The following is a 288,358-nucleotide window of genomic DNA, read 5'->3' as shown; positions in this document are numbered from 1 at the left end:
AACCAGGTGTTCCTCGAGGCTTTTGCCCTTGTGCCCTGATCAAATGGCTATCTTCAAGAGAGCTTCAGCAGTCTAGTGTCTATTTTTATAACCACAGCTTGGAAAGACAATGCAAGATTTGACAAAGTATCCACAAAGGAGTTAATCACCAGTTAATTTACTTGAATAATAATGGAGACAACATAGAAGAAAATGGAAAGGGAAGATTAAGAAGTAAACAATAGGGTTACTGGATGGGGCCGACTTTGAAGACATTAACATTTCTAATTTTTTTATTGGCTTGGAAGAAATCAATAAAATTGAGAACAAATTTCAACAAAGTTTGCTTTCAAAACACAACCTGATTTTCCTTAATTGTAAGGAAGACAGCTGCTACACGTGTTTATACTTAATAAATTTTAAACGCGAAAGAGCTAATTTCTGAAAAGCCCCCTAACATTACAAAGGAAGAAACTGCTTTGAGTTCTTTTCATACCATTAAAGGTGGAAAATATATTCTCTAACCTCTGTAGATATCTTTAGTTTCCTTATGGGATAGCCCAAGGTCTTTGGGGTTCCTTGGGATGTGATGACCTAGGGGAAGTCCAGTAAGTATGGAAAGAGTGGTTGGTCTCACTCATATAAAAAATGATTAGGTCATTAATGACATGTTATTTGAGGTTCAGTATGACATTTGTCCCATACTGACTCTAGAAAGCAACCTTCCCTCCTATGGAGACACTAATGAAGAAGAGCCTAAAGTTAGGGGTGTTCTGCCTAAAATAATCAGTGATCCACTTTTTTTTTTTTTTTGAGAATGATAAAGCCATTTTCAATTATTCAGAAGTATAAATCCATATGTCAGTTTAACTTGTGTGCCTGAATGGATCATATGCACTGGCTCACTATAACTTCAGAATATAGCACAATGACTGGTAGCTCTGTGGTGAATGACAGATGTTTGGAGTCTGGCCCAGCTCAGTTTCTTCAAGAAGTTATACTGGGAACACAGGGTTTTGTGAATCATCTCTAATGATGTCGAGGTGTGCTGTTTCGTGGTTAATAGGTATCCAGCACCTGTTCCTTCTTCCTTCTGTTGTGCCTTCTATATTATAGAGTCCAAAAACTTACATATGATATATTCCAGATTTCCTTAAAGCTAAAGTTCCAGGGAAAACTAAGTTATTTGAATGCAAGGCACTGGAGAGGGATTTGGAAGGCAGAAGTGAGGTCAGACGTCTTCCTGCTGTTTTGGCTGCCTTTCCTGGTTAGTACGGCTGGAAAGTTGAAGTTTACCTGAAACAGCATATAAGTGTTAAGTCTCTAACATCATGGGTGTCAAGAAATAGATGCACCAATGAGTGCTGAAGGAGTGGCTCATGTTTCCAGTGTTCAGTCATCAGCTTTGTGCTTAATAAGAGCCAGTTGGAGCTGCAGTGGCTTCCTTCTTCTGACATTCTGATTCCTTGATCACATCTGTGGAATAATGTTTTTGGACTTCATCAATGTCCTTCTCTGGCATGTATCTTTGCTCTTTCTTGCAGCTTTATTTATCTACGCTCCACCCTACTTCCTGGCCAAGACTCACAGGTGAACAATGATGCAACTCTTTGGATCCCATGCTCAGAGTGGTCCAAATTGGTGAACTATGATCATGGAAAGTGCTACTCAGGCATGATCCAATTCCATAGGCTAATTTATTCAAAAATAAATTCATTGAGTAGCACATTTTGGGCAGCCCTTATTAATGTGGTTTAAATGAGATTAACAAGGCCCTGACTCTCATGCAGTTGAACTTTGGTGAAGGAAACACAAGAACGTAGATTTATAAATAAATAGAATAACTTTAGAGAGAAATTGCAAGATAAAAATTGAGCACAAGAATATAATAGGTACAGAGGAAGGGATTATTTCAATTGAGGGTGATATTTGACCTGAGACATGGTGGACAAGAAAGAATTAGATATGCAAAGCTCTGAGTAAAACACATGTCAATTGAAGGAAGAGTAAGTACAAGACTCTAGAACATGAACAGGCTTTGCATGTTTGAGAAACGGAGAGGAAGCAGTGAGACTAGAAAGTACTGAATCAAGAAGAAAGTATTACAAGATGAAGTTGGAGAAATAGTAGGGCCAGGCTACATAGTGTCTTAAAGGCCATGGCCAAGAGGTGAGTTATTACTTGAAGATGGAAAACATGTCGTTTCTCAATGAAGAAAGTGATGTACGATTCACTTTTTAAGAAGGCTAGCCTAGCTGCTTGGTGAAAATGTAGTGTAAATGTTCTAGTGAAAGAAAGGATAAATGTAATGGTACTCCTGTGGACATCTAGGCAACCTGTGATAGTGCCCTGGACCAGAGCGACAGCTATAATGCTGATTTAAAAAACAAAAAAACAAGAATGACTCTATGGTTTTAGCCTAAGCAACTGGAGGAAGAGTGGTGGTGTGGTTTACTGAGATAAGAAAAGACTTATGATCAAGAAGTTTGGGGAAGTAAAGAAAACACATTTTGGAGGGGGAAAAAAAAAGACAAAAGTATAGGTGGTAAAATTACCTAAGTGTTGGAATGACTCAATGCCTACAGTTGTTACAGACATAAGATAAGCAGCTGTGAGCTCAAATATGAAGTAATAGACTCTAATAGTTCTGTTGCCTTGGGTAATTACTTATCTCTTCAAACCTCAGGCTCCTCTTCTGGAAACAATGATAAAAACATCTACAGCAGATGCTTGAAGGATTGGATAACATCATGGATGTAAATCACATAGCAAATGTTTGGAAAATAATCAATAGCAAATAAAATATCAGTTTTTTTCTGTCCCCATGACAGATAAGATACTCTGAACAACTACCCCACCTAAAACAACTAGAATTTCAGAATACAATACACCCATAGATATTTTAAACGTCATTTTCAAATGCATTACTTAGCTGGTGGGAAATTAAGATAAGTTCAGAGGCCAAAATTCAAATGAAGCCTGGACTCCAGTGAAGTAAGTTTGCTCACAAATGCCAAGGTCTGACCAAAGTCAAGCTTGGTAACCTCAGTTTCCATTTTGACCTTGTGAAGAAAGGAGTAAAGAGGAGACATTACCTAGAACCTATGGATCAAAGGTGGCCTAAAAGGAGTCTTCTGTATAAAACTAGAACCCCAAAGGATTATAAATAGAACCAGCCTACAGAAAAGTATAGCAAAAATACTCTCCCAGTTTCATTTGGATGCTAGATTGAAGATGGGTAAAAATCTCTCCCAAGGATTTGTAATATCAAGTTAACCCTTATGTGAGTTTGTCAATTGTGGTCCAAATTTTGTGTGCCTGGGTTATCTAAAACACTTCAAGTTAGACTTTATGTTAAAGTGGTACAAACTTGGTCTTGGTCAACTAGGAAAAGCAAAAGTGAATAGTCTGTGAGGCCATGCCAGTTTAGCCAAACTCAGACTCCTACAGGTAAATATTCAGTGGATATGAGTTCCCAGGCAAAAATTAAAATAAATGGTAGCTATTGTCATTATTATGAGAGTGAAAAATATCTGACCAGATTTAGCTACCAATTTCCAACCCGTATACAGAACTGCTCTCTTGATCCCACCTTTAGATATTTCTCTAGTAGCGCAACATAAATGATTAAAGCATTGACCCATGAGCATGATGAAAATTGACCCATGAGTCTTCTAACTTTGTCCACTTGCTCTGCCTCTCAGTGAGTCCTGCCTGCAACCATTATGTTATGCCACTCAGAATGCTCAGTCTCAGAGTTGATGCAGCACTTCTGCCTTACTTTTTTGCAACAGACATTATCGAATTCTTTCTAAAATGCATTCTTTTCAGACCTATTTTAGTTTCCATTGTACACTAGTCATGTGGTTTTTGGTCCATAAGTAATTTTAAAGAAGTATTTGCCAAGGAAATGTAAGAAATTCCTCAGGTTTGCATGGTGAAAAACTAAGCAATCCAAAACATGAAGTAAGAATCTGCTAGTAACTATCCAGTGGCTATACCAGGTTGAATTGACAGCATAAACTGAAGTTGCTTTATAGAACTGTGTTAGCTCTAGAGTTCAGAGGAGCTTCGTATTTTTTTGTCTGTAAATATTCATAAAACCCACGTCAATTACTGAATTAATCCTTTAGTTAGACTCTAGAGAATCACATTTCAATTCTATCTCTTGCTGAGAGTTTGCCATTGATACTGTCTTAGTTTGGAAGTAGCAATTCTGCCAGCTACAGCTTGAGTTATAAACTGTCTTTTACTGACTCATTTATAGAAGGAAAGCACCTTGGGGCAAGAACTTTGTTGTTATTCAGCACTGTTCAAGCTAAACCATTCGTGTTGGGTATACTGGTGGCACCTTACAGAGAACAAAAAATGTAAATAAGTATAAGGTCACCTTAGCTAATTCATCTAATTGTTTCCATAAATAATTAATTTTAATTTTGTTTAATTAAAGTTATAAAGTGGGCTGAGCTGAAGACACAGTGTGATTGGTTTAAATCAAAGAAGCTTCGAGCACCACAGATACCAGAGGTGTGCTCAGTTATGTCCTTACAACTGGGGTCCCCAAATGAGCTCTTTTTGTATGAATTTCTTTGGCAATGGTGTTAAGCCATGCTTCATTTTATGACTAAATCATAAAATTTCAAGAATTTATGGACTTCAGGAAGTTCAAAAATAAAATATTGATTTGACTGAGAGATGAAAAGACTTCTACTCACACACAGATTTGGACCTTTTATCAGTATTTTCTAATGTCTGCCTCTAATTAGAAAGAGGGTCACTCCAAAGCCAAATTGGGCAGGGTGAGAGCCAGGGCTTGAATAGATGCCCAACCATTACTAACAGTTCACGTTTTTAATGAGATATGTATGTTCTTAAGTATTCCTTTTTTCTCATTACACGGTTTTCTGTGTGGTCTATTTTTGGACCAATCTATACCAGTTATTGCTAGATCTATACATGGAGAAACACTTTTACATTATGAAGATGTTATCCTTGAAGTCAAAATAGCTGATACCTTCTATTTAACTATCCCTTTATGTTTTCCACAGAATTTTTCTTATATGACCAATTGTTTTAAGAGCATCTTAATGTTACTGGTTCGAGTTAGCGTACATTTTTGGACAAAGAATCACAGACAAGATAAGTGGAACCCAAGCAGGCAGTTGCATTAGTAATTTGACTGATGTGCTGGCTCTGTGAATCCAGCCTTAGCTGCAGCATTACTTCTTGCTCTTCTCCAGGAGTGTCAGTCTAGGGATATTACTTTCCAAGAATGCTTCTGTGGTCCCTTCCTTAGTTCCAGTGTTCGAGGTTGCCTTTCTCTTCTGCAAGTTGTCTTAAATCACTAGATACTGGGTTGCCTTCTTAGTTAAATATCAAGTCCACTTCTCTTCCTCACCAATACATTACCTTTTACCTCACCAATCCCACAAAATAACCATTTGTGGGTATAACACACACACACACACACACACACACACACAGGCTTGGATGCACAAACATGGAATTTTAAGTATAGGCTTCAACTTTGTCATCCTCTATATATGCAAATGGAATAAAGAAATTCAGGAGCTTCTGTTTACACAACACGTTTTTTTCTTTTAAAAAGTAGCTTAGACACAATATTATATAGCATTTTGCCTTAATAGCACTGTCTGAGTGGATGTTGGTTTGCAATTTTATAGAAATACGAGTAGAGGCTCTGAGGTGTGGCAGAAATGAACTTAACTTGATATCTTAGTCTTCCGTCTGTAATATGGGGTTGTGTTTTGTTTTGTTCTTTCTTTCTTTCTCTGGTTTTCTTTTGGAAAAAAAAAGAAGGAAAAGAAAAAGAAAAAGGACAAAAAGAAAAGACATTTAAACCAGATTACCTCTAAGGTCTTTTCCAGCCCTAATATTCTTTGATCCAAAGAGGAAACACTTTTGGTTCTCCAGGGAATGGGAGACATATTCTTTGAGATGCTCTAAATGGGTCTGAAAGCAGTCTTCTCTAAAATAGTGTCAGTATATTTGAAGTCCTGCCCGAGGGCAGAATAGGTCTTTTATGTCTGGAAAAGGTGATTTTGGTCTAAGCAGTTCCCGAGGCTGGTGCAGCCACCTTATGGAACATTCTGTGCAGCTGGAAACTCACTTTGTTTCAAGAGAGAATGATTCCTGAAGTGTTCTCTTTATACTGAAATTCTTTTTATAAATTCCCTGATTTTTCCAACCTTGCCCTTTAAAGGAAGCAAAAATAAAACAATAGAACCATAACAGCTGTTTGCCAGAGTTGCACACTTTGGACAGCAAGGCCCTTTTCAAATGCTCTCCATCTCTCTGCTGATTTCCCGGTAGACTTGATCTTAATCACAAGCCTGATTTGGCACAGTAGGTCCTGGAAAAAGAGCAAATCTAATGCAATGTATGAAAAGAAGAAGCACCCTGTACGTCTGAGCCATTCCAACTCTTCACCCCTGGACCCATTTCAACACATTTAATCCTTTTCTTTCATAGTTCTGCACTTTTAATTAAGTTGAATTTAAAAGGTTGAAGGAGCAACTTATTAATTATTAGGTAACAAGGCCCTGGGGATACAAGATGAGTGAGTGAGGCCCCTGCCTTCAAGAAGTGCGTATTCTATTTGGAGAAAATAGCTTTATTACAATAACTAGATTGTAGAATTCTATCTGTAGTGGTAGATATACAACACACAACACTACGGGGATCACAAGAGAAGTATTCAAATCATGGAAGGCTGCAGAATAGAAACAATATTTAATTTCAAGCCATTGATTTGGATTTGATGAATAAATCAATTAGGTAAAAGGTATTGAATAACTGTTGCACACTCAGCCTAGTTTCTGAAATAGAGCTTAACACATGTCCTCAACTTATACATCATAGAGACAATTCACAATTAAAGAATAGTCAAATACTAAGCAGCATGACAACAATTATGGCAGTGATTTAAGCAGAGAGTATTCCAGGCTGAGGAAGTTACAGAAGACTTACCTATAGAGCTGAAGAGAGGAAGAGGCAAGAACAGATATTTACTATCTGTTACCATTCTCTCTACGACCTCACATTTGTGCATGTGTGGGTATGTGTGTATGTGTACGTACACATACAGTGGGAAAGCCTAAAGAATAGATGTTAGGGTGACTATGTTCAGAATACGGTGATAAGATTTATATATCTGAGACACAGGAATACACTGGGGGAGGTAAAGTACAGAAGTTTGGATAGGGCAAGGTAAAATACAGAAGTTTGAAATTGGATCTCTTTGACAGTAGGTGTGCATTTAAGGTTCTTGACTAGGCGTGGTGGCTCATGACTGTCATACCAGCACTTCAGGATGCTGAGGCAGGAGGAATGCTTGAGACCAAAAAGACCAGCTTGGGAAACAGGGCGAGACCTCATCTCTACCAAAAAAAAAATGAAAACATTACCTGGGCATGGTGGCATGTACCTCTGGTACCAGATACTCAGGAGGCTGAGGCAGGAGGATTGCTTCAGCCCAGGAAATTGGGGTTGCTATGAGCTGTGTTCACACCACTGCACTTGAGCTTAGGCAAACAGAATAAGACCCTGTCTCTAAAAAGAAAAAAAAAATAGAAGAAGAAAAGAAAAAATGATTTTTCAACTAACAGTGGTAATGTCTTATACAAAGGCTCTTCTGGCTGGTAGCAGTGTATAGGAAGGACTTAAGGTAACAGACTCCGTGGGTGTGTAGGATATGTGGCAATAATTCAGAAATGGAGGATCAGGATCTGACTAGGCTGTTGGGCATAAATGAGGCAGGAATAGAAGGGAGGTATTTTTGCTTGTTTCCTATTTGCCTCAAATGAAATGTAGGTGACTTTTGGCTAGAAATGTGAATACTAAAATATTTTTATCCTCACCACCTGCTTCGCTTTGCGAGTTTATAGCAATGAAAGATGGCATACAAAAGACAACTCTGAAAGAGATGAACAGCTCAATTTTTACCAAGGTCTTTTCTTAGGCTTTAACATGGTGAAAGAGAGAGTTGTAAAAGTTGAAGTTATCACAGAGAAAAAAAGAGCAGTAACTTAAAACAATATGCTTAAAATTAACAATGTAAGTTAAAATGTTGACCTTCAAGAACAAATTGCTACATACACCCCAAACCTGAATGTATCCTTCAGTGAAAGCATGCCTGTCCCAGTCACTTGCAGAGGGACCTTCTGACAAGCTAAGTGACCTTCAGCAAGCTCTTCTGTTAATACAGGAAGGTAATACTGGTACCTAGTTTGTAGAATTATTGCAAGGGTTAATATACGAATAGAGCTGGGGAACAGTGTCAGGCATATGTAGGTCTATTAAATGATAGCTGCTGTAATGTTTTTATTTACTGGAGGTATTATCAAATATTGTCCTAATTCACCGTAAGCCTTTTCCTGCCTACATATGCTTCCCAATCCTCTACTCTTTGTAGGATCACATATTGTTAAAAATCAAGTAATATTATTGAGCCTTTAGTATGCGCCAGGAAATTCTGTATGTCATTTGCTTTGCTTAATTACAATAGTTGAAGTTTCTTTGCCACCATAAGTGAACCAGGTCTTCGGGATTTTAAATAACTTTCTCAGTTATTTAAGCCACTTCACTCCAAAACATCCCATCCCACTACTTTCTTAGAAGGAAATCTGCTCTAAGAGAAGGCAAACGGCAGCTCACTTCATTGTTGTTAGACGAGTGGGAAGACTGTACCAACCTCTGCTAGAGTAATCTGTTTAATTTTTATGGGAAGGACTGAAGGGTAAGAGCTATTAAGAGACAGTGTGCATATGTTCCTTAGAAGTTACATAACTGGAAGTACAATATATTCAAGTCATTGGACATGGAACTAAATGCACAAATGTACTTCCAGGCAAACCAAACCTGGAACATCAAATTCTAATATCACTCATTTCTTTCATTTATAGAAAGTATATCTCTTTCCTGAGAGAGGTGATGAAATCAGCTTCTAATGCCATTGTAAATCCTGTGATTAAGTGAAAACCTCGGTATTTTCAAGAGGAGAAAAATTATGTGATTTTTGCTATTAATAATATATATCCATTAACTGATAAGTGGATAAATAAAATGTGGCATATCCATACAATAAAATGTTATCTGGCCAGAAAAAGGAAGGACATACTGTTTCATGCTATAACACAGATGAACTTTGAAAACATTATGCTAATTTAAAGCAGCCAGTTACAAAAGACCACATGTTACATGATTCCACATTTATGAAATGGACAGAATAGGCAACTCTACAGAGACAGAAAATAGATTACTGTTTGTGATGGTTAATATTGAGTGTCAACTTGATTGGATTGAAGGATACGAAGTATTGATCCTGGGTGTGTCTGTGAGGGTGTTGCCAAAAAGATATTAAATTTGAGTCAGTGGGCTGGGAAAGGCAGATCCACCCTTAATCTCATGGACACAATCTAATCAGCCGCCAGTGGATATAAAGCAGTCAGAAAAACATGGAAAGGAGAGACTAGCCTAGCCTCCCAGCGTACATCATTCTCCCTTGCTGGATACTTCCTGCCTTCGAACATCGGACCCCAAGTTCTTCAGTTTTGAGACTCGAACTGGCTCTCCTTGCTCCTCAGTTTGCAGACAGCGTATTGTGAGAACTTGTGATCATGTGAGTTAATACTTAACAAACTACATATATGTATATCCTATTAGTTCTGTCCCTCTAGAGAACCTAATACACCATTTTTCTATGGCTGAAGAATGAAAGGATTGAGATTGTTAATTCGTTGTGCAACGGAAGCTGTGAAGCCTTCAAATATGGAGAAAAAGCAATTCACCCATATTTATAAGCTACCTCCTGAATCCTTATCAAATTATTAATTGCATGTTTATCATTTTTGTGTAATCTTTTTCATTTTTAAATGGACTTTGGCAAGGTCTATGTTTTATACTTAGACTTACTTTTTTGTGAGGATTGAGGGATGATGGCTAATTGGTATGAGATTTCTCTTTAAAGTTAGAATATTATAAAATTAACAATGGCAATGAAAGCACAATGCTAGGAGATACTAAAAGTTGTGGATTTGTACAGTTTAAATGAGTGAATTGTGTGATACATTATATGTAAATTATGTTTTAACAAAGTTGTTAACAAATTTATAGTTTAGTGCATATTGAGCACTCACGATATATCAATCACTTCGCTGTGGAAAGGAGTGAGGGATGATGAAGTCCTGGAAGGAGAAGACACAAGGAAAGGGTTGATCTTTGGTCCAATAGTCCTTATGATATGGCTGGAGAATGCCAGATAGTTGGAAGTGGGTAGCAGGCATTTTCTTAGTAATCATGACCCCACAGGGGAAGAAAGGGGGAAGACATACTTTGTTTCTTATGCTTCATGTCCCAGGCCCACCTGGCTTGCTTTCATGTTCTTTTTGTCTCCTTTTTAACTATGAGTATTCTACATGTGATGCTGTAAAATGCTCGCATTTTAAATCAGCATGCTCATAAAACATTTTGATGACAACTGGAGTCTGGCTTTTGTGCTTATTTCCTGCTCCTCTTTTTCCCAAGCCTCAGTATTTCCTCTGGCTCCCATGCCACTGATTCCTCGTATGGACTTGTCGACACTTCAAATTATCTCCAGTTCCACCGCCTCCCATATATTGCTTAGCCAATGTATACACACTTAGTTCTCTTAATCTCCCTCATAAGTAAATTCCTCAGCCCCTTAATCACCCCCGCCACTCTTCTCTGAATCCTTTCCAATGTGTTGACATCTTTCTGGCTCAATGGTGCCCACAGCCATATGCCTTTGGCACTTGTTCCCCTTGGCCTCCCACCAGAAATGGAACTTGGCCGACGTCAGAACAGAGAGTAAGACATATTTATTTGATTTAGCTTCTGATTATGTTCGCGTCTTGGGATGATGGTTGATTACTAGTGATGGGGTTGGCCAAGCATTGGGATTCAGGGCACACTGGTTGTGGAGATGGTTCATGTGAGAAGAGCAATACCATGTAACTTGTGTTTCTCCCAGGAGTGGTCTCTTTCTAAAATAGATGAAATCGGGAATTTTGGAAAATGCTTATACCTTAGTTTAGCTTCCCAAAGATTGTTTGCTTTTATTTCTATAGCCTGAATTTAAAGTTACAGTACAACTTTTCATAGTCTAGAATTTTGGGGTTAGACAACCTTAAGATTTCAATAGGCAGGGGAAGTCTGTCACTGCAGAATCATCTGGGATATCAGCTTTGAATGTTACCCATCATTCCTAGGTTACAGATGCTTTATTTCATTTAATAGAAACTGTGAGAAATTAAAAGCTGGAAAAAATCAATTTATTGTATTTAAAAACCATCTTCTGGATCCCCACCTCAATACTGATTGTATGAACTTTAACTTTAGGAGAATCTTTCTATTTTTTAGATGTTGATGCCTAATAGTTTGTGGAGTCAGACTTACATTTCGGAATCTAGAAATATGATTTCTCTAATAATCAAGTAATACTCTAAAATTCTTCGAGAAAGAAAAAAATTTTGTAAATAAGATTTGTGGTAGAGTAACTGTAGCTTGTTTAATATATAAGAAGTCTCTTATAAGGTTAATTTATGCATTCAACCAATACCCCTTGAGGGCCTATAGTTTCCCTTGCACTGTGTTAGACACTGGGACCATGATATCTGTGAGATACATTGAGTATGAAATCACATATTATAAAAATATCCACAGATAACTACAAGAGAAATAAGGATGGAAAATTTTTCTTTGTCTTACAAAGACAATTATGCATATATTTTTCTTACATGCAGGATAAAGACACCCACTGTCACTCCCAGTGTGTCATTGACAGTGGTCAGTGGCATGAGCTTTGATATGAAGGTTTGCATGATATCTAGATCAGTATGGAATGTATGTCTTCTTGGTATAATATTACACGATTATCACCACTGGCAAGTTAAATCCTATCTCTAAAAGTGACACCAAGAGAGCATATTGCATTTGCTCAAGTGGGATATATTAATCTTGCCAGTGAATAAGGCAGATGTTCAGTCTAGGGTTGGGGAAAGTAAGGAAAAAGAACTTGTTATTAGTGACAAACTTGTGTCAAATCTTGCTAGAAATGATGGAATGTAGGCAGATGGGCATTTCCATGAGTAGGAGATATGGAAAGATCTTTCAGCAGTCATCATAAAAACTGAAGTTGTGCATTAAAGCTATGGAAGGAAATCAATAAAGTAGTCAGCTACAGGGGATGCTACTGTCCCTTTCTCCTTTAAGAACAGATAATAGATGCTCAGAAGTCAGCAGCATGCCAACAGCAAACTGTGATCAGAGAGTAACTTCTTGAGCTGTTTGAATATAACTTCAGTATTCTGAGCTCTATCAAAAGGAACCCTTAATTAACCTGGAAATTGAGTTTCATTTCCTCTTCCTATGAGCCATCTCCTGTACTCATAAGTGTTGGATTTTTCTGTGGATGTGGAAGACCTCCTGGAGTCCTCTTGAGCTCTCAGCACCACTTTCTTTCCTGGAAATGTAGCTAGGCTTGCTCAGTACCCCTTTGCCTGTGTTTTCTCCTTGGCTTCCATCTGTCCTGCCTGTCAGACATCAAGGCACATCTTTACTGAAGATTCAGAGTGCTCTCAGAAGAGAATTACAGCACGGGAAGGACAAAGGTGCAAACAAAGGTAGTTAACTTGATATTTTTCTTAGTCCTCCTCAGAGAAATTACTTCAAAGTTTACTCTTGGAAAGTAGGTGAGTGCTGTGTGTCCTCTTCACTCTTGATCTGGTTTCCTTCCTCTAATTTATAGACCAGCTCATATGAAGAACCCAACCAGCTGGTCCCTCCACCAGAAGAAACTCGCCTCCCACTTTCCACCATCAGAAAAACTACACACACTTGGTAAAAGCACACAGTCACCAAGTTTCCTCTGTAAATCCCAGAACAAAACAGTAGAATGTGATGCTGTAAAGCAGGGCTTATAATAAAACTGTGTTCAAGTCCCACTCTGCCACTTACTATCTGGAATCCTCGATTTTTCTCATCAATAAAATGGAAATTATACTACTTACTGCATATCGTTTAACTGAAACTTAAATAAGCTCATAAATGGAAAACAGTTAGCACAGAGCCTGGCACACAATTAGCCTTCAATAAAGCATAGTTATTCTATTATTCCAAACAGTGCTCTGACATTCATTTCTGTCTAACAAGATTCTAGGAGAAAAAGGATGCTGAAAATAAAAATGGCTCCTCAGATTTTAGTTCATAAACAGATATATGGACCCAATGTTTTTCTTATATGATATTCGGTTAAGCAATTATGCCATCAAAACATTACTTTTGCTCTTAGTTATACTCTCCTTGCAGTGTTGTGCTAGAGAAATGAGTTTCCCCATTAGCAGCTCCTGGTCTAGGTCTACAGGAGCAATGAATAGGGTGACTTTGTGTTCTTTTGCTCTATCTGGGGCCTGAATCATTAGCACCAACAAACAAAATATTCCAGCATACTATCAGAATACCACTTCAGCATTTACTGGTTTTTCTCATTTTTCAAGGAATGGCTCTGATTCTCACTATTTTTATTCAGAATCTCTTCATGATGAAAGGAAATGTAAGGAGGTGACATTCGCCATGTGACTGGTTTGCATTTCTTCCTCTACCAGTTCTTGGCTACTGACTCTTTATCCCAACCCCTACTCTTGGAGTCTTCATGGCTTCTACCTCCTATATCACTCATGGATGATTCTGCCAAACTGATACCTGGGTTTAACTTTCAGATTATGGCTCTATAACCTCCCACACTAGCCAAATTTTTTAGAGGAGCCATTAGGCTTCTGGATTCCTCCTCAAAAGGATGTTTAGGTTTGGGGCATTGGGTTAGCCTTGCCCAATTTCTGGCAAAGAAAATAGTTCTAAGCTCCTGTTAGACCTCAAGAGAGAACCCCAGAGGTTTTCCTCAACCACGGGGCCAACACAGATTTCTTAAATCTGCACAAGATATGGCTCCAGTCTCATCCTAGACTGGCTCTTCAGCTGAGCCTCTTTCCACCCTTAGAGTGATCCACTGTAGGGGTTGATAAAACAGAACTGAATAGGGAGCATAAGGGTGGCTGATTTGGCAGATGGGGCACAGGATAACCCTAATGAATTTTAAGAACTTGTTTGTTACTATGTCTACCAGCCAAGATTCTCCTTATTTAAGAACCTAACAAACACACATACTGACAAGAATTGGTAAAATATTCTGGGATACTATAATTTATTACAAAGGCCATCACTCTGAGGTGTGAAATTTATGTACGCCTGTATTTTTCAGGGTCAGGTCTGAGTCACTGGATGGATACAGTCACCTTAGAATTCCACTGTTCTTTCATCCCTAATATCATCAGAAGACTCCCAGTAATATTAATTGGAAGTGACAAATATCTATAAATTTATAAATTCTTCATATGTACAGAGTATTTTACAGTTTACAAATTGCTTCTATGCACAATACCTTATTTGAGCCACACATAGAAAATCCCTGTGTGGGGGTGTTAATGTCCCCATTTTTCAGGCGAAGACAGTTTTAAATTGATTTTTGTGATTTACCCAAGATCATTCAGAAATGGAAAATTCACCCCTTGTCTCTGATTATATATCTGCTGCTTACAGTAGGCTTTTAGCTAGGCATATTAAAAATACAGTTTTTTAATTAAGAAGTGGAATCAATTAAAAGAATATCAATTAGTGAGATCAGTTTTTACATTCTTACATGTCAGTACCACAGTTTTTGGGTTTATTACTTGATTTCTTCATTATTTCATACCTATGAGGCTGTTCAGTACTCTCATTAGTATCTTATCCAAGTCCAATGATTTGTGAATATTGAACTTAAAAGAAATATCCCCTTACCTGACTTTAAATCAATAGCAGCGCTGTCTCACTTTTCTTATTATTTCCCAAGTGTCCATATTCTATCTCTTTATTTTTCTAGTTAAAAACCAATTTAGAAAGCATTCAGTAACTCTGCTGTTATAGAACTCTTGTTGTAATAAAATTAATAATTTAAATTTGTTGGCATCTAATGCTGGAAGTCCTCAGGGCACCTTAATGAAAATAGAAAATGATACCAATGCTGCATCATGCCCTGATGACTACCCCAGAGCGAGATTGGGCAAATGATTGCAAAAAGCATAATTCCAAATTAAAATTAAAAACAACAAGCACATAAGAAAGGCATTAGCTTTACTCTGAAGAGTAATGGATTTCAGGTCTCTAGCTACAGATGACGGATGTAAGGGAAGGGAAAACATCATCTGGTACTCTAAGGCTATATGCTATTAAAATGTTAAGCCTTTACTGGGCCTTAGAAAATGTCTAGTTTGGCCTCTTCAAATTTATCACCAAGAAACTGAGACACTTTTAGGTGAAATGATATTATTAAAGTTCCACAGCTAATTAGAGAAGACTTGACTGGTACCCAAGCCACCTTACATCAAGCCAGGCAGTTTCCCACTATTCTGTGCTACTCCTAGTCTGCTTCCAGCATACTGTTGATCTACTAATTTCAGAAAGCTAGAAATAACTGTCCTGAGCAACCAATATATAAAGTAGAAAGAGAGCGGGGTGTGACTAGGGTGATACAAACAAAGGAAGTGAGGCACTCATCTCAAGTGCAACCTGTAAAGGGTGGGGGGGTGGGTAAAAATCTCAGTAATGAGGACAAATAATATTCTAATGCAACATTTTTTAAATCAGGCAAAATTAATGCAAAACAACCATTTTGCATTTTTTACCCCCTTAACTTGCATCCAAGGCAAGTGCCTCTTTACATTTCCAGTTTCACTTGCTTCATTCCATCATCAGTTTTGGAAATGATTTTCCTTTTTTTATGCCCCCCACATGCTAATGCCTTGTTGTTGAAACCAGTGCTTTATTACTGAAACTCTACAGAGTAAGCTGCCCCTCCTTTTTTTTTTTAAACAGGGGCCAGAAATTTACTGAGGTTTGAAGGCACTCATTGTGTGCTGATATTAAAATATGTCCACGCATTCTTCTCTTCAAAAAGTGCAACCTAATGTCTCTCTCCTACAGTGTAGGCTGTACTTACTGACTACCTTCTAGTTAATAGAATGTGGCAGAAGTAACAATGCATGATTTTTGGGACAAAGCCATAAAAGGCATTGAGGCTTCTTCCTCGCTCTCTCTTAGATCACTTGCTCAGGAGAAAGCCAACTGCCTTGTCATGAAGACACCCAAGGAGCACCATGGAGAAGTCCACATGGTGAGAAACTGAGGCCTCCCAACAACAGCCACGTGAATGAGCCATTATAGAAGAAAATTCTTTAGCCCCAGTCAAGTTTTCAGTTTATGGCAATGCTTGCAAACACCTTGGCTGCAGCATCATGAGAGACCTGAGTCAGTCCATCCAACTGGAACGTTTCTGAATTATTCATCCACAGAATCTGCAAGAGAATAAATGTTTGTTGCTTTATGTAACAGAACTTGGGGGTAATTTCTTATGGTACAATAGATAACTAATACAGTGTGTTCCACATTATGATCATGACTTTCATCTGGGGAAAATGTAGACCAGTAAGATACTGAAATTGAAGTGCCTGAGCAATACTTGGCATAATCTTGTCTAGTGATTCCCAAACACTGTACTAAAATTATGATTTTGAAATAGACGTAAATTTTATTACAATCCTAGTTTAATCCAGGAAGTAAACACCATCATTGAGCAATAGTTAATCCAACTTTTCACTTAAAACTCATTGGCTGTATGCTACTACCAATAGGAGCTTGTGGTCCACAAGAACTCACAAATGGTGCTGTTATGAGTTGACAAAACTTTATTCCAAAACTAGGAGACATGCATAAAATTGGAAAGAAACCACTCCAACAACTCAAACTTCAAACAGTAATTGCACACGTTGAACTTACCTTAAATACCTCTATCAGTATATATCTGAGTCCATAGTCATACACTTCTTTAAATCTACCTAAAGAGAATGATTTCATTCAGTGAGTCTTTGTTTCAAGTAGAACAGTGTTATGTTGCTTCGCTTAATTTTATCTTCCTAAATTATTTTAATTCCAAAGTACCATTTACCCTACAGGATGATTAAGGAAACTTCGTAAGTACTGATCTGAAGCTTGGAAAATTGATGTCTATCTAAGTCACTAACAAGTACAAACATCTTGTTATACGTTATCTGTGATCTCTCCTCTCTTCCCATGACCCATGAGACTACGTACTGAAATCTAACCACATACTAAGTTATTAGAATCTATTAACATTTTAGGTCAAATTAACTCATCATGAAAACAGTTAACAAACATTGGACTAACTCTTGACAAAGAGGGAAAAGAGGCAAAAAACTGACCCTCCTACTGTCACTGGGGAATGCAGCCTGAGGAGTGACTTCTGATGCATGCATGCAGGCAGGGCTGAAGCAGTCTTGGATGAAAGGAAAGTGCTTAGTTTGGGAGGTCGGGTGAGAACCGCTTCATTTTCTTTCTAATAAAGAGGATACCTAAAGAAAACATTCTAAAGTACTTAAATCCAACTGTATTTAGTTCTGTATGTAATTCTGTATCTTTCTATCTGAACAACTTTCCTCTTAATATTCTTATTCACCTAAAACCTATGTTACAGTATTATCTTTGATTATTCTAAAAGATAATTCATATACCTGGCTTTTATTCCTATTATTTGGTTTTAGCTTACTTAAATTATTTTAGATTTTGGTTTTAATTTTATTAAACAATATTAAATCACCCTGATGACTTTTTTCTTTCCTTTTCAGAGTTTTTTCCTAAAGATCCCATGATATTTTATATGATGAGTAAGTCACTTTTTCAAAAAACTCGGGTGTAGTTTATATACAGTGAAAACCAGGGATTTTCGGTGTAGATAGAGTTAGATGAAATTTGACAGATCTCATAGGTTAAATAAGCTGCTATGACCAATACCCTTGATATGGTTTGGCTCTATGTCACCACCCAAATCTCATCTTGAATTGTAATCTCCATGTGTTGGAGGAGGGGCCTGGTGGGAGGTGATTGGATCCTGGGGGAAGATTTTCCCTTGCTGTTCTCATGATAGTGAGTGAATTCTCATGAGATCTGATGGTTAAAAAGTATAGCACTTGGCCTTGTGTTCTCTTTCCCTTTTTCCTGCTGCCATGTAATACAAGTCTTGCTTCCTCTTCCTCCTCTTCCATGATTGTAAGTTTCCTGAGGCCTCCCCAGTCGCAGTGGAACTGTGAATCAATTAAACCTTTTCTCTTTATAAATTACCCAGTCTCAGGTAGTTCTTATAAAAGTGTGAAAATGGACCAATACAAACCTTATGAAGATAGAAAACATTTTCATTACCCTAGAATATTTGCTACTGCTTCCTTCTCAGTCAGTTCTTACGTCACAACCCCATACTGAGACAACTCTTATTCTGGTTTCTAACAACATCAATTAGCTGCACCTATTCTATAACTTCATATAAAGCAAACGTATAGTATGTCATTATTTGTGTCTTATTTTCTTCCTCATGCTTTTGAGATTCACCTATGTAATTGTAACAGTAGTTCAGTCTTTGTATAGCCAGTTTAACGTTCCATTGAATGAATATACCACCCTTTATATATACACTCTGTTGCTATTCTGAATAAAGCTGCTATGAATATTTTGACACAATTTTTTGCATGGACACATATTTTTACTTACCTTTTATAATTATAACATAACTAGAAGTAGTATTGATAGTTCATGGAATAGATAGAAATTTACCTTTATAAGAAACTGTCAAACACACTATTCCTAACTAGTTGTGTTGTTTTCCACTCTCACTACCAACATGTAAGTGTTATAGTTGCTTTGTAAAACAGAAAGCTGTTATTTTTTAAATGTTTAAATTAGTATTTTAAAAAGTGTCATAGCAGTTTGGGAAAACTCATAGAAAGAGAAAATACTGTTACAGCTTTTGATAGACTAGTCACTTTATTAGGAAAATCATTATTTTGTAATTTGAAACAACTGGAGAGGGGAAATACTACAGGATAGAATAATTGGCAAATTGTGTTCTGTAAAGAAGATTAGAGAGAAAACATTTGACCTAAGTGGTTGAAAATCTCTAAATAAGTCAATGCATCTTATTTTCTCTTGAAAAATTATGGAGAATGGCCGGCCATAAGTACAATTTGCTATTGACTCAATTAGTCACATAGTTTTAGATATATTTCAGTTATGAAAAATGTGAAAAGTTAAAGAAAAAGATGGTAAGGATTTGAAGAAAATAGTACTGTAACCCTTAATACTCACTCTGAAAATATGCAGAAAGTCAATTAATCATTCAGATACTCTAGCTATTTGTAGTGTGTATTCTATTTATATATTCAGGAAATTAAGTAAAATATGTTTGTTTCCCTACCCTGTACTTTATGAAATATGCAAGGTTTTCACAAGACAAGGAGATACCCTGGCTTTTGTTTCCATTGAGTCAACAGACATTTGATTACCTGTTACCACTTCTGGGTTTTGAGTTACAAAAGTCTTGCCTGCTTTCTTGTTCAGATAATTGTGATGATGTGATTTTAAACAACATGATGCTTGGAAAATGCTTCATTATTGAAGAAAGATCACATCCTTAAAAATGGGAGTCGTTGCAGTTCTTATTAAGAGAATACTCCAAGAGTACTTAGCTGCCCTCTAGCTAAGAAAATGCAAGTTTCTGTATATAGCTTTCTCTTTTTTTAATAATAATAAAACATAGAATTGAAAAGAAAAAGGGTTTATAGGGAAACAGCCTTATATGAACACTTTAATTATTGAACATTGAAAGGTAAAGGTTAAAGTATTACATCTATTTTTCATTTGCCCTTGCAATATTAGACACTGACTAATGTGTTAAAACAGGACAAAAGGAAAACTAAAGATAAATAAAGAAAGTGACAGGCTTTGCAGCTGCAGGAGTCTGCAAGATATGGGCATTCATGAGCTGTGTTGATCAAGTAGAAGAAATGAGTAAAACCAGGAAGAAATGAGAATGATGGATATTAAAGAAGATTAAACTAATTGGGCCACTCATTGGGTTTAGCGAAAAGTGTCAAGAAAAAGGACTGAAGAGCAATTATATTCATCCCGTAAGTAGGTAAATCAGAAATGTGTGGGATTAAGGTGGCCTGCTAATAAAGTGGGGGCAAGCATCAGGCAGACCTGGGAAGACACCATTCAGTCACTGTGCTCCTTCAACACTAATTTCTAGAAGCCATGGGAGCACACAAAAGGCAGGCATATCACAGCTCCCAAAGTAGTGGTTGCCTGAAACTGGAAAACTAAAACTAAATGGATGGTAAGGAGGGGAGAATGCAAGACTGATTACTAGTACATAAGCATTTTATCATAGGCACAAGGGAAGACAGACCAGATAGACCTTTGCAGTGACAGAGATAAAGAGGCGGAAGTTTGAAACATAGAAGTTTAACCACTGAGCTTATTTATGGCCTTGTACGTTCAAAGACACCACAATTTTGAGAAAGCAGCATTATATTTTATGGGTGTCATTTCTGAAGTGTCTATACACGGTGAAAGCAAAATAAACTGAAGTGAATATTGAGAGAAAAAAATTTAAATAGTAATAGCATGGGGTAGAGTTAATTTCAAGTGTGTATTTCCTCAAAGGAAAGTTCATGGCCTGGTATCAGAAAAACAAGTAAAAGTTGTGGAGTGAGTGAGCCTATACAGAAGCATGTGTTATCCTTGGACTTTTCTCCATCCCACATCAAGAAAGTCTCCATTCTACATCAAGAAAGTCTCCATTCTATGAAGCTAAATATTACTATATCTAATCAATAAAATTAGTCTGACCCCTACTGAGATAAAAATATTTATTTATAGCATGGATTCTCTGAGTGTGCAATGAGGATTGATTAGGACACTGAGGAATCATGACATTTTCAAGTCCAGAACTCACTGGGAGAGCTCAAGACTGACCATGAGCAGTCAATATTGGGACTGGTAGGCTTTCTGCTTTGGACCATGCCCCTGGTCTTGCTCATAGGTAAAATTATACTGGGCAAAGTTCTCCATTAATCTACATTCAGAACATGATCTACAGAATTGTTTATATTGGAGAAAAAACAGTTAAATATTTGTCAGTGTAGAGAACACCCAGAAACTCAAAATCCAAATCTTTTAAATTCTTCTTTGCGCATGGTTAGATGAGGAAGAGAAAGAAATTTTCGGTGGAAACAAATCTAGCTAGGTAGCTGAGTCAGGCTGTGTCGTGTGGGTGCTAGATAGGGAGAGGATGAGTCAAAGGCCATGTGTGACTTGTGAGGGCAGCTGGAAATGTCACTAAGTCACAGGGAGCCAAGTCTGAGCCCCCAGCTGAGAATCAGAACCTTTCATCTGCAGGTTGTTTGGCCCATTTAGACTTCTATTTGCACGGCAGTTACACATGATGAATTTTTCTTGTTGACTGACTGAGGGGAATGAAGTGCAATTGAGAGCATGGGATAATATTTTGCCATTGCCCAGCCTCTGGGCTTGGAGACAGTGACCTGATATGGAGAGATACGATGGTAGATGGTTCTGAAACTCTTCGAGAGTTTCTCAGCTTTGAGATACACTCAGAGAGTTCACAGCTGGGAGCAGAAGGTGTAACATGCCAGCACAATATCTATTAACCAGGACTAACCTTGGGAACCTCCACCCTAGAGACAGACGGCCAATTTAGGGGCATACTTACAGTTCCCTTGAGTTCTTGAGAAATATTTGGGAAGAGGAAAAGAAAGACATATTTGTTTCTATAGTTATGAAGATTGGGGTATACCAGAGCAGAAACATTTGTCAATTAATGGCAAATTATTTCCAGCAATGAGCCATAGCTACCTACGGTAATGACCTATTTCCAAAATAAATTGTTGATGGTTTTGGTGTGGTTTGTAATATGCATAGAATGGATGTGAGAGTCAGTGGTCTGGGTTTTAGACTAAGTCTTGGTGCAACTCTGAGCAAGGCATTTCAGTTCTCTGGACACCATGTTTCTTGTCTACCTCTCATCCAGTTAGAACAGAGAAACTCTAAAGTCCACTTCATTTTTACATTCATTCAGCTTTCAATGTCTCCAGATTTAGCATATACTGTATATGGAAGCCAACTCAGCTAATGGGATATTTTCCTAGAGAATGGTCCCTTCTATAAATAACTCTTTACTCATGTCATATGTCACACTGACCCACGTTCAGCCACACATGTATCTTTAAAAATAGGTTGAAGTAAGCTACATACTGCAGGCCACATTTGCTTTAAGGTCTCAGGCTACAGAATCACTTTAGATCCCATTTGACACTGTTGCTAAGAGAAGAGACAGCAGGCATTACACTCCCACGCCTCCCCTACCACTTCGTTTTTTAAATTTTTATTATGTTACTAATTTTATGTATTTCATAAAGAAAATATATACTCTATAATACAATATATTTATATTATAAAATAATATAAAAATATTATGATTCATTTTTATTTTATTATTTGGAGACTAGGCAGGGTTCTCCTTCTCCTTGTTCGTACTCTAGTGTCACCTAGACCCGTGGAAAATCCCATGCCAACTGATAATCGCTTCCAAAATTTCAAAACATTGACTGAATTATCATGGACGAGATATCCACACAATACAAAGTAAGATTTCATTTGACATAGATATTTACATTAAATATATTCAGAATAATTGTTTTCACTGGAGCATTGATAGATCAGCCAAAGGCAATTTAATGAGAATATTGTCTGTCCTTGTAAGGGATATTCTCTCTCGGCAGCAAAGGTGGGACTGGAGCACACTGTATCACTCAGTCTTGTCAGAGGAGATGTTCTGTCACTGATTAAAGAGCTGCATGTCCTCTTTAGTCACAAAAACATTTTATGGTGAAACCTTGTTTCTGTCTTAATGGATTCAGGCAGTGTAATGAGAGCTACCAAAGTGGACATGAAGAAACCCTTGGAGAGACAGAACATGTCACTTCTCACTTACTCACTAATGGCAGTCCCTCCCTGGCTGAGCAAGCCCTTCTGGGCAGAGCGGAAGAGTCATTTAAAATGCTCCCGTGTTTCTTCCTTCCTTCAAATACAGCAAAAGGTGCCCCCCAAAAGACATTTTTCCTTTGTTAGAAACACTAAATATGGCATATGTATCTTAGTTTCATCAGCTGTATCTGATGATGTAAGACAAGACAGAAAAATAATACTCCCTTAAATGTGCAGTGTATACTCTACCTTTTCAAAGCCTATTTCTAGTTCTGAGTTGCTCAAGCCTCACAACACACTTGGAAGTTGATTGGCCAAAAATAAGTCTCTTGCTTGTTTGTGTTACAGATTAGGTCTCCAAGGCTTAAGGGACTTACTTGACATCTCTAAGACACATGATGAAAGAGTTAATGAAGTAGAGTCAGAGCTGGAGATTCTCCAAAACTTCATTTACTTCTCTCTCTCTCTCTCTCTCTGTGTGTATGTGTGTGTGTGTGTATACACACAGATATACACACATATACATATATGCCAGCGACAAGTTCGTACCTGCCATGACCAAGCTGCGATGCGTGCAGGCAAAATAATTGTACTGTTCATGGAGAGGCAGGAAAAGGAGGACTGAGTTACTGAGAGTGCAGTCTTATTCTATGTCTTTTGCCAATTTGAAGAAGCAACTAATTCATAAACTATATGGTAAGCACATTTAACTGTTCTAGGATTTTTCTCATGCTTCATGAAAACAGATCATAACTGGGAAACCAACTGTAAAATTAAAAGAACTAGATGTTGCCAATAAAGACCATCATTTCAGGAAAATAAATTTGTTTCTTGGAAGCTGTTCTTGAATGTGTGCTTGAGGTGCCCACAAGAAAACTAATTCAACCGAGAAACAAATTGATCTTGCTTCACTGGTTTATATGAACAGAGTAAAATACACACCAACAGGTTATATCACTTAATAACTCCTTGTTCCCTATAATGAATCAATGACAAGATCACCTTGAATTATTATATTTTGAAATCATATGTACAAAGTCGCCTAGGACCACAGTTCATGCACCAAATTATGGGTTTCATTGAGGACGTCTTCAGAGCTAGCAGAATCAAAGTGATCAATGTTTATGTAGTACTTGATCCATTATATTTGGGAATTTTGTTTCTTGAAGGTTTTTAGTTAAGATATTTGTAACCATGTGGAGATGGAATAAAATTGTACAATTCTATATTGCAGTTGGTGTCTGGAAATGTGTCATTTTACTCAGTGAAGGCATTTTATTTGATCTTACAGTGGAAAAGGGACATGCATATGCAAAATCAATTCTCTTAAGCTTTGCATATTTTCTGATGTGCTTTCAAAAGTTACATGCAACTTTTGTAATTAAATAACAGGAGTAGAAATTTGCAGGTTATATTTTCCATTCTTCTAACTTGTAAAAGCTACCATTTAGTGCAGTTTCATTATGTAATTTGGGGCCATGATAGGAGGCAGTGGCATAAAGCCTGAAAATCTTCCTGCCAATGGTTTCTCTAAAGTTCTTCCCCTTTTATGCTCCAGGGTCTGTAACAGATGTCCTTTGACCGTGCCAAGTGGTCAAACAGATCCCTATCCAGAAAAGAGAATGATCTTTCAATTCTGAGTGCAGTGGAGGGAGGGTCACAGATTATCCCTATGCATTTTTAAAGCAAAAAGTTTAATGAGTACACTAACTAGAAAAATTCAGTCCAAGAGTGATGTTTAAATATTGGGGGGGTGACAATTCATAAGCTCTTTAAAGCAACCATTTTATAATGCAAAAAAGCTAAAAACAAAAAACAACAAAAATAAAAAATAATTTAAAAAGCCCTTAAACACTATGATGGTTAATACTGAGTGTCAACTTGATTGCATTGAAAGATGCAAAGGGAGCCGGGTGCGGTGGCTCGCTCCTGTAATTCCAGCACTTTGGGAGGCCAAGGCGGGCAGATCAAAAAGTCAGGAGATCAAGACCATCCTGGCTAACAAAGTGAAACCCCGTCTCTACTAAAAATACAAAAATTAGCCGAGTGCGGTGGTGGGCGCCTGTAGTCCCAGCTACTTGGGAGGCTGAGGCAGGGAATGGCATGAACCCAGGAGGTGGAGCTTGCAGTGAGCCAAGATTGCTTCACTGCACTCCAGCCTGGGCAACAGAAGGAGACTCCTTCTAACAAAGAAAAGAAAAGAAAAGAAAAGAAAGAAATACAAAGTATTGATTCTGGGTATATCAGTGAGTGTGTTGCCAAAGGAAATTAACATATGAGTCAGTGGGCTGGGAAAGGCAGACCTACCTTTTATCTGAGTAGGCACCACATAATCAGCTGCCAGTGAGTCTAGAATATAAAGCAGGCAGAAAAATGTGAAAAGAATAGACTGGCCTAGCCTCCCAGCCTACATCTTTCTCCTGTGCTGGATACTTCCTGCCCTGGAACATCAGGCTCTAAGTTCTTCACTTTTGGTACTCATACGGGCTTTCCTTGTTCCTCAACTTGCAGATGACCTATTGTGGGACCTTGTGACTGTGTGAGTTAATACTTAGTAAACTTCTCTTTATATATATATATATATATATTACTTCTGTCCCTCTAGAGAACACTGACTAACATGAATACTCATTAAAATAAATCTCTGAATGAAAGTTGGCCAAAAAATTTTATGTGTTTATATACCCAGTAATGGGATTCTTGGTTCAAATGGTATTTCTGGTTCTAGATCCTTGAGGAATCACCATACTGTCTTCCCCAATGGTTGAACTAATTTATATTCTCACCAAGAGTGCAGAAGCATTCGATTTCTCCACATCCTCCCCAGCATGGACACAGAGAGGGGAACAACACACACCAAGTCCTGTTGTGGGGTTGGGGGTGAGGGGAGGGAACTTAGAGGATGGGTCAATAGGTGCAGGAAACCACCATGGCACACGTATACCTATGTAACAAACATGCCTGTTCTGCACATGTATCCTGTTTCGTTTTTTAGAAGAAATAAAGAAAAAATATATGTTATTTTATAAAAAACATTTTATAATTTATTTTATTATAATTAATAATTTATTTTATACTACTGTCTTTTCCTTTGAAAAATATATTTTTAATTCATATTTGTTAGAAATTCAATTTTACAAATTCAAATTGAAATGTATATATTTGGTTTGACAATATTTCTTTGGTTATAACTGGTATTTTCTAGTTATATTAAATTCCACTAAAAATGATTCTCTTTATGTCATTTTTTGAAAACAAAATTTTAACCACGAGTCTGCAAAAGCATAAAATCATAGAATCAGAAGGGACCCAAAAATTCATTTGTCAAGTGGTTTTTCACTATTTTACTATAAAATAATGAGTATATTCTTTAACCCCTGGAAACCAATTACTTTGAAACAGTTTGCACGTTCCACATGTATTAATGAAGAATTATATTTTTAACTAATATTCAAAGACTCATATCATAATGTACAGTTAATATTACATTAAGAAAATTATGGTATGTAATATTTTTGTTAACCTGTGTAGTCTTATTGCAGTATTTTTGTCCATTAAGCCACATCGAATACTGAAAATAATGAGTTTCCAACAATTTTTTATAGAGTACGAATGTAAGATGATTGATCGTTTCCAAATTTACTCATGAATTCCACAATGCTGGATTAAAATTTTTGGGAAAGTTCCTAATTTAAGTAATATGTAACTGAATTTGTGAAGGACATCTCTAACACAGCCTTGTCATTAATGTGGGTTGAAGATCCTTATACTTCTCTAGGGCTTCCTGAGACTTTTCCCTAAACACCAAGCCCTAAGCAAAGAGACAGGGGATGATTGTGGATGACTCCAGCTCAATTTGAAATATGTTTTAGTTGAATGAGACTTTAGTTACATAAAAGGGGTGAGTACAAGTTATTGATTCTATGGTAGTTAGTCTTCTTTTGAGATGTATTTCCTTCTTTTATTGCTTTCTCACATGAGGTCAGTGCAGCAATGTATATCTGGGGCTGTGTCTTGGTTTGGAGGTGATTTTGAATAGATAAGCTCTAGACTACTGAGGCCCTACTCTCTTTGCCACTGAAAGACTGAATATACAAAGAGACGATCACCAGATCATACAATAAAAAGAGATCTCAGACCCACAACCTGCAGCAGTTGACATAGGAAACCAACCCAGGAAGCCAACAATTAACTCTATAACAATTGGTCCAACGTGACCAGGACTTGATTAATAACTGACAACTTCCATAATTTGTGTCCCTACTTCCAATTTAGAAAAAGCAAAGGAAAATCAAATATGCACCCTTAACCAGTCACATAGGATGTCTTGCTGCTGGTTTGCTTGCCAACAGCTTTCTCCATGCAAACAGCTTTCAGTCCGAGCATGTCTGAACCCTTCCCGTTGTCCACTAGAAGGCTTTCTCATTTTTCTGCCTACCCTTATGTTTCTGTCAAAATGCTAGTGATGTGGTGGGGTGGAAGATTCCTTTGCTATCACAAACTCTGAATAATAGCCTTTTCTTGTTCTCATATGGTTGTTCATTTACCTCCACAACTTTGACTTAAAATGCAGTAGTTTGATTCCAATTAGGATTAGGTTTTGAATCTGTTTTTATTTAGTTCCTTGAATTAGAGACAAAAGAAATGTTCCCAGGATTGAAAATGGTTCAGTTAAGTTCACCAGAATTATAACAATCTGTATTTTACACACACACACACACACACACACACACACACACACACACACACAAAAACACACATATGCGCACACACACACATTCTAAGAGGGTGGGAAATAAATCCAACTAAATAAATGGGAAATAAATCCAACTAAAATTCAGGAAACTTCTACCTCAGTAAAATTTCTAGGGGTCCAGTGGTGTGGGGCCTGTTGAGATATTCCTCCTAAGTGAAGGATAAGTTGCTGCATTTGACCCCTCTTACAACAAGAAAGAGGCACGATGCCAAGTAGGACTATTTGGATTTTGGAGGTAACACATTCCTTATTTGGGTGTGTTACCTGACCTATTTATTGAGTGACCTGAAAGGCTTCCAGTTTTGAGTGGGTTCCATAACAGGAGAAGGCTCTGCAACAGATCCAGGCTGCTATGCAAGTTGCCCTGCCACTTGGGCCACATGATCCCACAGATCCAATGGTGCTTGAGGCTTCAGTGGCAGATAGGATTGCTGTTTGGAGCCTTTGGCAGGCCCGCATAGGTGAATCAAAGCAGAGGACTCTAGGATTTTGAAGCAAAGCCCTGCCATCTTCTGAAGATAACTACTCTCCTTTTGAGAGACATTTCTTGGCCTGCTACTGGGTTTTGGTGGAAACTGAATGTTTGACTATAGGTCATCATGTCACCATGCAACCTGAACTGCCTATCATGAACTGGGTGCTTTTGGACCCATCTAGTCATAAAGTGGGTTGTACACAGCAGTATTCCATCATCAAATGGAAGTGGTATATATGTGATTGGGCTCGAGCAGTTCTTGAAGGCAAAAGTAAGTTACATGAGGAAGTGGCTCAAATGCCGATGGTCTCCACTCCTGCCACCCTGCCTTCTCTCCTCCAGCCTGCACCAATGGCCTCATGGGGAGTTCCCTATGTTCAATTGACAGAAGAAGACAAGACTAGGGCCTGGTTCACAGATGGTTCTGCACGATATGCAGGCACCACCGAAAGTGAACAGCTGCAGCACTACAGCCCCTTTCCAGGACATCCCTGAAGGACAGCGGTGAAGGGAAATCTTCCCAGTGGGCAGCACTTTAAGCAGTGCACCTGGTTTTGCACTTTCCATGGAAGGAGAAATGGCCAGATGTGCATTTATATATTAATTCATGGGCTGTAGTCAATGGTTTGGTTGGATGGTCAAGGACTTGGAACAAGCATGCTTGGATAATTGGTGACAAAGAAATCTGGGGAAGAGGTATGTGGATAGACCTCTCTGAGTGGTCAAAAACTGTGAGTATATTTGTATCCCACATGAGTGCTCACCAACAGGTGACCTCAGCAGAGAAGGATTCTAATAATCAAGTGGATAGGATGACCCGTTCTGTGGACACCACTCAACCTCTTTCCCCAGCCACTTCTGTCATTGCCCAAAGGGCCCATGAACAAAGTGGCCATGGTGGCAGAGATGGTGGTTCAGTGACATGGACTTACACTCACCCAGGCTGACCTGGCTATGGCCACTGCTGAGTGCCCAGTTTGCCAGCAGCAGAGACCAACACTGAGCCCCTTTGTATGGCACCATTCCTCGGGGTGATCAGCCAGTTACCTGGTGGCAAGTTGATTATATTGGACTTCTTCCATCATGGAAAAGGCAGAGGCTTGTCTGCACTGGAAAAGACGTTTACTCTGGATATGGGTTTTCCTATCCTGCACGCAATGCTTCTGCCAAGACTACCACCCATGGACTCGTGGAATGCCTTGTCCACTGTCATAGTATTCCAGGCAGCATTGCTTCTGACCAAGGCACTCACTTATGCCTAAAGAAGTACAGCAGTGGGTTCACGTTCATGAAATTCACTGGTCTTACCATGTTCCCCATCATCCTAAAGCAGCCGGATTGACAGAATTTTCAAATGACGTTTTGAATTCACAATTACGCCAACTAGGTGACAATAGTTTGCAGGGTTGGGGCAAAGTTCTCCAGAAGGTGGTGTATGCTCTGCATCAGGGTCCTGACCCAGAATCTTCAGGAATGAAGATTTGTCATGAGTATTTCCTCCTTATTCTGTTAAAAACATGATTGTGCATATATATACTTGTACTAAGAAATATCTTCATTTTATTTCCTTTCTCCTTTATGATGTGACGTAAGATTTATTAACTTAACATGAACATTTAGGTATTGCTAACTTTATGTAACAGTATTTGGGTTGGGGATTGGTGCGTTTCCGGTTGTATGAAGGATTGTTGTATTATGTTAGGCATAATTATGACCTTATTACTGTCTTTATTTGAAGATTATGTATGATTTCAGGAGATGTATATGGGTTCAAGTGAGACTTGTGATGGGTAGTTGCCAAAGGAGATTAACATTTGAGTCAGTGGGTTGGGAAAGGCAGACCCACCCTTAATCTGGGTGGGCACCATCGAATCAGCTGCCAGCATGACTAGAATATAAGCAGGAAGAAAAATGTGAAAAGAAAGACTGGCCTAGCCTCCCAGACTACATCTATCTCCCATGCTGGATGCTTCCTGCCCTTGAACATCAGACTCCACGTTCTTCAGTTTTGGAACTTGGACTGGCTTTCCTTGCTCCTCAGCCTGATATATATATATATACACACATACACACACACACATAGATATATATAGATATATAGATATATATGGTATATTGGTTATACGGTATATTGGGGGTGTGTGTGTGTATATATATATATATATGGTATATGGGTATATATATATGTGCTTTCCCTCTAGATAACCCTTCCTAATACACTTTGTCTGATCTACTTTGAGGTGGTTCTATGTTGAATTATTATTTTTAGGAAGGGTCTCGGGTGATGAATATCCCTATTGAAACTAGTTTTTCAATTGCCCGTGGGTTTTGTTAAAATGAAGACTATTTTAAGCTTTTATTTTCTTTGTCCCACTGCATTGTCCATCTGTCAAAGTTTATCAAAGCCAAGAACTCATACTGCTGCAATGAATTTGGAAAGGCAAGTCCAAGAAAAATAATCTGGAGAGAATGATAAAACATTCAAAACTGTCATTTTAAAAGTTAATATTCAGCATACAGTCATAGATACACATAAACCTTTAAGTGACTTTTTTTTGGTGGTGAACAGCAGGAATTTTCAATTAGTTAAAGTAAAAGCACAATCTTGGGAACTTGGGTTCATCTCACGGACATAAAAAGCTGTGAAATAGCACCATTCTCACCTTTGTAACAAGAACAAAGCTGGACAAACAGTACATTAATGACTTTTATTAGGATCATTAGTGAACTGAGGTTACAGGGTAAATAGCAAACATGACAGAGAGAGAGAGGCCCCTGAGAGGAGGATGAAAATCTGGGCATTTTTTTTTTTTTTACTTGGGTCAGATTCCACCTAACAACATACAAGCTTGTAACTGAATTTAAGTAGACATTTGGAAAGGATTGCTAAAAGTAAACCTTGGCCCACTGTGGGAGTGTGGAACCTCTCATAGATATATGGGAGTTCACACACTGCAGAGTTGTACTCCAGAAACACCATCAAGTACCAATGGAAAAGATTTGAGAGAATTCTGAGAAAACCCTCTCACTGCCAAAGCCCACCACCTACATCTTTAAAGAATAAAAGCATTAATCTGGACAGAAAACGGCATCAACACTTGTAGCCTAATGGCACTGGTGGAACTCCACAGTAGATACAATTGAGCTGAGGAATGGAGCCAACCAATGAAAATTCCCACACCTATCTCCTCTATTGTCATGAAGGAAAAATTGCCTAATCCTTCTGGGGGATGGGAAATGCAGCACAATTGTAGTCTGGGGGTACTGTAGGTAATACACTGCAGCTGGGGCAAGGATATGGGGAAACAGAGGAATAAAAAAAATCTTTTTCCTTGTAAGTGGAGCAGAACAAATGTTATATTCAACATTACATGTGGAAGAGAGGCAGCAATTTTTTGAAGACCACACCCCCAAGAGCAAGTTCACAGTGCCTGCCTAAGATGAAGGTTCAAACAGAGTATCAGATAACATGCTCACTCCTGTACTCCCACTATCATGCTAATAAGTATAAAGTAAAAATCACAGTGTAGTACACCTGGGAGAAATGGAAGAAACACACTTCCTTTGAAGAGCAGTAAAAAGGGAAGATTCCAAACCTGGTGGTCAAAAAAAGAAAAAAAAGGAAAGAAAGAAAGAAAAGAAAAGTATCAGTACAGAAATTTGAAGACTCTGGTATTCCGAATGTATCCAGGGCAACAATAAATGTCAAATAAAGCCCCACTCCTAACTATATTATCAAAAACACCCACACTAAAGATCTAACAGAAGGAAAAATATGCTGAATTCCAAGCATTATGAGATATACGAAAAGGCAAGAAAAACACACATTCTAAAGAGATAAACATGAGAACAAGACTCAGATATGGCAAGATATTGGAACTATCAAGCAGGGCATTTAAAGTAACTAAGATTAATAAGAGAATAATAAGTTGTAAAAGAAAAGGCATCAACATGCAAAATCAGATAAACAGTCTCGGCAGAGAGATAGAACCTATAAGAAAACATCAAATATAAATGTTAGAATTCAAAATTTACAGTAAGTGAAAAAATTTCTTCAATGTTATGAGTATATTTGACACATCCAAGAAAAGGATGTGAGACCACAAAGATAGGTCAAAAGATATTGCTAATTCAAACAGAAAGCTATACAAAAGAATGAAAAAAGAACAGGACCTCTAAAAAGTGTGAGATAAGGGGTGGAGTTCTTGATTTGAGTCTCAGCTTGGTCGCTGTTGGTGTATAGCACAGCTGCTGATTTGTGTACATTAATTTTGTATCTTGACGTTTGCTGGATTCATTTATCAGTTCTAGAAGCTTTTTGGATGAGTCTTTAGGGTTTTCTAGGTATATGATCATATCATCAGCAAATAGTGACAGTTTTACTTCCTCTTTATGGATTTTGATGCCCTTTATTTCTTTCTCTTGTCTGATTGCTCTGGCTAGGATTCCAGTACTATGTTGAATAGAAGTGGTGAAAGTGGGCATCCTTGCTCCAGTTCTTAGAGGGAATGCTTTCAAGTTTTCCTCATTTAGTATAATATTGGCTGTGGGTTTATTGCAGATGGCTTTTATTAACTTATGTCTCTTCTTTGTTGATTTTACTGAAGGTTTGAATCATAAAGTGATGCTGGAGTCTGTCAAATGAATTTTCTGCATCTATTGAGATGATTGTGTGATTTTTATTTTTAATTCTGTTTATGTGGTGTATCCCATTTATTGACTTACATATGTTAAACCCATCCTGCATTCCTAGTATGAAGCCCACTTGATCATAGTGGATTATCTTTTTGCTATGCTGTTGAATTCGGTTCACTAGTATTTTGTTGATGATTTTTGCATCTGTGTTTATCAGGGATATTGGTCTGTCGTGTTTTTTTATTTATTTATTTTTGTTGTTGTTGTGTCCTTTCCTGGTTTTGGTATCAGAATGATACTGGCTTCACAGAATGTTATAGGGAGAATTCTTTCTTTCCCTATTTTTTGGAATAGTGTCAATAGAGTTTGTACCAATTCTTTGAATGTCTGATAGAATTCCTGGACTTTTCTTTGGTAATTTTTTTTATTAGCATTTCATTCTCACTGCTTGCTATTGGTCTGTTCGGAGATTCTATATCTTCCTGGTTTAATCTAGGAGAGTTGTATATGTCCAGGAATTTATTCATCTCCTCTAGGCTTTCTAGTTTATGCCTGTAGAGGTGTTCATAGTAGCCTTGAATAATCTTTTGTATTTCTGTGGTATCAATTGTAAAATCTCCTGTTTCATTTCTAATTGAGCTTATTTGGATCTTCTCTCTTCTTTCCTTGGTTAATCTCACTAATGGTCTATCAATTTTATTTATCTTTTCAAATAATGAGCTTTTTATTTCATTTATCTTTTGTATTGTTTTCTTTGTTTCAATTTCATTAATTCTGCCCTGACCTTTGTTATTTCTTTTTTTTCTGCTGGGTTTGGGTTTAAATTGTTTTTCTTTCTCCAGTTCTCTGAGAAGTGACCTTAGATTGTCTGTTTGTACTCTTTCAGACTTTTTTATGTAGGCATTTAATGCTATAAACTTTCCTCTTAACACCACTTTTGCTGTATTCCAGAGGTTTTGATAGGTTGTGTCATTACAATAACTCAGTTCAAATAATTTTTAAATTTCCATCTTGATTTTTATTGTTGAACCAACAATCATTCAGAAGCAGATTATTTAATTTTCATTTATTTGCATGGTTTTGAGTTTTCCTTTCAGAGTTGATTACCAATTTTATTCCACTGTGATCAGAGAGAGTACTTCACATAATTTCAATTTTTTAAAATTTTGCTGAGACTTGTTTTGTGGCCCATGATACGATCTATCTTGGATAATGTTCCATGTGCTGATGAATAGAATATATGGTCTGCAATTGTTGGACATAATGTTCTGTAAATATCTGTTAAGTCTATTTGTTGTAGGGTATAGTTTAAGTCCATTGTTTCTTTGTTTGCTTCCTGTCTTAATGACCTTAGTACTGTCAGTAGAGTATTAAAGTCTCCCACTATTATTTTCTTGACATCTATCTCATTTCTTAGGTCTGGTACTAATTTGTGAGCTCCAGTTGTAAGTGCATATATATTTAGAATTGTGATATTTTCCTTTTGGACTAGTCCTTTTATCAATATATAATGTCCTTCTTTGTCTATTTTAACTGTTGTTGCTTTAAAGTTTGTTTTGTCTGATATAAGAATAACTACTTTGGCTCACTTTTGGTGTCCATTTGCATAAAATATCTTTTCTACCCCTTTACCTTAAGTTTATGTGAGACCTTATGTATTAGGCGAGTCTCCTGAAGACAGCAGAAAACTTGGTTGGTAAATTCTTATCCATTCTGCTATTCTGTATCCTTAAGTGGAGCATTTAGGCCATTTACATTCAATGTTAGTATTGAGATGTGAGGTACTATTCTATTCATTATGCAATTCATTGCCAGAATACCTTGGGTTTTTTTTCTTTTCTTTTTTTTTTTTTTGTTGTATGTTTGCTGTATAGGTCGTATGAGATTTATGCTTTAAGGAGATTCTATTTTGGTGTATTTTGAAGATTTGTTTAAACATTTAGAGCTTCTTTTACCAGTTCTCGTAGTGCTGGCTTGGTGGTTAATTCTCTCAGCATTTGTTTATTTGGAAAAGATTGTATCTTCATTTATGAAGCTTAATTTCACTGGATACAAAATTCTTGACTGATAATTGTTTTCTTTAAAGAGGCTGATAATAGGGCCCCAATCCCTTCTAGCTTGTAGAGTTTCTGCCGAGAAATCTGCTGTTAATCTGATAGATTTTCCTTTGTAGCTTACCAGATGATTTTACCTCAAGCTCTTAAGATTCTTTTCTTCATCTTGACTTTAGACAATCTGGTGACTACGTGCCTAGGTGATGATTTTATGTAATGATTTTCCCAGGTGCTCTTTGAGCTTTTTGCATATGGATGACTAGATCTCTAGCAAGGCCAGGTAAGTTTTCCATGATTATTTCCTCAAATATGTTTTCCATACTTTTAGCTTTCTCTTCTTTCTTTGGAACACCAGTTATTCTTAGGTTGGAATGTTTAACATAGTCCCAAACTTCTTGGGGGCTTTGTTCATTTTTTAAAAATTCTTTTCTCTGTCTTTGATGAATTGTGTTAATTTGAAAGCCTTGTCTTTGAGCTCTGAGGTTCTTTCATAGGCTTCTTCAATTCTATTGCTGAGACTTTCCAGTGCACTTTGCATTTCTCTAAGTGTGTCCTTGATTTCCAGAAGTTGTAATTATTTTTTGATTTCTGCTATCTATTTCACTGAATAATTTTCCTTTCATATTCTGTATCATGTTTTTGATTTCTATAAGTTGACTTTACCTTTCTCTGGTGCCTCTTTGATTAGCTTTATGATCGACCTTCTGAATTCTTGTTCTGGCAATTCATAGATTTCGTCTTGGTTTGGATTCATTGCTGGTGAACTGGTATGATCTTGTAGGGGTGTTAAAGAACGTTGTTTTATCATTTTACCAGAATTGTTTTTCTGGTTCTTTCGTATTTGGGTAGACATTGTCAGAGGGAAGATCTGAGATTCAAGGGCTGCTGTTCGGATTATTTTGTCTGACAAGGTCCTCCCTTGTTGTGGTGTTCTCACCCTTCCCCTAGGAATGGGGCTTCCTGAGAGCTGAACTGTAGCGATTGTTTTTACTCTTCTGGGTCTAGCCAAACAGCAGAGCTACTGGGCTCTGGGCTGGCACTGGGGAGCATCTGCAAAGAGTCCTGTAATGTGAGCCATCTTCAGGTCTTGCAGCTGTAGGTATAAGCATTTGCTCTGGTGAGGTAGCAGGGGAGTGAAGAGGACTCCGTGAGGGTCCTTGGTTGTGTTTTTGTTTAGTGCAGTGGGTTTTTGTTGGCTGACCTGCAGCCAGAAGGTGGCGCTTTCAAAAGTGCGTCAGCTATGGTCCTATAGGGAGGATGAAAATTTGCCCTAGGGACACCTGGTTAAGTGTTCATGTGGTGGGAAGGGCCATAGAGCTTGAAAGAGATTATGACATTTGTCTTTGGCTACCAGGGCAGGTAGAGAAAGACCACAGGTAGGGGTAGATATACACATGTCTGAGTTCAGCCTCTCCTTGGGCAGGGCTTGCTGTGGCTTTCGTGGGGGATGGGGTGTGGCTCCCAGTCCAATGAAGTTATATTTCCAGGAGTATTATGGATACCTCTGCTAAGTCATAAAGGTCACCAAGCAAGTGAAGGAAAGCTAGCAGTTGCAGACCTCACCTTGCTCCCATGAAGACATCAGTCCCATGCAGCCCTCAGTCCTCGAGCCAATCCTACTCCCACTCTGGCCCCGCAACAGCACCAAGGCTATTTCCAGGCAGTCGGTGACCAGGGCTGAGAACTTGCCCCGACCATGACCCTCCCCATTGAGAAAACAAGCAGATTCATAGGTTTTCGACATCTCAAGGAGCTTAGTGGTGATCCAGTTCCTTCAAAGGGTCTATGGATTATCTTGGCTTCCCTGGTATGTTCCTACAGTAGTTCTTGGAACAAAAGTTCACGGTATGAGCTTCCACATGCTTCTCTGTCCATCCAAGTGGCAGTTGCAAGCTAGTCCTGCCTCCTGTCCACCATCTTAATCATTAACCCCTGCATTGAACTTGAGCCTAGACATCCAGACATCTCCTTACATCCCCTGAAATCTAGGTGGAGAATCCCAAACCTCAGTTCTTGACTGCTGTGTACCCACAGTCTCAACACCACATGGAAGCCACCAAGGCTTGGGGATTGCACCCTCTGAAGCAATCGTCCAGCAGTACCATGGTCCCTTTTAGCAATGGCTGGAGCTGAAGCAGCTGGGACACAGGGTGCCATGTCCTAAGGCTGCATAGAGCAGGGGGATCCTGGGCCAGGCACAGGAAGCCATTTTCCCTTGTAGGTATCTGGGCCTGAGATGGGAGGACTGCTACGAAGGTCTCTGACATGCCCTGGAGACATTTTCCCCATTGTCTTGGGAATTAACATTTGGCTCTTCGCTATTTATGCAAATCCCTTCAGCTGGCCTCAGAAAATGGGTTTTTATTTTCTACTTCATCATCTGGCTGCAAATTTTCCAAACTTTTATGCTCTTCTTCCTCTTGAATGCTTTGGTACTTAGAGATTTCTTCTGCCAGATACCTTAAATCATCTCTCTCAAGTTAAAAGTTCCACAGATCTCTAGGGCAGGGGGTTTAAAACGCTGCCAGTCTCTTTGCTAAAACACAGCAAGAGAGACCTTTACTCCAGTTTCCAAAAAGTTCCTTATCTCCATATGAGACCACCTCAGCCTGGACTTTATTGTCCACATCACTATCAGCATTTTGGTCACAGCCATTCAACAAGTCTCTAGGAAGTTCCAAACTTTCCCACTTCTTCCTGTCTTCTGAGTCCCCCAAACTGTTCCAACCTCTGCCTATTACCCAGTTCCAAAGTTGCTTCCACATACTCGGGTATCTTATAGCAATACCCCATAACCTCAGTACCAATTTACAATTTACTTTATTGGTCTGTTTTCACCTTGCTATAAGGAAATGCCCAAGACTGGAATATTTACAAAGGAAAGAGGTTTAACTGAATCACAGTTAAGCATGGCTGGGGAGGCCTCAGGAAACTCAGAATCATGGTGGAAGGTGAAGGGGAAGCAAGGCACCTTCTTCTCAATGTGGCAGGAAGGAGAAGTACAAACAGGGGAAATGTCAGACACTTATGAAACCTTCAGATTGGCCGGGTGCAGAGGCTCACATCTGTAATCCCAGCACTTTGGGAGGCCGAGGCAGGTGGATCACCTGAGGTTGGGAGTTCGAGACTAGGCTGACCAACAGGGAAAAACCCCGTCTTTACTAAAGATACAAAATTAGCTGGGTGTGGTGGTGCATGCTGTAATCTCAGCTACTCGGGAGGCTGAGGCAGGAGGATTGCTCGAACCTGGAAGGCAGAGGTTGAGATGACACCATTGCATTCCAGCCTGGGTAACAAGAGCAAAACTCCATCAAAAAAACAAAACAAAACAACCCTTTAGATCTTGGGAGAACTCACTCACTATCATGAAAGCAACATGGGGGAAACTGTCCCCATTAGCCAGTCACTTCCTACTGGGTCCCACCCACAACACATGGGGTTATGGGAACTCTAATTCAAGATGAGATTTGGATGGGGCCACAGCCAAACGATATCAAACTCCAATATCATTTACATAAAAACTATAGAAAGAGAAGTATTTAGATATAAATGTAACAGAATACTTGCAGCATCTTTGTACTAAAATCTATACATACTAATGAAAGATATACTGTGTTCATAGATTTGAAAATTCAATATTAAGATGTTCCCAGTTCGATCTATAGATTCACCACTACTGTGATCAAAAATCCCAAAAAGCTTTTATATAGATATTGACAAGCTGATTCTAAAATTTGTATGGAATGCCAAAGTCAGTAAAGTAGCCAAAACTATTGTAAAAAAGAACAAAATTTGGAGAATTCATACTACATTATTTTAGTTCTTACTGTAAAGTTGCAAAAATCAATAGTGTAGAAAGGATAGCTATAGATTAATGGAACAGGATAGAAAATCCAGCAATAGATTTACACAGGGAGAGTAAACTGATTTTTGACAAAGATTCAAAAGAAATTCAGTGGAGACAGAATAGTCTTTACAAGAAATGGTGTTAGAGAAATAAGACCTTCATATGTAAAAGAATGAACCTTGATATTTACCTCAGACCTTACCCAAAAATTATCTCAAAATGCAACTACTGACCAAAATATTAAATCAAAACTATGAAAATAGATGAAACATAGGTAAAATATGTTTCATCTTGAGTTTGGCAATGAGTTTTTAGACATATCACCAAAAGTGCTGTTTATAAAGCTAAAAAAAAAATAAAAAGCACACAATGGATACCCTGGAATTTATCTAAATTTCTGAATAATAATTCAAGAAAAGCACTATAACAGAATAAAATCACAAGCTAGAGTCTTGTAAGAATATTTATATATTGCATATTGAATAAAGAACTTGTATCCAAAATATAGAAAGGAGTTCTAAAACTTGTCAATAAGAAAACAATCTAATAAAAAATGGAAAACTATCTGAATAGACACTTCACTGAAGCAGAAATATGGATGGCCAATAAGCATGTATAACATTGTAGAGTATCATCTGTCATTAGAGAAATCCAAATTAAAAGTAGAATAATATACAATTTCCTAAAATTTTAAAAAATGGTCATACCAGCTGTTAAGGCTAACAGTTTATCTCCCAAGTACTGAGAACTGTCCTTTGTCAATGATGAGAAGAAGAAATGTTATAATCACTTTGGAAGAGAGTTTAGAATGATTTTTTTAAAAAGTTCACCATACACTTACCATAAGATTCAGCAATCTCACCCCTTAGGCATTTACCTAAATGAAACAAAAACATGTTCATACAAAAACTTATACGCAAATATTAAGAGTAATTTTATTAATAATTACCAAAAACCTGAAACAACCAAGATTTTCTTTAAGAGCTGAATAGATAATAAACTGTGATATATACATAAGTGGAAATAATACTCAGCAATAAAAAGGAATGAACTATTGATTTATGCAACAACATGGATGAAACTTAAATGGATTTTGCAAAGTGAAAAAAGCTTACATATCATACATATTACATAATTAATTAAATTTATGTGACATTATGAAAAGAACATAGTTGTAGGTTTAGAAAATAGATATGTATTTGTGAGGAGTTTTGAAACTTGAAAGTGATTAAATACAAAGGGGCTATAAAGGTGAGCTCTTAGTGTAGTATAACCATTATCTTTAGTCCTAGATTGGTAGATACATAGCTCTATGCGTTTATCAAAGCCTATAAAAATGTAAATCTGAAGAAAAAGAAACTTTATCATATACCAAACTTTACCATAAAAATAAGTCAACCAGAATCTTGGAGGAATCCCAAGATAGATCTAACTATATAAAAAATGTGTGCCTTAATGTCACAAAAGGTGGTATAGAATAACAGAGCTGACCTAAATAACGTGAGAAACATTCTTTTTGATGTAAGGCTTAGGTCAAAGAAACTGTGGATAAACACCATACTCTAGTATCTAATTTATTTCTTACGGGGGTAAAATTAGCAGTCCTGAGACTCCATTACATACATACACACACACACACACACACACACACATATGTAATGAGTCTATAATATATATGGTTGTGTATATATGTATATGTGTACATATATGGTTACATATGTTTTTTTTATATATATATATATATATATGGTTGAATAAAGAAGTAAATAAATTGTAGATAATAGGATCCAGCTTTCTTTGTGACAGGGAAAGAAGTAACAAATAAGAGAGCGGGAAGGCTAGAATGAATTTTGTGATGCTGAACTACAGATGTCAGTATGAACTAATTTCTATTTTAAGAGATATACAGATATGTTCAACAAATATTGATATGTGTATGTAATGAATACATACACATACACATTACACGTACATGTATACATGCATGTAAATACAAATGCGTATATATATAGGCATATATATGAACATACATACATATATGAGCATATATAAACACATTTATCTGCAGACATACAAATACATAAACAGAGTTAAATTATGATAAATTTTATATATTGATATGTGGGGTAATTTATATATGTAATTTACAAATTTATAATTTTGTATATCTTATTTTTATAATTTATAAATATGTGTGAATGATATATTTCTAGTTATTATATATAGTATATATGTAAACTGTACTATGTCTCTTAAATGAGTGAGTCTGAAAAAACTGAAACCCAAATAGTCTTGATTTCAAAATACCAGTCTCCAGTAAAAAGAACATCAGGGCTCCTTGGAGAAATGTCTTATTTTAGAGTGTGCTGATGTGCAGAGAAAATGCAGGATGAGTCCAAAGTATCTTATGGTATTTGAAAGCAAGGAACTACTAAAAAAAAATAAATTAGAGAATGGATATTGTCAAAAGGGCACATGAGCCAACAATGGCCAAAGTTGGAATGATTTGAGCAACAAAATGTGTATAACAGCAACAAAATGCTGTTAAGTTACAACCCAAAGTATGAAATAAATATTCTGGAGTTCAAATTCAAATTTGCAAATGATATCATAAAACAGGAAATGAGGAAGAAGGGACAAAACATCCTTATGGAATAATTGCAAATAATATATGTAGCTATTCTCCCCTGGGGTGGGGAGATGATTTAATTCCCCTCTTCTGAAATGTGGACTTCACTTAGAGACTTGTCACAATGAATAGGTGTGAAAAGGGAAAAGCAATCACTTCATGGGGAAGAAACCCGGCAGATACTACTTTAAACTGGTATTTCTGTTGTATTTCAAAAAAACTGTTATCTTAGCCTAATCATAAGAAAGCATCAAACTCAAATTGAAAGGTCATTTGCAAAATACTTGGCCAATATTAAAACTGTCAAAGTCATAAAAATAAGAAAAGGTTGAGAAAATATCAGATAGGTGAAGACTAAGGAAACTAGACTACTAAATGAAATTTGGGACCCTGGAGCAGAAAATAGACATGATTGAAAAAAGTGATGAATTCCAAATAAAGTCTTTAGTTAATGCATTGCAGCAAGGTTAATTACGTAGTTTGACAATTTTGCTATGGTTACGTAAGATGGTAACATTAGCTGAAAATGAAGGCCGAGTATACAGAAACTCTATTATGTTTGTAACTTTACAGCTAATTTAAAAGTATTTCAAAAACGTTTTTCAAAATCCATAATCATGTACTACTTTAAAAAGATCTGTAAATACTATTTTAGTATGAGAATATCTATAAATGGCATCCAGCTATTAGATTTTCAAAAGTTTTACATGAAATCTGAAAAGAAAACTAGAGACATTTGCATTAACTTAAACCAAATAAAGAAATTTTAAGAGCAATCAAAGAATAAATGAAAGGAAACAGAGATACTATGATACCATTCACAATAGCAAAAATAAGAAAAAAGAAGTCCTGAAATAAAAATTTAGCAAGAATAATTTGTAATCTACACATTAAAAGCTATAAAATCCCTGGAAAAGGAAAAGAGAGAGAAGAGAAAAACTGAGAGGCATTTTTTTTTCTTTTCTTTTTTTTTGAGATGGAGTCTCACTCCGTTGCCCAGGCTGGAGTGCAGTGGCGTGATCTTGGCTCACTGCAGCCTCCACCTCCTGGGTTCAAGCAATTCTCCTGCCTCAGCCTCCCGAGTAGCTGGGACTACAGGTGCTCACCACCATGCCCAGCTAATTTTTTGTACTTTTAATATAGATGGGGTTTTACCGTGTTGCCCAGGCTGGTCACTAACTCCTGAGCTCAGGCAATTCGACCACCTTGGCCTCCCAAAGTGCTGGGATTATAGGGGTGAGCCACCGTGCATGGCCAACATATTTTTTATATGGAAACGTTTAATAGTATAATCATGCTAATTCACCAAAAACCAATTTATAAATTTATTAAAAACAAACTAAAAACCCTATTTTAAGTGTTAAAGCTTGGAAAATCAACTTTAAAATTTATAATAATAAAGAAACAATTGAAAATATTTAGGAAAAAAGAGGATATGACTGGTGAATGGAACCACTGAATATCAAAACATAAAGGTTCCATACTTAAAGAGTATATTTGTCAGAAAGAGACAATAAGGAAAAAGAATGGACAAAGATTTGAGTTCAGAAATAGTCAATAATATGATATATGATAATCATTTTGAAGAAAGATGAAATGCAGCAATGGTGCAAGGACAATGACATCCCTGTTAGTATATACAGTTCTATGTGCATTAATTTTTTTATGTTTCTATGGATATACTTCAATAAGACCAATTTTTAAGACCAATTTTCACTTAAAAAAATGTCAAATTTTAAAAACTTGATTTTATCTGATACTTATAAAATAGTGCAGTGGGAATTATAATGTAATACTGCAAATTGACAGCATTTTTAGAGCATATTTGCAATATTTATTTAAGAAAGATCCTGATAGAAGTCACACCCAAATAATGTTTGGAGGGATAATAGATTTAAATTTTTAAATGTAGATAAAATTAAATGTTACATATACACATTTATTATTTACAGATACAAATTTTAATGTTAAATATGTATATACACATATTATATACAAACTTTTCTCACATACATGCAAGTGAACTAAAATGAAAAATCAATATACCAAAAAAATGTTTGTGATATTGAGATAACAAACCCACTGCACATTATATTTACATGCCTCCATTAACTTAAACCATGCTTGCAGTTTGGTTGGTTATTTTTTGTAAATATATGCAGTAAAATATCAAAATATTAATAAAATAATGAACAAAAAACATGAAGTGTAATTGGTAATATGTAACAGAGGTTTAATGTCTTAAAAACAGTTTTTTATTAATAAAATCTCTAACTGAAAATGGAGAAAAGTATGCATTAATAATTCATAAAACAATTGTAACCAAAAAGAAAAAATGCATATAACACACTAGTCACTAAAATGCATATTAAATTAGCAGTTAGTACTAAAGCTAAGCGTATTTCACCCTGACATATGTAACATAGAATATACACGTTTTAGCTAAAAGACATGTTAGAATATTCATAATATCACTATTGTAGCCAAAAATTGTAATCAACACAAATGTCAATCAACAGGAAAATAGATTAACACACGAGGTATATTCATTTAATAAAATGAGAAGAAAGTGCATATTGTTATATGCAACAACATAGGTGACATCACAAACATCATTTTGAGCATAAGAAGCTACATTCTAAAGAGTACATATTGTATCATTCACTTTTTATAAATCTCAGAAACAGAAATCAAGGTAATTACCCTGATAAGATACTGACTGAAAGGTACAAAAGAGAGACTTACAGGGTACTGGTGGTATTCTGTTTATTTTTTGTAGCAGATGACTACATGAGTCTATTCACTTGGTTAAAACTAATCAACCAGGACACTCATGAATACCTCATTTAAAACCAATTACGGAAAAAAATAGCATAGATGTTCTATTTTTATGGAGAGAAAATTTGTCAGTACTGTGAGTAAAGCCCCATAAAGACTAAGCTCTAAACTAAGGCCCATGAAAGATATTCTTAAAGATGATGGCGAGATTTAGTGGGAAACAAAAGTGTTTGTGGGACAAGAAGAAATTGGAAGACCAAGTTTGTAATGGGTGGAGTGAGGAGAAGCTGAGTACTCACCTAGGAGGGCAATTCCCTACATCTACATTCAGTTTTTAGCTACACAGGACTTCCTCGTCTCAGGTGATTTTCCCACTGCTTCATAATAAGCTTAAGGCTATGGTTCTCAATTTTTCAGTGTGCATAAGTACCATCTTGGACTCTTGTTACTAATGCAGATTACTTGGCCTCATACAGGGTGCATCCAGGCATCTCCAGTGGTTAGGGGCTGTGAATCTCCATTTATAACAAAATCCCTAAGCCATTCTGATGCTCACAGTCCACTAACAGCACTTTGAGAAACACTGGCTGAGGTTGGGGTACATCTATAGCCACGAGCATGGGTATTACAATCAAGTTGGCACCAAAAGTGTGAAGTTAGACAACCACATAATTTATTGAAGCACTTTGCAACATATCTGTAATTCAATAAATAGTAACATCTGTTATTAACAGCCATAATTTAATTTTAAAGTTGTACAGTTATCTAAATTGAAACTTTAACTTGATCAAAAAAATATAATGTTGGGGTTGGAAATAGCTGTTCTTTTGAGAGAAAAAAAGTACCTGCGGATCTTGGTTACACGTGTTCAAAGCTAGATTATGTCATGGGCTCAAGGAAATGAAGAGAGTTCTTCTAAGTACCCAACTGAAGAACATTGCACAAGAACCATGAGTAACAACATTGCACTCTACTTTTTAGCACACCGTGTTGGACTTTGCTTTGTGGTCTGATTATACTTTTGATTGCCGCAGGGCTGAGTATTTCTCAAGTGCTAAGTATAGGGACATTTGGATCTCAAACCTATCCTCTGTAATAGCATTTCTCAGGAATCCTCTAAAGAGAAAGTGACATTGCCAGGATAATTTTGAAGAACATTTTATTTAGCTACAATTCTGCTGTCATTTTCTATATGTTTGGTATTTCTCTCCCCTTTTGATTAATAGAGACATTCTCATAAATAAAAGATCTCGGTCTCTTCAAATTATCTGTCTTGCTCTTTTATTTCCCCTGTGAAGTCATAATCCCCCATTTGTGACATCACAGTCTTTCCACTGCAATCAACAGTGATGTTTCAAGCTGGGGATTAAATGCTTCAGAAGAGGAAGACTTTACAAGAGCAGAGGGACTCTCAAGGAATAAAGATCCAATTAGCATGTAAATGCCTGTTTTAATTAAAAAAAGAAGAAGAAGAAAAGCAAGGAATGAGTAGACAGTCCCACTGATTGGAGTAGTTTTCTTTGAAATAATGAATCTGGTTTTCCTTTTCACTCCCCTCTTCTACTCTTAGTTCCCTGCCTCCACCCTCACCCCCTTTCAGTGAATGAATATTTACATGTTAAAACACACACACACACACACACACCACTAAAGGTAAAGAAATGTTGTAAACTATAAATGAGTGTTGTTTCTGTATGCATAGTTTCTAGGTCTAGGAACTTAACCAAGATTGAGACAAAATTGCTGATACAAGGAAGAGTGATCTCACATCTACATAATTTGGTCTTGTCCTCCCTCTCCCAATAATACCTTGCATCAACCTCCATCTCTATCACTAACTTTGACTAGGTTTGGCTAGCCAACCTTCAGATTTAAGAAATCTCAGTGCTCTTTTCGAGTTCAGAAATTCACTAAATGCTTTTCCTACAACCAGGAACACTGTTCCTCCACACTCTGCAAACCTTGCCCTACTCATCATTCAAGTTGAAGCATCAATGCTACTTTCCCTGAGAGGCCTTAATTGACCCTTTGCCACTTTCATTTATGTTAGACCTTGATATTTGATTTTATGGCACCTTGACACTTTTCCATTAAGTATTACAATTCCATCAGATGTTTATGTAAAGGTAAACTGAGGCTGGAGCTGAACCGGGAACGAAGACACAAGGCAAATGGCAGTGAGAATAGCCTTTATTAGGACTCGTGGGCAAGGTTCCTTGGTCCAAAGCTGCGGGCCGAGGAAGTTGCGCTGAGGGAGGAGGGTAGGGGCTTTTTATAGCCCGAGAGGTAGGGAAGCTGGTTGTGCAAACAGGGAGGTCTTGAAACTACTAGGGCAGGAGTTGAGTAAGGGTCATGAGGAAGGGGTCTTTGGAAACTCTTAACTGAAACTGCTGTTTACGAACTTGTGGAATGCAGGTGAGCTGCAGGTCATGGGGGAGTGTGGTTGCCCAGCTGGAACCTCTGTTGTATGTAAGTCTGCGGGTGTGTACATACGCTGCCAGGTAACGCTGCCATATTGGGTCTAGATTCCTGCCTAACAGTTTATGTGTTTGATTTTTCTGGGAAACGTTTGCCTCCTCCACTAAGTTATACACTGTATACATTCAAGCAACACAACTGCTCTAGTCACTGTCATGCACGTCCATGTGAAGAGATCACCAAACAAGCTTTGTGTGACCAATAAAGCTTTTTAATCACCTGGGTGCAGGTGGGCTGACTCTGAAAAGAGAAGTCAGTGAAGGGAGATAAGGGTGGGGCCGTTTTATAGGATTTGGGTAGGTAAAGGAAAATTACAGTCAAAGGGGGGTTGTTCTCTGGCGAGCAGGAGTGGGGGTTACAAGGTGCTCAGTGGGGGAGCTTTTTGAGCCAGGATGAGCCAGGAAAAGGAATTTCACAAGATGTCATCACTTAAGGCAAGGACCGGCCATTTTCACTTCTTTTGTGGTGGAATGTCATCAGTTAAGGCGGGGCAGGGCCTTTTTCACTTCTTTTGTGATTCTTCAGTTACTTCAGGCCATCTGGGCATATATGTGCAAATCACAGGGGATGCGGTGGCTTGACTTGGGCTCAGAGGCCTGACAATCACCACTGCATTTCAGCACTTAGGACAATGCCTGCCAGGCACATGTAATTGTATTAAATTCATAAACAAGGTATTTATATATATATAGAGAGAGAGAGAGAGAGAGAGAGTGTGTGCGAGAGCCATCTTTGTGGGATTATGTAGCAGAATCCCTGCTTTGAATTTTAAAAAATGGCTTCCAAATTCACATCAAACTTGAAATTTGTATAATTCCTAAAGTAATTCCTGACTACTCTCATCAGATACTACTGCTCTCTGGAGCTGTATGATTACCTTATAAAGTAGAAGATGAGTATTGACACATAATTCAGTCAAGAGAGGGGTTATTACACTGGGGACTCATCATTTACAACTATTTATTAGGAATATATATGTATAAGCAGGTTGAACAAATAATTTATCATCCAATGGGGGCTCTTTTATGCATGAAAGGTTTTGCTATTTATAATCATGCTAGGACCATAGGCATAAATCAGAACCATCTTAGGCAAATCAAGACATAAGGTCATCTTTTGTGTCAGATCCTATGGTAGATATTAGAGAATATACAGGTAAAATAATAAACATTACATATCCCAAAAGTTCATATAGTATAGTATGTTGGGGAGGTAGTATACAGAAACCCATAACTATAAAGTACTAAAATTTTTTCTTAAGAGAGTTATAGATTAAGTGTTCCTGGTTGTAGGAAAAGCATTTAGTGAATTTCTGAACTCGAAAAGAGCACTGAGATTTTTAAAATCTGAAGGTTGGCTAGCCGAACCTAGTCAAAGTTAGTGATAGAGATGGAAGTTGATGCAAAGTAATATTGGCTATAGATGTTCAGAGTAAGTATCTATAGAGATCAATGATTATTTGCAAGGAATGCAAAAATGTTAACTATGTACTAATATACCAGTTCTTCAAATGACCTCACTATAACATGATACGAAAACGTCACACTATTTTATACCAATGCCCTAACTTGACATAACTTATGGTTGTAAGATCTATTTACAATGTGAAGAAAGAGAAGGGAGATAGGTACTATCTATATTTTCCCATATGTGAATTCTTTCCTGTCCAATGAAATACACTCTGAGGAAGCCTGTGTCCTTATTTCCCTGTTGCTCTTATGCACAATCAATAATTTGTAGGCTTCCTGTATGTTGTCAGCTACATTGTGTTGAACGAATTGTCTAACTGGGGCTAGGCACACGAGATTGCTTAGTCATGCTCTATAGATATAGAGTGGGGCCACTAAGATTCTATATATTTTCTCCTTATTTTTTGTAAAATTTTATATTGTGGAATTTTAATTGTGAGCCTGGGGTTAATGCTACAGAAATACTGGTCCATTAATAGAAACACTTGTGGGATTAAGCAATGTAAAGTTGGCCCAAATTCGGTGGGAAATTTATATGCTAACCTTTATCCAAAAACCATGGTTTTGTTAGAATTTTAAACTTAAATTCTTAAGTCAAGTTGGACTTAGGAATATTGAAGATGAAAAAATTGCAACTCAGAATAAATGATTTGTCTGCCACACACTCAGAAGCAAAGTTATAAAAATATGTTGATACCCTGAATTTCAGTTAAGACTGCTTTTTATGCCATCTTTCATTGGTGGGGATCCCCAATAATGACAAGGTACATGATTTATGGCTGCCAATTTAGTGTTTAAAGTTTAGAGAAATTCTAGGGACAGGATAGATATCTCTGGTACCAATGTCTTCTCAGATAGAAAAAGAAGCCTATATACCCACTCTATCATTAAAAGTTTTAAAAAGATCCAGAAATGGCATCGATCATCAACTCTTATTATCTATGAACCAATGTTATAAGAAATCAGAACCATAAGGTGAGGCAATTAAGGCTTAGTTGTTCTAGAAATTTACATTATATTGTATTTTTAGTTTGGTGCCAAGAAACTCAGGCAATCTTAAGCATTCATGGAACTAAGGAACATAATTTTCTTTAAACAAGGATGAAGGAGCCCTTACCTTAATTAGTGGTTTACTTTCTGGTAAGTCCCATCAGGTATAGTGTTTGGGGATTGGTCAGCACTCATCTAGAAGACAAATTTTCATCACCCTGAGGTATTATCACCATCATCATTATAATCATCATCAACAATCACAAATAATATAGTTATCAAGGTAATATAGAAGGTACCATGGGTCAAGCGCTGCTGTATGTTGAAATAGATTACATAAAATGTAATCTCTACAAAAGTCCTACGAAATAAGCACTATTATTTTTCCACTTTCACATATAAGGAAATTGTGACTTAAGACACAATTTCAGTTGCTGAGGACATAAATCAGCATCAGTCAGGTTCCTCTCATGACTAAGGTATATGTATTATTCATTGGATGTGTAGATTGATGACTTAAGCATCAGTAAATTATGGATCTATTAGGTGCTATGAGGTTCAGGGGGAGAAGCACCTGTGTTTGCCACTGTGGTCAAGGAAGGCTGCGGTGATGAGGATATCCTTCCTGTGCTCATGAAGCACAGTAGATATTATTGAACATGTGAGGGCATTCCAAGATGGTGGCCATTTTTGGGAAAATAGAAGGGCTAGGGTATCAGTGGTTGAGGTAGGGATGAGTGGACTAGATTTATAGAAATGGAAGATTTATGTGAAGCAAAAATGAAAATAATAGTGGGTACAGCACACCTTAGTAATTAGGACAGCTGGATGATCATTATGAACACGCTGCCAACCATGTGTGAATTGGTAACTTTCTGATCTGTAAAATAATAACTACATGAACTCTAAGATTCTTTAAGTTTTAACTAATTATTTGACTTTATGTTACAAGAAAAACAGATATTTTAGTCCTCACTTTGTGTATCAAGAAATTGAAGTCCTGGAGAAAGTGAATGACTTGCCAGCATAACACAAGCAGTAAACAGCAGAACTAGGTCTAGTATTCAGGTCTTCCGACATTTAGCTTTCCAAGAGAGAATAGAGAAGAAGGGATAATATGGGGACATTATTTATCACTGCACTATTCTAAAGGTAATATGGCTAAACATTAAAAGAATTTTAATAAAAAGTTTTAATTATGTTTAATAAATTTTTTATAAAAGCATTCATTTAAAAGTTTTTTTTAGTAAGTGTATTATATCAACAACTATTTATAGAATGTTTCTCTGCCCCGTCCTCAGTGTTTTGTTTTGTTTTTTTTTCTCTCTCTCTCAGACAGAATTTGGGACTGGCTAGACCACTGGGATAACCCAGGCTCAGAATTTGTTATTATTTATCTTAAATGGTATCTCTCTTTCCTGCTATTTCTTCCATACTATGTGAAAAAAAATCATATTTCTCAAAGATGATGTGGCATGGTCTGTGTTTGAAAAAAAAAAAAAGAAAATGAAAGAAAGGGAAAAAACAGCACTGATCCTGCAGTTGTTCACAGTGAGGTCCACCTATCAGAGCTGAAAATAACCTATATTTTATTTCCCTTATTTTCAGAAAACTGCCCTGGACACGGGGGTGGCCGAGTGGCCAGCTGTGCCCTGAAATGCCTGAAGCCATTGCAATCAGTGCTCCACTGTCTGAGGCTCCCAAAATGAAACACTTTGAACACTCATTCAAAGGTGTGAAAGCATGAAATTGGCACAATGGCCAGCCACTGCAGCACTTCCCATTTTTTTGCATTGCCTTCTGCTTCCCTTGTCTGCCCTTTCTGCTCTTTGTCCCTTGATTCTGACAGTTCTTCAAATGTCTGCTTAAAGAGCTGTGGCAGCCTGGGAGAGAGAACTGGAATGTGTTCTGAGGGAAGTCTCTATCTTGAAGTAAAGAAAGCTGAGGAAAAACAACTGCATTCAAAAAACCCTGAAAAAGCTGACTTAGATATGGGCCATGATACAAGAGATGGTATTTCTCAGGTATGGACCCTGAGGAGGAGGGTGCATACATTTAGATATGTTAGTGGTCTGGTCAGTTGTTGATTAAAATCTAAAAACTTCAGTCTTAAAATAAAACTGCCTTTTTAGAGAACAACTATGTCCTTCTGATCTTACCTTTCATCTCTGTCTTCTCAACTGGATTCAATTAGAGCATTCTGCTTAGGACTTTGGGATGGTCTCACATGACCCTTGCTTATGTACTAGAATCTATCACAGTTTCTGCCAAGTTGACTTCCCAGTATTTTTATCTGATGTATTGTTGAATGAAACGAAGGCACAGCAAGTTCATATTTCACTCAGCAACTGTTATGGAGAAAGTTGCCTAAAATGAGCCTGTATATTACTGACACATCCCAGATTGTCACAGAAAATTCACTCCTCCCCTTCTGTGACTTTACTCATTTTTCTTTAGAATTCCTTCTGTCTCTAGTTTTTTTTTTTTTTTTCATTTGTAGAGAGATGGTTTTTGTATCAACCTAATGTGTTTTTGTTATTCCATGAAATTTCTTTTATGTTCGTAATCCTTACCCAGCCCTCTTCCATTTCTTGTAGTAGCCAGGGCAGTCTAGATTTTCTGCCTCAGGGACGGGAGGTCACAGCGGAGTCATAAATAACAACAAAAAAGTCAAAGTCAATTCTCAATTTTTTTAGTTTTAAAATAGATTTTTAAAAATCAAAGTAGAAAGAGAAGGCTTTTGAATCTCAAAACTCAGTCTATGCCAAAAACAATAGATGTAAGAAGAATGTCTGGTGGTGAAAGCTGGTATTTCTATTCTGGAATTGGTAAATATTAAATGGACTTCAAGAAAAATGAGCATCAGAGAGGAAACAAGAAATAGATGTTGGTGACCATCCTAAGAGGGGGCAACATTTTTATTAGACTAGAGGTACTAATTATAATGCCAAGTAAATGGAACATAAATGGATATTGTTTGTGATACAAATGGTGCCTTCTTGGTCAGAGATCATAAGCCACCCCTTGCAATGTTCCCTTTCTCAATCTTATACCTCTCCTAAGGTACAGACTACACACAGACTTGCATGACAGTTGTGTATACACTTATGCTCTTTGCTTGATTATAAGTCATTTGAGAGAAAAGACTGCCTTTTTCATCTTCGTACAACCCATGATTATTTACCGTATAAGACTCTTAGCCAATCCCAGACAAATAAAATAAAACAGATTTTTCTTAGTAGACTTACCATTTAGTAGGGCCAGATATTAAGCTGGCATGCTGTTCTGTATGTCACCCTTTTTCCTTTGCATGTGTGCATTTATACACACGTCTACAGATGTCTGTTTGTATGATAAAAGGGTTGGGGCCTGGAGAAAACTATAATATTTATTTAATAATGAATCATTTAGGATGCTTTAAGATTCAGAATGCTGAAAAAATGCCTTAAATTAGCTTACCCAATAAAGAAAATGAAGTATCTCAATAATAGTTATGCACTGAGGTCCATTGCTAGGCTAATTCAGTGGCTTCTTGATGACATTTGAATCTGGGTTGCTTCTGTCTTTTTTTTGAGATGGAGTCTCGCTCTGTCGCCCGGACTGGAGTGGCTTCTGTCTTTAAGTATCTTTCTCTACATGTTGTCTTTGCCTTTGCCTAATGTCCTTCCTTGTTACCCATGGCAATATCAGTTTAGGTGCCCTATACATTAACACAACATCCAAAAGAGCAAGTATTTCTTCCTCGTGTTCTTTTGCGGAGTGAGGGAACCTTTCAAAGAAGCTCCCAGGAGACTAGCCCTCACTTCTTCATTGGTCAGAGACAGTCCATTGGCAAACTCTAAATTAGTCTCTGGCAAAAACACTGGGACTCCAAGCTGCTTATATTATAGAGAATTATCTAAGTCACATTGGAGAGGATTGGGCACTTCAGAGAAATATAGTTTTGCCTGCAAGGAAGAAAAAAGCAATGGTAATAATGTCTGATAAAATAATAATAATAATAATGGTAACCAACATTTGTCGAGAGGTTACCCTATTTGAGGCACTGTGCTAAATAGGTAAGTATAAAACTGCACTTGATAAACATGGCAGCCCTGCAACAGATACGCATTCTGAAACTAACACAATTGAATAGACATGTCCAAGGTTACATAGATAATAAATGACAAAGAGGAGAGTAGAGATTTAAAGTGATGACTGTCTGTCTTCAGAGTCATTACTGGTTCTGGTGTTCCATAGTGGAGTCTATGAATGAGCATATGCTTTTGAAGCCTGTGAGTTTGGATAGAGATGTGTTTTGTTAGTTCAGTGAACCCTTTGCTGGAACCACCATGGCCACTTCCCTTAACATGTAATAGGGTTATTTAAACATAGTACTTGCTGACTGTAAACTTTCTTGTAATAGAAATATAAAAGCTGCTTTCAAATCTCTCTCTCAGCCTTCCCATTAATGATCTGTTTTAGACTCACTCAAAATCTGAATTTCTTTTCAATTAAACTGACTTAGAGGAGGCTAGAAGCTGGGCATAGTGGATGATTCAATCAGTCTAAGGCATGGACTTGTGAAATTTGACCATGACTCATTTCTTCTCCTTAAAGACAAATATTATTAAGAAATAGCAAAGCTGTATCCTCAGACAGTTCTTTGCAAGTTGCCAAAGGCAGCTTCCACTGAATTACCCATCACTGGAGCTTCAAACTAGCACTCAGATCTCATTTTAAGAGGAGACAATCATTATATGTGAATGTTATTTTTGTAATCACCAAACTCATATGGCTTCATAAAGCATTTGGGAGAGTTTCAAGCTGAACTTCCCTCTACATTCCTCCCTTCAAATCCAAATGCAAAGGTTACTCCACTGTTACTGCCCAGCCACAGCCTCTCCAGTCACTTAGCAGTTGAGAACAAACTTTCCCTAAATGTTAACCTCATGCTTCTATGTTTAAGTCCTCTGGCAATTCAAGGTTTTATGTAAACATTCAAAGCAGTTCTTGACTCCACACTGACACATTGTTGTACAGGTGTTTAATGTGTGGGGTGGTGGGAGGTAGAATTAGTGATTATCTAAACACCAACAGCACTGAGGGGAGAAACCAGGATTCCTGCTGAGGATGAGGATTCTCTTCCAGTTATTGTCAACTACAGCGTCTGGCAAATGGCCGGCCCGTAATAGGTGTTCTGAATAAATCTTTTCTAATTTGTCTTAATTTACGTTTTACTTAGTTTAGCTGTCTCCACCTCAGTCTAAGAATATATTCTGAGGTAGAAACATACAGCAGTATGAACAGGGAGGGTGTCATGAGTAGATTAGATACATTCAACCCTACTAGAGAAGAAATGGCCTGGAAATGTTTATTTACCAGTCATCTTCTATGTGACAAAATTTTACTCATTATTTTTACCTGCCTAATTATCTTCTCCTTTATTTGTTGTTCATATCTAATTTATGTTTGCCCAGTGACAGACATTGCCCCCTATTCAGAAGGGGAACTACTAAATATTCTTAAAATGCAAGCATCCCTGCTAAATATCTACTCTGCTTTACTCAACTGAAATGCTGAAAGACACAAGACTACATCCATCAGCTTCTTAGATGTACTGACAAGATAAAAAATTCAACGTATTCACCTGCCTCCATCTACTCTTTTTTGTGATTCTGTGGCCTCAAGCTGCTTACTGCAAATTAGATTTTGCCTTAATATGCTAACGTTGAATAAGGGAATTGGGCTCTAAATAATTAAGTTGTGAGGACTAAAAAACTAAAGCAATCTATTAATACAATATGAACATCCCTTGATTATATTTGCAGAGTGAATTTACCTGATTTAAATGGTGAATTAAAAGTGAAAAGTGAATTGAAATTTGGAAGAAAATGTGATAATAAACCACCACCATTCTTTTTTATTTTTATTATTTTTCCATTTTGCTTTTTCAGATATTAGACCTCCACTTGGTCATACTACTCAGATAAAGGCACATCTTGATCATAAGGCCACAAGAGACATCTCTTAATTGATAGACTGGCTTTTACAACAATTACCCATACTCAGTCTTCTTCGTTAATTCCATTGCATTTCATCATAGGTATTACTTTGTAATTGTTCTTGTAAATTTGAGGACTGGTGTTTTATTGCATGACATTTGAAATCATGTAAAAGGTATTTTGGCTTGCTTTCTTCACTTGCTGATCTTCTTGGTAAAACCAGGGGTCTCAGGGTCAATATCTCTTCTCTTTGCAGCTCTTTAATGAAAATTTTCATGTGTGTGCAGTGTCTTGTTCATTGTGCCAGTAAGGAGTTTTATGAGACATTTTCCAGTCCCCAAGAAAACAGTTTGGAAAAAAAAAAACAAAGAACCAAATCCTTTCCTCACATAATAGACATGGACTAAAGCAAAAGGTCAGTCTATGAATGAAGACCATAAAGAGCATCAGGCCTTGGTGGTTAAGGTCAGGAGCTCCATTCCTAGATCCAGGATATTGTAAGGTAAGGTTTAGCTGGGACTTGAGGAATCCTGTGAAAATAAAGAGGTTAGATTTTTGTTCACTAGGTTGACCTTGCTGTAATGATGATATTATCTTGAAGACCTCCATCAGGGGAGGGGGGAGGTCCTGAGGCTCATGTCTCCTGCCCTGGGTGTGGCTGAAACTGCAGCCGAGAGACTAATAAGCTTAGATTTGAGGTGGGGAGTGGAACTGAGGAAATCAGGGGCCTGAAACAAAGAGAACTAAGGACAGACAGGGAAGCACCCAGTACAGGGGACATCAAAGACCTGCTAGAACAAAGGCCTGCCCTTGGGAGGGCAAGTCAGGCCTCCTTTGGTGAGCATATGAATATACATACACTGAAAATCCCTGACTGTGAGAAGGTTAAGGGAGGAGACAGCAAAGTGAAAAACAACCAAATAAATAAAAGACAACCAAATAAAGAGTCATAAATATTTTCTGAATTTCTCATAAAGTCCATGCTATCTATTCTGTTTCCTTGAAAAATTGAATTATGATTCTTGAAAATCACAGCCTTATTGTATTTTTCCACGGTCTCGCCTTAATAGATGATGAATCGTTAAGTAGCACCTGCCACAGACAAGAACCTTTTGCAGTCACAGTGCATTTTCACCCTGTGAACTGCAATTAAGCCCATATTTTTGCTTCCCAATCTATCTCATTAGCACAGATTTGAAAAATAACTACAAAAGTTTCACATTTGCATGTAGAGACTTAATAAATTTCCCTTTCCTGACTTGTAGCCTGGAAATTGTGAGTGGAAAAAATAAAATATATGGAGTCAGAAGGCCTGGGTTTGAGTACTTTTTCTGTCACTTTGTTTTGTTTCATGTATTTGGCCTGAACAAATGGATCCCAGTATCCAAATTTATAAAATGAGGTTAATATTAACCACTTGACAGAGTTGGAAGGATAAAATAAAATACATGAAAGTTACAGTGTCAGATTTACAAACACACACACACATATACACACACTCAATGCTTACATATACCATTCATTCACCACGTGAACTTTAATGTTCTGGAAAGTTTTCTAATGATGGACACTCAGAATGCTTCCTGCATCTCCTTGAAGTGCTTGCCCTTAGATCTCAATATATATTAATTTCATTATTCCAAACTTAACTATTCCCATGATCCAAGGGACACCATATAGCGCTACACTAATAAGATGGAAACCGTTCATAGCAGGTAATCTACCAGCGGGCTCCCTTTATTTCCTGTGTTTCCTCTCCTACTCAAACAATGACTCCACGTTAATTTCACTAAATCACTACTTCTCACAGAGTAAGACTACTTAAAAACTTACATGAGTTCCTCATTTTCTACAAAATAAGTTCCAAATAAAGATCTCACTTCTTCCAGGAATCCATCTTCGAATATCCTATGTGCATGATATTTTATTCTTCTCTGAATTCACATTTGTTTAACTTCTATAATCCTATCATATTTTCTTTTCTAGCTACTAGTTGCTGTGTGTTTTTCTTGGGGGACTGGGGTAAAAGAAATTGTATCCTTTTCTTGTGCATCTCTCACAGTATCTGCTCCATTACCCTGCAAATAAGTCTCTCTTTCATTTTTGTTGATATAAATATTAATGATAATTCCATGCAACATCAAAAACACAAATAGTTTGGTGCACCTATCTCAAAGGCAAATTACCCATAGAGTAAATATAGATTATTTTATCACGTTCCCACACATAGGTACATAAGTTGTTTACATTTATTATAGAATGAGAGACAGACAGGGACAGACAGACAGACACACACACATGAGAGAGAGAGAGAGAGAGAAGAGAGGAGAGGAGAGGAAAGGAGAGAAGAGAGAAGAGAGCAATTGCACTTTAACAAAGGTTCCTGCTATGTTGGCCTTATCTGTGAGATGAAGGCATGCCATTTTCTCTAATAAAGGTTTCTCTTTTCTAATGTAATGTCATCATTACCAGCTTAGATTCTTTAAGACTTTCTTATTCACAGGGAAATGAAGGAAACAGGTATCCAATGATTTCAAACCCACATACATTGATGCCTAAAATCTTCAAACCCCCAAATAAGTGAAATGGTCTGAATATGCAACCTGAAAAGGTCAAATTGGCCAAGAATATAATTGGACCCAACATCACATTATAATTAAAGCTACAGAAGGTTCGAACATGCCACCTTTCTGTCTCTCAAATACAGAGGGATACATGGGTTTCACAGACCACAGGAAAATGCACTGATTAATTACACGGTGATGTGATATTATTCCTGCCAGGATAGTCCCTCTGAAATGTCAGAAGGATTAGAAGTGCCACATCTTCCTCCCAGACTCTAATCTTAAAGGGCCCTAGGATGAAAACACAGCAATTACTTTCATAGACTGTGTCAATTTTACAATAGAAAAAAGAGCGTTCCCCACAGCAAATAATTATAGCACTGCTTAATGATTGATTTAACATAGAAAACCCATCTAATTCCTTTTGTCATTACAATCTACTGTACTAACAATCTAACAATGCAGCCTTCGTGGATAGACATTACATTAGCATTAAGAATAATGCTAATAAAACATGCTGTTTAACTTGTTATATTTTGAGTTGGCAATGCTCCCCCATACACAGTTATTAGTGAAGCACACCTTCTGAGTGAGACCGACCAGCTGAGAATTTGCTTTTCAGCATCTGTGCAAATGCAAAAGAGCATTGTAACCCAAAGTAGTCTCCTGCATATTTCATACAGCAGGAGAGAATGTGTTTTCTGTTTTCCGAGGATATAATTCCAAAGACTGAAAAAACATAAGCTCTAGCAAATCTATTCATGATGATTCTAAATGGATCCCTATGTGGATGACATGCTAATACAAGTCTTGCAAAAGATTACCTATGGAAATCCAGCTAGTCTACAAGTCAATAAGCTTACTACATTCTAAAGAAAAACAAAACAAAACAAAACAATCGTGAAGTCTGTGTGGCTTTCTTGGGCTAAGTGATACGGTGACAATAAGATCATTGCAAAACACTTAGGATGAAATTAGGAAAAGTGAAAGGAAAAAAAAATGTGGAAAGTTGTCTTCCTCTACAATATTCCACAGAAAATTATATGAGTGATTAAGGAGTTTCCAGACCCTGGTCCTGTGAGCACCTCAGAGATTAGCTTTAGGCCAAGTCCAGCTGCCTAAATATCTGATCCAATCAGTAGTTTTACTGATTTATCCATTTAATAAACTAAAAATATTAACTGCAGGCATATCCATGCTAGATGATGCGTGAAGACAAACATAAGAACAACACTTCCTGTTCTATGGTATAGCTATGGTGGATGGGTCCAGGTTCAGTGGACATTAGTACCCATATCATTGTGTTGGCTCTGCTAGAACCAGCTGGAGAATTTGTCAAGATGTGGAGTTCCAGATCTCATCTTTCTCGGATGCCTCACTGGAAGCTCTGGGTCTCAATTAGCAGAAAGATCATTGTGCATCTAGGGATGCTTAGGTTGCCAGAGGATCTACAGTAAATGTAGCATCACCCACTTACTACCTATATCACATTTGTCAAGTGGACTAATCTCTCCACACCTCATTTACTCATGTGTAAAATGGAAGTAACAACTGAGCCCCCCACCTCCACCCCACTTAAGTGAATAAATTCATGGAATGATCTTAGACCAGTACCTAGCACACACAGTATTTGTTAGCTATGATTCCTATCCTCTTTGGAGGATCTAATTGTGCAGTGCTTCAGTGTATATACTGACTCTCTTTAGTAAGAATCTTCTGATGTTCAGTGGATAAATTATATATATTTTCACTGAGAATAAAATGAATAAATGTATCATTCTATGCATTAATTCCATCAGACTCATCATTTATTGAAATTATATGATTCAGAATTCTGTTTTTCATTTTGGTCTCCAGTGAAAATAGTTGGCAATAGTCTATTCCTGATAGTCTGCTATTTGTTGGATGTATCAAAATTTTAAATCTATTGAATATGAAACACAAATATGATCCTACAATATAATTACCGACAAACCATGACTCAGTTTGCAACTAGATCTCTCATTGCTGCTCACAGATTACAACTTCACATTTAATGTTGTTAATAAAAGTAGTATACAGTATCTTTGGATGTGTGACTAGAAGTAGAAAGGTACTCCTCTTTTATCTTCTAGGAAACTCTTTAGCAGCTTGGGGCAGGACTGATGGTGGACTCAGAGAATCAAGTCTTTCTCAGGCTTCCTACTGATGAGTTTTCTTTTCTCTCTCTCCCTCTTCCCTTTCCACTTTTCATCCTTCCCTCTTTCCTTTTCTCTCCCTCCCTTTTTCTTTTGCACACAGGCCTTTCTTTCAAGTCCACACCCTCTCCCCCAGAGAAAATTCTACTTCTTCCCATAAAAGAGGAAAACACTTGTCCCTAGATATTTTTCTGGGATTTTATAAACTTGGGATTTTATTGTTGGACAAACTTCATAAAATTGTCTCAAACAATAATGGAGAGATTTGCAAGGTGGTGAAATTAGGTTCTACAGCCTTGAGATTTCTACTCATAAAAGTAGGGGAGGTGTTATAACTTAAAATCAGTTTCTATATTAGAAAAATCAATGGTTGATTTTCATTTACTCAAGATACAAACACTGGGTTTTCTCAGAATACATAATATTTGATTAAAATATATTCCCCTATTAGCATGATTTTGATATTGACCCTCCCAATAAAGCAAGAAAAGAAAGATTAAAAAAAAACCTTCATCGTATAGAGAATTTGGCTCTTAGCATCTTTAACCAGCTTTCTTTTCCCTCTAGGAGTAGTTATGTCACTTTTGATTATATTATTTGGAAATCAGAATCCTCCCATTTCCTTGGAGAGGGCTAGGAGTATGGATTTCCAGTTCATCCTATCATTCTTTCTTCATTGAAAATTATTTATAATTTCACATACATATTTCAATAAATCCCTACTTCAATCCAGTAGCAGAGTTGAGACAGGGCTAGTTATTTGTCATTAAATGGACTCTTCCTCCAATCCCCATCTCTCACTATATTAGTTGGATTGTTTTAAAAAGTGATTGATTAGGTTCTAGGCCATATCGAACTCGGATAATGATCAAGGGATTTTTCTAGTTGGTAACCTTCTCTCCCAGTACTCACACATACTGTGTCAACCCACGGAGACAGGCTAACCAAGTAATGAAGGGAGATTATGGGATTAAAGTATAGGTTTTCAGAATAAACAGTGCACTATGCCTGCTTCTGGGGTAAAATAAGGCTGCTGCTTGGATAGACTCTGACTTTCCAGAGTACAGCAGTTACTTATACAGTAGAGATGATTAAAAATATATAAAATGAAGACTTTTAGTTTAAACTTTGAAATTTGGTTTTTTTTAATCATTGATACTTACAATATATGTGTTTTTAACACACTTACAATTTTTGTTTTTTGCTCCAAGAGTCTTAGGCTAGGAGTCTGGCTATCTGTGCACGGTCCCATGTCTAAGTCACCAAAGGTGAACTTCTTTTTGTTTTCTGTTTGTCTTTTCCCCCCTAATTCAAAGAAAGTAATAACAGTGCTATCCATTTTCCCCAGGCTTATTTAGATGACAAGATGAGATAAAGAAATGAAAAAGGTACTATATGTATCGATATCAATAGTCATTATCAACAGTATCACCATTATTTTGCCTTAGATTACTGAGGTAAAGGCAAAGGAGTAAGACATAGACTTCAAACAAGTTCTGATAAAGTAAACAGTGGCTTTCAATGGGAAAAATATCAAATTTAAGGAGATCTTCTGTAATATGACTGTGACTGTCGATAAACATATCTCTTACCCATCTTAATAATAAATTCTTCAGCCAGGCTCTTCTCCAAGTCCAACTCATTCATTCCCACATGTGTGACCTGCTTCCATAATTCTGGAGTGTACTCCCCATCCCCTTTCCACTTAACCACGTGATACCCATATTTCAAGATGAGTATATAACTTCCTTTATTCCTAAAGACGGAAACTGTCGGGTTTTTTGTACTGTCACCACAAAGCAAAAAACCCACTGCCTGGAGCATGGGAATTCAACATATGCTTCTTAAATAAATGATGAAATACTTAGTGTACAACAAGACTAAGTATTTCTTCCATGGGACAATCTTATCCCCCTCCAGGGGACAATATTGGAACAATAGCACTTATTTTTTATACTATGAACTCAACAATTAAACTCATAAATTTAGTAATTTTATTATGTTCAAGTCTTCTTTCCCTAACTAATTTATGAACATTTTGAAGATAAAACAGAGAGAGAACCATTTCTCCCATGTTCATAGCAGGCAGTATGTGCACTCTCTTCTGGGTATTCAAATTTATTGTAAATATCATGTTACTCAACACATACTTTGTATGCATGGAAATATGAAAATGCAGATGTTGATATGAGACATCCAAAGCATTTGCACTGAAAAACTGCCTAAAAGTGTTCAAGGATGGAATTTTATACATTATTAGATCTTCATTCCCTGCCTAAATTTTCAGTTGGCATAAATTAAGGATTAAATATTTCCAGAGTTATTGAGGAATAGTTCTGTGTGTGTATTTATGTGTATGACTTAAAGACAAGTCCCTTAGACATAATCTATAAACTTCAACTGCTCATTTATTCAATTTATTTTTGTGACAGTCAATGTCTATGGAATATTTGATTCTCTCCATGTTACAGTGGATCATTCTATTAGACATAGAAAATGGCTACAACTTTCAAGAGAGGTAAGGCTGTAGTTATAGCTATTTACAGATTTTATTATCTCCATAACTTCTAATTATAACATATTTTAGCCATATTTCTCAAATATAAAACTCTAGCACAGACAGGCTCAGTGGAGAAATATGAAATCACGCGGAATCATTTCTCAGCATGGTTACAAGGTTTGGCTTTGTTTTCTTCCAGAAGTTGCTACTCCTTCCTGTGGAACACATAGAACAAGCATGTCCAACCCATGGTCCGTGGGCTGCATGTGGCTTAGAATGACTTTGAATGTGGCCCAATACAAATTTATAAACTTTCTTAAAAACATTATGAGACCTTTTTGCAATTTTTTGCTTTAGCTCATCAGCTATCATTAGTGTATTTTATGTGTGGCCTAAGATAATTCTTCTTCTTCCAATGTATCCTGGGGAAGCGAAAACATTGGACACCTCTGACATAGACCTGAATATTTGGCACTTGACAGCACTATGGGATGTTTAATATATTTTTTGCTTCAGGAAGTACAGAAAGTAATAAGTTTTCTCCTGGGCTCTACTCTTATGGGTATTTCAATTTATTGTAAATATCAGAAACACTTTGGAATCCCATGTAAATACTTAAAATCAATCCTACCTTTCTCTTTCTGTCAGTGTGTGGGCAGCCATTTTGAAAATGACTTATGCTTAAAAGTTGCTAATATCAACAAAGGATTTTAGTGGTGAGAAACATGAAGTCATTTAAACAAGAAATAAAATACTGTAGGAAGGGAAGTAGAGAAAGGTTTCAGTTAGGATTACGCACAATTGTGGAGAAAGAATTATTTTCTAAGAAGCCTAATTTTCAAGGTGGACCTCCTGGCAGGTCTCAGGCTGAATCCAGCCCACAGATATGCTTCAGCGACAATGTGCTTTTTGTTTTATTTTTTAAATTGGATATACATACTTTAATGAGAAGCTTATCCTCTTCAGTTTATCACAAGCCACACCATTTTTGCTGTTTATTTTTTGAGAGACACATTTATATCACCTAGCTGACCCCTGTGGGGCAATGTCTCTTGCCCACTAATCTATTCAGGAACGGAAGTGTACTGTGAAATCTGAAGGGAGTTCAGGGCAATGCAAAAAATCCAAGTCTAGGACAAAGATTCTCCAAGTTCCTCTCCCCGGTTGTCACTAATAGAGCCAATTAGGGTTAAAATCCTTGAGCTCTAGTTTCTTCTCCTGATACCCAGTACATACTTGATACAGATTTAGGATTGGGTTACTTTTTCATCTGGCAAAATGAAGGTCTGGGGCCTGCCTGGGTTATATGACTCACTCTTCATTTGCGAAAACACATGTGCTTCCTAAGTAGGTCCAGTGATATTACCACTTAGATGACAAGAATTTTTCATAAATCAGTAGGACAAACTATTAAGAGTTCTGCTTGAGGTCACTGCTATAGGGCTAAATTAAACTGTACCTGTATACTTCAATTAGAGACAGTCATTTAATTTGGGGTAACCAAGTTTCTTTTTAAATTGAATTGCTCTAACTAGGGGAAATAGATTAAATGTACCCATTACTTTAATCGAAGTCCAGGTAAGAGGAATTTTTTTCTTAGTTTGAATATCTCAGTGCATTTTAAATAAAGGAAATGTTGCATTAGTTAACATGAAAGTTGCAACTGGAAAAGGTGCTATGAAGCCATCCAGTATATTCATCTTCACAGCGATCTATTTCAAAAGTGCTTATCTCTGCTGCTATTATTACGAACATGACAGCACACTGCAGATCAGAGATAAAATCCAAGGCTTCAGAGGCAGCTGGAAATAACACAGCTTATAGTGTCGTGGTCTCTATCCACCTTCCCCTCACCTCAGACAGCCAGCTCTAGAAACCATTGTGAGCGGAGAAAATGATGTGTGCTTTGGGTTTCTGTTACTACTCTTTCTGTACTTCCTCTCAGTGCTCCCTTTCAGCCCTGGTTCCCTTCTTCCCAGTGATCCAAGACACGCATATATCCTCTTCATCAGAATCTGTATACCTCCAGTTCCTTAATATCAGCATTATAAGTATCAAAGGTTTTGTATTGAATGCTACAGGCTTTAGTCATTGTTCATGCTGGATATTTTCCATTTGGCTTTTTTACCTACACTCTAACTTTCACCTTTGCTCTGTGTCCAGGGCTTCTCTGCCTACTGGTTTCCATTTGGCTTTGACCTATGGGAGGCACCAGCATAAGATCAGAGGATAGGAGAAAGGCGAGGTTGAGGTTTTACTACCACTATTTTCCTGCAAGGCTACCACTTGGCAGTAGTTATGGCTATGGTCTGAATGTTCTCCCAAATTCAGGTATTGAAACTTAATCCCCATTGTGGCGGTATAAGAGGTGGGCTTTGGGGAAGTGATTAGGTCATGAGAAATCTGCTGTTATGAATGGAAGAATGCCTTACAAAAGGGATGGAGGAAATTAGGCCCTTTTTTTGCTCTTGTACCTTCTGCTATGTAGGGATACCATATTTGCCCCTTCTGCCACGTGAGGACACCTAGACAGCATCATCTATGAGGAACAGAAACCAGAAACCAAATGCTGATGCCTTAACCTTGGACTCCCCGTCATCCAGAACTGTGACAAATACATTTCTTTTATTTATTAATTGCCCAGTCTGTGGCATTTTGTTATAGCACAGACTAGGACAGTTACATTCTTGTTCTGAAGGCCACAACTTCTATTCTGCTGTCTATCTGTCTCTCGCTCTCTTTCTCTATCCATTTCTAATTCTCTCTCTTGATCAGACTGATAACTGCTCTCCCTACCCAGATCTCCAGGTCTAAGGGTGATGTGGCTTCCCCTGTTGTTAGTCCTGTGATGGTCAACACTTTGCTGGTTATCCTTAACCCATTACACCTTTGCTAATTATCTCTTCATTAAACCACTTCGACTTTGACTACCCTTTAAAGGGTGGCATATCCTTCTTGCTCGAATGCTGACTGGTACATTTCCCATCTCTTAATTTCCATTTCTTAATTCATATCTCTGAACTTGAATCTGAAGAAGAGTCTTGCTTGCAGGACTCATTTAATACCACAAGTTTTTGTCCCTATTTTATTCAGATCTCTGCTCCAATGTCACCCAACTGGAAGAGGCTTCCCTGACTACCGTATATATAGTAACATCCCTCATCAATACTTGTCTGCCCACCCTGCAGCGATTTCTTTATAGCACTTACCACCAAAGTTCAGCAACCATTTTTCCCAATAGAATCTATGCCATATGAAGGTAAGTTTCCTGTCTGCTGAGTGTTCATGGTAGTTCATCCTTAATGTCTAGGACTGTATCCAGAATATAGTAGATTTAATTAAGAAATTTTGTGTTTTCTCTTTACCAAAATATTTATCCCTTTGTAAATTGAACTTTTGAAGAGCAGCTCCACTTGGGCAATGCTTGCTCTGAGAATCATAAACCAGCCAAGCCTGCACTGTGCTCAGAGCTCCTGGCTATGCTGGGTAAAGGCCAGGGTTCCAAAACCCTGAGCTCCATGACTTTCACATGCATAAGACAAGACCTGGTGCTGCCATTTCTTATAAACGTTAAAACTTTAGACTCCACAGTCCTGTACCAAATTTGGGTTTTCTATTATTTTACTTTAAAATTGATTTTCTTCAAGATGAAAATGAGTGTAAAGTAGGAAAGAAAAAAATGTATTTCAAATATACTTTAGAGCATAGAGTGGGAAGTGGAGGTGTTTCATACATTTCACATTTACTATGATTGACTTACTCTCCTCCTCTCCCCAGATGCACTTACATTTTCTTTGATTGTATGGCCAGAGCTACCCATGGCTTCATACTCTCCTCCACTGAACCTGACTCCTCTCTGACCTCGTCCCCCCTGGCCCCATCTCTCATCCCCTGGTCTTCTATTCTTCCTGTGCCCGTCATGAACTACTAATGGTTGGTCTCTTTTCATTTCCTTCTGCCTTTTTCTTTTATTTTCTACACGGTCAGAGAAAGGACAGTAAAGTCTGTAATCTGAGAACAACATCCTCAAGGTAAGGCAGGGATGCGTCTGGATAATAGCCCTGTGAGTGACCAGAGGCAGTGTCTGTGTATTTATAAGAGCCCCGTGTATTTTTAACCAGCAGGCATCAAGGTCTATAACCACATTTTTCTAGGGGCTGTACTCAGCCCCGTGCTGGCCACACTAAAAAGCTCGTAAATAACTTGGATCACAGGAAATTGGAAAATGATGACTACACAAATACAAGGAGAATTTTTATGTTTTCCAAACATCCGACAGCATTGACAGTTAGTTTCTCCTTGGCCATAAGTCACCATTCCTCAGACAGCTATTAGACCTTGGTAATGGGGTAAGAGAAGTCAGATTTGGGGAAGGGCAAGACTCATAGTCTGGGCCAAAGTTGTGCAATTTCCTTTTGCCTCTCCTATACCTCATTTCTAATATTTCTTATAGGCCAGTAGTGTACTAATTTTCTCCTTGTATTTGTTTAGCTGGTGATCAGGTGAATTCACAGCATGATGTACCTGACTAATGCACTGAGTAAGCACACAAAGGATTCGTACTCCAAACCTCACCATCACACAATATACTCACGTAACAAACCTGCACACATTTCCCCTGGATCTTAAATATAACTTGAAATTATAATAAATAAATAAAAGTGAGCTTAGTAAAACAGACACATCTCTAATTCATATTTAGGGCAAGTAGAAGAAGCACAGTATATACTTTTATGAAAAGGGAAGTTCTCTTGTGAGAGAGAGCGTTTGACAACATGAAGGGAGGTACCTATTTTCTTTCATATGAAACTTGATTTGTGCTGCTGGGTGAAACAATACTCTGATGATTGTGAAAGAAATCATGAATGGTCCTAACAGATGAAAGTTTTGATTGGTGATTAATGAAAGGAGCAATGTTTTTATTTTTAAAAAATCAGTCATTTTGAAAACAGATCAATAGCTACATGCTCTTGAGCATCTGAACTGGACCATGATTTCTTCTCCCTACCTCATGTTCCATCTCCCATGCTTATTCTGTCATTACAGAGTACAGGGTGCAAACACTTTGAACAACGGCTAGAAATAACAAAACAATGTTATCACCTTGGTACAAATGTTTTAAAAATAACATTAAGGTAGATCTTTTTCTTATAGGTTTTCTTACAGGTTTATAGGAATTGTATGTGTGTTAAAAATATTAAACTGTTTCTCATCTGTATCTTTCCTAATCTGTTGTTTGAGTTTTGCTGTCATATATGGTATATTTGCATACAAAAAATACTTAGTTTTTTATACTCTATTATGTTTTTCTTCCTCCTTGTAGTTCCAAGGATCCCTTTCTACATCAACAATGGCTTTAATCAATCTCGATATTACTTTTATACTGATTCTCTTTCATTAATATTTTCGATTATTCCCAGTTTTAAGTATCTCTATGAGGCTTTTCTTTGCTGTTTTGTAGTGTTTACCTCTTTTGGTAGCCCTTACCATACCAAATGTGTGCTGAGAATGAATGAATTTATAAACAAATTAATGTATAAACAAATGACACCATGGTAGACATCAATATAGATGTTTGATGTGTAAACTAAAAATAGGACACTGGAATTTATTTATGACCATTTTAAAGATACTTAGTTCAAAGATTGATAGTTGCCTTTATTAAGAACACTATACTTTCTTTGTTTCAAAAGAAAATCTAAAAGCAAGGATTAACCTCAGTCAAAATGATTTTTTTTTTTAATTTTTAAACAAAATGGGTTCAGTGATGTGTGACTAAGTCTGAGTGATATTTTCAGGATTAAAAATATTCATTAATAATGGGAAATGGACTTTCTTGCATAAAAATGAATTAATGCCCCTTCCTGAGATGCAGAGCCTGCCTTCGTAACATGCCTCAGTGCATTCATTTATAGGCCAATGCTGCTCAAAGCTATGCCTTCCAAGTCCCCACGTTCTCAAATCATGTTGAAAACTGGAAACTCTTTAGTTTAGAGATGAAATTAAAAAAAATAAATTAACCTCAGACATGGATCCATCAGTAAACTTAAACATGGACAGACAGATTATAATTTGATGATCACACACACACACACACACAAAGCCCTGACTTTGTAGCCTCATAGGCTTTTAAAGGTGTTTGGAATTCCATCACTGAAACCCAATACTTTGGGTTCAAGAATTGAAATCCTTTAAAATTCCCTTGGGAAGTGTTACATATTAAACCATAATCGTTTAATAAAAATAATGATGGCAGCTAACATTTATTGAGGGCTTAAGATGTGTGAGAAACTCTTCTAAGCATTCATGTTATCTCCTTTAATCCTTACAATAACCCAATGAGGTAGGTATTACTATCATCCTATTTCACAGATAAGGTAATAGGGATTTCATCCTTGCTGCTAAGTGACTTCCCAATGTCACAGATGGTGTGGGATGGAGAGAGAACTCCACCCTGACATTTTACTTACTTAAATATCTATGTTGGTATAACCAATAGGTCACAGAAAATATAGTAGGCAAATATAGTGGCACTTTTACTCTGTTCTTGCCAATTAATATGGGTCAACTGTAGATGCGAGGGCTGAAGAGAGGGCATGCCAGTAGAGCCTGGCTAAAAGACTCTGGGCATTTCCAGGGCCAGAAACGGGACAAGGAGGGTGGGGGAGGATCCCAAACATTTTACAGTCTGCACTATTTTATTTCCACACAGCTTTACTGGTTCCATCAGAATTTTTGGATTGTGCAACTTATCTCCAGCAGTCTCCTGCACACATTATTCCGCCACTCCTTAAACACAGGATTTCTTCTGGAGCACTCTGCACTTTCCTTCCCTCTCTGTTTCCTCTGTTATTTGGGTTGTGGAGTCCCACATCAGATTCTTTATTGCCTAGAGAGTGGGTTAGGGCTACTCTGCGGGCAACTCACAGCACAGTCAAAGAGATGGCATTTATTGTCTATTAAAATATAAGCAATATTAGACCTCAGTATCCACTATAAGGCTGGAATGCAGCTAAGTGAATATAGCTCTTTCGGCCTCAGAAGATACAGAAAAATAGCTTAAAAAGACATCTGGAGGCTAAAAAAATGATGAAGGTAATTTTCATAGCATTTTCTCCTTGTGTCTCTCTTCCTTGTCCTCTTTATGGATAAAGGGGATCATGAGGTTTCTTTTCATCTATATTGTCATGTTGGAAGGATGGAGGATACGAATCTACCAGGCTGAGGCTGACTTCTCTTCCCCATCTCTGTTGGACCTGTGCTGATATGCAAGACCCACAGATTTGTCCCAGATCCCAGCTGGTATTCTTTAACAGTATACAGTTCATGGTCAGGCAAGCCAGGACTTGACACCAAGATTCACATTTTAAATGTCTTTTTTTTTTTCATATGTTGTGGTGGGGGCTGGTGTGGGGCAGAAATGCTTAGATTTTCCATGGGCTTGACCAGTTGATAGTAGGAGATGTGGACAGGACTATGTGGACATCCCAAGAAACTTCCTGAAGGAGCAAAAGGAATAGTTCATAACAGATTGCCAGAGGGAGAGACAAAGGAGGAGGAGGTATTGCATCAGAGGAAGTCAGTGACCTCAGTGGAGTATAGAAGCTGAGTATGAGGGACCATTGGGTATTCAAACTCTCTCATCAAGGGACCAATCCAACACAGAAATATGACTGAGACTGGGTCATGTAACCAAGGCTCCTGTCTCACTCTCTATTACTTAGTAGAGTTTATGGAAGAGGTGCCCCAATTTTTTTTCCAGGTATGGAGTAATTTAGAAAGATGAGTCAAAGAGTAGGCTCATGACCCAACCTGTGTGGTCTCTGAAACTAAAACACAACCACATTAGCTGGCAGTTAAGAAAGTAGCCTATAGGCAATTGCATTCTATTATTTTCACAAAGAAACAGAAGCCTGAGATGGCTCATTAAAATAGCTCAGAGCTTTAGGGGCCCTAAACACATCCCATAAAAGGACAATTGGATGGTTTAAGGGTAAATGAATCTGCAATATATAAATGATATCACCCTTAATGAAGATGTGAGTTTACAGAAGTTCACTGGGCAGTGATGTTTTGGGTCCTCTCCAAAGCCTGGACACTGAAAGATTAATCACAATATTTAGAAATAAAAACCTATCTGGGTGTCTGTGTCAGCCATGCAAAGTACTTCTTTTGTTTAGTAGGTTTTGGATGGGAAGTCTAGAGTCTATTTATTATATTTTGCTATTTGTCACATCTATCCAATGACCCAAATGCTCCATTTCATGCAGTTTAATCTCGGACCAAATGCAGTTAACTATCTGAGAATGACTTCTTCTGATTTTTCCACAGTTTCCAATTGAAGCTGTAATAGCTCCTTATTCCAACTCCCTGAGCAGGTACTGTGAGAAATCACCGTGCTTCACTGTGGGAGAGGCAACCGAGGGACGGGCCAAAGCAATGATTTTGGAAGCTTCTATCAGTGAAAAGAGATGATAAAAATAAGCAGTTATGGGAAGCAGCATAAAGTGCATTTAAAAGAAACAGTGGTCATTGCAATTCAATAGCCAAACCTACAGAAAAAAAGGAGAATAACAAAAAGCTTATCCTCGGTGTTCAGAGAGTTTGTTTATGGGTTTATGGTTTTGTAGATGGCAGCTCCCTTAGAGCACTCCAATTCATAGCAAAGCCAGAATTCAGGAATATGTGTGTGCTGGGGGTTACAGTAAAGGGACTGGCTTTCATTTTAGGAAAATGAAATTACCTGTCCTAATATAAAGGAAGGTTTTTATGATTCCTATTTTGAGTGGCTCTAATACCACATCAGGACATACATGAAATGCAACTCACTAAATACATAAAAACAGAGGGTCAGCAGATTTTTTTTAGAGGACTTTATGGTCTTAAAAGCAATTGCAAGACCACAGGACTCAAGAAATACAAATTTAGGACTAAGTTGCAGTATGAGCAAAGTAATAGATCATACCAACAGTTTGAGATGGTTCCCTATAGAAAATTCAAGATAGGTGTAACTGTTGGTTACTGCCTCTCCCACGAGGGATTATTCATTATTAGTGTCCACCCACAGAGGGATAGACAGGATGGGGTGGGGAACTGGACCTCCTAGCATAATACTTGATCTAAGCAATTACCTGATACCCAGCGTCAGCCGTGGAAGCTATTTTTCCCAAGGCTTCCCAAACTCCCCTTTTTTTCATTTGTGTCACAAAGGCAGTGAGGTCCTACATTAAAATATCTATTTGCCTCTCCTCTTGTTTCCTCTCATGTGTCAGCCATGTGGCCCTCCGTGGTCAGCTTGAACTCTTACAGATTAGGATTTCACCCCTAGGAGGACTCTATTGTTCATTTACAGATGCGAGTGTCTTCCCACTCCGACTCTTGGTGACTTTAGCATGCAGAGACAGCTTCATGGATTCTTTCTCTTGTGCACACTGGCAGGGCTGTGTATGGTTATTGCAGGAGTAGACGAGCCCTGATTTCAGCTGTATACAGAGTTTATTTTTCTTTTTACCTCAAACTATTTGATTGCCATGGACCCTCGCAGTAGTTCTGAAGCTCCTAAAATGTTTGTGGAGAGAAAAAGGTGTTTGTGGATACATTTCAAAAATAATAGGTCTCTTTGGTAATTCTATGCATTTTGGCTCAGGTGCTTTAAAGCATTATTTGGAGAAAAGGTCACGGACTGCCAGAGAAGTGGACATTCAGATTCCAGCGAGGCCTTCCTGGTCTGGGACCTCTTGTCCAAGGTCTTCCGTGGAAGCTGCTGTGTGACGTCATGCATTCAGGTGGAGGGGACCCTTGTTTTGAACCCCAGTGAAGTTGGTGAATTATTTTTAGCCTCAGTGCAGGAAGTACTACAGTGGGGCTGTGGGCCTTGTTCTTCAGAACATCCAGGAATCAGCTGTAATTCTGTTAAGCAGCAACTTCCTAGAGGTAAAAGGGGGTTTGTCATTGTTTCATATCTCTGACTGCAGGAGACGAGGCTCTCTAATGCCTTCCGGTGGTAGATCCTTCCATGATTGTGGGCCCTGGTCTCCCTGTGGAACTAACTGCATTTGTGGAGAGAAGCTGGATGTGTGTCAAGCTCATCTGTTTTACAGGAGTGAGAAGAGCAGATCCAAGTTAGGAGTAAAGGTTTTCAAATAAGCATCAAAAACTCTGCCAAGGCTTTGCCAACTGTCCCTCAGCCTACATTGTTCATTACGCCACATGAAGTATGACTGCTGCCTATCCAAGTCCCCACAAACTGGGCGACAGAGACAAAGGCCTCGGGAAACTTAGATCTGGGATGTATCCAAATCCCTTTCTACTCTCTCTGGACACCAGGGCTCAGATATTCTCTATCACCTCCTCAGGCCACTTTCTTTTCCAGTGCTTTGGCTGTCTGAGTTGTTGTGAGGTCTGTACAGCTCGACTATGTTATGGCCCCTAGGCCTCTCTGTATTGCTGTGCTTTCCCCTCAGCCCCAAGCCATACATTGGAACCCAACAAGCGGATAACAACCAGAGAGGAAAAGTTCTACTTGGTGGTTCTTACTGTGATACGAACTCCCAAATGCAAACCTCTGAGATGCAGGAGCTCCCTCTAACCTTTAATTGGGTTGAGGGTTGTTCAAAATCCCTCATATAATTTCCTGTTTACAAATATTTTTACAAATCTCAGAGGCACTAGAAATATGTGTTAGATTTTTAGTTGATCCTCAAGTCTCTGTTTTTACTTGTATTATTACATAACCCAAAGGTGTTTGGAAAGGCTAGGTCGCTTAATAGGAATGGTCCCTGCAGTGATGACATTCCATAATACTGCATTTCTGAATCCAGGTAAGTGGAGGTGGATGAGTTATCTGGTTCATACTTAGAGCTTATTCGAACTGTACTTGTTGCCCTGATTCTGTCATTTTCTGATGTTTGTGGTAGATTTGTGAGACATTGAGAAGGTCAGGTGACAAGCTGAAAGTAGGGAAAAGAGAGAGATGAGGATGACACTCAGGTATCTGACTGGGGAGCTGTATGGAAGACAACATCACTAATTAAAATGTAGAAAATTGGTGGAGAAGCCAGCTCCAAGGTATGCTCATAAAGGATTTGGCTTGTCCATCTAAAGAATGTCCAGGTATATCTGCCTGCTGGGCAGTCTGTTTACTTCTTTGTGTTTGAGCTGATATACTTTGTGGGAACAAGTTTCCAGTCAATTGGAAACCACTGAAATGTTCATGTCCAGATTCAGTATGTGCACTTCTGGTTGCATTTCTGCACCTAACTGCTACTATTCAACTCCAAGCAATACCGGCTCTCCGGGACAATGACATTTCTGAAACACATTTCAAATGATGATTCAATCTGCAAATGATAAAGTGATGAAAATGATGAACAGGTCAAGGCCATGGGCAGAGCTTAGTGTCAGGCCACAGCAGACCTCTCTTCAGGTTAATGCTGGTGTGTTGATCTCATCCTTCAGCCAGCTACAAGCTAGTACATATGTATACAAAATAATCTAAGAAGTGTGGCCAAATGCTGAGTTGAAATATAGGCACTGTGTGTTTAAGGCATCCCCCTTTAGACAAGCACATCAAGTATCTGTATAAGCAGCCCTATCATAGTACAATATTGGGGGCTGGAAGAGGAATCTCACGGTGAGGGCAATGAAGAGGTGTGGATGGGTCTGATGCTGAAATTGAGTGTGATGTTCATTTACCTGCTGCATTGAAAGCAGGAGAAGCAAGGAGTTCCACGAAATGCCCTTGGAGAAGCCAAACACAAGTATGTTGGGACAGTGAACTGACTGGTAGGGAACAGGGAAGTTCATGCCGAGTGCACCAGAAGGTCATGGGAAAGTGGAAGTCTGAGCTCCCCAGACCCCTAATCAGTGTCAGTCAAACCATGCTGGGATTGAACTTCACTACATGACAAACACCGTGTGTACTGCTGTAGGGAGAAGCTTGTTTTCAGTGCAGACTCAGCCCAGAGGAGGAGAGGGTGGGGCAGTTTTAACTAACTCATGTGTGAGTGTCCAGTAAAGTATTATCACAGCCTCTCTAGCAGGGAAGGAGTTAACAGAAAGATCCCCCAAAGGAGGAGACACTTTCAACAAGAGAGTGGTGCTCAGTTAAGATTCACTTAAGAGGGGGTATCTGGTCTGGAGAAATAGCAGAGGAAACATTGTGTTTTCTTAAGCTTATTAACTAATTAAATCCTAATAAACTTCTAAGTTCTTTCCCCACTGACAAATATTTCAAAGATGATTACAGAAGTAGAGTTTACACAAAGTAAATGAATGGCAGCCAGAGCCCCATGGTTCTGATCTCACATCTCCTGGATGGGACCTTGAGTAAGTTACCAAACTTCTTTGTATTCTGGCTTTCTGAGTTGCCAATAGATACATTCGATCCCAGTATGCCTATGTAAAAGGGATGTTAGCAGGATCCAGGAGACCATTTCATTGGCAGTGTCACACAAAGCGGAAAGTACATATGGTTACAAAGTACTAGATCAGACCTCTTAGCTGCCCGGAATTTCCGAATTACCAATGAATGTACAGCCCAGTTTTAGATTCATAGGCACTGAATGTGACTCTTTTCTCACCAATTATCCAGCAAAAAATTCTGTCTCCCAATGGACCTCTAAAAGCATTTTAGTAAGTCCCCTCTTGAGGTTGCTTACTGTCTGCACAAGGCCGTTCATGTAGTAGATATTCATAAAACATTCACTGATGTTACCATAGCCTTGTGGTATCCTGAACTGATAGAAATCCCTGGATTCTGTGGCAATTTTAAACTACTCTGCCACTCATCAGAGAATTGGAGAGTAGTACGTTTGTGTATGTGTGTGTATGCAAGCATGCGTGCATGTGTGTATGTGTGTGTGTGAGAGAGATTAATCATTCAGTATAGTAGCAGACCCTTTGTTCTCTGCTTTTCTTCTAATTCTGTGTCTGCCATTGTTGGAAATCCTTTGTCAAAAATGGGATGATAAAGATTGTAAAAGGGACAGCTACAGAATTATATGCACTAAGGAAAAAATAACCAAAACTTATATTATACTGACAAAATCTCAGAATTGGCCCAATATGTAAAACAAATAGGTCAAATAAAACAAATTTTAAAAAACAGCAAATAAACGAACAAATCAGACTCTAGCATTTCTCGCATTAGAAGCTGTTATTTGAAGCAACACTGGGCTTTATGAGACTCCATGAGGCTGCTAAGGACATAGAGTGAGGTAGGTCTGAACGGAAATGTACTGTGCAATGTTAAAAGCACACTGTATTTTGAAGACTTCAAGTGGAAAACATAATGTCATATATTTTATTGATATTTTTATATAAATTACATGTTGGAATTAAAATAGTATATATAGAGAGAGAGTTAAGTAATTTTACCAGTTTATTTTTACTTTTAAAATGTGGTGTCTTGAAAATTTTAAATTATATGTGTCTCACATCATAGTTTCATTGAACGGAGCTGGTCTGAAATATCCCAAATGTGACCTTCAATGCTTCAATAGTACAAATGCACTTAATAACCAAGTCTTCTTAAGAGTAAGGTACAGAATTCAGGGATGTTACACCAAATCACCAGCTGCTTTAAAACCCATGTAAGCCACGTGCGGTGACTCACGCCTGTAATCCCAGCACTTTGGGAGGCCGGGGGGTGGGGGGGTGGGTCACGAGGTCAAGAGATCGAAACCATCCTGGCCAACATGGTGAAACCCAGTCTCTACTAAAAATACAAAATTAGCCAGGCGTGCTGGCGTGGGCCTGTAGTCCCAGCTACTTGGGAGGCTGAGACAGGAGAATCCCTTGAACCTGGGAGGTGGAGGTTGCAGTGAGCCAAGATTGCACCACTGCACTCCGGCCTAGTGACAGACTGAGAGTCCATCTCCAAACAAAACAAAACATTGTAGATGGTTTTGGGGATTCGTAAATAAGGGTAGTTTAGCAGTAAACAAAAACTCTGTGTAAAAACTAAAGTAGAAGGTCCTCTTGAAAGACTTGCCTCCCTGTCTAATTAGGAATAAATAGTAACTTAGAACCAAAATTTACTCAAAGACCTGTGCTAACATTCTTAAATATCTGCTGGCCATAATAATGAAATCAACGTACTTTATGTTCTTAGCCCCCACAATTTAGCCTAAATATTTGCCCTGTTATGCTTATACTAGTCCAAGCAAGCAGTAACTCATAGCCTGTTCGTCTTCCTTATTTGAAAGTGTTTTTACTTTTCTCAGCATTCCACAAGTTACTTCCTCCTTCGTTTGTTCTCCTCTGCCTTTGCCTCTTTTAAAAAGTTCTAAGTTGCTAGCCCATCAAGACAAATACAGAATGTGAAGTCCCGTTCCAGCCAACAGAAACCGGACACAGCAGTAGAAATTAAATTTATGTTCAAGTGCTATTTCTTTACAACACCAAAGAACAAGCATTTCTATCATCTATAAAACCATCAAAAAGGTTATTTGTTTTTTAAAAAACCTACTTTGTTATGAGACACGTTATGATGTAGAACATTTTTATATATTGAGCAAAATTTTAAATTTTATAAAAATTAGTGTGCCTGCCTTGTAGAATTGAACTACATTTTTAAACTAAAACTTAAAATTACATTCTAAATTGCATCATCTTTTTTTTTTTTTTTTTTTTTTTTGAGATGGAGTCTCGCTCTGTCACCCAGGCTAGAGTGCATTGGCCAGATCTCAGCTCACTGCAAGCTCCGCCTCCCGGATTGACGCCATTCTCCTGCCTCAGCCTCCTGAGTAGCTGGGACTACAGGCGCCTGCCACCTTGCCTGGCTAGTTTTTTTTTTTTTTTTTGTATTTTTTAGTAGAGACGGGGTTTCACCGTGTTAGCCAGGATGGTCTCGATCTCCTGACCTCGTGATACGCCCGTCTTGGCCTTCCAGTCATTTTTTTTAAATAAAATAGAACTGGTAAGATGAACAGCTATTTTAATTACATTCTTCTCCAGTGAAATCCAGGACTTTGTATATATATATTTTAGTTTTCTTACTGCAAAAGTGGGTATTATATGAAAAATATTACCTACTTCATGGAATTATTGTGAACAATAAATGAATAAATACAAATGAAACCCTCAGCATAGAGACTGGGACTTACATTGTCTTCAATATATGGTAATTGTCATTATCTTTTTTTTTTTTTTTTGCCTAAGATATTCAAGGTAATCATAAAACTGAAGAGTCGTTCTTTTAATAACTAAAGAGCTTCTCAAGCAAGAGAAATCTCAGGTTTCACATTTTCACACTAGCTATGCATATATATATAGTTACAGCTCTAGCATTTTTATTGGTCTGACTTGTGAAAAATAATGTTTTTGCCTTTTGCAGTCATATCTTTACCCAAACAATAATGATCAATCCCTGATGAAATAACAATGGTTCCAGGCCATCACTAGGGAACGGCAAGAATCTCATTTTTATCATTATGTTTAAGCACAATATAAGATATTGTGTTTGTTTGTTGGCTTTTCATAAAAATAACTCTAGTAAGTCCAGTGAAAAATTGAGGCAGATTTATCAAATGTGTATTTCAGACTGAAGGTCGGGTCCTATGGCTCCTGTTTTCCGTGCAGCCGTAAGCAAACTTTCCTGTCTCCTAATTCAACAAATATTTATTACACACCTCTCTGCCTGCCTTGTACTAGACAGGAAAGATACCAAAAAGGATACAAAATGAACTTTAATTTTCAGTAACAATGAAATTCCTTTTCTAGACAACTTTGAGAAACAATAAAGAACACATTTAATTTTACTGCTTTACTTTACATGTGAAAGAACAGAGACCCACAGTGTAAAATGACTTGTTCAGAGTCACTGAAGTTGATGTGAGAAAACCACCAGAAACTGGGTGTTTTGATTCCCAGTCTAACTTATTTCTATTACAACATATCACTTTATTTTAGGCAACCACTTCTAGAAAGACCAGATTCCCTTTTCATATTCCTTCCTTTTCTGGGGCATATCACTTACTTTTTTTCCAAGAAATGTCTCTTCGTAGTGAAGTCAATAATTGCATTTGGGGGACTTCTCTAAACAGAACAAACTCAAGCAGAGAGCAGCCCTGGGCCCTCTCCATAGATCACAGCTTATGGCAGCTTCCCTGGGGAGCACAGAAGCGCTTGGACCAGCTTTAAGGTTAAGTGCATGTCACCATGATATACGGTGTCTTTGGTGTCCGTATATCATGAAGTGGAAGGGGTGTCGCCCATGGATGGAGAGCATCCATTCTTCCCTCCTGACACTGTGCTTTTTCCCAAACAAGACGTATCTGTGCGATTACAATCTTATCCAGGCTGGCTGACTCCCTCCAGAGCTCATTTGCAGAGAGGGGCAAAATCATTCAGCATTTTGTGAAGTTTTGGGGGAGCATGCTTTGTGAAACAATGAAAAAGAAGTAGAAGTGAGAATATATAAGGTCCTCCTATAGGTATTGTTTTCAGCCTCTTGTTAGCATCATGAAGAGCCTAATTCCTCCGCAATTAAGAGCAAGTTCTCAAAGGTCATCGTTTTCTGGGTTCAAAACTCTGATCAAATGCTTCCTAGCTACATGACTTAGGCACCTGACTGAACATTTTTTTTTTTTTTAGTTTTCTTACTGAAAAAGTAGGTATTACATGAAAAATATGACCTACTTCATGGAATTATTGTGAACAATAAATGAATAAATACAAATGAAACCATCAGCATAGAGCCTGGGACTTACACTGTCTTCAATAAATGGTAATTGTCATTATCGTCTGTTTTTTTTTTTTTTTTTTGCCTAAGATATTCAAGGTAGTCATAAAATTGAAGAGTCGTTCTTTTAATAACTAAAGAGCTTCTCAAGCAAGAGAAATCTCAGGTTTCACATTTTCACAGTAGCTAGAGAAGAGAAAGCAAAGCTCAGGAGAAGACAATCCAGGAAGACATTAATCCATTTGTCCTATTTCTCCATCCATCCATTCATCTGCCCATGTATCTATCAGTCTATCCATGTATCCATTCATCCATCCATCTATCCACTGTCTTAGTGCCTTGGAGTTTGGTGGTTTAATTAAATGTGCTTGAGGACTTCCTGTTCCCTTAACCTAATGATACATCTACTTTTTCCTGATAGTCAAAGCTTGAGGGAAAATGTGGGTCTAGATAATCTACAGAGGCAGAGTTTGTTGATGGGTAGCCTGGGTGGACATTTGGCTGACCTAAATTTGTGTTTCATCTGACTTATATTAGTTACACATGCACACACACACACATATATAAAACTATGTAATATATATATTACATGTATTATATAAAGAAATATATTCATATACTATTATATCCTAGAGCATGTATGGGCCTTGATTTCAGCCTGGAAGGACATAGCCATGAATGAGGTTATCAATTGGACGAGAGTTGGTAGTTAAGGCAATAGGACATCTCTCCTCCAGCCCTGCCATAGTTCAGAAAGAGGACCTTGAGCACTACCCTAAGTTCAGGTTGCTGCACAGATCCCAAGGAGTGTGACCCTGTCTCCTCTTTACTATTTCCTTCCCGTATAAAGCCTTTGAGAGTATGGTTGTTGCCTAGAAACAACCATGGAAGACTACTTAGAGAAGGGGAGTGTTTCCAAACTGAGCAAAGCCCTTGAGCCCCTGCTCTGGTTAAACACAATGAGGGACTTCTAAAAAAAAATGAGCTATCCTCCTGTCTCAGCAGTGGAACAGATGCCTCTTAGCTGAGGCTCATTCTCCCTTCCTTACATGGCGTTCTTAACCACCTTATTTAGGATTTTTGTATCATGTGGAGTTGAGCAATACTTTTCATATATGTTGATCTTTTCTGCCGAGCAAGACTTAAATTCCAAATTTGGAATACCATTATTGCCAACTCTATTTAATCCAGTGACTAGCACAGGCTGAGCATACAATAGAGAATCTCAATAGTAGGTGAACAGCTTGTCATAATTAGAAGTTCTGGGCTGGGAACGGTGGCTCACACCTGTAATCCCAGCACTTTGGGAGGCCAAGGTGGGCGGATTACGAGGTCAGGAGTTCAAGACCATCCTGGCCAACATGGTGAAAACCCGTCTCTACTAAAAATACAAAAATTAGCTGGGCATGGTGGTGGTCACCTGTAAGCCCAGCTACTTGGGAGGCTGAGGCAGGAGAATCGCTTGAACCTTTAAGGCAGAGGTTGCGATGAGCAGAGATCGTGCCATTGCACTCTAGTCTAGGCAACAAAAGAAAAACTCCATTCCCCCCAACCCCCAAAAGCTAAGTTCTGAAAAATAGATTTATTTTAGGTTCAATTTATATAGTTTAGTTATCATCCCGATTACTACAATAATCACCAGAATGGCCACTGCTCCTACCAGGAGGAAATGGTATTTCCTGGGCTAATCTGGCATCTTTCTTTGCTATATTACTTCCTGGTGAATTCACCCACCTGTAAATAATATGAATAACAAACACAGCACATAAACCTAAGCTGCCACATATAGTAAAACATCAACTGTTTCCCTGAGATAGACTCAATGGAGTAAACCAACAATTACTGATGCTGTAAAGTCACCCAAACAATCCTTCAACTACTTTGTTTCTTTTGTAAAGGGGAGAATAAAAAAGATGGCTCTTCTCAACATGCTGATGCTGAAAAGAGCACTGACGTTTGTTTCTGAATGATGTTTGACTGTGAGTGCTCAATAATTAGAAATATTTAATGCAGACAAACATCAGCAAGTTAAAATTGTTTTCTGTTTGAATCTTGTCATTTTCCAGAAAGGAAATGATATGTTAGACATGTTGCACTCTTTCTCAGTATGATAGCAACTAAAGTGGCTTAAAATTGGATTCATTTATAAAGCTGGACACTATTAATATCATTCCCTGCATGATGGTAATTCATTTTACTCTGCTTTGTCTCAGAAGCAGTAGGGGCTCCATTCCTTATATTCAGTTTGCAGTCCTAATTAAGTATTCATTATAGAATACATATTTTTTCATTTAAGACTGGATTTCAAATATTTATGTGCTGTATTACACTTGTTTACTATTAGGTCAATGTAGTGAGGTACTCACAACTAGTAGTTATAAGTCTTCAATCTATAAAATTAAGGATCTGAAGGAACTCAGCTACTGCAAAGACCAGTTTGCCTCAGGGTTCTTAGCTCACTAGCATAGCGTGGAATAAGCTGAAAACTAAATGTGACTACACTGGTTCCCCACCATTGTGAATAAAAGAAAGATGCTCCATGGATTCCGTGTAACGTTGACATGACACATGTATAAGCTTCACATAAGGTTCTATAGGACCATGATCCTGAAAACTTTTACTATTGGCAGATAAAGGACTGGACACCAAAGAAGAAAAAGAAGACAGAAAGGTTTAATTGAATAAAATCAAATGAAACAAAAACAAAAAGGATCTAGAACATCTGGAGAAACTGTCAGATGATTAAATCTGTTAAATTGTGGATGTGTCTTATGAGAAAACTATTCTAGTAAGAATCATGTTTGCAACTCTAATAGGTGAATCATTTGGATTTTACTTGATAAGCAATACGTATATAAGAGTACAAATTTTGCATTACATTATGCTTTTTACTTGGGAGCTCAAAGGACCCTAGAGAATGTGCTTTATTCAAAATTACATTGTGATCAACACTAGGCAGGAAATGACCACTTTCAAAAGTTGGATTTAAAAGGAAGGATCACATAAACAAAAAACACAACAGCCAAAAAATGATGAAATTGGAATCACTCAAAGGCTCTGTCATTCTCCTAAATATTCACATGTAAATGATCAAAATGAAGACCAGAGTGGGAACTGGAGTTCATAAGACTTCTTAATTAATAGATATTTTTTGAGTATTGATTATGTACAAAGTCCTTTGTAGTTGTAAATGAACAAAGAGGAAAGAGAGGTGGGAAAAAAAGAAGCTATTCTTAATTGTGAGTTACTCACCAGCATTTTGGAGTAACGAACTATGAACGTAAACTTAATAAATTGTTAACAATAGAAGATATCTGTACATGATGTCACAAGGCAAGCTATGTTCTATTGTAAAAACAATGGCTCATATCGTTTCACAGGACCAAGAGATTGTGGTTACATCGCAGTAAACTGAGAGTACTGCTTAGAGAAAGGAACTCTTCATCTGGGCCTTGAAGGATTGTTTAAAATGGGAACGAATATGTACAGGCAGGTGAAGTAGGTATGAAGCAAGGAAGGGAAGTCAGGTAACGCAGGGCTTGTTGGAGCACCAAATCCAGATTTATGTAGCAATTGCAAAGGGAGTAAAAGGGAAGATGGATTTGTTTGATTGTAGAAAGTGTTAATAGCATGCTAAGAATTTATGCATAAGAGTTTATCCTCTAGGAAATAAAAAGAAACTGAGAGCTTTGCAACTAGAATTGAAGTGTTGTATTTAAAAGAATTTGCCTGCTGCAGAATTAATTAATTAAGACAGAGACTGGAGGAGTTTTGGTAGGTTAAGCCACCAAAAGTTCCAAATTAGTGCTCAAAGGAAAAGAATGAGGCAATGTTTATTTATTTACTTCTTCATTAATTACTGATAGGTTGACATAATATTTCCTATTAAAATATGTCCTAGTGCCAATAAACGATGCCAAAATATGGATATTTCCATTGAATCTCATACTTTTCCATTTATAAACTACTAAGCTTACTGATTGAAAAAAAATCTGTATATATATATATGCATATATATATATATATGTATTTCACAGTATAAAAAGTTTCCCTATTTACCCATTGTCTAATATTTAGAAGACATCTACGCCAAAAGAAAAACAATAACATCAGAGATAGGTTTAGATAGAATTTTCTTTTTCTAATTTTACAAAATAATTTATGTAACAGAGCAAGGTTTCTAGGGCTGAAGTAGTTTTCTATAGATGGGACATCTTGTTGTAAGACTGTGAGTAATCCTTTTCTCCCTTTCGAATTGAGGATTAATATCTTCAAAGGTTTGCAATCTCTTGCTTTGGGTCTTTTAATTATTTTTGTTTGTTAAGTTTCAAGGTTTTATATCTCCTTCTTGCTTTAAAACATTTTAAAATTTGAAATGAGTAGATATGGGCCTTTATAAAGGTATCTCATCTAAACAACTGCTTCTTGATCTTCACGTATGATGTCTGGTAATTCTTTCAGAAAACAGCCCTCTCTCTCGGTCATATGAGAACTGCTGCTGTTTAATTCATGGACGATTCCCCAACGCTGCCAAGAAAGTCCCTCTGGCATTATCCTGCCCCATTTTTCACCTTCAGAGGTCTTTACACACATCAGCTAAATTCATTCTCTAGGGCCTCTGTGAAGATGGTGACTTTACAAATTCCTCCGTTGACAAATTCCTACCTGGGGAAACATTATGGATGTTGATGGGAAAAATGCATCTTGCCAAGATTATAGCCCACTCTGAATGTGAAGCCTAAGAGTTTGGAAACTGAGCAGTGCCTTTTAGGGCTAGAGATTGACTTAAGATTCAACTGCAAGTTGGTAGCTAATGTTTGCAGAAGGGATGCACAATTAATAAATGGAAAAATTGTGCTTCACTTTTATTTCCAAAGTGAATAGGATGTTTGTCAAAGCAAGAAACTTTGCTTTGATTATAAGCTACAGATAATGAAAATGTGTTTATGTTTCATGAATACATTTGATTCTAGTGGATTGTATTTCCCACCAGGGAACCAGGTTCAGCAAATATTTTCACAGGCTAACTCCTCAAATCAGGCAGGTTTTCATTGACTAGAAATACAATAAACTTGGAGAATAGAGGGTTGACTAGAAACTGATAGACTTTATAATTGTTCTTCTCTAGAATTTATAATGACCAGCACTGGTTTGCTGTCAAGTATACATATCACCTACTTTTAGGTATTAGAACTCACAAATATAGTATCTGCTTTCTTAAACCTCATTGACAAATCATAGACAATTCCCTAAACTCGTCTCTTTAGGTTGAAAATGAGGGGCCCATATTAAAACGGGTTTGATAAAAAAGTAATTTCAAATAAGAAATACAAATCTAGAATAAGGAGAGTTTAGAAATAGAAGACTGCATAGACATGGTTTACAGATCAGAGGTACTAAACTGGGATTCTGGTTAGGAATCTCGGCCCACAGAAGTTAAAGTCTTGTTACTCAGCTCCTTAAAGCATATCTTTCTACAGAGTCAAGAAGAAATTGCCTACCGGGATGAGTAAGATGTATGTTGATCAAGGGATTGAGATGAATTTTCCAGAGTTAGATTCCAGAATGAGCTAAAATATCCTACTCATACAAACTAAAGAGAGAGAAGGTCTGCCTGGAACAAAACTGAATAAAAAAGAGGGTTGTCTCTTCCAGCCATGGCAAGATGTGTTGCAGACAAATTTGAGCACAATGGTCACCATCTCACTATACAACCTGATAGTGAATATTTTCCACATTGTGAGCACTATAATTAAAACAAAGAGAACAGAAGTATTTTTTTTTTCAGATATTTCAATTGCTGAATATTTCCTTAAAGCCTTCCTGAAAATGATTCATTACATAGGAAGCTAAAATCTAGAGATCAAAACTCCAACTAGTACTCAATCTCAACCAAGAAAGAGTGGAAGGGATGATAATGAATAGTAAACAGTATGATCATTATGCATTGAGCTTGGCTTTGAGGAATCTTCCTCTTCTGGTGCCATCGCTGTTGCTTATTTTTCCTCTTGGGTCTGTTAAACAGAAGTGCTGCAGATTGCACCCCTTCTTCTGACACATCAGTTCACCTTTGCACTTTGATCAGGGAGACTTATCTGGTACTTGATTTAAGCATGCTGAAAAAAAAAATGGCTTAACTGAAGAGACACAAAGTAACAAGCTGTCCATTTGTTTCTCAGCAACAATGCTTAGTCAGGGCCTGGAAATCAGACCTCATAACAAACACATACACACCTCATTTTCTTCACGATTGCAGTCAGTGATTTTGAGTGAGTGGTGTCTCTAGTGATGTGTTGGAGCAAGAAGGAACAATCTCTGCTAATCCATGATTCTCCCTTGGCACTTCATGGGTTCCAAGGCTGTTTGCTTATAAGCCCTCAGTGTTATTATGCAGTATTCTCATAAACTATGGCATGGAAGATTGAAAAACTGGGTTTTCAATCATGTTTACTTCTTACTTCAAGGATATTTCTTCCTAAATCTTTGCGTCTTTCACTTTTTACATTTTTCTCCCAACATTGATTTCCTTTCCATTTCTCCATATTTTGTTGACTCTTCTCTTTTCTAGATTCCCATATTTTATGGTTGAATGCAATCAAGCCTTGGATTTCAATCCTAAGACTGTTTTAAGATCCTTTTCACATTCCCTAAGAGTATTATGACTTTGATCCAGAAGGAAATGTAGGGCATGGTTCATGGCAGGTACCCAATGAATACTTATTGCCAAAGTTAATCATCCTAGAGCTCATCTTGGCTCTAAAGAAGGAGACAACGATATCTTTCAGGGGACTACTGAGAGCATTAGTCTAGAGGCTTCTCCAAAATTTGCCGTTGATGATCTAATTCCTGCTCCATTCTTCAGGTCAGGAAGGGGGTCCAAAATATTTGTCAAAAAAAAATGTAAAAGGACAATTTAGTAGGATCTGAGTATATCTGTTGTCTATTCTTGCTAGGCATAGGCACATACCACACCCTCACAATCTGTGGTTATTGTTGCTTTGATATGCTTGCTTGGAATCTGCCTCTGTCTTTACATCCTCTGTTGCTCATCCTTTACTCCACTCTCGTATCATCTTTTACCATACTGTTCCCTCACCGCAGTCACAGCCATGCTTCCATGTTCCTGCTCATATATTTCTCTGAATTGTTTATTCAGATTTTTTGATGAATGGACTCTTACCTTCATTACAGCATATTCTCTCTATGCACCACTAGAATGTAAACTTCTTCTGGAAAGTTAATCCTCCCTGCTGTATCTTTAGAATCTCCCATAGGGCGAAACAGACTGTAGAATCCAGTATAAGGTGTGGATAATGTTATTGATGTCAGGTGGAGGAGTAATGAATTTCATTCTGTTGCAGGGACTGACTGGATACTCGGCAATCCTTTTCCTTCTTCCTGGAAAAAATACAAAATTCTATTTCATGGTATCACATGTATTTACTTTAGCACCTTGTGACTAGTTCTAGCAAATGGCAGAAGGAATAGACATCATTTCCCAGTGTCTTAAAACATGCTGCTTGATCTTCCCATTCTATCTGGTTTCTCTTTCCTCCATCAGTACTACTGGAAGCATGGGTCTTTGAGATGGTAGAACCTCATGCTGGTTCTCTGAGTCAGTATCTGGGCGTAGTGGGACCACTCAGCAAGGCCCGCCAAATTGCATCTACCTGTGAAGCAAATGAGAAGTGAGCTTTTAGTGTGTTAAGTTTGAGTTGGTTTGTTATTGTCCTAAAGCCTAGCCCAGCCACACTAATACAGATCTTAAACTGTATAATTAATTGAGAAAAATCCCTAAACAAGAGACATGTCTACGTACACCTCAACAGATAGGTGTATGGCTGTGTGTATGTATGTGTCCATTTGTGTAAGTATGTGTGTTGTACACCATTGACCAACTCTCTGTCTCCTTCCTACAGCCTTAGTACCTTCATTTTAAGAAAATGGTGTATATTAGAAGTTCCATTCGCCTGAAATTATCCACAACAGTCTTGCATTTCTTCAGGTCTCAACATTTCTGAAGTCTTTTAAACCCAAGAACAAAGCTCGGGGCTTGGGTAGACTCTGATTTTAAGTTCATCCAAACCATCTCTTTGTTGCCTTTGCCTCCGTTAAGAAAATTCCAGATGAAAGCATAAATCTGACACATGAAGTGATTTGCTGCACAGCAAGATAATTCTTTTAAGTAGTTTCTATTATAGGAAAATTAATTTCAAGGCACTTCATACAGTTCTAGTAAAATCCTTCCGCTCCACGGGGGTCCATGAGCAACATTAACTGTGCAGCATTTGCTGGGTATGCCTCGTTATGACTTGGTGCAGTGAAGGATGGTTTTAAATTTTTTTTTAAGTTGGGCATTTTGAAAATGCATTATTTTTTTTTTCTTATCTGCATGAATATTTAAAGAAAACTGGAATTTGAGATATTTTTATAATGAACAAAATATTTTTCTCCTGCCTCCTATAAGGGGACAGAACTTGTTTCTCCTGGTAAAACTTTGTAGTTTATTTATTTTTATTTAGATATTTGTGTGTATGTGTGTGTGGCCCACTATTGATTCATTTGAAGACTTTATTGAAAACAAATATAAAATACCCTCTGCCAGTAAGTATAGTTTAACATTTGAATGATTAACAACAAATGAGAGGTCGGGCATGCGGCTCATGCCTGTAATCCTGGCACTTTGAGAGGCCGAGGTAGGTGGACCACCTAAGGTCAGGAGTTCAAGACCAGCCTGACCAACATGGTAAAACCCTGTCTCTACTAAAATTACAAAAATATTAGCCAGGTGTGATGGCAGGCGCCTGTATTCCCAGCTACTTATGGGGCTGAGGCAAAAGAGTCGCTTGAACCAGGTAGGCGGAGGTTACAGTGAGCCAAGATGGCGCCACTTCACTCCAGTCTGGGCAACGGAGTGAGACTCTGTCAAAAAAAAAAAAAAAGAAAAAAAAAAAAAGAGAATAAAAATAATAATTAAAAAAAAACACACACACAAAGGAGAGACCATCAACCAGCTTTCACTTATTCAGCTTCCTTCATACTGTCACAGGTATTCTCAAGAGAACTACCTAAATTGTACACGAGTTTTCATCTCAGCCTGTTTCCTGGAGAACCGAACTTAAGACCTGTGGTAGGCAAAAACTCTTTATGGACTGTCTCCATTTTATCTACACTCTGCTCCAGCGAAGTTCTTAACTCACTCTCCTCCAATATCATTAGCTCCTCCTCCTCCTCTCTTTCTTGCTCTATTCAAAATATTCCCTCTGCTAAAACACTTTTCTCTGACTCTTCCTGTAGCTCACAGAAACTCTATATCCAGATTTCAAGAATTAATTTATACTCCATATTTTATGTCTCCTCTCCAGATTAACTTCTTATTATCTCAACTTTCTTTTCTCTGATTCATGGTAGAACTGGTATTGGCATTATTTTATTTTATTTTAATCTGCTTTGTAGTATAGACTGGGGGCAGAGATCATGATTTTTTTCTTATGCTTCTCCTCCACGACAAATTTTATACTGCCAAGAACATAGTGATCTTTCAGGTGGTTTTGTTGTTCTGTTTTCATAGAGCGTATTTCATAATGCTCACTATCACTTGTGAGTGTTGTGTTGTGTTCTCATTATGTGATCAGAGTCAGATGTAGTTTTCAGAGAGAAGTAATTATAAAGGGTATATGTGAACTAAAGATATGCTTCCATATTGTGCATTATTATTATTATTATTATTATTATTATTATTCTGTGGCGGAGTCTTACTCTGTTGCCCAGGCTGGAGCGCAGTGACATGATCTTGTCTCACTACAACCTCTGCCTCCCAGGTTCAAGTGATTCTCCTGCCTCAGCCTCCTGAGTAGGTGGGATTACAGGCATCCACCACTATGCCCAGCTAATCTTTGTATGTTTTTTAGTAGAGACAGGATTTTACCATGTTGGCCAGGCTGGTTTTGAACTCCTGACCTCAAGTGATCCACCTGCATTGGAGACTCCCAAAGTGCTGGGATTATAGGTGTGAGTCACCGCACCTGGTCGTATTGTGCATTATTTATATTAACAAGCTATGCATTCATGTTCTACAAACAATTAACATACAATAAATACTGCAGTAATTTGTACACAATTGATAGTGTTAGACACTCGATGACAGTCCTCGAGTGTCCTCGAGAATTTTAAAAAATTAATTAAAAATTAATTAATTTTTAATTAATCTCCTGGTGGAGTGATGTAATTACAGGTTGTCCTCTGAAGGCCATGGTGGCTAGCAGTTGTGAGATACTGCACCTCCAGATTTCCTTAATGTTAAATCCAGGCCTCTAATGGGTACATTGATTTCACTTCCTTTTAAAACCTGAAATAATTAATATTTGATCAAAAATTTAGCATTTAAAAAGTATGTTCACGACCTTCTTTTTATGTGATTTAGTTTGGCAGAAACCATGAAAGATGTTCTATCTTATGTGTCATTGTACACCAGTCAATGGCAGACCAAAGTAAAGAAAGGGAGCGCCATTGCTATTGGAAGAACTCCTAATGCTTCAAATATACCCCATTTACCATTCCATTTGGAACCTAGAAAGCATTGAATAGTTTGAGCCAAAGGCTGCTCTTTTCTCTATGGCCAAGGATGGCCAAGTTTTTGTCACCTAACCCAGAATTTTTTTACTTCCAAAATCTCTCTCCCTTTGTCCAGTGGCAAAGAAGATACTTAGAATCCTTGTTAGATATAGTGAATAATTGTTCCCTCTGAAATAAATATCTCTAACTTTTAGGTTCTTCTGAGCTGGGAAACATTTTAAATACAGCATTGGTTACTGCAGGATCATGATAATCTTTACAAAAGCAACCAATATGTTAATAGAATTGTTTGATTAATATAAGAAGTTGAGAATTTAGCTTTTACCAACCTTCAACGTAGCTGGAGACATTTATAAACAGATTTTGTTTCTGCTCGAAGTGGAACTAGTAATAATAACATGGAGATAAAACTTTATTTGCTCTATAGCAGATCCAGAGCAGCCTCAGGTTGTCTCTTTTAAAGGGCTTGAGTCCAGATCAGTTCACTGAGGCAAACACTATTTCTATGCATCAACTGATCGTGTGCTGTTTATTTAATTGGTAGTTCACTTGACTGGGTTTCTGATTTTTCTGTTAATGAAAGATCTTCGTTTAGACTGCTTCTAAAAATCTTCTTGATTCAAAGTTTCATTTTTCTACATTTGAGAGCTCAAAGAGAAAAATCATGTGACCCATTGTGGGTATTAATGTCTTAATCTCTACTGATATATTATCCCCAGCCCATTCCCACACTTTGTCTCTTCCTTCCCACATAATTGAGTCAGACAAAAAGAAACATCTCCTCCTGTTTGTAGAATTGATTTCTGATTAGGTTTTTCCGTTGGTTCTACCACCTGCAAATGTAGGTCTCCCAGGCCTGTATTATGTGTTCAGTGAAGATAATCTGATATTCTTTGCAGATCTTCAAGGAATAAGTCATGCTTTTAAGATCCTTCTTCCTGCGTCTACCTATCCATACTTCCTAGGAAAAAGAAAAGAAAGCGTTTAAAGGCTTAACTTACATAAACAGCAGGCATGCTAGGAAAGCAGGGAGACTTCCAAATCATGCAACTTGACCCAGAAATAACAGAACACTGAAAAGACAAATGGAAACTTTTTCAATTCCAGTTGATTATTGTGTCCATTTTTCCCTTGCATTTTCTCCGTTGCTGTAGGCTACAGATTAAAAGTCAATTGTACATTTTTTAAAAATTGCAATTTATTATCTGTATCTCATATAACCTCATGGGATATATTTTTGTTTTGCATTGTTTTTTCTTAAGTTTTAAATGATGAAAACTATAATAAAAGTTAGAACCTTCCTAATTTTTATTTTTATCACCCAAGGTTCAATTTCAGATTATGGATACTACTATGGAAGAAATCATGATTAAAGCAAAGGGCAATGGACTAGGAGTCAAAAGATAAATATCTAGCCCTAGGGGTCATTAACCAAGTATGGTTAGAGCAAAGAATCCCATGTTCCTATTTAACCTTAGTTTCCTTAACTGTACAAAGAAGAATTTTAGACCCAGAGATCATTCCAGCTTCTATGCCACAATTATCATCACACCCCAACCCTGCACAGACACAGTGAATGACCAGCAGCGTTGCTGAGTTAGTCGTACTTGACTTTGATGCTCTCAGCCTCTGGATTCTAGTTGCTCTCCTTCCTCAGTCATGTACCATTTCCTGCACCTGGAGCACAGTGCTTTGAACCAACTTCTGGATCTGGAAAAGATCCAGAATGTGACCGACATTCAGTCTTTCACACATGAGTGTGAATCTTGGGCACCATGCTTTTTTCCCTCTAGTTGTTAGGTTTTTACTCTCTCAGTGTTATAAGAAAGAAACAGGTACATTTCTCACAGCAGTTTTAGGTATAAGGAGGCTGGTAGGGTTACTTGTATGAGGGCGTTTTAATGTGATTTGGTGTGGGTCCTTCTCTCTGGGCCTTTGACAAAACTCCATCCTTCATGCCTGCAACGTTTTCCTCTGATATGAGTTTAGTTACACTAACAGCCCTGACGTTACACTTAAATATTGTTCTTAAAGTTCTTCAGGTTAGCACTTGTGTGTATCAAAACAACAGGGGAGGCTCTCCAGAAGCGACATTTGGACTGGCTCCTGGAATAGCAGGATTTTGCCAGGTAAACAGGTTGGGAAAAAGTCTTCACCAATTATAGACATCTCTCTCCTCTGTCCTATTCTCCATGCTTCCACTGACATTAGATGACTTTTATCCCACGTTAAATTAGATGTAGGATTTGAGGGAGCCGAGGTGATATGAGGCTATGATGCCGCATTCTCTACAACATGGGGTGGCCCTGAACAGCACTGTGCAGGAAGAGTCGTCCTTTCCACTCCATCCTTGCTTTCCAATGTTCCACTCTCATTTTTGACATTTATAAACCGGTCACACCCCCACTCTCAATCAGGTTGTTCCTAGTCACTCAGGATCCTTCTCTCTGACAATGCTTCATATTCTGGACTTCTGTCTTCATTTCCTGAACATCTGAAATAGCTCCACAACTCTCTGACATATGTAGAAATATTTATTTGCATGACTTACTTACACCATAATGACAGCAGCTAAATGGATTCTTCTGTGAAAAATTTCCTTTCTCTTTCTCTCTTCATTTTTCTGCTTTCATATTTTTAATTTTTTTCCTTTCCTTGGTTCCTCTTTTCTGTGAACGTATATTGGCCATCTACTTTGAGTAAGGTGATATATGGGACTAGTCACTATGGCAGCAAAATGAGAAGATCTTGAGCTTCACCCTTGAGAAATTGGCAATCTCATGAAGAGGGAGAGGTAGCATATGGCATTTGACTGCGTGATGGTCCGTGGGATGAATGCTGCAGTGGAAGCTGGAAAGGGCAGATCTAAAGCTACATGGGAAGTCAGGGGAGGCTCTGCAGAAGTGACATTAGGACTGGCTTCTGGAATAGCAGGATTTTGCTAGGTAAATAGGTTGGGAAAAGAATCCCCAAAAGAGGAAATTTCATATCCAAAGGCAGAGAAGCAAGAGGGAAAATGCTATGATCTAGGAGAAGAGAAAATTCAGAATTGCTGGAATAGAACAATAAAAGGTATGAATAAAGAAACTAGAACTGGAGAAGTATACTTGAAACAAATATTTGTCTTTCAGTGGGAACTTCCATGAGTCTCACAAAGAGATAAGTAGAAAATGCTTGTAGCAGAATATTCATGTCATTACCCCCAGTGTTCTTGTTTTCACCCTGTACCAATTACTGCCCATGATGTCCAAACAAAATGCCAAGTTTGATGCATGAAAGTTCTTGCTCATTATCTTTGAGATAAAGTGTTCTAGTCTCCACTTAATACAAACTGGACCTAGGCTGACCACTATATGCCAATTCATTTCTTTCAGAAGTACAGAATGTCAATGTGTATGTGTGTGTGTATGAGATATGTCATTCTCACAAAAGAGTTTACATAATGATATGCGTGTTTCAAAAAATAATATAATAGATACCCATGTGACTAGTACTGCTGTGCTTTACCGCAATATTATTAGTGTTTATAGAAGGTTATTTTTGAAACCAGTCTTTCTGAAAGAGGTCATCACTGGGAACAGAGATCTAGATGAGAAAACAGTCATTTTGCTGACCCTCTGTGCATCCACAGAGTATCCCATCAGGACCCACAATCAGAGACTCAGCAGCATCATTTATGCATTCAGCCAACATGCATTCATTAAACAGGTGTTAAATGCATGGTAGCACGTCCAGTGTTGGACTCTCCAGGGTGGCTAGGACATTTAGAAGCTGAAACTGGTGGCATTCATGTGTAGAATTGCTGTAGCAATGTGCTCTAGCAGAAACCATTCAAGTATTTTGTTTTCTCCAAGATTTTTTTATTATCTCCATCAAATAATATTCTTTTAGGGTTGAGCCTACACAAGGAATATAAACATACCTCTTGAAAATAATAAAATTTCACCTTACTCTTCTACTTACCAAAATGCCTGACCAAGTTAAAAAAAATTGTTTTATAGTGTGAATTTGGTCAAGGGGTGAAATCATTGGGTGCATAGAATAGTTCTGCTATGAAAAAATTTAACCTCCTTTGACCTCAATGACAAAATTGAAGCTACAAGCAGAGATCCTACAAAATTGACTTTGCTTTAGTAGCAACTAGAATATATTCATCACATTATTAAACATTCTCTTCATAAGAACATAGTACTACAGAAACACTAGGGGAAAAAAGTTGAAACAGTATTTAGTAGTGGGATCATTTCATTAGGAGAAAATGTAAATGAAGCTGAAGTTTTAAGACAGATAAGCTTAAGGCTGCCCCATTTGAAGTGGAAAGATGAATTGGGAACTTCAATAGGTCATCCAACATTCCGACCTCCAGTAACCAAGGCAGTATCTCAGAGAAACTTCTATATCTCTACTGATTCTGTGATAAAAGGACTGTCTTAGACCACTCACCATCCAGTGTTCAGCTGAAACTGTAGACAGATCTTGAATCTATTTAACCAAAATTAGCCTCTCTAACTTATTGTTTTTTTTAAAACCAGAACTATCTTTGGTATGTGATATCTTCTTTCGGGGTTCATTCAACCCTCTTAATGACTTTCTAATGAGAGAAACAGATTTAGGGACTGGACACCAGTTTTTAAGACATAGTATTTGGAAGAGGTGTTGTCTAGTACCATAAAATTAGAGCATATGGGCAACTACCTCTTCTGCCTTCATATAACACTAACTGGAGAGCAGAAAACAAGAAAACAAAATGAGAAACAAAAGAGGATTTACAGATAAAGAAAGTTAAGTGCGAGTGGTTTGTGGATAAAAGGAAAATAAAATTGAAGTTTAAGATTGGCAGTCCCATCCTTCAGTTTTTCTCTACCACCTGGACACAGAGAAGGTTTCCTCATTAATTTGTTTCCAGTCTGGTTGCTGACCCCAAGGGGGTTGGAGTAAAGCAGCTTCTGATGAGATGGAGGTGAGAGACTCTTTCCCAAATCCAACTCACTGAGACATGAACGAGACATTCAGTTCCCCAGCCACCAGCTTCTGAATCCAATAGCACACAGTGCCTAAAGAAGACAGAACCTTTCCCTTAATTACTCCTTATCCAACTGCAGCCTGGTTTATTGGCATGTCTATCAGGGGTGATTTGGTAACCTGTCTTCCCTCCCAGACCTGTGAGTTGACAACATCAGACCTCACAGTGTGCCTTACAGAAGCCAGATGTGGCAGCAACTATATTAATGAAAAAAGTTCAAGTATGACTTCAAGACAGGCTTGCAGTTAACAGAATGGGAGAATATGCAATATTCTTCCCCAACTGGAGGAGGTGACACTTAGATAACACTGTGTAAAGGGTGTCGTTCACATCTCATTTTAAAATTACCTCATAAAGTCAAAGGAGCACAAGAATGTGGGTAGATAGGTACAGAACCTTCATAACCACATGAAAGAAATATTTTAAGAGTTTATCTTCTGGCTAAATGGTTTCCTCATTTTTAGATATGAAAAGCGTGGTATAATGAGTCTTTCTGTGAACAGGTATGTGTGGAAATCTTGAAATGGTATCCATACCTCACATTTCTTTGCAGACATCCACTGTGCTTCTCATGTTAGCGTGTTATAACAGAATTTGCAATGCTAGGGACAGTGATGTAAATAGGGCAAGGCTCAGCATATAACTGTCAATCCTGGGAGAGCCAACAGTATGGAACTCAATGTAAGAACAGAGGTCTGTAACCTGTACAGTCAACTTGTGCATGAAATGTTAACCAGTCCTCAGAGTAGGCTGACCACAGAACAGAATTTTGCTAGTATGGTCCTTTTACAATGGCACATATGATGTTTTAGTTCATTTTGTGATGTTACAACAGAATACAACAGATTGGATAAATTATAATAAAAAATGTATTTGGCTTACAGTTCTGAAAGCTGGGAAGTCCAAGGTAAGGGCCTTCCTGGTGTGTCAATCCATGGTTGAAGGTAGAAAGACAAAAGAAGGTAAGAGGAAGAGGGCAAGAAGGGACCAAACTCACACTTTTATAAAGAACCCACTCCCACAATAAAAATGGCATTGTCTATCTATTTAAGGCAGTGTCCCCATGACCCAAGCATCTCCCTTTAGGCTACACCACCCAACACTGCTGCACTGAGAATCAAGTTCCCAGCATAGAACTTCAGAAGACACATTGAAACCTTAGCAAAAGCTTAACACAGATACAGTCATAGAACAATTTGCTTCAGTATCCAGAAACAACAATAAAAAAAGTCTATAAGCCAAAGAAATTTTCCCATAAGAGAATAGCTTGCATAGATTTTTCTAACCCTAAATGCCTAAATCCTCATGACAATGACTGAGGAAGAGGTAATGTTAGCTACAAACTTCTTTGTCTTCAATGATCAGCTTCCTTAGAACTAGATTGCTGTTATTAATGACAATAATTTTCATTTACAGCACAATGTTGGACTATAATTATTTCCTGATATGTATTGCTTACTCACTTCTTCTCCCCAATTAGTGGACCTGTTGTCTTCTACATTTGTTATTGTTGTTGTTGCTTCAATATTCTGGACAAATATCTTGCTTATGAATAGAACTCTCCAGCAGTTCTGATAGACTTTTTTTCTTTCTCTTATATATTGCTCAATAAAATTTGAGAACATTAAAAGGGCATCAGAGGTCATTAAGCGTAATATTTTCTCAAAATATAGTCGATTGCCTCATGGGTGACATTAAGATAAAAGCTCTTGTACGAGTTTAACAAACAGCAAACTTGATGGCTTGCTGTTTTGAAAGACTGACTGACTGTATGCTCGGGGGCTCAGTATGTCACACATGGAATCAGTTGGTGGGAAGAGAGTGAGGGTACACACTCCATAGTCTTCCTAAGACATTATTGACCCATTCCTCCAAGTTAGAAAAAATATGTTTTCATAGTGCTCTTCACTAGCTTCTGTACGCATGCCCCTGGAGAACATGGGTATAGGAAGAAATGCTAAAAAAATAAGCTCACAAATGTCCACGTCTAATCAACCAAGCTATAAAGCAGTAATTAACAAGTCTTCACCAACACACTTCCTGTATGCTTCATTTTTTGCCAGTCACTGTGGAAACTTTTGAAGAAAAACACAAGATTCTGTCCCAAGAAGAGCCAGCACAGTATATGACAGGATGCTATACAATGATGTAAGATTTGCAAGTTAGCACAAGACTAAGTGTTTCAGAATGAAAATGCTAAGCTAATTTGGAAGAAAACAGGGAACAACAAGGAAGGCTTCCTGGAAGACAGGGCCCATGAGGGATGAGTGGAACTTATTTACACAATAAGGAAAGAAAGGGCACCTCAGTCTGATTGGAAAGCGTGAGTGAACCGGTACTACCAACATCTGACTGATGGCATTGCCATAGTTAAATCATATCTCCATTATTTTTTCCTTGTTCTTACTTTGAGTCTTCCTTGTGCTGGGTGAGTGAATAGGTTTCTATTTGATGAATTCATTCTGTATAATAATAAAATAATCTTGATTCTTAATGTGAATTTTAAAAAAAAGAAATTGATTTTTAGCTTCAGAAATCTCGATTAATTGAGACCACTTACAACTGCCTGGCAGGCTGAGATTTAAAAAACGCTTAGGCAAAAATGTGCAGGAGCATTGGAAGGTGATGTTGCCTCATTCCTTCATCTCAGGGCATAATCTTTCTCCTTGACGCACCCACTCAGTTTTACCACTTGTCAAAATCAATTAATGCTTCCTTGAATTCTGTACTAACACAGAAGGAGAAAATTAAAACTCAAAGGGCAGGACATGATTCAGGGTACCATTGAAACTCTGAGTCCAAGATCAAATCAACATATTATAAAAACAAACAAATAATAAATAAATAAAGAGAAACCATGGAAGAGTCTCTAAAGTTAGGATCCTCCCCCCTATTGTTGCCTGGGTGTTTGGTCATAGTTTCAGACGGAAATGGAACCCATGTCAGAAAGAGGATGGAGCATGGCTTTGGGTCTGACAGAATATAGTGCATACAAACCCTCACACACTTGGTACTATTAATTTGTGCATATGTGCTGCCATTCATTTAAGAAAGTGTGGTTGAATATTTATGCATCAGATAATGTGCTACACATATGTGGATTATAATAATAAATCTGACAGAGTTGCTGTGTAGTAAGGAGGATAAAAAAGCAATGCATTGTTTGAGTTTCATGGAAGTAGTAGGTGTAGGACACAGAGATCATGAAAGAAGAAGTGATGCATTCTGCTATGGCTTACAGGGAGTTAATGAGTCACAGTATAAGTCATAAAAACTTCAGGGTGGTCCAATGAGTAGTATCTCATTAGAAAAGGAAGCAAGTAGGAGAAAAATCCTACAGAATACGTCTAACATAAAGATGTATTATAAGTAGACACAAAGAAGCCTGAAACAGACAAATATATTGGAAAAAATGCAAGTGCTTAGGATGAGTGAACTCTGTGATCAGCTCAAATGTGCAAAATCAAGTAGAGGTAGTTTATTAAAGGCAGCTAATATTATACTAAGAAAGTCAATTCTTTTCCAAGCATTTCATATAGTGGATTTTTTTTGGTCAAGGACAATTATTTGATGAGTTCTACTGAATAAAAAAGATAATAACAAACATAATGAGACTTAGGATGGAGGAATATTTAAAACAGAAAACCCGGCTGGGCGCGGTGGCTCACACCTTTAATTCCAGCACTTTGGGAGGCCAAGGCGGGTGGATTATGAGGTCAGGAGATCAAGACCATCCTGGTTAACACGGTGAAACCCGGTCTCTACTAAAAATACAAAAAATTTAGCCAGGTGTGGTGGCGGGCGCCTGTAGTCCCAGCTACTCGGGAGGCTGAGGCAGGAGAATGGCGTGAACCCGGGAGGTGGAGCTTGCAGTGAGCCGAGATAGTGCCTCTGTACTCCAGCCTGGGTGACAGAGCGAGACTCCGTCTCAAAAAAAAAAAAAAAAAAAAAAAAAAAAAAAAAAACAGAAAACCCTTCTTTACTCATCTCCATTTTTCTTGCCCCGCTGGTTGCTTTAGATGCATTAGCATATTTTGAAAATAATAAATTTATATCTACTTATGTGTCTATTTTTATGTCTATTCATCTCGTTTGTTACTATCATGTTCTTTAAAAATTCTTTACATTTTTAAGTCGTAATAATTTTCTAAATAATAATACTTTACCTCAGGGACATCTGCTTCTGTGCAGATGGAGTAACAGGGGCTGGACTTAACCTAATACATGAAATAACCAAACAAATGTAAAAAATGGACTAGGTATGTGCAAAAATTTGTTTTCAAGTCACTGGACGTAAGGCAATGAAATATAATGATCCCTGAGTGATTGAAAATAAAGGAGGTACGACTATACTTATCCAAATTTACTGCCTAGAGAGTGTTTTTAGAGGATGACATCAGGGAGAGGGAAATGAAGCAGAAAGCAGATAAATTCCTGAGTTGTACACACAGAGCTGAGAATCTTGAGAGGCCGAGGGAGCTAGACAGAACGCTGAAAAAGGACAGAGGTATGCAGACAGAGAACCCTGATTATCTGCAAATAATCACTCTCAAGTACTCAGCATAATATTGATCAGCAAATAAATGGAAAGACAAGGGAAATAACTATCCAAAAAATTAACACAGGCTGGCACTCACCTAGGACAAGGAATAATCTGTTTTCTCCAGCTCTACTGGAAAAACTCATAATCCATAAGACATTGGGAATAATACTAAGGAAAGATTTGCCTCAGTAATAAGAATAATTAGCTCTATATGAAGCACTACTCTATACCCACCTAAGAAAAACAGAAGCAAGACCTAAAAGGATGAGTCAGTTTTTCAAGTAACATAACAACATCAAAAAACAAAGTTCTAATATATTTATAGAAATGCAAAAGTGTCCAGTACTTAACAAGGTAAAATTCACAATATCTGCTAGCCAATAAAAAAATTGCTAAGCATTCAAAGGGATGTGCAAATAGGATACATTATGAGAACAATCAATAACCAAAATCAACTCGGGACTAATGCAGATGTAAAAAAACCATTGGAAAAGGGCAATAAGATAATTATCTTCAAAAACTGATGAAAGACACGGAACATATTACAAAATGGTTCAAATCAAATTTCTAGAGATGAAAACTTAGATATCTGAGATGAAAAGTTTATTGGATGGATCTTATGACATCTTATAAAATATAAAGGAAACAGTGAACTGGAAGACACAGTAATGGGAAATGTCTGAAATTAATCATAAAGAGATTAAACATGCAGAAATTCTATTACAGATATAATTGGCATCCTCAAAGGAGAGGAGAGAGAGAGAGAAGGGACAGAAAAAAATGGAAAAAATTGTCCAGATCTGATAAAAGTTATTAATACAGAAATCTCCGGCAAAAGAAACACGAAGATGTAGATCAGAGAATACCAAGTAGCAGATAATGTAGGAAGAAGTCTAGAGATCTATCATATGAAGACCATAGGTAATCAAATTATCCTATATGTGGGAGTCATGATAAATGAATAGATTTTAGCTGCTCTTGATACAAAAATGGGTAACTATGTGAGGGATGATGGATATGCTAATGCACTTCATTATAGTTGTTTTTTACTATTTGCATATAGAATCATGTTGTATACCTTAAATATACATATTAACATTTACTTTGTAAAAAGGTACATGAATAAAAAAATAACAAAGCACATCATAATCAAATTGTTGAAAATCAGAAATGAAGATAAATCCTTTAGCCAAAGAAGACATGTAGAGCAACGAAGATAAGGATGATAACAAATAGCAAATATCTCATCTAAAAATAATGCAAAGGAACAGACAGTGGAGTAAAGTTATTAAATAATCAAAACAGGAAACAAACAAAAACACTGCCTAGAATTCTATACCATGTGAAAAATGTCTTTTAAAAATTAAAAGTGAAATAAAGACTTTTTTCAGATATATAAATGTTTAAACAATTCATCATCAGAAGATTCACACTACAAGACATTTTAAAGATAGTGATTGAAGCAGATAGAAAATACTACATGAAAATATAAATCTATACAAAAAAACGAGCACCCAAAATAATACCTGTATTGATAAACATGTAATTTTTTCTATTATTTAAATGTCTTTAAAAACAATTTACTGCTTAAATAAAAAAAATTGTAGTTTGGGGCTTATAATATATATAAAAACAAAATGTTTGACAACAATAGCACAAAGGCCAAGAAAAGAGAAATGGAAGTCTAATGCTTAAGATTATTTTACTATCCCTGAAGTGGTATATTATCACTTGAAGTTAGTCTATAATAAGCTAAAGGTACATATTGTAAACTCTTAAGCAACAACTGAGGCAACAATATTGAAAGTTACTAGTAATAAGCCTATAAAGGAGGGAAAATGAAATAAGAAAAAAAAACTCAATTAAGCCAAAAGAAGCCAGGGAAAAAGCAAAAGGAGTATCAAAAAAAACTGAAACAAACAAAAAAAGAACAAATAACAAGATGACAGATTTAAAATAACCATACCAATGGTCACATTAAGTGTAAATAATCTAAATTCACCAATTCAAAAGCATAGATTGTTAAACAGGTTAAAAGGCAAATCTCAATGAATGCTGCCTACAAAAATAATAATGTAAATATCATGATGAGAATAATATAAACATAATATAAATATAATGACAGAACATGTATAGAAAAAGAAATTCCATGCTAATATCAATTAAAAGAAAGCTGGAAAGGATACATTAACATAGGACAAAATAGATATCAAGGCCGAAGTGTAATATCAGAGAAAATGAAAGTCATCTCTGATACAGGGTTCAATGTATCAGGAGGATATAACAATACTAAATGTGCCCTTCAGAACAGTGTGTCAAAACATAAAAAGCAAAAGCAGATTTAAAAAATAAGAAATTGATAAGTCCACAATTACAGAATATGATGTTAATGTCCCTCTTTTAATAATGATAGAACTAGTAGGCAGAAAATTAATAAAATACAGATAATTTGAACAGAAATCAATCACCTCAGTATAATTGATATTGATAGAACACATCTCTTGCCACTGGGAGAATATGTATTCTTCTAAATTACTTATAGAACATCTGCTGATGTAGACTATATTCTGGGCTATAAAATAAATCTTGATATATTTTAAAATATCTATATTCTGGGCTATAAAATACACCTTGATATATTTTTAAAATATCTAATGTATTTTCCGTCAATGGAATTAAATTTGAAATCAGTAACAGGGCTTTGAAAAATCACAAAATATTTGAAAACTAAATAACACAATTCTAAAGAATCCATGAGGCAAAATAAAATCTAAATTGAATTATGACAATATTTGAGGTTGAATACAAACAAAAGAGAATGAATTAAAACATTAGTGGGATATCATTAAATACATGCAGGATCAGAATTTATAGCACTAAACATCTTTTCAGAAAAGATAAAAGTTCTCAAATATATGAGCACAGCTTCTACCATAAGAAGCTAGATAATAAAGAACAAATGAAACCCAAAATAAAAACAAGAGTGTAAACAATAAAGTGTAAGGTGCAAATCAGTGAAATATTTTTTAAATGTAACCAAAAGAAAATAAATAATACCAGGAGCTGGGTCTTTGAAAACACCAACTAAATTGGTAAAACTCTAGCCAGATTGATCAGGAAAGAAAGAGAAAAGGTACAATTTACCAATAACAGAAATGAGACATGTGGCATCACTACAGATTCTATAGATATTAAGAAGTGTTGATAAAATATTAACAACATTTTGCCTAATAATTCAACAACTTAGATGTATTGGACAAACATTTAAGTATGACATAATATCAACTCCACTCACACTCTTTCAGTAGATATTAATTTCAATATTACCTTGATATAAAAAATATATAAAGGCTTATTAATAAAAAAAAAACTACAAACCAATGTTCTTCATGTGACTAGATGCAAAAAATTTAAACAAAATATTGACGTTTTGAATTCAGCAATACACACATAGGATAGTATATAATGATTAAGAGACATTTATCCCAGGAATGTGGGATTTATTTACCAATGAAAAAGCAATTAATGCTACTAATTATATTGACAAATTGAAAAAAAATCACATGCTCTGCTAAACAGAATCAAAGGGAAAAAGTATTTGACCAAATCTATTACCTAATTTTGACAAAAATTATTTCAATGTAAGGATAGAAGGGAAAGAAAGATGTTTAACTGATCATTTATGTAGAAAATCTGATGAGATCTACCAAAATGCTACTGGTAGTAATAAGTTAAGTTAGAGAGAACGCAGGATGCAGGATTATAATACAGAGATATATTATATTTATATGTACTAGCCATAAACAATAAGAACTTTAAAAAAAGTCACAAGAATTCAAAACTGTAAAATCTTCCGAGATTCATTGGGCAAACAATATGAAAGACATATATCCTTAAAACTAAAAGAAAACGTTGAGATAAAGAATTAGTTAAATAAAGAAATATCTTTTTCATAGGCCAGAATATTCACTATTATTAAGATGTTAGTTACTGCTAAATGAAAAGCGAATTCTAAAATTCATACAGAAATGTAACACAATAGTTAAAACACCTCTGAAGAAGGGAAACAGGTCAATGAACTGACATCATAGGATTTTCAGAATTATTGCAAAACTATAATAATCAAAACAGCATGTGTAGTATTGGCATAAAATAGATAAATAAGTTAATGGAAGAGAATAGAGTTCACTAACAGACTTGTCTATATATGCATAGAATAATTTTTTGACAAAGGTGCAAAGGCATTCCTATGGAAAAAGTATTTTCATCAAGTGTTTTTAGAAAAACTGAATATGCACATACAAAATGAACTTTAATCTACACTTTACATTGTATGGAAAAATCAACTCAAAATAGATCATACAATTAAATAATCAAACAATTAAATATAAAATCTATAGCTATTAGACTTCTAGTGAAAAAATATAGAAACATTTTTTGTGACTAAGGATAGGCAAAAATTTATTAAATAGGACACCAAAGCACTATTTACTAAAAAGAAAAAAAAAAAACTGGCAAATTTGACTTTATCAAAATTAGAACCTACTCTTCAAAAGACACTGTTAAGAAAAAAAAAGGCTATAGAAAAGCAGAAAATATTTACAAATCCTATTTCTGAAAAATCACTTATATCCAGAATTCCAGAATTCAATAATAAGAAAAAAGGCAACTCAGTATAAATGGGCAAAATATTTAAACAGATACTTCACTAAAAAAATGAATGACAAATGAGCACACGAGATGCAGAACATTGTTAGTTCTTAGAGTAGTGCGAATTAAAACTCCAGTGAGGTAACCCCACCACACATCTACACGATGACTAGAATTTAAAAGGCTAATCACGTTTTGTTTCGGCAAGGATTTGAAGGAAGCTGGTGGTAAGGATGTAAAATGGTGCAATCTTTTCAGCAAACAGTTTGGCAGGTTTTTTAAAAAGCTAATCATAATCTGTTATGTGATCCAGCCATTTTACTTCTAGATATTTACCAAAGAGAAAAGAAATCTTATTCAATTAGTTGTACATAACTATTTGTACATAAGTGTTCATAACCATTTTATTATAATAGCTAAAAACTGCAGACAACCCAAACTTCTTCAATGGTGAATGGATAAACAATTTGTGGAGTATGTAAAATACTACTCAGCAATGAAAATGAATAAAGTAAAAATAAGTAACCCACAACATGGGAAAATCTCAAAATAATTATGCTGAGTAGAAGAAGCCAAACAAAAAAAGAGAACATGTTACATGATTCCATTTATATAAAACTCTGGAAAATGCTCACTAATCTACAGTGACATGAGGAAGGTTAGTGGTTGCCTGGGGAGGTGCATGGAGGGAAAGACAGGGAAGAGGTGTTACAAAGGAGCATAACTTTGGACATGATGAATGTGTTCACTACCTTGATTAGAATGATGGTTTCAGGGGCAAATATGTCAAAAATTACGAAATTATACCTTTTAAAAATTTACAGTTTATTTTGTCAGTTGTACATCAAGAAAGCTGTTAAAAATTGTGCATTGTAATTAAGTATCCAAAAGTGCTTTGATATATGCTGTCTCATCTAATCACTTCATGACACTGATAGCATTTAGAATAGTTACTATTATTCTGTCTTTTTTTTTTTTTTTTCTTTTATTGAGATGAAGTCTTGCTGTGTCTCCCAGGCAGGCTGGGATGCAGTGGCACAATCTTGGCTCATTGCAACCTCTGCCTCCCACGTTCAAGTGATTCTCCTGCCAGCCTACTAAGTAACTGGGATTACAGGTGCACACCACCATGCTTGGCTATTTTTGTGTTTTCTCTTGTGTGTGTGTGTTTTTGTTTTTGTTTTTTTTTTTTTTGAGTAGAGACAGGGTTTCACCATGTTGGCCAGGCTGGTCTTGAACTCATGACCTCAGCTGATCCACCTGTCTCAGCCTCCCAAAGTGCTGGGATTACAGGTGTGAGCCACCACGCCCAGCTTATTCTGTCCTTACAGAAGGGAAAATAAGATCAGAATGATATTATTTGACCAAGGCCACATAGTCCGCAAGTGACAGACAAAGGAAAATGCTCACATCTTCACTTTCTTTGTGTCTTCATAAGTTCCCAGTCTGATGTGAGGTTCAAGGGCATTCAGAAAAACATGTCCAGTGAGCTGATGTTACTGGTCATCTCTCCCATCCACTCTCCTGTTCATTTAGGGGAGACTGACTACCTACATGGAGTCAACTCTGAGTAGCTTATGCTATTTAACTTTCACAGAACTTGTTTTATTGTGGGGGCATATTTTTTATGCATTTGTGTGAAACCAGGCATTTAGAATTTGTAAACAGAGATAGCATCTGGTTTGAGTTTCTTCAGACTTTCTTAGGCCTTTAAACTAAAATACTTTCTCACTACTACTCCTTTCACAATTAATTGTCTATTTTCCCCAACATCTCCCATATTGTCATGTGTATGATTATGTAACTACTTTTGTTAATTTCTTAATGCCCTGCATATCAAGTCAGTTTTTATTCCTTGGGCATAGAAAAAGTGAATATGCTGCTATGCTGTCCAGTAAAATGTATTAGTGGACCTCAGTGTAGTGTTTTATTTTTAATATACAGACAGATCATTGTTGTTGATGTGGACCCTTATTTTTCCAGTTTCTGCCCAGGTATTTCATGAACACTTTCTCTCATCCTATGCTTTCTTTTACTTCATTCTCTTCTCATGAATTCTCAAGCTACCACTTACTCTTCACACAGAAATAATTAATATTTTCAGCTGTAGGTTTAATTCCTATCTCACACCCTATTTAGAATTTACAAATGTAAAGAACGTCACAAAAACAAGAGAGAGAAAAATAATTTTCTGGAACAAGACGAAACTGATATCTATTAGAAAGAGAGATATAAGGGGAGTCAATTTATTCACCAGTTCTTTGAACTAGGCCAAGTATAATAGAAATAGAGTTTCTACAAGTTAACATAAGAACAAAACCCTGAAAATTTGGGGCCACGCAGTTTTGGTGCTTAGTTCATCCTTGCTGCTATTACAAACTACTTGAGACAGGGTAATAAATAAACAATAGAAATTTGTCTCAAAGTTCCGGCGACCGAAAAATCAAGATTAAGGTACCAACAGACTTGGTGTCTGTCGAGGGCTGCTCTGTTTCCTTGCTGTATCCTCACACGGTGGAAGGGGTGAACAGTTGTCTCCACCTCTTTTATAAGTGTGCTAAAAGCCCCACCTCTTAATACTATCACTTTGGTGATTCAGTTTTAACACGTGAATTTTAGGAGGACACAGTCACACCATAGCAGTCTTCTTACTAATGAACTTTTATTATTATTAGAGATTGGAGAATCTTTAATATTTACTGTGGGGGAATGGAAGTTCTTATTTAGGTTAGATTTTCAAAAGGGGTAGTTGGTAACATAAACAATAGCATATACAAGACAGAAATGATTGGGTTTACTAATCAAGGTGGTAGCCTGAGGGTCAGGGGCAGGAGAGAAAAGCAAAGCCCCTTCCTTTGGCAGTAAATCCTGGGCCAGTCAAGAAAGAACTCTTGTTAGTCTTACTCCATTTCTTCCTTAACCCTTGCACACTTAGAAAGGGCTTCGCTGCTCAAGTCTCTCAGCCCAAGTCCTTTAGAGAAATCTCTACGTAGGAAACACCACAGATTGATCATTTATGAATTATTCATTATTATCATTATTAGCTGTCATAATTCCAGCCATGCTGCTCATGGGGCTCTGTCTTTTTGCTTAAGTCATATAAAACTCAGCTGACAAAACATTAGCAGGCATTCTATGGGGAATTCTTGGGGCCTGGTTTGGCTGATTACAGCCACCTTCTACATCCAGCAACAGTGATGTTGTGTACACATGACTGCTCATACTTTCCAAACACAAAGTTTCCAAAAAAGTAAAGTGTATCAAAGCTATAGTTTGAAGTCAACGAATATTCCCACTCAAAGAACTTGATATCTGAGCAAAGCCAGCTCCATGAGTAAAATTGAAACCCACTGTTCATCGATAGCCCATGTGTAGTGGGCACAGTGTTGGGCGGCTAAGGGTACAACAGTACGGAAGACCATTCCTTAGGACCTCTCAAGCAGTCAGAGATTTATTTTCCACTGATATCTTAAATGTCACTAATACTGACCCATTCTTTACATGTAGGTGTACACTCATAAAATGCAAATATTCAAGTAAAGGGTTTCATCTCCAGCTCCCTATCTTTTATTATAAATCTGTTCATCAAATTATTCTGTCCGAGGCAATTGGAAAAGGAATGGATTGAAAGCACAGCCTCTCTGCTTGCGGGGAGAGTGGGATTTGCAACCAAGGGATCCAGAAGGCCTGGCAGCAAGTCTTAACATTGGCTGCCCACTGAGCTGTATGCCTGCTTCCTAGATTCCTACTGGGATTCTTATAGATTTTGGAACTTATCTGTCAGGCTACAGGGAGAAACAAGTTTCTACATAATAGTGTGAGCTTCCCCTTATGGTTATTTCTTTCTCCACATGATGCCAAACATGTCCATGGCAAAACTCCAGGCATGTCATAGAGTGAATCATATTCAGGGTGCCAACCATTAATTGGGGGAAAAATGTTCCTTAAGCTGTTTGTTTGTGAAGATAGGGAAATAGGTAGTGCCTATTTATAGAGTCCCATGACTGTTTTATTCCATTCAACTACACTATAACCTTGGAAAGTAAATGTTATTGAACTTTTTTTAACATGTGAAAAAAAAGAAACTCAGAAAGCTGAATTGTCTTAATGCATTAGTTTATTAATTCTTTCATTCATTCGACAAATATTTATTGTGTCCTTACTGTATGCCAAACACTGTTACATGTGCTGGTGATACAGAGATGGAGAATAAAAGACCAAACCTTCTACTTTAAGATGTTGCAGTTTCGTGGGGAAAGCACCAATATAGTCACTAGCAGCCATATGCTTTGAAACCAGTTCTGTCACTCAATTTTCCCTCATCATACATGGTTATCAGTCAGCAAGAGGTAAAGAATCGTCCAAGGTTCATAACTGTAGTGAGGCAAGATAAAGAATAACTGCATCCCTCCTCTTTCTCTGACTCCATGGGACTGCCCTCTCAATCTGGGTTTCCCCTGGAAAGTGGACCTAGATATTCAAGCTAATTTGCAACACCTTTAAATGAATGAGGCTGCAAGATCCAAGAGCACATGTTGAGATGTTCTGGGTCCTACAGCTTCTCAGGATGAAGCAGGGACTCTACTTCGGGAAGATTTGGTTTTCTCACCTTTAGGAATGCCGGGCTTTGGACTTCTTTATGGCCAATTTGTTGCAGGGAGTAGATTTTGCTCTATTTCTGAGCAGCAGCACTGAATGCCAGGGAAAGAGAAGGCTGCCTCCTGCCACGTTGTAAGGCCATCTTGAGGGCCTTCCAAAGCCCATATTTCCTCTGAATTAAGACAAAGCAGTGCTGGGATTGCCAGTAAATAAGAGAGGGGCTGGAGTCTTGGAGTTAAATATCGGTGAGCTGCTGGTGGGACTTACAGACGCCAGCGTGTTCACACACACCCACGCCTACACAAACACTCACACACACAACCCCAGGTGGAGTGGGGAATTAGTCAGCAGAGGCCTGACAAAGTGCTTCCTACACATGCTGTTCTGTCAGGCGGCACAGCTTCTCAGGCTTCAGAGGTAATTACATGGATTTTCTGTCTTGTACTTGCAAAAACACAGCCCAGCACCACGCTGCCGCTGCTGGCTTGTCGCTGACAACGCCTTTGGCTCTGGCAGGCAGCAGGCTGCAGGAGAATGTTTACATGCTCTCTTTTAAGAATTCAAACCCCAAGAAGGCACAGGAGGTACCAGGGGAAGAAAGATAGGTGAGAGTTTACATGAGGGGAAGAAAGTATAGGGAAGATATCCTTGGATAACCACACAAGACATTCCAGGGGATTTGGGGATACACAAGATACACAAAAATGGGGAAACTGCTGTGGAGAAGGCTACAATGATACTCGCATTAATGAATTTTGTTTCCTTTCTCTTCGTCCATCAACATAATTACTTGGCCAGTAATACTCATTCTGCTTTCAACCAATCCACCCATCAATCAACAGTTGTTAGATGCTAGATGCCCAAATTTTCGGCTGGGCAATTTGTGTTTTTGTGGATTGGAGGACAAAGCAGAAAGCACAGTTCCTGCACACAGGAGCTTACAAGGAAGGTGAGAAGACAGTGACTCATTTCAGGAAAACAAAAAGAAGGTGGATGATGACTTATGCCCAGTTGGGTATAGTTCAGAGAAGTAAAGTGACTTGTTCAAGGTCACACAGCCAGTTATAGCCAAGTCATGACTTGTGCCCAATTGAGTATAGAGTGCCAATCCTGATGTCAAGACTCTGCCCATTATTTGGGGGGATATTCTCCTTTCTAGTCTTTATTTTAATGGAGATTAGAACTAAGAAGTGGAATACAGAAACAGGAATGAGTAGGAGACAAAAATGTGCTGGGGTGCTTTACCTTATTATGAGCAAAAGGGAACAGGACATGGACCAGTGCAAGGAGAAAATCATTCACGAGGTATACTGTGGGCCTAAGTGATGCCCAGTTTAATGCCATGGGAAGCACGGCCTGAGCGAGAAGTCATGTAACCAGTGTGCAATTATCCATATGCACCTCATGTGCATATCGTACAGGGTGTCTGTTAGATGGGGGCTATATTCGCTGTGTGAATGGAAAACTCCAGACTAAAGCAGGCTCATTTTCAGGCTGCATTTTCAGACCTGGGTTTTACATCAGGTCCAGGTGACAGTTACTAGCATTGACTATGTGTGGGTTTCCGAATTTACGATCTTATAAAAATTGATCAAATGTGTGTGCCTCTATGTATTTGCCCTAATACCCAGAATGCTGACTCAAACTCTGTGGGAACCTTAGCACACAGAATCAAAAAGAGGCCTGGACTAAAGGCTGCATTAATGACTTGGCTACTAATTGTCTCTGTGACCTTGAATAAGTCACTTCACTTCTATGAACTTTTATTTTATGATCAAATGTTTTGGATGTTTTGGGGCCAACTCCAGTTGTCCAACTTTGGCTGTGGTTTTCTCTGATACCACAAGTCTCCTATATGTCTCTCCACATGCCCGTGTCTGGGTCTTCAATTAAACTATTCTCCTTTAAAGTGTCCCACTCTCCTCAAACCATCAAACCTTGGACATGCTTCCAGTCTTTACTCAAGGCCTCCTCCCATCTGCAGCCTCATATCTTCTAGTCTGCATTTCCCTCGCTTCTCTGAATTCCCAGAGCAATGCATACTTCCAAGTGGTCAAGACCTAGAGATCACAGGATGTGAATCCTTAATAGCTGTATTTGTGATTGTCCCTGTTCCCCTGATTGTCCATGTTCCCCCAAGGGAACATGGCTTGTTAAGGGCACTGGGTAGAGATTGACAAAATTGTTGATACTTTTTATTATATCACTCAGGGTGCCAGATATAATCAGGAAACATAACTAAATTCATATTATAAGATGTTTAGCCTGAACTAGGGAAAAAAAAAACAAAACAACAACAGACTTTATGGTCAGAAGGTATCCTAGTTAAACGACTCTTCCTGACCAATCCTGACAAATTCAGATTTCCTTTTCATTCTGGTTTTCTTCTGATTATCTTGTACTTATTTTTAGAGATTTTTCAGTCAGCTCAGTTACTTACTCAAATTTGAAATATTTGAATATAGTATTTACACAGGCTCATCAAAATATAGATACCTTTTCTAACTTTTGATGGTTTATCTATTTATCACTTGCAAATTAATATGTATTTAAAAAGCTGTAGCTGTACCCTTTCAGTTTATCAAATGTGTTATGCCTCGTGACTGCCTAATGAAGGATGTACTACATTATTCCCATTTTAAGGATTACAGAACTGCAGCTTAGAGACATTAGATAACTGGTTTCAGGTCATGTGGCTAGCAGGGAAGGCCAAATTCAAGTTCAAATCTAGGTCTGTCTGATTTTAAGTCACTTTCCATCACTCAACCTTCAGAAATAAATCTAATATATGTGACAAGCAGAGTTAAATAATTCCTAAAGTGCACAAAAATGTGAGTAGAAAAACTGTGAGTAGGAAATGTGAGATTGGAAAGTGAATTGGAGTAGAGAGAATGACGAGTTATTTGGGAAGACTTCTGCCGTTCAATTTAGCCACCTATGCTACCTAAAACAATTCTATCAGTGGCACATATGTGTAATATAATTATATTTTTACTATATTTAAGGTATATGAGAGAGTCTCCCAGGTTAAAACAAGAAAAGAAGTACCAGAAAGTTTCAGCTGGACACAGAACATGCAAAGGGTTACAAAGAGAAAACAATTCTTTTTGGGTACTGTGATCACTCTTTTAACACACCAAAGTTGCAGTAGTAGTACTGAAAAAGAAACTTGAAATATACCTACAATATTAATGACTCTGCTACAAAAAATAATTTACAGGTATGCTTGCTGTTTACAAAAGAACTGTTCTAAGAAATTGTGGTATTTCCAGTTTTCTTTCTCTGTATCTCTCCTTCTGTTCATAATAATTTAATTGTATGTTTTGGAACAAAAGCATATACATTTATAGCTCTTCTTTCTTGAAACTCCATTACAATGGCAACTTGGCAAAAAAAAATAAGCCCACAAAAACAAAGAAAATTTAACAGGAGGAAACATCAAACTAAAACGACAAGTAAAACGTTTGAATAAACAGTTATACGAGTAATAACTGATTTAGCAGACTGGAGAGTTAGAGAAGATAATTACTTTTATGGTATAAAACACAGAAATATGATCCACTCCGGAAAAAAAAAAAAGTCAGAAATTGAAGTACCAGATACTGTCAAGTTTGGGAGTTTCAGATTGGGTTTGAAAATAGAGTGGACTTTTTTTTGGCATTTATCAAATGAACAGTTTGAGACAAAGTTTCCAACTCAAAGTCCATGCTGTCAAGAGACTCCTCTTCCACTCAGAAGATTAACGAAACCTTGCCCTTGAGAGAGGATGCACAGCAATGTACTTGCCTGAGAGACGGGCAAAGGTGAGGGATGGAGATGCCTTGATAAAAATGAAAGATTTGAAAAAACAAAATAAACCACATATGTATTCCCCACTTCTGTAGCTATTTTCCCTTAACAAACTCCCAGAATTCTAAAAGTGAGGACTATTGGCCCTAGGCAGAAGACTGGAAGTATTATTCTACAAGGAAATTCCTCAGCCCTAGAGAAAAGATGTGCAGATATTGGAAAAGACAAAGAGAATGAGATAGCCAAGTCCCCATCATATAATATTGTGGTAGAGTCTGCCACTCTAGCCCTGCCCATGACATGCATAGTTTCTCATCAACATATTTGGATCTCACTCTTAAGTATGAATAATATCTAAGGTTCACCATTGATTTGTTTTATTTTGTCTTTAAGTAAAGTATTTTAGATGAAAGACAACAAAGAAAATCACACAAGATAACAAACCAAAAGAAATAGAGACAAAACAGGAATCTGAAGAAATCTTCAATGAAACTATAATTGAATGATTCAGCGAGCATCATTTATTCATTCATTCAACAAATATTCACTAAGCAAGAGCATAAAGCATCTATGACAGCTACTGTTCCAAGCACTCAGGATATGTTGATGAATAGACTTTGCCTTGGGAAGTTATATTTGGCGGATGAGAGACAATATCTTATTTATGAAAATAGAATAGAATGGTATAAACAGGATAACTTAGAATTTTTAAAAATGCAGAAGTTATTATACAATAAAAATGGATAGAGTTAGAACTGAAATTAAGGAAATCTCTTAGAAACTAGAACAAAATTATTGAGACGTAGAAAATAGAAAGGCAAAGGTAAGATCATCAAAGGGTCAAATCAGAAATTCCTATATTTAATGGAAGACACAGAAAGAGAGAAAATAGAAAATGAGGAATGGTGGAGAGGGGAGTTATCAAGGTAATAATGAAATGAAATGTCCCAGAACTGAGGGACATAGATTTCCAGATGGAAAAGACACATTAAATTCAAGTCAAGACTCATCTTAATGAATTTTCTGAATAATAGAGATGCGGGGGAGAAGGGATGGAAGGGAGATCCCACAGGAGGAAAGGATTTGTCTCATTCAAAGAATTGCAGAGCAGAAGGCATGAAATTTCAGATCGATAACACCAGAATCTGGAAGGCAAGCAGATATACTTCCAAAATCTAAGGGAAAACTATTTCCAACTGGAATTTACTTCTGGGCAAGTAGTCAATAAATCTGAAGGTTGAATGAAGATTTAGATGCGAAGAGTCTCAAGTATCCTTCATATACACACTTTCCTAAGGGGCAACTGGAGCATATGCCTGTTCAAAGTGAAGAAGTAAAAACAAATGGAGGGATATATGATAACTATTAAAAATAGAGATTATTGGTTTCAAGAACAATTTAAAAATATAAACAAAGGAAGTGTATTTATCCTACAATACATTCTTTGGGTCTGAACATAGTTTTAATACTGTAAATACTTTACGGTGTCATCAAACTGATCTTTCAAAGAAAATCCTGTACTCAAAATATTTTACTGGTAATGCTTGTTTTGGAATAAAATCCAAACACATCAAAATAAATTTTTTAAAGTTTATAATTATAAGAGTTTATGATTCATCTCAATATTCTCATTTCTCTATCCAGAGACTATATATGGGATCATTTGCAGTTCCTGAAAATTATTATGGTTTATCTGCCTCTTTCTTTTGCACTTGCGGATCCCTCTTCCTGGAATGTCTGCTTGCCTTCCTGAATGGCATCTGTGTATCTGTTCAAAATCAAAGCAAGCACCATCTTCTCAGGAAGCTTTTTCTCATCCTCAGCCCCACCTGGCCTGACGTGGGCAGGTGCTCTTCCAGGTGCTCCTTTAACACCTGTGTTGATCTTTATTCATGGATCAAAACTCTCACTGAATGTTAGTTTACTTTTCTTTCCCTTCCAAAAGAATGTGCTCTTCTGGAAAGTGGGCATTATGTTTTATTCATTGATATATCCTCAGTTTTTAGCATACTATTTAAGCTCCTAAAAATTTCTTATTTAATCTTGAAAACAGCCTAAAGATTTGAAGATTCATTCAGACATGAAGGAAGAGAATAAGTGACATGCATAAGGTCAAACCTTTTGTAAGTGGTAGAGCCAGATTTAAACTCAGGCCTTTGGTATACTATAGTTTTTCCTATATTGTGCTAGAACGTACTGGATGCTTGTTTGAGTAACAGGCATTTTCCAAGGCAATCTGGGTTTGGTATACCTCAGACCTAGTTCTGATGTGGTAATGATTAGCTATATGGTCTTCAGCAAATCACTTTGTTTCCTTTTTGTAAGTCTCTTCCCTGAGTCAAAGAGGTGTGTTTCTCAGAAAAAGCACATGTTTCTCAACAGTAGCATGCTTCTTAAGGTCATGGGTATGGAAGCTCTGTGAAATATCCAAAGCTGTGTCATCCAAGCTGGAGTGTAGGGGAGTGATTAGAGCTCACTGTAGCCTCAAACTCCTGAGCTCAAGTAATCCTCCCCCCTCAGCCACTCTAATAGCTAGGACTAGTCATGCTCTACCACATCTTGCTAATTAAATTTTTTTTTTTTTTTTTTTTTTTTTTTGTGGAGACAGAGTCTCACTATGCTGCCCACGCTGGTCTTGAATTCCTAGCTTCAAGCAATCATCCTGACTCAACCTCTCAAAATGCTGGGATTACAGGTGTAAGACACCATGCCCAGCCCAAAGCTTGTAGTTGTGAAGTGGTGAGTTCAAATTGCAACTTACTGTATGTTTGGATGTTTGATCATTAGTTTTCTTAAATATGGGCCTTCATGTTTACATTCTCTCAAGTAACTCATGCTTTACTTCTCTTTATATCTGCCTTGAGACTGCCACACACTAAAATTGCACGATGATAACATTATGTTTGTGCATTGCTTTTTGCCAGTTTTGATGAAAGTAAAGGTCAATATTAATACTTTTAAAGCTATTTAAATTGCAGCTTCATCGTAAATATTGCACAGAATAAGTAGAGACAATCAGTACTGGAAAATGACTAGAAACAAAATTACTCAACCAAGTGTTATGTTTAAAAACTTTTAGCAAAGAATCTTTAATAGGTGGGAATTTAAAAAAATAAATCTTTTTTGACAGTATTTAATAGGGAGAAATATGTTGGAGTATACAGAAAATTTATTTTTAAGACAATTTGACACAATATGGTTAAAAAAGATTTATTTTGTTGAAAAATAGAAATCTCTCTCTATTATAGCTCTACATCCTATTACTCCCATTTGATACTGAAAAATGGAAAAAGATAACTCGTATCTAAAGAAACATTGATTCCAATGCATTTTTGATTCAAATAAACAGTCTACTCAACAATGAAATTTATATAAAAAAGAAGTATTTTTTCTTTTTCCTCCTTTTATTTATACATCCTCAATCAGACAAGCCATAACACTGTCTAAACATCTGTATGCATTAACAAACAAACATAGATCAATAGCTATAATCTGACACACATGCACTGTTCTCTATGAAAACATCAATAGTCTAAAAGCTGAGTGGGCATAGCTGGAAAAATATGCTTTACAGACACAATGTTGGCAGAAGATTAAATAACCAGATGTCAGGGAGAAGAAAAAATTCCATGAAACTGAGTGCATATTGGAAATGTACAGGTATTCTGTAGAGCTAAACTGTTCAGGATTAATAATAAGAAAATTATCTTCTACCTGCAGTCATTCAATTACTGTGTTGCAAATATTTTGAATTGGATGTTTTCTATTCAAATATATTATTATCTACATAAGAAGTCCTTTTGGGAATCAAGGCAGAACTAGGATATGAGTTGCACAATGTGGTCCAATCTGAAAACAATATCTTAAGTTGCTATAGAACCTTTCACAAGCGCAATCACAGATGACTTGTGTCATTCAAATCTATAGCACTGTGATGGAGCAATGAAAAAGGAATATATAACTTAGTAATGGGCTCAGGCAGCTGAGAGAAGCCAAGTTTATGTAGAGCATTTGATTAAAATAGATGAAATTCAAGAGTATGTCAACTCAGCCCATACCTACCCAAACCAAAAAGCAAACAAGCCATTTGCCATTTTATTATAAGGCAATATGGATGTGGATAGGGCAGTACACAAGGGACAGGGGCCATACAACATTTTTTTATCATTTTCCAATATTATTATATGAAATAATTCATTGTAATTACATACAATAGAAGACACTATGTCTCCTATGAGTAGTATTTTTAAAGGGATGACTCTTGGCTTTCTAGCATGAGCAAATTGTCAGGAATGTCTATAGCAGGAGAAACCGACAATTTATCTTAGACAACTTTTAATTCACTTCTGAAAAAAATTGCTGTATTGTAAGTTTACAAGCATTGTCTCACATACATCCATAGTTTTATAATTCCTGAAATTGCTTGGCGTGCAGTCTCATTGTTTTTGTAATATTCATACATAGAGGAAGGGCACAAAATACATTAAAACTGTTCACTTGCTTATGTAAATGTTACATGTCAGATTCTGTCTAGAAAATAAGAGAATAAAGAGAGGAAATGGGCTGTGGGATGGGGTTTAATATTGGATAAAAGTACCAAACTGGAAGAGGAGATAGAATAGAGAGGTTATCTTCCCAGAGGTTATCAACCCAGAGAAAAACAAAACCCATCATTTACAACAGAGATATTAAGACAAATACAAAGACTTCTGAGCAGAGAATGGAAATTGGGGTGGATGTCCAGGATTGCATCAGGCAAAGGGCAAAGCAAGGTTTCAAAGTGACAAGTCACAGGTTTAAGAGCGGAGATTGAGACAAAATGCAAAACATAACAATATCAAAAAATGATGACAGAGGCCATAGGGATAAGAATGATGTAAAGGTGACCTATAAAGATGAGTTCACATAGGCTGGGTGCGGGGGCTTATGCCTGTAATCCCAGTACTTTGGGAGGCCAAGGCGGGTGGATCACCTGAGATTAAGAGTTCGAGACAAGCCTGGGCAACATGGTGAAATCCCATCTCTACTAAAAATATAAAAATTAGCTGGGCATGGTGGTGGACGCCTCTAGTCCCAGCTACTCAGGAAGCTGAGGCAGGAGAATTGCTTGAACCTGGGAGGTGGCGGTTGCAGTGAGCCGAGATCATGCCACTGCACTCCTGCCTGGGCAGCAGAGCAAGACGCCGTCTCAAAAAAAATAAAATAAAATAAAATAAAATTGATTAGTCTGCATAAAATAACTTACCCAAATAAGCATGCTCACTTTTCCTAATGAATACTATGACCAAAACATAAAGATAGAAGATTGATAGATAGAAATACTTATACATAAATAAATAAGAAAAAAAGCGCACCAACAAAATAAATTGATAAAGGACAGGGTCAGATATACAACTCTCCAATAAGCATATGTAATAATACCCAATCTTACTAGTAAGCAAAGAAATATTAAATCAACTATGCTTATTTTTAATTCATTAAATTGGCTAACATTAAAACAATAAAAAAGACACCACAGAAAGACTGTGATGATACAGGCACTTTTTCTGTCAGTGTGATGCTTTAGGATTTCTTAGGAGAAAAAGTCTAAACATTTGGCATTCCTATTAATGATTTCAAGAAATTCATTATACACAAATAAATATATGGACTTACACAAAGACTTAGCCACATGTATTGATTTTAACACATACACACAAACATATGCTAACATATAAATTATTTTCACAGAGTTATCATAACATTATTAAACTGAGATGTAGGTTTCTTTCCAAGGAATTGGTGCACTGACATCTGATCCCTGTCCTCTTCATTCTCCATCAGGCTTATAATGACATTGAATGATAGAGAGTTGGAGAATATGGCTGTTCCCCTAATCCAGCCACATAGATCAGGTCTGAGTTTAAGGAGAAAGCAGGCTGCAAAGAAAGCTCAAGACATTGATTTGAAGAAGGATTTCAAGGCCGGGCGCGGTGGCTCAAGCCTGTAATCCCAGCACTTTGGGAGGCCGAGGCGGGTGGATCATGAGGTCAGGAGATCGAGACCATCCTGGCTAGCACGGTGAAACCCCATCTCTACTAAAAATACCCGGAGCTTGCAGTGAGCCGAGATCGCGCCACTGCACTCCAGCCTGGGCGACAGAGCGAGACTCTGTCTCAAAAAAAAAAAAAGAAGAAGGATTTCATGAGATCCTGACTGTAGGCAGGACAACTTTAGTTCTCCAGAGACAAAGTTCAGTAAGTATACAGAGGGGCTGTGAGTACTAGGTATAACCTAATAGTACTTTTGGATGCTTGGGGCTTTAGCAATGTTGAGGAATCTAGGAGAAAGGCAGCCTCCAGAAAAAGGAAGTCCTGTTGGCAGGGGAGGGCTAGTATCAGGGGCAGTGAAAAAATATTGCTCCCATGGGTCCTGCAAGAAACGTGCATCACTGGAGGCTGACACGAAAGCATGAAGAACTTTCCAGTTGGATATGCAGGGCAAACTTGGAGATTCAGAGACAACAGGGGAGACTCTTGAAGGTGATGTTAAAAAAATGACCCAAAATATAGGCAAAATCACCAAAGAAATTCTCTCACAGCTACCCCAGAATAAGGGACACAGTCAAATGCCATACAGTTCCTGAGTTGAGCTCAAGAGAAAGAAACATAAGATTCTGGAATAGAATAGGAGTAACAATATTGAGAATTCTCATGATTATTCTCAAATATACAACAACCTGACTATATGCTAACATATTCCTTCTTTTGACTGACATGTTTTAGACACAACTACTGGGCAAAATGGGGGCATGAATGAAAGAAAGAGCCATGTCTCTGGTGGATATGAATGTTCTGGCTCCACACATCTGGTGGAACAAATAGCCCATAGAGTCTACAGAAATGGTGAGCACCCAACAACCTGGTAAAAAGAATCTGCCCCTAGGACAAGGAAAGTCAGTCAGACATGATAACATTTAAAGGGCAGATGAGGAGTTGAATAGAGCCATGGTGCTAGAATTACAGGATCCAGCTGCCTGAAGTGGGGCGAGAGTCAAAATAAAACTCTCTAAAGATTTTGGCTAGCTCACTCCTCCTAGCTTAGAGGGGAAAGCATCCAGGTCTCAAATATTATGGGAAGGAATAAAGTAGTCCACATAAATACAACACACACATGATATTATAGTAATATTATATGACTGTATAATACTATCATAGTACATGCCAAGATCTACTCAAGGAGGACAACAGGCAGTTTTCAAATATGAAGACACTCAGAAAGTTTAATACTCATAAGCCTTTCTTGAAAACAACAACAAGAAAATATCCCAAATATAAATTCCAGCAAATTAAAGAATGAATCAAATTCAAAATGCAGAGATGAATTTTTTAAAAATGTTTTAAAAAGTAATAAACTATAAAACCTAGAAAAGATGGATGAATTCCTGGAAAAATACAACTCTCCTAGCTTAAATCAAGAAAAATTAGATACAGTGAATGGACCAATAACAAGCAGTGAGATAGAAATGCTAATTTAAAAATTACTAACAAAAAAAACTCCAGGGCCAGACGGATTAACAGCAGAATTCTATCAGACATTCAAAGAAGAATTGGTACCAATCTGTTTGACACTATTCCACAAGATAGAAAAAGAGGGACGCACCCAATTCATTCTATGAAGCCCACATCACTCCAATACCAAAACCAGGAAATGACATAACCAAAAAAGAAAACTACAGACAGTTATCCCTGATGAACATTGACATCTAAATTCTTAACAAAATAATAGCTAACTGAATCCAACTACATATCAGAAAGACAATCCACCATGATCCAGTGACTTTCATACCAGGGATGCAGGGTGGGTTTAACATACACAAGTCAATAAATGTGATACGCCACGTAAACAGAATTAAAAACAAAAATTACACGATCATCTCAATAGGTGCAGAAAAAGCATTCGATAAAATCCAGCATCCCTTTATGACTAAAACGCCCAGCAAAATCAGCATACAAGGGACATACCTCAATGTAATAAAACCATCTATGACAAACCCACAGCCAACATAATACTGAGTGGGGAAAAGTTGAAAGCATTCCCTCTGAGAACCTCAACAAGACAAGGATGACCGCTCTCACCACTCCTCTTCAACATAGTACTGAAAGTCCTAGCCAGAGCAATCAGACAAGAGAAAGAAATAAAGGGCACTCAAATCTGTAAAGAAGAAGTCAAACGGTCGCTGTTTGTTGACGGTATGATCGTTTACCTCCAAAACCCTAAAGACTCCTCCAGAAAGCTCTTAGAACTGATAAAAGAATTTAGCAAAGTTTCTGCATATAAGATTAATGTACACAAATCAGCAGCTCTTCTATACACCAACAGCGGCCAAGCAGAGAATCAAATCAAGAATTCAATTGTTTTTACAATAGCTGCAAACAAAATTAAATACTTAGGAATATACCTAACTAAGAACATGAAAGAACTCTACAAGGAAAACTTCAAAACACTGCTGAAAGGAATCATAGATGACACAAACAAGTGGAAATATATCCCATGCTCCTGGATGGATAGAATCAAAGTTGTGAAAATGACCATACTGCCAAAGGCAATCCACAAATTCAACACAATCACCATCAAAATACCACCATCATCCTTCACAAAATTAGTAAAAACAATTCCATAATTCTTGTGGAATCAAAAAAGAGCTGGCATAGCCAAAGCAAGATTAAGCAAAAAGAACAAATCTGGTGGTATCACATTACCTGACTTCAAACTATACTATTAGGCTATAGTACCCAAGACAGTGTGGTACTTGTATAAAAATGGGCATGTAGACCGATGGAGCAGAATAGAGAACCCAGAAATAAACCCAAGTACTTACAGCTAACTGATCTATGACAAAGCAAACAGAAATGTAAAGTGGGGAAATGTCACCCTTTTCAACAAATGGTGCTGGGATAATTGGCTAACCACATACAGGGTAATGAAACTGGATCCTCATCTCTCACCTTATACAAAAATCAACTCAAGTTGGATTAAGAACTTAAATCAAAGACAAGAAACTATAAAAATTCTAGAAGATAACATTGGAAAAACCCTTCTAGACATTGGCTTAGGCAAAGATTTTGTGACCAAGAACCCAAAAGCAAATGCGATAAAAACAAAGATAAATAGTTGGGACTTAATTAAACTAAAGAGCTCTTGCATGGTAAAAGGAACAGTCAGCAGAGTAAACAGACAACCCACAGAGTAGGAGAAGATCTTCACAATCTATACATCTGACAAAGGACTAATATCCAGAATCTACAGTGAACTCAAACAAATTAGAAAAAAAAAAAACCCATAAAAAAATGGGTTAAAGACATGAATAGACAATTCTCGAAAGAAGAAATACAAATAACTGACAAACATATGAAAAAATGCTCAACACCACTAGTGGCCAGGGAAATGCAAATCAAAACCACAATGTGATACCACCTCACTCCTGCAAGAATGACCATAATCAAAGAATCAAAAAACAGTAGATGTTGGCATGGATGCAGTGATCAGGAAACACTTCTACACTGCTGGTGGGAATGTAAACTAGTACAGCCACTATGGAAAACAGTGTGGACGTTCCTTAAAGAGCTAAAAGTAGAAGTACCATTTGATCCAGCAATCCCACTACGTGGTTTCTATCCAGAAGGAAAGAAGTCATTACATGAAAAAGATACTTGCCCACTAATGTTTATAGCAGCACAATTCACAATTGCAAAATCACAGAACCAACCCAAATCCCTATCAACCAACTAGTGGATAAAGAAACTGTTGCATATATATGTACGATGGAATACTACTTGTCCATATAAAGGAATGAATTAATGTCATTTGCAGTGACCTGGATGAGACTGTAGATTATTATTCTAAGTGAAGTAACTCAGGAATGGAAAACCAAACATCATATGTTCTTACGGATATGTGGGAGCTAAGCTATGAGGAAACAAATGCGTAAGAATGATACAATGGACTTTGGGGAATTGGTGAAGGATGGGAAGGGAGCAAGGGATAAAACACCACAAATAGGGTGCAGCCTATTCTGCTAGGGTGATGGGTGCACCAAAATCTCACAAATCACCACTAAAGAACATACTCATGTAACCAAATACCACCTGTACCCCAATAACCTGTGGAAAAATTTAAAAGTTTAAAAAAGTGATTACTCTAAATCTCAATGCATTTGAAATAATCAGAATAAAAATATCACCTTCATATGTAAAAGTGGGAGAGGGGAGGTATAATGACAAGTGAGAATGTTAGTGCCCTTTCCTTTCCAGATGTAGAGTAAATTGATGCTGCCATAAATTGAAACACAGAATTTAAAAAATCTATTTTTCTTAATTGTCACATTGTTGGAAAAATTATATGTTTTTAAGTTTTTTAACAAATTCAGTTATTCTTGCAATTTTAGTCCTACTTGTTTTCATTGGTTATATTCATGTAAACAGAGATTGAATACTTTCCATTTAAAACATTACATCCATATAAAAGAAACCCAGATTAATAAAACCAGCATTATATCTCATCCATTCTCCCTCACCTTCCTCTTTCTCCTTCCTTTCCTGCATTTCTCCCTCCATACCTTCATATGTAACACAAAATGTCTGCCTAATATTGGGTGATTATTTTTGAGGAATTTGCTGTTTTTTAAACCTTTATTTTTTTATTATGTGAATTTTATAATATATATGTGTGTGCATTTGCATATTTGATACATGCAGATGTATGCGTATGTGTGTGTATTGTCCGTCAGTCTTACCTAAATCATATGAAGAAGGGTGACTCTTTGCAGGGGGCTATTTTCTGGAAGACAAAAGGGTGGTGTTATTTCTTAACCTTTCCTATTTTCCAGGATCTATCACAGGACTCAGGAGAAATACAACATTGTCAGTACATATGTATAATATATATACACATGTGTATATGAACATGTGTACATATATACACATATATAATTTATATGAGTAAAAACTGCACAATAAGAGCTATTTTAAAATAGTCAATATGAGGATAAATCAAGTAGAAATAATCACAAAGTTAAGAATATCAAAGCAGACCTCTGTTTCTGGGCATATTTTGAGAATTGCAATACCCAATCAGTAAGCTCAGAGGTAGGATTAATTAGGCATTAATATGGATACTGTTTAGCTACTTGAAGCTTCTTTATGGAAGGTGTAACTAAAAGCACTATGATGTGAAGTGCTGCTTCAGGGTCCAGAAACACAGGCTGTAACCAGGGCTGAGGGGTACAGCCACCCTCACTCTTTTCATGTAGTCCCTCACAGAAGTTGGGGACACACAGCAGTTGACCACACTGCTACATGATGAAGAATAAGTTATTTATTCCTTCTCTCAACCTTTGAAGAAATATTTAAGAAATGTTCCTTTCCCTTGTGTCCAGTAGACTATAAAAGTGAATATGATATATCCTGTTTCCTCTGGGGAGTCTTTCACCTCCTCTATGATTTTACGCTTCTGGTGTATTAGTGATTTAAGTAACAATACAAGAAAACAACATAAATATGTCACATGATAATACACTACAAGTTAAGTGTACAGAAAATATGTGTGATTAGGTTGAAGCAATAAAGAGAACAGTGAACATGAGATAAGCTGTCACGGGTTCTACATAGTTGATCTCAATGCATGGCCAGATTCACTTGAGAGAGCTGCACGGGTAACTTCAGAATGGTGGGAGGCAGATTAAAAGTGCTAAGAGAGGAGCAGCAAACGTAATAGGTGAGGGATCAGGCTGCCTCCTCAATGAGAAGGGATCTCAGATGATGGCCCACTTTGGTTCACACCTTTTCTGACTTACTGTGGCATTTCCTATTAGTGACTCACACGTGCATCCATGGTAATCCATGGCTAGAGACAACTGAATTTCCCATTAATCCCAGCTAGCACTTTCCTTTCCCCTATGTCAAAGAGCCCAGAATGGACTCACTATTAGGTGAGATCCATAGATATTTTACCACAAAGTGGCCCTGCTCCCTCCATTCTTCCTGACTCCAGAATGAAAGAGCCATCACATTCATTGTGTAACTCTCGGTATTTCAAGGAAGGTTGAACTTGTTGTTCTTTACATTGTCATTTGGCTGAGCCTTGACACATTTTACCTTGGCTTTCCAGCTAATCCATTCTTCATCTTCCTGGTGAGATCTCTTTATTTTATTTACAGTTACAACAATGTGTAGGTTTACAAAGCAAATTGGAGTCAAGTGTAAATAGAGACACAATTTCTATAAAGCAATTTCAAATATGACTCTATAACTTAATCAATATCTAGTTAAACATGCTTTCTAATAATTATTACTCATGTATATGGAATTTTATTAAATCAACTAAACTCTTTATAATCATGTTTTTTCCTTCTTTCTAGCACTATCTCATGGGTAATTAACCCAAAGCACAGAAAGGTTAGGTGATTAGGCTTATGTCACACAGCAAGAAAATCAGGTATGTTACCCATCCCTGCAGCAAATCTCCTTTTACATGTTTACATTTTTGTTACTCCCATTTTTGCTCCACAATGTCCCTGCCATGCCACCCTATGAACACATGAGATTTCCTCAATTATAAAATACAATTTTTGTGTAAATGATTAATCAACTTAAGTGTAGCTTTTTGAGGTTGACAGGAGATAGAAATACATTTACTGATTTAAATGTATACTTTCATAATTCATGTACCGGTGGATTTGGGTAATACTAAATGCCAACAACCTAAGTTGTATGTTATAATGTAAAAATATCGTGTATCCTTATTCCCATAACTAGCAATTTTTCAAGGCCAAGTTCAAAAGTCAATATATCCAGGAATCATTTCCTATTTGCCTCATCTGGAATTGGCTATTTTCTCCCTAAAACTCCAGTCATGCATGTTAATTTATTTCTCACATGCCCTTTATTTTCCCTGCTTATTTAAACAGGTTATGTTCTTTTTGCAGAAATTTTAGCATAAAAGATATTAGAGTAACTCACATTCCCAAGCAATGTTATGTGAGTACAATAGGTGCTCAATAAATATTCCTTGCCTGACTGCATAGAACCAAAACTGCAGATAAATTTCTGTCAGTTCAGTGAAAAACAAATATTTTTTCTATACAATGCCATGGGTCTTTCTACTGATTTGACTCTCTTGATGCTGTAAAGATTTGCTCATTTGTTTGCCTTTTTAAAAGTTGGTTAATGTTTGTTATCTTCTCATAATATATGTGGGTTCTCACAAGTAGGCAGAAATTAATTGTGTAGAGTCAGCTGTCGTAAAATGTCTCTGCACGGGACAGTAAGGCATATCTTCCTTTCAGATGGCTTCACTCTACTCCAATCCCAAGGGCGTAGTAGGTAGAGGGAAAGCTTTAGAACCTCCACAGCAGCCTCAGAGGGCAAGGAAAATGGAGAAGGAAGCGCAGTGCAAAGTAACCTTGAAAAAGAGTTCCTAACATTTATTCACAGCAGAATATCTTAAACAACAACAAAAAAGACACCTGGCCCATTATTAATGTGGCTCATCTCCCTTTAGCCCCACAAGTGGTCCAGACCACCTGACTTTCCAAGATTTCATGTCTGGTTCTAACAAATTTGCCTTCTTTTTTTCAATAACTATACTAAGGGCCACTTCTTACAGTTACTATTGTATCTTTTACTAGTATCATCCTTTCATTTCGATCTCCTTGGTGGAAATAAGATAATCAAACTATTTTAATGAGCAAAATATGAGTAAATGAGGACTCTAAGAACTCAAGGGGGCCGAGTGTGGTGGCTCACGCCTGTAATCCCAGCACTTTGGGAGGCTGAGATGGGCACATCACGAGGTTAAGAGATCGAGACCATCCTGGCCAACATGGTGAAACCCCATCTCTACTAAAAATACAAAAATTAGCTGAGCATGATGGTTCACACCTGTTGTCCCAGCTCCTCAGGAGGCTGAGGCAGGAGAATCACTTGAACTGGGGAGGCGGAGGTTGTGGTGAGCTGTTAGATGAGATCGTGCCACCGCACTCCACCCTGGGTAACAGAGCAAGACTCTGTCTCAAAAAAAAAAAAAAAAAAGAATTCAAGGTAAGATATATGGACATTTCCCCTAAGGGAAGTGGGTGCATTCAGTTCATGAAGTTTGCATCATACAGCATTTGCCTTGCCTTTTTTTCTTTCCAATACCCTCTGTCCCACATCAGACCAATCCCTTGTGTTGTCAATGCTCCTGCTATGCCTGATATTCTTAACACCACTGCTGAGTTTTTCACTTGGTCTTTTAAATGGGCATTCTCAGAAGTAGAAACTTTTTAAATTCCTTTCTCGCTTGTCACTATGCCCCTATCCTATATCTCAGCCCTTCAGTATCCTTGGCCAACCTGATGTGATAATCACATTCCTGTAAATGAGGCTGATATGTTATTGCAATGACAGATGAAATGCATTGTGAAAGTCTTCAATGCATTCACATATGTAAGAATTCAGAGAGAATCGTTTTGGGTAAGGAGTAAATTATTTTTGTCCCTTAGATCCTACCTCATCCACCAGTCCATGAATCTGTCCTGCATAGATAGAATGAAAGAACTACAGCTCAGGCATAATCTAGGTGAGCCAGCAGATAAACTATATTCTCACACAATGGCATGCACATCTTTGTATGTACAGACAAAATAAACTTGTTTGCTTATTATTTTTCCGAACGCCAGAAAGGAGTTATTTATAAAGTTATGAATTTGTTTTGCCCTGTGAATTAGTTATTGTCCTTCCCCTCTTTAGGTAGCACAGGTACCCACCCTGCATTTCTTAGCACAAACTGCTATACATGTATTCCTCAATGACACTTTTAAAAGGAATTACGCGTTCTAAATTTTGCCTGTTTAGTGTTTCAGGTGTCTTAGTCCATTTGCATTCATTGAATCATGGAATTTTAAAGCTGAAAGGAACCTATTTGGTCATTTAGGTCAACTTTCTGAATTTATAAATTGGGAGAGGAGACACAATAAATTGTTTTTTCCAAAGTCATCTACTAATCAAATAAAGAAATCAGGTTGAAAATTAGTGGATACCTTGCTGGGTCCAATATAATTACTTGATGTCATTATCTTTTGAAGTATGTCTACCCTAAGAAGTTGTCTTTACTGATTCCATATATAACATTACCTCAAATATTTAAATAACTTTCTGCATCTCATCCTTGTAAAATTTACAAGTTATTGCAAATATTAATGGAAAAGAATTCCAAACTTGGATATCAACTTGTTCAAAGGCAGAATGATCTACATATTTATGTTGGCTGGCTTCTATAGCCTGGCATGTCTCCAGTACACAGTAAACAGACAGATAGAGAAGACCTTTATTCCAGAAGCTGCATTTTGCAGGATGGCATCTAATACATTAGAGATGTTTTTCCAAGTTTTGCCCTGATATTCATAACAATATCAAGGTCAGTGCAAGCTAAGGCTATTTGTTCTGAAGATACCAGACATGCAAGGTAAACCTCCTAGGAGACTATTACAAGCTATCAACAGAACAGCCGCTAAGAATGTAAATTTTTATTCTTTCTGTAAATCTTCCTCTTATATGTCTCATGGCAACTTCTGCCCATTTATACCCAACACTTCCTGACTCAGTCCTTGTGCACACTTCAGCAAAGAGCATTTACTACAAAATTTACAGAGCTATTTAGGCTTTAGATCTACCAGGAGTTTCTACAAAGGTAGAAACTAATTAATGTTTCTTCCATCAAACTACTATGAGATGTTTGTTTGACTCAAGAGTTTTCTTTCTTATTTCTCCTTCCTTCTCTCCTTCCTTCCCTCCTTCCTTCCTTCCTTCCTTCCTTCCTTCCTTCCTTCCTTCCTTCCTTCCTTTCTTTCTTTCTTTCTTTCTTTCTTTCTTTCTTTCTTTCTTTCTTTCTTTCTTTCTTTCTTTTCTTTCTTTCTTTCTTTCTTTCTTTCTTTTCTTTCTTTTCTTTCTTTTTCTTTCTCTTTCTTTCTTTCTTTCTTTCTTTCCTTATTTCTCTCTCTCTTTCTTTCTTTCCTTTTTTCTTTCTTTCTTTTCTTTCTCTCCCTTGCAAAAACCACAATTACTAACTTTTAATGGCAAAATCTGTAATTGCTTTTGCTCCAACCTAATTCTTCCTTTCTTCTTCAATTGTTGATTAACATTAAAAAATGTGTAATTTGTTATGTAAAATGTGATGTTTTAAAACAGAAACCCATTGTAGAGTGGCTAAATCAAGATAACTAACATATGTATTACCTCATAGACTTATTTATTTGAAATGAGAACACTTAAAATATACTTGAGAATTGCAGCATTATTGGCTTTAGGCACTGTATTAGTCCATTCTCACACTGCTATAAGGACATACCTGAGACCGGGTGATTTATAAAGGAAAAAGGTTTAATTGACTCACAGTTATGCAAGGCTGGGGATGCCTCAGGAAACTTACAATCACGGGATAAGGGGAAGCAAACACATCCTTATTCACAAGGTGGTAGAAGAGAGAATGATAAATGAGTGAAGGGGGAGGCCGCTTATAAAACCATCAGATCTCATGAGAACTTACTCACTATCACAAGAATAGCATGGCAGTAATCACCCCCATGATTCAATTACCTCCCCCCATCCCTCCCATGACACAAAGGGATGATGGGAACTATAATTCAAAATGAGATTTAGATGGGGAGACAGCCAAGCAATATCATTCCTTCCCTGGCCTCTCCCAAATGTCCTCACATTTCAAAACACAATTATATCCTTCCACCAGTCCCCAAAAGTCTCAACTCATTCCAGCATTCACCCAAAAATCCAAGTCCAAGGTCTCATCTGAGACAAAGCAAGTCCCTTTGCCTATGATCCTGCAAATCAAAAGCAAGTGAGTCACTTCCTAGATAAAATGTGGGTATAGGCATTGGGCAAATACACCTACTCCAAATGGGAGAAATTGGCCAAAGCAAAGGGGCCACCGGCCCCATATAAGTCCAAAACCCAACAGGGCAGTAATTAAACCTTAAAGTTCCAAAATGATCTCTTTTGACTCCATGTCTCATAACCAGGTCACACTGATACAAGAGGTGGGCTTCCATAGCCTTGAGCAGCTCTGCCCTTGTGACTTTGTGGGCTACAGCCCCACTCCCAGCTGCTTTTCACGGGTTGGTGTTGAGTGCTTGCAGCTTTTTCAGGTGCACAGTGCAAGCAGAACGGTGGATCTACCATTCTGTGTGGGGGCTCCAATCCCAAATTTCCGTTTCACACTGCCCTAGCAGTTCTCCATGAGGGCTCCACCATTGCAGCAAACTTCTGTCTGGACATCCAGGTGTTTCCATACATCCTCTGAAATGTAGGTGGAGGTTCCCAAACCTCAATTCTTGTCTTCTGTGCACCCACAAGACCAACACCACATGGAAGCTGCCAAGGCTTAGGGCTTTCACCCTCTGAAGCAATGGCCTGAGCTGTACCTTGGCCCCTTTTAGCCATGGCTGGAGCTAAAGCAACTGAGCTGCAGGGCACCATGTCCCAGATCTGCACAGAGCAAGGGGGCCCTGGGGGCAGTTCATGAAAGCATTTTTCCCTCCAGGCCTGTGATGAGAAGGGCTGCTGTGAAGTTCTCTGACATGCCCTGGAGGCATTTTTCCTATTATCTTGGTGACTATTATTTATCTATGCAAATTTCTGCAGCTGGCTTGAATTTCTCCCTAGAAAATGGGTTTTTCTTTTCTATGGTGTTGTCAGGCTACACATTTTTAAAACTTTTATGCTCTGCTTGCAGGGTCAGGATCATCAATATCACTGTCTTCCACCTCTACATCTTTTTCCACTGAAAGGTCTTCAGGGGCAATAACATACATGGAGCTGTCATCTCCTATGACAATAATGCCTTCCTCTTAAGGCCTTCTGAAGGACATAGCTGAGGCTGTTTTAGAGTTAGCTTTCAAAAAATAAACAGGAGTACACTCTAAAATAATGATAAAAATTATAGTATAGTAACTCTATAAACTAGCAGCATAGTAATTTATTATCATTATCAAGTATTATGTGCTGTACATAATCATATGTGCTAGACTTTTATATGACTGGCAGTGCAGTAGGTTTGTTTACACCAGCACCAACACAAACATGTGAGTAATACATTGTGCTTCAATGTTAGAGCAGCTACAAAATTAGTAGATGGTAGGAATTTTTAGTTCCACTATAATCTTATGAAATTGGTATTGTATATACAGTTTATTGTTGACAGAAATGTAGCAATGGAGGTGCCTGACTGCGTATATAGGATTTGGTACTACTTGTGATTTTAGGCATCTGCAGAGGATCTTGGAACTTATCATTTATGCATAAGACGTGACTACTGTGATGTTTTCCATAATAGCTGTACTAATTTATATTCCCACCATGAGTCTTCAAGCCTTTGCAATACATGGTATTGGGAAAACATGATATCCACATGCAGAAGAATGAAATTACACCCTTATCTCACACCATATAAAAAAAAAACTCATGATAGATTAAAGACTTAAATATAAGACCTGAAAACTGTAAAAGTACTAAAGGAAAATTTACGGGGGAGCTTTTGAGTATGAACCCCAAAGTACAGGCAACAAAAGCAAAAATAGACAAAGAGGATTATAGCAAACTAAAAAGCTGCTGCATAGGAAAGGGAATAATCACCAGAGTGAAGAGACAACCCACAGATTGGGAGAACATATTTGCAAACCATGCATCTGAAAAGGAGTTAATATCTAAAATATATAAAGAACTTAAACAATTCAGTTGCTATGAAAATAATTAATTGAAAAGTGTAAAAAGGACTGTAATAAAAATTTTCCAAAAGAAGACATGCAATTGCCTAACATCCCTAATCATCAGGGAAATGCAAATTAAAACTACAATGAAATATTTCCTCACACCTGTTAGAATGGCTATTATCAAAAAGACAAAATATAACAAGTGTTTGTGAAACTGTGGGAAACTATGGGAGCCACGGTACACCATTAAAAGGTTTTTTAAATAAGAGGATTCAAAACAAAAGCTGTGCTAACAGTTGGCATATGTGAAATGCTTTTCTTGAAACTTGCCTTTCAATATTTTTGAAGAGATTACTTTTCATGTCCTTATAAATTGGAAAGAATTAAGCCCATCTGATCAATTTCATGGGATGTGCCATTGAATTGGGGTCTGTTTCTCCAGCACTGCATCTATCATAAAAGTTTCAGAATAAAATGTAATGAATGTAAATTTAACAAGCATATAGCATTGCATGATTCATTTGTAAATAAAAACATATAACGATCTCCCACTGATGTCAAATATATAGTCTATATATAAGTATGTTTTGCATATATGGTGAACTGGTCTATCCAGTTATATTTTTGCATGAAACCATATTCATGGCAGTAATTTATATGTGGGCTTCTGAAAAGATGGTCAGGAAAGAGTGAACAGTGATGAGAACAGCCTGGTATTCATTCCATGACCAGCCTTATGCAGAGAACAGACCAGCTGTAATTGACAGTACAGAGGTGGTTAACAAATTGTTTTCATGATAGGGCTTGTGAAATCTGAGAAACTCCAGGTGACAAAGTGTAGCACAGAGCTGGAGTTCTAGAAGGCCATTCTTTGCTGTGACACTTGCAGGATGAGCAATGAGTGAATTGCAGAGGTGTTCGCTTAGCTTAAACATCTTGCAGGGTTGTGGGTGGAGATGCACCCCAGGCAGGAGCAAGATGGACAGAAAAAGCACTGCCCAGGCTCTGCCCCAACTGTGGGGCAGAACACATCCCTAAAGGGCAAGGGCAGAGATTTCAGAAGGATGCTAGTGAGTATATTTGAGTCACCTTTGTGGACTACCCAAAATGACAGGACTTTTTGAATACCGTGGTCCCTGTGTGCATGACCTCATTCATAATCTACAAGCAGTGCAAGAGACCTGGATTAATCACCCTTAATTATTTCCAGTCTTCATTCTTCTTCCTTCCCTTTTCTAGGGCCTAGAATCTATGTCACACTAAACAACATCTGGCACACACTCTGAAGTTGCATTTTAGTTGTTTCCTACCGATAAATGTTTACCTTCAAATCAACTTTTAAGTTGTCATTTTATATTTTATTTTTAAATAGGTAAATGAAGCAAATTGTATAAACTCATATGGTATTAAAGGTTAAATAGTGAAAAGGAGTCTTTCCCTTCCTCCCCTTTATCTCATCAGAGGCATCCAATATTACCAGTCTCTTATATACCCTTCTAGGAACTTCTATGAATATCATAGGCTTTACTTCCTCTTCTGAGAGCACTGATCATGTGCCATGTTTCTTAGAAAGGGCCTGAGAACATATATGGTGCTCAACAACAGTACTGATTAATTGAAAAGACAAATTGTTCTGCTGCTTGTCATAGTCTCTGAATCCCAAGTGTGGGTAAAACTGCAGAGGTAACTCTACGTATCCCTAGACTGAAGTCATGTGTATCTACATATAGCTCTGTTGCTACAGAGCTTAAAGAGTTAACACTGCTGGGAAATTTAAGATAAATGATGCTATGGAGAGTATCAGACACTAAAAAAGGAAGCTGAGCTTTGGCATTTTACACCTTGCAAAGACAAATGCTTTGCAATGTGTATTAAAAGCACTCTTTGCGATCAAAAGATTTGGCAAGTCACCCAGAATTCTTAACTTTCCCACAACGGCAGAAATCTCATTATGTATAACCTTTTAAATGGGACCAGAGAAACATTTTCAACTTGATTCTCATTGAGCACAACCTCTAGCTGGAAGTGCAGTCCAAATGGAGACAAAATGTGTATTATTTTTGCATTAGACATGTATTGCCAAGTGCACTGTTTCACTGTTCCTTTTTATTTAAGAGCCAAGTCTCTCCTTTCTCTTCCTTTCTCTCTCTCTCTCTCTCGCTCTCTCTCCACACACACACACACTCTTGCACACACACATATCCTAGAGGCTCTTTATACACTAGTGGGGCATTCTTACAAGTATAGCCCCAGGATGGGGTCTGCCTGCATTACTTGTTGTAAATTTCAACTTTTGTCTCCTGGGGACCCTATGTATAAATGATATATGGCCAATCTCTAGATATTTGGGGGCAGTGGTTTTTGGGGTGGCCTGTGAATCTATCTTGTGTACTCCCTTAGGTGATTTCTTATGCTCATTATAATACTTATGCTTGTTAGGACTTCTGTCTTAGAGTTGAAACTGGCCTCCCTGACATTGCATTCACTGTAACAGTTTTGAACACTAGTTCCAGATAAATAATCTTCTAAGAGCTCTGTCAAACACATCACTCCTTGTGCAAAATTCTGCAGTCATTTTCCTTCACAATTGGACTCAAACTTGCCTCTGCAGCTTTATTTTCCACCCTTCATGTGACTTCAATTCTGTTCAAATGGAATGTCTTTTCTTCTCACACACTCTTTTACCAACGTAGGCCTTCTTCGTACCTTTTCTGACCTTGTTCATTCCATATGGAAATCTCACATCACCTTCTCTCTCTACCTATTTTTACTCTGTCCATTAAAAAAAATCTAAATTATGTTCCATCACTACTATGACCACTTCAGCCAAAGGTAGCTTATGTCTAAATCGTTTTTTCCCAGAATAATTATTTTACAGACCAGCAGAATGTTAAGAGAAGAAGGCAAGCAAAGAAGAGAGGATATGTGCTCACAGAGTCTTGACCACTTTTTATTTTGCCTCTGTGATGTGAACAAAAGGGACATTTTAATACTGAGAAAATAACTTCATGTTACAGGGCTATCTTTAAATCAAAGGCATTTAGCTTTACATAGAACATAATTTATGTTATTTCTACCTTTTCTAATTTTGCTATGGACTGGTAAATGTTCTAACAGTGCCTGGCATTGATCTTCAGAACACAGCTCAGCAGCTTGGGGCCACTGTCATAAGTAATTGGCCACACTGTACTGATAAAGCAGAGATGTGTCCCGAACGGACCAGGAGACATTCAGGTATCACGCCCAGGCAGGATTAAAAAGTCTCTCAATATAAAAAGTTGAGGTGCAAATTCCCATTTCCAGACATCTGTGGGGCATGACATCTGGAAGAGAAAAGACAAAGTCATGATTTCCAGCATTATCTGTGTAAGAATGTTGAGCTCCACGTGGAGGCAGAGAGAGGAAGCGTACCCTACCACCCTCCACCACACACAAACGATCATGCTCTGTCAACTGCCTCTAGTCATCAGTCTTTCTCTTCCTTCTTGGTCTTTCCTATCACTTCACAATCTCTAACATAGGGTCTGACATGTTTGTTATTTTTGACAATAATAATGGTCACAGGTATTTGATTCTGATTTCATATCTTTGAAAGAAATAGAGGCAAGCTAATATTTCCATGTTGTACTGAACAAACAGAGTGACTCAGGCATGCTAATACTACCCTTTACAAAAGACTGAGGTTTCTAACTCATTATTACAAGGTCACCCTTAGTTGGATGGCCAGAAACTTTCTCCCTCTTTGGTATTGGAACATTGTCTCTTTATAGTATCACATGATTCCCCTGTCCTCAAAGAATTATAATATGTCCCACTACCCTGAATGACATGAGATAAATGATCCATGAGACAGAATCTTAAGTTATATCCATCTACAATATAAAGTTGTTCATTCCTGCATTTAGAAATTTAGTAAAATCGGCAAAGTGATGTTTAAATTCTGAATCCATAGTTTTGTTTCTTTTCCAATATTATTCTGTCCAGGCTTTGTGCTAGGTGCTATATATTTGCTATTCAAGGAATAGTCACAAAAGTCCTATAACAGATATGATTATGATAATTTTACATAAAAATATGAATCAAAATACATAATACCACTCGATATGATATAGAGCATGCTAGAGTTTTTCGTTATTTTAACTCCAAGAAGGAAAATCAACTAAAAATCAAATTCTTACTTGTGTACCAAGCACAGTGTATATGAGTGTATCTCTTTAAACACAGATACACATGCACAAATATAATTTCATTTATACATGTAATGCCGGTCCTCTTTATACGTTAAACTCTGGTGCTGATTCAATAAAATGTCTATTTTTTTAAATTATTTGTTGTTTTCTTCTGCTTATTTAAGTTCCATATAGGGACTAGTAGGAACTAGTAGGTAATAGAAAATTAAAGATTTCCCAGATTCATTGATTTTAGAATGATTCAGTTAATTCAAACAATCCTTATTAAGTGTGTATTATTTACTAGACAGTAAAAAGTATGATATATCAGAGATTCAGTGTTTAAATAAAAGAAGAAGTACCTGCCTTCATAGAGCTTATGGTCTGGAAAGGCTGGACGAGGAGCTGGCAAACATTTTCCAGGAAAGTTAACAAATATTTTTGGTTTTGTGGGCCGTATCATCTCTGTCACAACTACTTAACTCTGAGGGGCCTTACACATTGTGAAAAAGAATGAGCATGGCTAGGTTCTAATAAAAACGTACTATGAACATTGAACTTTTTATTTCATATAAGGTTCATATGTCACAAAATATTATTTTGACTGTTTTTCAACCATTTAAAAATGTAGAAAGTGAAGAAACTTTCTCAGTATAACACAGTACATTATGAAAAACCCATAGTTAGCATCATTTTCAATGGTGAAAGAGGGAAAGATTTTTCACTGAGGTCGGCAAGATAATGACTCCCATTTCACCACTGCTACTCAAAATTGTACTGAACATTCTCATCAGAGAAATTAGACAACATAAAGAAATAAAATGTTTCCAAATTGGAAAGGAAGAAGTAAAACTTTCTCTATTCCCAGATACCAGGATTCTATATATAGGAAATCACAAAGAACACACACATACACACACACATAAACTACTAGACCAACTAAATTCAGCAAAGTTGCAAGATTTAAGATCAATATGCTAAAATCAGTTATATTTCTATACAGCAGCAATGAGCTATCTGAAAAGGAATTTAACTAAACAATTATATTTATAATAGCACTCAAAATAATAAAATACTTAAGAATAATTCAACTGAGGAGGTAAAATACTTGTACAATAAAAATTACAAAATGAACAGTACAATAACTGCAGGCATTAATTAAAGAAAATATAAATCAATAGAAAGACACTTTGTACTTATATATTCAAATACTTCATATTAAAATGTTAAAACTACCCAAAACAATCTACAGATTCAATGAAATCCCCATCAAAATTACAATGTTCTTTTTTTTAGAATTGAAAAATACAATCCTCAAATCATATAAGATTTCAAGTAGTACTGAATAGACCAAACAAAAATTTAAAAACAAAGAGTAAAGTTGGAAGAGTCATACTTCCCAATTTCAAAACTTACTACAAAACTACAGCAATCAAAACAGTGTGGTCCTGGCTTTAGGACAAACGTATGGGCCTAACCAGTGAAACAAAATTAGCAGACCAGAAAGAAACCCAGATATTTATAGCCAAATAATTTTTAACAAGGGCACCAAGATTATACGATCAGGTAAATAATAGTCTCTTCAGCAAATGGTACTAGAACGATTGAATATACACCTGCAAAATAATGAAATTGGACAATGAGCTCAAATCATATAAAAATGGAGCAACAAGCTACACAGAAGAGCTAAAACCATGAAACACTTAGAAGAAAAATAGAGGTAAATTTTCATTACCTTAAATTTGGCAATAAATTCTTAAATATGATACCAAAATATGAAATAGATAAGTTGGACTTAACCAAAATGTAAAACGTTTGTACATCAAAAGACATTATCAAGAAAGTAAAAGGCACCTCACAGAATGGGAGTAAATATTTGTAGTCATATGTCTGATAACGGTTTAACATCCAGAACACATAAAGACCTTGTACGACTCAACAGCAAAAAGACATACAACCAAATTAAAAATGGGCAAAGGTATTGAAATTGAAAAGAACTGTTTTTATACAAAGAGATATTTAGATTTTTGTCAACTTATGATGGGATAATGGCCAATAAATACATTGTAAATTGAAAATATCATAAGTCAAAATGCATTTAATATACCAAACATCACAGTTGAGCCTAGCCTACCTTAAATGTACTTAAAACTTTTACATTAACATATAGTTGCACAAAATCATTTAACACAAAGCCTATCTTATAATAAAGTTTTAAATATCTAAGGTGGTTTATTGAATACTGTACTGAAAGGGAAAATTGAATGGTTGTATGACACTTGAAGCACAGTTTTTACTACATGCATATCACTTGTGTACCAGTGTAAAGTCAAAAAATCAGAAATCAAACCATTGAAAGTTGGGGGCTATCTGTACAAAGGACTAACAGGCACATGAAAAGATGCCATCATAATTAGTCATTTGAAAAATGCAAATCAAATCACAATGAGGTAACTTCATGCCTTTTAAGATAACAGTAATGAATTTTTAATGAAAATAACAAAATTTGGAGAGAATGTGAAGAGACTAAAGCTGTCGTACATTGCTTAGAGAAATGTAAGAAGCTTTAGTTTCTGTAGAAAGAAATCTGGATGTTCTCCAAACAGTAAAGATAAAATCACCATAAGACCTTATGGTATGATTCGAATTTGTCCCTCAAATATCATGTGTTAGAAACTAAATTTTCAATTTTGAGATTGCAACAATGTTGGGATGTGAGACCCAATGAGGCAGAAAGATCTCTTGAGTCTAAGAGTTCAAGGTTACAGTGAGCTATGATAATGCCACTGACCTCTAGATTGGGCAACAGAATATGATTGTGTCTCTCTCTGTTTCATTCTTTCTCTACATATACTAAATGCAAATATACTAAATATATATATACTAAATGTATGTATTTAAAAGAGGTGATTAGGTGATGAGAGATGAATAGATTAATGTCATTATCATCATTATCATGAGAGTGGGTTTGTTATAAAAGTGAGTTGGACCCTTTTTTGCACTCTTGCCCTCTCTTACCTTCTTGCCTTCCACCATAGGATGATACAGCAAGAAGGTTCATGCAAGATGTTGGCATCTTTGTATTGAACTCCCCAGCCTCCGGAACTGAGAATTTTTTAAAAAATAAATTACCTTGTCTGGGGTGGGCTCCCAAGGCCTTGGACAGCTTCACCTCTGTGGCTTTGCAGGGTGCAGCCACTGAAGCTACTGTCACAGGCTGGAGTTGAGTGCCTGCAGCTTTTCCTGAAGCAGGGGGCAAGCTGCTGGGGGATCCATCATTCTCAATTAGATGGTGGGCCTTTTCCCAAAGTTCCACCAGGCAGTGTCCCAGGGGCAATTCTATGTGGCAACTCCAAACCCATACTTTCCCTTCTACACTGCCCTAGTGGAGGTTCTCTGTAAGGGCTCTGCCCCTTCAAGAGGCTTCTGCCTGGACACTCAGGCTTTTCCATACATTCTCTGAAATCTAGACCAAGATTGCTAAAAATTCATCACTCTTGCACTCTGTACACCTGCAGGCTTATATTATTTGGAATCCAGCAAGGTATATGGCTTGCATTCTCCAAAGTGGCAACTCGAGCTGTACCTGGGGCCTTGGAGTCACAGATGGATCTGACATGTCTAGGATATGGGGAGCAGTGTCCTGAGGCTGTTCAGGACAGTGAGGTCCTTGGCCTGGCCCTCAAAACAATTATTTCTTCCTAGGTCTCCAGGCCTGTGATGAGAGGGGATGCCTCTTAGATCTCTTAATTGCTTTTGCAGGCTTTTTCTCATTTTCTTGGCTATCAGCACTTGGCTCCTTTTTAGTTATGCAAATCTCTCTAGCAAGTGATTGCTCCACAGTCTGCTTGAATTCATCTCCTGAAAAAACTTCATTCTTTGCCACATGGCCAAACTGTGAATTTTCCAAACTTTTATGCTCTGCTTCCCTTTCAAATATAAGTTCCAACTTTAAGTCATTCCTTTGATCCCATGAATGAGTATAGGTTATTAGAAGCAGCCATGCCACCTTTTGAATGCTTTCCTGCTTAGAAATTTCTTCCACCACATACCCTAAATGATGACTCTTAAGTTTAAAGTTCCACAGATCCCTAGGGCAGAGACATAAGGCAGTCAAGTTCTTTGCTAAGCTGTAACAAAAGGGACCTTTGCTCCAGCACCTAAAAAATTCTTCATATCCATCTGAGACCTCATCAGCCTGGCCTTCACTGTTCATATTACCACAAGAATTTTGGTCACAAACCATTTAACAAGTCTCTAGGAAGTTGCAAACTTTCCCTCATCTTCCTTTCTTTTTCTGAGCCCTCCAAAGTCTTCCAACATCTCTATGCTATCCAGTTCTAAAGTTGCTTCCACGTTTTCAGGTTATCTTTATAGCAATGCCCTACTCCTTGGTACCAGTTTTCTGTGTTAGGCTATTCTAGCATTGCTATAAAAAATACCTGAGACTGGGCAATTTAAAAAGAAATTGGCTAATAGTTCTGCAGGGTTTACAGGGAGCATGGTGCCAAAATCTGCATGGCTTCTGGAGAGGTCTCAAAAAACTTAATCATGGTGGAAGATAAAGTGGAAACAGACATATCATAGTGAAAGCAGGAGCAAAAGAGAGTGAGACTGGAGAAGGAGGTGCCATACACTTTTAAATGACCAGATCTCATGTTAACTCAGAGTGAGAGCTCACTTATTACCAAGAGAATCACCCAAACGATTCATGAAGGATCTACCCCATGATCCAAACACCTCCCCCAAGGCTCCAGCTCGATCATTGGGAATTACAATTTAACATGACATTTGGAAAAGGACAAATATTCAAGCTATGTCATTTATCATCACCTGTGAATTTGTCAGAAATTCAAATTATCAGGTCTCATCCTGAAAATCCTCATCATTTCAGGTAGCATTCTGATACCCACTGAATTAGAAACTCTGAGGAAGGAGCCAAGCAACTTGGTGTTTTAATAGACCTCCAGATGACTCTAATGCATTATTAAATTTGAGAGCTATCTGTCACTCTATATTCTAGCCAGTCTTGATATTTGAAGAATATAGCATTATTTGGAAACCATTTTAAAATGTGAGCTCAGATTCATTTGTTTTAGAGCAGGACCCAAGATTCTGCATTTAAATAATTGGGTAATAGAGTATTTTTTATAACCCTCTAGGTGTTTCCAATATGTACACAAGGTTTAGAACCATTGGTTCATATTGAGGAACAGACAATAAGCAAAGAATAGCACAATTAGTAAGTTAATCACAATTGTCTATAGCATTTTTTATCAACATTTCAATCAGAGTTGAGTGCCTACTTAAATTATGTACTGGTGTTTAAGATTTATGTGGGGAATCATACCTTATATTTGCCCAGAAGATCCTACAATTTTGTTGATGAGTTTGGAATGTGGACACAGAATGATAACTGTTTAGGCACTAAGCAGGAGATTATCTGGTCTTGATGGAGAGTGGGATCAGCACAGCTGTCAGGCAGTATTTTGTACTTTTATTTGTTGTTAAGTTTTTAGTATTTGGTGACTACATTATAGATATAAAAATAAATCACCAGATTTTAAAATTGGAAAACATTTTATAGAATATTGAATTTTAAGTACTTTTCTATTGTATTTTTGGGTAGCAATAGAGGGTCTTATTGGTGCATCAGTGCTGCTAGAGAAGATAAAGGGAAACAGAGGGACAAAAAAGGATAGGGAGAAAAAGAGAAAAGGGAGTAAAGCTCTAGATTCTTTACACCATTTTGCCCAGATGAACTTTCCTTTTTCCTAGGTTATGTAGGACATCATTGCTGAGATCTGCTTATCTCAACTTATAGACACATCTAAAATTAGTATGGATCAGTGTGATTCAATCTCAGCTACGCATTGTACAGCTTGAGCATCCTTAATTTGAAAATCTAAAATCCAAAATACTCTAGAATTAGAAATGAATTGTCAAAATGACACCATAGATGGAAATTTCCCCACCTGACCTCGTATGATGAGTATCAATCAAAATGCAGATGCACAACACACAGCTTATTGTGTCCTCAAGGGAAGAAAAACTCTTCCAGCCTCCTTTACCTGCAACATATGTTTTCCATGCATGCCCATTATTTCCCTACAAAGTATAACCAAAAAGGGGGATAAATGCCATGTGTATAGACTGTATGCACCAATGGCAAGTTCCCCACAATGCCCCACATGGGCAATGCCCCACCTACATATATTACTTATTGTATACATTTGCTTGTTCTCTGCTCTGTGGTAAGAAGATATCATTGGAAATGTCAAAAAGGCCTGAAGATACCCCTATGGTTAACAGTGATAAGAAAAAGAGAAAGCATTTATATTTATCCACAGCCTAGAAAGTCAAGCTTTTGGAGAAACCAGAGAGCAGTGTAAATGTGAAATATCTTACAGGAGAATATGGTGTCAGAATGACCACTATATGGGACTTAAATAAGCAGAAGAATAAACTGTTGAAGTTCTATGCTGAAAGTGAAGAACAGAAGTTAATGAAAAATAGAAAAGGCTGGGCACAGTGGCTCATGCCTGTAATCCCAGCACTTTGGGAGGAAGAGGCAGGGATATCACCTGGGTCAGGAGTTTGAGACCAGCCTGACCAACATGGAGAAACCCTGTCTCTACTAAAAATACAAAATTACCCAGGCGTGGTGGCACATGCCTGTAATCCCAGATGCTTAGGAGGCTGAGGCAGGAGAATCGCTTGAACCTGGGAGGTGGAGGCTATGGTGAGCTGAGATCATGCCATTGCACTCTAGCCTGGGCAAAACAGCAAAACTCCATTTCAAAAATAACCAAAAAAAGAAAAAAAGTAGAAAAACACTGCAAAAAGTGAAAATGAAGATCTTGATTGTGTATTAAAGAGTGGATCCATTGGCATCGCAGTGAACACATGCCACGTAATTGTATGCTGATCATGAAACAAGCAAAGATCTATCATCTATCATGAACTGAAAGTTGAAGGGAACCATGAATATTCAACAGGCTGGTTGTAGATATTCAAGAAAAGACACAGCATTAAATTTATAAAGGTTTGTGGAGACAAAGCATCTGCTGATTATGAAGCAGTGGAAAAGTTCATTGATAGGTTTGCCAAGGTTTGCTGATAAAAATTTGACACAACAACAAAGTTGTAATGCTGATGTAGTCTCACTGTTTGGTATTATAGCTCCAGAAAGACATAGAGTACAGCTGATGAGACAGTTCCCCCAGGAACTAAAGATGCTAAAGAGGAACAGTGCTAGGATATGCTAATGCAGCAGGCTTACATAAATGTCAACTTGCTGTGTTAAGAATAAGTTTGCATCCATACTGTTTTCAAAGAGTAAATTTCTTACCACTCTATTATTTTGTTAATCACAAGACATAGATCACCAGGGATATCCTTTCTGATTGGTTTCATGCATATTTTGTACCAGGGCTTATCTCATTGCAGGGAAGCTAGAATGGATGAGTACTATAAGATTTTGTTATTCCTTGACAACTGTTTTGCTCATCCTCCAGCTGAAATTCTCATCAAAATAATGTTTATGACATGTACTTTTCCCCAAATGTAACTTTCTTAATTCATCCATGTGACTAGAGTATCTTTAGATAAATGAAGAGTAAATATAAAATCATTCTCTTGAACAGCATGTTAGCAGCAGTGAACAGAGGTATGGGTGTGGAAGATTTTCAAAAGGAATTTAGCAAGATTCCCTATATGCTGTTGCTAATACTTAGAACACAGTGACTGGCACATGTCTGGCACAACCTCTGGTGTGCAATTATGTTCAGTGATGATAATAAGATAGTGACTTTGAAGGATTCCATATGTCAACTGAGAAAAAAATGACATATGACCTCCTCACATATGCACAAGATATATCTTCAGAGACACTCAGTCAGAAGGAAGTGGATATTGAAGTTTTCTAGATTGATAATGAGGCTCCAGTTGTTCATTCATTGACTGTTGATGAAATAAACAAAATGGTTCTGAATCAAGGTGATCATGAAAACAGTGATGATAAAGATAACATTGCTAACACTACAGACAATGTACGTATAGACAACATGGTAAAAATGTATGATGGGCTTATTGAAGTGCTAGAAAGGATGCATTTACAACAGAACAAGAAATTATGTCAGTTTACAAAATCAAAGGGAGACTTCCAAACAAAAAATACTGTTAATGAGGCAGATGGTTCTGGAGAAAACATTTAAAAAAGCTATTCAGCAAAATTCTTCCTAATCACTGGAAGACCCACTTCCTGGTCCCTGAATCTGATGTTCCTTTTCACCTGAAAACATAAAAGACCATGTACAGTAAACTTTTAATCAAAGTACAATATTGTAGGTAGAGATTGGAAAGCCTGGCATTGTTTGTTGTTGCTATTGTTTAACAGCTGATACAGGTATTCTGGTGATGCTACTGTGCTGCTTATTTACCCTGAACACATCATCTTTTCCCAGTACTAATGACATGTCATATATTTTACTGTTAAGTACTTATGTATAAATAGGGACAGGAAAATGCTGGCTTACTGGTGGCATATAAATTCAGAGTCAGAAATCAAGGTGATGCCATACAATCACAGATTGTACACACGAGTGGCTAAGATAGCGACATCTTTGCTTTCTGATGGTTCAATGTATACAAACTTTGTTTCATGCACAAAATTATTTTAAAATATTGTATAAAATTGCATTCAGGCTATGTGTATAAGGTGTATTAGAAACAAGAATGAATTTTGTGTTTGGACTTGTGCCGCGTCCTTAACATATTTCATTAGGCATATTCAAATATTTCAAAATCAAAAAAAAGAAAAAAATTGAAACACTTTCGGGCCCAATAAACTTCAATAAGAGATACTCTGTTTGTATTCACCTGTGACACATTTAAAACTCATTGAAACTAGTTTTCCAAGCCAAGATATTTGGCCTGGGTTGGGCCCAAACATGATTATTCTTTACACATTCCTCATGTGATCTCTTGGCAGTTGTGAGTGGAAACTTCTAATAAAACAGTGGCACTGTCAGGAGTGTGATGTGGTTGAGGAAAGTGTTGCAGAGCTGAGGACAACTGAACTGAGCTTCAAAGTCTAGAAAGATGCAGAAAGGATGGAAGGGAAGGAGAGAATGTTTTTTTCTGAACAAAGAAACAGATCAGCAACTTGTAAAATTTATTCAAAGGGTGAAACCAGTGGGTCTGATCAAAGGAGAATAGTTCAGGAAAGAAATAGAGACTCTGTAAGTTAGAAAGGAATTATATTTTTTAAATAGCATTTTGAGGTTGTAGCCATGGTTCTACTGTCTTCAAAAGCCTGTGGTATGAAGTGACTGTAAAGTAACTGTTCTGCTGTTGAAACCTCTGATTTCCATTTTCTTAAAATATTTTGACAAAGCCAGGCTCCTACGGATGACATTCCTCCAGTCCCATTGTGATTTAGGGACTTGGAATAAACACAAGACTTTAGTTTCCTGTCTGGTGGTTTTCATGGGCATGACATTCATTTTGAGATCTAAAAAGAAAAACAAAATAATAGGAGCTATAAATTAAAGTCTCCCAGAAAACCAGCTTGAAATGAGCATACAACTGATAAATATGTCAAGATACAAATATTATTTATCTGCTTCCAAATGAAATGAAGATTACAGAATTTCTTCAGTAATGTCTAAAAGCAGAGTAAATTTAATTTGTCTTTGTTACGGGCTTTAGTAATTTAAAGGAGCTTACACCGAATAAAAATAAAGGGGTCATAGAAAATCTCACACTTCGGGCAGCCAAGAAATATTTTCTGTGTGTGTGTGTGTGTGTGTGTGTGTGTAAGCTATATATATATATGTAAAGATTTGACATAAAATACCATCTTTACGTGAAGTAATGCTTTTACAAGTTATGTTCCTAACCTAGAGCCCCTGAATCCTTCAAATTCTTGCAAGGTCATAATGGATAGGGTGAGGATCCTATTCACGAGTTATTTTCAATGTTTCAAGAAGTCTATCAAAAATCATATGTTTACTCATGATGAAGCTGCAAAGAATAAGTACATTTGAGTCAATTTGCTTGAGGCTGAAATTATATCATTTTACTGTCCAAATAATGAATGACCTTTGTGTTTTTAAACTAGATAGAAGCTCTGATTAGTTGCTGATGGTGTCTCAAATATTTAGGCTCATATGGAAATAAAATAAGGAGAGTGTCTTTGGTGGTTAAAAAGTTTGAATAATGGCTGTAAATATTTATATTATTTTTTAAATTTTATACAGAAAAGGCTGAATTATAAAAATTACATACTGAGTCTATTTTTAAATTCAATCCTCTTTGGAAATTTGAAAACGGTGGCGACCATCCAATGACCCTGTTAAATTTGACAATCTATGTACTAAAGTTTCTAAAATTGTGGGCTTCTGAGGAATTGTGTGCTTATCATAGAATAATGTTGCCATAGCAAATTAACCATGGAAGGTACTCACGGGCACCACAGGGGCCACAGGAAATATCTACCACAAAACTCCCTTCTGCAGTACTCTTTCATCCATCCACTCATCGGTTATGAACATATTTCAGCCACTCCTAGATCACTGGCACTCTGCTCTGCCCCCTGCAGGTACAACGATGGCAAGACATATCGGTCTCTGAGTTTGAAGCCCCTCATTCATTTTGTCCACACAACACATCCTTCAAGTCTTATTGACATGAATTATTGGAGCTTAAGGGTAGTAAGATTGGTTAGAGTAAGACCAATTCTAAAAGAAATGAAAGACTTGGAAAGTAATTGAAATAGGAACTCATACATGGAGTGAAAAGGTGGAATTCATTGAAAAGAATGAACCAAGAACTTTCAGATCAACACAACACATCTGTATCTGACTAGCAGTATTATTATCACCACTTAAATTTTAGCATCCAACCAGTTTTCTTCAAAACTAGTTCTTATTGGGGACAGAATTTATCTAAAATGTATAGAGGAACTTAGCCAAAAATTATTGGTTAAAGAAAAAATGTGTCATTGCAAAGTTTACTGTGAAAAACAAAGCACTGAAAGTGTGGAGGAGGGCAGATGTCTGCAGTGTTAGCTTTGCGCTATGTGAGTAACTTTGCCCTGCATCGCCTGAGTTGGAGTTTAGTTTAACTGAATGCTGTCTAGAATTACATATACTTTATCCAGTGAAGATAAAAAAGGTAGAAATTATTGAATCACCATCACTAAACAAAAACTGGTTACATGGTAGATATTCAAACAATATAAATTATTACATAGCTGTGAATATATTTAGAAGAATTGTATCAGATTAATTATGTAAATGGTACAAATAGAATTTTCTATTTCTGGCTCCCCAATCTATCCAAAATGTCTTTAGTTTCTTAAACAGGAAAATAGTAGTCTATTTGTCTACTAGATTCTACCAAGTCAGGAAACTGGCCTTGTATATTTTAAAAATATTAGTAATAGCATATTAAAAAATATTATTTGAAGCACAGTTGTATCTGAGGTTTCCTTCCCTGGGCATTTTAATGAATGCAGTGTTAGTTCATATAGATAACTTATGCTTAAACATGCCTTGAAAAAAAAGGAATTTTGGCCGGGCGCGGTGGCTCAAGCCTGTAATCCCAGCACTTTGGGAGGCCGAGATGGGCGGATCACGAGGTCAGGAGATCGAGACCATCCTGGCTAACACGGTGAAACCCCGTCTCTACTAAGAAATACAAAAAATAGCCGGGCGAGGTGGCAGCGCCTGTAGTCCCAGCTACTCGGGAGGCTGAGGCCGGAGAATGGCGTGAACCCGGGAGGCGGAGCTTGCAGTGAGCTGAGATCCGGCCACTGCACTCCAGCCTGGGCTACAGAGCGAGACTCCGTCTCAAAAAAAAAAAAAAAAAAAAAAAAAGAAAAAAAAGGAATTTTGTAATTGTCAAGGAAAGCCAAAGTAGTTGATAGATATATATATTTATACACTAATTGTGTAAGCAGATCTTCAGTAAAGCATTCAATGCACCCCCTATTTGCCAAAGTATGTGGGGAAGTTATCAATTCTAATACTATCGGATATTTAATAAAACCAGGAACTTTTTTTTAAATCCACAGCGTGAGAATCCCCAAAAGGTTCTGTGAATGCTTGCAGTGGTGGACTGTATATTCAGAGATCACCCCAATGTCTCTCCAGCAACTCGGCTGCAGTCCCTTCCACTTTAGGGCTGCAGAATAAAAGAAAAAAAATTCTCTTGGGATGGGACTTACTGGTACCAAAGCAGACAGACACGTGGCCCAGATTTGCTACTTTGCTGTCTGAGCTTTGACAGTTTCCTGTTATGTTTCACTTTGACAATGTGGAGGGCACTTTTGCACTTTGAGCCTTGGGGAAAATTCAGTTGATATAACCTCCCTCTACTACTTTCTAATAGTGATCCACTTGCTAACGCCAGCAGCCAACAAGTTGAACCAGTGGCAAGAAGTGTAAAGAAGTAGGGCTTACCTAAAATCAAATCAAAGAGAAATGTGAACAAACAAACAAATAAAAACCTTTTTCCATGAAACAAGAAATGAGGAGAACAGACGCTATAAAGCCAGGTGAAGGTCACTCTTCAGTTCTTCCTTATGCTTTAAAAGCTGTGTTTAATTGTTAGTCATGATGCACTGTGGGCAGAACAATTAGTTGTATCTATATTAGATCTAAGCTGTAATTATTTGTTACATTAATCATGACTAGAGTAAGAATTTAATTAGTCATGAACATTAAGTGAGTTTTTCTGAAGTGGGGAAAAATGTTTTCTGTTGTTTGATGCATCTGATTAAGAGAGGGCATCGCAGCTAGCTGGTACACTGGAAGAAGCTGAACCCTCAAGCTTTGCTATCTATTGACAAGTCTGAATTCAGCTGATCTCACATCTCTGCATTTGTGCTTCCTATCCAAAAGGTAACTCTTTGTGTAGGTTCCTTGGCATGGGTAAATAGGCACCCTGTATATCAACTGTCACCAGTAATTCAGAAGGGCCATCAGATGTCAATTTTACCCAATTCCTATTTGTTCCTTTTATTAGTTCTCTGCCCCTCTTTTCTTAATGGCAAAAATGTTACCAGAGAAATTCCAGAAAATAGGGGAGAAATGTCCAGAGAGAAATCTACATTGAGTTAGGTTAGTATTTATCTCTGTGATGTGTTTTGAAAGGAACTGAACGTTTGGCATTCATCTAATCACACACAGCTAATATCCAGGGTCTGATATCTCTGCAATGTGTACTCTTTTTAAATTAGAAATATAAAGACTTCTGGGGGGTACTTGGGGGAGGAAACAAAGCATAAATGTGGTGGCTGTGATAGTGTGGGACACAACGTTTGATAATGTGACACATTTAATGAGTCATATACGTAGGGCTGTTATCGCCTCGAACAGCTCTACCCTGCTGATGCAAGTGAAAACTTTTAGACAAACTCAGTGTTCTTTTGCTCATTACACTGACTTGTCAAAAATGACAACTTGGCCCAGTCTGGTTATTCCATGCTGACAAGATACCATTCAGGCTTTGCGGCAATAATGTCAGCTTTTAAAGGTGCGATGTACTTAAGAAAGCTCATTTCTATGATTTGGCCAAAAAGAGCCATTTTCCTTGTCAGTGGTGAGGAATGCCTTAGTTTCCTTTAAATTAGGAGTCGTTTTCATGGAGATTGTTCCTGGAAAACCTGCAGATAGCAGAGAAGTGATTTTTTTGAAAGGTTTAAAATAATTTAGCCTGCTGAGCAATGGTGTGATTACCCAGTGTGTTGAAGACAGCTAAGAATGCTCAACTCTACCCAAATCATATTTCAAAACAACCTATTGCACTATTGCACTATTGTGCAACAAATAAAACTTCCATTTGATCATGAACAGTATGCACCATTGCTTGCAAGCAGGGAGCAGTGAGTTGGAAAGCTCTTTCCATGGAGTTTGGGGCCACAATATATAGAATCTGGGGTAAGAAAAAGGGAACAATATGACAGATGCTATATTCCTGGTCTACAGGCAAATTTCTTAGCTTTGTCCAGAAAGAAGTGACAAAAAGAATGTTAGTGTTGGATTTTATAGTAGCCCCAACACAAATGTTAGGAGAATTGTTAATGAGTTGATAAACTGGGACACAAGACAGGTAAACAGAAATAAACTGAGACTTCCTTCTATAATTTTTCCACTAATATTATGTTGTGGTTCAGTCCACTCATATGCTAAGTTCTTGACAGGACTGCAATTGCATTTGAAATTTCAAATTTGAAGTGTCTTCACTCAATTATTTCATCATATTACTTCCACAATTCAATAGATATGTAGATTAGATAGATAGATAGATAGATAGATAGAGACACAGACATAGACATAGACAGATAGAGCTCATTTTATATCAACCATGAAGATACCTGAGATTTTCACCAACACCTGTAGATCCAAATCCAACTGTACTAGCCCTGTGGTTTTTTGCTCCCTATTTCAAATTCTCTGGTTCTAGGACTAATGACAATCTTTTATCAACCCCTGTGGAAGACTCCAATAGAAGGCTATGGGAGCATGGTTCTTTAAAAAAAAAAAATACACTCTCCATTTTAATATGAGAATCCTTTGGGTGCCCTTTAGACTGTATTTACAATATACTCAGACTCTAGGATTCTGAGCGCTGCCAGCCAACTCTTTCTATGTGATAAAAAGAGGAAAGATCCAAAACACGGTTTGCCTATGCTTTCTTTCATTTTTTCTTATGTTAAAAAACTAGAATCGTCCCAGAATATTCATCACCAAAATACATGAGTCAAAATCTCTACTTGTACACTTCTTAAGATTAAATTTTCTAGTTAAAGGTAGATTTTATCTGAAGAATAAGGTGTTATAATTGATTACACCTTTTAAAATTTGGACCTAGCAATCAATTAATTAATACAATTTTATTAAATAGTAGTCTTGTGCTGTAATAAAGAGGACATTATCCTCAAGTACCTTCTAATCAAGTAGGGAAGGCTACATTGAAACACGGGGAAGAGAATAATACAGTATTTAATGAATATGTATGTGACTAAACATGCTATAGACATCTGAGAGTTAGAGGAGGTTACAAAACCTGGATGTAGATAGTGGTGTCAGTGACCTCCCTGGAAAGACAAGTAGATTTGTATACATGTACTCAGACAGGCATTGCAAGCAAGAGCTAATGCCAGATAAAACTAGTGCAAAGTATGAGGGGAGAGTCAACTTTGATTGAAAGAGAATACTCAAGTTGTGAAATGAAAGATTATATTGAGAGGAGAACATGTAACCACAGTGTAAGAGTCATTGAATGACAGGGAAAGGAGTTTAGTAGTACTGTTTCACTATAGTGTTTACCATAGTGTTTACCTGTGGTTCACTTTCTCTACATTGCTGAGAATATTAAGTTCATGCACAATTATTTTTAATCCATTGCCGCTGCAAAACTATAATTCTTGTGGATCAACACATTGTTTCAATTTTCATTATGTGTATTTCTTCTGATCCGCTTAATTGCACTCATTTCAGTCTAATATTTTAATACTAATATTATATATTAAATTAATATTAAATTTAATATTTGAATACCCAAGGCATGCTTAGTATAGCGGTAGTCTGCAATAGTGATGATAAGGTAAATGATATGATATTTCTGTTTACTGGGAGGTTATAATCTAGGTGCCTTGGAAAATTCTGTCTATATTAGTGTTAGTTTGGAGAACAGTCTTCAGAAATACAAGACAACAGTGATAAGAAACCAATCTGTGACCTCCAAAAGTCATTTCATCTGGTTTGTGGAGGATTATGAGATTAACACTACTTGTTAGTGTTATCATTAATAATTATACCTCTATATATGTGTGCAGAAATTTATGGATGATGAGACATTCTCAGGCATTTCATTTCTTTTGTACCTTTTTATGTGGCCTTGTAGACAGAGGGTCACTGGAAATCTCGAGGCCTGTTCATCCTGTCTTTTCCTGCCTCACGAGACACCTGTATGTGTCATGTATGTCTTGCAGGTGTGAAAAATAATGTTTTAAGAGTTCACAAGAGAGAGTTTAGAGTTCCAGATGACAACATATCTCCTTTTCGAATCATACCTTCAACTTAGCACACTTCTATATCCTTTTTCTCATTTGATTCTCCTAAGTTTATTTTTGTTACACAGGATATTTACCTATTATTCATATTTACAGCTCTTCTTTCATTGAAGAGCAAAACCTCCACAGTCATTGCATATCAATTTTTTTTATAGCACAATACTCTCAAAGTTACTGCTTCTCCTCACCTATCTCACCTATGCTTTTGCAGTAATAGTTCACCATTCTGGCTCCTTCCAGATTCTTACTCACATAGGTGCATCAGTGGTTCACAGATAGTCTGCCCCAAAGATAGTTCATCTTCCTCTTTTCTTGTAATGAGGACTTGACCACTTTCTGTTTTTAAAATAATTTTTCCTACTTGAATTTAGGCATAGTTTTTAAATTAAGCTACCTTTGGAAACCAAATACTTGTCTTCTAATGGATGGCTACAGTCTTTCCAGACTGTGGCTGGATCCAGCAGTGATTATACATTACATGTGGTATCTGCGCTTTGTTCAGTTTCTTCTATTTCCCTCAACCCTTTAAAAACCTTTAAGTCTTCCACTACTTTTTCTTATGGGGGATAGTTATACTTTATCAGGGATAAGGAGAATCTTAGTTATTTTTCTCTTTCATATTCAAGGTAAAATCCCAAGTATTAAATATTAAATAAACCTAAATATTATGCTTTATCCTTTTTCTCCTATAGGTGATCCCTAAGATGTTTTCTAAATTTATCCCAATATTTCACAGGACCATATGTAGTAAATTTCCCCTTTATAATCTGACCTAAAACCTAATGGAGGCATAATACACGATAAAAAAAGAAAACATACTCCATGCCTACCGCACACAATGATATTATTTAATATCCTAATATAAATTTCATTTTTATCTTTTATTCTTTGTTTTATTTCTCAACTTTTCTTTACAACTTTACTTTAAAAATATTTTCAAGAAGTTCTCATTTATTACATACACCATATTTTCTCTCAAGTCCTTTTTCTCTGAGATTACCATATTCCTTCTTCATTTTCCTTATTTTCTTCTTTCTTCTTATTCCTCTTCTCTGTATTCATCAATCCTTCTTTTCTATTCATTTTGCTGTTACAGTATTTGGGATTTTTTCCCCCTCTCCTCTTTACTTTCTTCTTCACTTTATCTTTATTATATGGTAGCCTTTTTCCTCTATCCCAGTGATTCTCATCTGGGAGTAATTTTGCTCCCCAAATGACATTTGAAAATATCTGGAGACATTTTTGTTTGCCACAGCCAGGAAGTGGTGATATCCAATGTGTAAGGAACAGGAATGCTACTACGCACACCATAATACACAGAATGCTCCCTACAACAAAGAATTATCTGTTCCAAAATCTCAATTCTGCTGAGGTTGAGGAACAGCTTTACTCCTATCTCTGTTCTAATGCACTGTACATAAACTATATCTCATTCTAGCTTATGCCACATGGCTCCTTCCAAAATATGTTCACTGTACTTTTATCAAATGTATTTTTTTTTTTGAGAGGGTCTACAGATACACAATAAATGGTCCTATGAAATTTTCAGACCAGCATACACATACAGATTTGGAACATTTCACACCAGCTCCTCTGACACACTTTATATTTATGAAATATTAATGAGAAAATTATCTACCAAATAAAAGCTGGCTGCTTGTAAATAAATGCCTATCCCATTTTCCTCTTGTTTTATGTCACCTGACTTATATTGGGACCAATAATCAGAAATATTCTACCTCTTTTTGATCCAACATTTAGCCTTTTCAGAGTTTCTAGAATTTTTATTAGTATTTGTTGTCCAGTCTCTAATCTTTACTGCCATAAAATATAATTGTTAATCTATTTTATTTTAATGTCCTGGGAATTTCACTTTTTTTCCACATACAACTGCAAGAAATCCATTCAAAATCATTCTTTATGTTCCTTCTGAGATTTTTACAATGCCATAAAATTAACAACACTTTTGCTTCATCAACAACATATTTGATTTTTGATGATTTTTTAAATTTCTCAAATAGATTTTCTAGTATGAATCTATAATTTTATATTTTACTGCATAGGTTTTTCTTCCAACCATAAATAAATAATTTTATCAATATTTTAACCTAATAAGTTCCTATCTCCAATCCAACATTGCTCTGTTGCACTATGATTGGGTTCTCTAAGCTCTTCATAGATAATGACTTCACCTTTTTTTATCTTTTCTTTTTTTTAACCTTCACCCTATCTACACAAATTTCCCTCATTTTTCCTTGTTTTTCCCCTCACCTTTGTTTGATCTGTACTCTCCGTATATTTCTGTAGCTTGAAATATCCTCTTCACTCAGTACAACCTCTGTTTTTACTCATCACATTTGTAGGTTTCTTTCAAATTCAACATGAACTTATTTAAGAATCTTATCAAATTCTTAAAAATCAATAATAGTTATGATAAAAGACTTTTGCTTTATATTTCAAAATATTGTAGACATTGATGCTTATCAATTTAAAAATCATTTACATCTTCTTTACTTCTTAATGAAAAAGTCCCTCTTCCAAAATGGTGCTGAAAATGCCAAATTTTTGCTGTCCGGACCTCCTTAATAACTAAGAATGATTGATAAGTCATATCTAGGCAAAGAGAAGCATCTGAGCGAGTCATCTAAGAAGTTTCTGGGAGATACAATTTTCTCTAATAACAAGGTGGGGAGGAGTATCCCCTGATTTATATTTGGAAAGTAATCAGACACTACCACTCTTATCCTGGTTTTTGGCCATTATCTTTTGAAGAAATGAATTTCAGAACTACTGCTTCCTTGACCACAGGGAGATTTTGCTAAGCTCCAGACTAGCAGGATAAATTGTTATGAAGAACTAAGTCCTTGGTGGCATTATTACACCTCTGAACCAACTATTTATTATGGTACTTATGATGCTAATAAGAATGGCTGATATTTTTGGAATATTTACTAAGTCGGAAGCATTTTATATTCTTTACACAGGTAATCTAATTGTGAACATTATCCGAAGTGCTTTTTTTTGCAACTATTTTCCACATTTTACATCTGAGGTAAGTAAAGAAGAAAAGGGTTAAAAAACTTGCCCATGATCACGCAGCTAGTCAGGTAGAGCTTGAGTCTTGACAGACGGGCTCCATTATGTACATTTTATCATAAAGTGACACCTGCTCCAGACTTTGTGGGACATAAGATGACGAATGGTGTCTGAGCTGTATGAGACACTCTCACCTAATATTCTAAGTAAAAGCTACTAAGCACAGTTGTTCTTATGTCTGGTGCTGGTATCAATTGTCCTGATTCACTGATGTGTAATTATTTTTAAAATCATATTCCCCAATGTTGATTGTGTAAACTGTATAAATGAGACATCTTACATTCTGTATTCCTACCTCTTCCCATTGTGTAGGAGATTTACGATTCACCCATTCCTCTACTCTTTTCTTTCTGTTACCCGGTTCCATATACTTTAGTCCAGTTGCTTTCATTTTGTTTATACCTGCTATTGAGAGGAGTTTGCTAGCTTGCCTTAGGTAGACAGAAAGAAAAACGTTCCCAGAGAGCCCCTGACACACGGGTCAGTGCCTCATCCTCACATCTGAGTGAATAGACTTACACAGGGGTTGTGCCTGAAACACACTGGTAGCTAAATAGATAGAAGAACCTCCAGCCCACTCAGATAAGGAAACTTACAGAAACCTCCAGCCCACTCAGATAAAGAAACAAGGCCCAACATAGAAATGCCATTATCCTTTGTGTCACCAGAGGGCTTCCAGGAGATAATCTCTTCTCCCTTTGTGGGCACGTACATAATGGGCTCTGGTGGGTCCCTTCCTTTTCTTTTTTGGGCATACTTTAAACTATAAGCCGAGCCTCTCTGAATCATCACTTCAGCCCCTGATAGGTCCTGGGCCAAGGTCCTGGGCAAAGCTTTCACTTCAGCCCCTGATTAGTCCCAGGTCAAGGGTCTGGCCTAACCTTTCACTTAAGACCCTTAATGGTCACAGGCCAAGGTCTTGGCCCAAGCTTTCGCTTCAGCCCCTGATTGGTCCCCACCCAAGGTCCCAGATCAAACTGAGTAGTGCTTTCTTCAAGACAGCCTGCAGACCAGTCAGCACATTCCTCCTCTTCCAGTATAAAAGACCCCAGACCCAACCTCATAGTGGGCAGCCTTCTTGGGCCCCCTCTTCACTGCAGAGAGCTTCTTCCTTCTCTTATTAAACTTTCACTCCTACCTCACCCGGTGTCCATGCTCTTTAATTTTCTTAGTCCTGAGACAAAGAACTCCATGTACTACCTCAGACAACAAGACTGAAACATTATGGTGCATTGGCAAGACTGCAACACTGTCTATTGATTTCTATAGATGGGTTTTCTTAGTTCCTCATCCTTAGCCTTCAGAGCAAGTACCTCTTTGGAAAGAAAGGAGAGTGCTCTCTCCATTGCCAGACTCTTTGGGTTCTTACATTTGTTTGTCTCTCTCTTTTTTCCCTCTTTCATTTCACAACCTGCACTTCATCCTCATTATCCTCCCTCCTATACTTTAATACCCCAGAAGCTGTTTTTAGTGGTACAGTATTAGTACACTGTGAGGTTCGTAAATGTAAGGATTATCTTATTTATATACTCGTTTGTTATTATTTGGAATGGGGTTTTATCCTTAGAGATTATCACAGAACCCAAAATGAGACAGTCTCAAAGATGCCTATTAAAGGAAGGGACACTGTTGTGAATATGTTAACAACACCCTGAGCATTTTTTCTGTATTAATTTGAGCAGATGCTACAACTCCATGGACTTTTTTTTTCCCATCAAAGTTGCAGAGTCTGTCTTTTGTCCTTGGTCCCCTTTTTCTTATTTTATTTTCTGGTGTAGTCTGGATAGATGTGTCCTTTTTGTCCCCAGAAGCTATCAGAGTTCCTTATACAATTGGTACTTATTCTCTAGATCTAAAATCTTTTACTTGATTGTACCTTTTACTTAAATGATTTCCTGAGTTTCATCAGTAGCTGATCTTTAGATGTCCTCTGCACAGCTGTAACTCATTTTAGTTCTTAAACAAAAATTGCCCATAGGCACTGTTTCATCCTCATATTAGTGAACAGGGTCTTTAGCCTTGGCCTATTCAGTAGAATCATCACAAAGTTCTCTGAATAGTATTGGTCCTTTTTACTTTTGATATCTTCTCTATAATAAATTCAATTTATCATCTCATCTAATGCTCATATCAAATTTCTTGCATCCTAGATTTTGAATTACCTCAAATATGTCCCTTGATATATCCAATAGAATTAATAATCAGGGTTCTCACAGTTTGATCTCTCCCTAGGCCTCTGCTCTTATCTCTGGTGTCACTGGTTCCCACAAATCTTCCCATGAAATGATACCTCCCACTTCCCAATATGCACATACTGTCTTCTTTTCCTCTTCTGCAGGAATACTCATTAAGCTCTTTTCTTGCTTTTCTATACTGTCATCTCTTAATTCTTCTTACATCCCTTCCACTCTTCTCTCTTATCCTAATTACTTTGAATTTCCATTAATTTCTCCAAATATTTTTACTATGTAACAGTGATAATTATAAATGGCAGTTAAGGCTATTTATTAAACAATGTTGGTAAGCCAGGTACTCTATTTGGTGTGCATGTATTTGTGTGCTTGTGTGTGTGCATATCTTAGTACTCATAATAGCTAAATGCATTTTTAAAATTAGAAAATGGAGACTTTGTTTTTAAGGGAGTGGCTCTAGATCACATGTGATAAGTAGTATTAGTGATAGACAATTGCATTTTCTTATCAACTTTAATGAATCAATTGATATGTGTGTGAATGACTATGTGTATCTCATTTAATTCTCCTATGCATTACATATAATATGTAATTATAGTATATTATAGTATATATTACATCTAACATGTGATATAGAATATATCTTTTATACTGTATAATGCATAGAATGCTTAAGTATTATGTATAAATATGCATTTATAATATATAGTATGTGTGTATATGTATGTGTGTGTCTGTGTGTATATGTATACACACACACACAGGAACCCCTTCTGCACATAATGTATCTCCACTTGCCAGCATTTTACTCCTACTGCTGTTGACTTTATAGTTTCATTGGGCACTTTCGTTTTTGGTGTTAGTCTTTTCATTTCCTTTTTTTAAATTTTACTTTAATTTTTTTTCTTTCTCCATTATTTCTTCTTAGCATATGCTTACACAACCTTCTCTTATATAAGTCCTATTCTCTTACATCCTTTACAGCTTTACCTTTGCGCTCCTCCTAGTGCCCCGGCATCCTCTCAGCATGCATCACTGACTTCCATGCATGAAGTCCTCTAAATAACAACCTTGCATCTCATTGGCAGGAGAGACAAAGACCCCCACTGTGGCTGACGAGGACTCAAAGACCTTAGTGAGTGTTAATGACTTGCTTAAGGTCACTCTGTGATTTAACAGCATAAGCTGCTCTAGAAGCAGGTCTTATAATATTGTTCTAAGTCTGACACCTTTTTCTTTTCTACTGTACCCTACTGCCCATGGCTATAAGTCTCTAATTTCATCTCAGCAGCTGGTTCTCCTATGTAATTCTGAGAACTTCTTCAACTATTTACCAAACCTGCTTAAATCTGCCCTTCCTAAAATAACCTGCAATACACTTGTTGCCAATCATAGACTCATTGTTTAGTTCTTACTTTACTTGGCATTTGCTTCTCCTCTGCTGCCTTCCCTTAGTTCTTCTCCACCCCTGTGGCTGTTCCTCTCATATCTGTGCTGGTCTACCTGACTCTCAAAAGGCATTTTGTTCCGTGACAGAGAATAAAATAAGGGGAGTCAAAACTTTCTCTGGTTTTAACCTGTTGCTTATACAATTGCAGTAAATGATTAAAGGACTGACCATTACCTCCGTTTTGGGTTTGTTTCTGAAACCTAAAAACTGACGAAATCCCACTGAGTTTCCTGGGCGTGCATTGAACTAACAGGGTCTAAATGGCACTACAATTACCTATAGTTAAGGAAGAAATTCCCAAATGTGTCTTGCCTGCTTCTCATTTGCTGTAGGTGGGGCAGTAGTCATCAAATGGTATTTTGTGAGCATGCTTCATCACAAACTACAACAAAATCCCAAATGGCGAATCATTGGAGGGGCCACAGTACAGTAACATAATTTGATATATTTAATAATCAGTCTGGGAAACGAGGCTGATAGAAGCAAAATGGCAGAACGGAAAACAGGGCTACCAGGAAGCATGAACATTTCTGTGAGGTTTATGTCTTCATTAAAAGAAGACTTGAGTATCTGGGGTTGTAAACTTATTAGGGATCTGTGTGGAGTCTGACCACTACATACGTATGAACTATCAATCTTTTAGCTCCTCATAATAACTTCTGAAAGGGATTTAGCCGTCAGTGTAAATCATTTGAAATTGTTGATTATTGACATTTATGGGTGCATACTGATGAGATAGGCAAAATCTAGTTACAGATTACATATCTCTAAGTAAAATTTTGAATCTATAATTATATCTGGAATAACATCAAATGTGTTAATAGGTGGGGTGAGGCCTTTTACCTTAACATTTGGTACAACATGGTTTCAATACCTTTTGTGCCATAACTTTTTTCCTACTAGGTTTAGAAATGCCTGGATGCAACAAAGACAGGGGCAGAGCCTGAAACATATGCCCTGGGATCCTAAAGTAAGACCGGTAGTGACTGGATGAGCATCCATAGGGCCCATTCATAGTAGGTACTCTGAAACCTTCCACTAAACTTGTTTCTTCACATGAGCTTGTCAGCAGCTGTATCTCCTAAGTGGTTTGAATGTGCAATATTTTTTTCTAAAGGCATTGTCTTAATAATCAAGATTTATACAATTTTTAAAAGTAGGGTGAAGCCTTAAGATTTTTAGTTCTATTCCTTCATATTAGAGGTAGAAAATTAGACATTTTAAGGGAGATAAATTGCTTGTGAAAAATCACACCAATTGTTGGTAACAGTTTGCTCAACAGAGTTGAACCTCAGCTTTTCCTGTTCCTAGGAGGTAAAACTTACCCTCATCTTTTGAATGGTTGGATAAATTCATTTTTTTTTTTCTTGAGGGGAAATTACTTTTAATTTTTTCAAAGTCTTCTGAATTAGTATTTGCCAGAGAGTGGGGGAAAGGTGAGAATATAAACAGAGTCACGAAGATATGATCACCACAGCCATCTGGGTTCTCTGTGTATTTGAAATTCCTGGTTGTGATATGGAAGGGTAGTGGTGATATTCAGCTTGGATATAGAACAAGACGGTTTCCAAGTTTACAATAATAAGAGAGCTAGTAGAAAACAGTGAAACCTCTTGAATCTATCTATCATCTATCTATCCTCTCCCTATCTTTTCATCCATGTACCCACCTATCTATCTATGTATCTACTTCATTAATGCATTTATGAGCTGAAAACTAAAGGAAGGAGTCTTAGGAGTTATGATGAACAAACCTTGAATTCAAGAATCCAAAAAACCTCAAACACAATATATTACAAGAAATCCCAAGACACCCTCTCCTACATATTGTCTAATAAAACTAGAAAACACAAAGACAAAGAGAAGATCTAAGCATGAGAGGAAGGGTGAGAATGAATCTTCAAAAGATAAGAAAAAATAGTAGGTGACTTCTTATTAGCACCAACAGAATCCAGAAAGCAGGAGAATGAGGTGCTGAGAGAACATAACTCTTTCATATCTGATAAGTACCAGGATTTGAACAGAGGAAGTCTAAGTTCAAAGCCCACACTTTCAACCACGGTGCAATTCTGCCTTCCTTTCAGCCAGAGCCAACCAAATATAAAACTTACTGATGAGAGAAAGGACAATAACTATGATCATTACTGGCCTTAAGAAGTCAATGCTGCATGTATCCTCTTTCCTCTCAGTTTGGCACTTCTCCGACATTCTCTATTCATGTCTGTGCCATTTTTCTTCTCCATTTCCCTTAACTTTGGCCTCTGAGTAATCTTTTATTTCCTCCTTTCTTTACCATCTTCTTTATTTGTCCCAATGGCCCATTATAATTTCTTTCTACCTAATGTAAACCAGAGGGGACTTCTGCTTTTTGAGTCAATAATTATGGGCCAGAGTCACTTTTATCATTTCACCTCCAAAAAAATAAATTCTGAGTAGCACATTTTACATTTCTTAAGGTCGCCATTACATGTTCTTGTTCTAGAAATTTAATCTCCTCCTTTATTTTACAAAAAATAAAATAATAAATATTAAAACAGTCTTTTTGAGGCTACCAAGTGTTTTTAAGTATATTACCAAACCTGATTCTTCTCATAATGACCCTACTGACTAAATGAACAAAATGTTTCACCCATTTTGTAGGTGAAAATACAGTGACTTAGTGTAATTAAATGATTGTCCTGATTCATATAATCATTTAACAAAAGCCAGAAACCTAAGGTACTTGAATAAAAATTCCAGAAACATTTTAATCTACTATTGAAAATTCTCCTATTATATACGATTTATGTTCATGAAGTTTGTTTTCATACAGCTAGTCACTGTATGAAGCTGGAGAATGATCCCAGGAATTCATTACAAGATTCAGTGGCTTCTCCAGAAATTTAGAAATGGAACTACTAAAGGTATTACTGCTATATGTCTCCCCCTCCTGAGATACAAATGCAACAAGCTGGTAATTATGATGATACTTTATTCCAATAAGAACTGAAATAAGGCAATGAAGGCATGATGCTTAGCACTTCTATAGCACCATTCGTCTTCTGAGCTCTTTACAAACAGTAATGAATTAAGGGAGGGCAACAGAGAGTTCAGCTGATAGGGTGATGCACATGTAATAAACCAACGCCTCAGGAATTAAGATCCAGGAAGACAGCACCCACTTGAGATACAAACTGAAATTTATATGACTGTGTATGAGGGCAGGAGGTAGCAGATACTAAGGGGTGAGAGGATGTTTTTGAAAAAACTCAAACTTTCCCTCCTTCAGAGTTGTCAATACAATCAGCCTTTTCAAGCAGGCTGCTGCCATTTGAATTACAAGGGATTTTTAATGGGGCAGAAAATGTAAGCTAGTCAAGTGAAGGGGAAGATTAGACAAGAAAATTAAACTTATGTTAAATTCCACTGTAAGTAGATAGTCCTTAAGGGAACAAAAACAATTATTTTATTATCAAAGAAGAAAAATGTGCAGCTTATCCGCCTTTGTTACCTGGAGTTTCTTCTAGGAATCTGTTATTCGACAAAATGGGTTCTGGTGACAGGTTAGGGCTACTGCTTATTCTCTTCTTAGGTAGAGATATGGAGGAAAGGGGATAAAGAGAGGGAAAACAAAAACAAAAATATCAATCTCAATATCATCAGATCCACCCTTCCCTTTGATTCAGACTCTATTCCAAGAAACAGCCACAAATTCAAGTTACTGTCCCTGTGTCTTCAGGATCACTGGGTGATACTCATTTCCCAACATGCTGTGAACCACACAGTTTGTTATTTCTAAGCAAGTATGCTTTTTCCTCTTCTCAGCTGCTTGACGCCGATCTTACGTGTTTGTCTCCTGTGATTACAGAGGCTTTAGCAAGGTATTCAAGTATAGTTGTAGGGGCAGAGGGAAAGCTTCCCACTTTATCCTTTGAAGGTTTGCTGAAAAGAAACTGACAAAAGGTAGACTAATAGAAGAAAAAGACATAGAACTTTATTATGACATGCATAGCATGGGGAATCGCAGAATAATTGCTCAGTAACCCCATGGGGCACAGATGCGTATATAATCTGGGGATGGGTAGATGAGGGTGGACATAGAAGTAAATAATTTTTTAGGGGGAATAGCCCCAATGTTTAGACAATGATTAGTACATAATTCTCTTTGGGAATTGAATAATTATCATGGGACATGAGAACAAACAATAGTTGGAGACAAAGTCCATCTGGGCTCTAGATGTGATATTTAATTTTTAGTCTGTTCCTCTGTGATATGGGTTTTAATCTTCTCTGGTTAAGGGAATTTCCGGGAAGAGATGAAAGACAATTGTGTTTCTTTTGGGTGGTCCAGTTTCTAAGTAGATAATGGAACTTCGGTGAACAGCCTCATTCTGTGTGTTGGGAGAGAAAAAGTTTTGAAAGACACAAGTGAAGAACGATCACAGAGACCTTGAGGCTGCCCCTTTAGTTCAGTATGTCAAAGTGCTGTATTTTGGGTATCATTTTCCAAGCTCCAACTCAATCAAATTCCTCATTTCTGCTCTCTCAATTTGCTAGCTATCAGTATAAATTCTAGTAGTTAGAAACAGTGCCCTTGCCTCCATGTCAAACTGTTACAGAAAAATGGAATTTTGATCCTGCAGACCTTTGTTTTACTACTCAAAAATGAGCAACTTTACCTCACACCCTCATTCAAATGCTAGCTATGCAACTGGCTGTGTAATAGTAGGCAATGACCTAATTTCCTGATAATTAATTTCTGCACCCATACGCTAGAAACAGGGATCCATTTATTCATGGTATTTATTTAAGTCCTTACATTAGGTGTAAGAATATAAAGATACAAGAAAATGTGGCACATATACACCATGGAATACTATGTAGTCATAAAAAAGGATGAGTTCTTGTCCTTTGTAGGGACATGGATGCAGCTGGAAACCATCACTCTCAGCAAACTATCGCAAGAACAGAAAACCAAACACCGCATGTTCTCACTCATAGGTGGGAACTGAACAATGAGATCACTTGGACTCTGGAAGGGGAACATTGCACACCAGGGCCTATTATGGGGAGTGGGGAGATGGGAGGGATGGCATTGGGAGTTATACCTGATATGAATGACGAGTTGATGGGTGTTGACGAGTTGATGGGTGCAGCACACCAACATGGCACAAGTATACATATGTAACAAACCTGCACGTTGTGCACATGTACCCTAGAACTTAAAGTATAATAATAATAATAAATAATAATAATATAAAGATAGGAGGCACAATTTCTCTCTTCTAGGGGTTCAAAACCTGGTGGAAGTCACAAATAATTAATTACTCATCAAAGTAGGGTATGGTAACCTTGTATTGGGTAAAACAAACACCCAGAAAAGAAATCCCCGACCTGAAATGGTGGGAATGATCAGTGATATGCTTGTAAATGTTTCCCAAGCAACTATCTGTGTAAAAAAAAAAGGTATGTATTTATATACAAGCATACATTTACTATAAATCTTATTAATGTAAAAGACGTATAACAAAAATTTAACAAAATAATAAACTATACAATATTCTTTAACATAAATTTCTTATAGCCCATTGATGCTCAGACTCCTATTGATTATTGCTGACTCTTGGATCCTTATCAAACCTATCACTGCAATTAATAAACTAGAGTAGTTAAGATATGGATGTTGTTTGGTATCTTCATTTATGATAATGAGTAGAATGAAAGTGGAACAAGAAAGATATACATCTGAACTTTACTCATTCATCAATGATGTGAGAAAATTGAATAACAGAATAATACTGGAAGAATATGTTTTTCGGTTTTTTGTTCTACTGAGAGACATGACACACTTTTAAGTTTATTCTGCATTTTAATATTTTCTCCATCAACAAAACAATCAAACTCTGACTTTTAGGATTTGCCAATATCTTTCACCTTGGCTAGTTTCATTCTTTCACCATGATATCTCTGCATAATGAGCTGGGAAGAGACGCACATTAGCCCACACACAGGTGACGTATTTACAACATGCAAACACAGTAGATGTCAATCCCAAGAGCACAGACAACAGTAAAGCATGTTAAAATAGGAAGTAATGAATTTTTAGTATTTTGATCATGGTTTACAAGAGAGTTTACTTAATTTTAAGTTAATTATGGCTGTGCTTAATGATAACAATAGGGTCACAAAATCCCTAAAAATTTTTCATGGGTTCTCATGAATGAGAATGGGTTGACTTCATCACACCACTGGGAATGAGGAAGGCCTTCAAGGGCATGGAGGTAAATACTGAGCAGTCCATATAAAGCAGAAAGGGAAGATTGTTCCTCCAATTGAAGACAGAAGATGCAAAGAATGAGAACTGAAAGAGAGTATGGAAACTACAGGCAGCTGCAAACAAGGTAGGGCTTGCTGTGGTAACTCCCAGCACCAAGAAGCTTTGGTGCTATCAGATATAGGACAGCCACTTTCCCACACAAGCACTTGGCATTAAAGGATAATAATGAAAAGCTATACTGGTAATCTATGCCAGATATTATCACAAATAATACTATGATATAGGATTTAAACTTATATTGATTTTTGAACAAAAAAAGAACAAAACAACATCAACTACAAGACTCATGCTAACACAATCTGAAATAGAGATTCTCTTTGTATGCCTGGAGGGGGGAGTGATTTAAGGTGTGCTGATTTTTCTGCTTTTCAGAGAGAGTGAGAGTGAATCACACATTGTATAGTTACATAGTACACTAACTGGTACCTAAATCTGACAATGAGGGTCAACAGTGATCCTAAGAGAAAAACTCAAACTGGAATTTCAGGAAAAAAAATCTTCTGAAGATAAATGGTGATTCCAACAGCGGGAGAGACCACAGAGTGGGAAAAGCAAGGGAAGAAATGATGATTCATGCCAGCTCTTCGGCCCCTTGTCATCTCTCATTCAGTGTCGCAAATTTTTGGTAATTGAAATTTAGCAAATGTAAGTGTGGTGTGTGTGTGTGTGTGTGTGTGTGTGTGTGTGTGTGTGTGTGTGTCACCAGCTTTTGAAAATAGCAAATTTGGTAATTCATATTTCCAAAAGCTGCAAATACAAACACACACTTAAATATTTACAGATTGCTTAGAAGTTCACAGTGTACTAAAATTTATATTAATAAAATTCTATTGATTGAACTACCTAAAGTCTATTCCATACCAATCTCTCTTTTTCCCTCCAACTACAGATGCTGGATGGTTCCCCTATCCCCTCTTGAAGATAGCAGTGCATTTGTGAGCCAGGTCTGGCCCATTAGGCATAAAAAGGGACAGATGGAGCTGGCATGGCCTTTCTTCTTTCACTCGACCCTCTTTTTCCATTGAACATAAACATGATGTTGGACACTGAGGGCAGTCATGTTGCAACAAGCGGTAGTGAATATAAGAGAAATGCCCAGGCAAATCCACCCTGACAATGAGCTGCCAAGACATTCCAGCAGCCATATCCCTCTTGACTTTCTATAATGTGAGATAAACAAATCTTCATAATTTAGCCACTGTAAATAGGGATTTCTGCTCCTTGTAGATAATCCAGGGATCAATAAAGCAATATACTTTCAACTGAAAATTAGTATTTAGGGTTAAATCATATACTAGATTGCAAATTAAACAAGTACTGAAGTTTCATACACACATCAGTGTTAACTTCTTAGCCACCTCTGTCTCAGTGGATATCTTAGCCCAGGCTATTCATTGTAAGTACAAAGAAAATATTCAAATTAGCTCCCACAGAAAGGAGAGTTCCTAAGTCAAGCACTCTCTTATTGAATACAGGGTAAGAAGTTTGATCTATTCACTAAGGTTTGGAACCAAGGAGCTTCTTTCTCCCTACTCTATGATACCCATTTCTGCTTCTCCTAACACCTGCTTCATTCTTTGCTCTCTGTCTCTTTGCAAACTTTTTGTTTATTTGTCCCTTGATTTGCATGGCTTAAAATAAAACAAAGAGATGAAAGTGGTTTTCCCTTGGATACCCTCTGTGTCACCTTAATTACCAAAGCCAAAGATTCCCACTTTAGCTTAGAACATTTTTTTAAAAATTTCCAAAGTCTTAGTTTGCTAGGATTACCATAATATAATACTGTAGGCTGAGTGACTTAACAGAAATTTATTTTTTCACAGTTCTGGAGGCTGGAAGTCCAACATCAAGGTGTCAGCAGCACTTGTTTGATATGAGGTTTCTTTCCTTGGCTTGAATTGGCCACCTTCTCCTTGTGTCCACGTGTTGCACACATCACTGGTGTCCTTTTTTGTGCCAAATTTTCTCTTTTTATAAGGACACTAGTCAGATTGGATTAGGGCCTACTATCCTGGTTAACTTATTGATCTCCTTAAAGGTTTTATGTCCAAATACAGTCACATTCTGGAGTACTGGGTGTTAGGGCTTCAACATTTGAATTGTGAGGGAATACGATTCAACGCATGAACGCAATTTACCTGTGCCGCCTAATTTACCTGTGCTGCCTTCCAGGCACATCCTGTGATTAAAGTTGGAAGAAAAGCAGCCTGTAGATAGCAAAGAAAGGAAGACAAAATGGCATTTGGAATACAATCAATGAAAGAATCAGCCAACTATTTCACTTATGCTTACTTCTACATAAAAATTGCTACCCTAGGGAGAGAGATAAATTCAACTTTTAATTAGTAAATTAGAGAGATAAGAGGGATAAATTTAGCTGCCACATTCAAAGTGTATACATTAAGTGTTAAACATGTGGCATGGACAATAAGTGCTACGGCATTATGGAGTAGAACAATCTTGTTCAGTTGTTTAGAGAAAGACCTTTGGAATCCTTAAGGAGAAAGACCACAAGATGAGGCTGACCAGGAGGAATGATTATTCACCCAGCAAGTGGCTGGGAAAAAGAGGGCTTTCTTAAGGTCTGAAACAGCAACAAGAGATAGAAAAAAGGAAAACTTCTGGTAGGAATAGTAGTATCATTGTAAGGCAGGGAAATTGGTACAGAGAGAGATGATAAGCAAGATTGCAAGACAGCTTGGAATAAGATTGTTGAGGCTTTAAATATCTTTGTAATGTGGGTCTGTTCATGTAGTCTTGCAGGAGTTAAGCTGAACCCTTTTCTATTTTGACGTCTGAATTTTCTGATGTCTCTGAGCTGGCCATCTACACTCTCCTCCTGAATTAATACAGGGTTTGGGGTGACCTGGAAGGTCAACTCTTAAGATAATTAGTACTGAAGAGCTGTACTCTCGCCATGCTGCCATTTCAGCCTTCTCACAATCTAGCAATTTTTCATGATAAATTGAATCTAATAACATATTTTTGCAGCCAAGATACATGGTGGATCATTGTCTTGTCACTTTGATAAAATGTTTGGGCTTTTTTCCTCTGGCCCAGACTTCACGAGAGAGCAGGTGAAAAATCTACAGTTATGTCAAACCAAACACAAATATAATAATTTCCGGAAATATCAACTTGAAAATAATTAATTTTCTGAATAAAATAATCCAGGAATATTGACTATGCTCCATAATTCAACATTTGTTGTGTTTCTGTGTGCTAAAGGTTTTGGGGTTTCTAGAAAAATAGGCAGTGGTAGTTTCAATAAATAAAAATGAGAGGCAGCACTTTGGTATTATGTTTTGGCATAGTACCAAAAACTCATTCTATTGAAGTGTGTTGAAGGGAGTATTCTGGTATTCATGAACTAAATCTGTATCCTCTGTAAGTCAAGGCCCTCTCAGACTCAAAAAAGGAGTTTGTATAGTGAAATGAATTATACCATAGGGTTTGGAATCCAACAACCTGGGTAGGTCTTGACTCTGTCAATTAAATCATTGTGTAATTAGGGGTAGGTCATCCTGTCTGCCTGCACCCAGTTCTGCATCAGCATGTGTAAAGTGCAGTCTAATAATGCTGAGAATAGGAAATGAACATGATGCACAAAGAGAATTTATAGCACAGTGCCTGGCCCAAAGCAAGTGCTCACAAATTTACTTGTTAATAAAATGTCCTTTGACTCTACATTCAAAATATTCAGTTTCAAATGAATACTAACTTTTTAAAATGCATATAACCAGAATTTTACTTTGTCTTTTGAGGGTAAGTACCTTGGAATCATTTTTTAAACATTTTTATTTTAAAGTAAAATAAAAAATATTTTTAAAACACTCAAAACATAGCTGAGTAAGTTGTTATAAAGCAAATTGTTCTGGTCAAGAATTATAACCTTTCCAGCCACCTCTGAAATACCTGTCATGTGTCTGTTCCCAATTACGGTGGTCTTTCTCCTTCAAGCATAACTATTGTTCTGATATTTATGGTCTATCTTTTCCTTGCATTTTTATAGATTTACAACTGAAATGTGCTTGACAGACAATATACTGTATCTTTCTCATATTGCTAATTTTAATAGTTTTTAAAGTTTCCTTTATTCTATGGATTTCCCTTTTATTCCTTTCAACAAGTCCTTTATAGTTACATCAAATTGGCAGCTGGGTCCAGATGAAGGATCAGATTAAGATTAGACTTTGTTGTCAAAACTATAGGTAGTGCTTGGCAAGCCAATGTGAGGCACATGATATCTGATTGTCTCTCTTTTTATGAACTTAGCAACCATTAACGATTAAACCCTGTATCTATTTATTAAATGGGAGTTGCAAAATGGGCATATACTAATTTTTTCATTTCAGTTTCTATTTATAAGTTTTGATGCTTTTATCAGCAGACAAATTCCCTCATCTATTCATGGGTTATTCAGTGCTACAAGTTATTATAGAAAAGAGAGGATAAATTCTTATTTCCCTTTTCTTACCATTTTCTAAGATAATGAATTAGTTCCCTATCACCCTTTGGAGGTGATCAGTTTACAAAAATGTTATTATGAAATCATGAATTTAAATATATTTTATGGGTTTCATTCCACTGTGAGTATTGTAATTATTGAAGTATGCATATTCCCATGTTTGGCTGATGAGAGCCTTTTTAGGTGGTACCTGGGTCCATTTGACATGATCCCAATAGTTTTTGATATCATCCTTGCTATTTACTATTACAAAGTATAAAAGGCTTATCTTGTATATTTCCAACTCCAGGCTGGGAATTAGCTGTTTCTCCAATAATCCCTGCTTTCTTACAGTAAGAAATGGTATTTAAAGGCCATAATCTGGACACTAAGGATGCTCATTACTAATGGATTGATATAAATATACCATCATATATGTAAATGATATGTATATATAGTATATATATAAAATATCACATAAACTACCTCATGTGTTTACATTTCAGACTACAGAATTATTTTAAAATTTTAAATTATATTTATGTCTCTATTATTCCACACTAGAAGAATCCATCCTTGAAAAACATCCTGATTTTCAAAAACAGAGATGATAGAATTAAACAATGCTGGAATTATTCATTTGATTTATGACATATTAGGAACACAGATTCAAAAATAATAATACTACCACCAATATTATTACAAAATCCATTAAAACTGGTTTTGTGTATACACTTTTAATTCTCTCTACATTTTTTTCTACATTTTCAGAACATATGGTCTTTAGAATTATAGTCTCCCCCTTAGCCCATAATTACTCTTAGTTCTACAGATAACTATATATTTTTTGCTCACAACCAAATCTTATGTCAATATCTCTGTAGGTATTTTCGTTGTCTAAAGCTCATTCTTCTGGAGATTTCCTTAAAACATGCCCACTGGAACAATATTCTCCTTGTTTCTTAATGCTGATAACATTTAGTACCTTTTTTACTTGAGAGTTTTATTGAATACAGTATCGTTGACTCACATTTTCTTTTATCATGACTTAATATGCCATTCATTTTTTAATTACATAAAATTGTAAAAAAATACTAATAGTATTCTAATTTTATTTTCCTTATAAATTACATGCTTTCGTTTTCTAGGTATCCAAATGTTTTTTATATTAACTTTTTCTTAAAATTTAGTAATTTTACTAGAATATGTTTTGGTGATTTTTGTACTAAGTTGAGGTTTATTTTCCCAGAAATTTTATTATACCACGTTGTTTTCTCCATATATAATTTCAAAAATATATATATCAATATATACACATAAGTTTGTGCAATGTTTTCTTAAATTACCGCTTTTAGTTTTTATTTTGTTTCCTTACTTTTTTTAAAATCAGTGACTTCTATTATGTGTCTATTTAATCTTATTTCTCTATGCTCAGTATTAACGACTCTCACATCAATTATTTTCATTCATCACCTCTTCATTTAAAAATTATTCATTAGATACAGTAAAATTTTAGTTCACATTATTATGAGTTGTGGCTCATGTATAGAGTCATATAATGAATACCATTGTCAAAATCTAGATACCAGGTGCCATAATACCTCAAAATTCCTTTCTGTTACCACTTTGTAGGTACACAGTTCCCCCGATCCTAATTCCTAGAAACACCATTCTGTTGTTTTTTCTTTTCTATAATGTCATGGCAATGGAAGCACACAGTATGCATTCCTTTGGTTTGTTTAACTTAGCATAATGTTTTGATAGCCTTCCACAATCTAGGTATTCTTGTGTGTACATGTGTGTATATATGTACATGAGTAAATTCTTTAACTTTTTCTACAAAGACATCATGTCATCTGTGAAAAAGGATATATTTATGTTTTCCTTTTCCAATGTGTATAACTTTTGCCTTTCTTTTTCCTTGTCTTATTGCACTGGATGAAACTTCCCATAAGAATTTGAATAACAATGATTAGAATCAACATACTTACCTTGACCTGAATCTTACAGAAAAATATTCAGCCTTTTGTCATTAAGTTTTTGTTATCTATTAATTTTAGTAGATAACAATTTTAACCTTTTTCAACTTAATGAACTCCCCTTCCATTTTTAATTGGCTAAGAATTTTAAGCATGATTCAATGTTAAATTTTAAGAAATCCTTTAGTTAAGGTGATCGTGTAATTGCTCCTCTTTAGTTCTTTAATGTGGTGGATTTTATTTACTAATTTTTTTCTTTCATTTTTAAAATAAACTCTGTATTTTTATTACTGGGTATACTTATATTTTGAAAAGAATTTGTGTATGTATATTCATGAGACATATTTATTTACAGTTTTCATTTCTTGCTATGTCTTTGCCTGGTTTTGTTATTAAGGTAATGCTAGCATCATAAATAATTTGGAAAATATTATATAATCTGTTTTCTGGAGGAAATTGTATGGAATTTTTGCTACATCTTCTTTTACATTTTTAGTAAAGTTCACCAGAGAAATAATCTGGCCCTAGAGATTTTCTTTTTTGGAAAGCTTTAAAAGTATGAAATTAATTAATTTTGTGTTTTGATTTTTGAAAGTATAGGTTATCTATTTTTCCTTAGTTGCTTATAGTTTGTGTGTTTTGAGATATTGGGCTACTTTGTGTAAATGATCAAATTTATAGACATCAATTTTTTCATAGTGTGCCCTATTATTTCTTAAGTATCTCTGATTATGTAGTTACATGCTCTATTTTATTGATGATATTGGTAATTTCTCTTCTCTCTTTTTCCAAGCTTTGTAGAATGATATTTTATTGATTTTTTTTTTAAAGGAGCTTCTGGTGTCATACATTTTCTCTATTATTATTCTGTTTTCAATTACATTTACTTCTGATCTTTGTAATTTTTAAAATTCTGTTTCTATTGATTTTATTTTTCTCTTGTTTTTCAAATTAGTAAGGTAGAATATTAGATTTTTAAAACTTTTCTGCTTTTTTCTTTTATAACATGTAAATTTAATATTGTAAAAGTTCTGAAAACTATTTTAGGTAAAAAGTAAAACTAAGATAGGTTATATTTCCTATTCAGTTCAAAACATTTTCCAAATACTTTTCAGATGTTCTCTTTGACTCATGGACTGTTTGGAAATGTATTGATTAATTTTCAAAAATTATTTTTAGATTGTCTAGTTGATTTTCTATTATTGATTTCTAGTTTGAATCCATATTGGTCGTAGAATATACTTTGTTTAATTTTAATTATTTTAAATGTGTTAAAGTTTTTTATGCCCCAAAATAGGTTTATCTTGGTGAATATTTCATATATACTCAAAATAAAGATGTAGTCTGACGTTGATAGTGGAGTGATCAATATCTGTTAGATCCATTTTTTTTCTTGTGATATTCAGCTTATTATTTTTTACCCTTTTTTTTCATTTAATATACATGTTCTATCATTAGTGAGAAAAGACGGTTGAAAACTCCAATTATAATTTTGGATTAGTCTATTTCTCCTTTCAATTCCGTATGTTTTTTCTTAATGTATTTTGAATTTCTATTATTAGACACATAAACATTTAGGACTATTATGTCTTCTTGATGAATTCACCCTTTTGCCCTACATAATGTCCCAGTTCACTGTTGGTAGTTTTCCTTATTATATAATTTACGTTGTTTGATATCAACATAACCACTCCTGCTTTCTATCATTGTTATCCTTTAGGGCTTTTGATGATAAAAATATTAGATCTTAGTATTGTTCCATAAGTTGCTGAACAAATGTGTTTATTTATCATCAATATTTTTTTCTCTTGTTGCAAATGGTTTTTTAATTGATCAATCATTAAATTTATTGGTGTTTAATCTTCCATCTCCATGAGCCTGTTGAGTCCATTCAATATGTATCCTAACTTTTTGCTATTGTATGTTTTAGTTCTAAATTTTCAGTTTGATTTTTCATTAATTATTTATTTCTTTGCAGAGAATTTCTAATTTTCCATTTATTATAAAAATGTCCATTCTTACTTATTGGAACATATTAGAGTGGTTTACTAAAAGTCCTTGATTACTCCAACATCTGTGTCATGGTTGGCATCTCTTGATTTTCTATTTCCTTGAAAGTTGATATTTCCCTGGTCTTTTGAATGCCAGGTGATTTGTGGATCACACTGTTTTATTCTAAATATTTTGAGATTGTGGGTTTTCTTTATCTGTTAAGGAGAATGTTGAATTTACTTTACTTTCTTAAATCAGGAGATATATCATTAGTTTCAGCCCACAAATCTCAGCTCACAGAAGAGGACTCATCTCTAGCAGACCTGCTTTACAAGAGATATTAAATAAAATATATTTTACAAGAAGGAAAATGATATAGATCAGAATTCTGAATCTGCATAAAAGAGAACAGCATCAGAGAAGAGGTCAAAGAAGATAAACTAAGACATCTTATTTTTCTTATTCTTTATTGATTCAAAAGATAAAGGTGTGTTTAAAGTAATAACAGTAAAGCACATAGGTGGTTTATAGCACATGGATAAGTGAAATGAATGACAGAACTTCCATAAGAAACTGAGAGTGAAGATTTGGGAATACTCTGTTCTGTTACCTACACTCAGCGTAAAGCAGTACAGTGTTATTTTAAGTAGACATAGATTTGTTAAAACTTGCAGGTGTGGTAGCTCATGCCTGTAATCCCAACAAGTTGGGAGGCTGATGCAGGAGGATTGCTTGAGGTCAGGTGTTCCAGACTAGCCTGGACAACATAGTGAGACCCTGTCACTAAAAAAAAAAAAAAAAAAAAAAAATATTGAACATAGTGGTGTGCATCTATAGTACCAGCTACACAGGAGCCTGAGGAGGGAGGATTGCTTGGGCCCAGGAGTTCTAGGTTATAGCGAGTCATGATTGCACCATTACATTCTAGCCTGGGTGACAGAATAAGACTGACTTTCTCTCCCTTTCTCTCTCTGTCTCTCTCTCTCTTTATATACATATATATACACACACACACACACACACATATACATAAACATATATATATATTATATATTTGTGTGTGTATGTGTTTGTGAGTATCAAATTCTAGGGCAATAACTAAAATAATTTTTAAAATAGATATAATTGATAAGTTAATAGAGGTAATAAAATGAAACCATACTAAATGTTCAATTAAAACCATAGAAGGAAGAAAAAGGGACAAGAAAAGGAACAAGTACAAGAAAAAAAAAACAGTTACAGTTATCATAAATGCCAATCCAACTATATAAATAATCACTTTCATTGGGAATGGTCTAAACAATAAAAATAGATTCTCAGAAATTAATATAAAATCAGCAGCCAACTTTATGTCATCCCTCACCAAAGTTAAATACAAAGCCATAGCTACATTAAAGTAAATACAGAAATGTATACTTTGCTAAAACTAATCAATATACTTCTATATTAGATATATTAATTTCAGACAAAGCAGCCTTCAAATAAAGAAAATTTATGAGAAATGAACAGGCATTATATGATAAAGGAATGCTCTCTAAGAATATACAACAATCTTTTTCATGCATGCATCTAATAACAGATTGTGAAGATATATAAGCCAAAAACTGAGAGCATGGCAAGAAATTTTTTTAAATGCACCATTAAAGCTGTCAACTTCAGTATCCCTCTTTTAGTATTTGATAGATAAAAAAGACAGACTATCAGGATATATTTGACTTGGACAGCATTTTCAACTGACTTTGTCTAATTGACATTTATCAAATACTCCATCTAGGAACTGTATAAAAATTGTCAAACTCTCATGGAACATTCACCCATAAAACACATCCTAATAAATTTGAAATAATAGAAATGAGAAGAGGTATGTTGTCATATATAACAGAGTTTAAATGGGAATCAATAACAGACAGATAGCTGAAAAGTTCTCATTAATTTGGAGATTAAATAAGACACTTCTAAACAATACATGGGTAAATAGGTTTCAACAACAAATTTTAAAATATTTTTAACTGAGTAAAAATAAAATTGCAATTTATCAAAAATCTGTGTGATTCAGTAAAAATGGTACTTAGAAAGAAATTTATGACTTTGAATGCACATATTGGAAAATAAGAAGGTTCTAGTCTGCAATATAAGATTCCTCCATTGGAAACTAGGAAACAAAAAGTGATTTAAGCATAAAGCAGGCAGAACAATAACAAAGATGATAAAAAGAAGATAAATCAATGACATTTAAAGATAAAAGCCACAATATCAAAACTGATTCAGTGAAAAAATCACTAAAAGTGATAAATGTGTATTCTCGTTAACTAAGAAAAAAAATGAGTTTTTAAAAATAATTTCAAGTTTTATTTTCAATTCAAAGGGTGCTTGTAGAGGTATGTTAGATGGGTACATTGAGTGATGCTGAGATTTGAAGCACAAGTGATATTATCACTCAACTATTGAGCAGAGTACTCAGTAGTTAGTTTTTCAACCTTTGTCCTCTTCCCTCATTTCACCCTCTCATAGTCCCCAGTGTCTATTGTTGCCATCTTTATGTGTATAGTTACCAAATATTTAGCGCCCACTTATAAGTGAGAACATGCATCTGTTCCCACTTATAAGTGAGAACAGAACTATTCTGTTCCAATAATTTGCTTTGGATAGTGGCCTCCAGCTGCATCTCATGTTACTGTGAAGACAGGATTTTGTTTATTTTTATCACTGCAGATATTTCATGGTGTCTATGCATCACATTTTCTTTATCCAATCTGTAATTTATGGACACCTAGATAGATTACATGTCTTTGCTATTGTGAATAGTGCTACAGTGAACATGCTAATGTGTGTTTCTTTGGGTAGAATGATTTGTTTTCTTCTGGATAATAGTTGAATTGCTAGGTCAAATGGTGATTCTTTTTTAAGTTCTTTGAGAAGTCTACAAACTGATTTTCACAGTGGCTGAACTAATTTACATTTCCACCAACAGTGTATAATTGCTCCCTTTTCTCTGCAGACTTGCTATCATCTGTTGTTTCTTAACTTTGTAATGATAGTTATACTGACTGGTGTGAGATGATACCTTGTGGTTTTGATTTGCATTTCTCTGATGATTAGCGATGTTGAGCTTTTTTTCAAGTTTGTTGACCATTTGTATTTCTTGTTTTGAGAAGCATCTGTTCATGTTTTTTTGCCCACATTTTAATGAAATTATTATTATTATGTAATTATTTTATTAAATTATTATATTATTATTACTGTTTAAGTTCTTTACAGATTCTGGATATTTGTATTTCATTGGGTGCAGAGTTTGTGGATATTTTCTCCCATTATTTAGGTTGTCTATTTACTCTGTTTATGGTTTCTTTTGCTGTGCAGAAGATGTTTAGTTTAATTAGGTCCAATTTGTCAATTTTTGTTTTTTGTTGCAATTGCTTTTGAGGACATAGTCATAAATTCTTTCCCAAGGCAGATGTCCAGAATAGAGTTTCCTAGATTTCTTTCGTTCTTGTATTTTTAGATGTTACTTTAAATCTTTAATACATCTTGAGTTAAATTTTCATTATTGTAAAGGTAGGGATATAGTATTTTTCTGTATATGGCTAGGTAGGTAAATATCACAGCACTATTTATTAAATAGGGAGTTCTTTCTCCATTGCTAATTTTTGTTGACTTTGTCGAAGATCAGATAGCTATAGGTGTGTGACTCTTTTTCTGGGTTCTCTATTCTGTTCCATTGATCTATGTGTCTCTTTTCATGCCAGTGTCACGCTGTTTTGGTTACTGTAGCCTTATAGTATAGTTGAAATTCAGGTAATGTGATGCCTTCAGCTTTGTTCTTTTTGTTTATGATTGCTTTAGCTATTCAAGCTCTTTTTGGTTTCATATGAAATTTAGAATAGATTTTTCTATTTCTGTGAGAAATGACATTGGTAGTTTGATGGAAATAGCATTGAATCTCTAGATTGCTTTGGGTAGTATGGCCATTTTAACTATATTGATTATTCTAATCCATAGGAATAGAATTATTTTCCATTTGTTTTTGTCATCTATGATTTCTTTCAGCAGTGTTTTGTAGTTTCCTTGTAAAGATCTTTCCTCTCCTTGACTAGATGTATTCTTGGTTATTTTATTCTGTTTATGACTATTGTAGATGGGACTGCATTCTTGATTTGGCTGTCAGTTTAAGCATTATTGGTGTGTAGAAATGCTACTAATATTTTTACATTTATTTTGTATCCTGAAACTTAACTGAAGTCATTTATCAGTTCCAGGAACATTTTGGTAGAGTATTTAGGGTTTTCTGGGTATAGAATCATATCATAAATAAAGAGAGATAGTTTGACTTCTTCTTTTCATATTTGGATGCTGTTTATTTCTTTCTCTTGCCTGAGTGTTCTGGTTTGGACTTTCAATACTATGTTAAATAGGAAGAATGAGTGCGGGTATCTTTGTCTTGTTCCAGTTCACAAGAGGAATGCTTCAGATCTTGCCCTTTCAGCATGATGTTGACTGTGGGTTTGTATAAAATGACTCTTTGTATTTGAGGTATGTTCTTTCAATGCCTAGTCTGTTAAGGGAGAATACTTAATTTAACAATATCAGAAAGAAAGTGAAGACATTACTATTGATCTCATAGATATTAAAAGAATAATGAAGTAAGGAATACTATGAAAAATGCTATGCCCAAAAATGTGGTAACCTAGATGAAATGGACCAATTCTTGCAAAGAGGAAGACGATCAAAACTCACACAAAGAGAAAGAGATAGTGTGAACAAGCCTATAGTTGTTAAAGAAACTGAGTCAATAACAGTTTTCAAAAAGAGAGCACCAGGGCCAGATGGTTTTGCTGGAGAATTCTACAAATGTTTAAGAGTGGAATGACAGCAATGTCTCACAATCTCTTTTAAAAAAAATCAGAGGGAACACTTTCTAGATTATTTTATGAATCCAGTATTAGTCTAATACCTAAATTAGATAAATATTAACAGATAAGAAAACTATAGACTACTATTTACCATGAACATGGATGCTAATATACTCAGCAAAGTAGTATTATAACAAATCACATTGAATAATATGTAGGAAGAGTTAAACACTACAAATGGGGAATTTTTTCCAGGTACACAAGTCTATTTCAACATTTACAAGTCTACTGCTGTAATCTACCACATCAATATGCTAAAGCAGAGAAATAAGAAAATCCTATGAATATACTCAGAGAAAACATCTAACAAAATACAACATCCATTAATAACAAAAAATTCTAGCAAAATAGAAATGGGTGAAAACTTACTCAACTGGATAAACTGCAAAGATACCTAAAACATAATACTTAATGATGAGAAACCATTACTTCCTCCTAAGATGTGTAATAAGGTAAGGATGTCCTCTCTCATCAATGCTATTCAACATTGTACTCAGAGTCCTAACTTGCAATTTAAAAAGTAGTAAAAAGAAAAAAACACAGATTGAGAAGGAAGAAATGCTTTGTTTTATATAAAATTCCAAAGTATCAGTATGTTTAAAAAACAAAAAACATGCAACTAGTGAAGTATTGTGGTGACTATTGCAATATTTTGGATACAAGCCTAATATACAAGGCCAATTGCTTTTCTATATACCAAAAAATACAATTAAAATGTAAAATATTTTCTAAATTATTAAATTAGCAATAACATAAAAATAAATGTTTTGGTAAAATGTCACAAAATATGTACAGAATTTATATAAGAAAAGTAACACAACTCTGGTGAAAGAAATTAAAGATCTAAAAAGTGGAGAGATATTTCATGTGCATGGATTAGAAATACAAATATTGCTAATATGACAAGTATTCTCTATGTGATCCACAAATGCAATGCAATCAGAATCAAATTTTGGCAAGTAATTTCTTAGATATTAATAAACTTTTCCTAAAGTTTATATGAAAAGGCAAAATATCTAAAATAAGTAATGCTATGCTGAAGAACAACAAACCTGAATGACTCACAGTACTCAATTTCAAGACTCAAATAAAACTATAGTAATCAAACCAGCATGTTCCTAACAAAAGAATTAACATGTAAATCAATGGGATAGAATATTTAATAGAATAAATTTACACAAATATAGGCAAATAGTCTTTGCAAAAGAAATAAACGTAATTCAATGCAGAAAGGATAGTTTTCTCAAATAATAGCATTGCTAATATTTGACATCCATATCCCCTCACTCCTGCCTCCCACAAAATAATTGAAACTGGACACATGCTTATATCCTTCATAAAAATTTACTTAAAATGGACCATAGACCTAAACATAAAATGCAGAATGATAATGCTTCTATAAGAAGTAATAAAAGAAAATCTAGGTGACCTTAGGTTGGGTGATGTGTTTTTGGATACAACACCAATGAAAGAAAAATCTTAAAAACTTCTGCTCTGTGTAACACACTATTAAGAAAATAAAAAATAAGACACAGGAAAAGGGGAGCCAACATGGCTGACTAAACACAGCTAGGAGAAACATCTCCCACCAAGAGACCAAGACATCAGAAAGACTGATACATTCTGGGCAGATCTTTGGAGGGAAGGCAATGAGAGTGGTTGGAGGGAGGACACAGATACTGAGCTGAAGGAGAAAGTTTGGAATTCTGCATGGAGCTACAGAGCCCTGGGACTCATTCCAGGCCCTGGGTGACTAGTGGGGAAGGGGTGTGTTGAACAAGTGAGGAGTGCCCCTTTTCACCACAGACCTCTAGAATCCTGGCAACAGGAGCCTCCATACTCCCCATGGACACTTGAACTGTCAGGGAGGGATCCTCAGAGAGGCAGTAGGGGCAGGACTCCAGCCTATGTGGGTCCAGGAGAGTTTGGTGTAAGAACATTTACAGTTAATCATGGTCGGCAATGTCCATCACCCAAAGCTCACTATGCTCCTCTAAACTTTAGCCTCAGGGTGACAGTCAGACTTGAACAGATCAGGCCAGTTTTGCCTACTAGATAAGGCTAGTTTGATCTGATTGCCTCCCTGTTTAATGACTTCTTCCTGTGCCCTAGCCTGGCCATGCCTGTTTACAGGACAGCCTCAGATACCTAACCAGGGTGCTTCCTGGGTACCCTCATCAAAGTGTCTTTAGTGGAAGATTATTCCCAACCATAGGAGAGCTCCAGCAGGCAGGTCTTCACCAACACACACCAGCTTAACCTTACCCTTACACAGTTACGGTGTTCCCCTGCTGCTTTCCTGGTATGCAGTCACTCATGGCCAAGCCTCACTGCTTTGCCAGTGCACTCATGTGGGTGGACCTCAACTCTCTCTTTGTTTTTTTGAGATGGAATCTTCCTCTGTTGCCCAGACTGGAGTGCAGTGGCACGATCTCGGCTCACTGCAAGCTCCACCTCCCAGGTTCATGCCATTCATTCTCCTGCCTCAACCTCCCAAGTAGCTGGGACTACAGGTGCCCACCACCATGTCCAGCTAAGTTTTTTGTATTTTTAGTAGAGACAGGGTTTCACTGTGTAAGCCAGGATGGTCTCAATCTCCTGAACTCATGATCTGCCCGTCTCAGCCTCCCAAAGTGCTGGAATTACAGGCATGAGCCACCACGCCTGGCCAGATCTCAACTCTCTTATCCTACATGAGCATGTGTGCATGAACCTTACCATGCCACTGCCAATGTGAGCACACCCTGCTGTGCCCAAACTACTGACACACAGGCACTTGGTTATGCTGCCATAGCCAGCATGAACTTTTGCACAGACACTGGCAACCTGGCCTCCTCAGGCCATGGCTGTCACTGGTGCAAATGCACACATGGATCCTAGCACCTCCCCCACCAATAAATACCTCACTCCTACTGTGACCAGAAATGAGTTCACAAAGGAATGCCACAGTCCCTTTCCTGCTGGTATACCACCCCAGCTGACATGTGTGCACCCTGCTTGGCTGCCATGGCTTCTGGCATGTGCAAGCAAGCATAGATGCACTGCCACCACCTTGCTGAGTGTTGTGGTCAGTGGACCAGGAATACCTTGTCATCTCCAGTGTAGCAGATTTTCTAAACTTGAGAGGCCAGAGAAAAAATCAGCTCCCCAGAGTTAGAGCGTAAAGAACAGGATTGCTGAGCTGAGCTTTGAGCCTCTGAAATCTTCCAGAAACAAAGTCAATCAACTTGACCCACCATATACAATAATCAAACCTTCAAGGACATCAGAGAAGATGAAAGCAAAAACCTTATCCACAGGACCACTTCAAAGGCTAAAGGAATATAGCCCACACAGTTGAGATAGAACCAGTGCAAGAACTCTGACAACTCAAAAAGCTGGAGTGTCTCCTTACCTCCAAATGACCACACTAGTTCCTCAGCAATGGTTGAAATGGCTGAAATGACAGATATAGAATTCAGAATATTAATAGGAACAAAGATTATCAAGATTCAGGAGAAAGTCGAAACCCATCTAAGGAATATAAAGAATACAATAAAACAATACAGGAGCTGAAAGACAAAATGGTCATTTTAGAAAGAACCAAACTGATCTGATATACCTGAAAAACTAACTTCAAAAATTTCATAATATAATTGGAAATATTATCAGAAGAATTGGCCAAGATGAGGAAAGAATCTCAGAGCTAGAAGACCAGTTCTCCAAAATAATTCAATCAGGCAAAAATAATTTTAAAAAGTATAAGTAAGAATGACCAAATTTTCTAAGTATGGGATTATGTTAAGAGACATTAACTTATAACTTAATGTATAACTATTTGTTATCCCTAAAACAGAGGAAAAGAAAGCAAGCAACTTGGAAAACATATTTCACAATATTATCTGGGAAAATGTACTCAACCTCACTAGAAAGGCCAATATTCAAATTCAAGAAGGCAAAGAACGCTTCCAAGACACTATAGAGGACAACCATCCCCAAGACCATCTGATCTTCAGATTCTCCAAGGTTGAATTGAAAGATAACATGTTTAAGGCAGCTAGAGAGAAGGGGCTGGTAACCTACGAAGGGCACCCCATCTGGTTAACAGTGGAAATGAGGGCCTATATTTAGAATCCGTTTTTTTTTTTTTTTTTTTTTTTTTTTGAGATGGAGTCTCATTCTGTCTCCAGGCTGGAGTACAGTGGTGTGATATCGGCTTACTGCAACCTCCACCTCCCAGGTTCAAGTGATTATTCTGCCTCAGCCTCCTAAGTAGCTGGGATTACAGGCACACACCACCATGCCTGGCTAACTGTTGTGTTTTTAGTAGGGATGGAGTTTTACCGTGTTGGTCAGGCTGGTCTTGAACTCCTGAACTCGTGATCAGCCTGCCTCAGCCTCCCAAAGTGCTGAGATTACAGGCATAAGCCACTGTACCCCACCATATTCAGCCTTCTTAATGAAGAGAAAGTCCAACCAAGAATTGAATATCCAACCAAACTAAGCTTCATAAGAGAAAGAAGAAATAAGACCTATTCAGAGAAGCAAATGCTAAGGGAATTCATTACCACCAGACTGACCTTATAAGAGATCCTTAAAGGAGTGCTAAATATGGAAAGTCTGTTAATGGCCACCACAAAAACTTATGGACATAAACCGTTGACACTATAAAACATGTACACAATTGAGTCTGAATAATAATCGGCCAACAACACAATGACAGGATCATATTTGCATATATCAATATTAACCTCGAATGTAAATCTGCTAAATTCCCCAATTAACAGGCACAGGGTGGCAAACTGAATAAGGATGCAAGACTATATGATGTTTTTAAGAGACCCATCTCACATGCAGTGACGCCCATAGATTCCAAGTAAAGAGATGGAGAAAAATCTACCAAGCAAATGGAAAACAGAAAAAAAACAAGGGTTGTTATTCTAACTTCAGATAAAATAGACCTTAAACCAACAATAATTAAAAAAAGACAAAACAGGGCATTACGTAATGGTAAAGGGTTCATTTCCACAGGAAGACCTAATTATTCTAAATATATAATACACACCCAACACAGGAGCACCCACATTCTTAAAATAAGCTCTTAAAGACCTATGAAAAGACATAGATAACCACACAATAATAGTTCAAGACCTCCACACCCACTAACAGTATCAGACAGATCATCGAGGCAGAAAACTATCAAAAATATTTGGGACCCAAACTTGACGCTTGACACAGTGGATCTGACAAACATCTACAGATCTCTCCACCAAAAAACAGCAGTATATACATTATTCTGATCTGTACATGGAACATACTCTAAGATAGACCACACTATTGGCCATAAAACAATTCTCAGCAAATTGAACAAACACAAAATCATCCCAAACACACTCTTGTACCACAGCACAATAAATATATAAATCAATACTAATACTAAAAAAGTCACTCAAAATCATACAATTACATGGAAGTTAAAGAACCTGCTTCTGAATGACTTTTGGGTAAAAACTGAAATTATGGCAGAAATCAAGCAATTCTTCAAAACTAATAAGAACAAAAATACAACACAGCAGAATCACTGGGATACAGCTAAAGCCGTGTTAAGAGGAAAGTTTATATCACTAAACACCTACAGCAAAAAGCTAGAAAGATCTCAAATTCACAACCTAACATCATACCTAAGGAACCAGAAAAAAAGACCAAACCAACCCCAAAATTAGCAGAACACAAGACACCAAAATCAGAGCTGAACTGAAGAAAAATGAGAACCATAAAAAAATCAATGAATCCAGGCGTTTGTTTTTTGAATAAATAGATAAGGACTGATAGCCTGCTAGCTAGACTAATAAAAAAGAAAGGTAATCCATATAAATACAATCAGAAACGACAAAAGGGACATCACTATCAACCACACAGGGAAAAAAAAAAAAAATCTCAGAGACTACCACAAATACCTCTATGCACACAAACTAGAAAATCTGGAAGAAATAGATAATCCTGAAAACACACAACCTGCCAAGACTGAACTAGGAAGACAATGAATCTCTGAACAGATCAATAATAAATTCCAAAACTGAATCTATAATAAAACACCTAACAAGCAGAAAAAGCCCACAACCAGATATAGTTACAGCCACATTTTATTAGATGTATAAAGAAAAGCTGATATTGTTCTTACTGAAACTATTCCAAAACATTGAGGGACTCCTCCCTAACTTATTCTATGAAGCCACGATCATTTTGATACCAAAACCCAGTACAGACACAACAGAAAAAGAAAACTTTAGGCCAATATCCGATATGGTTTGACTGTTTCCCACCCAAATCTCACCTTGTAGTTCCCATAATCCTCACATGTAGTGAGAGGGACCCAGTAGGAGGTAATTGAATCATAGGTGCTGATCTTTCCCGTGCTGTTCTTGTGATAGTGAATAAGTCCCATGAGATCTGATGGTTTCATAAAGAGCAGTTCCCCTGCACATGCTCTCTTGCACGCCACCATGTAAGAAGTGACTTTGCTCCTCCTTCACCTTCTGCCATGATTGTGAGGCTTCTTCAGTCATGTGGAACTGGGAGTCCATTAAGCTTCTTTTTCTCTTTTTTTTTTTTTTTTTTTTTTTTTGAGACAGTCTCGCTCTGTTGCCCAGGCTGGAGTGCAGTGGCCGGATCTCAGCTCACTGCAAGCTCTGCCTCCCGGGTTTACGCCATTCTCCTACCTCAGCCTCCCCAGTAGCTGGGACTACAGGCACCCGCCACCTCGCCCCGCTAGTTTTTTGTATTTTTTTAGTAGAGATGGGGTTTCACCGTGTTAGCCCGGATGGTCTCAATCTCCTGACCTCGTGATCTGCCCGTCTCGGCCTCCCAAATTGCTGGGATTACAGGCTTGAGCCACTGCGCCCGGCCGCTTCTTTTTCTTTATAAATTGCCCAGTTTTGGGTATTTCTTTATAGCAGTATGAAAACGGACTACTATGATATCCTTGATGAATGCTACATAAGTCAGCAGCATTTCTATACACCAACAATGTCCAAACTGAGAACCACATCAAGAAAGCAATCCCTTTCACAATAGCCAGAAAAAGCATAAAATATCTAGGAATACAGCTAACCAGAGAGGTGAAAGATCTCTGCAGTGAGAATTACAAAACACTGCTGAAATAAATCAGAGATGACACAAATAAATGGGAAAACATTCGATGGATGAGAAGAACAAATATCATTAAAATAATCATGCTGCCCAAAGTAATTTACAAAGTCAAAGCTATTCCTATCAATCTAGCAATGTCATTCTTCACAGAATCAGAAAAAAATTGTTATAAAATTCATATGGAACCAAAAAAGAGCACAAATAGCCCAAAGCAATCCTAGTGAAAAAGAACAAAGCTGTAGGCATCATACTATTTGATTTCAACCTATACTATAAGTTACAGTAACCAAAACAGTACAGTACTGGTACAAAACCAACGCATAGCCTGTGTTAGCCCCTTTTCCCACTGCTGATAAAGACATACCCGAGACTGGACAATTTACAAAAGAAAGAAATTTAAGGAACTTCCAGTTCCATATGCCTGGGAAGGCCTCACAATCATGGCAGAAGGCAAGGAGGAGTATGTCACGTATTACATGGATGACAGCAGGCAAAGAGAGAGAGATTGTGCAGGGAAACTTCTATTTTTAAAACCATCAGATCTTGTAAGTCTCATTCACTACCATGAGAACAGTGCAAGAAAGACCCACCCCCATAATTCAATTGCCTCCCACACGGGGTTCCTCCCACAACACGTGGGAGTTGTGGGAATTACAATTCAAGATGACATATGAGTGGGGACACAGCCAAACCATACCATAGACCAATTAAACACAAGAAAGAGCCCGGAAATACAGCTACACATCTATGATCATATGATCATTGACAAAGTTGACAAAAACAACTAAAGAGGAAAGAACTCCCTATTCAATAAATGGTGCCAGGATAACTGGCTGGGGATATGCAGAAGACTGAAACTGGACCCCTTCCTTACACCATATAAAATTATCTCAAGATGGATGAAAGGCTTAAATGCAAAACCAAAAACTATAAAATCCCTGGCAGATAACCTAGGATATACCATTCTTGACAAAGACCCTAGAAAAGATTTCATGACAAAGATGCCAAAAGCAATTGCTACAAAAACAAAAATTGAAAAATTCAACCTAATTAAACTAAAGAGCTTTTACATATAAACTATCAACAGAGTACACAGAGAACCTACAAAACGGAAAAAAATATTTGCAAGCTATGCATCTGACAAAAGCCTAATATTCAGCATCTATAAGGAACTTAAACAAACTAACAAGCACAAAGCAAACATCCCCATTAAAAAGTGGGCAAAGTACATGAACAGACGCTTTTAAAAAAAAGGCACACATGTGTGGCCAACAAACATATGAAAAAATGCTCAGCATCCCTAAATATTAGAGAAATGCATGTCAAAACCACAATGGGACCGCATCTCACACCAGTACGAATAGCTGTTATTGAAAGGAAGTAACAACAGAGGCTGGCAAGGTTGCAGTGAAAAGGAAACACACAGTGCTGGTGGGAGTGTAAATTAGTTCAGCCACTGTGGAAAGCAGTTTGGTGATTTCTTAAATGACTTGAAGCAGAATTACAATTTACTCAGAAATCCGATCGTTGGATATACCAAAGGAATTAAAATCATTCTATCATAAAGACATATGCACGTGTATGTTCATCACAGAACTATTCACAATAGCAAATAGATGGAATCAACCTAAATGCCCCTCAGCGGTGATTGGATTAAAAAATTTAGTACATATACACTATGAAGTAGTATGCAACCATAAAAAAGAACAAGATCATGTCCTTTCCAGCAACACAGATGGCACTGGAGGCCATGCTCCTAAGCAAACTAACACAGGCACAAAAAAACAAATAGTGCATGTTCTCCCGTATAGGAGGAAGGTAAACATTGAGCACACATGAACACAAAAGTGGGAACAGACACCAGGGCCTACTTAAAGGTGGAGAATGGGAGGAGGGTCTATCTATAGGATACTATGCTTATTGTCTGGATGATGAAATAATCTGTAAACTAAACCTCCATGACACACAATATACCTATATAACAAACCTGCACATGTACCCCCAGAACCTAAAATCAAAGTTTAAAATAATAATAATACCTACCAAATGCTGGCAAGAATATGCAGCAACAATAACTCATGCATTGCTGGTAGGAATATAAAGTGGTTCAGTTATTTTGAAAGACAATGTAGCAGTTTTTTTTTTTTTTTTACAAAACTAAATGTAAGCTTACCATTAGATCCAACAATTGTATTCTTAATTATTTCCTTCAATGAGCAAATCTATGTCCACACAAATCCGCATACAAATATTTGTAGCAGCTTTATTCATAATTGCCACAAATTGGAATGAGCCAACATGTCTTTTAATAACTGAATGAAAACAAAACAAATTCTCATGTGTAAAAATTTTAAAAAGCAACAGACATGGAGAATATATTGGCAAAACACATATCTATTGAAGGACTGGTATTAAAAATATAAAAGAATAGCCAAAACTTAATAATAACAAAACAAACCATTTTTAAAATAGGTAAAATTTATGAACAAATATCTCATCAAAGAAGATAAAGAAATATCATATAAGGATATGAAGAGATTCTCAATATCGTTTGACAGTAGCAAGTTACAAATTAAAGGCAATGAGAAACCACTACACACCTATTAGAACAGCTAAAATTCAAAAATCTGACAATGCTAATAATTGGTCACAATATCAAGCATGGCAAAATCTCATTCAATGCCAATAGAAATATAAAATAGTACAGCCACTTTGGAAGACAATATAGCAGTTTGTTATAAAGTTAAACACAGACCTACCCAACTATCAAGCAATCACCTTTTTCGGTATGTACAGAAGTGATTTAAAAACTTGTGTCCATGTAAAAACCTAAGAATGGGGATTTTCTTCATAATTGCCAAAATATTGTAAGGTACTAAGATTTCACTTAATAGATGAATAAACAAACTATGGTACACTCACACAATGGCATGTCTTTCAGTGATAAAAATAAATAAGCTAGTAAATGATGAAAATATATAGATAAATTGTAAACATTACTAAGTGAAAGAAGCCAATTTGGAAAGATTACGTAACATATGACATCAATTTTTGATGTTCTGAATAAAACAAAACTGTAACAACAGCAAAAATATTGGTGGTTGACAAGGAGAAAGATATGGAAGGTTGAATAAAGCACAAAAAAATCGTTAAAACAGTGAAACTCTTTTATATGACACTGCAATGTTGAACACATAACACTGCATTTGTCAAAACCCTTAGAACTTTTCAGCACAAAGAGTGAACATTATATTTGCAAAGTTTAAACAAAATTATTTAGGATGTGAGAGGACACCAAGGGAGAATGCAGAATGTGACAAAACAATGTAACTTAACTATAAATATATGAAGCAATGGTGAAAAGAAATGGTGCACACCTAAGAAACTCTGATAATCAGTAGAGTCTATAAAACTAAAGACAAAAAATGAGTTGGTAAGTGTGTGTTTCCCAATAATATAGTTTGAAAATTCTAAAACCACTATGCCTGTATCTCAGAATTGAATAATTAAATTAATAGATGCCCGACGTTGGAGGCCAAGTTTCTTCAGCTTGAAGTGGAACTTTTCAGATCAAGAAGAGGAAGATGCTACAATGTTCCATTGGTAATGGATTAGAATTGTAGACAACAATATGAACTGATGCTTAGGTTACTATAGATACATATGGTTATATATAGATATATGTATGTATGTGTCTGTCTATATATATTCATTTTTTTGCTCTGTCAGCTGAGAGGGCTTAGAAGCAATGACACTACAGTACAAATGACCACATCTAGTACCCAAATTCTGATTTTTAATACCATTCTCCAGTAAAATCAGGAGCTCATTGGAGAAATGGTTAATGCTAGAAGAAAAATAGGAAATATATAATATGATCCTGGACCATCTTGTGGCCTCAGAAAATAAGATAAAGAGAAGGAAAAACTCCTACAATGGCAGAGATATATCGAAATTTCTAATGGCCAAAGCTGGAAGAATTTGAGCAACAACGTAAATAAGTCTTATATTATAATCCAAAGTATAAAAAAGATCGCCATGAATCCATACCAGTATAAATAAATAAACAAATAGGAAAAAGATAAATCTCCTGTCTTGAAGGATTACAAATTATTTATGCACATAGTCTACTCTTAAAAAGGTAGGACATAACCCTGTGGTTCTTAACTATGGACTGTGCATGGTTACTTTCTTCTAAAGAGTAATGCATGTTAACAGGAAAAAAAGAGTAATTTTACGAAGGAGAAAACTGATAAGCACTACATCTGCCAGGTGGTAAGGTTAACATCAACAATGATGTGTCATGTTGATATGTACTCTTGATGCTGTATAATGAAACAGGATTTTAGATCTGTGATCTTGCTCCAAAATCTCCAATCACCCAGTGTAACAATGTGAGAAACATCAAACAAATGCCAGTTGAAAGATAGTCTACCATATTCCTGACTAGTACTTCTCAAAACTGTTTGTTAAGATAATCAAAAACAAGGAAACTCGGATAAACTCTCACAGCCAACAGGAACCTAAAGAGACATGATAACTAAATGTAACCTGATATTGTGGACTAGATCTTGAAACACATAAAAAAAAGGACATTAAATAAAAATGAGTGAGTTAATAATAAAACACCTGGTATAGAGTATATTGATCAAATCAAAATTTAAAGACTTAAATACAAAACCTGAAACTATGAAACAACTAGAAAAAAAACACTGGGGAAATGCTTCAGGATATTGGACTGGGCAAAGATTGTTTTGAGTAAGGCTTCAAAAGCATAGGCAACAGAAATATCTCTGTACTATATTCATGTTTTTTTTTTTTGTAAATGTAAAATGATTGTAAAATAAAAAGCCGATTAACAGTAAATTGTAGTAGTAATTTGGCAGTGAGATAGTTTTGTGTCCCAAAGTTGTTTTCTCTCTCAATGACTTTTAGATATTGGCAATTTCTTTTTCAATTTTAATTTTTATACATTTAGGGGGTACAAGTGCAGTTTTGTCACATGGATATGTTGTGTGGTCTTTTAGTCTGGACTTTTAGCATAATCATCATCTGAATAGTGCATGTTGGTTCCCCTTTAGATAATTTATCATCCCTCACCCTCCTCCCACTCTCCGACTTTTCTGAATCTCCAATATCTATTATTCCACTCCCTATGTCCATGTGTATACATTATTAGCTCCCATTTTTAAGTGAGAATATATGGTATTTGACTTTCTTACAATAATGGCCTCTAGTTTTCTTCATGTAACTGCAAAAGACACAATTTTATTATTTTTTATGGCTTGACTAGTATCCCATGATTTATTCCAATTTTTCTTTATCTAATCACCCATTGATGGGCACTTAAGTTGATTCCATATGTTTGTTATTGTGAATAGTCCTGCCATAAACATACAAATACAGGTATCTTTTTGATATAATGATTTCTATTCCTTTTGGTAAATACCCAGTAGTGGGATTGCTACATAAAATGGTAGATCTATTTTTAGTTCTTTGAGAAATCTTCATATTGTTTTCCACTGAAGTTGTACTAATTTACATTCCTGCCAACAGTGTATAAGTGTTCCCTTTTCTCTGCATCCTCCCCAACACCTGTTATGTTTGATTTTTTAATAATAGACATTCTGACTAGTATGTGGTGCTATCTCATTATGGTATTAGTTTCCATTTCTCTGATAATTAGTAAGGTTGAAAATTTTTTCATATATACTATAGAATTTAATTAAATCCTTTATGGCTTCAGAAACAGTGTTGTGGGGCTTTTCAATGAGACTTTTATTTATTTTCATTGTATAATCCCAAAGATTAATTTAGGCTAAATGGGGTAGGGCTGGGTGGCAATGAGCAATGAATAGCCAGGCACCGGGTAACTTTCCTGGATGCATCGATAACTTTATGGCTGACTCAGCTACCAGTAACCAGGTGATGGTGGGAGCACATATAGATAGGACTGTGAAAGATTTGGAGAGTGAGTCACAAACTAAATCAATCCCTGTCTTTGGAACTCCTTAGATTATGGGCCAAGGTCACTAGAGGCTTTTAAAAGTTACATTACAAAACAAATGACAAAGATAAATGCAAAATGGCTGGTGGTTGAACAAATTCCCTTATTTTACTAATGTGGAATAGAAAAAAAAGGAAGGATTTAACTCAGAGCTAAATTTAACCATGACTGCATTGGGCCACAGCTAAGTTAAACTCTCCTAGACTTACTTCTCCAAGTGTCCGGTTCCTTAGGCCACTGTGCCATGAGTCATTAGTCAGCACTTCAGACAAATGCAATTTACAGGATAATTTAAAGTTATCAGGAGCAGCATAAAAACATTAAATAGAAAGCCAATCAAATCTTCATATTCCTTATTTTCAGCATGTGTGACAAGAATGTTTCAAGAGATAGTCTATTGAATCCATTGAGATGTCTCATAAGTAGGCTGTGCATCCATGCTAATTATAGAGCTTATCATACTCCCCAGAAAATGTGCAATTGTAACAACCATATTTATTAAAATATGCCTTTCTCTCTCTCTCTTTCTCTGATAGCTGTATGTTTCAGAAAAAATAAATAGCTAATTCAAAATCTTGGCATAGTGAAATGCAAGAAACATAGGATTCTGGAGGTTTTTCAGTGTTTTGAGCATAAAGACTAAACATGCCACAGGAAAAACTGTAAATAGAGTGAGGCTTCACTTAGTTCTCACTGATTAATTTTCCTGGTCATGGTAGTCAATCATTTTAATCTGAACCTCAGTCTCATTTTCTGTCCAATAGAGATAAGAATCCATGTCAAAAACCTAACTCTCCACATAAAATGATGAACAGGAATAACCTTTTTTGATAAATATCAAAATGGTTTATGCAGAAATGATTCTGAATTAAGTTACAATAATTATTAACAATACCACCAAAACAAAACAATGGCATGGAAAACTTGATTTGCCTAGAGAGCTCACTTGGTTCAGGCTAGAGCCCAGATTCTGAGAATAATCCAACACAATCCACTTAGTTTTGAGTAAAGTACAGGATTGACTCTACATACCCACTTTGTTCCAGAAGGACAAATGTTTCCACCATCTACTTGCTGAAAATGCATTATCAGCAAGAATGAAAGGTATCACAAGTTAAATAAGGGAGAGGAGTGCTCATTCGTACCCCCTGTCTCTCTGTGGAATGGCTTGTCCTTTCTTTGGTCCTCCTGCTAAATCCATCTTATTTCCTACTCCTTTTTAACTCTTTATTTTAGCCAAGTAGATCTCATCAATTACTCCACTTTCACTGCTCTGTATGAGCCTGGACATCCCAGGCTAATATCCTCTCATCAACAGTACTGTATTAGTCAGAGTTCTTTAGAGGGACAAAACTAATTTTATATATATGTATATATATGTGTGTGTGTGTATGTGTATTTATTAAGTATTAAATTACATGATCACAAGGTCCCACAATAAGCTGTCTGCAAGCTGAGGAGCAAGGAGAGCCAGTCCGAGTCCCAAAACTGAAGAACCCACAGTCCCATGTTCAAGAGCAGGAAGCATACAGCACGGAAGAAAGACGGAGACTGGGAGAGTAGGCCAGTCTTGCCTTTTCACATTTTTCTGTCTGCTTTATATTCACTGGCATCTGATTAGATTGTGCCCACCAGATTAAGGGTGGATCTGCCTTCCCCAGCCCACTGACTCAAATGTTAATCTCTTTTGGCAACACCCTCACAGACACACCCAGGATCAATACTTTGTATCCTTCAATCCTATCAAGTTGACACTCAGTATTAACCATTACAAGTACCATTTGCTAGTTGGAACTGACAATGTCGTTCTTTAAGCTCCACCCATACTAAGCACACCTGGCATGCTCATACCTCAGTGACTTTGCACGTGCCTCTCTTCCTGGATTGGAGCATCATCCCTCTACCTGTTCATTTGGAAAATTCTTATTTATCCCTTAAATCTTAGTTCTGTGTTTCTGCAAAAACTTCCGAGACTCATCCAAGTCAACTGCATGAATCCATATTGCTGCTTTCAGTAACACTCATTTACTATGTGTTTCCTCAGCACAATACACATTTTCATCATTTTATCTTCTTTCACTTCTTTGTAAAGCTTTGTCATACAGCTTATCAATACATATACTGACCCCTTTTATTGAGGTATAACAGATACTAATATTCTGCACATATCTAAAGTATACAATATACTTTAATGAGGTAAGATTGTGACCATATTCATCTAATAGATAACTGTTTAATAAAAATTGTTTAATCTCAAAAGCTGGTATCATTTATTCTTAATTTCATTTTATTTTTTGGCTTTATCAAAGTATAATTGACCAATAAAATTTGCATGTATGTAGGATGTAGAGTCTGTTGAATTTGCATTCCATGCCAGTCACTGCAGAGTGGGTATGCCAAACTGAGTAGATTATCACCCTTGTTCTTAAAGGGCTTACTCTATGGTCCTGGTAACAGAAGTGAATTTTTACTTTCACAAAATATTATCCCTTGACTATCAAATCTTGTCTGTGTACATAGTTCAGAACAGATGGAGAGCTATCCTCAGAAACAGCTCATAGAATGAGAGGCTAGAGATCCCAAAGGCCCACCAGAGCCAGAATAAAGAGTAGAGGTTTGCACATGAGTGCATCAAGTCATCAGGTGACATAAATGAGACCAGGAGTACAAAGTTATACCTAAAGTCAGAAGGAGGTAGTATGTGGAGGCTGGATCAGAAGTGGGAAAGTTAGGCTGTTAGCCAGAAGACCCAAATTAAAGGAGAAAAGAAAGATGTACACAATGGAATTGACTGGGAAGCTCACGAAATTCAGTTCACATATATACATACACATGCGAGTGCATGCTATCTCTGTGTGTGTGCACACACATGCACATATATAGGTCATACATAAATATACATATAGAAAAATCAATGCACTTCTCAGTCAAGTCTTGTGTGAAAAAGATTCCATGGGGCTTCACAATAGCAGCTGAATGTTTGGATGCCCAACACTTATATCTAACTGACTTTAAATTAAACCTATAACTCTCCCTGTCCCAGTATAAATATATCCAGCCCCTCAACTTAAAATTCAGTGCAACCCAGAATGGCTATGTAACTTTTATTCTATGCCTCCTTTCCAAGTGTTACTCTTCTTTCTTATCTTTACCAACTCATTTTATTTTAAGTGCATTCTCAAGTTTTTCCCTCATAATGTTCTTCCTGTCCTGATTACATTCCTCCTTGTTTCTTTCTGGCATATTAGACATCATTCATACCATAACACTGGTCAAAATCCTCTGTTAATGCTTTCTACAAACCCTCTAATTACAACTTTCCTCTGTCTTCCTTCTGTCTACACATAGCACTGAATGTTCGGACCACACATTTTATCAGTTGGTTATAGACAGTTTACTGCAGAGCATGTTTATTCCAAACCATCTTATATTTATTGCCATTGAATTTGTTAGTTTTCCTCAACAACAGAATTTATGGGCATCTAAACTACAGAAAGAGCATCTCAACAGTGTCTCCCATAAGAGTGTGCCTAGATTCTTCTAGAGTCCTTGTTGATCACAGATTTTTAATAATCTTATATGCTTCCTTGCATGTGTTGATGATAGTTTGGTGGTGGACCCCAGGCTTTCTCTTGGTCTCCAGACAAGGAGTTCTCTGCATCCACAGAAAAAATGAAAGTAATCGGCAAGAAATGCAAGTTAAAGCAAGGTGGATGGACCTTGAGTGAAAACAGGAAGATTTAGGATACCTGTGGAAAGACAAGTCAGCATTATATAGAGACGAATTAATACTTTGGGATTAAACTGTCTGTGAAGGATAGAAGCATGGCAGACTAAAAATAGGCACGAAGTAATTCAGAAGCTAATCAGGCTGTGTCACAGATAAAATTAATAAGTAAAAAAGTTTTAACAAGACATTAGCGGTCTGAACAGCCCAGAAGGCCTAGGGAGGGAGACAAGAGTATTATGGCTGCAGCATTAACATCACTGTTATTAGGTCGGTGATGATTAACAGTACGTCGTCCCAAAGGAAGCAAGGTGAGCCTTCATAGGACAGCACTATGTCAGGAGATGATGGTCTCAAATTGGACAGCAAAGGTGAACTATCTGTCAGGAGGGACATCACATGCAAGGACACAAAAATGGGGCCATATTAGCCTGCACAGAAATAAGAATTACACCACGAGAAAAAAACACAAGTAATATAAAGTCAAAGTGACACAGAGATTTGTGAAAAACAGCCACACCTGTTAGTCCTTGGATTCCACTCAGCTCATATCTTGGGAATATTAGTCCAATGCTTCTTTTGGGTCAACCCCATTCAGATTTCATGATAAGAAATGAATTGAATCTATGAAGCAGAAAGCCAAAGAACTTCATAATTGCTTCACCCAGGTAACTATGGGAATATTTTATATCAGTTTCTATCAGGATAAATTGATAAAAAGCTTTTGAATTTTGAGTCTAATGCTATGTGCTTTGAAAAATAAAAAGGGAAACTTAAGCCTGTCTTTCAACAGGAGCTTAAAAGATAATGGAAGAGGCAACTCCAACACAGATTAAAGACACTGCCAACTCAGCATATAACTGGTAGCAGCTATGTGGAATTGTGAACATAAAGTCATTTGGAAGATGAGTATACACTGTTTTTTCAATATTCAAAGTGAGATGAATTGATTAGTGAGGAAAATTTGTCCAGTGACGAAGATTTTGAGCATCAAGAAAGAGGATACATGATTTGATAAGAAGAAAATAGTGGTTCATGCTTTGCAGATTGAAAGGCTGGATAAAATTCTGAAAGTTTACCTGTAGTCCCAGCTACTTTGGATCCTGTAGTGAGAGACTCACTTGAGAACAGGAGTTCAAGGCCATCCTGGGGAACATAACATCACTTCCTGTTTGGGATAGTTGGATATACATTCCTAAAAATAAAATGCTATATTATTATATCAGAAAGTTTTTGGATAAAAGTTACAGAAACCTGTTTAAAAGTGGCTGAACTCATAAGGGATGTTTTACACAACACAGAATCTAGAAATGTAGCATCTTCAGGCCTCCTACTATAGGACTCTGACACTGTTTCTTTGTAAACTGTCTCAGCAATGCACCATTTTGTATATGCACTTAGTTTCCTTTCCTGCTTTTTAACATTGTTAAGAAAAGTGCAAGCTGCAAAAGAGAGAGAATCTTACTTCTAAAGTATCTCTCTTAGGGAAAAGGAAATCCCTTCTAAGAGTCACCCAGAAAACTTTTTCAGAGAGTCAGTGGTTAATTCGTACATTTCTATACTGAAAAATAGTATGAAGGATAGTATTACCTGCTGCTCTTAGATGAAAAGGAGCCCTACCCATAGGGGTGGGAAGAGATCAATATCCCTTCATTCAACAGGGGTAATATTGGGAGAGGAAATAATTCCAGACTTCCGTCAGGTCTCTGATAGAATGTAGAAAGTGAAGAGAATGAATATAAGTGGACAATTAGCAGTGACCACTGCAATATCCAAAGTCAACTATCTTGAGTCCAGTGAAGAAATTTCTATTCTAATTTCTAGGCAGAAAGAACACTGAGCTAAAGGCTTTGACATCAATCCTCATAGCAAACTAAAGAATTGTATAAACTCAGGAATTTTATACCTGTGCCTTCCACTTCTCTTCGTTTAAGCAGGAATAATTGTAGTAGCAGCTAATTCATGGGGTAATTATGAAAGTAAAGAGAGGAGTAAATTATAAGAAGCCTATTTAGGCTGTGAGGCTCTATTCTTCCTGCCTCTTTGTGGTCCTTCACCCCTGCATGACTTTTAAGATGTCCAAGGGTCTTTCAAAAAGTGGGAACTGATCTGTCTTTGTCGTTTCCTTGCCATTTTACCGTATTAATATTAGGTGCCCAAATCAGTCCATCTACATGGGGTGATTGTTCCAGGACAAACTTACATTGTTTCTGGAAAACTACAATAGGCATGATATACATGACTGATGTTGTATCCATGTAATATCTTGTACACACAGCATTTGCAGCTGCTTACATGTTTTACTCTGTCAAAGAAGCAAAAGGTGGTACTGATAATGAAAGAAATACAGGCTCCAAGAGTATCAGGGGAACCCGCCCCTGATGGTTAACGTGTGTTCTTTTCTATTTCCTATGCCTCTCGGCTGGTTTGAGAAATAAAGGGAAAGAGCACAAGAGAGAGAAATTTAAAGCTGGATGTCCGGGGGAGACATCACATGTCGGCAGGTTCTGTGATGTTCCCCGAGCCATAAAACCAGCAAGTTTTTATTAGCGATTTTCAAAAGAAGAGGGAGTGCACGAATAGGGTGTGGGTCACAGAGATCACATACTTCACAACGTAATAAAATATCATAAAGCAAGTGGAGGCAGGGCGAGATCACAGGACCACATGATGGGGCAAAATTAAAATTGCTAATGAAGTTTTGGGCGAGCATTGTCATTGATAACATCCTATCAGGAGACAGGGTTTGAGAGCAGACAACCTGTCTGACCAAAATTTATTAGGTGGGACTTTTTTCGTCCTAATAATCCTGGGAGCACTACAGGAGACCGGGACTTGTTTCATGCCTTCGGCTTCCACCGTAAAAGGCGGTCACCTTAAGAGGGCCATCTATAGACCTACCCTCAGGGCGCATTCTCTTTCTCAGGGATGTTCCTTGCTGAGAAAAAGAATTCAGCAATAGTTCTCCTATTTGCATTTGAAAGACGTTCCGTCCCCCTCACTGGCAGTCAGTTCAAGGTTACCTCCCTTGTTCCCTGAATATCACTATTATCCTGTTCCTTTTTCAAGATGCCCAGATTTCATTTTGTTCAAACACACATTCTCTACAAACAATTTGTGCAGTTAACACAATCATCACATGGTCCTGAGGCGACATATATCCTCAGTTTAAAAAGAAGATGACGGGATTAAGAGATTAAAGTAAAGACAGGCATAGGAAATCACAAGGGTATTGATTGAGGAAGTGATAAGTGTCCATGAAATCTTCACAATTTATGTTCAGAGATTGCAGTAAAGACAGGCGTAAGAAATTATAAAAGTATTAATTTGGGGAACTAATAAATGTCCATGAAATCTTCACAATTTATGTTCTTCTGCCATGGCTTCAGTCAGTCCCTCCGTTCGGGGTCCCTGACTTCCCGCAACACAAGAGCTCTCATCATTTACTCACATTTTGGAAAGTTCACTATCACAAAATTTGCAGATGGAAAGCCATCAGTGTGCTTCCAAAAGTTCTGATTTTCCAAACCCTGATAGATGAGAAAATGGTCAACCAAAAATCTTCAAACAGCAATAAAAAACTATTTGTTTAAATAGTTAGAGGACTATTTGCTAAGGAGAGGAGGCAAATGCCCCATAGGGTGGTGTTTGTATAATCAATTTTAACTGTGCTATTTGAAATTAGAGCATAATAATGCAATTTTAAATACTTAATGCTGTCCCCTGTTTACACCTATAGAAATGTACTCAATCTCTATTAACAAAACCTGTCTCACATACTCCCAGATATGAGTAAATAAGGAAGTTATCTCTGCGGTGAAGAAAGGAAATTGGATGGTGTGGCCTTCCCAGGTTATTCTTTACTCTTGTGTTTGATTGTTTCAACTTTAATTATAGTCAATTTGAAACAATTTGGTACTTACAGAAGAGTATTTTGGATGATTTCACCCTTTTTTATATTTTATTGCTATAGACTGAATGTTTGTGTGATTTTAAAATTCATATGTTGACACCTAATCCCCAATGTGATAGTAGATGGATGTGGAGCCTCTAGAAGTTGACTAGGTCCCCAAGGTGGAGCCCTCGTGATGCAATGCAATTAGTGGCCTGATAACAAGAGCTATAACAGAGATGAACTCTCTCTTGGCCATGTGAGGATACAGCAAAATGGTGGCTGCTATGGTTTCAAAGTTTATCTCCTTTAAATTGATGTTCAGATTTATTGGCCCTTGTAACAGTATTAAGAGGCAGATCCTTTGGGAGGTAATTAGCCCATAAGGGCTCTACCCTTATTGATGGAAAAAATGCTGTTATAGAAGAGTGAGTTTTACCCCTTTCTGCTGCTTTTTTCTTCTGCTGTGTAAAGATGAAGCATTCCTCCCATCCAGAGGACCCAGCATTCAACATGCCATCTTGGAATTAGAATCACTGAGCCTGCTGGCACCTTAATATTGGGCTTCTCAGCCTCTATAGCTGTGAGCCAATAAATTTCTGTTCCTTATAAGTCGCCCAGTCTCTAGAATTCTGTTATAGCAGCACAAATGTAATGGGCTAGGTCAGTAGCTATCTGAGAACCAGAAAGCGGGCCCTTACCAGACACCAAATCTGTTAGCACCTTGATTTTGTATTTCCAAGCCTGCAGCAGTGAAAGAAATAAATGTTTGTTGTTTAAGCCACAAAGGCTAGGGTATTTTGTTATAGCAGCCCAAACCAACTGAGACAATCAGTATGCCAAACTCCATTGTCAAGGAAACAGAATGTTATTCTCTATCAAATATGCCTGAAGAGATGGAGTTACGGTTATATTTGCACAGACTTTTGGAAGATACTATGCACAATCTATCTATTGCTAAGGGGGAGGATATGATCAATGGCTGCAACTTCTGACCTTGATGGAAGACAAAGCACAGATCGTTTATGTCTATTAGGGTAGAGGCAGCTTCTTTGCATCAATGCATTAATGGGATAACTGAGATTATTAATAAGCAGCAGCAGCAATTATTAAGGTTTATTTAAGTATTAGAAGAAAATAAAGAACAGCACCCATATGACAGATCTTTTAAGTACCGATGATACTAGGAGAAAAAAAAATAATTTAAGAAAGTAAAATAAATAATTAGAAGAGCTACTTGAGACTAAATGTAAATTGACAAAGAGTTTGTCAATTTTACTTCTCAGGTGATTTTGTTTTGTGTCCTATGGACAGAGGATGCTTTAAAGATATGAATAAAGGAAACCTCTCTATTCAAAGAAGCACTTGTCAGAATTATCTCTCTGGAAAGGATACCTCATGGATATTATTAAATTATAGTCACACTTCTTTATGTGTTCTGAGATTCTTTTATTTTTCCCTGAATTTTTATATTAAATATATTGAACTCTAAATGAATTTTTAATAATAATAATTCAAGTCTTCTCAAACATAAAGATTATCCTTTACTTTACTTTGGCTAAGGCTTATAGAAATATATTCACCTAAAATTGCTGCCCAAATTAAATTCTAAGATAATAAAAATTAATAATAAGATTAAACCAATTTGCTGAATGTCTACATATTTTTCATTTATTTTTTAAGAAGCATGGTTAATTTAGAACATTTTTTAGTTAGCATTATTTGTAAAGCAAACTTTTTGTCCTGCAGTCATATGTTGCTAAGGGGCAACATTGAAACTATAAGTATCATTTCAGCTCCAACAAGTAAAGAGCTTGGAAGTTATTTTCATCCTTAAAACAGGAAAAAAAGCTGAACACACCAAAAATCAATGACTTTTCCTGGACCCATTAGACAATTGAGGTTACAGGGCAAACTGCTCACCAAAACCAGAAGAGATAATCAAATGTGCAGATAGCTGAGATCAGCTTACCTGGATATAGAAGCCACTGGAGACATAAACTGGTAGAAACACTTAGAAGGTAATTTTGAGTAATTCTAGGAGGCTGAGAGTACACTAGTATGAGAGTGAAAAATTCCTGGGCCTACAGATGTAGGAGGGTTTTAGATGTCTGTGAGGTTAAACCCCAAGTACCCTACCAGGTAATCATGGTGGTGTAGAGCTGAGAAAAAACTGCCTTTTGACTGTGGCAGAGGAAGAGGAAAGTAACCATTTTGAACATCCAGTATGATCTACTATTAGGTCAGAATATGTATATCGCATTGGTTTTGCTTCTATGTAGAAGGTTCTACGGAGATACAGAGAGAGAGAGAGAGAGAGAGAGAGAGAGAGAGATTAATTCCCATAAGGAATTGGCCCACACAATTATGAAGGCTGATGAGTCCAAATCTATATTGTCATTTGCTGGGCTGAGAGACTCAAGGCCCGGAAGAAATGATGGTGCAGTTCCAGTCTAAAGGTCAAAAAAGGTGGAGACTCAAGAGGTTCAAGAGGACCGACTGTGCAAATGAAGTCCAAAAGCAGTCGGCTGGAGGATTCTCTCCAGCAGGGAGGCAGAGGTCTTTGTTCTACTTGCACCTTCAACTGATTGAATGAGGACCATTCACATGATGAAGGACAATCTGCCTACTCTGAGTTCACGGACTTAAATGTTTATCTAATCCAAAAACACCCTCCAAGTTGACCTAAAAATGTAACCATCACAGCTTTCTATAAAAAATGCATACTTCCCAGTAAATAAATTTTAAAAAAACTTCCTCAGGGTCTTACCTCACATAGGTGGAAGTACAATTCCCAACTCCAATGCTGGTTAATCTTTCTGTCTCACCTAAGGAAGAAAAAACACTCCTGAGGTCATAGCTAAGGGACAGAGGTCCACTAAAAGAATTATTTAATCATAATATTGTAGAATGTCTCCTTTCTGCAATTCCCTACCACCATAATAACATAAGGCTCCATGGTAAATATCATGTGCAACAGGTTCTATAACTGCAAGTCTCAGATTGAATTAAAATGGAATTTTAGGAACATCTAAAGATAATACAGGGAAAAATAAGAATATTTAAATAATTTGAAAATCTTGGTACCTCCACCTATGGCTAACATTAAACACAATTTAATTTCTAATCAGATTACTATAAAACTTGACATTAAAGGCCTATTTAACTCAGTTCCTAATATCAAGATATCAAGTTATCTTTCAACAAAAATTTTCAGTCATGATATAAGCAGAAAAGAAACATCATCTGAAGAGACAAATCAAAATTATACCCGATCTCAGGACAGATATATTAGAATTATTACAAAAGGAATTTAAAATAACTATAATGGGTGGGTTAAGGGCTGTAACTGAAAAAGTAGACAACATGGAAAAGCGATGGCTAATGTAGGTACAAAGATAAAAAGACTAATAAAGAAACAAAAGGAAATCCTGAAAATTAAAATCACAACGGCCATGAAGAATGACTTTAATGTGCTCATTAATAGCTAGCCATGGCTGAGGAAAGGATCAAGGACCTTGAAAGCATGTCAACAGAATATTCCTTAACTGAAATACAATTTTAAAAAAATGTAAAAGAATAGAACATGCAAAAATTGTAAGACAATTTCAAAAACTGTAGTCTAAGTGTGAATAAAATAGAAGAAAGAAGAAACAAAACAGAATAAATATGTAAAACAATAGTGACTAGGCAATTTTCAGAATTAATGCCAGAAAGAAAACCACAGATTCAGGATGCTCATAAAACATGAAGCCGGATAAATACAAAAAAAAAAAAAAATTACACCCTGGCATGTCATACTCAAACTTCAGAAAAGTGAAAATAAAGAAAAAATTCTTGAAAAAGTCTAATGGTTAAACTTACCTTCCCTAAAGAGAAAAGAAAAGAAGGAAAAGAGGAGAAAAGAAGAAAAAGAGAAAGAATACATAGAAGATTCTTGTCAGACATCATGCAAGCAAGAAGAGATTGGAGCAAAACATTTAAAATGTTAAAAGAAAAAAAACATAAACCTAGAATTTTTTAATCCAGGAAATCGCCCTTCAAAAGTGAAGGAGAAATAAACATTTTCTCAGACAAAACAAACAAAGAAACAAACCCCCAAAATGGGAATTCATTGCTGGTAGATCTACCCTGTAAGAAATGTTACAACCACCACCAAATCTGCTGACATAAGCACGATGATCTAGGTCAGACACTTAAATTCCATAAAACAAGAAAAAGCTTTAGATGAGGAATAAAAGAAGGTACAATAAAATATTTTATTGTTTTTCATCTTAATTAACCTTGCAGAAAAACTTTGCTAAAAGTAATAATCATATCAATGTATTCTGTGGTTATAGTATAAAACTAAGTGAAGCATATAACAAAAGTTGTATAAAAGATTGCAATACTCTGTTTTAAAGTACTGGCATTCCTCTTGAGCTGTATAGTATTATTTGAAAATTGAATTAGATTGATTGTAACTGCATATTGTAAACTCCATGTCAGCCCCGAAAGATAAACTTTAAAGATGCACAACTGACATGCTAAGAAGAAAAGTAAAGTGGAGATATAAAATCCTCAATTAAAATTTTAAAAGTCAGAAAAAAGATGAAACAAACAAATAAAAAATGCAACAAAACGAAACATTTACAAACATGGTAGATATCAGAACAAGTATATCAATAAAAAGTGTTATCACGAATTGTCTAAATCTATGAATTAAAAACAGACCTGTCAGAGTGAATACAAAAACTAGACACAACTATGTGTTATCTAGATGAAATCCATTTTAATATAAAGGTACACATTAACATCTAAACTAATGAAAGATACAGGAGCTATTAAATAATACCTGTTCTATTCAGAGATAGAAGACTTCAGATCAAAGAAAATTATTCAGATAATGATGGGCAATACAAAATGATAAAGTGATCATATATCTGAGAAGATATAACAATCTCTAATGTGTATGCACCTAACAAAGAGCTTTAAAATATGGGAAGCAAAAAGTGGTATCATTGGAAGGAGAAATCAACAAACCCACTAGTATATCTAGAGATTTCTATTTTTCAATAATGATAAATCAAGCAGGAAGAGTATTAATAACACTCTAATTTACCTAAGTAGCACTTTCAATCAACTTGATCTAATGGACAGGTACAGAATACTACATGCAAAAACAGAACATTCATCTCAAACTCACATAAAACCTTTACCAACATAGAGCACATTCTAGGCCATGAAGTACTTAACATTGAAAAGAATACAGATAATACAAAATATGTTTTCAGACCACAAGGAAGTTAACTAGAAATCAATAATGGAGATATAGGTGAAAAATTCCCAAATCTTTGCAGATTAAGCAGCACACTTCTAGAGAGCACATGTAGAGAACAAAGTCTCTAGAAAATTAGAAAATATTTTGAACTAGAAGAAAATGAAAATACAATTTATTAAAATTTGTGGGGTGCAGAGAAACCACTTCCTAGAGGAAAATTTATAACATTAAATGCACATATTAGAAAAAACTCATATTTAATAATCTAATCTTCTACCACAGGACTCTAGGGGGAAAAAATAGGTATAAAACAAAAAATAAAAATAAAAACAAAAAAAGCAATGAAATTGAAATCAGAAAAAGAATATAGGAAATCGAAGGAATCAAAAGCTAGTTTTAGAATTGATAAAAAGATTGATGAACCTTTAGGGTAAAAAATTAAAGAAAAGGTACAAGTTAGAAATATAATAAATGAAAGAGCCATCATCACTATTGATGTCATACACATTAACAGAATGCTAATTCATGTTAGAAACAACCTTATACCCACAAATATATCAAATGGACCAATTCCTTAGAAAGCAAACTCCTACAAGGAGAAATAAATAATTAGCATGCCCATATCTATTTTAAAAATTGAACCAATCATCAATAGCTTTCCAAAATAAGCACAATGTTCAGTTGATTTCACTCATGAATTACACCAAATGTTTAAGGGAGAAACAATACCAATTGCAACCAATCTATTTCATAAAATAAAAGAGGAAGTTATGCTTGTTTTATGTGGCCAGCATGACCCTAACACCAAAACAGATAGAAAACATTACAAGAAAACTAGAGACCATTGTGAACATAAATGCAAAAATCATCAAAAACAATTAACAAATTGAATCTAACAACTTACTTTAAAAAATACACCATGGCCAAGTTGGATTTATTGTAGTTATGAACACCATTTAAAAATATATTAATATAATTCACCATGTTAACAGGTTAAGGCAGAAAACTCGTATGATCATATCCGTTGACACAAAAAAGCATTTGGTAATGGACTAGAGTTTAAGATACCAGTTATGAACTCATGTTTTGTTAACTAAAAATATAGATCATTACATGTAGATATATGTGTAGAAATACTCATATGCATAGGTTTCTATACACATATATTTTCTTGTTCCATCAATGAACACCACCTGGTAGTAACATGCATACCTAGTGCCCAGATTTGGTTTCTAGTACCATTCTTCAATGAAAAGAACTAGAGCTCCTTAGAGAAATGGCTGATCCAAGGAATGGGGCAGTAAACATATATTATGAGCATGGAACATCTTGTAGTAACTGAGAGTAAGACAATGCACAGGAATATAAGGAAAGAGTTCCCAATGGCCAAAATTCAAAAACATTGAGCAACAAAATAAAGAAGTACTGGATTATAACTCAAAGTATAAAATAAATATCCACAAGTCCAGGAAGATACAAACAAATAATAATTGTATATATATAAACACATTATTAGTAGGAGAGAACAGACATATCTGCCTTTCAGAAAAATTCCAAATGATATGTATAGATACTCTGCCTTTAAGGAGGAGGAGCATAACTTTCTTCTCTTTAAGGGTAGACTGCGTACAGTTATTTTCTTCCAAAACAATGTATGTTAACAGGAAAAAAATAGTAACTTCACAATAGAGAAATCTGACAAGCAGTACCTTAGCCAGGTGATCACAGTCTATGTCAACAGTAAGTCGTGTTGATAATATGAACTATTGATATACTGTGATGAAAATGGCACTTAAGATCTGAGGTCTTTTTCCCAAAAACCATAACCCCAGTCTAATCATGGGAAAAACATCAGACAACTCCGATTGAGGCATATTCTACAAAATACCTGACCTCAAAACTGGCAAGACATCGGAAAAAAAAAAATGAAATTCTGAGAGACACTGACAGTTGGGAGGAGCATGAGGAGACATAACCACTAAATGTAATGTGGTATTCTGGATAAAATCCTTGGAGGGGGAAAGATTAGGTAAAAACTAGGGAATAGTGGGCCAGGCGTGGTGGCTCACACCTCTAATCCCAGCACTTTGGGAGGCTGAGGCAGGAGGATCACGAGGTCAGGAGATCAAGACCATCCTCGCTAACAGGGTGAAAAACCCGTCTCTACTAAAAATACAAAAAATTAGCTGGACGTTGTGGCAGGTGCCTGCAGTCCCAGCTACTCGGGAGGCTGAGGCAGGAGAATGGCATGAACCCAGGAGGCAGAGGTTGCACTGAGCTGAGATCGCGCCACTGCACTCCAGCCTGAGTGACAGAGTGAGAGTCTGTCTCAAAACAAAAACAAAAAAACAAAAAAATACTAGGGAATATTGAAAAGACTGATGAACTTTTAAAATAATAATGCATCAATATTGAGTGATTAATTGTAAGAAATGTGTCTTATTAACGTAATCTGTTAAAATAAGTGACAATGTGTGCCAGGTTTATAGAAACTTTCTGTACTTTTCAATTTTTCTGCAAAACTAAACATGTTCCAAAAATTAAAGTTTTCTTCAAAAAACTGTATGTCAAGAAACCTCTTCTTCCTAAATTTCTCTGTAAATAGCTATATTTAATATTTTTCAAAAGAATCTGAGTTTCTGAGTGTCCCAAAGGGTTTGAAATTTCAAAAACTTGTGAAAAAATATACGCAAGGAACTATACAACATAACCTCTTCATTTTTAAATTGATCTCCAAGACCTCTTCCATTGCAAAAGACCTATGATTCTCTGACCCTACGTTCTTAGAGCATCGACAAATGAATCCAGTATTCTGAAGATTAAATAGAAGTTATATACAAATATGGGCATGAATTTGACAGGAGAGCATTGTTATATTTTAGAAAATAGTTACCAGGGAAATAGGTAGAAAAACAAAGGATCATGAAGATCGGTTTACTGTTCACAGGTTTTTTTTCTCCAACTAATATTGTAATTCCAAGACTGGAGAGGACTAAATAGAAAGGAAACAACATAGAAGGAAATTTGGTCTCACTATTGAAAATGTGAAGATGATTGTAAATAAACATCTCAGGTGAAATGGGGTGTCTTTGCAAGAATGTATTGTGTCATGTATTCTACAAACTTGTGTCATACTCATTCTCTAAATATATTTTGATTTTGGAAAACTTTTAGTGCGCACTAGAACATTTTCTCTGTATTAACTGAGCTATTAAAGCAAAAAACTTTCAGTGTTACATAAAACAAATATAAATAATAAAATCCAGTGAGAAAAGTAGCTAACCCAACCACACACTGAATTGTGTTAAAATTGTCCTAGACAATATCTTTAAATACACTAACATGCTATCAGTTAATTTTGCTTGTTTTATTATAAGGTCAGAAAAAAAAAAAAAACACCTGAATGTTAAAAATGTATGCTATGAATTCCCAGAGGAAAAGGCCACTGTGTGAGGGCTGATTCCCACATACAGTATATTTTGTATTTTGTTTTTATCAAAGGTTGATGGATTGTGAGTATTGTCTATTTTTCCTATCTGGTATATACCAGAGACTATGTGACCCTTCTCAAGGGCATCTCTGCTGCTAATGAGGAGATTATGCAACATCTGCAGATCTCTCTTTGGTGTTCCATGTGGAAAACACAACGAATGTCTGCTGGAGTTTTGTATTTTGAGAGAAACTTAGCAAAAGTGTGTCTTTTTGCTTTCTGAAGAAGGTAAAGAAAAACAATGATGAAATATAGGCACAGTCCTTCATTTTCACTCAAGGGAATTTAACAGAACTCAGTTCACAGCCATCGCCTTCCTTCTGTGCTCTCACTGTTGTTTCATTCCTTTGTTTCTGTAGGGTTTTGCAAACACATAGGAAGGTGTCCATATTTGTTTTGTTGTTGTTGTTGATTAACTATAATAAGAGGAAATCTATTTGTTCCTCAGGCCCTGGTAGGTGGACACAAAAGACTGTGCACCTGCAATAGTCTAGCATGATGTTTGGCAAAGAACAATAGGAAAGTGTCCTATTGTTCATACTTCTTTCAAGCTTAGAGGACATTACAGTAAAAGCCTACACACAATGACAAATTTGGATGGGCACCCTTAGGAAATCTTCTTCATATTTCTTTGCTTCTTGCTGTGTATACTAGAAATAAGTCTACTTCCTGGACACCACATCTTATCTACAGATTCATCTCAACATACTGTGATTAAGGGTTTCTAGTGACACAGACTATTATTGTCATCTATCTAAATTAGTCTGGGTCTCCCTGAAAAACCAAACCATTGACTGGAAGCCGTGTTAACAATTAACGGAGTTGCCTGACTCTACCTCATCTTGCCATTCCCTAGTGCCCAGTCTCCCCAGTCACAAGGCTTTCTCCAGAATGCCCTCCTGTGTATGCTCAATTTTGCACTCAGTGATTTCGCTGCTGGGACTGAAGTCTATGACCTTAGTTACACTCAGGTACTCATCACAGTGAGGTGGTTGTAGAAGCACAATGGGGGACATATTATAATAATTTAGCACATAGTTCACAAATCTTATGTAGCTTCCCCATCCTCTTTCTGCGGAAGGTTGGGAGTTCACTGTATAATACTGCTTTGGGTGAATGAGCAAACATCCTTTGTCTTCTAAATATGGGCCTTTATATGATGGGAAGGTCACAGATCTATCTCAAGCTTATGAGATTTGGAGGACTTTAGTAGAAGAGGAAAATACCACATTTCTCTTATTTATGAGTGTCTTTGAACCTAAGAAGGGTCTCATTTGTATACATCTAGATAATCAATCTATATGTTTGAGGAGTTTCCAAAGCAAGGCAGGGGAATGTAACCTTGAAAATAATATAAAATAGCTGTGTTGCAAAATGTTGTAAATATTAGTTAAACACAATGAGACATTTGCTAGGAGCTGAGGAACCAGGAAATTGCAAGCATTTAAGAGACATATCTCTTACTTTAAATTCACTTGCAGTTCCTACTGACTGAAAGCTGCTAAAGAAAAGAGAAAACAGTAACAGCAGCGACAAAATCCCTTATAAGTTTAATAGCCGCCCACTGATTGTAAATGTGAAGAGGACTTCTCTAAACACAAAGGTGATACATAGAGAAATCCTCCTTTATTGAAGACCCTGACCTAAGGCCTCTTAATGGGCAGGCTCTGAAAACTTCACATGTCAAACACTTTGTAGAATTCTATTTTTATTTCTGGGAGTCAAGTCTTTGTTCTAGCCAAAAATATGTTTACATATTTTTTCCTAATCCTAATTTACTTCAGTCAGTTTTATGAGAAACAAAATAAAACAAACAAAAAAAAGTCATAAATAAATTTTTTGACAACACACAACTGAGTGTCTTTTCAGACAATCTGGGTGCAGAAACACTTGCTATGCATTACTCTTCCCTCGTCTCCTGGAGCCTGGGTTTTGAGATGTTAAAAGTGCAAAAAGAAAGTAACTTAGAATGACACAAAGCAGAAGTAAAAGTTTGGATTTGAAATGATTTTACAACTGCAGATGCATATGCAAAAGGAACTTAGCAGAGTGTCCCCAAAAGATGGATGAACATGTTCAACAAATTTGGAAATTTGGGACTCTTGGCACCTGTTTCCAAAGATATGCAAAGTCAATGCTTAATGGGTTCCTACATAGGCCAGGCTTTGGTTGAGACACAGCAGATATGCAGACCAGAAGAGAAACAGAATAACTCAGAATAATAACCTAGAGCCTCAGTCTGGTCAAGAGGTGTGCACAAGAAAATCAGCACTACCTACGTACTCACTTCTCTGTTGACCGACTCCCACATCTAGAATGTAAGCTCCCTCTGGAAAGGGACAGGTCCATATGTTCACCAGAACAGTACAAAAACATGATTTTGAAGGAATAATGGCAATAAACCTGAGTACCTTGTCAGCTCAGAGGAGAGAATATACTTAGAATAAATTGTGTTTCCCCAAAATTCTTATGTTGAAGTCCTAACCTTCAGGACTTTAGGATGTGATAGTATGGATATAGTTTAGAGAGAGTTCCTTTTAAGGGATAATTGAGTTAAATGTGGTCATAAGGGTGGGCCCTTAATTTAGTATGACTAGTCTCCTTATAAAAAGAGATTAGGACTCATGGAGAGATGCCAGGAATGCTCAACTGCACAGAAAAGACCACACGAATACATAAAAAGAAGGTGGCCATCTTCAAGCTAAGGAAAGAGGGGAGACCTCAGGAGAAACAGACCCTGCTGCCACCTTGATCTCAGACTTTCAGCCTCCAAAACTGTGAGAATATAGATTTCTGTCTTTTAACACACCAGCCTGTGGTATTTTGTTTTGGCAGCCTTAGCAAGGTAACATAACACCAAAAATAGCATTGCCAGGTAAAATATAGGATGTTCAATCAAATTTGAATTTTTGAAATTTGATTGGACATCCCGTATAAGCTATTATTTTATGAGGATACCCCATGTAATATTTGGAACATACTCATATTATAAAAGAATAATGAGTAAATGAAAATTTCCAAAAAAATCACTTGTTATCTGAAATTCAAACTTAACTGGAAATCCTATACTTTATTTGTTAAATCTGGCAATCCCAAACCTATAGATATGGGGACAGTGTCAGAGAAGGTGCCATTTTACCTGGATTTCATTACAGGAAAAAAATATTTTGATGGGGGTAAAAGAATACTGAGACCAGAGGAATCAGTATGAAGAGACTCCACTGGAAATTTTTACCAATTTCCTCTACTGTGTACATACTGCAGCAGCTGGCACAGCCCAGAAGTGTTTTAAGTATTCAGAAATGACAATTTAATTAGATATGGAAGATCTAATTGCCTTCTTATGACTCAATGGTTTCTAAACTTGGGAGCTTTAGAAAAAATAACAGTTCTTAGAGACTCACCCAGACTAATGGGTCACTAATTTAATGTGACTGAAAACAGCTAATCATTTCTATTTAAACATATCTCACATCTATAACCCAAACTGGGTGGGCCGAGGCCTGTTACATGGACAGTTTCTCTAGAACCGAACCTGAAAACTTGATATATCCTCTGCTGGGGGGAAGGCCGTGTTATGATGGCTTCCTAAAACTCATCTCTATTTTGTAAAACATGGCATCAGAAACACTTTTACATTTTTTTAAACAGGTTGAATTTGTATTTACACACACATATAGGTATGTGTGCCTGTGTGTGTGTGTGTGTATGTGTATATGTGTGTGTATACATAACTGGCCATGTCTATTTTGTTAGGGAGGTAAAGATAAACAAAGCATGAATTTTTACTTATAAATTGGACTGTTGTTTCTCGGTGGTAGAAGAACTCCTTAGTCTTGATACTTAAAGCTACATGTTATTGACACAGGAAAATATTCAAAATAAATTTTATGGCCTGGCACGGTGGCTCACACCTGTAATCCCAACACTTTAATCCCAATACATTTTATGACCTAGCGTGGTGACTCGCACCTGCAATCCCAAGGCTGAGGCAGGCAGACTGCTTCAATGCAGAAGTTTGAGAACAGCCTGGGCAACATGGTGAAACCCCATGTCTATTAAAAATACAAAACACACACACATACACACACACACACACAAATAGCCAGGTGTGGTGGTGCATGCCTGTAGTCTCAGCTACTGTGGAGGCTGAGGTGGGAGAATTGCTTGAGCCCAGGAGTTGGAGCTTGCAACGAGCCGAGATCGCACCACTGGTCTCCACCCTTGGCAACAGAGCAAGACCTTGTCTCAAAAAGTAAATTTTATGCCACACAATGTCTGTACAACTACAGATCGCAGAACTTACTAAATCTGGAATACTATTTTACAACTTACATGTTAAATTTTAGGGACAGTCAGTGGGTGAGAAGGAAAATACCATTGACTGCTCTTCTTGGAAGGCAATTTAATTGGCCAACAGTAATGAGTATATGAAGATCTATGTCTACTTTTCAGACACTGGGCTGATTGAGAGGAACGCTATGACTCATAATCATGGAGGATAAATGTAGAAAGGGTCACAAGATGAAACCAGTAAGAAGGAGGCAATCAAGCAAAGAATAGAGTTAAAGGGAGTCTAGATAGTCAGCAATATACATAAAGACTTGACACGTGAGGGCAATATAGTAGCCTGGCCTCATCACTTACAAGTGCACTCTATGGAACTAGACATTCCATTGCAGGTGGAAACTTGGTCTTGTATGGGATAACGGAGGAAATCTGTTTCTGTCTTCCCAATTCCCTTTCTTCTTTCCTCCAGTGATGAACTAAATTTACCATATTTGGAGAAGACCTCTTGTCTCAAATGATTCCACTAGGGCTTCCAATCACAACAACATACTTGTGTGGCCATAGAAATGAGTATGGGAGCCAGGCAAGCCAATGAGAACTGCCCATTTCTGTGACTACACAGATTGGCTCAGGGACAGCAAAGGATATATGTCAGGTCAGGCAGACATCTCCTGGGGATTTGTTTTTTTTTAACCAGTACCTGGAAATAAAGGAGATATTTTTCTCTTGAATAGCAAGCTGTAAGGATGTGACCCCAGAGTTGCCAGTGACCATTATCCCTGCCATGTGCAGAGCCCTGAAAGATTGAAGTTAACACACATTTAGCATATGGTAAGATGAGCCCTAAAATCTATATCATTTCTTCTCTTCCTCTTTCTTTAATTCTATATATCTGTCTCTGCATCTCTGTCTTGGTCTCTCTCTCTCTCTCTCTCTCTCTCTGTCACACACACATATATACATACACACACACAAACACACATAATTTGTGAACTGTATTCAGCTGATATTGAAGCTGACTCTCTTCCCATTGTGTGTGTATGTGTTGTTTGGTTTAAATGGCTAATTTTCCTTCTTGCTTGAATGGGTTTGTGTTTTTTCTGTCACTAACAACCAGAAGAGTCTTGCCTGATGCCAAGCACTATTTTTACCATTATACGGCCATGAATATATTTGAACTTTGCTGCATGCCATTCTGGTTGACCTATAGTTATTGTAAGGGAGGAGAAACTTCACATTTGTCTTGATAGCTATCCTTTTGTATTTGGAATCATTTTTAGTTGAGCTTCTGCCTTTAGCTCCAGTAAAACAACATAATGTTGCAGGGTTCAGATGAGGAATTGACATCCAGTGAACTGCAGATTGTTCTTTCCAAAATGTTACTATACATGACTGGGCCTGTCTGTTTGTAGTCTCTTAAGGATGCTTAGAATACTTCCATTTTGGATCATTGCTCAAGCTGAAGTTACTACCCTGAAATTTACTTTTACCTCCTATCCTATTGACTGGATTCTTTCTACTTTTCAACTTTTCTATGGCTCCCCACAGCAAGGCCCTCTTTTCACTCAAGTTGTATCTGATTGCTAACCTTTGAAGGATATTTTGCACTCATACATCTTCTTCCTTTAAATTGAACATGACCATTTTCCACTAACTGAGGAAGAGAGGAATTATCTTTTAGGATTAGTATTTTTTCCATCCATACAGTTTAATCTGCACTTAAATTGTAAGTGAAGACTTCATGGAGAAGGAATATTTTACACGGACCATAAAAAGACAGTATCCAACAATGATTAAGAGCTATATCTTCCTGACTCTCTTTTGGAATGACAGAAAGAGTTGGTAAAGAACGTGAAATGGAATAGAGAAAAGTGTAAATTTATTTATAACTATCCCCTCTTTTCTATAAGCTTATAAGATACAATGCTTACTTTGGTCTTTGCTCTTCATAGGTTGGATCCCTGATTGAAACACTGGCTTTTATTTTTAATTTAAGTGTTTTTTTTTTCCCCCTTGTCTTCTGGGAATGCAATTAGTCTTTCCAGGACATCTGTCTGTCAAGAAGGATAATGACATTTCCAGCACACATTCACCGAATAGGAATCTTAATCTAAGGCAGGACCTTAGGGGTTCCACAGAAACAACAGAAAGTCATGGTCTTCCAGTCACGGTAATTTAAGAGAGATGTCTGCCCCACTGCATTTAGAAGCAGCTTCTCACACAGAAGTCAGCAATTATCTTCTAGGTCCAGGTGACAGATGGTAGGAAAACATTCCTAGGCCCATGCCCTTGGCTTCCACATCTGTGAAGACATTTTTCCATAAGTTTTCCTTGCATATTCATTGTAAGACAGGCTTCAGTGTTAGCGAGAGGAACAGACTCCTCACTCCCTCAGGTCTTCCTCTTCTCTTATGCCACACACCTTCAATTTCCTTCCAGCACACTACACTTAAATCAAATAAATAGATTTTTAAAAAATGTTTTCAGACTCTCACTTAACTCTAAAGAAATAATCCAATGCAGAAAGTACAGTAAATTTAGGAAAAAACATACAAACACATGGTTAAGAAATAAAATATCTTTCACTTAGCTTGCCTATGGAGGAATACTCTACTTACATGATTTTCATGCTGGTCTTTCTCACTTAACTCTAAGTTTCTTGAGACCAAGGATTTTATTTTAGTTACATGGCAGTTCTAAATAGCCCATTCATATATGCATGCCAAATAAATAGATAAATCGACGAATTAATGAATTAGTTGGTTGAGAAGATAGTACTAACATTTTCCAAAGAACAAAGGGTTTCATGGTTGAAATGAAGAAAATACAATTTTTGATTGATGAGGACCCCTGGACCCTTGAAGATAGAAGGTAGTACTCAGGGAAATTCTGTGACATTTCAGCTGAAAGATTTCATCAGAGCCACAAAAATCTGCCAACCTAGTCCACACATTTTCTTGGACTCCAGATTCTGTTCTGATCTAAGATGTAGAAGAATTTTTTCTTAAGGTCCTGGGTCAGCACCTTTCTTGATCTGCCTCTAGGCAGGCTCCTAATCTTGTCTTGACAGTTCTGTTAAGCCTCAACCTCAAGGCTTTTGTTGCTGAGTTAGAGCCCTGTTGATATCGTCCAGTCTTAGCCTCCATATCTGAGACTACATCCTTACCTTGATCTTATCCTCATCCTGGCTCATGGCCATGTATTCCTAAGACTTCAGTAGTAAGGTTGAATCCCAGAATTTGTGACAACCACATATAACATAATAAGTAACACACATGTACACACACATACATTGTATTTCATTCATATTGCCAATTTCTCTTTTTACAGGATACATGGAAATTAAATAGACTTGTGTTCACCAAACATACTCTTTCTATTCTGTTAACAAAGCTGTAACACAAATTTATCTACAAAATAACATATGAGCTTCATGTGACAATGTCATATGAGTAGAAACCTCTTCTCATCCAGAAACCAAAGTGTCTTGGGAAATTAAAAGTTATACGTAACATCACAGGGACAGGCAGCCCCCCATAACCTGGGAGAACTGGGTGTGGCAGCTTTACAACAGACATCATTTTTAGGCACATAAAACAGCAGTGAGTTGTTTGCATTTCCTTTCTGGTTAAACTAATATTCATATTTTTCAATAAGGGAAATACCCCTCAATGGCAATGAGAAAACCTCTGAAGTCTTATCCAAAATCTTATAACACATGGTTGTTTGGAGCCTAAAGCATATTCTTTCATGAAGTATTGATCAGGCATACCAGCTCAACCTGGCCTAATGAAAATGTTATAATATATTCCAGAGATTTGGCAATTTCTGCCTCCTGAATTGCTTTGCCTGGTAAGAGGTTGTGCTCTGTTCTGTTACAACTTTTTTTTTTTTTTTTTCAACACACTACATCCACCATGGGCCTTTTGAAAGTACTGTGACATTTAGGCATTCAAGTTTAAATAACCACCAATGTCAATGACTTGGCCAGTCATTCAATGGAAGGACAGATAACATTAAGCACAGCTAAGTTAGTAAATTCCCAAGCCATGCTGAATACATCTCAACTTGTTCCACTAGGAGCAGTTGGCAAGTGTGTTTTGACATAGATTGTAAGAAGCATTCTGATTTTTAAAAATTACAATGTAAACATTATAATGAAACAAAAGTAGGTATTAGAATCAAATAATGATAGATTAAGGAAATGGTCACATTCATTAATGTGAACCTAAGTATCCTCAAATTCTTCTAGTCTTTGACTATCGATTCAATAATTTTAATAAGCATAGCTAAGGGATATACATCAATGATGCCCCTCAAAATGTCCTGTTATTTTTGGGAACCCCAAGGGAGGCCTTGTGCTTAGAAACTCATTTGTTCATATTCCTGTGATCTTTCCAGAGCTGCTGGTGGCTTCCATTATAACGCTGCTCCCTGGCTGCTCCATTAAGCACAGTAGGGTCAGCCACTGGGTCACTGCTGTGGTGCAGCCACTGCCTTGGACTGCAGCTCCCCTATCAAGGGTCTGCAGAGAAAGCCTCCCTCCCTAACCTCTTGTCTTTATGCCTCCGGTCTTCAGTTCAAAAAGCCCATTGTCAATACAGTGATCTAAGTTTTGTTTCTGCCTGTATTCTCTTCTCTGTAAGAGGTGAGATATGGGTCTCAGGGACCGGACCAAGAATAGAGATAGAGACAAAAGTCTTCTGTTTCTACATCTAACCAGAGTTTAGGCCTGAGCTAGACCTCAAAAGTCAGTGGTTTTACACTCTCCACCTTCCTTCTCCATATCACTTCAGGTAGTCAGATGCCTGGAGTAGGAAGTTCTGGTGTGACAGTTTAGTCAACAGGCCAGTGTGGCCATTATGTGTGAATTAATTGAGGGCCTACAGTGTAGTGTGAAAAATTGCTATAAACAGATCAATAGGGGGAGAAACACAAAATTGAAGAAACACAATTTTGGTGAGTATTATAAAGGTAAAGAATATTGTACTTTGAAATAAAGTAATAAGACAAATCTACTTTATATTAGATTTAGGTGCTCAGCAAAATCAAAGGTGTAGGTAAGAAAGTGACCTTCATGCAGTTTTCTGCGGGCTGAATAGGAGTCAGGCAGACAGAGGAGTACATAATCTAGGTAGATGATCACCAGGGACAAATGCCCTGGATTGGAAATGAATGTGGTATTTTCTAGAAGTGAAAGGGAGCTCCTATGGCTAGAATTTCTGAAAAAAGAGGACAGTGACAGCAATTGAGGTTTAGAGGAAATCACAGTCTTGAATGCCATATTCTGATTTCAGTAGAGAATCATTGAATGCATTCAACATCATCAGATTTACTTCAAATGTTACAATACTCATAGAAACGCCCAAGGCTAAAGTCAAAATTTTATTTTTTATGTGTGTGCACAAGGTCTCTTCTCTGCTTCTATAGTCCCAGAAAAGTTAGTTTTGTGAATAAGACCTAGAAGATACTACAAGATAACATAGAATAAGCACAATAGGTGAACCCAGGCTAATTGCAAGCTTCCTATGAGAATGTTTACTCATGTTTGATTTGGTTTCAGACTTTTCCTTTCAAACCATGTGTGTTGTTGCTATGTCTAGGCATGCCTTTGAATGTCCTAAGACAATGTGGATACATATAATATCTGACCTTGTGAATCATCTGTGCTTGAGAAGAAGTTAGCAAAGTGACTGAATAAATTCTTTCAGGGGACCTCAACAATCCCATCTGCAATGACCTGGCTAGGGTTGGGGTACTGCACAGTTGATTAACATTAGTGTTAATATTGAACTGAACTCTTAGCTTCTAGAATACACATTGCCAACTGCTAGAATATGTGAGAACTGCCTTATTCTAGTATGGCAAGGCTAACTGTGCACTTACTCTGAGAAGATACATGCTCTGGTGGACCTTGCCCCTGCAAATATCTCATTTATATGATGAGGTGTCAACTTTGCTGTTCTCAGCCCCCCAGCGACCCTACATATGAAGTCAGTGTTCTTTATATTTCTTTTTATTTTTGTGCTATATTTCCGTATATTTCACTTTTTCTTATATTGTGGAATCTCAAGGCAAAGATCTCATCTATATTTTCATTTCTATTTTTTATTAAAATTTACTTCATCCTTAGTGTTTTGGCATAAACCTGACTACTTAGTAGTTATTAGCACTTACTGAAACGTTTTTATAAAGGAAGCTAATCTTGAGTCAAGATATAAAGAAATACAAATACCTGGGTACAATATAGTGTTTTCTCATGAAACTTCGAATGTTTCTAATAAGTTTTAAATTTAACCTTGATTTTCTTTCCATTGCTGAGGAGAAAAACACCTTCATCTACTTTTCATGAGGACAATTATTCAGGATCTCTTAGTACACGCTGCTGTAAGAAGAACATGAAGAGAGTTAAATAGGCACTCGCACTGACCTTGAGTAGTTTATGATCTAAGTAGAACATTATGATGCAGAAATATATCTTCAGGGAACGCATTAGAGACCTTACATTACTTATGTGTTTAAATTATGTGGAAGCAAAAAAGGTAATGGAATTTAATTCAGTGATGAAGAAGGGAAGAACTTTAGTTTGAGGGAACGCATCAAAGACCAGCTATGAGCTTGGGAAGATTGAAGGATGAGCTGTTTTAGAAGTGTTTTTTCTAAACGGAAAAGAGTTTTAGTATACATGTTCCAGTTGTCAATAGAAAAGAAATAATAGGCTAGAACTATGTGAGTTTGGGTTGGCTATGGGAGGATTTACTGGAAAGGCTGGGCTTAGCCTCGGTGTTAAAAGATATACGGAACATGGAGACATGGATCAATGTGGACAAATACTGAGGGGCCATTCACCTAGATAACATAAAATCAGATATATTTGGGGAGATTTATTAGAATGGGTAAATGGGGCATTGGTGACTGACAGCTGTGAATGCTACAAAGCAGGTCTGCGTAATTGCCTCAGTTTAAAGTAAAAATATTTGGAAAGGGAACTATAAGTTTGCCATCTGAGCCACTTCCTTTTTCTGGTCTGGGAGCCAGTCCTCCTGTTAGATCTCATTGTCTTTACCTTCCTCCTTGTCCCCAATGTTTCTCCTCCCTCATCTAGTGTCTTCTGAAACTTGGATACAACACTCGATGTTCTGAAAGAAAGAACATCCCCTGGCTAGCATCTCATTTCCAAAATATTGCCATGCACAGATTCAACCATTGACAATTATCAACTAATATCCCACAAATTTGCCAAAACCAGCTAAGCCCAAACATCTATCTTCTCAACAACTGGTTTAATTCTGTTCTAAAAGGATAGCTTGTATCTTGTATCCAGAATTTCTATAGCCTACTGGGATCATTGAAACCTAAAGAACAAACAGACATTCAAATGCAATTTTCCTTTTTTTCATGTTGCTTAAATTATCTTTTTCTTTCAAAGCTCAGTTCAACCTTTCCTCTTGTGCAATGCTTTCTCTGAATATTTTATCTGATGACTATAAATCCCTTCTCTAAATTTCTGAGTTTATTCTGCTGAAAACCTTAAATTATATTCAGCTCTACAAACAGGTTACATGGGCCTTTAGTGAGGTAATTGAACCTTAATCTTCTGTATCTCTTCCTTAACGTGGTCTATATATAAGAAGGAGATCAGTTAATATGTTATTAATGATCAGTTAGGCATTAAAATTTATAAACTCTCCACCCCAGCTTTTAGTAATTGGAATCCTCTTAACATGGACCCTGAGCCACACCAATGCCATGAATAAAGTGCTGTTCATGTCATTCCTCTAACCACTGCCATTTGGGAAAATGGCATAACATTTTTTGGCTTGTAAAGTTAGGCTGATAATTTCTGCTCCTTCTTTTCTCTTTCACTGATTTCAGGAAAAACACAGACTAAGAAATAAAATTCTTTGAACTGCCTGGAAGAAAAATCCCATTGAAATCCTTTGTATTATTAACCAAACTCCAAACCTGAAGGGTTTAGTTTTTCTTTGAAACTTCAAATCCACCAGGTTCTTGGACAGTTTGAGTTTGACAAATCATATCCCCAACAATCCCATTCTTAGCAGCTCCTGATCCTGCTGCAACTGTGGGGAATATGCCAGGAGCTGGTTTGAGGAAGGAGATGGGATGAGTCCTGTGGAGGGAAGTTCAAATTCCTCAAATAGACCAGGGCTTCAAGTTTAACCAGGAACAGAGGTGAATGGTTGAAGAGAGAAAGCGGTTAGTGTACTCTAACAAGAATAAAAGTATTAATAATCCTTGGTCAACTTCTTCTCAATTGGATCTATTTTATTAGTTTATAAAACATTTTTTTAAATGAGATGCCAAACCAGTTTTTACTACCAACTGTTGCATTTTCAGCTCTCTTACCACACTGACACTCAATACCTTCATTCTGTTTTGAGATCATAATACACATAAATTATTTAAACCTAATTGAATAAGTTTAATGAAAGCATAAATAAAAATGAAAAATTCCTAGGGAAAATAAATTTATATTAAATGATCATTATTGCTGATCTCAACAATTAAATAACATTGCATCATTTTAAGTGTTGATTTGTGCTATGAAAAGATAATATACTCCTCTCTCTCCCTCTCCCATAACTTCTTTGAGTTTTGAAGAGAACTGTTGGTGCCCTTTACAAAAAAAAAAAAAAAATTAAATTATGCCTGTCTTTCCCTTTAGCCTATGGAGATAGATACAAGCAGAGTCACTCTGAAAGTTTACTTATGACAAGAGAAAAGACATAAAGTTTGATGACAAAGTCATTTAGAGAAATTAACTTTGGTTAATTTATCTGACCTTGTTTTAAGAGGTGCAGCTGTGCTGAGTCTACAGATAGTTGCAGTCAAGCAGTGCCTTGACTAGTGGCCCTTTAGTAAATGCAAGTGGTTGCTATGATTGTTTTATTCTCTCCTACCTCAAATCGTGCTTCCCCTTTACCTACCCTTTCTTTAAAACAACATACTTCTGCCATTTGCCTGGAGATATCATCATTTCTCTATTTACTTTACTAATAAAAAAAAAAAAACTAAGATAAAACAAGTTCAATAACAGATTTTCTACCCATTGAACTTACAACATCTCACCAATCTAGGTGTCATGCACTGGTGTACTGGTGTGAACACTTTAATAAATTGTGATATTCTGATTTCTAATGTGTGTGTGTGTGCACGCATGTGCGCATGTGTGTGTATAAGTTTGGGCATGGGGGCACATGCCTGTAATCTCAGCACTTTGAGAGGCCAAGGTGGGAGGACTGCTTGGATCCAGGAGTTAAAGAAAAGCTTGAGCAGTAGAGCATGACCCTGTCTCTAGAAAATAATAATAATAATTAAATTTAAAAATTTGTCCAGGCACGGTGGCTCATCCCTATAATCCCAGCACTTTGGGAGACCAAGGCAGGCATATTGTTTGAGGCGAGGAGTTTGAGACCAGCCTGGCTAACAAGGTGAAATGCCGTTTCTACTAAAAGTGCAAAAATTAGCTGGGCGTGGTGGCAGGCACCTGTAATACCAGCTACTCAGGAGACTGAGGCACGAGAATCACTTGAATCCAAGAGGTGAAGTTTTCAGTGAGCCGAGAGTGTGACACTGCACTCCAGCCAGGGTGGCAGAGAGACTCTGTCTAAAAAAAAAGTGATTAATTAATTAATTTAATTAGTTGTAACCTGTAGTAACAATTCCCATTTTCTGGCACACAGCTTCTAAAACCCTTACATTTTCTGAAGTAGTAGGAATGTCTTTTGTATGTTAATGAGATAGCTAGTGGCTGGGGTCCCCTAAGTAGTTACAGGATAGGGACTGGCCACCAGAGAGACCAAAGCATGGTTAGAGGGTGGTTGGAACTTTCAGTCCTACCCCTCAACCTCTGGGGAGAACAGTAGTGTTAAAGGTTCGGTTATAACTAATAGTCAATTATTGAACCAATCATGTCAAAGTAATGAAACCTTCATAAAAGCCCAAAGGAGTGGATTCAGGGAGCTTCTGTAAAATTGAACATGTGAAGGTGCCTGGAGGGTGGTGTGCCCAGAGAAAGCATGAAAGCTTTATTCCCCCCTCTCACACATTGTACTATGCATCTCTTCCTCCGACTGTTCATGTTTTGTAATATATGTTTATAATAAACCAGTAAATGTATTTCCTTGAGTTCTGTGAGATTCTCTAGCAAACTAATTGAACCAAAGATAGGGAGGGAAGTGGAAACCTCGCTTTATAGCCAGTTGCTCAGAAGCACAGATCAAAAGCTGAACCTTGTGACTGGCATCTGAAATGGGAGTTAGGGACACTCTTTGGTGATGGAGCCCTTAACTTGTGGGATCTGATTCTGTCTCCTGGTAGACGATGTGATAATAGAATTGAACTATAGGACACACCCAATAAAGAGTTGTTTGATGTTTGTGTAAGCTTCTCCAAATATTTAGTGTCAGAAGTATTGTGATAAGTGGTGTGCGAGAATAGGAAAAACAACAACAACAAAAAACCCCAAAATGCTTATTCCCCCTATAGATTAGAATTGGTGTCAGAAGTGGGATATTATAAAAAATTGGAAAACAAAGCTGTTTTTTCTACTCTGACATCACTAAACACAATACTTCTAACACCAGATGTGTATGGGGTTTTCACATACTCCAAGCAATTCTCCAGTGGAAACCAACTGTGTGGTTTTTTTGTTGTTGTTGTTTTTCATTTGTTTGTTTTTTCGAGATGGAGTCTCACTCTGTCACCCAGGCTGGAGTGCAGTGTTGTGATCTTGGTTCATGCAACCTCCATCTCCTGGGTTTAAACAATCCTCCTGCCTCAGCCTCTCGAGGAGTTGGGACTACAGGCATGTACGACCACACTCGGCTAATTTTTACATATATTTTAGTAAAGACAGGGTTTCACCAAGTTGGCCAGGCTGGTTTCAAACTGCTAACCTCAGGTGATCCACTTACCTTGGTTTTCCAAAGTGCTGGGATTATAGCCATGAGTCACCATGCCCATCCCCAACTATGTATTCTATAATTCAATTCAGTTCTGATGCTATCCACTTGTAGATAACATCAGATCCCTAGTGAAGAGTTGAGATATACGAAACTGCCCCCACCTCTTCAGATGCCAGTTACAAGCCCTAGGTTTTCACCTGTGCTTCTCATCAACTGGCTATAAGTCAGGGTTTTCACACCCTTTGCCACGTTGGACTCCATTAATTTGCTAGAGCAGCTCATAGAACTCAGGGAAACAGTTACAATTACTGGTTTATTATACAAGACATTACAAAAGATACAGATAAACAGCCAGATGAAGAGATGGCATAGGTCAAGCTATGGGAGGAAGACCACAGAGCTTCCATGCTCAATCTGGGTATCCTATCCTCCAGCACTTCTCTCTTGCAATAGTGGAATAAACATACTTTTTCTTATTCTTCCTGTAAAATATCACTATCACAAAACACTAATCTTTATATATAGAATAAGTATAAAAAAACTCCGGAAGGTGGAAAGAAGGTAGACTTGGTGGGCACATCCAGACCCAAGGAACAACATGGTGGTGAGTTCCTGAGTTTTCTTTTTATCTCATACATCCAAGACTTGGAGTTGAAGAAGCTGCCAACCTGGAAATGCCAAGGTGCACAGATGAAAAAAGCCCCTGTAAAAGCCCTCTCTCTGTAGCCACAGAACCAATAAAGTGGCTAAGAAGACAGGAAAGCTTTAGAAAATAACTGCTCTACTGGAGGCAATCATCACAGAAAAAAACCTTGTATTCTCATTCCTACCCTTGCCAGCCAGCAAAGGCTGGATGAGGAACCTGGACTTTCATTTGGTTTTCAATCTCAAGAGGCTGTAATAATGTGCCTCAATATTTCTGACAAGGTGATGTCAGGGAGGGCCAGTTACAAACATGGTACTTCAATTTCTGTTAGCCAATAATGAGGCCACTCCTTGCCTCATTGTCCCATAGTATCAATGGAAATAATGTGAATAGCCTAGACCTCCACCTTCACCCAGCAATAACAAGGCACCACTCCATGTCCCAACAGATGTAATGTCAGATGAGGCCTGGTGGAGAGGAAGGACTTTCACCATCTGTCAACAATAACAACGCCATCCTTTATTGTGGTATCAGTGGAGACCACATAGATGGCAAAAATTCCCATCCCCACCCAGCAGTAACAAGGTGCGTACCTTATCACCACCATCCAACTGTTTTGGATGACAACAAAGAGAATAAGAACCTTGTACCTTCTATCTGCCTCTGACAGTAATAAGGTCCCAGCTCTTCTCTTGATGCAACACTGTTGCAGGAAGACAACTAAAATAAAATGTTTAAATAAGATCCAGAGTCTCATAAGAAAATATTAACATTTCCAGGTTTTATCTGAAAATTATATGCCATACTAAAAAAACAGGAGGTTCATGAATTGAATAAAAAGGTCATAATAAATGCAAAAATTGAGAAGACAGAGAGTCTACATGTACCTAACAAAGATTTTAAAGTAGCTATGATAGAAGATGCTTCAATGAGTAATTATAAACACGCATGGACCAAATAAAAAACAAGAATGTCCCAGGTGTTTCATGAAAGAAAAAGAGGGTTCACAGGAGAACAAAATAGAAATTTTAAAATTAAATATAATAACTGACATATAAGTGAATTGACTCAATAGCAGAATGGAAGAGACAGACAAAAACAAATCGTGAATTGAAAGATAAAACAATAGAAATTACCTTATCTGAGAAACAAACCATGCCAAGACACATCAAAATTAAACTTTTGAAAACTATAAACTAATACAAATTTTGAGAGTACTCAGATAAAAACAACACTTTACTTATACAGTAAAAACAATTGAAATGGCAATGCCTTATCAGAGACCGTGGAAACAAGAAAGAACTATCAAAATAGAATCTTATACCTCACAAAATATTCTGCAGCAATGAAGGTTTCAAGACAGTGTAAGATTAAGGACAATGATGGCAATTGATTGCCATTAGATATGACCTAAGAAGAGACTTATAAAAAAAGTTCTGTAAAGAAAAAGAAAATAATTCAGGAAGGAAGCTTAGAACACATGGGATGATAAAAGACCATGTGAAGGAAAAATATTGATAAGTACAGCAGGCTTTCTATTTTTGAGTTTTCTAAAATACAGCTGATAGTTGAAGAAAAAATTATATCACTGTATGACAGGGCTCTAAAGCCATGTGGAGAAGATATTATGACAATTCTAAGATAAACAGTGAAGCATAAAGGGATGTAAAATGAGGTAAAAATTTTATACTTTATCGAACCAGACTATGATAGGTTGTGTTTGTATAAGGCAATACCTAAAGCAAACACTAAAAGTGTAACACAAAGAGATAAACTATAAAACACTACAAATAAAACAGAATTCTTAAAAATATCTTCAGATAACACAAAAGTCAGGAAAAAGAAAGAAAAAAACTGAGAACAAACAGATAATTAAAAAATGGAATGTCACATTACACCTAAGCCTTAACACATCAAAATTATATTAGATAAAAGTGAAGTAAATATGCCAATTAAAGGTAGAGATTGGCAAAGTAAGTTCAAAAATATGGCCCAATTATATCCTGTCTACACAGAAATCACTTCCAGTATGATTACACAAGCAGGTTGCAAGTAAAGGGGTAGACAAAGATGCAACATGAAACATTTCTTCAAAGAATAGGAAGAGTGAATATTTTCATATCAGATAAAGTAGATTTAAAAAAAAAAATTCAGAGACAAATGAACTTTATATAATAATAAAAAATTCAATCCACCAGCAATACATAAAAATTTTAAATTTTATTCACCAAACTACAGCTTCCAAATATGTGAAACAAAAATGGAGAGAACTGGAAGAAGAAATATAACAACCAAAAATTACATTTGGAAATTTCAGCATCCCTTTAAACAATTGATAAAACAACTGGACAAAAATTATCAAGGATGCAAAACAACTCAACAATGCTATCAACCACAGTAGCTATTTAATATTTATAGAACACTCAGCAACAGCACAGTGAACATTCTTTTCTTTATTTTTCTTCTTATTATTATTATCATTATTTTGAAACAGAGCCTCACTCACTCTGTCAGCCAGGCTGGAGTGCAGTGGTACGATCTTGGCTCACTGCAGCCTCCTCCTCCTGGGTTCAAGCGATTCTCCTGCCTCAGCCTCCGGTGTAACTGGGACTATAGGCGCCCGCAACCATGCCCGGCTAACTTTTTTTTTTTTGTATTTTGCTGTAGAGACGGGGTTTCACTGTGTTAGCCAGGCTAGTCTCAATCTCCTGACCTTGTGATACACCCACCTTGGACTCCCAAAATGCTGGGATTACAGGCATGAGCCACTGTGCCTGGCATGAATATTCTTTTCAAGTGGACATGGAATATATACCCAGATAGACCCCCTCCTGGGTCATAAAATAAATCTCAACAAATTTAGAAGAATTGAAATGTGGTTCTCAGACAACAAAGTAGAAATCAATGAGAAAGATAACTGAAAGATTTCCGAACAAATGAAAACTAAATAATCCATCAATCAAAGAAGTTTCAAGATAAACAAAAAACATAAAACACATTGAAAATAAAAATACCAAAACCAAATTTGTGGGAAACAATTAACATAGTCCAGATAAGATAATTTGTATCACTAAATGCATACAACACGAAAGACAAAAATTATCAAATAAATTTTAGGTTATCATCCCAAAAATCCAGAAGAGGAACAAAATGAATACAAAGCAAACAAAATAAAGAATAGTAATGACAAAAGAAAGCATAAAATTGAATATGATAAAGAAAATCAATGTAACACAGGCTTTCTTCTTTGAAAAGCCATCTGTAAAATTGACAGACCTCCAGCAAGACTGACAAAGAACAAAAAAAAAAAAAAAATACACAGATTTCCATGATCATGAGTGAAATTAGATATCATTATGGACATTTCTTACCTCAAAAAGTTAATAAAGAAAAACTACAAACATCTTTTCACACATACATTTGACAACTTAAATAGGCCTCTTCTTTGAAAAACACAACTACTTCAACATACACAATATGAAATAGATAAGTTGAATAATCTCATATCTATTAAAGAAATTGACTTCATAATTTGAAAACTCCCAAAGAAATACCGTGACCCATACATGATATCACTATTCGATAGATAATTTAACTGCATTTTTAAGGATAAAATGGTATCAGGTTTGTACTGTATCTCCAGATACTATCTCTATTTTAACTTATTCTGTAAGACCTTTAGTACCCTAATACAAAAACCAAATAAAACTATTATAGGGAAGGGAAATCACAGACATATATCTCTAATGAACACTCATATAAAAATTCTCAAAAAAATATCAGCAAATTGAATCCATCAATATATACAAATAATTATCCATCATGAGTAAGAGGGATTTATTCTATGTACACAATGCTGGTTCAATGTTCAAAAATCAATAAATGTATTTCACCACATTAACAGGCTAAAGAGGAAAAATTCATGGTCATATTAATTGATGCATTAAAATCATTTGCCAAAATTTGGCATACATTCATGACCAAAAATCACAGAAAAGTTAAGAATGGGAGAAAATTTGCACAGCATAATAAAGAACATTTACAAAACACAGAAATTCAACATTATATTAAAGGTGAATGCTTTAAGTATTCACTGCATGCTTCCCCCTTAAGATCAGGAACAAAGCAAGGATATCACCTCTCACCACTCTTACTCAACCATAGTGCTATACATTTTAGGCAGTGAAATAAAGCAAACACAACACATATGAATGCACAAAAGACAGGAAATAAGGAAATAAACTGTCCCTATTTGCAGATGATGTGATTTTCTGTAGAAAACATCAAGAGTTCTACAATAAATATAAATAAAAAGAAAAGAAAATCATCCTAGAATTATTAAATAAGTTCAACAATGTTGCAGGATACAAGATAAACAGCAAAATCAATTATGCTTCCATATACAGGTAATAAACATATGGACACCAAAATTAAAAATTCAATGCCTTTTTTGATCCTTTGAAAATAATGAAATACATGGGTATAAATAGAATAAAATGAGCACAGGATTTGTATCCTGAAAACTATACAATATTGATGAAACGAATCGAAAATTTAAATAAATGGAGGGTCTATATTCATAAACTGGAAGGCTAAACACAGTAAAGAATTTAATTCTTCTTAAACTGATACATAGTTTTTACAAAATTTTAATCAAAATACTGGAAAGATTCTTTGCAGATATAGACAAGATTGTTCTAAAATTTATATGGAAAGGCAAAGTAACTAGAATAGCTATAACAACTTTGTAAAAGTAAATTTGGGAGAATCAGGCTACTGAATTTCAAGACATCACATAGCTACCGTAACTAATACTGTGTAATGTTGGTGGAAGGCTAATTACATACATCAATGGAATAAATAGAGCACCAAGAAATAGACCCACATATATATGTAAATATATATTAAAGCAATTAAAGGAAGAAGTAATAGTCTTTTCAACAAATAGAGCTAGAGATATGGGTATACACACAGGAAAAACAACAACTAAAAAGGTAAACCTCGACATGGGTGTCACACATTAAACAAAAATTAACTAAAACTGAATCATAAACCAAAATGTAAATTGTAGAGCCATAAAAGCTGTAGGAAAAGAATAAAAGAAAATCTTCAGGATACAGAGCAAGAAAGAATATTTTCAGATTTGACACCAAAAGCATGATCCATCAAAGTAAAAATCGATCAAATGGATATCATTAAAATCAAAAATATATATATATGCTCTGTTAAGTGTATGAAAAGCAAAGCTATAGCATGAGAGAAAATGTTTGCAAACTAAATATCTGAAAAAGGGCTATGATATGGTATGGCTATCTATGCCCTACAAACCTCATGTTGAAATGTGATTCCCAATGTTAGAGGTGGGATCTGGTAGGAGGTGTTTGGGGCATAGGGGTGAATACACCGTGAATGGCTTGGTGTACTTTCCATGGTAATGAATGAGTTCTTACCCTGTGAGTTCACATTAGAACTGGTTGTTTAAAGAATAGCCTGGCATATCTTTTATTCTCTCTTACCATGTGATGTGCTGGCTCCTCTTTCAGCTTCCATCATGATTGTAAGCTTCCTGATGCCCTCATCAGAAGCAGGTGCTAGCACCACACTTTCTGTACATCCTGCAGAACTATAAGCCAAAATAAATCTATTTTCATCAAAAATTACCCAGTCTCAAGTCTTCCTCTCTAGCAATACAAATGGACTAACACAAAAGGTATTAAGGAGTCAGACATTGCTACAAAGATACCTGAAGATAAGGAAGCAAGTGTAAAATTGAGTAATTAGCAGAGGTTGGAAGAGTTTGCTGGGTTCAGAAGAAGACAGGAAGATGAGGGAAAGTTTTAAGCTTCTTAGAAACTGGTTAAATAATTGTGATGCAATGCTAGTAGAAATATAGACAGTGAAGAACAGGCTGATGAGGTTTCAGATAGAAATGATGAATTTATAGATAACTGGAGTAAAGGTCACACTTGTTATGTTCTAGCAAAGAATGTGGCTATGTTATGTTTATGTCCTAGGACATTGTAGAAGGCTGAACTTAGGAGTAATGACTTAGGGAATCTGGCAGAAAATATTTCTTAGCAGCAAGGTGTTCAAGAGTTGATAAGGTGGCTTCTAACAGCCTACACTCAGTTGAGAGAGCAAAATAAATACTTAAAGTTGGACCTTATATTTAAAAGGGAGGCAGAGCAAAAAAATTTGTAAAGCCATAACCTGGTCATGTGATAAAGAAGAAAAAAGCATTTCAGGAGAGGAATACAGGAAGACTGAAAAGCAAGCACTTGCTAAAGAGCTTTGTATGACTAAAAGACAGCCAAGTGCTAAAAGGCACGACAATGGGAAAAAGGCCTAGAAGACATTTGAGAAATCTCTCAGGCAGCCCCTCTTATCACAGTGCCAGAGGACTAGGAAGAAAGAATGGTTTTGGGGACCAGGCCCAGGTGCCTGCTTCCCAGCACAGCCTCAGGACACTGCTTCCAGTATTCTGGCTGTTCCAGCTCCAACCATAGCTCAAAGTGCTCCAAACACAGCACTGTCTGCCACTTTGAAGAGCACAAGCCTTAAGCTTTCATAGTTACCATGCAGTGTTAAGCCTGCAGGAATGCATAATGCAAGAGTGAAGGAAACTTGGCAGCTTCTACAAAGATTTCAGAGGATGTATTGGAAAACCCGGGTGCCTGGGCAGAAGCCTAGTGTGGAGGAGATCCCTTATAACCAAAATCTACTAGTGAAGTAAAGAGCGGGAAATGTGGGGTTGGAGCCCCACCCACCTACAGAGTCTCCACCAGGGTACTGCCTAGTGAAGCAGTGGGAAGGAGGCCCCTTCTCTCCAAACTATAGAATGATAGAGACACCAGCAGCTTGCAACCTCATCCTGGAAATGTCACACGGGGGAAGCTGCCCAAGGCGTCGGATATCCACCACTAGCACCAGTGAGCCCAGGATATGGGACATGGAGTGAAGGATTATTGTGGAGCTTTAAGGTTTAGTATCTGTCCTGCTGGGCTTCAGTCTTCTGCTGGGCCTGTTGCCCTTTCTTTTGTCCAGTTTCTCCCTTTCAGAATAGGAATGTTTACCCAATACCTATACTACTATTATGTCTGGGAAGTAAATCACTTGTTTTTGATCTCACAGGCTCATGGGGAGAAATAACTCATCTCCAGATGAGACTTCCGATTTGGGTCTTGGGACTTTTGAACTGATGCTAGAATGAGTTAAGCCTTTGGGAGACTATTGGGAAGGCATGATTTTATTTTGCAAAATGAGAAAGTCATGAGATTTGGGTGGCCAGGGGCAGAATGCCATGGTTCGAATATTTGTCCCCTCCAAATCTCATGTTGAAATATGATTCCTAACGTTGGACATGGGGCCTGGTAGGAGGTGTTCAGGTCATGAGGGCAGATCCTTCATTAATGGTTTGGTCCCTCACCTTGGTAATGAGTAAGTTCTCAGTCTGTGAGTTCACAGAAGAGTTGGTTGTTCAAAAGAACCTGGCATCTTTCTCTCTCTCACCAGGTGATGTACTAGCTTCCCTTTCACCTTCTGTCATGATTGTAAGCTACCTGAGGGTCTCACCAGAAGCAGATGACAGCAACATACTTCCTGTACAGGCTGCAGAATGGTGAGCCAAAATTAACTTCTTTTCATTGTAAATTACCCAGTCTCAGGTATTCCTTTATAGCAATGCAAAAGGACTAACACAAGCTACAATCTAGACTATATAAAGAACTCAAAACTCCACAGTCAATAACCATCTAATCAGAAAATAAGCAAATTATACAAAGAGATATTTCATCAAAGAGGATGTGAAAACAAAGAAGTTCATGAAAAGAAGTTTGACATCATTTGTTTTTAGAGTCATGCAAATTAAAACCACTGTGATATATTACTTCACACCTATCAGAATTGCAAAAGTAAAAAAAAAATAGTAGTGACAATGCTGAATGCTGGAGAGCACACAGAGATTCTTGTTTACTCATGCAAACTTATTGGAAAAGTAGAATGGTACTGCCACTCTGAAAATCCACTGGGCAGTTTCTTAAGAAAACATAGACAAGCAACTACCATAAGATCCAGAAATTGCAATTGCACTCCTGGACATTTATCCCAGAGAAATTCAGACTTCTATTTATAAAAACCCATACAAAATTGTTTATAGCAGCTTTATTTGTAATGTTCCAAAACAGGACACAACCCAGGGGTCCTTCAGGGATGAATGGTTAAACAAACGTGATACATTCAGATTATAAAATAGCATTCCAAAATGGAAAGGAATGAAGTATTCATACACACAACAACCTGGATGAATATCCAGAGGATTATACTGTATAAAAAAAGCCAATTACAAAAAGTTACATGCTATATGATTCCATTTATATAACATTCTTGAAATGACAAAATTATAAAAATGGAGTACAGATGATTTGTTGCCAGGAATTAGAAGTGAGTAGATGGGAGAAAAATAGGTATAGGTTTAAGAGGACAACCAAAGCGATCCTTGTGGTGATGAGAATGTTCTCTTTCTTTAATATATTGACAATATCCTGCTTGTGATATTGTACTACAGTTGTGCAAATTATTGCCATTGGAGGAAACTGAGTAGAAGACACATGGGATAACTCTGTGTTATTTCAAACACATTCATATGTTTCTAAAATGATCTCAAAATACAAAGTGTAATTGAAAATACAGGATGGCCAATCTAATTTGAATATTGCTTGAGACATAGTTCTACTTTAAAAATTCATTGTTTATTTCAAATTCAAATTTATTGGGTTGTCCTCTATTTTATCTGGCATCCCTGGGGCAGAGGAAAATTCTTATGCCATATTTTTGTGGCAGAAAGACCATGATGTGTTGAAGAGTAGAAATGCAGGCATGTTCAGTGCACACAAAACGAAGCAAGTCGGCCGGGCCCGGTGGCTCACGCCTGTAATCCCAGCACTTTGGGAGGCCGAGGCGGGCGGATCACAAGGTCAGGAGATCGAGACCACGGTGAAACCACGTCTCTACTAAAAATACAAAAAATTAGCCGGGCGCGGTGGCGGGCGCCTGTAGTCCCAGCTACTCAGGAGGCTGAGGCAGGAGAATGGCGTAAACCCAGGAGGCGGAGCTTGCAGTGAGCCGAGATCGCGCCACTGCACTCCAGCCTGGGCGACAGAGCGAGACTCCGTCTCAAAAAACAAAAAAAAACAAAACGAAGCAAGTCGTGATTAGTTCAGCTGTTTAGTGTCTTTTAAATACAACCTTCATTTGAGACTGAAATATGTTAGGCATAGGTAGATCAGCTAGTCAGTACCTTTTCTATAAAGGTACTTCACAGAACAGAAGAGAGCACCTAGGCGTGCTAATGCAAGAACAGAATTTCTTCCAGTAAATTATTTGTTAGACAGACTTCTTGGTCCTCCTCCTCTCTCTCTCTCCCTTGCTCATTCCTGCTTTTGGTTTCTTTGGTTGTTCTCCAAGCACTATTCTATATGCTCAAAGAACTAAACTGAAGCAAAAGCTGGATTTAAAAAAACAATAATTTCTATTTTATTTGGGCTTTTGCATTATGAATTATTTATTACTGCTATAATATTCCAAGAATTCTTTTCCCCAAATTGTCCATAAACATCCCTTTCAGAGCTTTAGCTTGACCTCAAGCATTCTGGAAAATGAGTCATCTGAAGTCATGCTCTCTGGTTTGTTTGCTTGGAGGTCTGCCCCTACTCAAAAATCCATTCCTCTAGTCTGGGGATTTTAGAGAGGATACACTAGAGGGGTTCTGGCCCCATGAAAACCCTACAAAAACAAAAGGATTATTTAGGACTTTTACTTGGAGAAATGGAGCAAGCTCTGCTTACCAGAGGACACCTTAAGGCACACGCTGAAGTGGAGAGGCACCCTTAGTTAGCTGCTGTCTGTGATGGAGTGGCTGGAGTATTCCTGTCCTTCCAGCAGCATGAGGCACAGAATGTCATGTAGACATCATCAGGAGTGCGACTTTGGCTTATCAGTCATCTCTCCCACTCCTGAGTCTGTCCCCAATATTGTGTGCATCGAACATCTCTCCTATCAGTTCAACTGAGTATTTCTTTTGTGGAAGCAAATGTCTTTTCTCTGAGTTATTGCTTGCCTAGAATTTTCATAATAAACTTGAATCAACATGAACAATCTTCAAAGCATACGGAGTGACAATGCATTATACCTTCTCATCTTTGAGTCACACAAATAGTGTGGACTATGTGATAACCTGGACTATACGGTGCTGGGGCACTTTGCATTGTTTACAGAGCTGTACAAAGGAGCTACACAAAACCAAGAAGCGGGGAGGCAGTGAAAGCTGTTACAACTTTTCAGTAGCATGGCTCTTCTGGAACATTTGTAGAAGGGTGATCAGAAGCCTTTGCCTGTAGCACGTGCCAGTGAATAAACAGAGAAAGAGAAGAGAAGCATCTTCCTCTCTTACTTTGCCAAGTGGATGCAAGGAATGAATCTATCCTTATCAGCTCTTTGTATGGGCCTTATGGAATGTATTCAAAACAGAATTGGAAGGACTTTAACTGGGAATAGTAATTCTTTATCAAATTAAAACCTGTGCGTTAAGTTATTACCTAGCAGGTAGGAGGCAGTGTTGGTGAGGAACCTGGTGAAAGAAAACGAGCACATTTTCCAAAGCCTGTTTGAGAGAACCATTGCAGCACCAAAAATAAGATGAAGACAGAATTTGATAGTGGGACTGGCACATAAAATAGGCATTCAACAAACATTTATCGAGTGAATGAACCAGAAAGAAAAGTGGAAAGCTCTGAAGACAAACTTTTCCCACTTTATGATTTTGACAGTAGCAGGTTTACATCAAATCACAGATGCTGTCAGTTAAAGGTGATGCCCTATAGAATCTGTAACTACTGCCTTCTTATTGACATTTGCATTCCTCTACCCCTCTCTAGTACCATAAGCTACATCGAAGCACTCATTGTTTTGTATCTGGATGATATGATAATTTCCTAGAAATATCTCTGACTTAATTTCTTCTCCTTTTTTCAAACTATCCACTCTAAAGTTGACCTTCACAAAGCCTCGCTTCTTACTTACACTGTTTTCCACAAACTTTGATGACTCCTTGTTTCCTGCAGAACATATTCCACTCACTTTATAATAGGCTTTATGTGGCCTGTAAGCATTTAGTCCAAAAGCATATTGCTTCTAACTCAATTTTACTAGTTGGCCCATTGTGCCCAAATTTGCTTATCCCATCATCGTTTAAAATCCCAAACATTCTTCAAATTTCATCTGTAACTTATCTCTCTTTTTCGTTAGATCTTTCTATTCCACTTCTGACCTTGGCACCTGGAGACACTTCCCCTTAGGACTGCTGTAGTATTTATAGTTACACTGATAATGTGGCACATTTCATACCTATCATCTGTTATCGTGTATCTTTCAAATTCTTAATTATGGGACTACAATGAGCTTGTCAGCCCCTTCTTTGTGAGCTCTGCTTTACAACTTAAAAAAATAGCAACACAACATCATTTTATTAATTTAATAAGGATAACAAAAAATCTTTTTCTTCTCTCTCATTTGTTTTCCTCATGGTTCAGTGAGACATATTTCCTCTTCCAGAAACACAATTGCAAACACATGGTCCACTGGTGACAGGGCCGTGATTTTATCTTTGGACGCACTGACAAGTGGTCAGCTCTCCAGACTCGCCACATCTGTTACCAACCGGTAGTCAAGAATCCCATCTCTTGTGCTTGCATAAACTTTAGGCACATGGAAGGAGAGTTAGCAGCTCAGAGATGCCTAAGACTCCATGTGCCAAATCATATCTGAAGTGTTGCAGTGAGTAACAGGGTTCTCAGCAGTGGGATTTTGCCCCCAACTGAAAGTTTGACAGCAAAGAAATCCTTCATGCTTGTGCATCCGACATAGACCAGTGAAGCCTCAGTTGAGGCATTTATTTTTCCCTTGGAAGACCCTGTGGTTAGATTGAATTATGTAAGAGCATCTCAGTCTCCACACTGATAGGAAAGTATGCTGTTGTCTGTATTTTGTAACAGAAAATAAGAAAAAAGTTGGGGAAAGACACGTCTAAAAGCACTGGGTTTTATTTTCCCTGTTGGCTACTATAGATTTAGATCTTCACATTAGTTATATAATTTTTATTATGGTGCCAATGTATTTGGCATGCTAGAATATGTCCCAACACAGTATATGTAAAGCTATATGGCACATACTAGGAATTGGGGAAAGGCATTTCCTTCCATTTTTTTTTTAACCCTGTTAGTACAAATACAGAAATATGAGACACATTTTACAGAGAACTGGACCAGGAGTCCAGAGATTTATGTTCTAGAAATAAACGTCTAATTCATAGTCTAATTTGAACTTGCTGGCAGCCCATAAGAAAACTACTGTTTCCCCTAAGCCTCAGTTTCCTCAGTTTTGAAGCACACATGATATTAACCTCCTACACAAAAACATAGGATTGATATATGTTATCTGACAGGAGAATGGTTTATAAACTTTAGTTTGTTAATTTTATATTGTAAAATATAAACATAGTACGTATTTACCGCTATTATAATAAGTACTGAAGACCTAAGATAGAGATTGTCAAAGCTGAGGAGTGTTACTAAGGAAAGTCATTTGAGAAGCAACAAAGTTCAGGTAGAATTTCTGAAGATAAAATTGTTACTGCTACAGAGAGAAGGAAAGACATTATAAACTGCAATGTACATCACAAGGTTGCCATGAAAGGATATATTTTAGCCTATGTTATGCTAGGATGAATGTTAGATATCAGAATGATCCATGGATATTTTTATTTTAGCGTTAGGTTCTAAGGATATGGTAATGATGAGCCAAGTATCATTTGGGCCTCAAGGAGTTTACAAAGAGGAGATTATTTTACTAGAGACAGTTGATGTAAGTTTGACCAGAGGGATAAAAACTCGAGGATGTGCACGTTTTAGCTTATTTCTCCCTGCTTCTAATCGGATATTTCTACTTCCCTTTTAACTTCACTTGGCATTTACTTGAATAGCAATTACATTTTCCTCCAGTCTTCTCTCTTGTTCCATGGGTCTCTGCAAAAGATATTACCCAGTCCATGTAAATTATTATGGCCAATAAAGTAACACTAGCAATCTCCAGAACTTGATATCTGAAGCATAGTTTTGAGTTTTATAAAATATGCTAACAAATACTACAGCCAGACTTTGGATCATGCCAGATAATAAATTCTGGCCTTATGAAGTAAACAAGAAAATATCAATACCTGAGATAATTTGTGCCTCTGACGATAAGGAGATGCTTCCAGAACAGGATGTGCTATATGTACCCCATCTGCAAGGTCTGGTAGAGCACCAGGGCACCTCCAAAGAGGCCAGGGGGGCAACATGGTGGGCAATCTGATAGATTTCCCTTACGTGTCTATCACCAGGAAGCTCTGTTAGACAAGGAAGACCCCAAGACCTAAAAAGACCAACATTTCAGGTGAGATGTCCGGACACAAGCCAGGGTCCAAGTTGTAGTGAACTATTTGCCACTTGGGTTGAAGACTTTATCTTTGTCCTTTCTCACACTATTAACTCTCCCTGACACATCTTTGCTCATCTCCCACTACTGCCCTGCCCATCTCCATTCATTGTCCAAGAAGCTTCTCAGAGCTTCATCCAAACTGACTCAGTGCCTCTTTTCTGTGGCCTGATAACATCTTGCAAACAACTTTTATGTGATCTTTCTCACCAGCTGTGTCTCCGTTTTCAACATCCCTGGAATTAGCAGTGTCTAGCACACAATGTCACTCAATGTTTGAAAAATGAGGTGGATGGTTAGATGAATGGATGAGTGAATAGATGTATGAATGAATGGAGATAACTCTAAAATAATGGAATTGAAAAATAAAGATGAGCATAAGGAAAAAGTAGAACTGGAATTCAAGGTTAAGCCCAATAATCATGAAGAAGGATGGAATGATGACTTTCAAAATGTTGTAGTAAAACTCCATAAATTTATTCTGCCCAGATTAGAATTGGTTCAAAGACAAAGCTGTGAAATTTAAGTGAGTTTTTAAGGTCAAGGAGCTGGTGAGTGTCAGAGAAGACTTCAAATCCAAGTTCATCTGTATCTACATATCCATTTATTTACCCAGTCAAGTAATTTCTCTAGGTCAGAGAAGCACAGCACATTCAAAATTATTAAAAACCAAAACCTCAAACTGTACACCCTTGCAATAAATAATGTCAATAATCTTCATTTTTAAAAATTTCTTTTTGAAAATACCAAATAGAAATAGTGTTAAGGAGAAATAACACAGGGAAGAATTTCATACAATTATCCTAATTTTATGAAAAATATCCTCCTTTCAGAGTAGAATGCATTACCTGTTTTCTACCTTGGTAGAGATTAATTTCAAAACTTAGTGTGACCCTGAATTTGAAGAATCTTCATCCTCAGTCCACACGTTTTGAACCACAGAGAAATATTAAAGTAATTGTTGTTTTTTGTTAACATGTTCAAAGTTATTCATAATATGTAATACTTCAATATAGGGGAGTAAAATGTAATTGTAAAGATATGCCTAAAAGCTTCTTTTCACTTCTGTATAGCAAGCTCTTTTTTACAACCAACACATACTTGTCCTTTGGTTAATGACGCTCTGCAATAACTGTATACTATTTGTTTAGAGTCTTACATCAAGTCACAAATAAATAATGTACCAGTGGTACATTATCTATTTTAAAAGTTGTTAATTTTGTTTATAGAACAATGTTGTGAAATTGCATGTTATTATGTTTGTTACATTTTTGTAAAATTAGTTGCCAATGGTAACATACAGTAATGAACATGAGTACTAATATTATTGAGTGCTAACTTGCTGACAGGCACTGTAGTAAACTCCTTACATGGATTACTTATTTTTATACTTACTTTAAATTTCATCCAAATGAGGGAACTGCTGCCTGGGAAGGTGAATGATTTGCTTAGGGTCAGAGAGCTGTAAGCAGCGAGACAGAATTTGAATTCTGACCCCCTGAATTTAGAGCTGATGTGAGTGTGACCAGCTTCGCTAAATAGCAAGATGCTTTCAAAGAAGTTACAAATTCACCATTCCTTTTTTTTCTCTCTCTCTAGGGATAGTTCTTATTTTGTCCTTGGATGAAAACTCCTACAAGTCCCATGAACATGTTTCTGGTAACTCTTGAGTAATACAGAGTCCTACTGTCACTTTCCAATGCAAATACAGCCTCACGTCCAATTTAGAAAGGTCCAGCCTCATCCAGAAATCAGCACGTTAGTGAACGTCGTCCTCTAGCTCGGGCTACTGCCGGGGACGAGCCTGTCATCCGAAGAGACAGTGTTTGACTTTTCTTCCATTCTTCTTCATCTTCTCATAATTCTCTGCAAAGTATTTCTCACTCCTCTGTTCTGGAGGGTTGGAGACAAGGAAGGAAGAGATACAAGATACATAGCAACATTGCTACTTGATTGTCCTGGTATAAGCTGGCTTTACATTTCCTGTGCCTGGAAGGTGATTAAACTGATGCATTTTCCTGTAGAATATTTTCTCTCTCTTTTTCCTCTTGCTTTTCCCATTATTAGAGAACCTATCTTCTGAGCTGCCCCTGACACAATTGGTTGTACCTCTTTTCCTTGTGGTCAATTATCTTTTCTCAAACATCTAGAAACCCGATATATTTAGATTCTCTATAAGGAAGTTTTCATTGCCCCTCTTCATAATTCCATTTGATAGGATTATCACAGAACCTGCAAACCAGTTCTCTCAGTCATGTGGCCCCATACGAGCCATGGGACATGTCATTCAATGCTTCTCCCCATAACCCTGGAGATTGCAGGCCCATCCCAAACCCTTCCATGTCTCATCGCCAGCTCATCTCAACCCTTACATTCCTCTATGCGGGGCTCTCTCTGGGTGGCTGTGCTCACCTTGCATGGTCTCTGGACTCCATTTCAGTTTGCCATCCCTGATGGAACATTCCCCTCACTCTGCTATTCCATATGTTCTTAACATTGTATTCTTTATTCTTATGTTTGCAGGCTAGGATTGGGGACTTGGCACTTCTCTCTCCAGAAATTTTCTTTCTTCATTCAGTTTTTTCTTCTTCATCCACTTTCTCTTATCTCTTCCTGTGCATTTCCTTTCTGAGTAATTCAGTCTTAAACCATTAATTGGGACTACCAAAGTGACCATTCACTGGGGAGAGGGGCTAATACGGGGTTTCAGAGCCTTAATGGAGTGACGAGGGCATGGTCATGGCAGGAAAGCTGAATATGAGGCATTGCAGCTCAGATAAGGCCGGAAGGTTACTCATCTATGAAGGCGTCCCAGCACAAGGTTTGGGGTCCCAAGTAGAGTGAGAATGACATTCAAACAGGAGAAATGCCTGCTGTGTGGAATTGAATCCAGAGCAGCATGAGGAGGGTGCCCACTTGGGGGTGGCAGCTGGCATGGAGGGTCAGAGTTCACACAGTATGAGGGGGACATCTATGCAGCACCTAGCATAGCACACCATGTTGGAATCTGAGTGAATGAGGAGCGCTTTTAAATGGTGAATGGGGAGATGGTGATGGAAAATGTGGTCAAATAGATACAACATAGAATACAACATAAATAAATATAATAAGGTTAATGGGAACCAAGTTTTTTATTGTTGAGGAAGTAATTAAAATTATAGAAATGGAGGAAACTGGTACAGATCCTAATTATTAGACTTGAGAGTAATAGTACAAATTGATAGAGATCTATCCACCATCAATACACCTATTTATATAAAGATATATTCGTATATATAATTTTATATGTATATACATAATGGTTTTATATATAATGGTTTTATATAGACCTGTATGTAGGTGTAGAGATATATGCATATATAAACATACATATATCTGTGTCCCTGTGTGTAAATGTGTGTTTCTGTGAATTCGCCAGCTCTGTCCATTCAGAGGGCCTGATAAAAGTGATAGTGCAATGATGTTGAGAACACCTGATACCAATATCTTGGCATCTAACTACTATTCTTCAAGTAAAGGAAAGAGGGCTTTTTGTAGAAATGACTGATTTCAAGTCTAAGGCAGGCGAAGTACAGAAGAAACCTGGTATGTCTGCCAGAGAGTAAAGATGTGATCAAAGAATGATTGAGGCACGTCAAAAAGATGGAGAAGCCAACTTGAGTGAACTTCCACTGGGACATCTGGAATAATTTGAACCTCCAAGTAAGTGATAGTAAGGGGTCACAACCTCTTAAATAAAATAGGTATCCATGAGTTTACATGATATAAATAATAAAATGTTTTCTGTGAAATTGGCTATTAATATAGCTTCAAATAAGTTCTCCTAAAAATACCACTAAATTGCAAAGGGAAAATAATATCTTCAGAGTGGAGAAACTGGGAAAGCACTTCAACTGGACAATGTGAACACCACAATTAATGATAGAAATAGAAAGTATGTTGCTACCTGATTGGATGCAGGGAAAACACAGCACGACTCCTGTTATATTTCTGCCAATGATGCACAACCTGAATCTAATAATGAGAGCCCCAGATATACCCTAATAGAGGACATTTTACAAAATAACTGTTCCATAGACTTCAAAAGTGTTCAGATCACAAAGGTCTTAGCAAGAGTAAGGAATTATTTCGAACACAAGTAGACTAAAGAGACATGAAAAATAAATACAATATGTGATTCTGAACTGGATTATCTTGCTATAAAGGATATTACTAGGACAAGTGGTAAAAGCTGAATGAAGTCTGAATATGAGAGAGTAGCATTGTAGTGATGCTAATATTATGATTCTAATTGCTGTGCTTTTCCGTGGAACAGAATTTCCTTGTTTTAGGAAATAAGGGCTTCCATATTCAGGGATCATGGAGCATCAATGTGGCAACTCATTTGGAAATAGTTAAGGTAAATCATTCTTTGTTAATTATAACATTTTAGTCATCCTACAGTGGTATAAAACCCTGGGCCAGGGTTTAGGGTTTAGATATCCCTAAACCCTGGGCCACAGCCTACTATGGGTCCATGGCCAATGTGGAACTCAACTGCGCAGGAGGTGAGCGACCAGCAAGTGAGTGAAGCCTCATCCATATTGACAGGTTCTCCTCATCGCTTGCATTGCCGCCTGAGCTCTGCCTCATGGCAGGTCATGAGCAATATTAGATTCTCACAGGAGAGCAAACCCTACTGTGAACCATGCATGCGATGGATCTAGGTTGCACTCTCCTTATGAGAATGTAATGCCTGATGGTTTGTCACTGTCTCCCATTGCCCACAGATGGGACCAACTTGTTCCTGAGAAAACAAGCTCAGGGCTCCTACTGATTCTACATTATCACAAGTTGTATAATTATTTCATAATATATTACAATGTAGTAATAATAGTAATAAAGTGCACAATAAATGTAATGAGGTTGAATAATCCCCAAACCATCCCACTCCCACCCCGCAGTCTGTGGAAAAATTGTCTTCCTTGAAACTGACCCCTGGTGCCTAAAAGCTTGGGGACCTCTGGTATAGAACACTAGTAAACACAACACTAACACTAATAAACACAAATAAGTATTTGTCCAGCTAGCTGTAATTTTGTATCCTTTAACAAGTTAATAATATATTGTATAGTTGCAAAAAGCTGGAATGAGAATATTGAATGCTCCCAACACAAATAAGTGATAAGTGTGTGTGATGATGGATATACTAATTACCCCGATCTGCTCATCACATTTTATATGTATGGAAATATCCCTATGCACCTCATGAATGTGTAAAATTATTCTTCTTAAATTAAAAATACAAAATAAGTTTTTGTACTATACTTGCAAATTTTCTATAAATATGAAATTCTTTTAAAATTTAAAGAATGTAAAAGTGAACTTCATTCAGTCTCTCATCTAAGACATAGTTAAAACCTTGACAGGTGTGAGAAGTTTACAAGCCATTAAGCTGGCTCTGGTCTATATTTCCAAAAGTTTGTATTTTGTTCTGAAATTTTACATTAGTACTTGACATCTCTGGTACTCGGGTCTTGAAAGATATTGCATATTATCATGCCTTTACACTGTAATAATAAATCCCAAACTTAATAAATTCAAATGGGAATGAAAACCATTAAGGATTTTAAAATGTTGTTTTAGGCCCAATCAATTACTTGCTGGGTTAATGCTAGCAACTATGTGTTCAACTGTGAATTAAGAGAACAAAGTAAAGAATGTGTACAAAATTCTGGGAATATAGGACTGAATGACTACATCTAACCAACAAAACTATCTCAAGATTCTATGGTAGTTTTCAACCCTCTCTACTAACAGAGACCCATTAATAATATAATTTTATTTACCTTTCACTCATTTAACTTTTTTCACTTTTCCACATACTTATGATAAGGACAACTGACAACGAGACACTATTTCTAGAAAAGTAACGTTTGTTATTTTCTAGCCATTTGTACATTAAGACCAAAGAAAAACTACTATACTTACTTTTGACTATTCTTGTGTTCCAGAACATTAAATGTTGTGTTCATATGAAGAAAATATGTTTAATACAACCTAATAACTTCTCAGTGCTTATCTTCTAAGGATAGGTCAATAATTTTTGTACTAAAATCTAAATATAATTAAGCAAAACAATAGCTTTCCTACTGACTCTTACTATTTAGTATTAAATATTCCAAGTCTCAGAATAAAATTGACATCTCTTAAATTAATGATCGTAGCCTCTGCCCCAAAGAATAAAAGGGAAATAATGAAATGAAATGAGCAAAAATGATTACTAAATTATTAGTGACATTTAGTGACATTTTCTTGTTTCTTTCTTTTTTTTTTTTTTTTTTTTTTCTTTTTGACAGAGTCTTGCTTTGTTGCCCAGGCCAGAGTGCAATGATGCAATCTTGGCTCACTGCAATCTTTGCCTCCCAGTTTCAAGAGACTCTTCCTGCCTCAGCCTATCAGGTAGCTGGGATTACAGGCACGCACCCCCATGACTGGCTAATTTTTGTATTTTAATAGAGATGGGGTTTCACCATGTTGTCCAAGCTGGTCTTGAACTCCTGACCTCAGGTTATCCACCAGCCTCCGCCTCCCAAAGTGCTGGGATTACAGGCATGAGACTAGCTAGTAGTGACATTTTCTAAAGGAGAAAAATCATTTTACAATATCAAAAATTCATAAATATCAAACAAGCTTGAATATTGAATGTTAGCCATTTTCACCAAGTTTTCAAAACCCAGAATTAAATGTGATAGTCTGTTAATGGACAGAAAATCTCTATCTCCAGATGCAACTTTTCCTTTGAAGTTAACCTCAATTCCCAGTTAACTACTGGATCCTTCTATTTGGAAGAGGCACAGAAAACTCAAAATTGTCATAGCTAGGGGAATATGAATTACAACCACAATTAGATATCATTGAACACCCACTAGAATGCCTAATATTAAAAGACAAAAACTAAAAGTCAACAACAAATACAGTGCCAAATATTGTCATATTAGTACTGGAATTTTCATACACTGCTGGTAGGGATGTTAAATGGCATAAAACTTTTCTGTTCCTAAAAGAAAAGAAAGCTTAAGTCCACACAATTACTTCTCTACACACACATGCACACACACACACACACACACACACACACACACACACACATTTTTACAGACAGGTTCTTGGTCTGTGGCCCAGCCTGGAGTACAGTGGCATAGTCCTAGCTCACTGCAGCCTGGAACTCCTAGACTTATGTGATTCTCCCACCTCAGCCTCTCACAGGTAGCTAGAACTACAAGTCCATGCCACCACTCTCAGGTAATTGCTTTAATTTTTGTAGAAACAAGGTCTTTCTCTGCTGCCCAGGCTAGCCTCAAACTTCTTGTCTCAAGCAATCTTCCTGCTTGGACCTCCTAAAGCACTGGGACTAAAGTTGTGAGTCATCACGCTCAGCCATCAGCCATATTCTTTCAATACCCACAACTGGAAAAAATTGAAATGCCCATCAGCAGGTGAATAAGTAAACAATCTGTGCCATGCCCATTCAATAGAATACTACTCACTAGCAAAAATTGATCAACTGTTTATAGACACAATAACAAGAATGGATGTCAAAATAATTATAGGGAGCAAAAAAAAGTAGACAAACATACATATTTGATGAATTTATTTATATAAAATTCCAAAAGGTACAAAATGTATCAGGGATTGCCTGTGTAATTGGATAGGAGTGGGAGTAGTGGGTGATAGGAGGGAGGATTAAGAAACAGGCAAGGTGAAACTTTTTGATGTTTGGATATTTTCATTATCTTGATTGTAGTGATGGTGTCATGGGTGTATGCACACATCGATACCAACTGGACTGTGCATTCTAAATATGTGCAGCTTATTTTAAGCCAATAAAATAAATATAAATAACTAAGACTGTTAAAGATACACACAGCTAATTCTCAGTTTGTTCCCTTCATGTTGTAGAAGTTCACATTCATCGCCTTTACCAGTACCTTATTTACGATTGAACATTGATTATCCCTCACCAGAAATGTTTGGGACCAGAAACGTTTAAGATTTCAAAGTTTTAAAAAATTGTATAGTATTTGTATTATATGCACTTACCGATTGATTATCCCAAATCAAAACATTCGAAATCCAAAATGCTTCAATGAGCATTTCTTTTGAACATCATGTCAGCACTCAAAAAGTTTTGAATTTGGGAGCATTTTGGATTCCAGATTTTTGGACTTAGGATGCTTAACCTCTACCAACTACTAGTTACTGAAGGTGGAATTTGAAAGCATTTTAGACACCTTTCTCATAAACTTCATCCAGATAGTCACTAAATCCTGCCAAGTCTGCCTTCCAAAATAAACCTAGAAACTCTCTCACACTCTTTATTCCTTCACCGGATAGTTGAGTGGAAACCTTTTAGACCAGGAGTTAACAAATTTCAGCTTCCAGGACAAATAGACCTGCCAACTGTTTTTATACAACCTATTATCTAAAACCATTTTTTATATTTTAAATGATAGAAAAATATTGAAAGAATAATATTTCATAAAACATGGAAATGATTTCATATTTTAATTTCCATGATCATAAATACAATTTTACTAAAATTTAGTTGTATATGCATAAATGTATGTATTTTATATTATGTATATATGTGTAAATGACTGTATACAGTCATTCTTGTATACAGTCATATATGATTGGGGCTACAAAAGTAGGATTGAATAAAGGCAGACAAAATATTGTCTGGCCCTTTACAGAAAAAAAAGTTCGCTGATCTTTATCTGAGGACATCTCTAATCTTGGTTATTGCCGTGATCTCCTAATGGTACCTTTGTCCTAGTCTGTTAACTTTAACCTCTGCATGGCTTCCAAAGCAACATTGTAAAAATATGCACTTTTTAAAATCACTCCTATTCTGTTAAATCCCAACAGAATAAAGTTTAAGTTTCTTATCATAGTATACAAGGCCTTTCACACCTGATCTCAGTTTGCCTTTTTTATTTTACTATTTGCATTCCTTTCATACTAAAATTTTCAGAGTTCCCCAAATACACCTTGCTTTAGCATAACTGCTTGCTTTTGTGATTCCATTTCATTTGCCATCTGACAGACACTGATGTTGAAAACTAATACTTGAAGTCATATGCATCAGACTTATGGTGTCACTTAGCTCCATTCCAGTTAGTCATAAGTTTTTCCTTATTTTTGTACTGTAACATTTTATACATACTTTAGTGTACACATTATTGCACTGGATTAAGTGTTTATATGTTAGTCTTCTTAAAGAAGCAATTGTGTTTTATATGACATTTATCACCCGAATAGTGCCAACACATGCTTAGTAAATGCTTTATGGAATAAACCAAAAGAGACAAGAAGAAAAGTGGAAAAGAATGTAGGGGGAGAGAGAAAAAGAAGAAAATGGCTTAAAGGCAAAAAAGTAAAAAAGAAAAAAAGGGAATAAAAACAAGAAAACATATGAAGGAAAAAAGAGGAAACAAAAGTACTGGAAGTAGGATTAAAAAAGGAATAAAGAGAAGGAAGAATGAAAAAAGAAATATTAGAATGAAAGACAAATGAAAGGAAATGAAAAAGAAGGAAGGAAGAGTGGAAAGTGGGAGGGAGGGATGGAGAGAGGAAGTGATGAAAGAAGTAAACAGGAAAAATAAGGCAGGAAAGAAGAGAATGAAGGAAGAAAAGAAATAGGGGAAAACAGAAGAGAAGGAGAGAAAAGGGGAAATGAAAGGCAGAAAGGAAGGAAGGAGTGAAGAAAAGGGAGAGATAAAAAATAAAAGGAAGACCAAATGCAATAAAGGAAGAAAGATAAAAGAAGGAAGTAATTGAAGAGAGGAATATAGAAAGAAATACATGAAAAATACAAATTAAAAAGGAATAAAAAATGGAAGGAAGGAAGGAAGAAAGGAAGGAAGCAAGCTAGGGAAGGAGAAAGAAATAGGCCAAGCAAATTTAGAGCAACAACAATTACATTCAACTTCATGGAAAATGTTCATAAATTAAAAATGTCCTGAAAGCATCCTAAGAGGGAACCCCTAGCCTACCTATAGGATTGTATCAGAACAGACCTGGAGACCTTCTTTTACAAGTATGGGTGGAAATCAGAAGTCAAATTTTAGGATATATTAACCATGGCTTAACTCATTGCAGGAGTCCCCATGCTCCAAAGGCAAATTTTATCAGCATATGTCATGAAGACCATCACTGATCCTTCATCAGAATCTTTATCCCATATGCCTTAACATTAAAGATTTCATATAGAAATTACCATCTGTCACTTTTTCTGGAGTTCTCTACAGACAGCAAAGCAGATGTAAGTCCCATTCACCATATACAGACAGGGGATCTTAAGAGAAATGGGAGAGTAGCTGCCTGAACCAAACTCAAATTGTAGGCATGTGCTGCAGGGGAAAGACATTTCAGCAAGCTCTTACTCTACCAGGCTCTGCTCTGCAGACCCTTGGGATGACCAATATTTCAGCAGAGAGGGAGTTTCTAGTAAGATTAAGCCATAATTACTGTAAGAGAGGGTCACACTGCTTTAACAGGCAAAGACTTAATTCTTTCTCCTCTGTTCTTCCATATCAAAAGGAAAAATTGGTCCTCTGAGTTAGGGCACTCCTTGGGTTTCTGACTCTTTCTGTTATTGCTTTGATTCGATGGTTTTGGGTGAATATGTCAGTTAGGAATAGGTCAATGATACAAGTGAGTAATGAAGTCTCTAAGAGTACGTTATAAAAATATATATGTTTATTTTTTTCTCATACCAAATTCAAGAAATATGCAGTCCATAGCTTGTATGGTAACTCTGCTCCACATTGTCCTCAGGAATTTGAGCTCTTCCAGTTTGTTGTTTGACATCCCTAGGTGTGGCCTCTTGGTCCAAGATAGTAGTTTGAACTCCCGCAATCATACGTTCATTTTATTTAGCATCATGGAGGCAGAAGAGAGGGAATAGGGAGCAATGGGCATGTTCAGTTGTCTCCTTGGTGAAGTTTCAGAAAATATACAAGGCATGCCTACTTATATCCCCTTAGTACATTGGTTACATATATATGGAAAGGAGTGGGTGCAAAATATGGTTTTACGATGGTGGCCATGATCTGAACACAGAAATGGGAGTTCTCTAACTATAAAAGTGGGAAACAAAGTTTACACAATTAGCAGTTGGTAGAACTAATGGGAGTCTTCTTGGATTGTATGCTTGAGTGGTGTGTTAGTCTCAAGTTTGTTAGCCTAATCTTAGAATTATGACAAATGGAATGAGATAGAAAAGATCCACCTTGCACTCCAGCATGGGTAACAGAGTGCGACTCTGTTTAGAAAGGAAAGAAGAAAGGGAGGGAGGGAGGGAGGAAGGCAGGGAGGGAAAGATCCACCTTAGTTTTAAATTTTAAACCTTGCATTCCAAATTAGGCTTTTTCCTAAAATATCAGTACTTGGGATGGTATTTTGATTCTCTTTCTCCTACTGACTTTCATATATTTAGCTGCTGCCTCAGGAAATCAATAGGAGAAATTGTGATTGATGTAATAGAATATAGGCACTTCTTGGTCTCAAGTAATAGCATCATCAGAACAACTATAACTTCTATTTGCCAATTCTGAGTATACATTGCACAGAGGCCCAACTAATTGCTAAATCATGTTCTGGCTTTCAAATTATCATTTAGACTTATGAGATTTCTACATATTCAACATCAGTCAATTGATAACTTATAAAAGAATGATATATGCTGCCAAAGTCAGCACATCAACAGATGGATGGATTTTTAAATGTGGCATAAACATATGATGGAATATTATTCAAGTTTAAAAAAGGAAATCCTGTCTTTTGCAACAACATGGATAAACCTGCAGGACATTATTCTAAGTGAAGTAACCTGGGTGCAGAAAGACAAATACTGCATGATTTTGCTTATAAAAAGAACTAAAATAGTCAAACTCATAGAAGCAGAGAGTAAAATGATGGTTGCCAGGGGCTAACTGGTGGGAGGAAGAGGGGGGATGTTCATCACAGGATACATAGTTTCAGTTATGGAAGAAGAATAAGTTCTGCAGTTGGAATGTATAGCATAGGGACAAAATTTTAAAATACTGTACTGTATACTTGAAATTTGCTAAGAGGCAAGTTCTGCCCCATTCACCCACAGACATACACACACGGTAATTATGTGTGATGATAGATATGTTAATCAGATTGTGGTTATCACTTCACAATGTATAAGCAGAACTAAACACCAAATTGTAAACCTTAAATATATACCATTCTGTCAATGTAAAGCAAATTATAAAAGAGCTATCCATTTACAACTTATCTTGTATCTTTTTACATTTTATTTTGAAAAAAAAGTATGCCTGGTCTCATTGAAAAAGAAATATGTATGTTTCCAATACACACAAATAGAATATATGGGTTAAAAGATATCTTTGCCAAAGGAGGAGGCATCTTTAATTTGCATAAACAAACATAGCTATATTCTGAGACATCTGGAAGGAAACAGCCTGAGAGTCACTTTGCCAGAAGTCTGGCATGGAGTTTGGATATGTTGAATAGGCATTGACGTCTCACAACTGACTCCATGCTTGACGTAGGTCATGTTCCGATAAATTTCTAGTATAGTCTGGCACAGATGGAGAATCATGAAAACTCAGAAAATCATCACAGGCATCACAGTGCCTAAGCTAATATATTATGATGTTGGCAGAAGAGTTTATGAATTATTTTATAGTTTACTCCCGTCTAGTTAAATTTCAGTATAAGCCACAGATTGTATCCCTCCTCCCCCTAGTTCTTATCAAGGTTGTTTGTTTGGGAAAACTATCAATATTTTGTTGATAGCTTTTACCATCAGATGAAACCTTAGAGGCTACCAGGCCCCAATTATTTATTTTATAGATGTTCTTTGCTTGGTATGTTGTAAATGGAATTAACTTGCATGTTTGTGTCTTCCTAATCCAAAAATAGCCAGTTTCTAAAGGGAGCAGCTAGGTCAGAGCTTTAAATATCAGGATGTTCCATAATGTTTACCACACAGAAGTTTTAAAAAATGACCTAAATAAGGTTCAGGCCTATGCCTAGGAAGGTTGCAGGGAGGGTGCGTGGCGGAATTCAGCTTATATTGGTTTTAACTACTTTGCTTCCGCTTCTCCCCATCCTTGGGTTAAAGAAGTTCCTCGTCCTTTCACAGTTTCTACAACTCAATTTTGAAGGGCCCTTAATCCCTCAGATTATCTTTCAAAATATTGTGTCCAGGATTGAACACTGTACCCTGAGCACAGTTGGATCCTGAAAAGAATGGCTTTATACTGGTCTTCCTTCTAAGAAAATATAAAGCCTCCTCTTTCTGTCCCCTGCCCCAGAATCATTAAGGTGCCCAGGTGATCTTGACTCATCTCCAGTAAACAACCCTCTGCAAAACTCATCTCTGCTTTAGAGGAACCTCTAGTGTTGGATATGATTCCCAGGGTTCCGAGGGACTGGGATTAGAGGACTTGAACATTATTTTTAACCTACAAGGGCTTGGGGATGTCCCCAAGATTGAATTTCCCAAGGAAATATGTTTTCTAGCTGGTCTGTTTTGCATGTTTTATGGATTTATTTTAGCAACATAAGAGGGACCTATCAATTTTGATAGAAAATTTAACAACACAAGACAAAGCCTTCCAGATTCATCCCCATGTTCAGTCTAGCCCACAAGTTGTTTATAAAGTGAGGCAATCAGCTCTTGCGACTTTGTCCTCCCAGAGATCAATGTAAACTGATTAAGGACAGAACCTTCAAAGATACATCTTCCATTATCAACCCAAAGAGGGGCCAATGTGACTAAATTTGTGTAAATGTTTCTATAAATTAAATGTACTTCCCTTTGCCTCTCCCTCCCAAAAGTAGGAGTTTAGGGGCCACTGAATTTTTAACATAGATCTTCCCCTGATTTAACAAAAACGACTTCTTTCACATTTCAACAGGTTCCTCAGGGACTTAATATGTGAGATTTGTTGAGCAAGCCTGTGCTTAAGCTTCTGTGCCTTTCCTGATAGTTTAGATTTTAATTTTAGATTCTGCTCTTTTCCCCCTTTTTGCTTTCTACCTTTTCTCTATGTTATTTCCTCTCTGTCTCTGTTTCATTCCACCCAAAGGGCACTTCACATATTATAGGAGCAAACACACCAGAGTTTTAATCCAATGTGCATATACCTGCCCATTTGCAGACTAAAGAAGCTCTGTGGGTCTCGGGGGTGTCGAAATCCACGGGCTTCTCCAGGCCACCAGAGGCAGAGGACTTGCTCCACTGCTTGCCAACTCAGGACCATCGAGGGTTCTTCAAACTCTTTAAGCCCTCGGTTAAATGAGATAAGAGTTGGACTCACTTCATAGCTTGACAACGTCCTTGCATGTGACCCAATGTAATCTGTGATATTAAAAAGAATATTCCGTGGAACCCTGACAAGGAAAATTTGAAAAATAAATATCTTTGACAGTTCTCTCTAATGTTCTTTCTCTTATTTGCAACCTCTGAGAATACTTGTGCATGAGGCAGATGGATCTATCCTGTTTTTTAATAAATGTACACTGAGGTCTTCCTCGCTCTTATACTTTTTTTCTGCTTCCACTCCTCATGCATGCTTAAATGACTCTCCTAGGAAATGTTGCTTATCATTCTCAGTATCATTACCCTGGGGTGCAGGGTATATATTTCAGAGCTTTCAGAGGGATGTATTTTAAAAGATTCTATCTCTCAGCACCTAATAGGCGTAGTTCTGATATTCCCCACACCACCCCCACCCCAAGAGTCCATTAGCCTTGGCTTAGAATTACTGGCAGTTAAAAAACAAAAACTGCCTACTAACATATTAAGGATGTATTAAGAAATCTGTGTCTTTTGATCTTTTTTTTCCTTCAAGAATTTATAGTCTTTCTGTATATTGCAGTGATGAAATAAAAAGTGGTTTTAAGTTTTGTAATTTATAATCCCTCAAACATTTTAAAAATCTATTTATGAATTAGGGGCTCTATTATACATGAATCCTTTCTACTAAGGCAGCAATTTAGCAAGACCTTCAGGAAACCAAGAAATAAAAATTTTCCTCATTTCCAGGTAACCAATGCTAAACAAGTATTCCTGTTTGATTTGATCATAATTAGAGGGAAATTTCTGAGAAATATCTATTTCTGCATTTATTTGTTAATATATGATTTTGTTGTGGTCTTTGCCAGTTAAAAAAAATTCCAGACCTCATTGCTAGAAAGAAGGGATTTCCATACGGGAAGGAGCCTTTGAGTTACCTTAATTTCACAAGTAATGAGCCAGCGACCCCTAAGAGTTCCCCTAAGTTCCTGTAACAGTGTGACCAGACCTTCTGTGACCAGACACCTGACCCTTCCATCCTGCACCACTACTTTCCTGCCCTAAACAGAGTGTCGCTTTCATTGTGACATCAGCTAATTCTCTTTTTCTAGGCTACCTTCATTTTGTAAAAGAAGGTAGAGCAAGCAAGCAAGCAAGCAAGCAAGCAAACAAGCAAAGAGTTATCTCAATATTTCAGAAGCTCATAAGAAGTTTGGGGTCAAGCATGGTTATAAAAATGGATTAACATTTGGGCGCTTTCTTAGGCAAACCTTTCCTGTTTTGCAGCCCTTGCCTGCTGCCAGTGGCAGAAAAGATGGGTTTTGCTTTGTGGTGGTGTCGTTCCAGCCCAGTAAAAGGTCTTACGCCTTAAAAGTGCACAGACTAGATCTGTGCTTGGCATTTTTCACTGCCAGCAAAACAGCAAATCATGCTTGGGAGATGTCACTTGAAAGAGAAAAGGCACAATGGGTTTCATTTTTCCATCATAATTTCCTTTGAAATGAAAAATGAATTTTCACAGGCAAAGGGACTCGGTTTGTTTTGTGTAGTCATGAGGCAGCTTCCTGTAGAGTCACACAAAGCATAGGATTTGGCGCTTACTGGATATTTGGTCATTTCTCTTTAAATTCCTTTGCTTCTAACCATCTCTCTCCAACCCTAACCTACCCACTTCTACTCTGAATAGGTGCAGCAAAGGGTGAGGGGCTGAAAGGGAGTGGGCAGATAGGATAAGGAATGCAGTTTCCAGAGAGAGGGGCAGAAAGACAGGAATATCCAAGTACAGAGGCAATGACTGAGGAGGTCACACACACCTAAGGTCGGAGCAGGCAGATGGGGAGTCAGCAAGCAGCAGCAGCCATCCCAGCCCCTTGTGGAGATGAGGCTGACAGGGCCTCTGACTTTCTTATCTTAGACCAGAGAACAGTCAGGGTTGGACTGACTGGTGCAAACAAGTGCAGCCTGTGTATGGGACAAAAGTAAATGACGCAGAGTTGACTCAAATGCTCACACTGATGCGACTTTTCACCTAGAATAAAGGTGCTTTTTTTCATCGGATTGCTTTCATACATTTAAATGTCACTATATGCATAAGAAAATGGCTTTGCTGAAAAGAGGGCTTTCAAACATTTTCTTTAACACATTGTATGAAGTGTGTTGTATTATGCAATTAAATGGACAATTATTTATAATCACAATGCAGGCACAATTGGATAGGAACAAATAGAAACTTTATTAAAATATACATGTCTAAGCAATTTTTATATAAAAGAAAAATACCATTTATTTTGGATTACCTCAAAAGTATAATAGCTGGGTAATTAGAGGGACTTGTTAGAAAATGATAATAGAATAATAAGTGAGGCATATTCAAAGAAAATTGAAATAAATAATGTGTAGTTTATAGAACCTTTGGTCCATGGAGTATAATTGATATTGTTTGGGAACTTGTTTGAATCTTTGGCCTCACCCCAGACTCACTGAGTAGAAATCTGCGTTTTAACAAGACACCACATAGTTCATATGGCCATTAAAACTTGATAAGCCCTTGTTTAAATGACCAAAGGAATCAAATAATGCTGAAATGTTAAAGTTCCTTTTTCTTTTTCAGTAAAAGAATTTTATCATGACTCAATTCTACAGGGATAAGGTGCATGTAGTTAGAGAGCTTTGCAGAGATCCATTCTGGATACAATGTAGAAGATAGGGGGTCCTGCTGAGAGATGAAGTGGGGCAGATTTGTGGGAGGAATTTTCTAGAAGGCTGTTCATATGATCATAATAAACAATGGCAGTATCTATCGTAGACAGGTGGCCTAAGCAAATCACAGGCTAAGATGGAGAGACCCAAGCCTGTAAGTGCAATTATTGAAGGGGTGATAATGCAGGAGACCATAGAATTGATGTGAAGTTTAGGGTGGGCGAAGCCAGTCGAACTCACTATCTGCATCTCTGAAACCCTGATGTATGGTGGGGTCCTCACCAGAAAAGAAGTAGTTCTGGGATATAGACAAATAAATCAGAAATAAACAGTCAATTTCCTATTCTCAACTATGAAAACTATGTTGCATGTTTATGGGCAAAGACTAAGCAGTGTTTGTGATTCGGGTTATCAAATAATATTGTCCAGCTTTAAGATTTAAAAATGAGTTTAAATTCTATGCTGCAAAGTCTGTGGTAGAAAATTAATTTGGAGGCAAAATTGTGCATTCCAGAACTAAAATTTTGAGCTACAGTATGCTACATGAAATGTTTACACAGTAAATCTTGAGTATATCTTAGGGTTTATGCTCCAAAATCCCAGAATGGTAGGGTTGTGGGAAACAGAAGAGTAGAAGAGAGTTAAGACTTTTTCCTGGGATGGAGTGAAGTTGGTGAGGCCAAGAATGAACTAGGAGGGGAGAGCAAGAGGTTACTGGACCACAGGGTCAATGAACACTCATAGCAATGAACCCTCTCCTTCTTTCTTAGACTTGCATGGAGAAAGCCTCTGGAAGACCCTTGTATTAAAAATGAGAAGGCTGAGACAGACTGGAGCAGCAGCAGGCAGATCTGGAGGGAGAGAGAGAGAGGAAGGGAGAGGAGAGGGGGCTCTGGTTTCCAAAGCTGAGTTCCTTTTGGCATCACAGAGCATGGGGAATACCTGAGAAGTCTCTGTGAGTCATGATGAGAGCTATAGGGAGCAAAGGACTAAATGTCTGGTATGGTGTGTGATGGGGCAGCTTCTTAGAAGAGGCTGAGGGAGGAAGCCAGGCTTCAGAATATGAGCAACAAGGAACAAGTTATGTGGATAAGTCAACTGCCCAAGCTTGACCTACAAGCAATTATCAGGTATTACCAAAATGAAAGACTATTGTATGTGCATGGGAGTTCGCTGCAGTATCCAACCAGCACAGCAGTGATCAAAGGTGGATGCCTCACCTTTAAAACATCTCTCCTACTCCCTGGCAATTTAGATTATCTCCTGGCAGAAAGAAAATGTAGAAGTAAAGTTAGCTTAAGCTGGCAAATCAAAATTTCCATCATCTGCATGGATGAGGCTCCAGAGCAAAGTTAATGTCAGTTTTAAAGAAATAAAGATAAATTTTTATGAAACTGACTTTTGTTACTGTACATATTAAACTGGCTACAAGTATATTTTTGGAGTGTAAAATTTACTAAGACCCCTGAATACCATGTAGTCCTTTGATGTTCAAGCTATGTTTCATGGATATCTGGAGCTCCATGGGGTGATCGCCAGGAGCAGACAAATAGGCCAAACAAAGGGGATGACATCCAATTTCCTTTCTTCCTGACCTTTCAATAAGTCCACCTTCTATACTGGACAACCACTAATCTTCTCTAACTACAGCTTGTCTGATGATAAAGAGTCAGTGGGTCATGTCTGAAAGCTCCTCTATGTCCGAAGAATACCTGGAAGCTTTCTTCCCTATTCAGCCAGTACTCTCTTCCCTTTACTGTCTGCTGGAGTTGGCACTCATTGAAAATGCCTCGGACAGCACCACTGATGAGAGAGATTCTTAAGAGTCTTACAGCCTCATGTAGACAATTACGATACCATAATCTGAGTGTGTTCTTTACTCTGACCCACTCCTCTGCCTTATATTCTGGAGGAGTGGCTGCAGGGCTGGCCTCCTTAGGCAATGATATAACTTCTGTTTCTCAGAGATGTGTAGGCTGATTGGGAAATTATCTTATTTTGCATGCTCAAGATCTCCATCCCTGAAGCGGGACTCAATGACACTTCAAAAATAGGGCCCAGTGGCATTGAAAGATAATTATCTGAAGAACTAAAACTTGTTCTATTGACTATAATGCATCATCCTTTGCTTCTTAAGACCTCAGGTCTCTATAGAATCTGCAAAGACAATAGTTCTGTATTCCATGGTGACTGGAGTGACTTAGAGGTTAAAATACAAATTGTAATGGAATAGAAGGGGGCATGTGCAGGGAATGAGTAAAAGAAATGGCAAGATGAAGTTGAAGTCACGAGAATTAATTTCACAGAAAGGTTGTTATTGCCCCCTTTAGCAGCTAAAATTCACATACAGGCACATCTTAAGTAATGTGTCGAGCTGTCCGAAAGATAATTTGAATCCTGTCAAGGCAAACAAGAATATGCTCACAAATTCAAGAGCAATATATGTGCAATTTGCACAACATCAATTTCTTTGGTTGTTTTTGGATGGAGCCATCACCATCAATTAAGTTAGTGACTCTTTGATTCAAATTACTTTTTGACATGTAGTCAACTAAATGGCTCACACAAGCATTATTTTCTGCGGGGTTCCCTAGGCAGCCATATAGTAAATGTAAACAGGTGGGAAGGCAGAACAGCACTGCTGCGGAAGCAACCTCCTCCCCCTTGCAGCAGAGAGAATAATAACATGAAGAAATGTGGAGACATTATTAGATGGCCAGGAATAAAGCTTCTAAAAGAGATTTGCTTATTTATTATATCTTGCTACTGATTCAATATTTCTCCACTTGAGGTTGCCTCTTAACCCCACATTGGGCTCTTATAATCAGGTCTCAGAGGTGAAGCAAGGGTAAGGCTGACTCTCAGACTACAGAAAGATCATATGCCCGGATATAAACTTGAACTTTATAGGAGTGGCGACGGAGAACAATGATATTATTGACAATGTCACAGAAATAAAGCTTCATGGAGCAAACATGTTTTCAGAAGCATATGTGTTAGAGAGCATGTACTCAGAGAATGAAGATATTTAATTATGATTTTTTTAATGCATAACATGAGGGATTGACCTCCAGCAACTTTTTCATTATCATGGTCAGATCAGTTATACCATTAAGGCCAATGTTATCCATATTCAGGATAGACTTGGTTGAGGTTTTCAATAGATTAAACGAAGTTCTCAGGTGTTAGAAATTATTCAGTCCCATGCCCACCTGCTTCCACATTAATATTAAGAGCAGGGATTCTATCTAATGTGTTCACAGCGCTGTCCCCAGAGCCTATACCATATCTGGCACATGGTAAGTGAAAAAATAAACTACAAAATAAAACTCTGTTGGTAAAGTGTATGAATTAATCACAAAATAAATTAACTTTACATTTGGTGGTTAAAACAAAGAAAATCTAAATTCTGGTCATGGCTTGCATTAACCAGCTATGGACCTCTGGGATCACTATAGTTCTTCAGGGCTCTGTCATACTTCTCTATAAAATGGAATAATAACATAAATTCCAACTATTTTAGGGCCAATGGAAAGACAACATGATAGAATCCGTGTGAAAATAGCTAGACAAGCTGGGAACACTGAACAAAGTAAACCGTTGTTTTTGTTTTCTCATCACTTCCTACAGACATCGGTTCTTAAAGAATATTTCTAAAGGGAGGAAGTAGCACAAATCCCTGAGCTGCCTACACTACAGTCCAATTTGATATTTCTTATGCACGAGATAAAATGTTTCATGCTAAGATATACAATTCCAATACCTTTGTGTTTACTGGTTTATAAAATTCAGGAGCATAAAATCCCAAGTTTCCTTGGGTTTTTGCCAAGCACAGAATACAGATGGAAAGCTGAACATTAAGCCTGTTATGCCAAACTTAAATTTGGTCATAAATTGCTGGATAGTTTCAGTTCAAAGAAACATGGCAGTATTATCTTTAAAGCACATTACAACTGAAAACCAGAAACCAGGGCAGGAAAAAACTGACAGGGAGAAAGTGTTTTCAAAGGAAACAGGGACAAAGCAGGTCCATTTTCAGCTCAGTCTGAATGCTCATTTATGTTGTCTCATCTTTCCTGCTATACTAAAATCACTTTTATTCATTCACTCATTAAATATACATTTACACAATGCCCCCTAGGCCCAAGGCCTGTGGAGGTCGTAATTAAAAAGCCGTACTTATTGCTCTGTATCAGGGAGGGTTCTTCAGTTGCAATCAAACAGAGGAAAAAAAAAAAAACTATATATATATATATATATATATATATATATATATATATATATAAAACTCTAGCTAACTTACTCAAAAAGAGACTGCTGTTAGGGTATAGGAAAGTGGAAATGGGCTGAAAGGCTAAGGGGAAACTCAGGATTTAGAAACGATGCAGAATGTGGTTGCAGCAGATGAGAATCTGGAAGTTTAGTAGTAGACATTGTCTCCAGTTGTACCCAGATCCTACCGTGAGAGTGAACGGATCACAACTATTAATAAAGTGGTACCAAGAACACTGAAGTTCAGAGAGAGGGCAATGAAATGCTGGAGTTTTGAGAGAACGGTTAAGGAAGGCTTCACTGCAAAGGGTGATGGCATCAGAAAAGTTTCGTCTTGGCATTGAAAATCATTCTTGTTTATGGTATCCTTTTGGTTTTTTTGTTTGTTTGAATTTTCAGAGACAGGGTCTCACTCTGTTACCCAGGATGGAGCGCAGTGGTGCCATGTCAGCTCACTGCAACCTCTGCCTCCTAGGTTCAAGTGATTCTCCTGCGTCAGCCTCCCAAACAGCTGGGACTGCAGGTGCCCACCACCACGCCTGGCTAATTTTTGTAGTTTTTGGTAGAGACAAGGTTTCGCCATGTTGGCCAGGTTCAAACTCCTGACCTCAAGTGATCTGCCCGCCCCAACCTCCCAAAGTGCTGAGATTACAGGTGTGAGCTACTGCGCTTGGCTCCTTTTGCTGTTTCGTGAGTTCTGACAGTCCATGGAGATCATCTTTCTTATAGCCAGGAGTAACTCATTCCTAAGAAAATAGATTTAAAAACAGGGCACTGTCAGTTCTGTGTTCTGTACAGTTGTCCCCTACAGATTCCTTTTGGTGGAACCCCAGAGTGAAACCACCATACATTGGAATCTAATATATAATGAGTAGGTCTTGTAATCGAGATGCATGAGGTGATGAGAAACACTTATTTTAGTTTGATTTCGCTTCATTTTTCTTTAAACTTGAGAACAAATGTTACATGCCTTTGGGGAATTTTAAATTCAAGATGTTTAAGTTGCAGCACTTTCACTTTAAGACATGTGAAGTAGAAATAGACTGGAAAAGATGCCCCTTAAAGCCAGTGAAATCAAATAATGCAGCGAAAGTGTCTAGAAGAGATCCTAACACCAATTCTGAGATAGTCAAGGATGAACTCAAAGACTGTAGGTAAAGAACATTAAGACCTGTTTATTCAATAAATTCATAGTGACCACCTGCTGAGTACAAAATCCCCTGGTACGAAAGCAAGGGAACTATAGTTGAGGACATCTGGGGCCACTCTGCCTAGGGACAAAGCATCATGTGCTGAAGTGTCTTCTGGGTGCTACTGGCCAGCAGCAAAGAACATTAAGGATGGGAGAACACCCAAAGTACGTTCTTAAGAAATAACGATGATTTTGTCATTTCTCAGCCTCACTTCAGAGTAAATAAGGGGCTTATTGAAACACCTCTGTTTGGGGGACTGAGACAAGGAGCAATGTCTATTATAAAATTGTTCCAAAGCAGTTGCACTATCAGATGTTAGCCAGGTTTCATATGGAACAAGGAGGTAGAAAGAGAACCTCTCTGTAGGGGGGTTGCACAGCCCAAAATACAGAAGGTAGGAATGGGTGGGTGAGGGGTGGAGGCTGATGGGCCTCCTCTGGCTGGATATGAGAGGTGATAAAAGGGCAGGGAAGGGAGGGGAACAAAGGTAGTTCTGAGATGTCACAGCAGAGAGAAAGTGGTAGATACTGCATAACCATTGAATCATTAGTTCTCACAGCAGGCATATAAAATACAAAATCTTATCTCCATTTTACAAATGAGAAAACGATGCTCTGAAAAAAATATATCCAAGTTTCTACAGTAAATAAATAGTAGTATTTGCTCATTTGGATCTATGTGGCACCTTTTTTCATTCCAGCATCACATCACATTAAAATTATTTGTGTCTTTTTCTTTCCAAAAATATATTATCTCCTTGAGAAAAGTGCCCATATTTTACTGTTACTCATACATTTACAACAGAACACGGCATATCATTCTGATTTTTTCCAAAATGTTGTTTGGTGATAGTGTAAGAAGAGATCTCTGAGTTTTCTTCCAAACTTGTTTTCTTGTTCTAAAACTTCTGACCTGAAGACCTTAACTATGCATAGCCATTCTTACTCTTCTTGGTGTTACATACCACATCGTTATGGTCACTGTGACTACATGGTGCAAGTTACTACCAACCTTCTGATTTACTGCCAAAGCTCCCTGCCTATTCTTCCCATTGCTAAGTTTGTCTCTGCACAGTCTTTCTTAACCCAACATCAAGAATGAGCCAAAGGAAGTATCCCAGATAACATTACTCCTCTGCTCAAAACCCTGCAGTGGGCATCTCATGTCATTCAGGCTAAAAGTGCCTACATTGACTTAGAAGGCCTTACATCATCTATTCCAAGCCAATCTTCTCTCACTAAGGTTCCTCTCACTTAATCCAAGTCCCCAGATTACTGCCCTAGATGATCATAAATCTCGTATAAATGAACGAGTGAATTCTTTTTGGGGCGTAAGGTAAAATCAACATCCACCCTTCTCCAAATAACAGCACTACAGATTTCAGAGAACCTTCCAGGATTTTTCTTTCTGGATCTAATCACTTCCATCTCCTAATCACTCTTGTAGCGCAGTTTTCAGAGTCTTTCTTCTGAAGTTTCACTCTAGATTTTCCATGTCTTTCTCAATATGTGGTTTTTCAAACTGAATTCTACTCTAGGTGCAACATAACCATTCTAGAATAATATAAATCTCATCAAATCTTGGCCAACTGACTTAAAAAACAAATTACATACCCTGGTAATATCACTAAAACTAAAAAGTGAAATTGTTACGAACTATTTTTTAATTCACTGTGTATTAATTGTACGAAATTATTACTATGCTTTTTAAGAAGTGGTTTAATTGCCATCCACACATTGACTGGGGCCTATTTGTTATTCAGGTTTTGCCTCTGACTGTGGAAAGAAAGACCTTATTTTATGTATGTGTATATGTATGTATGTATGTATGTATATCAATTCACTGTTCCTCATTGTATTGAACTACACTCATGATTAGCCTGCTTTAGAGAAGTAGTATCCACTTGAGGTGATAGGACAGTCCTGGTGGGATCAGTGTGGATGTTTTAAGATTTCTGTGGAGTAAAGGCCATGAAGGAAACCCAGACACTGTCAAAGAGACCACTCGGTGTCCAGGCCTTTTGAGGTTGATGACCAGTTTGCTTATGACAAGTGACTGACAGACTGTGAAACTACATGGAAGTTCTATACAGTCCACACATGGACACTGATTGATTAAATCAAATGCACGAGAAAGGGCATGATGTCTGAAGAAGCAAATGTATGCAGTTTTACCCCCTCCACAAAGATGTCTTAGATTAAAATACATGACAGATGGGGGAAATGATAAGTGATCTCAGACTACTGGCATACGTCTATGTGCCCAAGATATAGATGAGATGAAAAGCTTTTTAATTTTTCCCCAGCTATGATGGACTAATCAAAGGAGAGAACATTAATTTAAAAAGAAATGTAAATTGCTTTATAAGGACAGAACACCAAATCTGGAATTACTGAGGCACAGTACACACATGTTGTGAGAGAATAGCTCTCTTTACATTTTGTTCTTAGCAACCAAAGCAGGCAGAAGTTATTCTGGACCTTGTCTGGGGCTGGAGCCAAGTATGACATGTAGGAAAGAAATCGGCAAACGTCTAGGGTCGACTGATCATTATATATTCAGATAAGAAATGCTCCTCAGGGTATATGTGGGGAAATAGCATCTCAAAAAGTTAATGCACTTTTTTAAAGTCTAGTTTTAAGAGTGTAAAATATGCCATAAATTGAAGCAAGAACGTTATCAACAGTAGTCCTGAAAACCTACTACTATGAAAAACCAGGAAATATTGCATTTAATTGGAAGATGTGAGGAATGCATGCTAACTATAGTCACTCTAATAGAATCCTAGGATTCAGAGCCAGACATGCAAAGACAGGGAATAGTGAAATGCCAAAATAAGTAGGTGTAATCTCAAGTATTGGGAAATTTAAAACAATGTGTCAACTGAGTGGACTGGTCTTACAAGAAGAATAGCTAGCCCTTGCTGAAATAATGGAGTGAAAATATATTTTTTTAAAATCCAAAGAATTCCCCCAACTACCACATTCCTTGGTGCTTTTACATAATTGAAAATTATTCATTGATGAAAAAAGATAATGACGAAGATGGTGATATTTCCTGTGGTTTCACTGGTAGATTATGATTATCAACTAAATCTTTTCTGGTGTGGTGAAAATTTAGCCACTTCTGGAGGATTCACAGCATGGAGGCATGGGATGAGTAAATCACTTGACCATAGCGTATTCTAGTTCAAATGGGAAAGAAAGGAAATAACATTACGTCTTCGTGTTTATCAGGAAATCAATTATCCTGCTCTATCCATCCCTCTGTTGAAACTGTAATTCAAAATACACACTCAAAGCCCTACCTCCTCTGAAAAGCTTTCTCAATATTAATTATTATGGTTCATGTTCATAGGATCAGCTATCTCACACATGTACACATACAACATATTCACACACAGTAAAATATACATGTTCATACCCGCTTTACACCTTCTTTACCCTTATTATTCATGTTTTCTTCATTTGTCATGCCTCATGTAGTATATCCTCATCACAGCTTCTACTGATGTTGTGAAAACATAGTTTTCTTTGAACAAATTATCCAGTAGTTTCTCATCTTCAGAGGAAGACTCTTCTAGTGACCCACAAGACCTTACTCAATCTCCACCTTCGCCACTTTGCAATCCTTATCTTTCTGATCTTCTGTATCCTACCCTGGCCTTCTTTCTACCCTTCAAACACACTAAACATATGCATGTCTTAGGCTCTCTGCCAAGAACACTCTTCCTTCAGTTATCTATCTACAAGATGTCTTCCTACCTTTAGTATTTGCTCAAATGCCCCACTCCTGAGTGAGAGCATCCCTGACAACCTAAATTAATATCACCCATCACTCCAGATCCCCATTTCCTGGTTCATAGATCTCCATAGCACTTACCTAATATACATTGCTTACATATGTTTTGCTTTTTTTCCTTCTAACTTCTCCCACCCAATTGTGCAACTAGAATAGAGCTCCACAATGGCAGTAACTGTGTCCATTTTGCTGACTGTTATACCCCTAGAAAAATGCACATTCACTGAGTTGATTGGGCCCACCTCCCCATTCACTCACTGACAACATTATGATAAGGTGTTATTCCTGTTTTTTGTTTTTGTTTGTTTGTTTTTACATATTAGGAAAGGAAACCAAGAGGCTAAGTAACTGACCTCAGATTACAAAGGGAAAATGGAGATTGAATCCAGGGAAGTCCAACTTAGATGCTTTACACTTACAGGTTCACAGACAGAAATGTCCTAGGATCTTCACAACAACAGTACTTATAACACCTTCAAGCTGTATATTTAAATGCCCATCAGCAGCAGAGTGAAAATATCCACACAATGGAACACTAAAAAATGAACTGTTGGGGTCTGTGTCGGGGGTGGTGGAGAATGAAAGAACACACAAAAGACAAAGACACACAGAGAACATGGCGGCCGCGCTCAGAGCCTCCGCCTCACTTTATTTATACTCCATAAACCCCACGTCAGCAGAAAGAACGCAATGCAAAACAAACTTTCTTTTCCCAGATGTAACCTTCTACTCAGTTCTTTGTTTCTATGCTCTTCCTTATCTGCCCGCCTTCTTGGTGCCTACGGGAGTTCATTAAAAGTTCAATTGGAGATACTGTCCTTGAGCCCTATCTATTCTCAGCATACTGTTTTCAAAGGCCCCTTCCTTTCCCCCCCCCCTTTTTTTTTTGTTTTGCCTCAATCCTAAAAAGGTAGTCCATATTTGTTTTTGTGGTTTTTTTTTGTTTTTGGAGGCGACGGAGGGAGCATCGAATTACCAAAAGAAGTAGACCCAATTTAAGTGCCCAAAGTAATATACTTTCAGAGATTGTAGAAATCCATGTCTTTATCTGGGTCCATGGGTTAAAGGCAACAAGGCGCTGACCCAGCTCCTGAAGGGTTACAGTTCCAGACAACACATGTAATTGTTGTCGAAATGTTTTGGAAATGTTTTGAGTGAGTTTTTGGATGTTCAAACTAATATTTTTATGGCCTATTAATAATTTTTGGATTACGGTCCAATTTTGAGAGATGTTAAAAAGCACAGGCGTTACACAAAATTGAGTGGAGTTCCAATCACATTGTAATGTTATCCGAGTACTGAGGACAGTGAGCTGATCTCCAAGCCATGTCAAGGCTTGTTTCATGTTGTCCAATCTTTTAGTAAGTTGAGAATCAATGTTTTGTTGTTGAAGCCATAACCGGTGAGATTGTGTCATTGCTGTACAAATTCAGCATTTTGTATGTTTTGATGAAGAGCGAGCCCTGTTATGGCCGTAGTGGAGACGATGGCGACAAGGCTCATCACCGAGGCAATTATAAGTCCAAGGGCATGGAGGGTTTGCTGGAGAGAAGTTTAAATATAAGTCTCAAGAGGTCATGCCCCCCATGGTCGCGTAAGGTTAACAGGTAGCCAAATTTTTTTACGAACCCTGAGGATATAAATATCCTCAGTAAAGTTGTGCCACCAGGAATGATTGAGGCAAGACAAAAATGTACACGTATTTGTACAATTAACAATCCCCATATTATTATTCCATGTCAAATTTCCTGTTAATAATAGGTAGGGCTTACAGACACAAGCAATAATATATCAGGAGGTATTTCGATATAACTGAATATGAAAGGAGTTATTCGGGTTAGAAAGATTAAGGAGCATATTCCCCACAAAAATGCTAATGGCATTGCCTGCAGCTAACAACTTCCAAAGATGACTTTGTACTTAGGCCTCCTTCCTGCCATACCAAGGTTTTATTATTGTTAGCAGCAATACTTTTATTTACCCGGTGTCATTTTAAAGGTATGTGACTAAATTTTGTTTGAAAATTACCGTGTACACTTTAATCAGTTATTTGCATCCCATTGTATTCTAATAAATCCGGGGTTTATTTTTCCGACATTGTTGCCACTCTAGCACCTCAATATTAGGAGAAACCTCTGGAATAGGACAAAAAGGTAAAGAACTAGGAATAGTTTCATTACTATATACAGAATGATTATAATAACAGTATTAGTAGCCACATGACTATGATTATAGTGAACAACCCAGGCTTCATGCGATTTTCGGAGACAATGAGAACTATTTCCCATGCATATTGGAAGTTCTTCCACTCCAAATTGGTATGTGTTGTTTATAATTTCCGTTTCCCATTTTATATTGTCCTTGTCTATATAGGGGGACAGCATCCAAGTAGTGTCATTGGTGAAAACCTTAATTTCCGCCTCTCCCCAGGCGACTCCCTGATACAAGGGTGGAAAGGGAATATAAGTGCAATATTTATACAAAGCCTCACTAAGGGAAATAAGTCCCCCACCGAGGCACATCCAACAAAAGAAGAAATGCATGCTGAATCCAGTTTTTTTTTCAACAGGGTTTCAATTATCTTGTAGGAAACCACTCAGGTCCGCTCCCTGTAAGGACAAGAGCATAGCCCCGTCCCTGTTTTAGAACTTGCCCTAGAACATACTTACCTTCTTTATTAGGATACCAAATCTTTAAATTGTCAGCGGGGACTATCACCGAGGGAGGTGAGGAAAGATGGGTTACGACAGCAGAGTCTTGCAATTGTCTCCATTGATTTAAAAAATAATTAAGGTAAAAAGAACCTTCAAAATCAAAAAAATTAAGGTAGAAAGGTTAACCTTCAAAAAAATCTGGTTTTTTGGGGGGCTCATTTCCCCCTTTTTTTTTTGTTTTAGCAGTTGAGTTTTTAAGGTTAAATTTGTGTGCTTAATGATGGCTTGACCTTGACTGTTGTCCAGGATACCGGTGATATGTTGAATATTGTATTGTTGTAAGAAAACTTGTAATTTATGAGAGACATAAGTAGGGGCATTATTAGTTTTAAGTATAAGAGGAATGCCCATGATGGCGAAACAAACTAAGAGATGAGTAATAACAGAAATGAGAAAAGGTATCAATGGTATGATGAACATTTTAATCGTCCAAAAGAAGGGACATCCCGTGGATTAACCCCAGGATGGAAGGATGGAATGCTCAAAGGAGCACAGGAAGGACAAGCTCGAATAAGAGAACGAGCTTGTTTATGAGTTAAATGAAACCATTGTTGAAGGTCAGAACTATTAGTGTGATGTAGAGTATATTTTTGTTTTGTAGTATGTAGGTGGCCGATTAAAAGCAAATTAATTTGAGTATTACCATGAACTAATGGTTTAGAAAGTTGAGAATGAGAACGAAGATGAGTGATGAATAAAGGAGCTCGATGTTGGCTTAAAGTAAAGGATAACAAAGAAAAGAATTTTTGAAGAGAAGTAGTAGTACAAAGAGGTAAAGTGGCCTGAGAAATATAAGAAGTAACATAAACGAGAATCACTAACAATGTTACAACCAGTAGTAGGGAAATTAAGTAAGACTATGAGAATAGCAAACAGTTTTTTCTATTGTACCGAGGGATAAGGATAAACTGTAACTCAAGATTGATGAAGTTTTTTGTCAAGAATCAGAAGTTGTAAGAAGATAAGTGATCTGACTATGAGTGAATTGAGAGATAATTAAGGAAGGATTTCCTCCCCAAAGTTGTCGACAGTGATGTCGTCTTTTGATGATTAGTTTAGTTAAACGATCGATATAAGTAGTCAAGTATTTAGATGTTTTATTGGACAAAAAGATCTACTTTAGTGGCCGATTGGTCTGATGAATTATTTCTGTAGGAGAATGTAAAGTATGAAATAAACAAAAGGAAAGGGGAACATTAGGAAGGGGCCTTTTAAAGTTGTTTTTTTACAAGTTGGAGTTCCTGTAAAGCCAAAGGAGTTAAATGGCGTGAGTTGTCCAAGTGACTGTCTCTTTTTAGAATAGAAAAAAGATGTTATATTTTTAAAACAGAACGTATTGTTTGAAAGTCATTTAATATTTTGAAATGATTACGTTGACTTTGAATTTTTTGGGGTCGAATATTTTGTGTTTTTAAGGTATAACCTAAATATTGAATAGGAAAATTTAGTTGAATTTTTTTGGGGGCAATATTAAGTGAATAGAAAGAAAGCTGAGTTTGTAATGATGTAAAAGGACAAGTTTTTGAGATAAGGTAGGGCTGTTTAACATACCTTGAGGTAAAACTTTTTATTGATATCGAGAAAGTAGCTGAGAATTATTAAAAACAGGGACAGAGAAGATCCATACAATGATAAATTAACACAGTTGGAAACTGATTTTTTACAGGATTTAAAGTCCTATGTACGAATTTTTGGCATATAGTAGGGCTATTAAGTATACTCTGAGGAAGAAGTTTTTGTTGATATTTTTGAATGGGTTGTTTATTATTATATTTAGGAATAATAAAGGCAAACTTTTTACAATCTTGAGGTTGTAACTGAATAGAGAAAAAACAATTTTTGAGATTTATGACCATTAATTTTTAACTTTGTGGGATAAGGGCAGGATTAGGAAGACCAGGCTGTAAACTTTTCCAAGGTTTAATGTAAACATTTATAGTTTTAAGACAAGACAAAGATGGGAATTTCATGTAGAAATATGTGGCTTTATATTTCTTTTGGCCATTTGTTTTTTGACTTACTCTTTTAGAGTTTTAAGTATTTTTTTAAATAATGGTTACTGTTTTACCTAAATAGGAGTGGTGGCTATGAGTTTAAAGGATTGTAGTCCATTTTGAATATCATATTTTTGGCAGTTGAGGAAATATGAGGAATGTTTAAAAAAGTAGTAAATTGTTGTGAAAGATCTTGTTCCCAAAAATTAATATTGATAGGAACAATATAAAAATAAAAAAAATCACTTGACCTTGTTGACCTTTAGGACCGACACCGGTTAAAGGTTCTACGTCTTGATAAATTACAGTAGTACTTAAGTCAGTGAGTATAACTGAAACTTGTTTTTTTTATTGTATAGGCCACTAATTTAAACAAATAATAGACATATTTACCCCCGTATCAATTAACCCCTTAAAAACTATTTTATTAATGTGTAATGAATATAAGGGCTTTTGATTAGAAACTAAAGTTTTTCAAAAAACAGTTTTTTTTGTGTTACCAAACCCTCCCTATTGAGAATACGTTTCCCTGTCTCTAGGCATATAAATTGTGAGACTTGAACCATAATAAGAATTTTATTAGTAACATCATGTCCTTTTGGCAAAGGGTCACACACTTTAATAGCTAATTTATATACTTCTCTATTAGGAGACAAAGTATAAGGCTGAGTAATAGTTAAGTCAGTAGCGGCGCTCTGTTTAGTTGTCGCATAAGGTTAAGAAACTGGGGTAAGGTGTGGGATCCTTAAGGAGGACTTGAATTTATTTTTTGATGTTGTAGGCCATTGTTTACTGGGTATTGTATGTAGATTTAGTCAATAATCTAAGGCTAAATGGATACTTGAAATTGGGATTGGATTTGGTGTTGAGATACAACTTTTACTTAGTTATTGATTTTTTTTTCCTCCGATTATTTTAAGGAGGGTGACTACCAATTTTGTACTTTATAGAGTAGTCTAGAGGAAAGGGTTAAGCATGTAAGCTCTGGGGACAGAAAGTTATATTTTTATTTTTAAAATATAATAGCTATATGACTTTGGATACATTTATAAAACTGTCTTAACTTTGTTTTTGTCTACAAAATGGTAATAATTATAAAATTTGTCAGTTTTAAAGGGATGTTGGAAGAACTAAATGTAAGTGAAGATTTTTTTACAGTAGTGGACACATAGTAAGTACTTAGTATACTATGGCTATTATTACTGTTATTATTGTTAATATTACGTCTATTTATTTTAGCTCTTTAATGTAACAAGTGTAGAACCATAATTTTACATCCTTTAGAGTTACGCTGATCTTGTATTTTTTGGTCCTTTGACTAGTTTAGTGATTTATTACAAGAAACCTAGTTAGTTTGTGTATTTTTTTTTTTATATTTTTTATTTGTAAAGACTGATAAACTAACTACATTTTTAGACCTGGTGACATAAATTGTTGGGACCCCAAGCCTGTGGGCCCCGGCTCTCATTTTTCAGGAGAGGAGACAGTAAATTTTCACTTTTATTAGTTTTGAAATGACATTTATTTGTCCAATGTCGACCTTTACCACAACATTTGTATACCTCTGAAGCCAGCTTTCTGCCTTGAGAGATAAAAGTGTTTAATTTTTATGACTTTTTTTTTTGAAATGTTTAGGTTTACCACACTAAAAGCAAACACCTTGTTTGTTATTTCCTTTTAAGGCTTTAGACAAAGCTCCAGCAAATAATTGAGTATTATAAATAGCCCCTCTAACACTAACACAAGTTTTAATATATTTATCTAAATTGGCCCCATTGGCCTTTAACGATTTTAACAATTTTTGACAGTCAGTATAAGCATTTTTAAAAGACAACGTTTGTAACAAAATTTTTGAAGTAAGGTCAGCACCCACAATTTTTAATTGTTATTTTTACCTTATTTTAGGCCCTTAAAAACAAAGTCTTGATTTGAGTAAGGGCAACATTATCTAGACCAGCCTGAGTATTAAAAGTAGCATATTGGCCCGTGCCTGTGAGTTGTTCCTCAGTGGCTCCTGGGGGATCACACATAACATTTTTTTTAGCCTGTACATGCACCTTGTTTATTTACCAGCTGTGTAATTGTAACTACTGAGAACGATCAAGAAAAGCCTTCCCCAAAGTCTTCCAGTCTATAGGAATTATCAAATTTTTTGATGAAAAATATCAAGAAGACCAAGGATAGGGGTTCATAGTTAGAAATGGCAGCTTTCATTTCTTTTAAAAATTTAATTTGTAAGGCATTGAATTGGACATTATTGTCACCATTTGAAAACTGAGCATTAGGAGCAAAAGAAGCACAAATAATTGGAAACAGATCCAGCTCCTTAAATTTTTTTTTTTTTCTCTTTTCTCCCTCCCCCAATGGCAGGCAAGGCACTGAGAAAACTTTGCCAAACAAAGGTAAAGATAACGAAGCCGGGGGGTTGGAGGCACTGGAAAATCCTCTTTTAACAGGGCAGAAGGAAAAGAAACAGGGAAAGCTCACAAAGGTGAATTAGAAGAATGTATCTGTAATATTTGTTGAAGCATTTCCATAATACACTGCATGTCAGAATTTCCCTTAGAAGAAGGAAGAGCTGGCTTTTTCTCTTCTCCCCCTTTTGCTACCCTGGCACAAATGGGCTCCATTTCAGATTTATTTTATTTTATTTTATTTTATTTTTCCAAATCCTCAGATACCTTTCCTCCTGTGGCTACCTTACCACACTCCGAATCAGTCTCAAGTAACTCTAATGTCTGAGTGATAGAGTTACACAAGGTCCACAATCTTAGAGGCATAATATCCCCTAACTGGAGCGCTCTAAGCAGAGCTTTTACTACCTGTAACCATTTTTTCCGATTCAGCTGCACTTTAGTCTGATACTGAAACCAGTAACAATGTTGTTCAACATGGGCAAACAATCGCTTCAAAGTCTTTTTCTTTCACTTTTACTCCCATAGACAGCAACAGTCCTTGAAACAGCCATAAATATTCTGAGGCCAGAGAGATGGAATTCCCATAATGAAAGCTTAAGAAGGTTCCCCTTAACAATATCCGGGCCTTACCCGCCCCTAGGGGGTTCCCCTTCTTGTTCTCCCCTACTCACCCGTGCTGACCCTGCTCGCTGTGCCACTTGTTGGGGTCCGTGCCGGGAGTGGTGGAGACTGAAAGAACACACAAAAGACAAAGACACACAGAGAACATGGCGGCCGCGCTCAGAGCCTCCGCCTCACTTTATTTATACTCCATAAACCCCACGTCAGCAGAAAGAATGCAATGCAAAACAAACTTTCTTTTCCCAGATATAACCTTCTACTCAGTTCTTTGTTTCCATGCTCTTCCTTATCTGCCCGCCTTCTTGGCGCCTACGGGAGTTCATTAAAAGTTCAATTGGAGATACTGACCTTGAGCCCTATCTATTCTCAGCATACTGTTTTCAAAGGCCCCTGCAATGAACATATTTTTGAGTAAAGGATTCTAGAAATATGAGTCTATATTGTATCATTTCATTTATGTATATACTGATGTATACGACATAAACCAAAAAACGGCAAAATTGAATTATGTCATCAGAAGTCAGGATGGCGATTATTATCGTTGGGGGTGGCCGTAGTAGTGAGCAGATGGAAACAAGAGATGATCTTCTGGGGTGCTGCTAACATTCTGATTTTGTACCTTGAAGTAGGTATGTGAGCGCATTAAGCTTGTGAAAATTTATTGTTTTGTACCCTTATGATATATGCAAAATATTGCATGTGTATTTGCCAGAGGAAGTATTCTTAGGGCCCGGTGTGGTGGCTCAGCCTGTAATCCCGGCACTTTGGGAGGCTGAGGTGGGCGGATCACGATGTCAGCAGATCGAGACCATCCTGGCTAACACCATGAAACCCCATCTCTACTAAAAAAAAAAAAAAAAAAAAAAATTAGCCAGGCATGGTGGCGGGCGCCTGTAGTCCCAACTACTTACGAGGCTGAGGCAGGAGAATGGCGTGAACCCGGGAGGCGGAGCTTGCCGTGAGACGAGATGGCGTCACTGCACTCCAGCCTGGGCGCAACAGAGCAAGACTCCCTCTCAAAAACAAAAACAAAAACAAAAACAAAAAAAGAATGCAAATGAAGTCCATTTGGAAAGGAAAATAGGCATTTTTCTAATAGACAAATAGGAGTTTGATGTTATTATGTAAAACTTACTAAGAGATGTGACTTTATTTTGTACCTCCAATGACTGAATGAGAACACTTCCATTTAAAAAATATATTTTATATATGCATACACATGCATAATATATATCCATATGCATGCATAATATATGTATCCATAAATATAATAACTCTGTGACCCAATAAAAAAGTCTGAGATTTATATTTGATAAGAATGCATGACTGTAAGTTGATGAAAGTAAGATTTAGATTTTATAGTAAGAATGGTATAATTGTCAATTACATGCAACATGGGAACCAATGACAAGTAAACTTACCCATTAAATCTGAGCAAACTGAACTTCATCTCTCCTTTCAGACTCACAAAAATTTTGACTAGGACAATTGACAGCCCTAAACAGAGCATGTGGCTGGTTGAAAAGGGAAATAGCCATAGTCTTTTCTGACCTCTCATAGGGAACTTTTGGGTCTGTCTGCTTTATACTGTACTATGTTAAGACTCTACCTGCAGAGAGACAATAGGTAGAGTCTTAACAGAGGACAGTATAATGCAGAAAGATCCAAAGGCTCTTCTCTTTCTTTTTTCTTTCTTCTTTGCTCCTTCTTGCTCTTCTTTTCATCACCTCCATTATAATGTGGATGCTCCAGGAAGAACTCCAAATGCATGCGACTTTTTCTGTGTGGTCTCCTGCTGTAAGAGCAGTACCAATAAGACCTGACACATCAGTAACTGTATCTGGAATGGGCAAAAGAAGGGATGAATCCTTTAATGAATGCATGGACCTATCTTCTCTGCTAGTAAGAGTTGGGGCTGTTTGAGGAGCAGCAGCTCCGTGAAGTGTTACCCATTGGCTTAGATTCTGGGTAGCTAACAGGCCTCTGTTTCTCGCTGTTGTACCTCAGCCCCTCTAGTGACAGTGAAAGAGTTGACAAGATGTCAGCCAACCCTTATTGTTTATGCATGATCTCATTAGCAAAACTTTGGCCCAGCGTGACCTAATCCTTGCCAGAAAGGCTGTGATATATGAGGACCAGTACTTTGTCATTTGATGTTAGGCAATGGACAGATCACTTAGTACCTGTGGTGCCCGAAGACATACTCCCTTATGTTTTGAGGAGGTAGCTGGGAGAGCAAACTACACAGTGAGCTATGTGGGTCAGATAAGTCATTGAGAGCCCATCTTGGCTGCACATCTAGTTATTTATTTATCTTTTGTTTGCTAAAAATTCATTCATTGTGGCAGCCCTGGGACATGTGTCCCAGTAAATTGTAAAGTCAGACATGCTTGGAGCAAACCTGCTGAGATCCTTGGGGTCTGAGACTTCATTCCCTTTGATAAAAGGACAATGTTCTAACCTGCCCTCTTCCTACCCCTGCTCCCTGCCCCTTCCAAAAGGCAGCCTTGCCACCATGGTCTGGGCAGAGAAATTACTGAACACGTGAGAACTCTGAGCCCTAGGGAATAAGAGTAGGTGATTGACCAGACCATGGCCATGACCAGCATTAATTGTACCATTGTGTGATTTATAAGAAGAAAATCCCTTTTCCTCCAAGTTAAAGAGCTGCTAAAAGATGCTTTTTTCTCTGAACTTAAGCAGTCCATTGTCAGCTCCCATTTTCTCTCTTGTGATCACCTTTATGCAGTATACAAACTGTGCAAACTTGGTCTTGAGTTCTCAGCACAGTGTGGCTGGCTTAGGCTGATCCTGCGGAACTTGCAGTCATAAAGGAGCTATCTCAACAACCAGACTGGGCATGCTGAGCCACTGTGGACAGTGACTATGGAAGCATGGTGTCTTGAAAGGAATATTTCATCTAGAAACTAACACCTGATGCTGTCCCCTGCTTTTACAAGTGAGCAACCAGAGTCTAGAGAAAGCAAGTACTATAATTGTCGTGTTTAAGTTACTTAAAGAAGAATATAGCTCAGGTAGGGAGGCCTGCAAAAATTCACCCCCAATGTGCTCGACTAGACAAAAGAAAAAACGTTAACTACTATTTGGAAATAGATGATTCTTCCACTCCAAGCGCAATGGCTTACTGTTCAGAGAGAAAAAAAAATCCTCCATTGTTTCAATCATCCTCCTTATTAGTACTCTCCCATGACTAAGCCAGTCAGGGAAGAATCATCAGTAAATATTGCTTATTAAATGCTTGGGTCAGGTTATCTGCCTGTCAAGAGGAGGGGGTGGGCGTGTGTTGGGGCCATTGCTGCTGAGTGAGCATTCTTCGCCTCCCTGAATACTCCTCAGCGGCACCCAGCCTTTAATAAGCGTTGTGTTCACTGCCCTTTTTAAAATGATTGAATTATGGCTTTTTATGGCTCTATAAAAGCCTTTATTAATTTTGGGAAGCCGCTGCATCTTCTGATTCTGTCCAGTCCCTGCCGGGAGGTTAAATTATTCATGCAGATTCCAATTGGCTATGTTGATTGTGTTCTGAGAACAACAACATGCAGGGCTCTTTGTTTTCCATGAAGGTTAGGGGCAAGGTTAGGAAGAAGGCAAGAAGGGTGTGGGTATCCTAAAAGGCATTATTGCAAGTGCCTCATGGGGCCTGCATGGTGTGGGGAGAGAGGGCAGAAGGCCTTGGGGTGGTAAAGGGAATTGCTGGACAACCATCCAAGCTCGGGGAAAGAGATGAGGGACTTTAACAGTGTCCAGTCAAGGGAAGCACTCACATGTATGTGAGTGTGCTCAGGCAAATGCCTATGTGTTAGCTTTTCTACCATGGCTTTTTAAAATACTTCTCAAAATGAGAATAAAATATTATTTTTATAGAGCTCTTTCTAGCTTACGATGTGCTTTCGAACATATTATCTCATTTTTATGTTGAGCACCCTGTAATTGCATATGCTGCTGAAATAGCTATTTTACCACATTCATTTCATGTGGCACAAGGGTGAGCCTCAGGAAGGTGGTATTGCCAAGTGCTGTGTAGCTCCCAAGTGGCTGCTCTGAAAAGTAACAAGGTCTTTAGGTTCCAAGTCTAGAGCTGTTTCTGTGCTAACCCTGCCCTCCCTGTTACTAACTGGAGAGTTTGTGAAGGAAATGTTGCCCTGGAACCTTTCCCACCGCCATTTCTCATGGGCATCCCTACCTCACGCGTATGTGCACAAGTGCACACACATGCACACACATGCACACAATAAGCATGTGCCAAGACATGTGCTTATTAAGTTAAATATATCCACCCTTATCTCTTACCACTTCTCCAAGAATCCCAAACCCCTCCAAAATTGCCCCTCCCTGGCACTTGTTCTCAGACCTTGTAATCCACTGATTGCTTCCTTTCTTTAGTCTCTGCTACTATCCCACTTAGAATAATGTATTGATTCAAAAGTCACCTCTTCCATGACTTTTTCCCTAGGTAATCCCATCTCATTCCATACTGCAAACTCTTCCTAAATCAGAAGGGACTGAGGAGGGCAGAACATGGGTGCCTCTCAGAATCAGGGCCAAGTGTACGGAAGCAGACCAAGTCACCTGTGGCCATTAGTCTATAATTCATGAATAGGGACAACAGCCCTGCCTAGCCCACTTCTCAAGGCTATGGGGGGACAAGTGAGACAGTACATGAAGGGAGGATCATAGTAACTGCAAGCCATTGCATGCATTTTATACTATGGTATCTGGTGCTTTGAGAAATAGAAAATAAGGTCAGAGAAATCAAGAAAACCTGATGTCATCAGAGAAGCTCCTAATAATCCTTTGGGTTTGGGACTATCATGGCTTTTCACTGAGAAACTGACAGTGGTAGGATACGGCTGGTGAGTTTCAAGGATGTTGGGAAGCTGCATTTGACTCTTAGAAAAAAATGTTGAAAACAGGTTGGGGTGAGAATCCATGAAACTAGTGACTAGACTTGGGCTAAACCTGAGGAGCCCTTAGCCTAGGACCAAGAGAAATCCCATTAACCAGAACCAAGGGCATCAAAAAGGTCAGACTGGCTTGGTGCTGAGTTGAGCCTTGCACTAACTTAGGGCTCCCCAAATATTCTGCCAGTCCTAGAAGGACAGTTGGTTTTAGACAGGAGCAGTGCTGTATAGATAGGCCAAATGTATAACGTGTGGCCTCAGCAATGGCCAAAGGGCAGGGTGAGGCCCTCCATCAGCACAGTTCCAGAAGATAACCAGCACAAAGAGACTCACTTTACCCGGTGTGCTCACCCTAACTCCCCTTACACACACAGCCCCTGCATCCTCCATGCCGAACTCACCCAGTATCAGCTCCAGAGCAAAAAGAAAACCTGGAGTCACAGAGCTTTGGAGAGCAGAGGTCAGTTTAAAGCATACGGCATTTCCATTGCTTCTAAGGTGTTAGTTCCAAAAGTTTTAAGCTTTCTTAAATTCACTTGATATTCCATATGCTGTCATCTGGCTACTCTACAAAGCAATCATTTGGAGGCACTATGGCTTCTGTGAACACTGGCAAGCCCTGTATGTTCTCCTCCTGATTCCATTTGTCTCCCCTCTCTCTCCTGTTTCTGTTCATGGCTACTCTTTCCCTGTTACTTCACAGCATTTTGATTTGGCTTTCTGCTTTTCAACCCCTACCTTCGTTGTGAACTAGATACCACTGAGAAGCTAGTTTTCTGCATTAACATTGAGAAGTTGGCAATGTTAATTTTTGCAATCTGTCACTTCTGTGTGACTCATAAACGCTTCCGAGTGTCCCGCTCCATCCTGTGGCAACAGCCCTCATCTCATCCACAGAGAAGGTTGTGGGACGACCTCCTTCTCATTAGAGTATTGGGGACAAAGAAGTGTTTTTCAGGGATAATTAACATACAGAAAGATAAAACTTCATTTTCCCACCAATATTTATTGAAATTTAAATTGTGCCAGGCAATGGAGACACATAAGTGTGCAAAGCCCATTATTTTCATGGTGTTTACATTCTAATGTGGAGAGACAACACTAAAATGACAAATATATATGGATTAATGATAATTTAACCCAAAGAAATGAACCTCAAGTGATGGCACTTATGACATGGGACAGAAATCAGGTATTTCTAGCTCTGATACTAATCCTTTTTGTTTGGTTATAGCATTATTCACTTCAACAAAGTTGGGTGAGAAAGTACAGGGATTATTGGAACAGAGGCTTTCCTCAGACTGAGAAAATAAGCTATCCCATCCTCTGCCTGCTCCTCAGCTAGTTCAGTGGTTGATGTTTTATAGATATATTTTATGCCAAATTGAGCCTTGAGGGGAAGGCTAAAGCTTCAGCTTAAAATTCGTGTGTAGAATCATAGTAATAATGTTTGAAGATTGAAAATTCGAGAATAACCATACAAGGAACTGGTCTGGCAAACAGCAAATTGTACCATCGGTGACTGCTTGGAAACGTCTTCATCCTTCCCACGTTCCTGAAATTTCAAAGGTAATAGAATGCTTGCTAGATCAAATAGTTTGAGTCTGTTTACCAAAACCTGCTCTTGGTGTTTTTGAGAAGCAGTCATTCAGGGGAATACAGAGCTATGAAGGTCAGGTTGAGGCTTTATGGGTAAAGAGGGTCAGGTTGGCTTTACATGAACATGAATATCTGCCAATTAAAAACACAAGAAAATGTTTCTTTCTAAAACAATCTAAGTCCTTGAGGGAAAAAGAGATTCATTTACAAGTCATTATATTCAAAATACTTTATTTTCAAATTAATAAGACACTATAAGATAACACTTCTCAGATAATACTCTTCGTCCTTCAGAAAGTCTCTCCATGGAGACACAGAAAAGCATGTGAGCAATGTTCTGCACATGGACAAGTCCAGCACCGGACAATCTCTGCTAACTGCACAGTTCGGAGGAGACCTCAAAGGGAAAGGCACATTGAGAGAGAGCAAAGGACACAACCCCTTTCTCTTACACATGGCAAATCAATTCAGTGTCTTTCATTACAACCTGAAAACCAAATGTACATGTGAACAATAAACTTTAATCTGGTTGACAACAGTTTTTTAAAAAATGCACTGAAAGCAAGTTTCAGCAGCCTGACATACTTTATGACACTTATTAAAAAGACAAACTTGTAAGTCAATTAACCTGGCCAATAGTACCTTTTAACTTGTTTCCTAAAAGGAAAGGCAGCCACAAAAGGGCAAAGTTTCAATCTAGAAGGTTCTAAGTTGATCTCTTTTCCCCTAAAGTGAAGGCAACTACCTGAGTTCCAAATAATATATATCTGTAAGCTTGCAGTTTACCTGCCTTCAACACCTGAAAAGTTCAAAGGAAGAGCTTATGGTTGCCCCTTTTTGGTTTTTACATTTTATCATTCAAAGAAGAATTGAGATCTTACCTGCAAAGAAATAAATGTAGGGTAAAATAGCTAAAATATGAGTATTACAGTAAAGGGATTATGTGCATTATTTAGTTAGCAAACATTTCTTGAGTTTGTACTAAACATGTGTGTGTTGAGGGGAAAACACAAAAACAAACAAAACTGTATACTTTTTTTTAACTGTTTCTGAGGACATGGACTTTCCATGTCCAAGGCATTCTGAACCCCCATAAGTAAATAAATAAAAAGTTATATGTTTTTGTTTTTTTGTACTTTTTAAATTTTGTTTTTCATTTCCTTGAATTTTGTGGTGTATAAAATATTACAAATTTACTATATAGTCTTTACTCTCTAAAAGTGATTGTTTTAAAGTTGTAATAATCTTATAAAATCAACTCATCATACTTGTTTAAGTTCTGTGGATTTATCACAACAAAAATAGTAGCTTCCCAAAAAAGCTTGCTTAGAGTATTTCAGTAGCATACAGTTCTCCAAAGCAAAATACATAAAATCTAGTATACTTTGACCTTTAGGGAGCTATCTATCTATCTATCTACCTATCTATCTATCCCTTTATCCTTTTATACTTCATCCTTTATACTCTTCATCCTTCATCCTTTTATACAAACAGTGTATATGTATGTATAAAAACAGGAATCAGAGTTTCAGTGCTTTCTTTGCTAGTGAATGTTCTGTTTTTGACTTTTCATATGTTATTTTCCTTCTGACTAAGCATTAAGAAATTGGGATTGGAATGGCTCTGGCAGAAGAAACAACTTATTCCTTCATAGATTAAAAAGAATGGGGGTATTGACCTACTTATTTAATAGTTGAGGCTTTAAAAACAAGAAAAGCAAGCCTAAACAATTTGTAGAAATTGAAGAGTAAGTAGGTCCTACCTCCTCATGGTCCTGTTTTAAGATTCACAAATTCATGTCAAAAAACTCACTTCTTGATTGTAAAGTCACTGCATCTATAAGTCTGGACCCCCTCCCACATTTACATTTATCTAAATTGAGGCTATAAAACAATTTAGCTACATTCACATTTTTTTTCACATAGCCTTTTAAAGTGTAATTGGATTCCTGGTAATCCAAGATTTTGTGGCAAAATCAGTTGCCTGTAGGGACTCAATGTTGTTTACAGTTAATTCTCAGGGGAAGCCAGCACTAAATGTGTTAATGTAGATGCCTGATAGTTATATTCAAGCCAGTCACTAAATTACGTTTCCCTCCTTTCCCCCACCACCTCCCACCAGCAAAATGAAGGAGTCATTGCTGGATCAGATCAGGTTTCATTTACAAATTATTTTTAATTTTCAGTATGTAGAAATGCACTCATGTAGACTTGAAGTTATTGTGAAATAAAGCAAACAATTTTTGTATTCTGGAAATTGAAGGCTATGTTTTTAACTATTATCAGGATGATCTCTACTTTTAAAGTTTCCTGCAGAAGCAAAGAAGGAAAAGATTGATAAATGTAAGCAGAAACTTCATATTGGCAACAGACACTAAAAACAAATTTTGTCAATGAATACAGACTTGGAGAAAATGCAGGCAACAATTTTAATAGGCAAATGATGAATATCCCTAATATTCAAAGAGTTATTGATTCTGTTGATTGTAAAAATGCAAATCAGTTATGAAAAGAAAAATAAACTAGAAGAATAACAATAATATGAAGAGGCATGTCAAATAAAAAATAAATAAAAATGCACATTCTGTATGTGGCTAAGATGCTCACTAATTAAAGACAATAATAATATAACATTTTAAATTCTTTACATTTGCACAAATTAAAAGGGCAATAATATTTAACTTTGTCAAATCAAGGTTTCCTACATTATTGGCAAGTTAGTAAATTGTCAATCCATTGTTGAAAGCAATTTGCAGTATCTATTAAAACCTTAAATACAAGTAAGAGTCAGGCAAATAATTCCACTTTCATTTGTCTATTCTTTATAAATATCTACAAAAATGGTTAAGAGTGTTCAACTCCACGTATTTTGAAACAATGCAGAAATGGAGGCAACCTATGCATCCATCAGTATCGGAAGGGTAAGCTGCAGTGTATGTAACACATCCTCAGTGGGGATGAGTAGTCTAGGGCCACTTAACAGAAGGAAGAGAGTTCTGTATGTGTTAGCGAAAGAATTTCATGATCTTCTAACAATTCTGAACATTGAAAAAGAAAATTTTCTCAATGGTGCACTATACGATTTCTATATAGAAAAACGCAAGTGCATAAACGTGTCTCAGAGGCCACAGAAGGTGCCCGTAATACCCGACGCTTCAAATCATGAGAATGTGCACGGGGATTCAGCAGGATGTTGGATGATTACTTTTCCTCTATTGTTTAGATGCTTTGTTGAGTGAATATTGTATTTATAATTTAAAAAATGCTATTAAGATAATTTAGGAATGTGAAAAGTGTGAAGAAAATTCGAAAAGCTAACTCTCCTGTTTTTAAACCCAAATATCAATTTCTAACACTGCTTTTGTAGCAGTGCCAAGATCCATCAAATCAACATCCTGTAACCGTTGTATATTATCTAATCGGCTGTGGGTATAGTTGCTCATTGTTTTTGCTTGTAGAAAATATGCTACTCAAAGATGAAAAGAAAAAATATCATCCAACTTTTGAGCACTATAGGTTCCGGAACATCATTATCAATGACTTAAAATAGAAACTGGTCAGAAGTTTCTATAACTCTACGGGGCTCTCAACATCTTCCCATCTGACATACTGTAGGTAATGCACTTTCAGAGACAAAATACGAATGGGCAAAGGAATCTGGGCAGAGAAAATCAGTGAGGTGCTGTGCCCTGTAGTCTTGAAAGATGGATAAAGAAATGGGCAGAGAAAAGAAAGTATAAAGTGAGATAAACACCTCACAAGGTTTTTACAGAAATATTACTTACTAAGGAGAGAATGAACATCCCATAACACTGCAATGAACTTTTTTTTTTTTTTGAGACGGAGTCTCGCTCTGTCCCCCAGGCTGGAGTGCAGGGGCGCGATCTCAGCTCACTGCAAGCTCCGCCTCCCGGGTTCACGCCATTCTCCTGCCTCAGCCTCCTGAGTATCTGGGACTACAGGCGCCCTCCACCACGCCCGGCTGATTTTTTGTATTTTTAGTAGAGACGGGGTTTCACCGTGGTCTCCATCTCCTGACCTTGTGATCCGCCCGCCTCGGCCTCCCAAAGTGCTGGGATTACAGGCGTGAGCCACCGCGCCCGGCTTGCAATGAACTTTTATTCAAATATCTGATGTAGTTTTACAAAACTATCTGATGTTCTGCTGAATAGTGATAGTGATAAAACATTTTGTTTTGTTGACGAACTCTTCAAGAAGTATGAAAAAACTCTCACAGAGAGCAATAGATACACGTCTGTGCCGTTACCAAAAAGTTTACGTTTACTTATTCATGATGTTAAGTTAGACACCTTTGCAAAGAGTTGTAGATATTGCAACTGCTGCTTTAACTAAGACAAAGTAAAAACATAGTATAGAATAGTGACGTTGAAACTATAGAAATATTGGATAAAATAGAGTAATGTCTTTTGAAAATGTATTTTACAAAATCAACAGAACCAATTGCTAATAAACACATGAAGAGGTGAAGTGTGTTCAGAGGTGTAGATAACATAACACATGCCCAGCAGAAATCCCTGAATGATGAAAAGTTATTTCTGAATCAGACAATATATACTATTTTTTCCTCCTCAGAATGTTTACTTACAACTACAGAAGAAAATAAATTGGAAATATTTACTTTAAAATGGAAAGAATTTTGTTGTCAGTTAGTTCATGCTGCTGCATATATTCAGATCTGAAAGTAAAAAAGTCTATAAGCTCGGGACACTGCAACCGTATTTCACGAAAAAGAAAAACAAACTGCTCAATTAGAAAATGATGTTAAGGACAGACAGGCTTTGGAAATGCTGTGGCATACACACTATTCGTGCTGGGTGCACACTGCCACTCTTTTAGGTCTTCCTTTTGTAATTCTACATTTTGTATTATAAGGTTTTGATTCCTCTAAATTCTACAGCTTGTAAAAAGAAATTGTTATCTATTTAGAAATATATACAAATACACACATGTATGTGTGTATGTATGTATATACACATAGAAACGAAAGTCACAGAACTTATTCTCGATTCTAACAAGACTAACCTTTAAATTTTCACAATTTCATAATGATAAAGTGAATCCAAATGAGCCAAAGGAACACAAACTTCTGATAGTCATAGTTCAGAAAAAGATACAACATAAATACAAATACAGGTAAGGTGCAAAGGATAGAAAGACATGAAAAGTTGAATTGATTATTTTCTCTAAGATCTCTATCAGTTTTCCTTTAAAAAATAAATAGGGCTTTCTGCATCTTCTGGCAGTGTGCTATATAATGAGTCCCTAAAATGTGGAAGGCATGTTTTGAACTGAAGTTTAATTAAGAGCCCTTTATTTATTCTGAAGCGTTTGTGTCGCTTGTGCCTGGGTAGTGTCACTGGCCACCTGCTGATGCTGGTGGGGCACGTCTTCCTGCCCTGAAGATGCTACAACAGCACATTGTACTAGATTGTCTCCAAGCCAGAGCCAGCTGCTGGGCTTTAAATCTCTTTGAAAGGATAAGGGTGACTCTCTCATGACTGTCTATCCAAGAGCAGCAATTTAAAATGCATAAAGAAGTGTATTTGCACACTTAACTACTTTTGTGTGATTCTCAACACTAACAACTTGCCAGATGCAAGCCTAAAGTGAGTGAAACTTCTGAATTTGGGGAACAGAAAAATTGGGGACCATGCAGTTTTAAAAACACTTCAATTGAATTTATTGCTAAACTATGTTTTCTCCTTCCTCTCCCCTCCCCCGCCACCTCCCACCAGCAAAATGAAGGAGTCATTGCTGGATCAAATGAGGTTTTGCTTACACATTATTTTAAATTTTCAGTGTATAGAAATGCATTCATGTAGACTTGCAGTTGAAAAAATTTGGTGATGTCGTTCAGAACCAAATGGGCCACCTAAGAAGAATGATCGGATCAAGCCTGGAGCAGGTGTGAACACAAACGACAGTCCTGATTTCTAACTTCTCCTAGGCATAGAGAGTCTTTCTTCCTATGAAAACAAGAAAGAGCTTACCAGGTGGATTTTCTAAGCCCTAGTTTGAGGGGGAAATAACCACAAACAAATAGTACCAAGCGTTTTTGACAAATGGATGGCTTTGAAGCCTGAGGTATATACGAAGAGAAGGATAAAAATGGCCACAAAAGTAGAAAGGGGCCCAAAATGAATAATGAAGAATGAAAGTAATCTGAAAAGAACACCTGCTAGACTGACAACAGAAGAGGAACAGGAGAGCAAAGTAAGATAAATGCTCATCTTGGAGATATGTAAGATCGAAGGAAGGGGAAAGAGGCAGGTATGAGCTAGTGATATAAATGAATTACACAGAAGCAGGCTTGTTTCAACACACAGTTGAATCAATGCTATGCAAAGATCTATGATAACAGCCACCCCATTTTGTCGATGCTCAAAATAAGCAAGAGTAATCAGGAGGAGAGATGGGAAGGCCTAGAAGTTGGATGCATCTGTCTTTTTCTTTGCCAGCACTGTGGTTATCATTATTACAGTGAAGCCATAACTATCCAGAGTCCACAGACATAAGTCATTCTGCATAGCTGAGTTTCCTGATAGGTGAAGGTTTGCCAATTTAAAGACTGTCTTTATGTTAAATCTTTAAGCAAAATCCTTGATTTTAATAGATTGCAAGCTACATCGATGTTATTTATGTTCATCTCTCTCTCTCTCTTTTATTTTGGGGGTGGGTGACTGGCAAAATTAGACTACAAAAGCTAATATGTAGGTGTGTTTTAGACACTTACTAAATCATTATAAGTTCTGTGACTTTATAGTTTATCTTTTATTCAAGGCAGACTCAAGACTCATGTGCTGTAACTCTAATATTTACTTTTCTAATCACTGCCCTTATCCCAGGTCTCTTTGTAGTTTTAACTTTAAGAACTCTTAATTATATCATGTATTGTTGTTTCTTTGTTAAGCCTTACCACTCTAGATTTTTGTATCTTAGAGGAAAGAGATCACTATTTCATTAAGTTTTATATAAAAAGAGAATTTAATAATTGTATAATAGAACCAGATTATTTTACAAATGAGGGAAATAGGCTCACTGAGACCTTCGATTTGTTGAATGCCATAAAGCTAATTAGGAGCAGATCTAAAAGTAGTATCCATGTATCCGTGAACCTTTCTTAATGGATCCCTCCTACTATAAACTATTAGTTCATATCTTAAAACGCCTCTGTTTTGCCTCAGAAGGAAGGTAGTATAAAATGCAGGAATGATTCTAAGGTGTGGAAATATGTTCAGAGCTTTTATTATCCCTATCAGTAAGATGGAGACTATAATATATGACTCACAAGATTTGTAATATATATACTAGGAAACTTAAGTTTGATCTGTGTCCAACCTTAGACTTCTTTATTGGATTGGAGAGGGGCATGGCTGGTTTAAAAAGGTGGGAATTTATTTCCATGTGACAATTGGTATCATTCTCATAAGGACTAATTTTAGGAAGACAAAAGGGGTGTTCAAGAAAGGTTAAAGGATAACAAGATAGGAAATAATCTTCAATTAATTATTTAACATCTGCCACTCAGCTATTCTCTTTTCCAGGTCTCATTGAATTATGTCTGAAGTAGAAAGGAATGAGCTAAGAGGGGGATACAACTAAAGAGATCTGTTTAATTTATTTTGAGAAGGGTTTTGCATGTGCCAGACAACTGAGAAGATTCTCAGTCTGTGTCCACAGACTCCACAATGGTAGCAGTGGTGTCATGTGCTCGGCAGGTGCTACACTTTCAGCCCTGGGCATTAGTGTTCTCAGGTGACAGTCGTGGCATCATTGTCCTCAACAGGAGCATCATTTTCACTGATAGGGCATTGGAAGCCTTAGAGGCACACGCCTTCACTTTTCAATGTTCATTCATTCTTCTGATATTAATTGGGCATCCTCCATAGGCCAGTCACTTGCCAGATGTTGTTAGTGACACTTGCCTTATTATTTTAGTGTTGAGGAAAATAGACCAAGCAAATATTTGATAATAGTAGAGTATAATGATAAGGAATGTACAGGGCACTGTGTGAGCACATAGGAGGTACACCATATGCAGCCTTGGTTGTGGGCAGTGGGCACAGGGGCACTTTTCTAGAATAACTTAGTTTAAGTTGCAACCTAAGGATGGTAGGAGACAGACTACAAGGAGTCTACTCTAGGTAGAGGAGAGAATGTTCACCGGTACAAGATGAAGAGATAACATAACATCTCTAGACAACTCAAAGAAGTTAAGCATAGCCAAATTGGGTGATGTTAACATGACAAAAATAAGGATGGAAGAGCAGGCAGGGGAAAAACAATGAACTGTATCCTCAGAAAATCAGGGCATTACTAAAAGCTCTAAAGACAAGCATGGCATAATGAGATTTATGTCTTTTAAAAGTAGTATATGTTTCATGTGGATAAAATAGATTGTATAACTATCTATTAAAAATTATTGCAGTCATCAGATTGAGAGATGCTCATTTGGGGACTTTTACTATGGTTCGAAACATAGAAAAATGGTGACGGGATATAAATGCTACAATGATAGTTTGGGGAAATAATTATAATTCGGATATATTTTAAAGTTACAGCTGATAAGACTAGCTGATCTGTGGGATGTCAGGCATGAGGGAAAGCTAGGAATTAAGGAAGATGTTGAAAATAGGAATCAATGTCTTTGATATGATTTTTTGGGCAGATAAGAGGTGGAATGATAGACCAAGGAGTATAAACTGTAAAAACCAGATCAAGAGAAAAGTAATGACAAGAAGGAGATTGTTAGTGTTAGTGTTGGTAGAGAGAAAATCCTTAAAAGGGTCAGAAGTATTGTGAAGATGTGTTCAGAAGTAATTAAAGAAGGAAACTGAGAAGGCAGAAGGCTATGGCCAGAGGGTCATAGCCAGAGCTTGAAGGGGACACAGCGGGATGAATCACAGCAAAGTACTAACCCAGAAGACTGGGCACCTCAGAACACATTTTTTGCTTGTCAGGGATTCTCAAACATAACAGAGTGCAGTGTGAGAGAGGAGATTTGGAGTTCTTCTGATTGTACATTGAGGTAGACCCAGAGAAAACGGATTTATGTTATCTTGGTCTTATCTTAACCCTCTTCTAGGGAATAGACAGCCCATAGAGCACAGTTATTCATAAGCACGTTTTCTCGTGATCAACAACTCTTAGCCTCTTTTCTCTCTGCCCTTTTTCACAAAACAAAGTTCAAGGTTATGAATTCAATAAGCCATCAATATAACATTTTGATATAGGATTGGTTGATTAATTGATTAATATTGAGAAACAAATGAATCTGCATTTCTATGGCTTGAAAAAGCAATACATTTTCTCAATCTGTTATTTTGGTTCATTATTGAGTATAAAAAAAACTCGTTTGAGGAAGTTTTGTAGTCCTTGTAGTGAAATGCACTTTTGGAATGGGTTAAAAATGTCTCGGTAAGATATGGAATGCTGAATACATCTTGATTTTTCATTTGAAGATTTCCATGTCAAAAATATGTCTGTCTTGAGACTGAATGACAAGGCCACTGAAACAAAAGCCAACTTCAACTTCCTCCCTTTGCATCTTAAGTAACATAGAATGATTCAAAAACAATTTAGAACAAATTTTAAAGAAAAGATACTAGCCATGTTTTAAGATTCTAGAGCAAAAACAAGTACTAAACACACATGTACGCACACACAAAAATACATAGTATGCACACACACACAGCCTTTCTAAAACACACAAAAAAAAACTTTAAAAAGAACTCCATTCTCAAATGCTCTTGGGAAGTTCAGCAATGAAAGGATTCATTTTCATCTCCCAACTTTATATCAGATTCATTAAGGGTAGTAGTTGACCCCAGGCAGGGACTCTGAGATGCTGTTCAGCACTGTTTTTAAAATTTTGTTTTGTTTTCTGTGTCTGGCTTTTTCACTTCTCGATTTTTCTGTAAACCCTGACTTGCATTTCAGATCATTTCTTCTGCATGGAAAAGTTATTGAGGAATAGCTAATGATCAACCTTTAAATTTCTCCATTACAGAAAGTATATAAATGTCTCCGAAGGTCAGAGAATAGGTATAATAGTTAATATTTTTGATCACTTATTACCCATTAGGCAGAGTTCCAAGGACTGGACATAGATTTTATCTTTTAATCCTCACAACAACATCATTAGGTAGGTATTATTATTATCTTCATTTTGTAGATGAAAGCTTGCAGGATAGAATATGTAAAATATTTTTCCAAGGGCTGATAGCCAGATTAAGATAGAGCCAAAGTCTTCCATATGTCACTCATAAAAGGGCATCTTTACATTAAGAAGCCACTCATCTAATTTAGATATGTTTGAATTATAGTTTCTTAAAGCTCCCAAAGTCTCAGTTATTTCTGCATAAACTAATAACAGTGCTACACAATATGTGTCAATTGTCAGATTCAAACTCAATCACTAGGAAGATTATTGAGATGCCAGATGCATTGACTCTGCCATCACACAATGCATAATCTAGTTCTGGAAGCTCTAAAGCTAAGTGGTTAAGAGTATAGGCTTTGAGGCAATACACATAGGCTTCTGAACTCATGGGTCTACTACCATCAAGCTATGTTGAGGTCATTACATTTTCTTAGTAAGCCAAAATTTAATAAATAGGATTTAGAAATATTAACCACAAGCTGTCATTGTAAGAACGAAATGAGATGATGTACATAGAACCTTTTGCATAATGTCTGGATTTTGTAAACTGTAGCTATTGTTATTGACACTGTTGTGTTAGATACAATTCTAAGAACGTGAGCAATAGTACATGGCATTCTGTGATAAATTCCAAGCTACTGGTATGTACAGTACATGTTCCACAAAGCAAAGCTCTAATCCTCTCTCTTCCACAGAGTTCTCCCTGAGGGAGTACATGGTGCAATTTTAAGAAACGCTTGTAAAGGATGACTGAATTGAGCGCTCCCCATCTGAAACGATTTTTCCCGTGTCTGAGCTTGTATCTGTTTAATGTCCATACTGTCTTGTTTCAGGCCTTAGAGTCACATTGCGCTTTTCAATATTATTTCCTTTTATATATTTTTTTATTATACTGGGATACGTGTGCAGAATGTGCAGGTTTGTTACATAGGTATACATGTGCCATGGAAGTTTGCTGCACCCATAAACCCATCACCTACATTAGGTATTTCTACTAATGTTATCCCTCCCCTTGTCCCCCACCCCACAACAGGCCCTGGTGTGTGATGTTCCCCTCCCTGTGCCCATGTGTTCTCACTATTCAACTCCCAGTTATGAGTGAGAATGTGCGGTGTTTGGTTTTCTGTTCCTGTGTTAGTTTGCCGAGAATGATGGTTTCCAGCTTCA

At 37.0% G+C, this 288,358-nt stretch overlaps 1 long non-coding RNA gene across 1 annotated transcript; it reads right to left on the bottom strand.

Annotated features, from left to right (window-relative positions):
• Positions 1-133,840: 133,840 nt before the first annotated feature.
• On the bottom strand, positions 133,841-270,876 carry LOC106994462 (uncharacterized). The gene is made up of 4 exons (XR_013408247.1): positions 270,539-270,876; positions 201,065-201,122; positions 195,482-195,597; positions 133,841-134,229 (listed from the first exon to the last, which is right to left on the bottom strand). It is a non-coding gene; the product is annotated as an uncharacterized LOC106994462 (long non-coding RNA).
• Positions 270,877-288,358: the final 17,482 nt, after the last annotated feature.

The sequence above is a fragment of the Macaca mulatta genome, chromosome 18 (genome assembly GCF_049350105.2).
Source record: "Macaca mulatta isolate MMU2019108-1 chromosome 18, T2T-MMU8v2.0, whole genome shotgun sequence".
Taxonomy (NCBI): Eukaryota; Metazoa; Chordata; class Mammalia; order Primates; family Cercopithecidae; genus Macaca; species Macaca mulatta.
This window is presented reverse-complemented; position numbering and strand designations above follow the sequence as displayed.